We start from the raw sequence: 282,124 nt of genomic DNA, 5'->3' as shown, positions 1-282,124 counted from the left end.
ACTTTTTTAAAAATTTGTCTCACCATCATCATATATCAAAAGCGAGCTATTTACTGCCATCATAAGGATATTCTTGTGTTGTGGCCTCAGTGTATTATACCCCCAGTGAGGCCACCCCTATACCTTGTTTCCCCAAAAATAAGACCTACCTGGACAATCAGCTCTAATGCGTCTTTTGGCGCAAAAATTAATATATAAGACTCGGTATTATATATATTATATTTATTATATAAGACTCGGTCTTATAGTAAAATAAGACCTGGTATTATATTATATTATATTATACCTGGTCTTATAGTAAAATAAGACCAGATCTTATATTAATTTTTGCTCCAAAAGACGCATCAGACCTGATTGTCCGGCTAGGTCTTATTTTCGGGGAAACACGGTATCACCCTTGGTTGTTTTGGAGTAGCATTGTTGGGTGTGTCAGCTCAGTATTAAGCTATCACTCTTGGGATCAAAATTGTGGCTCCCAGCTCGCTTAGCTAATTAATTGAACTTTTAGGGTGTGCTGTGTGCTCAAGTTAGTGTCAAATACTGTGGGTGTACAGGTAGGTGTATGATGTTCTCAGAGTTTTCTGGTATGCTTGAGGACAAAAGACTGGTTCAAATTGACAAGTGACCATCAGAACAAGACGATACAGCATCCGAGTGCTTTACTGTTTTGTACTGTAAATGCCCTGGCAATTTAGAGGAGAGGGAGATCAATGAGGCTTAAAACAGGCAAGGGTAGCTTTGTGAAGCAGGTGGGACTCACATTGGCTCTTGATAAGCAGTTTGGTGAGACAGGAACTGAAACAGTGTTGGTGCATAAAAATCACCCGCTTAATATCTGTTGAATTGGATAGGCAGGAGGGCATTATCTAAATTGACTGCAAAATTGCAGGTATGAAAAACTGGATGTATTCAGCTGGGTTGGTAAATTTGTTTAAACTTTCAAATTGTGTAAATAAAATAGGGTTATTAATATTTTGGCCAGCCTTATGCTTAAGTCTATATGTTCTAACCTTAATAAAGTTACTTTATCCTACAGTTGCAGTTAAACTTCTCCAGGAGATGGGATTATGTGGGAAGGTCCTTCATTTTTTATTTAGGTAACCAGGAGAGGTTTAGAGTTCTTCTATATCTCTTATATATTTTTTCTTCAGCCTTTCCTGGGTTTCTTCCCTAATTCTTTTTGAATTGCTGGGGAAGAAGGGAGGAAGAGAGATTTAAATGCCCTTTGGCGCACTTAATATTCTTTGCCATGCGTAAAGGTAGGAAGCAGAATTGACTATAGGGAGATTGAATGGCCCAAGCAAGTTTGTGAATAGGTTAGACACAGGTTTGAGAGAGGGACATAGAGATCAGCAGCCCAAGGTACTTTGTGAAAAATTGAAAAAGGTGTATAGGTAACTGGGAGGGGGGGTCTGCTTTTGTTTGTTTGCATAGAGAAACTTGATTGGGGGAGATTAAAGATTAGTGAGAAGGGTATAAAATTGTATGTAGGAACTTTGGAAAATTTTTTAAAATGGTGTTTCTACTTTTTAAAATTAAAAAAGGTAGTAAAACAAAATTTTTTGTTCATACTCTAAGCATGCCTACTATCTGTCTTGTTTGAGTAGGATACAAGTGCACTCTACCACCTCTTTGTGTCAGTGTTCCTAAATTGCAGGTTTTGGAAAGATTGCTTTAAAGTGGAAGTACATAATATCACAAGATACCAGGAGACAGCAAATGTACACTAAAAAATGTTAAGAACACTTTTGCACTGATGAAACAGCAATCTGTTAAGAAGTTTGGCATTTGCAAGGGAATCCATGTTATTGAGAGAGTGGGTATCTAAATACTTTACCAGAGTTTCATCATCTTTATGCTTCTTCCAGGTTCTTTAAAAGAAGTACTTTCTAGACTTCAAGATTTCAGAAAAGAGGTGAAGGAGTATATTGCAACTTTGATTGGACTGACATTAAACCACAGGTAAGGTTATGTCCACAGGAATAAAGGGAACATTAATAAATTATCTTCAAAAGTGTTTAAACAAGTTCAATGTATCTTTATAAAGTAACGTTTTGGAAGAAAATTTATTTAATATTGGAAAAGCAAATAAAACAATATAACCCATTATCCCACTTCTCATATAAACCATGGCTACTATTTTGATAGATTCCTTTCCAATGTTTTTCTGTGTCTGTATATATATATTTTCTTTTTACAAAAGTTCAGCCATGTTCATTTAGAATCACAAGCAGTTGACAGACTCAGTGTGACTCAAACCACAAGAAGCCATTTCTACTTCACTCCATTCTGAGTCCTAGGATTGGGTTCCCGAATGGCAGGAGTGCTGTTTGGGGCCCCTTCCCAGGTTACAAGTTTCTCATTGAGGTAATCTGTGACTGTGTGAGATGGGCCAGGTAGGTCCCCATCACAGACCATTGATGTTGCTGTTGAGCATGGTCTTGATGTCCTTGGAACTACGTTGGGTACCTGGTTAACCAGACTCATCAAGAAGTGGCCCACAGTATTGTCAGCTGACACCTTTCCAGACAGTACGTCTGCGTACTGCAACACTGCTTAGGGCATCCTGAATGCGAGCTGAGGACCCTGCCACTGGCTACACTTGAGAGCCCAATCACCTGGTTGGGGCAAAAACAGGTGTTCACGCTCACGTCAACTCCAATGCGTTCAGTGTCGTAATACGCATATTTCACTCTGATCACCCCCACGGTCCTCAGGACACGCAGTGCAGTGCTGCCATAGGCCTTAATGCTCGTGTGGCTGTTCTGGAGCCTCGTGTCCACAGTGAGGTGAACGGGGTTGAGGGTTTCCCAGCTGTAGTACTTGTCGATCAGCACAGAGTGCTCCATGATGTCGTGGCCTGAGTGTACCAGCCCAGGATGAGCTCACTGGGAGAGACTTTCTTGTGCAATTCATACATGTTCTTAGCAAATCCCATGTCAACAGCCACCTCATCTTCTGACTCATTGTGTGGCACTGACAAGCAATTGGTGACTTCCACTGAGTGCTTGTCAGTGGTTCCAGCAGGGTCCCGATAACTCGGGAAGCCCCACATTGCATCGCTCGTAGCTGTCCATGATGGAGGCCAACATGACAGGATGCAACTGGATCACATGGTTGCCAGGGAAGGGGCCTGGTAGAGCAGGACCAGACAGTGACTATTGGGGTCTGTGCTGCCGCCGCCCGGTCTGGGGATGAGGATGGAGCTGGCACTGGAGCTGAGGTTGGGGCTGAGGCTGAGGCTGAGGCGGGGCCCGCAGCCTGGGCCAGGGCTAGAGTGGCCGGGGAAGCACTCGCAGGTACTGCTGGTGTGGCCATCTTATTGAGAGGGCTATATTTGGTTTTAAAATATCACGCACTAAAAACCATTATTTTTTTCACTTAATACTTAGGTTATGAATATTTTTTCATGCCGTTAGAATTTTGTGTAACATAATTTTAATGGCTATGTGGTATTTCATCATATGGTTCTACTGTAGTATTTTACCCAGTGAAATCATTGGTCGGAAAGCATGCTTGTTTTTAAGACTTTGGTACATAGCACCAAATTGCCTCACAAGAAAATTGTGCTGCTTTACTTACCTGCTAACTATGTCTATTCACATAGGCACAAATTTATATTTTAAAAAATATGTAACACATTCACACGGTGTAAAAATCAAAATTATATAAAAAAGATTTGCAGTAGTTAAAAATCTTCCTACCCTGTCACTGTCTACCTCACCCCCTGCCACCTCATAGGTAATCACCTTTTTAGATGCGTGTGTCTACTTCCCAAACCTTTTGAAGGATATAAATCTCTACAAGACTGAGTGACTGAGGTTTGATGAGGATTGTAACCTGTAGCCCTACTAGCAACGCTTACAAACTTGCAGCTTCTTACTATTGGAACATCAGAAGACTCTGACATTCCACAAAGATTTCCTCTTAATATTCTACAAAGATCTGTGTCATTATTTGGCCTACAGGTAAACAGCGTCATTGATTCCTATCCAGGTCCTATTAGTTGTATAGAGTGGATTATGGTTTATAGAGTCTATGAATAAATTAAATAAAGCAGAACTAATTTTGTAGTTCTTCAGAGAGATGACATGAAAATGACAAGTTTTGGAGAGAAATGATAGAAAATATATTTGCCTGAGGTTTCTGGACAGTGACGAGTTAGAACAAGTGTCCATGTGTCCTGTGCTGACTTCTGAGTGGACGGTGAGGGATTGTCATTGGATTTTAAATTGACCCAATTTTGGAAGCTTCATAGATCTGTTTCTGTAAACAGATCCGATTTCAACATAGAAGTTAGCAAACACAAATGTGGAAACACAAAGTCCATTAACTTCCTTCAGACTTAGTTTGTGACTTTGATTAACAGTTAAAATTGCACGCTGGATTATGTTGCCATTTATTGACTCTTGCTGATCCCTTATGTCCAAAAAAAAAGGTAGGTGTTTTATCCCTGAGTAAGATGAAAATAACTATTTAACTTGTAGTACTGTAATAGGATCTCTTATCCCTTGTGAAAGTAGGAGAGGATGTCCCTGGGGAAATGGCACTGCCTGGGATGGGACCATCTTAACTAACTGCACTTCTAAATGAAGTCTTGACTTGCCCTGTTTGTTCTATTAAATGACCAGTTGTTTAATTCATGATCTTTCCTTCAATAGAAATAGGCAGGACGATGCTTGAAAGCTGGATAGTGAGTGAGGTGCTCAATTGAGAACATCTATCACGCTAATCTTTGGTTTTCTTAGGAGCTGCTAGCCCACTATTTCAACCTTAGAATGCACCCCTTTTGCCACTTCCCCCACCCGCTCTGAACCTGCACCTTTTGATTTATAGAGCTTGTCAAGGCTAGTTATTTTTGGTTTGAGAGTGAAGAGAGACAGGAGGTGATGGAGGTTGATTTCAGATGACTGTGGATATAGGTTACATTGCCTCTTTTGCAGTCTTCCTCAATTGTGTACTCACATTTGTTTGCCCTTTCCATTTGTCTCTTCCCTTAGAAAAGGTCAACATTCATCCTTAGCCTATAGAGCTCTGCATGTCTGACTGTATCTTTTGGGTATCAGTTTCCCCAGGAAGCCTGCTCTGACCCTTCTTCACTCTGTTCCCCTTCTCTGCACTTGCATCGTTTATCCTTGGTTGCCCTTGGTTTATTCCCCATTACAGCAGGGATCACACTGTATCACAATTGTATTCTCCATTCAACTGTGAGTTCCTTAAGGGAAGGGATTATATCTATCCTTTGTTGTTTTTTTTGGAAACAAAAAATAGCTATATGATATGGTGGATGGTACTTGATAGGCAGCTTTTAAAAGGAACCTAACTAGTTGGGGACAGGCGTTTTCCTCATGTCTATTGTAGGATTATTGGTCAGAAAGAGCTATTTTTTAACTTACAGTGTTTCTAGATTTGCAGGAGTCTGAAGCTATGGTAGATTCCGATAATTTTGAAATGTGATGCTGATTCTCTTGCTTGGCAGTTTAATTTGTTTGGGGGAATGTGGTTGACGCATATGCCTTTTTTTTTTTTTTTTCCAGTGAGACCTGTTGACAGAAATTCAATCTTGATTAAGGGGTGCAGGAAGGCATCCAGTTCCCACCATGCGTGAGGTTCTCTCATTTAAACAGTTGGCTTTGACCCTGGCCTGCTCTATTTCCCACTAGGCCTTGTGCTCTTTAATTTTTGAAGGTTTTACATCCTAATATTTATTATTTATGGGAGAGGCAGTGTGGTGAAATTGGCATAACCCCATAGTTACTTTTGGCTTTGTTCATGTACTTGTGCTGTCACCTTTACTGAGGAGACTCATGCTTCTCAATGGATATGTATTTACTTATTTGTTCCCGTTTTGGGGGAAGAGGGGATGGTCTCCTGAGTTGGCCATACTACACCAAAAGATAGTTCAAAAGGAGCTTTTTTTTTTTTTAAGATTTTATTGGGGAAGGGGAACAGGACTTTATTGGGGAACAGTGTGTACTTCCAGGACTTTTTTCCAAGTCAAGTTGTTGTCCTTTCAATCTTAGTTGTGGAGTGTGCAGCTCAGCTCCAGTTCCAGTTGCCGTTGTTAGTTGCAGGGGGCGCAGCCCACCATCCCTTGTGGGAGTCGAACTGGCAACCTTGTGGTTGAGAGGACGCGCTCCAACCAACTGAGCCATCCGGGAGGCAGCTCAGCTCAAGGTGCTGTGTGCAACCTTAGTTGCAGGGGGCGCTGCCCACCATCCCTTGCGGGACTCGAAGAGTTGAACCGGCAACCTTGTGGTTGAGAGCCCACTGGCCCATGTGGGAATTGAACCGGCAGCCTTCGGAGTTAGGAGCACGGAGCTCCAACTTCCTGAGCCACCGGGCCAGCCCAAAAGAAGCTTTTTTTGAAAAGGGGTCCTGTTAAAAATAGTATTTGGGTTTTAAAATTTCAACTAAATAAAGATTGGGCATATTTAGGTTTGAGCCCCTTGCCTTGTAACCCTCACCAATTCAATGTGACATCAAAAGACACACCTCCTCCTGAGGCTGAAGAGCCACTCCATAGTCTCCTTTACTTAGAATATCCACCTAGAGGCTCAGGCTAATTTCCATGGTATTAGGTTGCTGCAAAAGTAATTGCAGTTTTTGCAATTATTTTCAACCTTTTAAAGCACAATTACTTTTCCACCAACCTAATGTATATAGTAAAAACTTTATATGCAAGAGTGCAAACTTAGAAAAAGGCATTAAGGGGCTGTGTTTTACTTTAGGGGAAGATTGAGCTCAGCTTTCCTGGTATATTTAAAATAGGGCTTTTAATCTGTCAGTGTTTTTTATGAACAACTTGTCAGGGATGCTTAGTGTTTTGTATAGAGCAGAGTTTATTTTTTTTGTCTAACAGTTTAGCAAGATTTGGTCACCTACTTCATTTTTGAAGGGATATTTATAGGAAAACTGTTATAGGGACCCCAGATTTTGGAATCCTACAGACCTGGTCTTAAAATGAACGCTGCTACACTAGTTTGTGATCTTGGAGTAGCTTTGCTTCTCTGAGCTTGTTTCCTTGTTTGTAAAATGGTGATGATGATGATGATATCTACCTTCTATATTGTTAATTCAGTTTAAGTGAGATGATTGATGTGAAGTGCCCGTTAAGGTGCTTGGCCTGTAGTAGACATTCAGTGTTTGGAAGTTATTATTACCTATAAGTGGTTTTGTCTCTTGTGCCTTGACCATTGATATTGACCTATACAGATATCTATGACTATAACTGGAGCCTTAAATAAATATGAAAGGTAGTAGATGGTGCAGTGGATAAGGACATATCCTTTAGGGCCTATCTGGGTTCAAATTCTGGCCCTGCTACTTCTTAGCTGTGTGACCATGAGCTAGTAGTAATCTCTCTGTGCCTCATTTTCCACTTCTGTAAAAGAAAGGTAATAACAGGACCTACTTCATAGGGTTATTGTGAGGATTTAGTGAATTAATACATGCAAAACACTGTCAACAGTGCCTGGCATGTCATAAGTACTCAGTAACTCATAGCTATTATTATTTTTAACTTGTTTTTTCAATTTTATATACCATTTTATTAAGTTCATACTAGGAACATTTTATTTTTATACAGAAACATTACAAAAGAGAATGTGGAGTTAGTAGCCAATGTATATAGACTGTGTAAATGGGAAGCATTATTTCCAAAAATCAAGAGGTTTAACAATTATTGCTAGATTTAAGACTATTTAATAAAAATTCCAGAAAGCCCAGTGTCTTGTAGACTGTAAACATAGATTTAGGGGGAAATAAATACTGCTTAACTATTTTTTTAAACTGAAAAGATACACATTTATACAATAAAACATATTTAAAGAATATAGAAGTTCATATAGTGAAAAGTCTTCCCCTGACCAAGAACTCCCAGTTTTCTTCTCAGACCCAAGTACTGTTAACACTTTTGTGTATCCTTCCACAATAGTTTATGTATATGCAAAGGTATATATGAGTATATATTACCCTTTTCCTTTTTTTAACGTGAATGGGAGCGCACACTTCTGCATTGCCTTTTCTCATTTAATAGCTCTTGGAGCTCATTCTGTACATATAATCACATATGTAGAATTTCCTATTGTTAAAATTACTATTTCATTATACATTTGTGCCATAGTTGATTCAACCAATCTCCTATTGGTAAAATTTGGGTTTCTATTTTTTTTTTTTACTTTTAAGAACAATTTCATAGTGTACTTTCATATACTTATGCATAAATACATATCTGTAAGATAAATTTCTACATTTGGCAAGAGCTCTCAAAAAGAAAAATGCAAATTGCACTCCAAAGAGTGCTAGCAGTGTAACTCCATAATTAAAAAAAGAAAAAGGGGTGTGAGGGGTTAAATTTGAATACTTTCCAGGTGGTTTTCAGCAGCATGCTTTGGTGGAATCCTGGGTTTTAGGAGGCTAAGTGGGGTTGTTGCAAGTTACATTCCAGCCTCTTCCCTCCTCCAGCTTTAGTTGTCTTCGTTACATTCCTGCCTGGGAAGTGTTCCCAGTGACCTGGGTTAGGCATTAAGATCATGGGAATCCAAGATTTTCCCATGTCTTCCAGCATGCTTGTTCACAAGAATAGGAAGACTTCCTCTTTGCAGAAGGGGAATTTTAGCCACTGTCAGTCATTGGGAAATCTTTCAGTAAGGGTCTTTTGAATAGAAATGTGGTCAAGGAGAGCAAAGGTATCAGTAGGTCAAAAGGCAATGATTATATCTTCTGGCAGTATATTTCATAGCACTCGAAATGTTTGTGGGAAGTGGGTAGGCAGAAAAGTAGAGTGACTCGCCCATTGCCATATATGCAGAGAGTGCCAAAAAAAATGGTGCCAAAAAATGTATATACATTTTAAGAAAGGAACACTGTATTAAAATTGTAATACTCAATATATACTGAAAACAAAAGATCAATACAAGTCATGTTTGACTTCTGCAATTACAAGAGGTGCTCAAAGTGGTTACCATCAGCGTCCAGATACTTCTGATTACAGCGAACTACTGCTTGAGCAACGGTGACCAAAGTGCCCACTTGTATACAGTTTTTTGGCACCTGCGCTATATCTTGTAAATGCCAGAGACAGGGCTAGAATCCTGTACTTCTTTGTTTGTTGGGATTGTTTTTGGCTATAAGACAGAAAATGTAACTCTACTGGTTTATACAAAAAGAGCATTACTGTCCGGAGGTAAATGATTGCTGATATTTGTTTATTAGTGATCAGTAGCTCAGTGATCTCAGGGTCAATGTCTGTTATGCTCTTGGCCATCCACTCGTGTACACAATGGCTGCTATAACTGGAGCCTTACGTCTACCTTCAAGGCAGGAAGAAGGGTGAAGGGAAAGGGCGGGAACAAGGGCTGTAGCTACACCGGGAAAGTAAGAGTTTTCCTGTGAATCCCTCAGATTTCTCCTTCTCATTGGCCAGAACTGTCCTGTGGCTACTCTAAGCTTGGAAGGTGGCATTCGAGGAGGTGACTTCCATTATAGTGTGCTTCCTGTTTTTTGGTTTTTTTTTACAACAAAGTATGTCATGTTTTATTCATGGATTTGTGTCCACATTGACAAAACCACAAACGGCCTCTCTCAAAGACATCACGAAGGGGATTACAATAGATTAAAATTAATTAAAATCATGTAAATATATAAAAATAAAATGTCACATGACATTAAACTGGGCTACTTTTGTGTTGCTGCTGAATGTCCACGGGCACAAGCTTCTAGATTTCATAGATGAAAGGCTGGGTGAAATTCCTTGGAAGTGCGTAATTGCATAGTCCATCAAAAGGTGTTGACTAGTGTTCTCTGAAGTGAGCATAGCCACATCTCGCACAGTCTGTCCTGTGCCAAGAACCATTGTTGAGTAGGTGGGGGGTACGACGAAGATACTACTCAGTTCAGTGCTGTTAGGTGCGACACAGGAGCTGAGAACCATACATATCCAGATGAAGTTCAGCAGAAATGGATTCCTTGGTGTATAAGTTCAGGATTGAATGGCAGTCCATCAGAGAAAATCTGTTACAGTTCCACAGAGACTAACAGGATAATCAAATTCAAGTTCACACTTGAATTGCCTAACAGCCAGTCTCTAGAAATAATTGGTCAGGGCCTACCAATTCATCTTGATAAAATAGTGCTCTTTTAGCTATAGAGCTAAAATTAAAATGGCTGCATTCCACCAACACTGAGAAAGAACCATAGTGGCAGCTCCTTGAGACTTTATTTGCTGGAGGAGCAGAGGGCCACGTCTTTACTAGGGCACCCATACCAGTATTAAGTTCCCCAATACCTGATGTCCTTGGAAAGCTTGAGCTCTTTGAAAATAGATCCCATCTTTTAACTTTTTGCCCATGGCTATGTGCCACATAGTAGCAGATTGTGCAATCAGTATGGAGAAAATGGAATGACTCAGGGTCTGAGAACTGAAAAAGAGCTGGGGCTGAAAATCATACTTGGGTCATTACTGCTTGGACTACATTACCTTGGGAGATCAAAATGTTACGTCTGACCTAGACATCTCTCCAATTAGCTACTAGATATCCAGTGGATACTTGAGATAGTCCTCTCAAAAGGTACAGGTGCTATTCAGAACTGATTTTAGCCCATTCTCTGTCCTCTCTGTCTCAGTCAATAGCACCATAACCCATCCAACTTCTAACCCAAGAGATGCTAGGATTTACCCCCAATTCCTTCTTTTCTTTATCCAGTCCGCCATTGAATCTTCTCACTGTTACCTTTAAAGTTTATCTCATGTCTGTTCACTTCTCCATGATCAATATCTTGGCCCAAACTACCACTGTGTCTCTCCTGGACTTCCACCATAGCCTTGTTAATAATATGCACCCTGCTTCCAGTTCTGTTCTCTTTCTAGGGCAGCTGGCTTTTGCAGAACACATCCAAATCAAGGAAACAGTAGAAACGAGTCCTCCCAACGCCACAAAGGCAATAAGAAGTGGACTGCTTCCTACTGTTTTGATGTTGTTCAATGAAAAATATTTAGCTGTGGCTTGATTTAAGCCATGTTAATTTCTAATTCTCTTTATACTTATAGTTCATACTGTATAATTTAAATATTGTATACTATCTTATTTATTGAGTGTGAAAGGACTTTAGCTACTGTCTAGATTTTAAATTCCTTTGTGTCTGAGACTATATCTTCTACTTTTTGTATGAGACTTAATGTCTCATCCTTGAATATTAGTAAGAAAGGAGCTTTGACATCAAACCTGCATGTTATAGCCCTTAGTAAGTGCATAATATAAGTGGACTGCTAACAAATAGCTTATTGAATTAAATTAAATTCTGAAAGTAGAAATGGGGAAGAGTGCAAAATTTAGAATAAGGATAATAAAGAATCTTCTATTCAGGGCAAAAGACTATGGAGAATGGATCTATTTGGAAGTATAGTACTATTTTCTATGAAAATAGAAACTTACATTAACATGTTTCTCTAATTCACAGAGTGAGAGGGCAGAGCAATGTGGAAAGCATGTTATACTGAAGTCGGGAGCCTCAGTTTGAGACCTAGTTCTGCCTTTACATAACTGTGCTATTGGACAAGTCATTTAATCTCTCTTAACTTCAGCTTCCTCTTCTCGGATGGGGATAATAATTGCTGTTTTACGAGATAAGAGTATTAAACTAGTACATATTTAATACTTTATGGTATCTGGCACCTTTGGTAACTGTTTTTACCATAATCATTAGTGTTATTGTTGTGTGATCTTGGAGGGCCCCTTTTTGCATTAATTAATCCTTATCTATAACCTGCAAATATTAGGCATTATCTATGATTCCTCCTTATTCCAAAATGTCATATTTCTACTCTAAGGACCTCCCTTGGGGCGTTATGACTGCAGTGAGTTCATAGGAGTCCATGGGAAGACGAAATTCTCTGGTACCATAGATTGATGTCACTATGTAAACCAAATATGTATTAGAACAAATGTTTCGGAGGCACTGAAAACCTTCCGAATTATCCCAGGCCACTGAGAGAAGCTAATGAAATGCTGGCCAAAGCTCTCAGCTAGCAGTGAGGTTGGGTGTAACTAATCTTGTGATTTCTCTCAGAGTAGAGGTATAGTGGTACAATACCACAGAGAAAATGAGCAGTGATGGCCGTTAGTGTCCAGAATCAGTGACAGTTTGGGGAACTGGCACCCCTCTCTGGTAACGCCAGAGGGTATTACTCTTCTGAGGAACGTTTTCACAGTATATATCAAGAGCCAGCAATTCCATCTTTAAGAATGTATCTTAAGGGAAGAATTATGGATATGTACAGAAATTCAGCTCCAAGGATATTCTTCTAGTAGTATCTTTAAAGTGAAAATATTGGGAAAAGCCTAGAAATAAGGCAAAAGTAAATTATAGTACAGCCATCAACTGATGGGACGTCGTTATTCATCGACATGGAAAATGCTTACAATATGTGAAGCAGATGCAAAACGTCAATGATCCTATTTTAACAAATTGCTATACAGAGGGTGCCAAAAATATGTATACACATTTTAAGAACAGAAAAAAACTATATTAAAATTACGTTGATGGTAACCACTTTGAGCACCTCTTATAATTGCAGATGTCAAATGTGACTTGTGTGCATCTTTTGTTATGGGTATATATATATTGAGTATTGCAATTTGTTTCCCCTTCTTCCACCTCCCCCCCCACTCCATTTCAAGCTTTCAAGCCATTGTTTCTCAGTCTAGTTGTGTAGGACACAGCTCCCTGGCCCATGCTGGTATTATGAGTTGTGTCCCCCCCATGCTGAGGCAGTCTGTCACTGGTCGGCTGCTCACAGCAGCTCACGGCAGCTCACAATAGCTGCCGGCCACTCACGCTGGCTACTGGCCGCTCATGGCAGCACACAGTAGCCCATGGCACCCCACGGCAGCACTCAGCCCCTCACGGCAGCCCAGCTCCAGAGAGAGTTGTTGTTCACAATCTTAGCTGTAGAGGGTGCAGCTCACTGGCCCATGTGGGAATCGAACCGGCAACCTTGGCGTTAGGATCACGAGCCCAGTGCTCCAACCACCTAAGCCACCGGGCCAGCCTGTAGATTTTTTTTAAAAATAAAGGCTTTTTTGTGATCTAATGTTTTTTTTATGAGCATGTATTTTTATAATAAAATAAGGGCTTAAAGAAAGATACTTAATTCAATAGACGTGTATATAAATGATTACTGATACCTACTTCTCTTCCAAGATCCAGAATACTTTTAAGTACATGTTGTTCCCTGGATGAAGACAAATGGCTTATTGGATTTCATAGGAAATTATCTGCCAGAGAATGTGGGCTTTAGGCTATTTTTCACACTACTTCCAACTGTTTTCTTAACCGTACAAGGCTGGAGTGGGGGCTGACTTTATGTCTACACAGGTTTCCACAGGATGGAGTGTACAACTTTGTACACAGGAGTAGGATGGGCCCATATCTTTGACTTATTCCTTTTACCTAATCTGCATGTTGTGCCTTTTATGCATTTTTTAGTCTTCCTTCATGGCCAGTAACAATGTTTTTATGAAAAGTGGGAAAGAAAACCTATACTTGGCAAAACTGTATTGAGCTCTTACTATATATAAGATACTTACTAGGTATAAGATAAGCACCTTGGTGGATGGAGGTATACACAAGTAAGTAAAATCCATTTTTTAGGAATTTACAGTCTACTAGGAGAGATATTTGCATAGTTAACTAATATAAAACTGGATGGTAAATAAAGCACTGTGGCTTTGGAGCGGCAACAATTATGTATGGTAGGTAGAAATTGTGAAAGAGTTTATAGAGAATTGAATTGGACAGTGAATGATGAGTAGGATTTTGGTTGGTAGGTATAAAATTTATGGTGTGTTCAGAAATTGGGTTATTCAGGACAAGGAGAGAGTAAATTAGACGTGGTGTGGCTAGAAGTAAGAAAATGGTAGATAGAGAGGGAAAGTAAAATAATGAATGTAAAACTCCTAGCACAGTACATGGCACGTTGTAGATACTCATCAGATTCCTCTTTCTAATTCCAACATACCTACCTCAAGGAAGGTCTTCAAGTTACCCAAAAGAGCAGTTAACTTTTAGTTTGATTTGAAAAGTAAGACATATTATCCAGGTGATTTTTCAGAGTTGCAAATGTGGTAGTAAAAGCAAAGTAGTTGTTATGTAATCAGTACCTTAGTTAATGGGCAGCCAAGTTTCTGACCCATTTCTTTCCTTAGAAGGTGACCTGTTGCGAAGTGACACAGATACTGGGAAAAACCGGCTCTTCTGCGTTAAGGCAGGGACAATGTCACAAATTAAATTCTCTTATTCCTATGATGCACCCATGGACTTCATCAATTTTACATCTTTGAATGATGAGGAAGAAACCCAAGACGTAGATTCTTGGTTTGGTAAGTGTCTGCTTTCTCTGGCCATTTTAAGGGTTGGTGGCTTGCTTTGTAGAAGGGGCTGTCTGTACCCAGATACTCGTACTTTGTCATCCATGATATGAGAGAAATAACTGAAGTGCCCAGTATTTGGGGAATGGGCTATAAGTATAAATTGATATTATTTTGCAGTTAAGAATGACAAATATTTAAGCTTTAGGGATATATGGGGAAATCCAGAAATCCGTATTTCCTTAGTAATATGATGAAACAAAGTTGAGTGAAGCTCTAGGACCTAAAAACCTGTCTGTAGTAATGGCAGCCACATAATAACTTGCTCTGCTTGTCACTGGGCCTGGAGTGTAATACTACAACTAGGACACTGACATTATACAATTCATCCATCTTACTCAGATTTCCCATTTCACATGTACTCACTTTTGTTTATGTGTATTAAGTTGTATGCAATGTTATCACCTGTGTAGGGTCATATATCCACCAACACAGGCAAGATACTGAACAGATCTCAAGGATCCTTGTGTTGCCCTTTTATAATTACACTCACCTCCCTCTTGCTACCCCTCCCCATTTCATTTTTAAATGGAGGGACTATGCTATTCAGAACCCAATCTCCAGAGATAGGATTGCCTGATGTTGAGTCATGTGATAAGGGCACAAATCCTGACACCCGGTGAACACTAACTAAGGATGTGGTTCTGTTTTTATATTACTTTGGAGTAATACGTGAGAGCAGTGATATTGCAAGCTGGTAGTTGATGGGGCCTCTCATTTCATTCTTTCTCATGCCCTTATCCTCCTTATTAAGAGAAGTCGGTATGTGATGAGGACAAAAATGAGTCCATGGCAGCCGCACTTATCACTGATAATGGAGTGTTCAAATGTGATGGCATATGCCATTCTCTTGGAAAAAAACTTAAATGGTATCCACCAGGGAGCCTGAGAGGAGAGGTCTCTTGAAAGTGGTGTGGAAAGAAAGGTGGATAAGAGGACCAACTGCCCTCAGGGGTCTTCCCCATGGCCTTGATCCACCGAAATCCTGAGGAAATGGCTGGGTTGTCTGACTCTTTTTTTTTTTTTAAGTGTTTCTTTAAAACAAAAAAGAGAAGATGTTAGTATAACAACACTATTAAATACAGTTTGGAAGAAAAAAATTAATCCCACTACTTTTTCAAGACCACCTTAGTTCTAATACATTACTTTCTAATTCTAAATGATCACATCTTTTTACACAGTTGCAATCAGTGTACATGCGCAGTGTTATTGCTGAGGCCCACCATGTTTCTGACACTCCTGTCTATTGGCAGGCTGTTGGTAGAACAGGCGTTTCACTGCTTTGTGCTGACTTTCGGACATAGCAGAACCGAAGACAAAATTTCTTGAGAGGGCCTAGCTCTGTTCCATCCTCACACACCCCACTCTCCCCTCTCACCACCCAGTTGAGGAAGAACTTCATCTCAGATAGACTATAAAATGTCCCTTGTAAGCCCTGCAGATCTTGGTGGCTACAGTTGTCTTTAAGAGGAACATGATGTATTTAGGTGGTAGATAAGGCCAGTTCATGCTTGGACGGTCCTAAATGTGTAGCAAGCGAAGATAAGGAGCTATTCACAATGCACGCAGAGCCGGCATGTCTCCTTTTCTGTAGCACATTGGCAGTGTTGCCAGTGATTTAGTGATAGGTTTTACAGTCTCTGTCTCTGACGGATAGTGTGGACTTATTTTCTTTGATCCCTAGAACTTGGCTTGTGCTTGCCAAATGAGTTAGACGTGTACTGAAGCCCCATTTTAAGTGTATGGCACTGACTTATTTTACTTCCTTGCTGATTGTGTAGATGATGACACTCTTACCTTTTCACAGAAGAGAAGGCCAATTTGGAGAATAAGTTTCCTGGGAAGAATGGGACAGGAGGGCTTTTTCAGGACAAAACTCCTTTGAGGAAGGCTAATCCTCAGCAAGCTATCATCACACCTTTGAGACCAGGTAAGAGAGAACATATTAGAAAAAAGCTCTTTGGGAGAATGGTGGGACAGCATATTAGGAGCCTGAGGGATCTGGGGGAATTACCTGAATGCTGTATCACTCGGTTTATTATTGGTGAAATGGGCTAATTCATTTCATGGTGAATGTGAAACTAACGATGTGCTACATGTTTTTAATAATCTCTTGGAACTTAAGTTAACATAGATTTTTTTCTGCCAGATACATAACTGTCTTCTTTTTATGACAAGATTTAAGTAACTTCTACAGGTCTGGCTGGGAAACGAAATAGTAGGCGAGAAGAAGGTACTGCTTGCTATTGTACAAGAATTCTTTGAGTCATGTTTCTGATTTTAACAGATGATTGCCATTTATACTGATGGTTACTAAATCGGTGGAATATTGTCTGTTTGATCAGAACAAAAGAGGCATTCTTTAAGAGGTCATAAATCTTTGAAAATAATTATTTTTTAAAAGTAATAGCTATTTTTCAATATAATTCATATCTACAATTCACTTAAAGTGTACATTTCAGTGTTTTTTATAATTTCCCTTCTACTTGCTTTGGGTTCAGTGTGCTGTTTTTTTTTTTGTTTTGTTTTGTTTTTTAGTTAAGGTGGCAGCTGAAGTCACTGATTTGAGATCTGAAAGCTTTCTTTTTTTTAATGAGTTTACTGCTATAAATTCCCCCCTGAGTACTGCTGTAGTGTCATCTGACAAATTTGATATGCTGTGTTTTCATTTTCATTCAATTCAAAATACTTTTAATTTCCCTTTTGATATCTTCTTTGACCCATTTTTAAAAATTGAGATATAATGACATATATATATATAACATTATATAAGTTTAAGAGTACAACATGTTGATTTGATATATTTATATATTGCAATGTGAGTAACACCTCTATCACATCACATAATTATTTCTTTTTTGTTTTGAGAACAATTAAGTTGGCAACTTTCAAGTTTATAATACAGTATTGTTGAGAATAATGTCTGTGCTGTGCACTAGCTCTCCAGGACTTATCTACTAGTTGCAAATTACTTAGCATGTTATTTGGAAATGTGTTATTTAATTTCCAAATATTTACAGGGGTTCCAGAAATCTTTTCTGTTATTGATTTTTTGATGGATTTAATTCCGTTGTGGTCAAAGAACACACTATCTGACTTAAATCCTTTTAAATGTATTGAGACTTGTTTCATGGCGGCCCAGAATATGGTCTGTCTTGGTAAATATTCTGAGTGCACTTCAAAAGAATATGTATTTTGCTGTTCTTGGGTGGAGAGTTACGTAAATGTCAGTTGGGTCAAGTTGGTTGATAGTGTTGCTCAAGTCTTCTATTTCCTTGTTGATCGTCTATCTAATTGTTTTGTCCATTTTTGAAAGTGGGGATATTGAAGTCTTCAACTATTACCGTTGAATTGTCTTTCTCCCTTCAGTTTTGTCAGTTTTTCTTTATGTATCTGGGGCTGTTATTAGGTACATGTATGTTTATAATTATTGCATCTTCTTGATGATTTGACCAGAATGTATTTTTGTAAATGAAGTTTTATTGGAATTACAGCCATGTACATTCACTTATATATTATTTATGGCTGTTATATTCTTACTGACTTTTCTGTCAACTTCTTATATCAATTGGAAAAGTGTTAAATTTCAGACTATAATTATGCATTTGTCTTTTTCTCCTTGTAGTTTTTGCTTCATGTATTTTGAAGCTCTTATTAGGGGCATAAATATTTAGGTTGTTATGTCATCTTGATGAATTGACCACTTTATCATTTTGATAATATTTTTTGCTCTGAAATCTACTTTGTCTGATACTAATATAACTACTTGGGATTTCTTTTGATTAATGTTAGCATTGTGTGTCTTCTGTTTTAAGTGCATTTTTTAAGATTTTTTTTTTTTTAATTGGGGAAAGGGGAACAGGACTTTATTGGGGAACAGTGTGTACTTCCAGGACATTTTTTCCAAGTCAAGTTGTTGTCCTTTCAATCTTAGTTGTGGAGGGCGCAGCTCAGCTCCAGGTCCAGTTGCCAGTTGCTAGTTGCAGGGGGCGCAGCCTACCATCCCTTGCAGGAGTCGAACCGGCAACCCTGTGGCTGAGAGGACGCGCTCTAACCAACTGAGCCATCCGGGAGCTCAGTGGCAGCTCAGCTCAAGGTGCCGTGTTCAATCTTAGTTGCAGGGGGCACTGCCCACCATCCCTTGTGGGACTCGAGGAGTTGAACCGAAAGCCTTGTGGTTGAGAGCCCACTGGCCCACGTGGGAATCGAACCGCAGCCTTCAGAGTTAGGAGCATGGAGCTCCAACCGCCTGAGCCACTGGGCCGGTCCCTAAGTGCATTTTCTATAGGTAGCATATAGTTGGGTCTTTTTAAAAAATTAATGTAATCACCACTGCCTTTTAATTGGGATAAGTGCCTCTATTATAGTCTTGACATAATGTTACCATTTTTGTTTTGATTTTTTCTTCCGTTCAAAAAAACTTCTTTAGGGAATGAGCCAAGTGACTGTTCTCTGGAATAAAAAATGTATGAAATGTATTTTCATGGCCTGTTTTTTCCTGTCATATGTTTCGAGTTTTCTTTTATCAAATCAAGGCTTAGTTCATCAGCTACCATCAAATGCTGTTTCTTCTTCCAGCCTTTACTTGATCCTTCTCAGTGTTCTCATAGCACTTTTTTCTGTCTCTGATTCATGATGACCTTGGTAACATCAGAATATTTCATGATAAAATATCTTGTTCCGCTTTCCACCCCTATACCCAGTTCCATTTCTCAAGTGCTACATCTTTTAACTCTTACTGTTTTAAGTTGTGGTTACACCCATAATGTTTGATAGTATGTTTATATCAGCAATATTTACATTATGATTATGTAAATATTGTATGATGTCTGGTCAGTTAGTGCGATGCAACTGCATTTCTTCTTGGTTCTCCACAGTTCCATTGTCACAGCCCCTGGGCCACATAAAGATGATCCTGACATCAAGGTCAGGTAGATTCTCTTTTCTTGAAGCTTCATTAATTGCTTAAATTTTTGTCATACTTTAGCTTGCTTTCTGTTGGACAATGATCCTTGGAAGTTATAACTGCTTTTTTGGGAAGGGCATTCTTTTTCTTACTATCTTCTTAATATCTTTGCTGTCTTATTTCCTGGATCTTGGAAGACTCTTGCTTGTATTCTTTGTCCTTCATTTTGGTGGAATACATCCTCAGGGAACTTCCTAAGATTAGGTGCAGGAGAGAACTTTGCGTTCTCGCATGTCTGAAATGTCATCATTCCATCTTCATATACAGTTGAACATTTGACTTAATATAGAATTGTAGATTAAAAAAAACTTTTTGACTACTCTGAGGGCACTGTTCTTTTATCTTCTACCATCCTGTGTCACTGATGAGGAATTCAGCTTATCCTATTTTCCCTACTTCTTAGGTGATTTCTTTTTCTCTGTGGGAGCTTTCAAAATTTTATCTTTTTAAAATGTCATGAGGATGTGTTTGGGATGTGTTTTTCTGAGGTGGTGCCTTAGGCTGGCAAGTGGGCAGAGCCCTGAGTACTTCATTTCTGCTTCAACCAAAGTAGCTTTTATAAATTGGTCTTCTGCATAAGATTTCACTGGAACTAAAGATTCCACTGATGAGGAGGGCTATATGTATATACACACATATATATAAAATTTTCATTCTAGAAAATTTTGGTTGATAGTTTTGCTCAAGTCTTCTAAAATAAGCCCTACCGTATTTCTCCGAAAATAAGACCAGGTCTTATATTAATTTTTGCTCCAAAAGACACATTAGGGCTTATTTTATATTACGAGCATCCTGAAAAATCATGCTATGGCTTATTTTCCAGTTAGGTCTTATTTTCGGGGAAACATGGCGTGTGTGTGTGTGTGTGTGTGTGTGTAAAATTTCCAACTTATTTCCTTGGGATTTGAGTGCTCACTAGTTTTTGCTCTCATGTAGTTGACAACACTTGCTACAAGGCGGCAGAAAAAGAAAATCTGGTGCAACAATCCATTCCATCAAATGCTTATTCTTCTCTAGAAGTCAAGGGAACCACCTCCAGAAACACTCAAGCCCAGTCTCAGAGGTAAGATTGTTTCAGGGCTCAAAAGAGATGGTTATATTAATAATATTCAAAACATAATTACTGGACAGAGCACCTAATAGTGCCCCATACTATATTAGACTCTTTATGTTACCTTATTTAATCTTCATAATATTATGGGTTGTAGGTAATATGTTTAATTTATAGATACGGGCTCAGAGGTACTAAGTTGCTTGTCCAAGGCAAGTTTATTTCAGAGCCAGGGTTCAAACTGATTACTCTGGTTCCAAAGCCCTTGTTGTTTGCACCATCAACATGGGTTGCAATTTTCATTTATATTTGTATGGCTATTTGACAGATTTCCCCCCCCCCCCCCCCCCATTGTAAGTAAACTTCATAAGGGCAAGTATGTAACCCGAGTACCTAAAATTCTGGCAGGAGCAGAAGCTGAATAAATACTTAATGAATGAACAAGTGGATGGATGGATAGGTTAACCTGTAATCTTGGCACTAGCAATCTCAGAACAACTAATGTCTTTGAATACTGTATTTTACATCAGTATCTTCCTTTTGGTAACAAAAACATAGTGTTTGGTTGCTGTGAGTCTTAATGTTAGTTGCCTTCAGATGGCACTAATCAAAAAAATATTCAGATTAAATTTTTTACAACTTTGCATCATCTAATAATTACCATCAATCCAGAGTTTAAATTGCAGGACTGTTTATTGCTTTATATTTTGACATTGCCTAGAATATCCTTAAGGAAGAGGAATGGTAGAGTATTTATAATATTGCTCAGAAATGATGAAATTACCCTTTGCAAAGCCTTATGCTGGCATAAGGGTATCACCTTTTGAGAATGGTATTATAGAAGCTTATGCTAATCTTTTCTGCTAAAGAAGCCCATTTTAATCAAAGAATTCTTTGAAATCTCAACCAGCTAGATGTAATATCACAGGAGTCTTAAGAGATTGCTATTGGTTAATTCTATGGTTTCTGGTCCATGCTTAGATTGTGAAGTGGGGCATATAGACAAGGGACCCATTGTCCTATAGGTTCCTTCCGAATCTAAGAAAGTATTAGTGTCTTGGCCTCTCCATATAGTATATGCACATGGTTAATAAAATTGTCCCTTACCCTGACTGAATTGTAGAATGCTTTTTGGAAATGATGGTAGTACGGGAAGCCACCTGCTCTCAGAATCAGAAGACCTGAATGTTTTATTTTGTTTTGTTTTGTTTTTTTAAGGCAGGTACCCTCTACCATTTAAAACCTCAGCTTACTGAGAATAATTATCTCTCAAGCTAATTGTAACAAAGGGCCAAATAAGATAATATGTGAAAGTACTTTGTAAATGATACTGCACTATGAAAATGCATAAGAGATAAAACATCAGTGCCATTTGTCTCAGATCAGAGATTTACCTTAGTCCAGAGATGTCTAATCTAGAAAGGAACAGCAGATGGGAGTAGGATGGCGTAGACAATCATACAAATTCCCTACTATTTTATTTTCACATGGTTTCGATGGATAGGCTAAAAGTGATCAAAACTCCTTTGATGAGGAATAGTTATAAGTCAACAAGGCTGTAGTCTGTAATAATAATTTTTCCATGGAGCTGCCATTTTTCCACAAATACATGTTTTAATTTTTTGGAATCTCATCCCTTAGCCATTTCTCCCTAAAGACGCCCAGCAATTCTTCTTTTAATTTTATAACCTCATTGTATGTTAAATTTAACTAATGATCAAAAATAGTCATGTCTTTATGTGCTTTGCTCTTTCTAATTTTTATGATCCCCAGTCTATTTTTAAAAATTAATTTTATTGGGGTATAATTTGCATATAGTAAAATGTACAGATCTTGAGTGTACAGTCTGAATAGTTTTGACAAATAAATACCATCATGCAACCACAACACTACAGTCAAAATACATAGAACATTTCCATCACCTCAGAAAGTTCCCTCAGCCATGCCTCTTTACAGTCATCCTTACTGCTCATTCTACCTCCTCCCACCCAGAAGCAACCACTGTTCTGATTTCTGTCACCATAGATTAATTTTATCTGTTGTAGAGATTTTTATCAATGGAATTATATAATGTGTATTCTTTTATATCTGATTTCTTTCACTTAGCATGTGCTTTTGAGATTCATCGATGTCATTGTGTGTATTAGTATTTTGTTGCTTTTTATTGCTGATAATAAATTTTATCGAATGGATGTAACACAATTTGTCCATTTACCAGTTGATGGACATTTGAGTTGTTTCTAGTTTGTAGCTATTGTGAATAAAGCTGCTATGAGTAGTTGTTCATAGGTCTTTGCAAGGACATGTGTTTCTCTTGGGCCATACTATTAAGTGTATGTTTATAAGAAACAGCCAGATGTTTTCCAAAATAAGTATACTATTTTACATTTCCACTAGCAATATGTGAGAGTTTTAGTTACTCCACATCCTAGCCAACATTTGGTGTTGTATCATTTTACTGGTATTTCACTGTGTTATTAACTTGCATTTTCTGATGACTATAGATGTGAATCACATTTTCATGTAATTATTGGCCATTCATATATAGCTGCTGCTTTTTTCTTGTTAAGGAGGGCTTAGCTCACAGTGGCCCATGCAGGGATCGAACCGGCAACTTTGGTGTTATTAGCACCACTCTAACCAACTGAGCTAACCGGCCACCCATAGCTGTTGCCTTTTCAGTCTGGCTCCCTGGAGTCCCCTCTGTGCCTGCAAAAGTCAGTGGTCAGCCAAGACTTTGACTAGAGTTTATACTCAGGTTTAAGCGTTCATCCTCTTTGTGGTACTCTTGCCTCTCGAGTTTTTTTTCCCCCTTAATTTTTATAAGAGTTTATTTGAGCCAAACTGACGACTGCTACAGAGAGCAAGATCTCAAATGCTCGCTGTGTATGGAGATTTGCCTCTAAATTTCCCGCTGTTCTGCCATCCCTGATGTTTGTCTTCTGACAACTCATGCTAGCAAGACTTTGGCTTTGTGCACTCGTTCTATATACACATTACAGAATGCACTTAATAAAAAAAGCAGCAAACTTACCAGTCTAGTACAGTTACGTCTTTTAAGAATGGGCACCTCACCAGTTTCTGCTTGCTTTTTCACTCGGCCCCCTGGGTCTCCCCTAAACATGCATAGTTCAGCAGTCAAACAGGAATTAGTGCAGAGTTTTGCTCAGATTTTGAGTGACACATTTTCTGTGGCTCTTTTACTTCCAGGATTTTTCCAGCTGCTGTATTGCTATTGAGTTCTGTCTTCTATTATCTGTAGCCAATGAGACTGGAGTTTTCTGATGTTTGAAGAACACCCTCAGGCAAAAAAAGCTAGTAACTCATAATTCTTTCCTTTTGCAGTTGCTGTTTTTCATTCCTCTGTTTTCTGCCTGCTTTTGGTCACTTTCCAGTGCCTTCAGATAGTTGGATTTTTGTATTTTGTCTACACTTTGTAATGTTATGCAGGTAGATTTGCCTGATAAATTTACTCTTCATTATTCCATGTATTTTTTTTAGAGATTAGTATGCAAATATTTTTAGGTGAAAGACATGAAATTTGGGAGAATTTGCTTCAAAATCTAGAGGAGTGTATGGAGGGAAAATTGATGCATGATTGGCTATGAGTTGATAGTTTTTGAAGCTGGATGACGAGTACCTAGCAGTCCATTTTATTCTCTTCATTTTTTAATATGCTTGTAATTCTCCATAATAAAATTTTAAGTACGTACTCTATGCAATAGCATAAAATTTTGAATATATAATTTTTACTGTGTTTAGGACTTTTACACAAAAAGTTTTGAGAGAAATTAAACGAGATCCTAATAAATGATAGGATATACCATGTTCATGGATTGGGAGACTCAATATTGTAAAGATATAAATTCTCCCTAACTGATCTATACAGATTCAGTACAATACCTGTAAAAATCCCAGTGGTTTTCATTTTGCACAATGATAAATTAAAGCTACATGAATCAATGTGGTTTAATCTCCCAAACAATATTGAGTGAAATAAACCAGACAGAAAAAAATGCTTGCAGCAGTCTCATTACATCATATAAAGGGTTTTTTTTGGGGGGGGGGGGCGGGGGTTTGTTTCCTAACTAACGTACCATGTTTATGGAATGCATGCTTATATGGTAAAATGATAAAGAAAAAGTAATGATTACTGTAAGACAAGTGAAGATAGCAGCTGCTGTGTTAAGTTTTGTGTATCTTTTATAGTGTGTTATATTTTAACAAAAAAGGAGGGCACGACTAAAAGAAAATGACAAAATAAATACTATAGTCAGTTTCTAGGAGGTCTGATCTCTAATTTCAATTCTGACAGCAATTAGCTATGCAACAGGGTTGGTCAAGTCACTGCACCTTTTTTAACTTTTATTCTCACTTGAAAGAGGAAGGAATTCTATTCGGTGATTGCCAATGCTTTTTAAAAAAATCATCTTTATTGAGATCTCATTTACAAACACCAATGCCTCTAAGTACCAACATTTTATGATGAAATTTCAAAAACTATCAGACAAGAGATTAGATTTTTAGAGTACAAATAATACCACTAAACTTTTTATAGCCCTTTGTAGTTTGACATACTTTCATATTTTTAAAGAACATTTGCATATCTGTAGTAGATATATTGATTTTAGATAAATCTTGACAATTCCTCTACCTTAGAAGATCTGTTAGGCTCTCTGCTCGGAAGGATTTGGCACAGAATGAAAAACACCAAGTAAAAACGAAAGCCAAGAGATGTGGTACTCCTATAATCATCAATGAAATTCCACCGTCCAAAAAAATGAAAGTGTAAGTAGCCACAACTTCTGTCTGTTGGCATAGGTTTTACCCCTGTCTGCTCCTATGGTTAATAGCAAGCAGAATATATGGTATTTGTTCTTATTTTTATCAGTTAGAACGTATTTTGCTATAAGTAATAGCTTATTCAGCTAGAGTCGTTTACAGAATAGTTATTTATTTGCTTCACAGAAGTATGCTGTTGGCTTTGGTTCAGTGACTGAATAGTGCCAGGGTAGCGTCTCTGTGAGTCTTAGCTTTTGTGTCATACTTGTTGCTCAAGATGGCTCCTCTATGTTTCTTAGTTTCTTCCTTCTGCTTGTTGCCTCATCATCACCTGATAGCTGATGTCATATCCATGTTCAAGAGAAGAAGGAGGCAAAGGAAGAAGGGCAGCTCCCATATCACTAAAGTGAAATATTTTCCAGAAACCTTTGTTTTACCTCAGTTGCCCAACTGTGTCACAGATCTGTCCTAGTTGCAATGGAGTCTGTTGACGCAAGTATAATACTTTTGCCTTTGTACATTGTTGCCCCAAACAAAGTTGGAGTTCTATTAATAAGAAATAAGATGGAATAGATATTGGGAAGACAACTAGCTGTCTGCCACTTGTGCATTTGATGATGAGCAGTTGGAATTCCTCCTACCCTCCTGAACCATCACCATACAACTAATACCTTGACTTCTATTGACGTTCTCAAAGTTTACCCATTGTAGCTATTGGTACATCTGATGATACTATTGGAAGAATCTTACAGTTGAAACATGCTTGTTGTCCTCAAGAATGAGAAAATTTAAGCCATATGTATGTGGCACATTTGGGGAGGAGAATAGAATGGGGTATGCTTTAGGGAATTAAAAGGATTTTTTTTGTCCTTTTGAACTTAAGTTCTAACAAAAAGATGCCAGAAGAGGAAGAAGGCAGTGCTCATCAAGATACTTCTGAAAAGAATGAGTGTTCCCCAGAGAAAGCCAAGGGCAGACATACTGTGCCTTGTATACCACCTGTAAGGTACGCTTCCTTTCTGAATTTAAACATTAGGGTCAACAGAGTAAAATTACAAATGGGTACATCTGCGGTCTGTTTGGTGCAAATGGAGCTTGGGAAACTCCTAAAGCTTTAATCAGGGTGAGGTGAATTGTTTTGTCCTGGTGGGTTCTCAAGTCCTAAACATTGGGAAAAATATATTATTAGAGCAAATTGAAAGAAATATAAAAGGAAAAAGTAAGTTTCTCTTACTATTTAAATTGAACAGTTTTTTATTTTGCCAAGCTCTATTCTGGTCTTTACTCAAGTAAAATAAATACTTTCACAATCAGTCTATAAACAACTTTGGGTTCTTTATTCTCACTACGAGACTATTTCATTTTTTTAATACTGCTACAAAATCTTCACATTTACCCTTTTTTTTTTTTTTTTTTATGGTGTATGATTTTTTTTTTTTTAATTTATTGGGGTGACAATTGTTAGTAGAATTACATAGATTTCAGTTGTGCAATTCTGTATCACATCATCCATAAATCACACTGTGTGTTCACCACCCAGAGTCAGCTCCCCTTCCATCACCGTACATTTGATCCCCCTCACCCTCATCCCCCACCCCCCAACCCCCTTACGCTCTGACATTTACCCTTTTTTGATAGATTGTTAAAATTCTCTCAAATTACATTTTACCATTTCCTGTTGAAAATGTATTTTCCAACTTTTGACGACTGTAGGTCAGTGAATATCTTTATAGGCAGATCCTTTTCTTTGAGTAGTCCTCAGGAAAAGGAAAGAGAAATTCCTTGATCGAGGTTATGACTAGTTTTATGGCTATTGGTATTTATTGCCAATTTTAGTTCTGAAATGAATGTATGAATTTACAGTGTCATCAGCTTTGAACGAATATTTATATTTCCTTGTAGTCTTGTCTGCATTGAAATTTTTTTACTTTTAATATTGTTTCAAATTTAATTGATATATTGATGGCATCAAGTTATTTTAATTTTTATTTGCTTGATTGCTGAAAACATGTATTACTATTACTGTAACATTTTTTCCATATTTCCTATTGGGTAAATTGTGTGTTTCCTATTCATCAGAAGTCATCTTAGTGATGTTCTCTGTTGACATGAGTATAGTCCTCGTTTTACAGTGGAGAAACCTGAGGCTCAGAGAGGTTAAATTGTTTTCTCAAGATCACATAGGCAGAAAATGAAACAGCAGGGCTGGGATTTGAACTGGTTGGCTTTACTCTTAAGTCTGTCCTCCCATTCACAGTATAAATTTTGTGTATACTATTAATCTTTGGCCATATTTGTTGCAGATATTTTCCCCATTCTACTGGTATTTTAATTTTAGTTTTTCTTGTCCATAAAAGCTAGTCATTATATAGTCAAATTTGTGGATCTTTTGTAATATCTTCTATAGTCTATTTTAGTTATTTTTTCTGAAAATTTGTTCAATATTTTGGTATAAATTGTGCATCTTCTCCCCCCCACAATAGGTTATCTAATTGAGTCAATATCAATCTATTAGATAATACTTTTTGGTTTGGATGATTATTTTATCACAGGTAAAGATCTAATCTATATAATACCATTAGATTATTTTGAATCACTGAGCCTCTTTCTCCTCTCCTCTCTTATCTCTTTTATTGATTTGCCGTTTAGGCAGAAGATTCTAAAAAGTACCGAGGAACAAGAGTTGGAGAAGAGCCTGAAAATGCAGCAGGAGGTGATGGAGATGCGGAAAAAGAATGAAGAATTCAAAAAACTCGCTCTTGCAGGAGCAGGTCAGCTTGGGTCTGGTTGAATCTGATTTATCAGGGGTGCCTCTCATGATCTTGGTGGGGTTTTTTTGGAGTCTAAAGCCAAAAAGCTTTCTCGGTCAGTAGTTGGCATAAAGAGATGTGCTTATTTAGAAGGCTGGACGTGGGTATCATTTATATTCCAAAGATCGTTCCCTAGAACGTTTTCGATACATTGGCTCTTTCTTAGAGCATGCTGTTCCTTCTGTCTCTGACTATAGAAGTTACACCCACTTTTTGAGGCCTTTTTCCATGAGGCCTTCCCTCATTTCTTCAAGTAGAATTAATTCTTCCCTTCTTTCCCCCACTAATTCGTTGTTTTAGAACAAGGAGGGACTAGGATAAAGACAGAAGATAAAGCAACTGGGCATTCCAGTTTTTTGTTGTGTTCCCAGTTTACCCAAGGCAGAAGGAAAGACAGCTGAGTGAATCCGTTTGTAGCTCTGGAGGAAAAATATGACTGTGGAGTTTGTAGCTATGGAGGGAGCTGAAGGGGTCAGAGTTCTGCTTTGCTCTGATACGGAGTTATTATTGGTGGAGTCAAAGCTATAAAGCCCTGCTGATTGGGTTGAAAAAAGCACCCCTGGAGTTTATAGGGGTAACCTCTTACAGATAGTTAAGTGTGCTTTTTTAAAGTCAATTTAGAGCTTTGCCTATCAAAAGTATTCTATTAGGTTGGTTGGTGCAAAAGTGATTGCAGTTTAAAAGGTTAAAAATAATTGCAAAAACTGCAATCACTTTTGCACCAACCTAATAGTTATTCTGTGCCTCCAGAGCTATAACCACACCTGTGAGATAGGATTTTTCTCCCCTATGCTACCTCTGTAGTTTGCATCTGACTGAAGGGCTTCAAACCCAACAGGACTCAATGAATAAGGCACATATTTGAATGTCCTTGAGGACTGTTTCAAATATTGGATTATATGTAGAGAGTGAACAAAGTTAGATCCATGCTAATAGAAGCACCGAAAAGACTGGATAAAGGGGGGTTTACTAATGTTCTATATTCTTAGTGATACCTGTGTGTTTCACTCTGCTCCTCACTCAGGGCAACCTGTGAAGAAATCAGTGATCCAGGTTACCAAGTCAGTTGACTTCCACTTCCGCACAGATGAGCGAATCAAACAACATCCTAAGAACCAGGAGGAGTATAAGGAAGTGAACTTTACATCTGAACTGCGAAAGCATCCTCCATCTCCTGTAAGTTGATGGACTTACAGGAGAAATGAATATTCCTGTTACTAATTCAGTGAGGATTTCGGGTGTAGCATTTGTGGTCGCTACTTATAATTGAGTTAAAATAGAGCTAAATCCTCACTTTGCCCCATTAGCTGTATGATAAATCACTCTGTCTCTCTGAGAACCATCTTACCAAGTTGCTATGGAAACTGAATTGAGAATATACATAAAACACATAGAATTATGTGTGGCAAATTGTAAGCACAGGCTTGTTACTGCTTGTGCTGTTAAAAAATTCTCGGAAAAAGTCTTGTGTCTGCAAAGCTGTGTACAAAATATAGCAGGGTTTATGGGAAAAATGGGGTTGGAGCGGACCATTCAAATCCTCTGCATTTTTGTTACCAGAGCACTAACAAAAACAGTAAGAATCCCAAACAAAAATTCTAGTACTACGAATCGCTAGGTGAAATTTTAGTCATCATCATTTGTTGTAGTCAGTCCTTTCAGTCTTAAACCTTGGGCCGTCCTTCTTTCTTTGAGATATAGGTTCTGTAAGAGTTTTGTTTCCAAGCAGAGATCAGTTTTATTAAAATTGATCCAAGGAGTAGGCTTCTTCATCAATCAGTTTTGGGGAGCGTGTGTGAGAATCTTGATTCAGGCAGCTGCCTGACCTGATCAACACCCAGAAGCCCAATCAACTTTTTTTAAAGAGTGACCATATAATTAATTATATAAACTGAGGCACTTCCAAGAGTGAAATGAAACAATATGGGGACAATAGGAGTAAACCAGGACTCCTGAGCAAATTGGGACTAATGGTCACCCTACTCGTAAGTCATGTTCAGGTGGTTGGACCCCCAGTGAAAGCATAGATTGGACGCCTTCTCTTTCTGTCTTACACATTTTTCTTGAGTGACTTCATCCATGCCTTTGCTGTCACTTGCTCATTTCACAAATACCAGGATGCACTTCTGGGTACTAGCTCTCAAGATTGACATGAGAGTGGACCACCACATTCTCTCATCATTGTGCCTTAGCCTGGGCCTCTGAAGCCCAAAGAGGGGATGGTTCTTTCCAAAGAAGATAATTACAACGTTCCAGAAGTAACTGGATAAAATGCACCCTGTTCACTCTAAACCACTCGGTCTGATTAATCCATGAGCCGCACTCCAAGACCGGATTCGAGAGGCAGCCACTGCTCGCCATCCTTCGGCCCAGCCCCTTAGTCTAAGTTTGCTTTGCTCAGGGGAAAGTGATTACTGGTTAGACTCAAAGTCAGGCAAGCTGCTCACGGGCATCCTCCCAGGCCTCTGCCAGAGGATGGCGGTGGGCACGTGGCAGGGCCCCAGTGGGGGCTGAGGGGGCGGTGCCAGGGGGACGGGGAAGGGCTGGGGTGCCTTTCAGCTTTTTTTGTTCCTTGTAATAAGAAAACTTGCTCTTGATTGCTTCAAAACATTAACATGCTTGTGAAAAATCACCTTATGTACTATTGCAGGACAATTTACTAAGTGCTAGATCCTGTCTTCCTTTTTCTTTAAAAAACAAAGATGGGAATAGACTTGTTATAACCAGTGCTCAAGGACTGACAGACTTAAGAATACTGAGTTTGGTTTCCCCAGACTCTTTTTCTTCTGATCCTCTGTACTGAATATGTGATTTGTGGTAGATCTGAGCTTCCATGTCATTTCATTTGGGAAACAACTTCTTTCTTTACAGGCCCGAGTGTCTAAAGGATGTACCATTGTAAAGCCTTTCAACCTGTCCCAAGGAAAGAAAAGAACATTTGATGAAACAGCTTGCCCGTATGTGCCCGTTGCACAGCAGGTCGAAGCCTTCTATAAACGAACCCCTAACAGATACCACTTGAGGAGCAAGAAGGATGATATTAGTAAGTTTCTTACCGATATCATAGCTGGCTGGAACCTTCCCTAGAATTCCCTTTGCTTACATCTTAGGCATAAATTTGCCTTTAGTTGAAAGCTTAGCTTTTGAACTAAAGTATGGCATGTGCCTATATGCAGACAACTGATGTATGGTTGACCATTTCTCAAACCACCCAGCCATCTGTCCACTTACGCCCATCATCCACCTTGATCTTCCTGGCTAATAAATGGCCAAGGGGAATCAAGGTTCCCTGCTGTGTCATTACACATCAAGGATATCTTTGCCATGTATCACCATGTCACAGTGCATTTACTTATAGAAAATGAAGGCATTCCATTCATTCAAGATTGTGTGCTTTTTCAGTGATTCAACAAGTTTTTTTTACTAGTACAAACCAGACACTGTGTTACCTAACACAGTGGGTATAGAAGTGAACAAAATGGACTTGGTGCTACTCAACTCAACATCAAGTTTCTAGTTCAGTGAGGGACATAAACAGATTATTACAAATTATGGTAAGTGCTACGAACGGGAGGGAGATGTCAGAGTCAAAGGAGGTGGGAGCTAGGTAGAGTGTGTCTGCATGCTGAGAGTCCCTGAAAAAGAAAGAAGTTGAAGATATAGGAGAGAAAGGAGATAGCCAATGGTTAGGTCCCTGCAGAGGCAGGTAGGGGAATTGGTCCTTCTTTGAAAGGAGGATGGAAGAGTGAAATGAATGGGTGCAAAGGCTAGTGGGTGTGTAGATTTGGTGGTGAACAGATGAGAGGATTGTAATCTAATAGCGTCTATTTTTTATGAAAGTAATTACTACAAGAGGGAAGGGAAAGAAGTTTGAGATATGGAAGTGATATAAAATACTCGTAGTTGTTCTGAATATCAGGCTAACGTTCTGGATAAAGCAGAATCTGGTAATTTTGCCTTCGAAGGTCTCAGGTTTTTCTAGCCTCATGTAGATGTTGTTTAGTGCTTTGTTAGGTAGCCAGACAAGTTCTTCTAAGTACAGCATATCTTAATACTGTTATATTGTTCTAGTAGCATTTTTCAGATTTTATATTATGAAAATAAAATGTATCTTTTTATCCTAATGGAAATTTATATATTAAATGTGACTTTTCAAATAATATATGACTTTTGGAGTCTGGTATGTCCTGCTGTTAGACTGTCAGTCCTGGCAAATAGGAATAAAAATTATTTTCTGTAATTTTTATTTAAAACTTTTTACAGTTATAGCTAAATAATGATTATATGTATACTTGAAGCCTGGCTTATTTCTAAAATAGACTTGGCTTCTATCTTCTGATCTTATGTGATAAGATCTAAATTAGAGGACTCATTCTATAGAATTATGAAAATTTACAAAGTTGTCCCTGGCCCGGTAAATCAGTATTTTCTGTGAGTGGTAATGATAATCTTTATAGTGATGCTTTGGCGGGTTTTTTTAATTTCTCCATTTGATTTTCTATGAGAGGTGGTCTCGATACTTTGATATAGATGCTTTTAAGAAGTTTATAAAATTAGGAATCGTTACTTGCTCTTTAGAAAAATCTTATTTTAAAGCTGGAATAAGCAACAATATTGTATCAGTAACAAGCAAAATAGTTGGACTTTTCCAATAGAAAGGCAGTGCAGGCCTGTGCAGTTAGTGGCAAAGAATTCATCAGACACAAGTGGTTTTTAAGTTCAGAAGATGACAGTAGAGTTTACCCAAAGGCTCCTTCATTATATCTCACAATAAAGAGTGATAGAGAAGAAGGGACTGAATGTTTGTCAAGTTGACCGAGAGGAGCTGAGTGTGGAAGGCCAGCCACTCTGGTTGGGCATCTCTGGGCTGCCAAGCTGAGTCAGCACCTACAGGTAAGTGTGGTCTTAGGAGCCAGGTGAATATCTGTGATCTCTGTTTGCAGTTCTGTTACCCTCCAAATCTGCTGTGGCCAAGATTTCTAGAGACCCACAGACTCCTGTCCTGCAAACCAAAAAGCGCGCAAGGCCTGTGACCTGCAAAAGTGCAGCGGAACAGGAGGCCGAGGAGCTCGAGAAACTGCAACAGTAAGTCCCACTGGCCGTGTTTGAGGAAGAATTCCAAGAACCTGCCCACTTGCTTTTCAGTTCTATAAGGGGACAGTTGCTATTTTTCTTGCCATGAGAATTTATAGCGTTTGAGTTCCTGGCTCTGCAGGCTGTGCCCTGTCTCTGTGATTAAAGGATTGAAAGTGGGCCTAGGGAGATGTCCTAGAATGTAAACTGGTGGAAACCTAATGCAGAGATTGGGGTGGGAGAACTTATGATTCCAATTAAGGAGTGTCCTCTGAGGTTAATCTCTGGGTAGGTCCCACCCTTTCTTTCATGGCCATCCGAGGGACAGTTTAATGGAGGAAACTGGAACTTAATGTGGGTAGCACTGGAGTTCGTCTCCTGTAGACTTCCTCTATTCCTTTTTGTACTCTTTTTGAGAGGGGGAGCTTCCTCTGTGAAGAGAAACCCGTCTTTAGAGAGGTGGGAATGTTAGGACTTGGTCATTTATTCTTGGCTCCAGAGGTGGAGGTAATGGCTGCGGGGAGAGGAGAGATTTTGCTGTGCATGATGGCCAGTCTTAATGATGATTGTTTTTCTGGTTTTGGCCTACTTTGTTGTCTGTGTAGTTTTCATTTTATGACATTTTTTATTGTGTGGGCGGTTGTCATTTAAACTCACCTTACAGGTACAAATTCAAAGCACGGGAACTTGATCCCAGAATTCTTGAAGGTGGGCCCATCTTGCCCAAGAAACCACCTGTGAAGCCACCCACTCAGCCTGTTGGCTTTGATTTGGAAATTGAAAAAAGAATCCAGGAGCGTGAGTCAAAGAAGAAATCAGAGGATGAACACTTTGAATTTCATTCCAGACCTTGCCCGACTAAGATCTTGGAAGATGTTGTGGTAAGAATGGTTGAGGCACTGCATGCAGGCAGAAGTGTCCTGCTTGACCACATAGCCACCCATTTGCACATGTTTGAGTAGATACTGTGATCAGAGCGTCATATTAGGAGCTGTAGGTGATAAAGAAATATATCAGAGGTGGATTTTGGAAACTTAAAATCCAGTAAGGGAGACAACACATGTATAAATAATGTAAAATGAGACAGAAATGTTCTAAGAGAAACGACAGTTAAAAGTCCTGTAGGAATTCAAAGGAGATAATGGTTTCTTCCCGATGGAGGCCTCGGGGATGCTTTGTGAAGAAGGAAGCATTTGACCTGAGCCTCAAGGCTGTGTAGTAGTAGTTGCCCTGGTTGTCATCATGTCGTTATCACTGTCATAATAGCTCAGACTTTCACTACGTGCCAGGCACTGCTCTAAGCTCTTTTCATATATTAAGTTATTCATTTTGACCACAAGCCTTCAAGTGGTTTACTCTAATTATCACCAGTTTGAGATGAGCCAGTTGAGGCACAGAGGTTAAGTGGCATTCCTAGGACATTCAGCTAGTATGGTGGAACAAGGATAAGAACTCAGGCACTCTGGCTCCAGAGTTCAGGATCTTAACACTTCATTATATTGCTTCTCTGTTATATGGTAGAATCTGGACTTGTAGAAATGCAAATGATACGGACGGACGGGGCATTTCAGGCAATGGGAGTGACAAAAAAAGCCTGAAAGTGGAAAATATGGGGCAGTTACTGAGAACTGAATGGGTCAGTTAAGCTGGAAAAGAGAAGTATATCAAGAGGAGCAACTGGAAACTAGATTAGAGAAGTGGGTTCCTATAGTTTGATGGTGAGGAAGAGATGCCACAGTCCAAGAATAAGTAATGGGAGTTCCGCATTTGCATAAGTGCAAAGATGGTTTTTAGATCCATTTCCATGTAGATGAGGAAACACCCTCTCCCCTCAGTTTGGATTGACTTATGTTTAGATACTAAGAACTCTGTTTTTCCTGTCCTCTTTCTTCGTGCTTGCCCTTTAGAGTCACCATGGTTTCAAGTAAAACTGCGCCAATATACTGCCTTGGACTGGGTACTTTTGTGTATTCTCTCTTCTTAGCACTAAGTCAGAGGCTTTAAAAAAGCATGATAATGCTTAGAAATGGTTCTTTCTCTCTGCCCACCCCATGTCTTCTTTCAATTGAGAGATTTCTGCATTAGACCTCTTTTCTAGTCACAGTGTTTTCTTCCTTCCTTCCTTCCTTTTTGTTTTGTTAGTTTCAGGTGTACAAAACAACATAGTGATTAGACATTTACACCCCTCACAAAGTGATAGCCACCCCACCAAGTCTACTACCCCTCCGACACCGTACATAGCTGTTACGATAATACTGACTATATTCCCCATGCTGTACTTTACATCCCCTGACTATTTTTTTAATTATAGTTGACATTCAATATTATTTTATATTAATTGCAGGTGTATACTGTAGTGGTTAAACATTTATATGTTTTATGAAGTGATCCCCCAATAAGTCTAGTACCCATCTGGCACTGTACATAGTTTTTACAATATTGTTGACTATATTCCTCATACTGTATTTCACATCCCTGTGACTATTTTGTGACTACCAGTTTGTACTTCCTAATCCCTTCACATTTCTCATCTCACCCATCCTCTCAACCTCACTTCCATTTGTTCTCTATCTATAAGTGTATTTCTGTTTTGTTTGTTTATTCTGTTCTTTAGATTCCACATAGAAGTGAGATCATATGGTATTTGTCTTTTAGTTTGACTCATTTCACTTAGCATAATACCCTCTAGGTCCATCCATATTGTTGCAAATGGTAAGATTTTATTCTTTTTTATGACGGAGTAATATACTTCATTGTATAAATGTATCACAGTTTCTTTATCCAATTGTCTATTGATGGGCATTTTGGTTGTTTCCATATCTTGGCTATTGTGAATTGCGCTGTAGTAAGCATAGGGGTGCATATACCTTTTTGAATTAGTGTTTTGGATTTCTTTGGATTGATACCCAGGAGTGGAATTGCTGGGTCATAAGGTAATTCTATTTTCAATTTTTTGAGGAACCTTCATATTGTTTTCCATGGTGGCTGCACCAATTTGCAATCCAACCATCAGAGCACAAGGGTTCCCTTTTCTCTGCATCCTCACCAACACTTGTTTGTTGATTTATTGATGATGGACATTCTGACAGGTGTGAGGTGATATCTCATTGTGGTTTTTATTTGCATTTCTCTGATGATTCGTGATGTTGAGCATCTTTTCCTATGTCTGTTGGCCATCTATATATCCTCTTTGGAGAAATGTCTGTTCAGATCCTCTGCCCATTTTTTAATTGGAGTGTGTTTTTTTTTCCTTTGGTGTTGAGTTATATGAGTTTTTTAAAAAAATTTTCGGATATTAACCCCTTATCAGATGTATCATTGGCAAATATTCTCCCATTCAGTAGGAAGTCTTTTCATTTTGTTGATGGTGTTATACCAACTTTTAAGAAAACTCTTTCCACCCAAATAATTAGTCTTTAAAAGCTGTGCCACGTTTGTCATTACCCGCCAAAGAAACAGTTCTGAATACAACAAGGAAAATGTAGGTTATATGCAGACTTCAGAATCCTAGAGCCCAAAGGGCTTAATGTTTTCATTTTACACACTAGAAAATCAAGGCCCAGAGGAGAGAAATAACTTTCTCCAGGTTTCTGTAATATTCATTTGGCACCTTGTTTCTAATAACATCTTCTTTTCCCCCTGCTACAAGTTTTTATTTAATTCACAAACCACCCTTTCAATTTTTGGTACTATATCCTTGTATCTCATATACCAATACTGACTTTACATATTCTTAAAATCAACTCATTTTAAAAGTGATTTTAAAGAAAGCATTAAATCACTACGTAGATGGAAAAACAGTATTTTTGACATGAATAACAACAAAAATAGCTACTACTTATATAAAGCTTATTAGGTGCCAAGTTTTAATCTAAAATCTTTATATAATAACTTGCTTCTCATAATAACCCTGTGAGGTAAACACTGTAGGTAATATTATCAATGTATTTTATGGTTAGGAAATATAGAGGTTAAATAACTTGCCACAGATAAACGAGCCAGTGGCAGAGCTGGGATATGAATCTAGGGAATATGGTTCCAGGGTCCATGCTCTTGAATTAAAATAGAAAGTTCTTAGGAAAATATATGATTATTTAAAAAACAATCTGCATCCCACCTGACATCCTCTTCCATATCACCAGTCATACCTGAACTTCACTTTTAGAAACGGATTTAGGAAATTGGTTTGGCAATTTGTTGTACTTGGAAATACTGTGTCAAGTGGTAAGTGGGGGAGGGTGACTAGAATTCATTAGGAGTTAGTTGAGATCTTAGAATAGCTTCGTACCAGGTTATGCCTTGTTGAGAATTCTGGATAAACAGATCAGCAAATCACTAGTAAGTAAGTAAGATGCAACTGAATTGGTGTCCTATGCTGTAGGGAAGTGTGCCAAATTCAGCTGGTTCTCACAATCCTCTGGGGATCTTATTACGTAAACAGATTCCTGGGCCCCACCCCTGGAGTTTTAATTTGTTAGGTGCAGCATAGATTAGAGAGAACCTGGTGAAGAGTTTAGCGTCTGACACAGAGTAAGCAGGCCTGTTATTAATAATAACTATCATTTTATTGCATGCTTACATTGTACGGAGCGTTTTATGTAGATTATTTTATTTTTCATAACAACTCTTTAAGAGGTAGGTTCTATTTTTGTGCTTATTTTTCAGATGAGGAAAGAGACCTAAGTGGTATCTAGTATGCAGAACCAGGAGTTGACCGTCATCTCTTTAAGCACTAGCATTCCACCCCACAGTGCTAACTGGGAGCGTTGTTTATTTTGGCGAACATAGTTTTTGAGTTTGACGCTGGCTGTTTGCAGTGCTCCCAAAGTTCCAGTGGTTTCACTTCAACTCTTGGTTTCTAGAGAAGCAAAGCATAGGAGACATCAGATGTATTCGCTTCCACCCTCTTCATTTTTCAGAAAGGGGGGCAGTGGAAGAGGAATGTGACTTGCCCATTTTTGAAAGTTGGTGGCAGAACTGAGATTAGGTCTCTTAACTTCTAGTCTTGGACTTGTATAGCAGCGCAGATGAGCCTGTCTCCCAGAGCCCACATGGAGCTTGTCTGTCTGCCACTGTTATTCCCCGCTCGTGCCCTCCTGGTGCTGAAGCTCTCTGTTCATGTTCCCTTACAATATTTCTTGTGCTCTCCCACCTGTGGTTGATAGGTGGCAAGGAGACAACGGGGCTGATGAGAGATGGGCTTGGGCAGCAGCAGGCCCGGAGGCAGAGATGAAAAAAGGGCTCTTGGGGCAGAGGTGGAGTGATGAAAGCCTTGAGCCCCAGGGTGTGAAATGTGAACTTGGTGCCGACATCTAGTGTGGGAGCTGGGGCACCACAGAGGTGGATGTGGTGTCAGTGAGGCCAGTGAGTAATTTTAGCAGTGATATTTTAGGGATGACTTGGGGAGACCAGCAGGCTTTTTTTTTTCTCCTGTGCTCACTGAGATAACACTGCTTCATAGCAATTGCCTAACTACTCTGGTACACGCCTGAGAACTTGTCCCAGGGTGCTTGGGGGCATATCCTGCCTTAGGGAGAAGTGCTTACCCCTAACACTCCCATTCCTTATCCTGGGCTGCTTTTCCTAATTGTGTCATCTATCCACCCACATTGCCCACTTCTGAGGACTCATGTCATTCTAAAATAATCCGTCTTTTTCCTATTTTCCCGCTCTGTATCCTCTTTAGAGATACCTTCCCGAGCTTCCCATTAGAGCTTCCCTCCGTTATCCTTTAGTTCCCTATCCCGCTAGTTTTCTTCAGAGCACTTGTGAAAATTGGGAAATAACTTAATTTGTTCCTTTCTTATTGTCTCTTTCCTCCACTCGAATGTGAGCTCCCTGAGAGCAGGGACCGTGGATATCTGTATTGTTCACTCTGTATCCCTAGAACCTAGCATCACAGCACAGGCTCTCCAATATTGATAACTGAGTAAGTGACCATACAGGCTGAAACGCTCCAGCCTGCGTTTCTAGCCTGTGTTAGAAACTGGGAATTCAAAGGTAGAATATGGAACAGGCCTTGTCCTGAAAGTGTTCACTGTCTGGTGGAGCAGATTGACTTGTAAACAAATAAGGATAGTAATATTAATCAATCTCTGTTCATCGAACAATTGCTACTACCTGTAGGTGCTGTGGAGAATACAATTGGCAATATCGCTGCCCTGAAGGAACTTATAACTAAAAAACAATTTAAAATAGAAAATCTAGAAGCTATCTTTGTTTCTAGAAACCCAGTTTTCTTTTCTTTATTTCTGATTGAGCCCTTGGTTGCAGTGGAGATGGGGTGTGGGTGGATAGTTGCTGCAAAGTTGATTTTCATAAATCACCCTTCCCTCTCTCCTAACTAATTAGGAGGATCGATCCCACTTACAAATAATCTCTTTCATGGCTTACTTATTGGAGATTTCCATTGCTTTTCTTTTAAAATGCACATCTCTCTGCTGGGTAAGTGCAGAGGGGAAAAACAGGAAAAGAGGGATTATTTTAGAACAAAATGAGTCTTCAGATATTTATTTCCAGTACTGTGTCTTATAAAAAGAAAAAAATCTGAGACCTGAAGGCTATGTAATGTGCCCAAGGTTATACCAGTTGGAATCAAAGCTTTACCTGACTCCCTGTTCACTGTTCTTCCCACTCCCACGTGCCCTGGTGTGTTCGAGCAAGAGGTTGGTGCCCACCTATATAAGATGTAGTAGACCAACAGATTTTGTTTTATGTGAAGCGTTATTTGAAAGCTCATTTCATGGACCTTTGTCACTCAGATGACAAGTTTTGCTATATTGGATTTCACTATGCTAGTGCTCCTGGCTTTCTTTAGGAAACATACAAGAACTTTCACTGCAAAATGAGCATTCTCTTTGCAGTGGCACCTTGGGGGGGTATAAATTCTTTCCAATGATTGATATTGCCCTAAGCATTTCGGAAAAGCCACTTGTCTTGGATCCTGTGGCACAATCTTTTGGATCTCTTTAGTGATGGAACATCTTTATATTTTAAAGACTAACTTGCTTTTGGAAGCTAGTCTAAAGTCATTTGGAACTGAAATTTCAGAGTAGTCCAAGATAATAGATTTGGAAACAGTTTAAAAGTAAAGATTGAGCGACTACCTTCCATGGCCAAAAAATGGGTTTTGAAAGCCACTCTAAGAAAGACATCCCAAACACGTTTTGAGCAGTTGCAGCATTGCATTGGGAGAGGTCTCCCAAGGTATAAATTAGAGTCCAAGAGTCTTAGAGTCCAGGGTATAAATTTATTATTACTATAGTCATTCAACAAACATTTATTAAATGTTTGGCCTTATACTTGTTAAGGTCTGTGTTAGGTGCTAGCGATGATGGAATACCAGTCCCCACTCTCAAAGCACTCCGGCTAACAGGAGATGAGTATCTAAATAAACAAGTGCAATGAAGTTTTGTATGTACTGTGATAGAACTGTGTACAGGGCAGAGAGGGGTCAGTTCTGTAGGTTCTGGAAGTGGAGAGATCTATTGAAAGGCTTTATAAAGAGGAGATGCTTCAGTGGAGACTTGAAAAGAAGGGTTAAATGCTCCCAAACATTTCAGAGAGAGTACAAGCGAAGTATTGAGTTGAGAACCAGTGTTAAATTTTGGCAGCTGCCACGAAGTAGATTATTATTGTTGGACAGTGATGCGGAAGATTGGGTGAGAGATAAGGTTGGAGAGTCAGGCAGGGTACCTTATGAAGTGCCTTGTACTTCATGCCAAGACATTTGTTACACTGTAGGCAGTAGGAGCCATTAAAGAATTTTAAGTCAGGAAGTAACATCATACATGTTTTAGAAAAATAACTCTGACTATATACAGGCGATGGCTTGGAGGAATGAGATGAGAGGCTGAAAGACTATCAGAAGGCTTGTGGAATGGTGGCCTGTGGTATGGCAGTGAAGAGTTAGAGAGCAAGCAGAATGGAGAGCTGATGGGCGCAACATATGCATATGAGAGAGGTTTTTTGTTTTTTTTTAATTGACCTGGTTATACACTTCTTTCAAAATAACAGCCCAAGAGATACTATTTTGTAGTTGGTATTAATTGCCAAATTCATGATAGAGTATAAATTCTATGAGAATGAGAAAATGCTTATGGAAGGAACATCTTTCTAAAATGTGTTAGTTTTGAGTGATGTGCTCAGTATGGTACACATAATTCAGTGTGCGAGGATTTGAAATGTTGACAGTGTTTTGGAATCATGAAGGGAAAAATCTTTGGAGTAGTTGAATGTATTAGAATTACAGAATATAGAAATTACAGAATATAAATACCTCTTAATCCACTCTCAAAGAGATGTGAGAGTTAACGGCTTAGTGTTCTTTTCAGAGTTTATTTTCTATGCTTAGATTGATTATATATACATTTTAAAAACACTCAAAAACAATATTCTCTGTTTCAAGAACTTGTTTCTCCTCCCTTGATATTGTGAACACTGTCCTATGTTAGTAATAAAGATTTATTTTATTCTTTTTGATGGTTGTATAATATTCTGTTGTGTATGTACCACAAGTTAAGAAAGGATGAAACCGATTCTTCTTGATAAATAATTGAGTTATTTGCAATTGCTATTCTTTTAAAAAATGTTGTATTGAAATATACCAAAAAAAACCCCAAACTGAACTAAACAAGAGATCAAATACTGGAGGTATAATATTGGGTGAAAGAGTATGACCCTGTAAAAATGTAACACCTAATTTCCAAAGGTCGGACCAGTTTACGTCCTATGCCCTTACCCAGGTGCCCACTTAACGCATGCCAACACTGGTGTTAGTCAATCTTTTAAATACCATGTTTCCCTGAAAATAAGACCGGGTCTTATATTCATTTTTACCCCAAAAGACGCATTAGGGCTTATGTTCAGGGGATGTCATCCTGAAAAATCATGCTATGGCTTATTTTCTGATTAGGTCTTATTTTCGAGGAAACACGGTATTAGTCTTATTGGTGAAAAACACCTTGTTTTAATTTATATTGTTAAAAATTATTGAGATTGATCCTGTTTGAATATCTTTGTGAACTGCTTTTTCAGATCATTACCCATTTATTTGGCAAAAGGAAATTAGTCTTTTGCCCAATTCTTTCCCATTTGCCTTTTGAGGGTAATGTTGTTAAACATAATTTCTCATTATCGAGGTGTATGTGGAATAGGTTTGAGAGGATGGACAGTGTCTGCTGTAATCTTAGATGCATTTGGAAGGTTTTTTGTTTGTTTGGAGGGATTGGGGTATAGAAAAGAAGAGAAAATATTGGCATTAATTTGTCTTTGTTATGGTGTGTGTTTTTCATAAATACCAAAAAAGATTTTGATGAATTCTAGTTTTACTGAATCTACAACTCACACTATGTCCCTGTTGTCTGCTGCTCTTCTGTCATGACAGTCTGCCTTTGGAGTGCTACCACAGACCAGGTCTGCCTTGCTCTTAGTTGGGTTAATAATGACACACTGAAATACTAGCCTTTTCTTGATTCCTGGTATGTGAACTTCCTTTTAAGCAAGGGGTTTAATCTCATCACACAGCCTTGGGGAGATTGTTCTGGGATGTCTAATTCAGTTGCTTACTCCTTCCAGGGTGTTCCTGAAAAGAAGGTGCTTCCAATTACTGTCCCCAAGTCACCAGCCTTTGCATTGAAGAACAGAGTCCGAATGCCCACCAACGATGAGGTAATTAATTCCCTGGGGTGGTGGTTTCTTCTTCCTTCTACATAATCAATCTGTCAAGCATTATTCTTTCTTAAACTTAATGGAATTCAAGGCAGTCACTCTTGTGTGGAGTTGTCTTTAACAGTGGGTGAGAACATTTGATCACCTTTTTTGCTCCTCTAAGAACAAAGCAGTTGGTAAGAGTATGCATCTTCTTTTAGTGGTAACTGTTTGCAACGTATCATTGTAACATGGATCAAACATTGCTGGATCCCTGTACTCTGTTTTGACTGAGCTATTGTCACCATTCAGTGAGGACTTCTAAATTCACACTAAGCAGTTATGTTCACCTGCCCTATCTCCATTAGCCCAGAGGTTGCAAAGGTGACCGTGTGGTGATGGTTCATGAAATATTGGAGTACATAAACTGTCATTGGTCAGGCTAGTTTCTTGTTACATCGCCCATTTTATCTATAAATATCCAGAGTTAGGGTAATTTTATAGCAGATCCCAAGCATAAGTCTTTTTATAGGTTCATTTGAAACTAAAATACACAGTACTCTTATGTTACCAGCTTAAACCCAAACAACTTACTTGGTCCTATTCTGGGTTTGGCAACCCATTAACTCCCAGTCACATGTTTTAGTGGAGTCTAGATGGAGGGTGGGTCAAAGAAGAGACCAAGGTGTATGCTTGTTTCGTACCTTCCTTCAGTTCTTTATTGTATTCACACTGTTTCTCTCATTTAGTTTTAAAACCTTCTGTGAAAGACTTTAGACCCCTTAAGAATAGTTGTATTAGGCCTTTTTTATATGCTTTCACATTGGCCTCATCCCTGTGAGTTGGTAGGTGACTTTAGTATTATCCCTCTTTGATAGACAAGGAAGCGGAGACACCTAAGAAGTGGAATGACTTGCCTTAATTAATGACTTCTCTCAAATAATGTCTTCTGACTCCACATTCTGAGGAAGTAAGAGTGGGGAGTCTTGTTTCTAAACTGTACTTTTTCCCTTAGGAAGAGGAGCCGGTAGTGATAAGAGCTCAACCTGTCCCACATTTTGGGGTGCCTTTTAAGCCCCACATCCCAGAGGCAAAAACTGTGGAAGTATGCCCTTTCTCTTTTGATTCTCGAGACAAAGAACGTCAGTTACAGAAGGAGAAGAAAATAAAAGAACTGCAGAAAGGGGAGGTAGGTGTTTGCATTTCTACAAGTAGCATAATACTGTTTTTTGATTCCTCAAAGGTGATCTTTGTGTTGTACTTTTAACTGTAAAATCGCTGACTTCCTTTGATCCCTTTAAGAATCTTGTGAAGCATAACTAGGACAAGTAACTTTAATAACCTTTCTGGCACGGGAGGTTAAGTGTCTTGCCCATGATTATGTTGCCATTGCTGCCAATATTGGGAGGAAAACCTAGATTTCCTTTTAAACCTTTTACTCTTTCTGCTACACCATGTTGCATTGAAAACTGGCCTTTCCTATTTTTCAGATTCATCCAAGTATTCTGGAGCAGCTATTGTTTTCTGGCTAGAAAGTCCTCATCTTAAATCTTTCTGTCCTATCAGGTGCCCAAGTTCAAGGCGCTTCCTTTGCCTCACTTTGACACTGTTAACCTGCCAGAGAAGAAGGTGAAGAACACAACCCAGATTGAACCTTTCTGCTTGGAGACTGACAAAAGAGGTGCTGTGAAGGCACAGACCTGGAAGCACCAGGTAAGGGACGGGAGAGCAGCTAAGATGTTAATTGCTCGATTGTTGGTTTGTTAGAATGGGTAGACCTGCCACACTGAAATTCATCTGGGAACTAATACACTGGATTATTTTAAGGTCTCTTGCTCTAAATCAAGGGTCAGCAAACCTTTTCTATAAAAGACTAGCTAGTAAACATTTTTAGGTTTTGTAGGCTACATTTGGTCTCTGTCACATATTGTGTGTCTGTGCGTGCGTGTGTGTGTGTGTGTTTCAACCCTTTACAATCGTAAAAACCATTCTTAGCTGAAGGGCTGTGCAGAAAGAAGTTGTGAGCTGGAGTTGGCCTACAGGCTGAAGTTTGCTGACCGCTGCTCTGAGTGCTCATCTGGGGAATGTGTGAAGCGGCGAGCTTTTTTTTGTGTCGGGAGTTTCTTTAAGATCTCATCTATTTCGTCTCTTAGACTTGTTCATTAAATGTTCACTCCCTTCTATGGGTGTTCTGATAAGAAACGGCGAGAATAGATTCTCAATATGATATGCTGTTTTCTCTACATAGTGTGCTATTTGCTATGTATAGATGACAGGTGATTAAAAACAATTAATTGGTTGTTGGCTGGTGTAATTGGGTTCTAATTCTGCCTTATCTGGAAAAGAATTTTCTTGAATCCCTAAGTTTGTCGGTATTTTTATTTTTTATTTTTTAATTTAATTTAATTTTTTATTAGTTTCAGGTGTACAAAACAATTTCAGGTATACAAAGCATTTCACCCCTCACAAAGTGGTAACTCCCCTCCCCCAATCTATTGCCCCTCTGACATTGTGCATATTACAATTCCATTGACTCTATTTCCTATGCTATACTCCATGTCCCGTGACTATATATATATATTACATTATAGTTGACATACAGTATTATTCAGCTTCAGCCTCAGGTGTACACTGCAGTGGTCAGGCATCTACACTGTCCATGAAGTGTTCTCCCTAATAAAACAAGTGCCCATCTGACATCCTACAAGATCTTTACAACATTATTGATTATATTCCCCAAACTGTCTTTCATATCTCCATGGCAATATTGTAGTTACCAAGAGACTCTTTCTGTTTACTTTGCTGATTTATTCAGTTCTTTAGATTCCACATATTAGTGAGATCATGTGGTAGTTGTCTTTCTCTGACTGACTTATTTCACTTGCATAATGTTCTCTGGGTCCATCCATATCATTGCAAATGGTAAGATTTCATTCTGCTTTATAGCCGAATAACACTCCATTGAATAAATGTACCATGGTTTCTTAATCCAGTCGTCTACCGATGGGCTGTTTGGTTGTTTCCAAGCTTTGGCTATCGTAAATAGTGCTGCAATAAACATAGGGGTGTCGGTATTTTTATATCATCACTTACTCTGGACTCTGTCCAAAAGTGACTCTGCCCTAATCTTTGTAGGAAGTCACCCCCTCTTGAAGCCCAAGAGATGTGATTGCCGACGTGACTGCACATAGGCCTCTTGTTGGCTTTCCCTAGGAAAGCTTAGGACTGTTGCTTTGAAAGTACTACTGAATCTCTCATTCAAGGACCATGATACAGAATGTCTGTGTGGTGTATTTTCCATAATAAAAAAATTTTTAAAAGTTTTTCAGACATATACAGAAGTAGAGAGAATAGTATTATGAACTTCCATGAATCTGTCACCTGGTTCTATAATGATCAAAACAGGGAAAATCTTATTTCATCTATACTTCTACCTACTTATCTCTACACTAGATCCTTCTATTTGCACAGGATTACTTTGAAGCAAATCCTAGGTATCAGCTCATTTCATCCAAAAATATTTTAGTATGTATCTTTAAAATATAAGGATTATAAAAAAGTATCACTATTATGATAATAAAAATATTAATTCCTTGATATTGACAAATAGTTAGCATTCATATATCCCTAAATCTCTCCTAATTTTTTTTAAACAGTTGAATTGTTCAAATCAGGATCCCTAGCATATCCACATACTGCGTTTGTTTGATAAATCTGTAAATCCCCTTTAATCTACAGGCTCTTCAACTTGCATTTTATACGTTGAATAAAGTGGATTGTTTGTCCCACAGGTTTTCCACAGTCTGGGTTTCAGTGACTGCATTCCCATGGTGGTGTTTAATATGTTCCTCTATCTCCTATGTTTCCTGTAGATGAGCAGTTAGAGCTAGAGGCTTGATTAAATTCTGGTTAGATTCTTTTTATGGTTGGCAGAGAACTTTATAGGTGATGACATCCGGGAGTGTACAACGTCTGCTGCTTTTGGGGGGTGGATTTTAAGATAAGCTTTAAAAGTACAGTTGACCCTTGAACAATGCAGGTCTGAACTGCACAAGTCCACTTATTTGCGGATTTGTTTCAGTAAATACTGTACATGTACTTCTCTTCCTTATGATTTTCTTAATAACACTTTCTGTTCTCTGATTTACTTTATTGAAAGAGTACAGTATGTAATACACAAAATATGTATCAATCGATTGTTTACGTTATTGGTAAGGCTTCTGGTCAATAGTAGGCTATTAGGGAAGTTTTGGAGTCAAAAGTCATGCGAGGATTTTTAACTGTGTAGAGGGTCAGCACCCTTAACCCCTGTACTTTGTAAGGGTCAAATGGATCTTAAAGGTACTTTCTAGTTCTCAGTGTGTTTAGATGTTGTCAATCTGATCTACCCATAGTAAAGCAGGTTATAAGTGGTGTTTAGATTAAATCGTCTGTCTTTATTGACAAAGCAGTTAGAAACATTAGAACTTGAGCCTTGGAGGTGGTAGTCATGGAAAGTAATCTGACTGACTTTCTTTTTAATAGCTGGAGGAAGAACTGAAACAGCAGAAAGAAGCAACTTGCTTCAAGGCTCGGCCAAACACTGTCATCTCCCAGGAGCCCTTTGTTCCCAAGAAAGAGAAAAAATCCATTGCTGGTAATATTACATGTACTCTTACGGGATTGGGGCGGAGTCGTCAGACGTCCAGGGGGAATGCCTGGGACTCAGTTGTGTCAGTATAACACAGAAGCATGTGCCTTGAGAGGATCTAGTTTTTCCCCTTAGACCCAGTCTTTTGCCTTTCTTGAACACAGCAGTTATGTTGAGTTGCAGAATGTGGTGGGGCGAGATTCCTAGAGCAAGAGCCTAGGCAGAGGCAGCTGGCATTTCAATAAGTTCCAGGCTTTGCCCACCCAAGGGGTAGCAAGTAAGTGAGGGAGGGAGAGCCAGGACTTCTTTCTGGAGTTCACCCTGAAGCAAGTCTTAGATACTAAACATCTGATTCCTTAAGCACTGGGCAGAATGTCAGAAAATGGGGATTCTTTTCTTACATCTGTCTCAAGATCACTGTGGTTTTGAGCAAGCTACTTCACCAGTGTGGGTCGTGCTCTTCTCCTAATTAGATGATTTCCAGGGGCCTTTCCACCCTCAAAATTCTAAGACTTTGTATGTGGTTTGCTCCACCTGTCTTTCAATAAAGAACTCAGCTCTTCTTTGGCCGTGCATGTCTATGCCTCTCTCTGCATCTGTGGGGCTGGGTTTATGCAAGTCCTGCTTGTGCACCAATCTTCTCTCTGTTTCTGTACTCAGAGAGCCTTTCTGGTTCTCTAGTTCAGGAACCTTTTCAGCTGGCTACTGAGAAAAGAGCCAAGGAGCGGCAAGAGCTGGAGAAGAAAATGGCTGAGGTAGAAGCCCAGAGAGTCCAGCAGCTGGAGGAAGCCAGGCAGCAGGAGGAAGAGCAGCAGAAGAAGGAGCTGGCCAGGCTACGGAAAGAACTGGTAACTGGGCAGCAGGAGTGTTGACTGACCTACGGTTGGCTGTTTTGTTTTATCTGTACCTTGCCTTGTTCCAGAAGGATCTATGGTGGCCTACAGCAAAGACGAGTACAAGCAGGCAATCACACAAACCACGGGTGGTGACAACATGGAGATGTGAATGAGGCTAAAGCTGTGATCCTCGTTTCTGCTAAGTTTGAGCCGTAACTTTGGCCCTTTTTAGGAAGCAACCTGTCAGTTACAGAACTCACAGTGTTCGTGAGATACAAACAAGCTAGTTGTTTTAAAAGTACATTTATCCTTAGTAACTAATTTAGACAGAATTTCTTGCAAGGGTCTTCATAAAGAGGAAATCATGAGGCATAACTATACACAGTGACTCATTACTTAACTTATTTTTGTTTCCTTAAGGCTTAAGAAAACCAAGGTGTTTTACAATTAGACAAGAATATACTTAGGGAAGGACATGGGAATTGGGCAGGAACTGTGTTTTCCTTTTTCTGTTAATACTTGCCTCAAATCCTTTGGAGTAACAGTGCATGTGGTCCGTGTGGCCCTCCATGCTAACAGTAGCATAATGATTTAGATATTATCCAAAAAGAAAGCTTAATTCACATTAAGGCCCTTTTCATTGATAGGGCAGCAAACCTCATTAACCGCAGTAATGAGGAAGAACCCAGTTTTAGATGAAACTTCATGTGATTAATAAAAGGATGAATATAGAAATACGTAACTTGTTGAGATTTTGTCTAAAAGTGCTAAACCAGCCGCGGATACAGTGGTTGGCAGAGGTGACTGTGGCTGCAGGAAACTTTCCCTAAAGGAAAGTCTAAGGACAAACTATTAAAAGGGACTAGCTTCTCAGCAATATTCAAGCTATCGTGTTCTGATTGGATGAAAAAACAGTACAATCCCCACTCCACATACACTCGCAAAACCAGCCTTTTTTTCCATCCTCAGGTTCTCTGATTTTTTTTCACCACTTAGTTACCCGCCTCTTGTGTTTGTTCTCGTCCCCATCATAGAGCTGTTTCTGCCAGTGACTCTCCCACGGCACAGTTCCGCCAATGCTAGTTAGCTCTGTGCTAATCTGGCTTCATTCAGCATTGATTGTAGACTGCCCAGAAGGAGGGATGGGACCATGCCTTCTCCCTGCAACCCTCCCTCCTTAATGTTTTGTTTTGGTCCATGGTTTTGGTGAATATTAAGACTCAAGAAGTTTAAGGCTGTACTCTAGCGAATTCTTAACATGTATCTCTTCTCTGCTGCAACTGAGTCCAGCCCCATTGCACCCTAGTAATAAACAGTCAAATGGGGATGGCTTTGACAGCTTCAGTGTAAGCTGCGGGACTGTGCAGACTGGAATAGAAACCTACTTGGGCTGCAAAGCTTTTCCATCATACTTGGTTGCCTTTCCCCCTCTTTAAATTAGTGACTGGCATCTGTCAAACTATACAAACATTTTCTCAAGGAAGAAAAAAACCTGTAAGCATAGTTTTCTAACGTCCTTATCAGTGGTAACTTTATTTTCTTTACTTTGCAGGTGCACAAGGCAAACCCAATACGCAAGTACCAGGGTGTGGACGTAAAATCAAGTGACCAGCCTCTGACTGTGCCGGTATCTCCCAAGTTCTCCACTCGATTCCACTGCTAAGCTCCGCTGCAAGCTGCAGACACACCTGGGAACAGGAGCGACTCTTTCCATCAGACCAGCAGCCTTGTTTCTTTGTCACCAGGGCATGGAGAGAACCCATTGCTCCAGACTTTTCTTTACCAGTGCCAAGCAGAGCATACCTGACAAGTGTGGGCCCTGATTTTGTTGAGAATTGTTTTCCTGTTTGACTGAGGCTAATAATGAGACTCAACTCATCTATGTCTCGATCAGACTCCATGTAGTTACTTCCTTTGAGCCGTCAGTTGACCTTTCATATGGGTTTTAACTCTGACTGGAATGTAAGGTCTCTGTGTCAGCACAGTGTAATTTCTATCACCCCTTCCCTCCATTTTTTTTTTCTATTTTAATCAGAAAATAAAGATAGTTAAATACTGAGATAGGATCTAAGTCATGGCTTCAATGAGGAACGATCAGGTATCCGATTCTTTCCTCTTCTGTGCACAACGTGAGTTTAGAGTTAAGGAGCCCTTTGCTGTGAGGGGATGGCCTCACTGCGCAGCCAGGAGGAGCCTGCGCGGCGTGCTGGCGAGCCTCGCAGCTGCCGTCCGCGGGTGCGGGCGGAGCTGCTGCGAAGGCATGGCCTTCCCTCCCCTGTGCCGATGACCACGGAATGCTATGCAGCACACAGTTAAGTCCTCCAGTAACCTGGGCTGGAATAAAGACGTTTGTCTTCCTCTCCCTGACTTTGTAATGTGATCTTTTAAAATTTTTCAAGCCCCTTTGGAGGTCACATCTTATTGAGGAAATGGGTATTTTGAGAGGACGGTCTAGGAACTTTTAGAAGCACAGGCTTTCCCTAAAGGAAAGTGCTTTGTGACGTTTCTGTGTTATGTCAGAATATCCTTCCATATTTGTTGACTCCCTCCCAGGAGCCACTCAGGAAGGCAATTGTGTGTTACGCCTTTGCATAGACTGTGCCTTCTTCCCTAAGTGTGGTTTTTTTCATCTGATAAACTCTTCCTTATAAGACTCAGCTCAAGTAAAATCTTCATAAATCATTCCTTGATTTATGACTCCTCAGGTAAAGACTCTCCCTTTTTAGTGCCTCCCAAATATTCCTTATGTATATCTCTAGTATAGCAGTTGCACCACTGGTTACTTGTATTTGTTCACAAACTAGTAGGGACATAGATATTTTAAATTATCTCAATGCTTGAAGACAAAGATCTTAGTCGTCTCTGTATCTCTCGTAGCTGGCACAGAATTCACCAGGTCCATGTTAAATAGTATATTTTCTTTTAGACTTGACATTATTTGTGGACTCGACTCTGTACCAGTCAGCTAATCCTGTGCCAGGAGATGTAAAAGCATCCATATATTCTGCCCGGGCCAGTCCTAGGTACCAAGTATGATATTAAACCTGTTTTATATTCCTTTCATTATTCATTCAGTGAGCATTATGTACAAGCCTTTGCAGATTCAGCAAGATGTGATTTGCAGATCCCTGGGCCTCCTCAAGTCCCACAAACTGATGCAAAATACGGTGCCTTTCCTTTATTCATTTCCTGGACGTGTATGGTGTACAGTTCCTTAACCACTTACGTAGTTCATTTAACAAATATTAATTTGGTGCTAACTATATATAACTTGGCAGTGTTCTGGCCTCTGGGAATATAGCAGTGAACAGAAAGAGAAAACCTTGTCTTCATTGAGCTTACCTTTTAGGGGAGACAGACAATAAGACAATAGCAAGTGACTATCCTCTCTGTCAGGTGATTATTTCCCTGACTACTGTGTGGAGAATAGACTGGGGTCGGGAGAGGGGCATGTGAGATTGGAAACGGAAGGTGGGGAGATTCTTGCAGTTGTCCAGGTGAGAGTTAATAAGGCTTGGGCTAGGGTGATAGCAGTGGAGGTGGTGAGAAATGGTTGGATTGTGAATGTATTGTGAAGTTGTAACTGACAAGAATTGCTAACAGATTGGACGTGGAGAGTGAGAGGAAGAGGGACGTTAAGGAGGGCTCCCAGGTGTCAACCCCAAACAGATACAGAGTTCTTCATCCCTTGTGCTCTGAGAAATCCAGTTCTACCCCAGTCCTCATATCTCCTGTGGATTCTCAGGGTTCTCCTTTTTTTGGTCTGGTCACCTCTTGCTTTGGTTTTTCCACTTCTGCTCGTCTCTTGATTCCCCTCTGTGTTTGTCCCTACTTTGTACCAGTGGTTCTCTTCTGATGGTTGACTGTCATTCATACATTTCCATCTGGTATATTTTTTTCGTTGTCCATTTTTTGGTTTTGGTTGTTTCAGGTAGGAGAATAAATCCAGCCCTCAAACTGAGGGTTTTGGAAAGAGCATTATTGACAATTTATGGACCTAGGGGATCCTTCCATCCCATTTACTTCCTTCTGGATTACTGCTCCAGACACATGCACATCAGGGTGGTAATATGTGGCAGTCTTTTTAAGACAAGGAGGAATTACATTACTTTAGAGCAAATAGCATAAAATCGAGGTGCACACATCCATTGCCTCCTGCTTCCCAGAATTTCTCAGTTTCTCAGTGGCTCTGTTTCTCCTCAGCACAGGCTGTCTAGTATTGAATCCTCTCTGGACCTTCTCGCAGGACCTTCATTTTTCTAGTACAGCCTCCCTTTTACCCCGGAACGCAAACTCTCCACTCTTATTTTACAAAGAAATTCAGGTTCTTTATCCCGTCAGGCCATGTCCTAGAGGGAGCCTGTCTTTCAACACTCAGGTCTCTGAAATTTTCCTAAACAAAGAGCATGTCCTCTGATAGGAATTGACTGAAGTCCACTGAGATCTGACTGTCGCACTTTGCTTGGCAATTTTGCAAAGCGTCTAGCATGTACACATGCAAGTTGTTAGAATTCCTACAGTTTCTGGAAGGACTCTTTGTTATCAGTGTTGTTTTGACTTGGTCATGGATTCCCATTGCTAATAGCCTTGGGCTAATTAATACAAGATTACTGTTCACTCTTATTACTGTTCACGCTTGTCGTCTAGTTCCTGTGCAATTGCTTTGTTGCCATCTTGACTGCTGTTTTATTTCTCACGGGTTCTTTTCCACGGAGTTTTGTCCCTGGAAAGTGGAGCTTGAGTGGTAGACAGGCTGCAGTTTCAGTTGCTCCAGCATTTAGCAGAGAGCTGTACACAAGTAATTGTAATACAAGATGGATGTGATTGAGTAACTTGAGACAGAACAAGTGCTGAGGGAGTTTAGAGATTCTCGTTGGAGGTGAGGTTGCAGTTCTCAAAGATACTTCTTTCTTTTTTTTTCCAAGTAAAAATTATGAAAGTAGTACTGCCGTTTAGAAACAATTAAAACAATACACACTACATAGAAATAAAACATGAACATCTTCTTCCCTGTTCCCCAGGACTCACCCATAGTTAACAGTTGTGTATTCTTCCAGCTTATTTTTTATGTACACACAGATTTATAGATCATTTTTCTTTTTTATAGCGATAAGATTATAGCATTCTGCATTTGCTTTTAATTTTAATTTGTCCTTTGAAAGGTTATACATTCACATCGTTCAAAATTTGAAAGCTACCAAGGTAAAGTCTTCTCTCTTCCCCTCGTGACTCAGTTTCCCTCCACAGAGACAGTGCTGCCGGCGTGGTCTCTTGCCAAAACGGCTTCTGCATATACATGTTCCTACCTCTCCCCTCCTGTTGTTTTCACACAAATAGTGTCATACTCTCGACTCTGTTCCTTGATCTTTTCATATGTTCTGCAGTGAGTGATGTGGTTCAGGTGCTGTCTTGGGGAGGCCTGTCCCGGCTTCCTCCCTGACTGAAGTATGAAGCCTCTTATTGGAATCTGGTGACAGAGGCAGACCTGTAGTGGGGTCTAGTTCCTCTATGATGTCCTAGGCCAGTGACCTGAGGTCCCAAGGACTCAAGGGCAGCTGGGTAACACCTGGTCTTTTAGCTCCTGCCTTAGCTGAGCCTTGGAGGCTTATTGGCTTGAGTATCTGGTTAAACCTGTGTATCACCTTAGATAAATCTTGACGTTGCTTTCTTTTTGGTTCCCTTCTGAATCTTGTCTGCTGGAGAAGTTCCTCATTGCTGAGGGTAGCAGTTAAAAGAGCCGTTCGTTAGCCACGTGGCTGGGTTCCTATTTGTGCACAGGCCGGCTGGGTTACAGCTTGGTGGTGCAGATCCAGGTAGGACTCCGTCAGCATTCTGAATCCTGAGCTGCCGTCTGCCTTGCAGCCTGCTGGCATGCTCAGTTTAGACAACATATAAAGTTTCCTGGATACGGGACAGACCCAGGCCTATGGAAAGAGCAGAGAGGTTAAAGTGTGTGGTACTTTGAGCAGTGACGAAGGCATCACCAGGGAGATGACATGTTTGCTCCAATGCCAAGAACGCCAGGACAATTTGTTATCCAGCTGAAGCCAGTAGAGTTGCTACAAAAAAGAAGCCTGCGGACAAACACATACTTTTTCCTTGTTACCTTTGTCTTTGTGCATACCCACTCTTTTTTAGTGCTGTAGTGCAGGTTACCACCATGGAAAAATGTCTGATGGTATTTGCTATTCTCTTGCAAGAGAACAAGAGGCTGGACTGAGACCAAAGCATGGCTTTTATGTGCTGAAGGTATCAGCTTCCTGAAAGGGCTTGACAAATGCTGACATTTCACTCGCAGAAACCATAGTTGGAGGGGGAGGGGTGAAAAGCTTAGGAAAATACTAGGTTTTATTTAGGAACTATTTCACCAGATTAAGCCTAACCTGAAAACATCAATTGCCCTCTCCCTTTTCCTTCAACTTTTGATTAGGAAATAAAATCCTGGCCTGTCCGATCTGCAGAGACCCATGTTAGTTATGGGACTGGTATTCCAGAACCTCACAGGCAGGTGTGTGAATGGGCTAAGAACAGTAGCCAAGTGCTGTTGCCCAGCTTGTTTTGGCACCAGTGGTATTCTCGCAGGTCTTTCAAGAGCAAGGGTGGGAGCCGCAGTTTGCAGTTGGTCAAGATACTAAATAGTCAGAGGTTGTAAATTATAATATGAAAAACAGTTTGGGCAGCATTGTACTGGCTTGCTTGGTGGTAATAAGGAGCGATGGAACTCTCTAGCCTGACACTGACAGACTTTCACTCATGGGCACTCATGCACACAATCTCTGTCACATAGAAAACCCACTAAGTGAATAGAAAGTGACTAAATTTGCTCTATGAAAAATCTCACAACGTTGTTTTCAGTTTTTAAACTGGGGTTTATTGTTAATTATATGCAATCCAGAACATACCTGGTAATAGGAAGAAAAAAAAATAATCCATGGTCCAATTACCCATCTTAAACACTGGTGTTTGTATAATCTCGTGTGTGTGTGTGTGTGTATAAAACTTTTATGTTTCTACATTGTAAGGTTTTTCTGTATATATATTTTATATTCTGCTTTTTTCACTTAGCATAGTAGTAACCCAAATATTTTTCTTATATTACTACATTCTTTGTCAATACCAATTTTAACAGCAGCATACTATTCCGCTGTTCTGAGTGTGCCTCTCTCTGTTGAAAATGCTTGTTTTGCAAAGGATTTTTCTAGACTGTTTGCTTCCTTCTAATGTATCATGACTGTCTCAACTTTAATTGACTGTTTCAAACCACTTAGTCAATCTTTGTAATTAAAACGTTTAAAGGAAATATAAGCCTCTCCCAAAAGCATAATTAATGATATTATTCTGGCATACACATTTGCAAAATGGAAAGCTCCATTTGGCTGATGTGATGTCAGTGTAACTGGCACTCATGCCCAGTGAAAAAGTTTATTGGCATTTAGCAAAGCCTTTCTGGGGAGAATTCTAGTTATGTTATTTTGAAGTCTTGGAACTCTACATCTTCAGACACAGTCACACAGTGGATGGTTGTCTCTAAGCGTTTAGATCAGATTTGAAAAGAAAACACCCTCGGTTGGCACTCTAGTTGGGGCTGTGATGTGTCTTTGGGGAAGAGTAGGGACAGGAAATATAATCTCACTTCTGTCACTGACACCCTGGGTGACCTTTAACAAGTTACTCCCCTTTTCTGGACCTCAGTTTCCTCATCTGTCAAACAAGGAGATTGAACTAGAAAGATTAATAAGGCTCTTTTCAGCTTGAATAGTTTCAGAATTTTTTTCTAGGCTATTTATTCTCACCACACCAGCCCTACTTCTGCATTTATATTTTTCTATAGTCAGCTGCTCAAATCACTGCGAGAGCGTGCCTCTAGCAAACTTACCTGTCCCTGGATTTCCACTTGAATTTCAGTGAAGTATGTTGGAGACCAGCGTGCTGTCTTGTTGAGAACTTTCCAAGGGTGGTTCTGGAAGCGGAAATCTAGCCCAGATCACTCCAGGGGACTAATCCCTGAATAATGTCCTCTGACACACACACATTTTTTCTGATGTTTCTCTTGACCTTGGACCTGGTTAAAGACTGCACAGAATGTTCAGTGAATTCTTACAGACTACTGCACAAAGTCCCTCCCCTCCTTGGTGTTTCCAAGGCGTGAAATTATCTAGAGGTGGTTCTTATATTGTTGGAGGCACTTTAAGGATGTCACGGTCAAACGTGCCCTTGCTGCTCTTCTGTCTGTCTCCACCACCGTTCCGTTTGTACAGTGTTTGTGGTCAAAGGGATTTGGATGGTTTGGGGGTAAATGTCACAGGGTTCAGGAGGAACACAAAATTATTTAGTGGAATGAGCCCTAGATTGGAAATTGGGTGAGTGGTTTCTGGCTTTGTGACCTTGAGCCTGTCACTTGAATTCTCTGGGCCTCAACTTCCTCATCTTAGAAGTTAGAATGATGTCTCTAGAAGGGACCTTTCCTCCAGCTCTGTGGATGAGGATTTGCTCCCAGCATGACCTAAATACCCTCTGGGCAGCACCGATGAGTGTCACATTGGGCACTTAGTCATCTCTTGGCCACCAGTGTGACTCGGTCATATATTCAGTATTAATTGTCAATGGGTATGTGTCACCAGGGGTTGTCAGAAGCCCCTGCTGTTTACTCAAAGCTAACAACCTAACAGGACAGGGCCAGCAGCTGCTAGTTGACAGCCAGCGGAAGGAGGAGGGAGACTTTTCAGGGAGGAGGCCACATGGGCGTTTGTGCAGGCAAGAAAGGCAAGGGATTTGAGTTGAGCTTGTAGAAATCTCTTACTGGCTGGAGGTTGTCCACAGTGTAGGCTTGCCGAGTCTTACTTGCTCTATAGCCTTTCTCTCGTGGTGATTTGTTACTGCAGAATCGAAAATGAATACAGGAAGCAGCCCAGAGCAAGCAGTCAGAGAGCGGTTGGGAGGCTCTACCAGTACCACCCCCTTTCACCAAACAGCTTACTTTTTGTGCATCTTCCTCCTTGAAACATTAGTTGTAATGACAGTGAAGTCTGAGTGTTTGTGTTTTCCTCACGCAAATACCCCAACCCATAGGCCTCATGCAAATGGATAGGGATTGGCAGGCTGGCAGCTCAGCAGCTTGTGCTGGGGGACTTTTCTCCAGGACAGAGGTCCTCAGTGTGGTCTGTGGACCAGCAGGTCAGCATAACTGAGACTAGAAATGCAAATTCGCTGTCCCCGCTCCAGACCCCCTGAGTCAGACTCTCTGGATGTGGGGCCCAGCATTGTGTGTTTTAATAAGCCCTCCTGCAGGGGGCTGTGATGCACGCCCAGGTGTGAGGACCACTGCCAGGAGTGGGAACTACAGGTCTCCCACCCAAAGGGCTCTGCGCCGGGGAGCTAGCAGCCACTCTCTCCTGTGACCCTCAGTGCCCAGGCCAAACAAGAGCCTGTCTGGAGGGGAAGAACACCCCTCCCTCCAGAGCTTCTGGCGAGTCCCTTTGTGTCTATTCATGTTATACAGGGCAGCTGCTGAGTTTGTTGAGTAGATATTTATCTCCTTAACCAAGACTTGATGACCAGAATGAAGGTGGAAGGAAGAATGCCTTTCCCGATGTCCTTCCAACAAGTTAGATGAGGAAACTGAGGCTCAAAAGTTAAGTTACTTTCCGCCAGTCACAATGCTAGTAAGTGGCAGAGTCAGAGTTTGCATCCAGGTGTCTGTCCCCAAGTGCCTTTTCCACCACATCAGTCTCATCCTCGAGTTGAGCCAGCTGTAGGGGATGGCCATTCTCTGTCACCAGGGTTTGCCCCCAAGTCCCTGCTGTTTACCCAAAGCTGACAAGCTAACAGGACAGGGCCAGCCAGCAGCTGCTAGTTACCAACCAGCGAAAGGAGCAGGGAGACTTTTCAGGGAGGAGGCCACATGGGTGTTTGTGTTCCCCTGGCTCTTTTTAGAATTGAGTGACTCTTGATCAAAGACCCCTGGGTGAAGAAGAGATTGTTTCTGTCACCCTCCAGGGCCAGCAACTGGACTTCCGAGCAAATGTCTTGTGAAGGCCGGGGCCTGCACTGAACTCTTGACCTTGCTGTGGAAACCTCCAGCTAAGCTTCTGAGCGACTGGGAGGCAGGTCCTCTCCTCAGTTTCACACAGCAGGCATCTCCTCAGACCGTGCCGGGTGCTTGGGTTCCTGTCAGGGATGTGCTTGGTGCCAGTCAATTAAGTCACAAGCCTCAGCAGGCCCGAGTGGTAGCCAAGGTGGTCACAGTGCCAAGCGCCTGCAGCCAGGTGGTGTTCGCCCGGCCCACTCCTCAGCCTTTATTTGGATGCCCCTCAGCGTCCCACACAGGGCCCTCTTCTCCCAGCAGCCGCTCAGAGCTTGCCATGCAGCCCCTGGTTCTTAGGGTAACTCAGTTTAGCAAACGGACCTAAATAGCATCATGGTGGGCGGAGAAGTCGGCCTGTGCAACAGGACAGAACACGCAATCCCGGCTTTTTGAGCCGTTCCCCGGGATCCTGTGACAGGAGAGACTTCTGATGCAGATAAAGTTGAATTCCTCTCGACTCCCGGGTCTCTGCTCTCCAGTCTTGCTTCTCTTTTACATGTTTGTCCCCCGCCCCCACCGGGCCTGCCTTCCTGAGGTGGGGCTTCCAAGTCTGCTCCTGGGACATTTCCTGTTCTTGGAACAGCTGCACCAGGCTGGGGTACCCTCCTGCTACTTGATCCTATAGGGAGGTGTCCAATGGCCGTGGGCAGTTTTCAGATGACCTTGTTCCTCTGACATCATTAGGTGGCTATTTTTGGCTTTGCTGTTTATGCTGCTGAGAAGTTGGGCAGAGATGGGGGAGAGGGAGAAAGAGTGAAGGAGGGGCTGGGGGTGGGTGCCCGTGGTCCCAGGGCCCTACCAAAGTAGGAGCACTCAGTTGTCAGAATTTACAGAGCACCGACTGAATGTCAGACCCTGGGGCTACCAAACTGGCACCATATAGTCGTCTTCACTCACAAACGTGTTTTTCAGTGGGCCTTTGTGGAATGGAGTAGTACGTCTGAGGGCTCAGAGCCAGACAATTTGGGTTTAAATTCTGGCCCTGCTGGAATACTATCTGAAACCTTGGGCAAGTTACTGCCCTGTGCCTCAGTTTCCCCTTAGAAATGGGAGTGATAATAGTATCTACCTTGTAAGGTTGCCATGAAGATTAAAGGAGTTAATGTCTGTCTAGCGCATGGTAAAATACACAATAAATAAGAGAGGCTATTACTGTTAACAGCAGCACTTTTTGTACAGGACCCTTGGCATACAGAGTTGACAGACGTGGTTCCTGTGTGTTTTGAGCTGACGTGCATCTCCTAGAGCCTGAGACGGTGCCCACAGTCAATATAACACGTCAGGGTGGAACGCGCACCACATGCACCGCTTTACCCTAACTTGGCATTCCAGGGAAACAAGGTGACGTCCGGCCCTGGGAAGTCCTCAGAGCAGGGGCTGTCAGCCCTGACTGCACATCAGAATCTTCTGGGAGATTGAAAAAACACCCACAGCCGGGACCCCACTTTCAAACGTTCTGACTTAATTGGTCAGAGCTCAGGAGGGGCTCAGGCTCTGGGAGTTGCGAAAACTCTCCAGGCACTTCCCTTGTGCATCAGGGTTGAGAAGCACGGCCCAGAGGTCTCTAGACAGATGTGTCCTGGAACTACCACCGGCTGCACCAGTGGGACACTTAGCAGGTTTGCCTCAACGCTGGCCCTCTGACGGGCTTCTCAAACTTGGGTGTGCATGGCAACCACCTCAAATGCTGGTGACAGATTCCTGGGGCCCCCTTCCAAGGAGGCTGCATGTGAAACACACGGGCCTGGACACAGAAAGCCTGAGCTAGCCATGCCTTGGGCTGAGAGGTCATTCTTGATCAGAGTCCCAAAGATGACCCCTCTGAAATCCCACTGTGTTTTAGATCCCATGTGTAGCTCTGACCATTTTGTCTTGAAGTGTAGAAATCTGTGTCCATGTTGATATGTTTTGAATTTGTTATTAATCTGCTCAGTTACCAACGGTCATTTCAAAAAAATTTACAAAATCCAGACAAAGACTTAAAAACCATCTGTACTCCCACACCTGTTAATATGTGTATTTCTATCCCTCCAGACATTTTCTCTAAATATTTTTAACAAAGAAAGGATCCCACCCACTTCATGAATGATTTTATATGTATATATATATATATTTTTTTTTTCCACCTAAAATGCACTATGTGGTGATTCTATAGCTTTTCCCCAACTCCATCCCTCTGTCCCCAAAGTGACGAATTTAGTCCTTACCAGAGAATAGAGCACTCAGTAAATAATCTTAGCAATAAAAGTCCACAGTTCTGGGATGGAACAGTGTGTCATTTGAGCTTCCAGAGAAATCTATGTCCAATTGGCGACACAGAGTGTCCATAGATCTCTGTTTACCAGCCCTGGAAGGAAGGAAGGAGTGAGGGTCTGCTGTGAGGGTCAGCCTTATCTCAGGCTTTCCCAGAGGCCTGAGAGGTACGGCCAAAGCCCGGGCTCAGCGGCCCAAGGTGGGCGAGGGCAGGAGAAAACAGCCCTAGTGGCTTCCATACCACGACCAGAGGAAAGTTGTGAGGGGATGTGGCTGCTCTCTTTAGAGTCAGAAAGGTCATTGCTCAACTCCCTGGATTTTCCATCACAGCCAAGCAGGGAGAGGGTCAGGCTGGGAAATGTCTCCTCTGAGCAAGTCCTTTTAAAAGCCTCTTGGCTGGATCAGTTTCCTCCTAGGAGCCAGGGAAGCAATGCCCGACTGGAGTTAACCCCTCCCCTCCCAAGAAATTCTCCCAGGAATGGGTGAGCCTGAGAACCCAGGCTTCTGGAGTCAGAGCCATCCAGGGCAAGAGGCCTAAGGAGCCGTGAACTCTGGCTGGAGATAACTTCCCTCTGGCCTTGTTAAATCCAACAGGCATAATTGCATCCTGCTGACCTTAATTCTCCTGGCGGGTTTAATTGGTCCTGGCATTGCCCCACTTCCTACAAAGAGGGTGGCTGCACAGCTGGTGCAAGGCGGGAAAGCCCCTTCCTGAGGGTGGGCAGGGGCTCTGGCAGCCCCCAGCCGGGTGGAGGAGGTTTCCCCGTGCCCTACCCTTGTGTCTCCAAGGGAGCACTGAGAAGAAGCTTGGGGACTCCCAGGAGCAGCTGGCTGAGCTGAGCTCCGCCTGGGCGGTGAGCAAAACTACAAGCAATCCCGTGGACCCGGACCCAGGCCAGCCTCTCATCCCAATAGGAGGGGCCACGGAGGAGCCTGCAGGTACAGCTGAGCCCTCTGCTGGGGTGTCCACAACGTTATGGAGGCCTCACGGTGCCACGGGTACTGTGCCAAGCATGTTGATACATGGTCTCACTAAATGCCCCCCGCTACCCTCGGGGAGAGGCCACAGGCCAGAGTGGTGATGAGCTGAGCCTTGGGTTAGATGGTTCAAACCCAACTCTGAGTTTGCACTGTGACTCAGTTTTCCTGTCACATCTGTGAAATGGGGTTGCAGTAGCTGACACTTATAATGCACTTACTATGTACCCATGAACTGTTTCAAATGCTTTATATACCTCCCCCATGAGGAAGGTGCTCATCCTACAGATGAAGAAACAAACGAAGGCATTTGTCCAAGCCTCAGTTATTAGTCTCGGCTTCTTCATTGACAGCTCCTAAGCACTACTCAGGTTGTAAGAATTGAATGGAAGACACTCATGAAGTTGCTTACACAGGGTCTGGCCTGCTTACATGAGTTCAAGAAATGCTAGTTATCATTTGGGAATCATAACAGTGACAAATGTAGCGAATTAAGCCTTTTATGTTTTCCCAGCCTGGATTTTGGTCTCATTGGAAGATGGCTTTGGCTTCGAATCAGGGTAATTTGAAGCTACTCAAGAGCTGTGTGACTTTAGGGACAAACCTCTTACCTTCTCTCAGCATTAGTTTCTGTACCATTAAAATGGTCCCCTTGAGTCATTTGGCCCCTCAAATCCCTTGGGAGGATCCAGTGAGCTGGGGTGAAGCCTTTGGCAGAGTCAGGCCTGGCCCTTAGTGGGCACTCACTCAACAAATGACTGGTATTGACAACCACACTAATAATAAAGGGATGTCAGCAAGGGCCATCACAGCAGAGTAATACCATAAACTGTCCGGACCCTTGCTAGTCATTCATCAAACACTGACTGGCAAGTACACTTTGTGCCGGGGACACACATGAGCAGCATACAGCTCTTGCCCTCCAGGGGCTCCCAGGCAGTGCCAGTAGTGGGATCAACCTGGAGTTGGAGGCCAGAAGAGGGTGGGGTCCAACATTTCAGGCTAAACCAGAACACGCTGTGGGGACGACCAAATGGAGAGCCGGGGGCTCCCAGTGACAGGCACACACAGGAAGCATTTCAACCTTCAGGATGCTATGCGACCCCATCCGGGAGAGGGTGCGGCACAAGCTGGGAAATTAACGGAAGAAAGAGGACCTTGTGGAGTGACTCTGGGCAAGTTACTCAGACTTTGGGCGTTACTCTTTTGATCCTCCCTGTCTTCATCTCGAAAATAAGACGAAAGCTCCCCACAGAGTTATTATCAAGATGATGTTTTAAGAGTATATGGATAAAGCTAATAATAGGAGACACTTAAAAAAAATGGGGGCCGGCCCGGTGGCTCAGGCAGTTGGAGCTCCGTGCTCCTAACACCGAAGGCTGCTGGTTCGATTCCCACATGGGCCAGTGGGCTCTCAACCACAAGGTTGCCGATTCAATTCCTGGAATCCCGCAAGGGATGGTGGGCTGCACCCCCTGCAACTAGCAATGGCAACTGGACCTGGAGCTGAGCTGCGCCCTCCATAACTAAGACTGAAAGGACAACAACTTGAGTTGGAAAAAAGTCCTAGAAGTACACACTCTTCCCCAATAAAAAAAATCCTGTTTTTTGTGTTTTGTTTTTTAAAAAAAAAACCGGGAGCTCCCTTCCCTTCAGAGAGCCTGGATTCAGATCTCACTTCAGCCCCTTACAAGCTAGATGGATTTGGGTAAGTTACTTAACCTCTCCATGCCCCAGTTCCCCCATCTGTAGTCCTACCGACCTCATCGGGTGGTTTTGAAGATCAGATGAGAGAATTTACACGAGCACTTAGAACGAGGCCTGGCCCACATGGCGAGTACTAGATAGGCATTATTAGTAGTTATTATTTTCGCTTCCTAGAAGAGGCAGGCTGTCAAATTGGACTTTGAAAGAGAGAAATGGAGGATGGGAGGCCCAGGTCAGAAGGTGGGGAGGACCAAGCAGAGCAAAACTTGTCAAGACGGGGGAAGGAGCCCCAACTCTGGTTTTGGCTTGCCTCTACCAACCTCCCCAACATTTGCTCACTATAAAAACAAAAACAAATCACTCATTTTGAACAGTAACCAGTTCATACAGTTCATGGTTCAAATAAAAAAATTAAAGGGTAGGCATTTGTCTCCCTCCTACCCCTGGTCCTATTGCTTGCTTACCTTGCCAAAGAAATTCTTACGTGTGTAGAATGAAAATGTATTTATTGTTACATATATTGTTATGTTAAATATTACATATTTTATCCCCTTGTGCCCAAATGATAGCATACTCTACGCGACATGCCGCACCTGGCTTTATTTACTTATTTTTTTCCACTTTGGAGGTTGCTTCGTGTCAGTTCATTCACAGTTTCCTCAATCTTTTTTCTAGCTTAGACATAATTTCCCATCGCTTAGACACGCTGCGTTCTTGAGTCATTTCCTCCTTTCTCCCATCTGAGGGCAGCGGTTGTCTCCTCCGTTTGACGGAGCGGCTGGGGCTTGCCACAGTCAGGACTTGAACCCAGACACCCACTCCAGAGCTATTTCCAATGCACTCAGCTCGGCTGATTCTCAGAGAAAGGCTCAGGGCAGACAGTCCCTGGGTGATGGCAGCCCCGTTGAGTCACACCTCATCCCGTCCCATCTCAGCCCAAACACCTCGGGCTGGAGTGGCCCCTGAGACACCACGGTGGGGGAGGATCCTTGGAAAAGACTCTCCATTAGCCCCCTCCTTCCAGGCAGGCCATTGGAGAGACCTAGAGCAGCTCTGGGGAAGGGCCCTAGAGCATTGAGTGACCTACAGCCGTTTGGGGGCAGCCTCCATCTCCTCAGGAGCCCAAGAAAAATATTTTTCAAAAGAAAAGGCTTTGAGGCCCATGGGCACGTTGAGCAAGTGCCCCTGAGACAAGTTCTTACCCACAGATGCTCCAAGTCGGTCAGATTGCCTGGGGCAGGGCTCATGGGCACAGAGCTGGGTATTGGGGTTTGGGTGATTATTTTTGGGACTGCATGGCTCTAACCAGGTTCTGGGGGACCCCAGGAAATCGGGCATGCCAGTGGGCAGAGCCAGGGCCCAGCCTGGGCCTAGTCTTGCCCTTCAGCCTTGCCTGAGGGCCCCTCTTCTTCTAGGACCCCTCCTTGATCTTGTTCAAGCCAAGGCCTGGGCAAAGGCTGCTCCCCTGGGGCCCTAGGTGCCCCCTCCCTTTTCTCTTCCTGCTTGTTCCAACACCACTCTCCCCCCACTCGGTCCATGGGAAGAATGCTGTGTCCTCTGAACAGGGGCCAAGAGTGACAGGTGGTGGCAGTTCGAGCTGCATGGCCCCTGGTGTAAGAGAGCCTCTCCTCCGTCCCCGCCTACCCTGCCCGCGCCCCTGCCTCCGCCTCTGCCCACCGGCCAGCCCGTTACAACTGCCCCAGGACTGCAACTGGGCAGCCGCTGCAAAACAGACGGCTACCAGGTTGCCCCTCTCTGCTCCAGGTACCTCTCTCCCTTCATTCAGCTGGCTCTGGCCTCCTCTCAGCCTGATAAGAGGAGGAATCCGACAGCCTGACACACCTCATGCTTCTTTCTGCAGCTAGAAAGACTTGAGTTAGGCAAGCAGAAGCACACGCCCTACCTTATGGCGACAGAAAATGGAGCAGTCGAATTGGAAATCCAGAGCCCATCAACAGGTGCCAAACTGGGGCAGGAGATGGAGGGAGGAGCTTGGGAGAGGGTGTTTGAATCCAGGGTTGGGCTGGTTCCTCTGTGGGAGTTCTATGCCCAAGTCCTCTTTGTATGGAGCCTGGGGTGGGGCGCAGAAATCAGATTTATCTATGGGTAGGGTTTGGCTGGGTCAAGGGCCTATACAAATCCCTCTCTGGAGAGACTGGGAAAATGGGAAGCCCCCATAGATGGCACCTAAACACAGAGCAAGGGATGGTGGGGCATCCAGGCCTACCTGATGACCAGAAGCCTCCCATACAGGCCTCTGAGGTCCTGGCAGCCCATCTCTAGAGCCCATTGAGTGGCCCTAGAGGCTCAGGGGGACAAACATTTGCAAATTGTTGTCTGGGTGGGTTCCTGGGCCCAGAGCTAGTCTCTGGCCAGCCTGGCTGGGGAAGGAGGGGGAGGAGGATGGATCCTAACTGGTGTCTCATCTCTGCAGACAAGGCACCCAAAGGTGCAATAGGCGAAGGACCCCCAGCTGCAGAGAAAGACCCTAGTCCCCCAGACCCAAAGAAAGAACCTGGTCCCCCAGAGCCACAGAAAGACCCTGGCCCCCCAGACCCAAAGAAAGAACCTGGTTCCCCAGACTCTGAAAAAGAACCTGGCCCCCCAGAACCAAAGAAAGACCCTGGCCCCCCAGAACCAAAGAAAGACCCTGTCCCCCCAGAACCAAAAAAAGAACCTGGCCCCCCAGACCCAAAGAAGGAACCTGGCCTGCCAGACCCCAAAAAAGAACCTGCCCCCCCAGGCCCAGAGAAAGAACCTGGCCATCTGGGCGCAAAGAAAGAACCTGCCCCTCTAAAGCCAAAGAAAAAACCTGACCCCCCTGACAAAGAAAAAGAACCTGCCTCCCCAGGCCCAAAGAAAGAACCTGCCCCCCCCGATGCAAAGAAAGAAACTGGTATCCCCAGCCCAGAAAAAGAATCTGACCCCCCAGACCCAAAGAAAAAACCTGGGCCCCCAGACCCAATGAAAGAATCTGGCCCTGCAGACCCAAAGAAAGAACCTGGTCTAGGCCCAAAAAACGAACCTGGTCCCCCAGGTTCAAAGAAAGAACCTGTCCCCCCAGACCCAAAGAAAGAATCTACTTCCCCAGATTTAAAGAAAGAACCTGGCCCCCCAGACGCAAAGAAAGAATCTGTTTCCCCAGATCCAAAGAAAAAACCTGGCCCTCAAGACCCCAAAAAAGAATCTGTTTCCCCAGACTTAAAGAAAAAACCTGGCCCTCCAGACCCAGAGAAAGAACCTGGCCCCCAAGACCCAAAAAAAGAATCTGTTTCCCCAGACTTAAAGAAAAAACCTGGCCCTCCAGACCCAAAGAAAGAACCTGGTCCCCCAGACCCAAAGAAAGAATCTGTTTCCCCAGACTCAAAGAAAGAACCTGGTCCCCCAGACCCTGAAAGAGAACCTGGCACCCCAAGTCCAAAAAAAGAACCTGGCCCCCCATGCCCAAAGAAAGAACCTGGCCCCTCAGGCCCAAAGAAAGAACCTGGCCCCCCAGACCCAAAGAAAAAATCTGTTTCCCCAGACTCAAAGAAAGAACCTGGTCCTCCAGACCCCGAAAAAGAACTTGGCACCCCAGGCCCAAAAAAAGAACCTGGCCCCCCATGCCCAAAGAAAGAACCTGGCCCCCCAGGTCCAAAGAAAGAACCTGGCCCCCCAGACCCAAAGAAAAAATCTGTTTCCCAAGACTCAAAGAAAGAACCTGGTCCCCCAGACCCAAAGAAAGAACCTGGCATCCCAGGCCCAAAAAAAGAACCTGGCCCCCCAGGTCCAAAGAAAGAACCTGGCCCCCCAGACCCAAAGAAAAAATCTGTTTCCCCAGACTCAAAGAAAGAACCTGGTCCCCCAGACCCAAAGAAAGAACCTGGCCCCCCAGGCCCAAAGAAAGAATCTGGTCCCCCAGACTCAAAGAAAGAACCTGGTCCCCCAGACCCCGAAAAAGAACTTGGCACCCCAGGCCCAAAGAAAGAAATTGGTCCCCCAGACCCAAAGAAAGAATCCAGTCCCCCAGACTCAAAGAAAGAACCTGGCCCCCCAGGCCCAAAGAAAGAATCTGGTCCCCCAGACTCAAATAAAGGATCTAGTCCACCAACCCTGAATAAAGGTGCCAAAGCCCCTGCCCCAGAGAAAGGGGACGGTGCCCTGGCCCAACCCTCAACTAGCAGCCGGGGCCAGGAGGGAGAAGACAGCTTGGGCAGCGGACCTGCGGAGGGCAATGCCGGGCCGCAGGCAGCCCTGCCCCAGCAAAGCGCAACAGCAGAGACCAGTTTCAAGGAACCCAACGCTGAGCAGGGGACCTCAAGCAGCCAGGACCCTGGAGAGCCCAAGGCACAAAAGAAGGCAGCAGAGTGCCAAGAAGCGGCCAGGAGGGGCTCGCCTGCCTTCCTGCACAGCCCCAGCTGCCCAGCCGTCATCTCCAGGTGAATGCCCCCTGTCTGAGAGTCGGGAGGGGTCCTGGGCTCTGTCCCCAGGGATCATGCTGAGCTCTTCTGTCCTCAGAATTGCTGTTTTTACATTCAATGCTGCTTTGGGTAGTTTTAATGTCCAGCTCCCTCTGTCCTGAGCAGGCCTTGGCTCTACCCCCTTACTCCTGGCAGAAACCAGGACTGCGATGGTTTCTGACCATCAGAAGCCTGGAATGTCAGGCAGGAGAGGTCCTCAGAGACCTCCTAGGCGGAACTCCTCTTTTCTAGGCACCTGGCGTACAGAGTTCCCGTTAGTCCATGAACTTGGGCCTAGCCAAGGGTGGGGCCGAGATGTCAGAAGGAAACGATAACCCCTCTTCTTAATATAATTATCGGTATAGCATGGAAAGATGACTAATAACCAGATTGGTAGATCCTTATTAATACTTTCATAAATTACTAATACTTTTTTTCATAATAAAGCACCAATCTTATGATGCAATCAATTATGCTTACCTGAACGTTAATCATATTAATGAGGTCATTAATGATATATTGGAAACCACAATAGCACTTACCATATTAATTTGAATTATGTATTAATATTAATTGCATCGACACAGTGTTTATAAATCAAGAGTTACATAATCTCCCTAATCATATCCATAATGATTAACCATATCAACGATCCTATTAATAGTTTTTAATGATCTAGTAGTGTGTTGATAGTCAAGATAATGACCTCAGACATTTATAGTATTATTAACATCCCTTGATTTTGTATAAAGTGAATCGGTATGCATTACCCCATGCACTTGCAGTGGGAGGCAGAGTTGTATTAGCTCCAGGTTGCAGATGAAGCTCTGGAAGCATTGAGACCCGCTGGAGGAGGCCGCAGCAGGGCTGTGGCTGCTAAGGGCGTCACCTCTATGTTCTCACCTTCCAGCCCCGAGAAGCCTCTGGCCCAGGAGCCCCCAAATGAGGCATCAGAGCTCATCTTTGAAGGGGTGCCCGTGACCCCCGGCCCTGTGGATCCCGGGCAAGCCAAGGCAGCAGAAGGAGGGGAGAACATCCTGGAAGGCAGCCAGAAGGAAGCAGAAGAGAAGGCTTCAGGCCAGGCTGGCCAGGCTAAGGTGCAAGGGGACACCTCGAGGGGGATCGAGTTCCAGGCTGTGCCCTCGGAGAGATCGGAGGTGGGGCAGGCCCTCTGTCTCAAAGCCAGGGAGGAGGACTGCTTCCAGATTTTGGGTAGGCCAGGGGTGGGTGGGGGTAAGGGGACTGGGGCTACCCAGGCTGCGGGAGGAGGGAAGTGGGCTCCCCATGTCTCCCTGTTTAGAGGACTGAAATACTCTGAGCCATGCCACACCCAGGCTGATTCATCCAAGTGTCACACAACGCCAGGAAGTACGAGCTTTTAGTCCCTATTGATAAAGGGGAGACTGAGGCTCAGAAAAAGGAAATGGAGTGAGTGCCCAAAAACCTACAGATAGGACAGGATTTGAATTTATCAGGACGGCCTGACTCCAGAACTCACTTTTGACTTTCTTCTACTTTGACTAAAATGGGGCTTTAAAAAAAGACGGGCAGGTTACTGGAGCAACACCCACTCTCTACATAGTGGAATTTGAAATCAGTTTGTAGAAAGGCTGTAATGCCAGGCTTAGGTAAACTACATCCTGGACGGGGTGGGGAGGGTCATGGGAGCTATAGAGGGTTCATCAGTCGAGGAGCACACGTGTCTGGGTGTGGGAGCAGTGACCAAGGAAGCTGGGCACGTGAGATGGGGCAGCGTTGTGGAATGGCTTTAACTGACAGACAGGGAGCCAGAGGTTTATTCAGCGGGCTGCAGGGAGCCACTGAGCATGCGTGAGCTTGGCGAGTAGGTGAATAGGGAAAGGGCTTGGGCAGGGATGCGGCAGGGCTGGGGGTGGGGTGAGATGGGGTCAGGAGAGCCCAGAGTGTCCTGACAACCCCCTCTCCAGGCTGAGGTGCCCTGGGAGACCCGCCAGCCTGCCTGGTGAGCGGCACAGTGCCACCCAGACAGGGTGGGAGGGCCTGGCGGCTGGGCGGCAGCCAAGAGCCCTGCCTCCTCCCCCGAGGAGCCGCAGAGACCTGTGCCCCGCCCCGCCCAGAAATCACATCCTCAGGGTGACAGGACCTGAACAACCTCCAAGGGCCATCTGATTTATCATCAGCCCGGCTTCCCTGCCGCCTCTTGCTATTTATAAGGAGGTTTCCATTCCCGATGATTCAGCCTATGGGCGGCCAGGACCAGCTGTTCCCCGTGATTGTCACTAGGTGGCAGCCTTTCCCTACCAAACTTCGCCGTTCCGTCCTCCTCCCCGCCCACCCCTTGCCCCTGGGCCGTGCCCAGGTTGGACACCCATTTCACAGGTTCCCTCCAGCTGTAGTATTGTTAGAGGAGATGTTAGACAGTTTCCATCACCTACTCCATCAGACATAGTAACCCCTATCTGGCCACTCCACCATTATAGCTGCCTTTTTTTCCTTCAGTGGAAATGCAGATAGCTTGGAACCCAGTCTTCACACCTTATAATGTGGGAGGGTCAGAGAAGTCCAATCAGTCGTCCCCATTGTGCCAGGAGAAGCTGAGCCCCCCTCTGTCAGAGGCAGAGGCCTCCCAAGGCCATTGTGTGTGTTGGTGGCAGAGCTGAAATTGGAACCTGAGTTCCCTCGCCCCTGTCTCGGAGCCACCTGCCCCCCAGGTATCACTCAGTGAACTTCCCTGTATGGGCTCAGGCTAGGCAGCAGGGGTTGGTGCCAGGGTGGATCCTCAGAAGCTCTTGGCACTGACTGACGACTCTGCTCTGCTTCCCCAGACGACTGCCCACCACCCCCGGCTCCCTTCCCCCACCGCATTGTGGAGCTGAGGACGGGGAATGTCAGCAGTCAATTCAGCATGAACTCCAAGGAGACACTGGGCGGGTGAGAGCGGGGACCCCAACCCAGCAGGCGATCATGGAACCCCCTGGCGCCTCATGTCTTCCCTGTTCAAGGCCCAGCCACACCCCACTAGACATGGCCCACATGGACACAATTGCTCCCAGAGGTCACACCTGTCATGTGCAGACTGTCACGTGGCTGATGTGCAATCATGTCACTGTCACTCACAGACACACCTTCACTGTTCCCCATGGGAAGCACACAGGACTTTCCTGTCTCTCAGTTTCAGGTACCACACTAATCCCTTCAAGGTGATTCTAGCTTTGCAAAAAGCCCAGAGCCCCAGAACCCCTACTTGCCACAAGCCTGTCAATTGTCACATCAGGAGCCTGCCCTTCCTGTACCCATGATTTGTGTGGTTCGGCCATTGTCCCCGCGGTAGAGGTTCAAGAGGGAGTGAGGGCTGGCTGAGGAGAGCACCCTCATGTCACACGGGGATCCAGACGGGAAGAGAGCACAGGCTCCCCAGCCATGTGCCCCTGGGAACTCCCTCACTCCCAGCCTCTTCTCTCTCCAGCGGCAAGTTTGGAGCAGTCTGTACCTGCACAGAGAAAGCCACAGGCCTCAAGTTGGCAGCTAAGGTCATCAAGAAACAGACACCCAAAGACAAGGTAGTGGGCGTGGGGGGGTGCTTCTGCAGAGGGGGAGGGGGTCTTTGGCGCGGGAGCCTCTCACCTACATCTACCCCTGAGTCTGCACCAGGTAGACAGACAGACAGCCCTGCCACAGGGGCCTGATGCTCCTAACCATGAACCAGACCCTCAGTTAGTAAACTTATACCCGGAGACTTTCCCTTCCAGGCACAGGATATTTGTGCCCCCTGCTTGGATCAATTCAACAAACACTGATGAGTGTGGACTCTGGGCCAGGCCCTGTGCTGGACACTGGAGGTCCCGAAGTGAAGTGATGGTGGTCCCCATGCTCTGGGAGCACCAAAATAAATGGGGCTGGTTCAGAGCTCTGCCTCCAGCACCTTGCACAGGCCTGGTTCATAGGAGGCTGAGAGCAGGGCTTGTTGAAAGAATGAATGAATGAATGCATGAATGAATGCAGGTAGAGGCTCATGTGGAGTGAAGGAGTTGGGTGTGTGAGAAGGTAATGACAACCTACACACATGGTGTGGTGAGCAGTAACTCCAGAAAGGGGATAGTAAGGAGGGGGCAGGCTCCTGTCTCAGCCCATGGGGTCAAGGAAGTTCCTAGACTGCCTGTCTCCTGAACGAAGGCTATGACGGAGGAGGAGCTGTTTTCCAGTGGAGAAGGCAGGGAAGAGTGTTTCAAGCAGAGAGGACTGTGGGAGGAAAGGCCTGAATGCTGGAAACAGCAGGTACCTGCTGGTGGCCCTTGAACTGAGGCAGAGGGAGCCACGGAGTGAGGTTATGGGCATTCCAGGCGGAGACCACAGCGCATGCAGAGGCCTGGAGCCTAGAACACTTGAGAAGCAGCTCCAGACGGCTGTAGCCCTGAACGCCCCATCATAGCTCTAAGCACATTTGGAAGGCAGGTATTTTCTATGTGATTCTGTCTTTCTCTGCCTCTTCTACTTCCCGGGCCTGGATCCATATTATTGACTGTGGGTCCTCAGGCTTCGATCATGGACCTGGCTCATCGCAGATGTTCCATCCATCTGTGCTGTGTAAATTAATTGGAGGCAGCTATTGATTAATTAATTATTAAGCAATTTTTCTATGCCATTCACTGTGCCAGGTGCTGGGGGAATGGCAGTGAACTAAAAAAGTCCTGGCCCTCATGGGTTGACATGCTAGAGACGAGAAACAGGCAACTAAAAAACAAAACAAAACAAAAAGCATGGTGTCAGGAACTGAGAAGTGCTAGGAAAGAAAATAAAGGCTGGTAAGGGACAGGGAGTGCGGGGCCGATGGGGGCTGTTCAGATAGTGGGGTTAGGCCTCTGAGGAAGGTACAGAAGGTGAAATATGAATGAAGGGATGGAATCACGGGAGAAAGAGAGCCCTGCGGGTATTGATATGTTGCTCTGGAGGCACACTTCGGGAAGAGGCCTGATTTGTCGCATTCGCTGATTTCCATGGTGTAACCATTTCTGCCATAGCTGATTTCAAGCTACCAATGTGACAACTGGCTGGCCAATTTTCTGAAAGTGACAGATAGTGGCCTAGTTTAGGCTAGGAAGGCAGCGGTGGAGGAGGTGAGAAATTATGGGATTTGTAATCTAGTTTGAAGGTAGAGTGAAAGGATTTACAGATGGAGAGGATGCGGGGTATGAGGAAGCAAGAATCAGAGAGGAACCTGGGATAGCTCCTAACTTCCAGTCCTGCACACCTGGGTGAAGAAGGATGTCCTTTTCCTGATGGGCCAGCCGAGGGCAACTCCATTGCGGGGAAGGGGCAGTATCAAAGGTTTAATTTTGGACATAAGAGATTTGAGATGTCTGTTAGACGTCCAAGGGAAATAGCAGTTGGGCTGTGGGCAATATGGGTGTCTGGAGTTGCAGGGAGTGCTCAGAGGTGGAGATGTGTATTTGGAGGTCAGTCACATTTGGAAGGAAGGTCAAGCCCAGGGGCTTAAGGAGAATGCCCATGGAGAGAGTGTAGGGAAGGGAGTGATGAGCAGGGGGGACTGGGCCCCTGACACCCCAGTATTCAGTCAGAAGGAGGAGGGGAAGAACAGCAAAGGCATGGAGCAGGAATGACTGGGGTGAGGCTTGGGGGTAGGGCGAGATGGGAGGCAAGGAGGCCAGCAAGGAGGAGGAGGCTGGGCGGTGGTTCAGGAAAGGTCTGGTCAAGGGCGCAGGTGCAGCGCGTGGAGGGCGGGGAGTGACGATGCTGTGATGGTACCCCTGCCTTCCGTGTTCCCCCAGGAAATGGTGCTGCTTGAGATCGAGGTGATGAACCAGCTGAACCACCGCAATCTGATCCAACTGTATGCAGCCATGGAGACCCCGCATGACATCATCCTGTTCATGGAGTAGTGAGTGCCAGCAGTGGGGGCGGGGCACCGGGTGGGGGTGCCAGAGGCCCAGAAGCAGCCTGAAGAGGGGTCTGTGCACACAGCATCGAGGGCGGAGAGCTCTTCGAGAGGATCGTGGATGAGGACTATCAGCTGACGGAGGTGGACACCATGGTGTTTGTCAGGCAGATCTGCGACGGGATCCTCTTCATGCACAAGATGAGTGTCCTGCACCTGGACCTCAAGGTACCGGGGCTGGGCCTGCTCACGAGGGGACAGGAGCAGAATCCGGCCACTTGAAATCAGTGTTGGAACCAGCCATTCCCTCCATCCTCCCTCATCCCTTCTTTTCTCCCTCCATCCATCCTGCCATATGTAGATTCAAAAGGGGTTTATGAAGCACTTACTAAGGACCAGGAATTGGGGATAAAACAAAACAACAACGAAACAGACTTGATCTTAGCCTTCAGGAGCTTCTGGTTTCCTACTAAGTACTGGTTGAAAGGGTCTTTCGCAGCCTGTGAACCCCAAGCTCAGTGCCTCCCACACAGGACTTCTAATAAGTATTATCTCCCTTTGTGCTGGGCCCTGGGAGGCGCTGTGAGTGTTTGTTCATTTATTCCACAATTATTTGTTGAGGTCCTACGACATGCCAGGTCGTGTTCTAGGTGGTGGAGATCCAGGGGTGAACAAAATAGATAAAAATGCCTGCCCTCGTAAAGCTTCTGTCCTAGAAGGGGAGTCAGAAAAACAAATCCATACGTATAGTGTCAGTGCAGCAATATACACGTGGTAGGTGCTCACAAAAATGTTTAGTGAAAGAACATTTATATCCCTCTTCTGACCTTGTTTGGTTCCTTGCACAGCAGGTTAGGGGGAGCAATAGCTTTTAGGATCAATTGGTTAGTGGCTGCCTGGAGCTCTGGAGCTTGGTTATGGGGACCATGTGTGGCGCAGGCAGGAGCGGCATGAGTGCTGGCTAGTCCGATCCTTATGGCAGGTGTTAATGTTTGTGGGATAAGTGGCAAGGCAAGTGGAGATGAAATATGCACACTGAGGTGGGTTAGCGCCCATCAGCAAGGTTGATGGTTCTTGCATTCGTTGATTTGATACCTGCTAGTGTGCTGCTGTGTACTCGGGGGGGGGGCATAGGCATCCCCTAAGGACGAGGAAGGACACACGCCGTCCCATGGAGCCTGCAGGTTTGTGGGAGGAACAGACATCCATAAAATACTGACCAAATAAATAGATCATTTTAAACCATTAAAAGCATCATGGAAAAGTGCGTGAGAGTCATGAGGGGCCATACAAGGTGAAATGGGAGAAGTGGGCAAAGGCCAGAGCATCTGAGGTCTGAAGCTGGCTGTACCCATGCCCTGCTCACCAGGGGTCAGATGTCACTCAGAGTAAGCACCCCTCCCAATACCCCACTGGCTCAGGTGTGCTAGTATCATCCCCCTGACAAGGGAGGAAGCAAGGACATAAGGAGGTGGGTTTCAGTGGGGCCAACGTGGCCGAGGCAATTTAAGAGGCTGCTGGATTAAGTTAGGAGAGAGATGGTGAGGCTGCAACCAGGAGCAGTGAGGGGATGGGAAGTGACCCGACCATGGATGTATTCTGAAAATAGAGCCATTCTGATTGCTGATGGTTTGGGTCGGGGTAGAGAAAGGGGAGGGAAGGAGAGAGTGAGGGGGACCCCTGAGTTTCTAGACAGCACCATGGCATTGGAGACCTGCCATTCCCCAGGGAAAGCCAATTTGTGGGGGGTAGAACAAGGTCCCCAATGAGAATGAAATGCCCTGGGAAGGAGCTCAACCTTAAATCTCAGTATCCTAAAAAGTGTGGGTTTTTTTTAGGATAGAAATACATTTTTCATCAAAAAAGGGCTTCACGGTTAAGTAAGTTGGGTGAGCCATTTCCCAGGCCAGGGCTTCTCAGGAAGTCTGGTGTCCTCCAAAAGGAGACCTGAGTCTGTCTTGTCTCCCCAAACGATTGTCGCCTAGGACCTTTCTTTTCTTTCCCTGTTTTAGTGGGACCCCAGGTCAGCTATTAAAGCCATTAGTGTCCTGCTCTGAGGACATGCATCATTTGGAAAAGGGCTTCAGGAAGTGTATCCTTAAGGGCCTCCAATCAAATGCCTACAGAGCCAGACAAATAACAGAATGGTGTTAAAGGGCCCAGGCCCTGGGGGACCTAGAGGACCTTCGTCCAACTCAGGGGTCAGTGGCAACTCACTCAGTGCTCCTGCTGTTTCAGGAGGTGTTGACCATCAGGATATCAGGATTTTCATGCAAAATCTCCTGCCTTTTAACCATCGTTAACTACTTAAAATGTTTCTGCCCTGTAACCTCAGATTCATCCTGTGTCCTTGTGTGGACACAATATGAAGAGGAGATGGCAGCCCAGAACAGGGAGGGACTAGCCTCTCAGTAACTTCATTCCCACACTCACCTGTGCTTGGAGCACAGAATTCTGGGAGTCGTGGCTGAGCACCTGTGTCTTTGTTAGACACTGAAGCAAGGGGGCTGAGAGAAGACGGCCCTTGTCCTAGAAAAGCCAACCCACAAGCATCTTGTCTGCCCCAGCCTGGAGCTCTGGAGCTTGGTTATGGGGACCATGTGTGGCGCAGGCGGGAGCAGCCTGAGTGCTGGCTAGTCCCATCCTTATGGCAGGTGTTAATGTTTGTGGGATAAGTGGCAAGGCGAATGCAGATGAAATATGCACACTGAGGTGGGTTAGCGCCCATCAGCAAGGTTGATGGTTCTAGTGCACTCTGTAGCGTGCACAATGGGTCCTTGTTGGCCAGTGGCAGGCAGACCAGTGCTAGAGTCAGAGAGTCCTGAAGTCAAGTCCTGGCTCCATCACATACTTGCTGGGTGACTGTGGCCAAGTCACTTCTGGGTCAGCCTCAATTTTCTCAACTGTGACATGGAGATGGGCAGTCTCTGCCACATAGAGCGGTTGGGAGGATTAATGAGTTAATATATGGAAAGTGACTGACACAGGGCCTGATATTTTGTAGGTGTCATCATCATTCCTAACTGGGGAGACAAGAGTAGCATATCTTAGAGCATACCAGGAGCAGCGTGAAGCCCCTCTGTTCCCAAGAGTCTTCCTCAGGGAGCCCCGAGCTGGTGTTTTCTTTCTTGGGTCTCTGGAGCTCTCTGTACCTGGTGGCGACCCTGAACTGGCCTCTCACCCAGGGTGCAGCTGTCCTCTGCAGGCTTCCCGTTTCTCCAGCCTCGGAAATGCTCTAACATTGTTGTCCTTGCATGGCCTGAAATGAGGGGAAATCTCACCTGAATCCACCCAGAAGCCTTGTGCTACAAGGCCCCGTCTGCGTCACTCTTGGGCCCTCAGGATCCTCAGGGCCCTGGAGCAAGGCGGTCTGAGGGTCTCCGATGGGCTGCCCATTCTGGCAGTCTGGGCCTCAGGTCCAGGGAGCCTGGGACTCGGGTGGACCTGGACGGGGAGGGAGGGTGAGCAGGGTCAGAAGCCAATCCGGGCCACCCCTTCTCCTTAGCCAGAGAACATCCTGTGCGTCAACACCACAGGCCATTTGGTGAAGATCATTGACTTCGGCCTGGCACGGAGGTACCACCTGGGGGTGGGGTGGAGAGGGCAGGGCAAGCCTCTGAGGAGGGCAGGGGGCGAGGGAGGCATGGAGAGCTCCTGAGAATGGGCCGGGAGCTGGGTTCTGAGCTCTTGGTCTCCCCCCTCCCAGGTATAACCCCAACGAGAAGCTGAAGGTGAATTTTGGGACCCCGGAGTTCCTGTCACCTGAGGTGGTGAATTACGACCAAATCTCCGATAAGACAGACATGTGGAGTATGGGGGTCATCACCTACATGCTGTGAGCCCCAAGGGAGCGTGTGTTCCTGGGATTGGGGCACCTGGGTGGGCAGCTGAGGCCAAGATTGGCCTGGGGGTCCTGGTGAGGTGGTCCCACCTCCCCACTTGCTCAGTCAGGGGTTTGTTGGGGGGTTGGGAGTGCTAGGGAGAACCAGGAAAGGGGAACTTTATACCCATTTTATAGATGGGGAAACCAAAGCACCTAAAGGCATAGCATCCCAGCCCAGGGCTCTGGACAGATCTCTGATGACCCAGGGTGGGGGCAGAGGGGTAGTGGACATTTTTTTGCACTCACCATTCCTCTTCTTCACTGTAACCCTGGGAAGCTGGGATGATTATGCCCATTTTACAGATGAGAAGAGTGAGGCTCAGAGAGGGGAAGTGACTTGCCCAAGGTCACCCAGCCAGATTCAAACTCAGGTCTGTCCCACTCAAGAGGCTGGGGGTCTTTTCAGCACATGGTGCTGCCTCCTAGGATCTGCCCCCACCCCCCAAGCCCCAAAGGTGACTCAGCATCTCCAATCTCACCTCCCTGTCCTCTGCCATCCCTTCCCTCCAGGCTAAGCGGCCTCTCCCCCTTCCTTGGAGATGATGACACAGAGACCCTAAACAATGTTCTATCTGGCAACTGGTACTTTGACGAGGAGACCTTCGAGGCTGTGTCAGATGAGGCCAAAGACTTTGTCTCCAACCTCATTGTCAAGGACCAGGGGTGAGACTCACTGTAGGATGTGAACCCTGTGTGTGAGAGCACAGTGCATGCGTGCGCAGGCAGGGTGGGAACTGGGCTGGCAGGCTGGCTGGGCTCCCATGCCTCATGGGCATGCCACCCACCCTTGCCAAACTGCCCCTCCCCATAGGGCCCGCATGAGCGCTGCCCAGTGCCTTGCCCACCCCTGGCTCAACAATCTGGCAGAGAAGGCCAAGCGCTGTAATCGACGCCTCAAGTCCCAGATCTTGCTTAAGAAATACCTCATGAAAAGGCGCTGGAAGGTACCGCTGGGCTGGGGGTGGGGCAAGGGAGGGACTGCACGGCGGGAAGAACTCTTGGCACCAGATCCCAGGCCCCACCAGCCCTGCCTTGGCAGGTTCTGTCGACCAGGCCTGGCCTTGTCTGGAAAACAGGGTTGACTTTTTTCTCTGTGTCCTGGCCTGGCTCCTGACCCTCCACCCACCCCCTCCACCCTAAGGAGGGGCGTCCACTTGGGGCTTGGGCTCAGGAAAAGCTCTCTGACCTCATCACAGGCTTCCTCCCTTCATTTTACAAATATTTATTGAGCCTCTACTACTTCTAGGCACTGGGGATACACCAGTGGATAAGAGAGGCAAGGATTTCAGTCTTTGTGGGCTGACTTTTGGGAAGGGGTGGGAGATACTAAAAGAGTTTAAGGAAGGGCTGTAGAAAAAAATAGGGATGGTCAGGAGTGCCAGAGGAAAGGTTGCACTTCTATTTAAATAGGTGGTCAGGGAGGGCTCACTGAGAAGGAGCATGTGAGAAAAGACCTGAAGGAGGTGAGGAGTGAGCGGTGCGGTACTACTGGGGGAAGAGTGTCCCAGGCAGAGGGAACAGCCAGTGCAAAGGCCCTGAGGCAGAAGCATAGTTGGCAAGTGTGAGAAATTGTTAGGGAACCAGTACGGATGGAATGGAATGAGCAAGGGGGAGGGGGAAGTGAGGTGGGAGAAGAGCGGGAAGCGGGGTGCAGAGAGACTCGTTGGCCATGGCGAGGGTTTTATCTTTTACTTGGAGCAAAATAGGAGCCATTGGAACGCCTTGAGCTGAACAGTACTTAGGTCTGGCTAACAAATCTGTTGAATGAAGGAATCCTGGAAGATGCAATGTCATGGCGCCTCCTGTGGCTATTTTGGGCATTGCACCAAAATGCCCAAAATTCATCCCTGGTGCCTGGCCCCCCAGGATTGGAGGGGCACCTCAGGAGACACTCAGCTGTCCCACAACTTCTCCCCTGCCCTGGTGATGACTGGGACTCCTCTCCTTCATCCCCCAGAGAAACTTCATTGCTGTCAGCGCTGCCAACCGCTTCAAGAAGATCAGCAGCTCAGGGGCACTGATGGCTCTGGGGGTCTGAGCCCCGGGAGTGGCTGAGGCCTGGACGCAGCCGCACAGTGGTCAGGGCTGAGGCCACACAGCCCAGGAGGCCAGAGCAGACGGGCCAGACCCCAGGGAGGGCTGGCCAGGACAAGGCTGCGTCAGGCCGGAGGCTCGGGGTTCCCCATGCCTCCACACAGCGACTGCTTCCCCGACAAGAGCCGCCTCGGATGTAGCCTGAACCCATCCTGCTAACGCTTCTCCAGACAGGGCTCTGGCCCATCAGCCACAACCTAGATGCCACAGGCCGGGCCCCATTGTTCCCTCCCCGGCTTCCCCTCTTGGAACTGCTGCCCCGGTGACCCCTGCTTGGCCCACCTGGGCATCAATGGTGTGGGCTTGCTCCTAGCTGAAGTGGGAGGGCTGGGGGTCCCAGTGTGTTGGGCTCCTGGGGGTGTGGATGGGAGGCTTTTGGTGGGGCAGGAAGGCAGCAAAACCGATGTCTGAGGCCCAGCTGCCAGGGAGACAGAGCAGGCTTTGTGCAAGAGGACCTCCGTGCCCCGGCCCGCCTCCCCGCTCCCAACAGATAAGGCCTAGCACACACCATCTGGCCCAGCCTGGCCCCCCGCCCACTCTCCTTGCGACCACCAACACACAGGAACTCGGTGTGAGAGAGAGGACAGCCAGGCTTGGATGAGGGGAAGAGGGGGGCCTGGGGGACATGGGAGACCACCCCCGAGCTTGCCTGAGGGCCAAGCTGGCTCAATCCAGCCACTCCAGGCCCCCATCCCAGGGGTCACCCGCAGACTCAGATGAGGCTGGGTCAGCAGGCCCAGGAGGAGTGAGAAGGCCATGGGGCAGTCCCCAACCTGCTCTCAGCTTGTGCCTTGTAAATAAATGTACAGGTTGCATGTGGCCTCCTTCCCTCTGTACTCACTTGGGTGAAGTCACAGACGACCACTGTTCACTGAGAACTACTGTGTGCCAAGAGCTTTAGTGACGTCAGTCAGTTCGCAGTGTGGTCGTCACCAGTGCAGCCTCAGGAGCCAGACTGCCCGGTACATGATCTGGGCGAGTGGCTCAGTTTCTTCATCTGTGAGAGGGAGGTCACAGCACCAGCGAACATTTATTGGGTGATTACTGTGTGTCAGGCTCTACTTAAGCATTTGTATGCATATTAACTCATTTACTCTTCAGAGAAAGGTTATGTGGTAGATGTTATTATTCTTATTACAGAAGGGGAAACTGAAGAACATAGAGGGAAAGGAACTTGAAGGCTACTTAACAAGTCAGAATCTGGGGCCTGAAATGAACTCTTCTGTTTCCCAGACAGGGCCTTGCTCATGAGCCCACCCTGCTTCTCACCAGAACAAGGTGTAAGCAGAGAGCAGTCTTTGCTGGGCCCGCAGTGATGGGGAGTGTCCCAGGAAGCCCAGGGAGAGAGCTGTTCTCTGCTGGGCCACAACCCACCTCACCCCAGGCCTGCAGTGCAGAGGAGAGGGCTCCATCTGCTGGAGGGGCAGGGCAAGAGAGCTTAACCCTAATGGGGTGCAGCCTTTCTGGCTGTGAGGACAACTGAGTCAGAAGTGGGACTGACCTAAGTGGGACAGCTGGTCTGCTGGCTGGGGGCGTAGCTATCTATTGGTTCCAGCAGGAATGGCAGTGACAGCAGTTGACACGCATTGAGCTGGTCCTGGCCCCACTCTGCGTGTGTTCATGATTACATCAACCGCTCGTCAACCGCAACGGTGACCCTGCTTAGTGGGCATTGTGCTGTGTCCATTTCTCAGGTGGGGAAGCCAAGTTGCTCAGGGTCATATAGCTAGTCAGGGGCAGAGCAAGGATTTGTACCCAATCTAGGCCCAGAGCCCCTGCTTTTTTTTTTTTTTTTAATTAAAGTTTATTGGGATGACAATGGTTACGTAGTAAAGGTACACAGGTTTCAAGTGTATAATTCTGTAATACATTATCTATATATCACATTGTGGGTGCAGAGCCCCTGCTCTTAATTGCTACACTGCTCGCCTCCCGAGAATCTTGGACTGGCCCACATTGTGAGACCATGACAGTTCGTCCCCTCCGTCCCCTGCCTCCATGAACATTGGCCTGGAGGGTGAGACCAGGGTCCTCACCACCACCCCTTCCCTCTTCCAGCAGGTGGGTAAAGAGTCCTGCTGCTGCAGGTGCCACACAGAGCGGGTGACTCTGGGCTCTGAGCCGGTGGGGTTTGTAGTCAGGGCTAGGGGGGCCTGGGGAACCTGACTTGGGCTCTTAGTGCTTATGGGCAAGGCCCGCATGGCCGTGGATCCCTGCTCGACTGCCCACCCACCTGCCACCTGCCAGCTGGGCCAGGCCTGTGCTTTCCTCTGAGTTTTCTCGGCCTCGCTGGCCCCCACCCAGGCTGAGCCTCGGCCACACAGCGTGATAATGAGGGATGAGTCACCGCTGTGGGGTGGGTGGGGGGAGGAAATGAGATCCAGCGAGAGCAGAGATTCACGGCCTGGGTCCAGCTGGGGAAACTGAGGTCAAAAGGAGGAAAGCCCCTCAGCAGAGACAGCGACAGCTGGGACTAGGACCCAGGACTCCTGACTCCCACACGAGCCTCAGTTTCCTCCTCTCTAATATGAAAATGACAACCTCAGCTTTGCTCTCCTCTGCCACTCCTAGGGCCATTGTGACAATCAAGATATGGGATTTAGTATTCATTCACCATATTTCACAGGTGAGGAAATAGCTTCAGAGAGGGAAAGTGACATGCCCAAGGCCACACAGCAAATGGACATGTCCTAGGCAGGAATTCCACCCAAAACCAAGGAACAGGGCTGATCACTGCCTTTACCCCTATGCCCTCCCAGGAGTACCTTAAAAAGCCCTTTTTTGATTCATTAAGTGCTTCCTTTGGGCCTCCCCTGGCCCCTAGGGTTAACAATATAGATGGGGAAATGGGGATTCAGAGAGATTTTGCTCCTTCTAAGGGCCACAGAGCACACGTAGGAAAAAGCTGGGATTGCAGCCCTGACACGGGACTGAGTCTGTGCCTCTGCAGACCTGGGCCCCAGCCTCCTCACTTTCACTAGAGCTCACATCCGCAGAGCAGCCTCAGGGAGGAAGGCCAGGGGTAAGCTTCTTCACCCCGGGAGCCACCCTGATGGAGGGAGTGAACCCTCAGCTGGTTTGGGCCTGCCAGCTGGAGCCAAGGCCAGGGCGAAGGCTCTAGGTCTGGGTCTCTGCAAGTCCCAGGTGCCAAGCTGTGAGGGTCCCCCGCACCTTGCTTGGTGTGCTCTGCCCTCTATGGTGCCCATCATAATGCCAGTGCTGGAAGTGAACTTCCCTGCGAGGTGCTCTGTGCCTCCTGAGGCCAGGGCCACGAGTTTCCCCTGACCAGGTCCTCGGCCTCCCTTTTGGGCTAAGAAGGGTTAACAGCCTCCATGGGACAGCTCCTCCTGGCTGGCTCCAGCCCAGAGAGCGTTCCTCCAAGACTATTTCCTGCCTCTGGGCCTTGGCTAAGCCCACAGTGACCACCCCATGGGTCTGAGGCTGCATCTGGTTTGGATTACACCAGGGCTGGTGACGCTGCCTCTTCCTGTCTGTGTCCAATGGCCTCGAATTCCACCGGCCACCTCGGACCCAACAGGGCAGCAGTGGGAAAAGACCCAGCCAGTGACAGGGCTGCCGTGAAGGTGTGAAGCAGCCCACGCTGTCCTGATGGATGTGCCCACCTGGACCGAGCTCCCATTCATACAGCCTCCCACCAGCTTTTCCTTCCTCCACTCTAATGGATGTTGTTTATTGAGCACCAGACACTGTACCGTGTGATTCCAAGAATGAATTCATTTCATCCCCATCCTAGGAGTGAGTATTTTCATTACCAGCGTTGCACGGATGAGGAAATTGAGGCTCAGAGAGTTTGTGGACGAGTCCATGGTTCCCAGTCAGGAAATAGTGGAGTCAGGATGCAAAGCTGGCAGTGACACATCCAGTCATTTCACAGCTATTTGTTGAGCCCTTGCTCTGGGCCTGGCCCCACGTTAGAGCCTGAAGATGAATTAGTCACGGTCCCACCCTCAGGGAGTTCACAGCCTCCAGAATGCCAGCGGGTAAGACGTTGGGGATGACAGTGAAACTGGAAGGACACGGAAGAAGACACCGCTACTCTCTTTCCTCCAATGGGAGTGGCAGACAAGCTGAGAGCAAATAGGAGCGGGGTCTTTCCAGATCAAGTGAAGAAGGTGTTTCAGGGAGAGGCGGTCGCATGTCCAAAGAGACTTGGAGATGTGAACAAGCTTGTCTCGGAGCATTTCGGTAGGGCTTTTGCATACGATGAAATAGGGACTAAGTTTGGAGAAGTTGGCCGGGCCTCAAATGCCAGGCTGGATCGGGGCAATAGGGAGCCATGGAAGGTTTTGAACAAAGGAGGGGCATGGTTAGATCTGTGGTTCAGAAGGCTCCCTGCAGCCAGGGAGCTCAGTGAGTGGGAGAGAGAGACGGGAGGCAGGGAGACCCTGAGGGAGGCTGGGCCGTGCCTCCTTGAGAGGTTTTGAGAACTGTGGGGACAGGAGGAGGGAGACAGATCTCATACACTTCTTGGGAGACAGGCTGTTGACAGACTGGGTACAGGTCAGGCAGAATGGGGTTCCGTTCTACCTGTTTGCCTCTCTGAGCCTCAGACGTCTGTTTGTGACATGACGTAATAATAGTACCTGCCTCCCAGGGCCAGTTGCAAAAGTTACGTGAGCTGTGTGGATACACATTGAGCAGCTGGCACATGCTGCTGACCTTATGTTCGTCCCACAACTATTTCTCTAGCCCCTACTATGTTCTAGACACTGTTCTAGGTTCTGGGGACAAGGCAGTTGAAACTTCATTCTGGCAGGGGAGAAATCTGAAGGGCAATAATGAATTTAGAATGGGTTAGTGGGGTGGATGCGGTGGTTCGGGAGGGTTTCTCTGAGGACGTGAAGGGCGTGAGGGAGTGAGCCCTGTGGGGATTAGTGGAAGTCTGTTCCAGGCAGGAGGAAGGGCAAGTGTGAAGGCTATTTGGAGTGAGGGGAGGGCAAGAGGCCAAGATGAAGCCAGGTCACACAGGCCCCTCAGGACTTGGGCTTTTGCTCTGACTGGGTTGGGAGCCCTAGGGTCTTTCGGAGATTTGATCCATGGTGAATAGTTGAATGGGTGACCATGATTCCACTTGTCCGCTCAACAAACCTTTATTGAGGGCTAGCTTTGTGTTGGTCACCGGGTTAGGGAAGTGGACACGGTGAGTAAGGCAGACCCACCCCTGCCTCCTGAAGCTTACATTCTAAGGCAGAGACACGATGAAAAGTGAATACATACAGACATGCATAATACCACTTTGCAGCAAGTGCCGTGTGGAGGAAACAAATAGGGTGCAGAGAAGGAGAATAATCTAGGGGCCTGTAATCAGATCAGGAGGGGAGGCTTCCTTGAGGAGGTGATATTTAACCTGGGCTCCAGATGTGGAGAAGTCAGCCAGTGGGGAGTGAGCATTCCAGGTGGAGGGAACAGCAGAAGCAAAGGTTTAGAGGTGGGGAAGGCACTCACCAGGGAGTCAGCTGTAGTAACTCTTGAACTTGGAGCAGGAGGATCAGCCTCTCATTTTTATCCAAGAGAGATCAGGGTGCCGTGATGATGTTTTCAGGAACAGGCAGCCCTGGCCTTTCCAGGGGCTACCAGGCAGGGTTCTGGCTGACTCTGGCCTGTGTTTTAGCCTGGAACTGTTTCCTTCAGCCCCACCAGCTCCCTCCCAGTTACCAGCAGAGCAGGAATAAGGGATTAGGTATTCCTGGACCTGGACCTGCGGAGGATGGAGGTTTTGCCACATGCAAAGAAAGGGGCAGAGAGGACTGGGCTGAGGGTATGAGGCCCTCCACTTGGGATGTTTGATGTTCCAATTTCATTCTTGTTGACTAAATTGTACACATAGTGTGCAGGACCAGGTTTCCCAGCTATCAGTTGAGAAGGTTGGAATCATTGCCCCCATTTTACAGATGAAGAAACTGAAACTGGGAGGTGAATCCACTTGCTCAAGGTCACACAGCAAGGAAGTGGAGATGCCAGGAATTAAATCCAAAGCCTTGTCTATATAAGTCTTCCCTCCCTCTGCAGACCACCCCCCACCTCCATAGCAGCTGGACCTTCCCCTGGGGATAAACCAGGTTAAGGGGAAGTGCACCCCCCCCCCCCCCGGGACCAAATATTTATCTACTGTACTTAATAAACACTTCTATTGCACTTTCCGTGTGACAGACTCTGTTCTAATCACTTTGCTTAACTCATGTAATCCTTACAACCCCGTGGATATAGGTACTGTTCGTGTCCACATTTTATAGATAAGGGAAAGACAGAGAAGGGAAGCAACTTGCCCAAGGTCACACAGCTAGGAATTGATGGAGCTGGACTCTGAACCCAGGCAGTTGGGCTCCTGAGCTTCCGCTCTTAGCCGCTGCACCTCCTGCCTCTGGCAGCCTGGCCTTCGGGGAGATGGAAGCCTGTGTGGGGAGGAGAGGTTTGTTTGGGGCCTGGATTCCTGGGTTCTGTGCACTCCCAGTAGTCAGACATGCCAGGCTGGCGGACACAGCCTCCCCTTCCTTCTTCCTCATCACCGCAGTGGCCTCCAAGAGCCCCGCCTTCTGCGGGAGAGGGTCTCCCCACCCCTGGCCCAGGCGCTGCCTGGGGTGTGGGAAGGAGTATTGAACTCTGGGCAGTGGAATGCCAGAAAGCAGGGAAGGAAGCGGGTGGGCGGAGAGCAGAGCAGCAGGGGAGATAAGATGTGGAGGGTGGGGGAGCCTGCTGAGGAAGACCCAGCCCTGTGGGTGGGGGTGGCCTCCTTGGGGGCAGGGAGAGCAGAGACCAAAGGACTAGCAGGTGAAGAACTTGATGACGGTCCTTCAGAACTGCCAACCTGGGGGGGAAGGGGCTGCCTGTGAAGGCAGGGGACTCCCCTTTCCTGGAACCCCACATGATAGGCTCGACTTGGTGTAGAGGGGATTCAGAAATCGAGCAGGAGATGTTCTTTCAACTCTAATATTCACAGAATCTGAGCTGGAATATTCAGAAATACCACTGATCCTACCGTTTTCAATTTTGATCTAACAAGGTGACTCAGTACCCTTTTTTGTTCCAACCTGCTGGGTAGAAGGAGTGAGAGCTGGGATCCGCTCCTGGTTTCAGACAAGCATCCAGTGAGGAGAGTCCTTGAGGCAGAGGCAGATGGGATGGCCCTTGTCCCTTAAGACCGTAAGGCAGCAGAGAGGGAACCATGGACAGGTACAGAAGACAGTTCCACTCCTGCTGTGTGGCCTTGGACTCGTCACTTACCATCTCTGGCCTTGGTCTCGCCATCTGTGCATCTCTGGCCTTGGTCTCGCCATCTGTGCCTAGGTGCTCTCTCTAGGTTGGCCCAGCTTGGGCATTCTGAATTTCCGCTAAGCACTGCACACTCCCTCCAGGTGGGGGTGGCCAGGCAGGAGCCAGAGGGTGTCTGTTGGTCATGGAAAGAATGTGAGGGCAGGAGGCCCAGTGGGTGGGGTCCCCGGACTGGGCAGCGAGCGGAGGGCAACATGAGATCATGGTGTCTGGTCCCCCTGGTCAGCACCTCTGGGGATGGGATCCTCTCCAGGCCATGCCCCAGGTTAGACCCTCCCCTGGGACCCAGTCTCAAAACGTCAGGCTGCCCCACCTCCACTCCCTTGGGCAAAGGGAGTGAAATCAGGGCCAAAGAGGTGGGCACTGATCCAGTCTCATGCAGCGAGTCCAAGGCAGGCAGTAAGCCCAGGATCCTGCTTGGGGATTGGGGCTGAGGGGGCCTGTTTTCACTTCTTGACTATGTTGGCGGCCAGGGAAGGATGTGGAGAGGGGGCTCACGCCCAGAGCTGAGTCTGCTCCTGGGTGGGGATGACTTTTCTGCATGTTCCTCAGGGCAAAGGGTGGGCAGGGGACACAGCTTTCTTCTCCCCAAGCCCCGTCCCCAGGGGAGGGCTGGGCAGGATGCAGAGGCCTGGGCTCCCCCAGGCAGGCCAGCCTCCCCAACCTCCTACTAGCTCAGGACACAGGCTGGGAAGGGATTGGGGTCACCAGGTCTCCGCAGGAATGCACCACAGGGAACAGTGCCCGGCAGAGGCCTCTTTCCCTGACCCAACTGAAAAAGAACCCCCACCCCCCTGAATCTGCTTGCCCTTGTCTCTATAACCGTCTGTCTGTCTCCGTGCATCACACACACACACACTCTGAGACATGCTGACCCGCACAAGCACACACCATCATGCGAACCCACACACACGCCTCCTTCCCCCTCCTCACCCATGTCCTCACACATAGGACCTTTCTCTCCTCCCCTTTCACTTATGCGGCTGCCTGAATGCAACAGGATAGACCTTCTCTCCTCCAGGCTGGGGGCCGGCAGGCACGGTGGGGAGGGTCCCCACAGCTGGCCAGGCATTTTCCCAACCCCTCCAGCCTCAGTGAGCCCCCACCCTGCAGGTCCCCCTTCCACCCTGGCTCTGGAGTCTGTGGGAACCAGACAGTTGGGGCTGTCCAGCCGGGCTTGCTTCCTCCCAGGCCCCAGGGGACCTGCCGAGGGAGGAGGGAGCAGCAGAGACTGAAGTCAGTATGGCTGCCTGCCCAGGGAAGGCCTCTGGAGGGGATGGGGTTGCCTGCACGATGAAGGGGTCTCCAGACCCCTGGGTGTCACTTCGTGGGACACAAGACCCTCGAGGCCACTACACCAAGGCCAGAAAGGGGTTCCCCAGTATCCCTGGACCTTCTCTCCCTATACACATGATCCAGACCGGGGCTGGGGACTGAGGCTCCAGAAGGAAGCAGCCATTTGCCTCAGAACTCTGGTATGAGGGGGTGTGGGGACAGTGAGGTTTCAGGTCCCTAAGTCCGTTCCTCTGATGGGGGCCTCGCATACAGGCATTTCTACTGCTTTCCCAAGGGGTCAGCTAAAGAAGGCCAAAGGTCAGGGCTCTGTCACTTCTGATCGGTACCCAGGACACCACCCCCCTCCCTCCACAAGAGAAATGCTTTCTTAAAGAGGTACCAGGAGTGCTCAGAGAGCTGGGGGCTCAAGGAGATCCCCAATCCTGTGGGAGATCCAGACAAGAGGATTTGTGCCGCCTTTTGAGCCTTGCAAGGCGTAAGGGGTGCCTTTTTAGCACTGGCATTCCAACACTCCCCCTTCCCTGTCACCACCAGCTCTGCTCCTACCCTGTGTGGCACTCCTGTATCTTCTCTCAAACTGCAGGTCAGGGGCTGAGGGCAGAGCACGCAGACCTGGTTTTGATTTCCTCTCTGCCACTCATGTGCCATCTAGAGTCAAAACTAGTGAGCCTCAAACTCTGAGCCTATTTCTACCACTTTAAAATGGGGATTCATTTCCATATCACACAAGATTCGGTGAAAGGAGATATATAGAGATATATATATATATAGGCATATATATATATATACATATACATGTGTGTATATATATATATATATATATATATATATATACGCCTGGGACAGAATAAATGCCACTGATGTTCATGGTTATTCTGACCGCTCATGATGGGGGCAGCTGAGTCACAGAGTTTGGGGCTGGAGAACCAGCCCCTTAGGCCAGGCCAGCCTTACCCCCTGCCTGGTGTCTCTCTTGGTTGCATCCTTCCTCTCTCTCTCCCATTCTCTGCTCCCTCTGCCTTCCTGGGAAACTCCCTGAGAAAGTCCCCAGCAGGAGAAGGCCTCTTGTGGGATATTTCCATTCGGGATCCCCCACCCATGCCACACAGCCCCACAACCAGAGCCACCCCATACCGAAGCGGGGGTCCCGGCCCTCAGCCCCCAACCATCCAGCAAGCTGATCCTCATCATCACACTGCTTTATTGGCCCCGAGAGCCACAGAGTAAATCCCAAGGGGGCCCCACTTCCCCTCACCCCCAAGTCTGTCCGGAGGTCCTGGGGGCTGGCTGAGTGTTCACCACTCCAGTCTTGGCTTCCTGTCCTGGTTGTCATTGGCTTGCCAGGCCTGGGTCCTTTGAGAGCTCCCAGATCCTAGAGTCAGGCTCAGCCTTGTTGGCAGGGGTCCTGCAGGGACTGCCCAAGGCCAGGCTGGCTTTACTCAAAGAAGAACATTCCTGGCGTCCGGTATAGGCAGGGGGTCAGCCCCAGTGGGTAACCAGAGCCTCCCTGGACAGGGAAGCTGCCTGTAACCCAGGGTTCCTTGGGATCAGCTGGCAGGGGCAGCGGGGCCCGCAGTGAGGCTGGAGGGGTGGGAGGTGCAGGGGAGGGGGCTGCTGATGCCAAGAGGTGCTCAAGGCCTGGGTCAGTCCCCATGCAGAAATTCAGGGCCTGCAGCCGGCACTGGTAACTGCTCCCAATGCCCGCCTCTGGGGTCAAGATGGGTGTCGGGGCCTTGCTAAAACCCTCAGCCTCAGAGAAACCAGCAGAAAAGCCAAATGCTGGGCATGGGGAAGACGAGGTAGCTGCAGGGAACTCCCCTGGGCCTGCAGGCTTGGGTGTGGGCATCTCTTTGTGCTCCATGGATGGCCGGGGCCTGACTTCAGTGGTTGCTGGGCACATGCTGGTTGGCAAAGCCCCCACCAGGCCCCCAAAGCTTAGGCCCTTGGCCTCTGGCAGCTCCACTGGGAATGGGCACTGCCTGCCAGTCGTGGTGTCAGAGACTCCTGGGTCCTGGCTGGTCACTCTGAGGGGTCCACGGCGTGCTTTGGCAGGGCCCTTGGAGCCCCCAGCACTTGCCCTCCTGGTGAAGCGTCGGCGTCGGCGCAGGAAGCTGCCGTGCTCAAACATGTCGTGGCAGTCGGGGTCCAGTGTCCAGTAGCTGCCCTTCCCTGGCTTGCGGTCATCGCGGGGCACCTTGACAAAGCACTCATTGAGTGACAGGTTGTGGCGAATGCTGTTCTGCCATCCAGGCCGGTTGTGGCGGTAGAAGGCGAAGCGGCCCATGATGTAGCGGTAAATGCCGCTGAGTGTGGCTCGCTGCCCTGGGGAGCTCTGGATAGCCATGGCGATCAGGGCTATGTAACTGTAGGGAGGCTTGGTTGGCTCTGCTGCAGGGGCCACGGGTCCCGGTGGGGGCTGCTGCTGCATGCTGGCTGGGCTGGCCGTGCTGGCCAGGCTGGCGGCTGCTGGGACCACAGGGGCCAGGCACGGCGTCCAGGGCTGGTGTCCGGCACAGCCTGCCTGGGCTGGTTAAAAGGCCCACACTGGCCCAGCCTCCCAGCCTAGAAAGGCAAAAAGGGGTGGGCCCACCAAGCTGCCCTCCCTTCCTCTCTGGCCCCCCTCCTTCAAGGCCCAAGAGGGGCGGGCAGGAGAGGCCAGGATTGGGAAGCTGTAAGCAGCTGCCAGGGGTGAGGAATTGGGAGGGAAGGGACTGAGACCCTCAGCCCACATGTGCTGGGTGGTGTTGGCTGGGGGAGGGACAGGATGTGAAATTGAGGAAGACAGAGATAGAAACAAAAAGAGATAGAGGCAGGGATGTAAAAAGAGAGAGATATTGAATAAAAGACAGACAGACAAAGAGAGGTAGAGACAACAAGACACACAGGAACACGCAACGAGAGATAGAGGCAGAGATACAGAGACACAAAGATAAGACAGAAAACACAGACACGCGCACATACATGCACATAGTGTACAGAAAAAGAATCACAGAGAGAGAAATAAAGAAATCTACAGAGACAGAGAGGAAAAGGGAGATACAGAGAGAGACATAAGTACAGACACAAGAGAGGGAGGGGCAGAGAGACAGAGAGACACTCATCTCTGATGAGACCCTAGAGAGGTAGAATCTAAGTGCTGAGCTAGACATCTGGGAGTCTCCGTGAGAAAAGCCACAAGGGCCTCTCAAGTTCTCACCTCCAGTTCCCCTTTTCTCCTCTCCTCCTCCCAAGTCTGTGGCCTACTTCTCTTCCCCGCAGTGCAGAGCCTTTGAGGTCACACTATTCCCGGCCCTCCTGGCACCAGGGTGTATGCAGGGCTGGACGCCTAGGATGGTGATAAGAGCTCGCCAAACTCAGTCTGCTGAGCCCTTGCGCCCTCTAGCGACTAGTGTGGGGAGGACAGTCATCCTGACAGACAAACCCCAATCCCAAGAAGTGCCTGGAGCAAGTCCCTGATCCAGGCTGAGCTTCAGTTTCCCATCTTTAAAGTGGCACTGGTGACTCTTCAGCTGTCCAGGCTGTGGTGAGGAGGCAACAGGCTCCCTTACGTGGAATCCAGCACCCTCCAAGAGCCTAGCATAGAGTAGGACATTGCTGAGGACTCTGCACTGAGGCTCCCTGCCAGCTGCAGCCTTGGGCCAGGAGTACAGCAAAGCCCAGGATAGACATTTAGGCCTTCTGAAGGATGGGGCAGCCTCCTCCATGCTTTCTCACCTACAAGTAACCAAGTCAGAGGGCACTTACTGTGTGCCATTCTCCATGCTAGGCCTGCTCACCTCCCCTCTCCACATTTCCTTCTTAGACCAACGCTGCTCCAGCGGCCTTCAAAGCTTCTTTTGGATAGATGAGGAATCTGAGGCTCAGAGAAGTTAAGTGACTTGCCTAAGGTCACACAGCTAGTGAGTGATAAAGCTGGGATTTCAATGAGGATTCTGTAACTCCTTAACATTACTTTTCCTGTGAGGGGAAGGGGTAGAGGACAGTCACTGGGCTCCCACTGTAGGGACCATGCTGTTTTGCTCTATCCCCAGTGTCCAGCATTGGCCTGGAACAGAGGTGGTGCTCAATCAACATGTATTGAATGAAGTGAAAAAAAAATACAGATCTGATTGACTTCTGTCCTTTGTTGAATCATGCAATTTCACCCCACAAAAGAAGCTTACTAATGTTATCACTGAAAGAGATTTATCATATTGCCATTTGTAGGAGGAGTCCTATAAAGTCAGAAATCAGAAATGGAAGAAAGGTCTGTTATCTGGGGCAGAAAACCGTGATACTGACAAGGCAGGGTCAATTGCCTTCCTGGCTCAGGGGCTTCCACCCAATTCTCAAGGACTGCCTACAACTTATAGTTTGCAAATATTGGCAGGGCTCGGGGAGGTGGTGGACTCCTGGCTCCCACTTTGGCTTCTGCCTTAGTGCTCTGTTTGGGGGCCTCCCTCAGTTTCTCCAAAGACAGTATGTACTGGTGCTGGTAGTTCAGTGGTTAGCACCCAATGTCCTGGGTTCAGGCCAAATCCTCTGTTTTGGGATTTCCTCCTCTCCACACATACCCCCCAAAAAGAGATGGGGCACTAGATGACCCTAATGGTAGGTGGGAGGAAGGATCTGGAAACTCAGCCCCTCAGAGGCCCGGCAATTCTGTTACTAGATGGCCCCACTCTAAACAACCCTGAGGATCTAATAATCAGTAAACTCAGCTTTCAGCAATGCTTATAATAAATCAGTCACTCGTAAGGTCTGCGTTAGGCAAACTGTTATAGTCATGTTGGGCTCTCAACAAAAAGATGAAGTCTTGCTTCTTCTGCCCTAATTACTGTTTTCAGAACCTCAAGGTCAAGTTCGGTTTTCACCTTCTGCCCCAGGCCCAGGTGCCAGGCCAGCTGCCTAGGCGCTGCATTCCAGGGCTCCATCTTGGCTGACAGATTGAAGGTCACAATGGGTTTCTGCTCTCCCAACACACCTCGGCAGTAGGTGGGGGGAGGCCCCAAGTCCACTGGCTCAGTTTGGGCAGGGTTGGGGTGAGGTCTGCATAATATGGGGTGCTGACTTTAGAGGGTAGGAGAGGAGGAAGTGGTTGCTGAGGGCTGACACAGCTGTACCATCAGGTGAGTGACACGTTTGAGCTGAGGGACTGGGACCCTGCAGCTGCAGGGGCACTGTGGCTGTGGCGCTTCGAGTGCAGGAGGAGCTCTCGGGCGAAGACTGGCTCCACCTGCAGGGGATGGGGTGGGGGGCAATGAGCCAACTTTCTCCATTACCGGCCCCCTGAGCTCCTGGGGGAAGTCACAGCCCTGGTGACAGCCGCCTCCTCACACGCACTTTCCACGTAGGGTTACACAGACCAGAGGGTCATACAGCAGGCCAGGGGCAGAGCTGGGACTAGAGGGAGCCGTGAGGGGCTGTCGGGGCCTGGAGGGTGTGGTTCTCCGCGGTAGGTGACTCACGTGGGCCATGATGAGCCGCTCCTCAGGCCGGTCCGGGGGCCCCGGGTACTCCTCGCCAAAGCACAGACGGATCTGGTACTCAGGTTCCGGGCAACCATCCTGCAAGTGGGCCCGCAGTTCTACGGGCACAGAGACTGGAGGGGCTGAGCCAAGACGAAGCATCCCACCTGGTGCCCACCTGTGCTCGTTTCCCATGCCCACATCCCCCTCGTGCACACTTCCACTTCTCTATGGCTGTCTTACGCCCCACATCTGTGCCCACTTCCAGTGCCCATGCCCCATGCACCATGCTCACTGCCCACACCAGGCCCATGACCACTCACCTATGCCTATCTTGTGCTCAGTGCCCTAGTGCCCACTGTGTGCTATGAAAACACGTGCCCAGGTCCTCTGCATATGCCCCACACCCAATGCCCAAGCCTGGCCTGTGACTACACCGCCCATACACTTATGTCCATACCTGTGCCCAGCCATCCTTAGGCCGGTACTTGTTCCCACTCCCAGTCTGTTTCACGTCCTTTGTTTTGATGTCCACCCATGCCCCGAATCCTTAAGCCCATTCCCCTGTGCCGACATCTTGTGTGCCCACTCCCCTCTGATCACGTCCTTTTGCCCACCCTGTGCCTAGCCACTGTGCCCTGCACTACCAGCGGCCCCACCGTCGCGCTCTTACCCGCAAGGAAGCGGCGCGTATCGAGCAGCTGGCAGGTGCGCTCGCGCTCCAGTTTGTTGGGCTGCGTCCGGTGCGGGGCCAGCGGGCCGCGCCAGTAAACGCGGCCCTGGCAGAGGCGCTTGGCGAATACGCCCTCGGGCGCCACCCACAGCAGCACGCCGCGCTCCAGGTGAGGCAGCAGGCGCTGCAGCACCAGGGCTTCCGGCGGCGGCTCGGGGAAACGAACATGCGCGACGCGCGGTGGCGGTCCCAGCAGGCCCTCGGAGGCGGCGGCGGCTGCCCGCGGGCTCAGTCGGCAGCCCTCGGCCGTGCGCGCGATGGCTTCGCTCACCAGCTGCGCGCCGTAGAACAGCCGCACGTGCAGCCAGCAACCTGCGGAAAGTGGAAAAGGGGAGCTCACAAGGCTGCGTCCTTCCCCGCTACACACACAACAGGACAAGGGACCCCGACGTTCCCCCCGGCTCCCGCCTCGGGAATTTTTGACATTTCCTCCCAATAAGTGATAATAATTCTAGGGGCGGTGGTGGTGATGGTAATAATTGCTGCTTCCACTAAAAACAAACTGGTAGTTGAGCTTCAGAAGCATAGGGTCCAGGGCTCTCTGTACAATGGGGGCATGATGACACTGAGGCCCTCCCAGCCCTAACTTCTGAGATTTTAGGAGCTGCTTCCCAGCAAATGTCTTAACAACAACAACACAGCAGCCTCCCATGTGAGAAACCAGCAGTATGCTCCGTGGTCAGGCCCTTGGATTCTAATCTCTCACTGCTACTTAGGAGCTGTGACCTGTTCGTAACTCTCAGGTTACTAACGGTGTGATCTTAGGCAAGGTTCTTAACTTCTGTGTCTGGCTTGTGCATCTCTAAAATAGGGGTCAAATAGGGTATCTCTCAGGTCTGGCATAAACTAAGCCCTCAACAAATGTTGGCTGTCATTGTTATTGGGAGTCTGGACCGGGTGCTTTGGGCAGGAGACAGAGGCTAGTTGGCCCCCACCACGGCCCTCCCCATAGAGCACAGCAGTCAGAGGGGAGGGCCTTCAGATTCCTTACCAGGGTTGCTGAAGTTCTCAGAAGGCAAGGGGCACCAGGGGTGTGTAGGGTCTTGAGCCTGGTACCCTAGGGAAAGAGGGGTAGTAGTCAGGTGCCACCTCACCCTGGGTCCCTTGACCCCTAGATCAAGGTCTTAGAGGAGGATGGGAGGAGACAGGGGTGGGTGAGGAGAGCCAGTCCTTACTGTGGTCAGCCAAAGGGCCTTGCAGCAGGGCACCTGGAGGCCGTGAGCCCTGCTCGGCCAGCCTGAGGGGCTGCTCCTTGTCCTTATCTTCTGTGGCTAATCCAGAGCCAGCCTGAGCATCAGGAGAGAGGGCCATGAGGGTGGGAGAGGAGCCCCCAAACTGTCCGCCCTGGAGCAGAAAGAGATCTGGGCACACTGAAACTCAGCTGGGCTTCACAGGGACTTTGAGGTTTCAGAGCTCAAGACCCGCCCCCTTAGAGAGGTAAAGAGAGAGTTGATGGGGTGGTTGGAGGTGATGGGGTTGGAGATGAAGCTCACTGTCATGGGGGGGAAGTGCTAGGAGTGAATGGGAAGATGGGGGACAGAAGGGATAGAGACAGAGGGACAGAGTGGTGGAATGGATGCTGATAGGGGCACTAGGGAGAGTGGAATGGACCAGGCTGTGGGGGGATGGGGTCAGAGCAATGAACCACCGAGGATGGAGGAGAGGTGATGAGGTCTAGATGATAGCAGTGATGCAGACAGTGATGGAGTTGGACATGATGGGGGGTAATGGCAACGGTGAGAGAGCAAGAGGTGATGAAGGGGAAGGGAATACAGTGGTATAACAGGATCTGATGGGGTGCGTGGGGGCAGAGTGATGGATCCAATGATGACGGCGACAAGGGGTGAATTTGGAGAAAATAGGGTTGATGCAGACAGAGTGATGGAGCTGAAGATGATGGAGGTGATAGGAACAGTGACAGAGCCAGAGATGACGGAGGTAAAGCGAATAGAATGATGGAGCTGAAAATGATGGCAGAGATGGAGTCGAGACAAGAAGTAGAGCTGATAGGAGGAGTGGGGATGAGCTCAGTGTGCTGGAGACTCTAGAGAGGGTGGTTTGGGTGAGAGGTAACTGAGCTGAAAAGGCTGCAGGGGCTGAGAGGGACACTGACCTGGTCTGTCCTGCAGGCTATCTCCATCACTTCTCCAGGGGGTTCCTGCTGGCTCTGAAGAATGTCTTCCTTTTTAGGGAGAGCACAAGCCCTGGTAACTGGATGGAGGAAGAGATAGCCTGTTGTTTCCTGGGGGGAATCCCCTCAACTGAGATGATCTCAGACAAGAGTACCCCAGCTCACTGCATGATCTCAGGCAAAACCCACCTCTCTCTGCGTTTCCTCCTTTTCAAATGGGGAGATAAACTGTGTGGTCTAAGGGTCCTTTTGTGTTTATCTGCTCATGAGTTTAAACTCAGTAAGTCCACCATGTCCCATTTTACAGATGTGCAAAGGGAGATCTTTATTGCCCAGAGAGCCATCCTTGGTCACGACCTCCAGGAGCAGGACAGTACCTGGGCCAAGGGCATTGTTGGACACAATCCGGTAGACCTTGTAGGGGTTGGAGATATCCAGCTGGCTGCGTTCACGCACCTCACAGAAGTCAGCACTCTTGTTGAGAGCACAGCGGAGCCTCGTCTTCCAGGTGGAGGGGTTCTCCTTGTCAGTGCCCTCTAGGCGCTTGCCCTTGTATATGGCCCAAGCCTGGGGAGGAGCAGGAGTACTTGGGGAGGAATAGCCTGGGGGCAGGGGGCTGGTGTTATGCAAAGGGATAATGGCCTGCCTTGCCTCCCACCCTTCTCTCTCTCCCTCTTACCCTCTGTCTCTCCACCCCTTCATTCTTCCCTCTCTTTCGCCTTCCCTTCCTTGAGTTCCTACTATGTGCCAAGCCCAAATCAGGGACTGAATGGGGAACAAGACAGATATGGTCTCTGCTCTCAAGGAACTCAAGTCTAATGGGAGAAGATAGCTGCAAACAGCTCAATGGAAATAGCTATATCCAAATTATGGATTGTGATAAATAAAACATAAATAGGATAATGGGACATAAAATAGTGGCCGTGGTTTGCTATCTGGAGAACCATAAAACAAAATCCCTACCTATTGCTACATACAAAGTAGACTCCAGATGATTAAAAAAACAAAAGAAGTAAAACTGTGAAATTAATAGAAGATAACGTAGGAGAAAATCGTCTAGGGGCAGAGAATGCTTCTTAAACAAAACTCAAAGTCATGAACTATAAGACAAAAAAATTACAATGTCTGAAATCAGCAAGGGGCTAAAATCTGGAACACACAAAAAACATCTACAAATCAGCAAGAAACAGAGAGCATTCCCCAAAGAAAACATTCTTATCAAATGGCAAGAATGAGTAGTTTACAGAAGAGGAAACCAGAAACCCATAAGCATATGAGTACTTAGACTCATTAGTGTCAGAGAAATGCAAATAAACATATGAGATATTACTTATAAGCTGACAAGATCTAGCCAGTTGCATAATGCCAGGAGTTGGTTGGGATGTGGGCACTGTTGGTGGGTGTGGAATTGGTGCAGAGCTTCTGGATGGACATCTGGCATACACTGTGAGCAGAAATTCTAATTCCAAGGGACTTCTCACACAGGCTTATCCTGTGTGATATCCACCAGGGCAAGGATATCCACTGCAGCATGACTTGTGGTGCTGGAAAGCAAACTTGTGTCCTTCCCTGGGAAAGTGGATAGGGGTATTGGTGTAATGGATGTCCATTATAGTCTATGAAGCATCTAGAAGCACCTAGGAGTAACAAATTAAATGTACAGAGAACAAGAATAGATATTCAGAGCATGATCCTGAGTGCAAGGTAAGACAGAGTGAGATCTATAACACAACACGATGTGTAGAGGTAAGAATACACACAAAATAGCAATGCCCACTTTGCAAAAAAACATACAAACCCAAGATAGTCATTAAACACATTAGAATGACTGTTTGTTGTAGTAGAGGGATGAAATAAATGAATAAGAAATATGAGTGGCTACTTTAGAGAGGGTGACCAGAAATGGCCTCTTGGAGGAAGTGGCATTTGAGCTGAAGCCTGAATAAAAAGAAGGATGGAATCTGACAAAGAACTGAGGGAAGGGTGTTCTAGGTAGAAAGAACAGCAAGTACAAAGGTCCTGAGGTGGGAGGAGATTGATAACCTCAAGGAAGGCCAGTGTAGCTGGGGGCAGAGTAGTCAAAGGTGAGGGCAGTAGATGTGTTGTTTGCATTAATCACATTCAGAGCTTGGGGGTATTTAACTGATGAGTCACACTTAGTCATTGCCCTCAGATATCCCAGGCTACGGGAACCGTGGACACCAGACGGAAGATCCACATTCCTATGTTGGTGCCACTTGCCAGTGATGAGACCTTTAAGGCTTGATTTTGTTGTCTATAAACTGTGCCAACGGTACCTAACCTCACGCCCTCACGCGGTTGTGGTGGGTGTAAGATGAGCGGTCTGTGTAAAGTGCTAAGCACGGTGCCTGGCACACAGTCAGTGCTTACTTATTATAGTACTTATTCATGATGTTAAGGATACTCTGACTCAAAGGTACCCTGGGCACAGGGCACAGGGTGCTATCACCATGATGAGAGAAGGATCTTTGTTTTGTTCACTGGTACCGTGTTTCCCCGAAAATAAGACCTAGCCGGACAATCAGCTCTAATGCACCTTGTGGAGCAAAAATTTTCCCCTCTTTTCCCTCCTCCTCTCCCCCCCCACTCTGGTTTAAGCCGTTGTTTCTCAGCCTAGTTGTGTAGGACACAGCTCCCTGGCCCATGCTGGTATGATGAGCCTTGTGTTCCCCCCCACTGAGGCAGTCGGTCGCCAGTCGTTGGTTGGCCGCTCACGGCGGCTCTCGCCAGCTGCCGGCCACTCACGCTGGCTACTGGCCGCTCATGGCAGCACACAGCAGCCCGCGGCAGCACTCAGCCCCTCACGGCAGCCCAGCTCCAGGGAGAGCTGTTGTTCACAATCTTAGCTGTAGAGGGCGCAGCTCACTGGCCCATGTGGGAATGGAACCCACCTCCGTGTTAGGAGCACGGCGCTCCAACCACCTGAGCCACCAGGCCCGTCTGGAGCAAAAATTAATATACAGTAAGACCCGGTATTATATTATATTATTATATTATATTATATTATATTATATTATATTAATTATATTATATTATTATATTATAATTATATTATATTATAAAGACCCGGTCTTATAGTAAAATAATACTGGGTCTTATACTAATTTTTGCTCCAAAAGATGCATTAAAGCTGATTGTCCAGCTAGGTCTTATTTTCAGGGAAACATGGTATTATATGTCCTTAAGCACTTAGAGTGATGCCTGGCACACAGGAGTGCAATAAATATCTGTGAAATAAATTGAGCTGGGCCTTGAAGGGTGAGTAGGAAGGTGCCAGGTGGAGTGACATTCCTGGAAGAGGGAACAGCTTGAGAAAAGGCCTGGAGGAGTGGAAGGGCATGGTGCCTTCAGGGAACAGTAAGCAGCATGGTTGGTATGTGTGTCTGAGGGTATTTGTACAGTCAATTCTCATTATTCATGGTAGTTATGTTCTGGAAAATCGACACCAACACTGAATTAGTGACTACTGAACCACTGCTCCTAGGGAAAATACAGGGTTAGGTGTGTGAGCATCTGGGTCACACCATTGTCATCAGCGGATCAATACGTAACCTGGTTTTATATGTGTTTCTACAGGACACCTTAATTGATATAAACTGTTGATTCATTAACATCCAGCTCCTGGCCAACAGCACTGTAACTCATTCATGCCTGAACGATCCTTATCTGTCTCGTATTTTCTCCATAAGGCACCACACAGCCTTCTTGTGCTTAGAAACCCCAGACAGCACTTCAGCACTACGTAGCCTTGGGGACCATTTTAAATTGTAAAATCACCAACAAAAAGCAGAGAAATATTAAAAATATGGCACTAAATAGACCGTGGAAAGGACATTTGTTTACAGTAGAAGAGCTGAAACAAGAAGGCAGAGCATTCCCTGTTCACCCTCAACTGGGAATGTGTATGTTGGTGAATCAGAGTTTTCACTGTTCTGCACATGTTTGTGACAGGCCACAAAAGAGCCCTGAGTATGGATTTTGGGATTACAGATTTTAGTAAGTGAATTTGCAAATATGCAATCCACAAATAATGAGAATCAACTGTATGTGGTGGGGGGAAAGAGAAGAGGAATTAAGAATAGACAGGTTGAAGCTGGAACATGAATGTTCTCAAAGGCAAACTCTATACCATGGGCTTTGGGGACTGGGAAGGTGTGAAGCCAGGGAATCACATGTGTGTGTCAGTGGTGAGTTGAGGGAGGGGTCAAAGCAGCCGGAAGGGGGAAGGCCAGGCCCTACAATCTGTTTCCTCTGAACTACAGCGCATAAGTCTTTAGGAACAGGTCATGTGACCACCTATTGAACACTTACTGAGCACCTACTTTGTGCCAGGCACTGTGCTCCATTGTCAAGCAGCTGGAGGAGACAGATTCATCCCAGGCACTTATCATTCATAGGGAAAGTTGTTCCAGTGGGGGAAACAGAAGGAATCTGGGATGGCTTGGGAGTTGGAGCTTAATAAATGCGTTAAGCAAATGAATGCCTCAGGGAAGACTCTTGAGGAATGGATGTTTAAGCTGAGCACGATGGCAGTTGGCGAGGTGACTGTGAAGAGGAGAGGGTGTTCCAGGAAGAGGGAACGGCATGTGCACAGGTCGAATGGTGAGGGAAACATGAAGCATTTAGAAACTGAAAGAACCGTCAGGGCAGGTCTAATGTTGGGGAGGGGAGGGAGTGGAAAGAGATGTGGCTGGCGGGCGGGGCAGTTCCTGTCCTGACTTTGAGGCCATGGTAAAGAGTGGGGACTTAATCACAAGGACAGTGAGGGGCCCTGGGAGGACTCTGGGTGGGGGAGTGTCAAGGCAAGATTTACATTTAGAAAGATCCTTCTGGAGGACTGAGGGGAGAGCCAAGGGACAGGGGGAAGCAGGGGGCTCAGTGAGGTCACTGAGCTTGTCCTGTTGAAAGATTGTAGAAATGGGTCCAAGTAGATGGACTGAAGAGAAGTTCTGCGGGAAGGGCTAGCAGGCCTTGGTACTGGAGTAGAATGAGATTGGAAGAGACGGGAGCAGCTAGGGTTGAGGTACCTGGCTCTGGGGTCTGGGTGGCAATGGGGCAATGGGTACCATCTTCCATTTTGGAAAACACAGACGTTTGTAGGGGCAAGCTGATGAGCACGGTATTGAGAATCTGCTGAATCTGAGAGGTCTGCCGGACGCTAGACCAGCAGGCTTGGGACTCCATGCCAAGGCTGTGGAAGGGGAGAGTGGGACATGAAGAGGGAGGTCCAGGGGCAGCCAGATGGCTCAGTTGGTTAGAGCGCGAGCTCTCAACAACAAGGTTGCTGGTTCAATTCCCGCATGGGATGGTGGGCTGCGCCTCCTGCAATTAAAGATTGAAAACGGCGACTGGACTTGGAGCTGAGCTGCGCTCTCCACAACTAGATTGAAGGACAATGACTTGGAGCTGATGGGCCCTGGAAAAACACACTGTTCCCCAATATTCCCCAATTAAAAAAAAAAAGAGGGAGGTCTAGGAGAGCCCCAGGACAGAAGGAGAGAGGATGGAGACTGAGAAGCAGGGACCAGGAAGGTAGTAGGAAACCGGCAGGGTGAGGGGTGGGGTGGGAGGCAAAGATTCTGGAAACCAAGTGAGAGTGTTTCAAGGAGGAGAGAGGGTCCTCCTCCCACCAGGGGTCAAAAAAGATGACGGTGATGGCATCCTTGGATTTGGCACCTAGGACAGATGGGGGTGGGGAGGAGAAGAAGGAAAGGTAGGGGGCACTGAGTGAGGAGAATTGATGACCAGGAGACTCTTTGCAGGTGCTTCAAGCTGTGAAATGAGAGGGGAGGCCAAAGGATGGGGGAGCTGGAGGCACTGCTGTTTGGGGGGGCGGTGGAAACCCGACACGTGGTTGGTTGGTTGGTTGGTTGGTTCCTTATTGCTCACCGGAGAGATTCTGCAGTTTAAATGTTATGGAAAAGAGCCAGTGAGGAGGAAATTAATGATTATCGAGGAAAGGGAGGGCATCCCTGGAGGGGTCTCTGAGAAGGGGCTGGTGTTGGGAAGCACAGAAAATGTCCCCAATCTTCTGGGTTGGCGATTTGGGGATGGGAAGTTGAGGGAGTACCCATTGGGGGCATCTAGTGGCTCCCTGGAGAGGGAGGAGAGGCCCCCTGAGAGGTGGAGACGGTGCAGGTCAAACAACCGCGGTGATTCTGTTTTAAAAGGGTGTCTGAGGGTCTCCCATACATGAAGAACACTACCCTCCACTTAGAGACGACTGTGGCTAAGGGCCCTGCGCATCCAGAGCCCTCCCGGGCCGGGCCGGACTGGCGTCCCCCGACCCCCAACCCCTTACCCTAAAGAGCGCCGCGTCCTGCTGCGCCTGGTAACCCTGCTTGGCTGCGTGCTTCCAGGGGATGCGGAAGAGGGTCTTGCCCGCGTCCTCCCAGCGCAACCCAGTGTAGCGCCCGCTTTCGATCTGCGCCACGAGCCAGTCGCGGAGACGCAGGGGACCCCCGGTTCCCTCCGAGGGTCGCCTGCCGTCGGGGACCTTCTCTTCCTCCCTCCGCCAGGGGTCGCGGGCCATCGGGGATGCAGTGCTTCGGCAGCCTCGTCCGCGGTGTGCGGTGATTGTTCCCAGCGCAGTGGGGAATCGCGGAGCCACCTGGGTGGCGCGCGGAGTCGGTGAAAGCGAAAGTCTGGCGGGGCAGGTTTCGCTTTCTGTTCTGCCCCCTGTCCCCGGAGGCCCTTACATTTCGCCCCTCCCCGTGTAGCCGGGCCCCGAGGGTGTCAGGCTTCTTGCCCCGAGCAGCTAGAGGTGCTGTGGGACGCCAAGACTCATGGGAGGGTTTGGCGTGGGGTAGCCCCGGCTCTGCCTGCTCCTTGCCCCACCGCTGCACCTGTTTTCTGCTTTTCCCAGCCTACCAAAAACTTGTCAGTCCCTTTTCAGAACCTGGACTGTAGAGGTTGGAACCGTGTAGTGCTTCTCAAACTAAGTCCCACCAGAACTGGGAAGCCTCCATTCCAGCCAGACCTGCGGAAGCAGATTTTAACAAGTTCCCTGGGAGATTCTGTTCCATGGACCACACTTGGAGATGTATTACCTTAAATCTTGGGGGTCGCCATTTACAGATGCGCACCACTTAAAGCCTTTCCTGCAATGTCTTGATTGGTTCTCAGAACAGCATGTGAATGAGGATAATTACCTATTTTATTGTTAAGACTGAGACTCAAAGAGGTTAAAATCCTGTAAGGTAACAGAGCTGGTGGGTGGGGGAGCTAGAATCCCAAACTGTGTCTCTCTCTGTCCCCAGAGTTCAGGAGCTTAAACAGTGCCTCACCGTGTCTCCCAACAGCTATGCCAAAACTTTGCAGATTCCTGATGGGGTCTGTGACCCCCTTGAAAATGTATGCAATTTTTTCATATGTATGCATTTTTCTAAGGTTTGTATTTTTTTATTAAATTGCCAAATGAGATTTGTGATGTGAAAGAAGTCACGTAGCTCAGACTGCTCCACATTTTGCTGTATACAATGGGGAAAATGAGGGTCCAAGAGAGAAACTACCCCTGTCTGCAGTGGGCACCAAACTGGGCACCCAGACAGCATTGACGTGAGGCTGTATCTTATCTGTATCTGTCACAGTGACTTTCCTGCTGTCTGTAGTCTGTCCCCATAGTCCAGCAGCCACCCAGTTTTCACACTTCTAGTCACAGCCAGGATTCAAACTCAGGCCTGTAGGGCTCCAAAGGGGCACAAAGTATTTCATATGATTAAATACAAAAATAGTTAAATAATACAAAATAATTGCATCAAGGCAGAAGTCTTGAGTGTGTCAGACAATCTCTTCATTTTTCTAGGTGGCAGAGTTGTAGTAATTAAGAGGGTGGCATCCATAGCCAGGTTGCCTGGATTCAAATCCCAACTCCACCACTTGCTAGCTGGTGATCTTGGCACCAACCTGTTTCCTCATCTGTTAAATAGCAACACCTACTGTCATAGGGTTGCTTGAGGATTAAATGAGATGCAAGTAAAGTGTTTCGCACATTGTTTGGCCCATAGTGAGTGCTCAATAGATGAGTGGTATTGTTGTTGTTGAGTCAGAGTGTGGTGAAAGTAATGATGGAAGCAGAGGGAGCATCATAAAGGACCTGGAACATCCGATCAAGGTGCTTTGTTTCCTCCTATGGATGATGGGGGCCAGGAAGGTTTTTAAATAGGGGAAGACACCAGTAGAAATAGAATGGTGTTTAAAACCCAGTGGATGGTGACACGGCTAACTAGCCAGCACCCCCTCAGGCTCCCTGCACTCTGATGAGTCCAGCCATCTTGCTCTTCACACAGGCTTCCACCTCAGGGCCTTTTCAATTAGTGTTCCCCTCTGTCTGGAATACTTCTCCCCAGATAGCATAACAGTTCACTCCCTGACTTATTTTTTCTTTTGTTTATCTGTCTATCTGGTGTCTTTCCCACCAGAATGTCAGCAACATGAAGGCAGAGGTTTTGCTTACCGTTGTATCCCCAGTGGCCAGCACAATGCCTGGCACGTAGTAGTAGATACTCAATGGACATTTGCTGAATGAATGCGGAGCAGAAAGTTGGGCAGCAGGTGGTTATTTCATCCATCTCTCCACCCCCAGAGCTGGAATCTGAGCCTCGCCCACAGCCCTGAACACAGTGCTTGGCGCATAATAAGAGCCCCACACAGGTGGCTGTAGATTATAGTTATTTCAGAACTCACTCAACTCCAGGTTAATTTTACTTTAGGAAAAATCATCCTGGAAATCAGTTTGCTTTTTTATTGGGCTGCCTGGCCTACAACTCCAGATGGGAACGGTCATTCCCACTAGTTGGGGGTGGATCTTCCTCTCCAGTAACCTCCAAGACCAGAAGGAGCTGCTTCTTAACAACTGTCATGGGATGCAAACTGCCTTGGTTCAAATCCAGCCTCCCCTTCTCTAGCTGTGTGTCCTTAGGCAAGCTGCCTAACCTCTCTGAGTCTCAGTTTTGTTCCTGGGATTAAGTGAACTCCTGTTTGTAAAAGGTCAGGCATGAAAGAGGCACTTACTAGTTAGTATTTGTGAATAGGGAAGGGGAGGGAGCGGAGAGGCGGAGGTGGCTCAGGGAAGAAAGGGGCTCAGAGAGGGGAAGGGGGTTCAGAGAGAGGGAGGGACTCAGGGCCTTGTCTGGAGACCAGGGCAGAGATGGGTTTGGGGGAGATTGTCAGAGAAGTAGTCTCAAAATTCAGCCCTGAAGACAACAGTTTATGAGGGTGGCAGGCTCTTGAGGCCTCAGGGGATGCAGATCCCTTTCCATCCCTGTTTCTTGCAGGCTCCTGGCCCCTGGAAGAGTCCACTGCCCCACCTTTTCTCAATGACTGGGAGGCACTCAGACCAGCAGCTTCTGTGTCTCTTTAATATCCTCCAGGCCCATCCAACCTCCCACCTACCTACCCACCCACCCACCCACTTCCACTTCCACTCGCACAGCCTTTAAGAGGGGAGGCCCGGGTGCCTCCGCCCCTAGCCCAAGGACTAAGGCACCAGGTGGTTGCAGCAGGCCGGCCCAGACACGGAGACGCACAGACGGAGGACACACTATTGCAGACGCAGACAAGCAGGGCGGACATAGGGGGCAGGGGCAGGGATCAGGCCGCCGCGGGGCTCCCACAGGCTCTGGGCCTGTTATGGAGGCCGTGGGAGGCGCAGACGGCCCCCCCGCAGGAGACCAGTCGGGAAGAAGAGGGGCGGGATCCTCACTTGCCGCCTTTGCGGGACAGACACCGCGGAAGGCAAGAAAAAGTCTGCTTGACCCGCGCCAGCAGTGGCAGCGGCCCGTGGGCTTCCCGGGGCGTGCGCGGCACCAGGCGCTGCAGGGTTCCCTCGGAGGCTGAAGGCTGCGGGGAGGCGGCGGAGGTCGCAGAGCTTTGCCGGCAGCGCTTGCACAGCGGCAGCAGCGCGCGCATCTCCTCCTCGTCGCGGAACGGGCTCTCACCGAAGCGCTCCTCTAGCTGCCGGCGAAGCTGGGGTAGGGATGTAGGGGTGCGGGGGTCGGTGCCCGGCCTCCAGCCCGGTCCCCTCCCCAATCCTCATAGCTTCCGCCCTCCTTCGAGATTTCCACACCTCGTTAAGCCCCTCGCCTTCCTGAGCATCCTCTTAACTTCCCTTCTGAGTTTCCATCGCCCTCAATGAGCGCCCCCTCCCATGATTCCCTTCCCTCTCCCTGAATCCCCTTCCCCTTTGATACTCCATCTTCCAGAACTGCTGAAGTGCCTCCCCTGCCTGTACGGTGGGGACCACATTAACTCCCTTCTCCTGCACAGCAACTCCACTTACACGGGGCTTCTTCCTTGCCTGCCTCTTTCCTAAAGCAGCCTTGTGGATAAGCCTGTGGGTACCAGCCCACCACCTGATGAGAACTTTCCTGCACCTGCTGCGAACTTTCCTGCACCTGCTGCTTTTCTCTCTGTCTCTATTTATTTCTCATTCCTTGTTCCCAGGGATGCCTCAGTTCCTGACATCTCCATAAGCCATCTGCCCAGTGGCATAATAAGAGAAGGAACTGCTTTGGCCTCATCAAGGACCCACAGGTGGAGTAGGAGATGGACATTTCTCCCCAAAGAGGCCAAATACTCAAATGCCGTCATGTTCCAGGCAGGTAGAGCAGGCAGTTCTGGGACCTGGGTCCCGTCTGCCTCAAAGGCATTCAAATTCTAAATTAAAAAGGCAAAGAAAACATCTGGCTATCCAAACAAAACACACCTAGGAGCTATATTAGCCAAGGGCCATGGGTTTGAGACTCCAGGAAAATCTTCTGCTAGGTCTGAAACCCAGGTTAAAATTCTTTCCAATCAGTGCTCAGTTCAAGTGGGAAGAAGAGTCTCCCACCACACCCCAACCCCTGCCTTTGCCCCATCCCTGTCCCAGCCCCTGTCCCAGCCCCTACCTTCCGCGAACTGCCCCAACCAAACTCTTCGAGCTGCTGCCTAAAGCCTGGGTTGGGGTTGGCAATGGGCCGGTTGGATTTGATGGCTTCAAGAACGTCCCGCCAGCCTAGCCCCGTCACAGTCATCACATAGGCCGTCACGATGGTGGTGCTACGGGAGATGCCTGCAAAGCTGGGACAGCCCCCCCCCCCAAGGTTTAGGTAAGGTCCAATCTCCTCTGTGCCTCACCCCTGACACCCCATCCCCACTTCAGCTCTCCCACCCTTGCCTCCTGAGCTCCAACCACAAGGAACCTGCCTGGACCTGTCTTCCCACCTCCAGACCTTTGTCCATTCTGTTCCCTCTGCCTAGAGAATCCCCCATTCGCCCACATTAAAAGCCTGAGTGAAAAACATCACTTCATTCATTCATTCAACCAACACTTCCTGACCATCTGTTATTTTTCAGATGATGGGGATATAGCGGGGGAGTAAAACAGACATGGTCTCTACCGTCCTGGGGCTTACAGTACGGCTGGGGGAGACAGACACTAACTGGGAAATGATTTCAGGCGGTGCCAATTACTCTGAAGATGAGTCCAGGGGCGAGGAGACGGTATAGGAAGAGTTGTTAATGTACTGGTGGTGGGGGAGTTAGGGAAGGTGTTCCCCAGGAAGTGATATCAAGCTGTCCTGAAAGAGGGACACAGATGAATGATGTTCTGGGCAGTGTATAGGAAGGCCATGGGGTGGGAGCCTGGTGGATTTGAAGAACAGGGAGATGGCCTGTGGGAAGGAGGAAGAAAGAATGAGAGATAAGCAGGAGGGCGCTGTTCCTATGGCTGGGACTCCCGCGTGGGGTAGGTACTCAGTGAGAAGTTATGGAATGAATGACATCCACTGGGCCAGGGGCCCCTAGGAAGACTTGGGGGTCCTGTTTCCCAGCCCGGGGTTTGCCACTGCCCTGCACTATCGTCTCAAAGGCCTGGAGGGGAGGAGAGGAAGCTGGAACTAGGTTCAGCTACCTGCATGACCCCACCTGTCTCTCCCAATAGCCCATCATGTCAGCACGCTTTTCCCCATTTCACAGATGAGGAAATGAGGGAGAAACAGCGATTTGGCCCAGGCCACACAGCTGGTAGAAGACAGAGCCGAGCTTTGAGTCCCCTGTGGGTCTCTAGCAGATGAATGGTGGATTGTCAGGCATTGTGATAGCTGGACAGGTTCCTCCCTCCTCACAGGAAGAGTGTGTTGGGGATGAAGGACACCTACTTATTTCCTTTCCCTCTACTCCCCTCATAACTCACCAGTGCACAAGGCAGTTCCCCCCATTGAGGCGGCAACAGTGGATGAAGCTGATACATTCTTTGAAGTGCTTTTTGCTAGAGAAGAAAGCAATAGGGTCGGGAGCAGGTCTCCGAGGAGTTGTACCCCTCCCCATTTATGGGATGGCAAGACACAAAGAGCCTCGGGGTCCTCAGGTCAGCTAGCATGTGCTGTGAGTAGCGGCCAATATTATCACATGGAGGCGGGTGTGTGTGAAACAATAATGGTGGCATTTCAGGCGGTGAGAGAGGCCAATCTTAGCAGAGCCCATCACAGAAGCAGGAGCACCTCCTAGTGGGTCCTGTGGATCCTGTTTTCATGAGGGGTTTGTCTTGACCCTTCAAGGAAATGGGTGGGAGGAAACAGAGGAGTCCCCTTTCCTCTGGGGTCTGCAATCAGAGTACGCGGGGGACAATGATGGTCTGCGAGGGGGTTAGCAGCAAGACTCCCAAGGGCGGGGGTGTCTTGTCTGGGTCTTTCTGGGTCCTTCGTAGGCTGGGGGAATTGCTGCTCACAGGAACAAAAACCCTGTGCTCTGAGCCCCCATTATACTCCAGGCCCTGTCTTAGACCCTCAATCTGTGTCATCTGATCTTGGAAAGATTCCTTAATGCTAATCATGCCTGCATTTTCCCTCTCAGAGAAGGGAAGCAATTTGCCCAAGGTCACACAGCAGGTAAATGGCAAAGCCTGGCTGGAACCCAGATGTCTGTCTTAACTCCAAGGCCAGGAACAGGCTGAGTCTGACCTTTTCAAGTCTGCTTGTGCAACTGATCCTGCGAGACAGGATACATTCTCCACATCATAGCCGAAGGGACTCGGCTCTGGGAGGTGAGGGGTCTTGGTTAGGGGCATAGGCAAGGGAGTGGCTGAGACAGTCAAACCTGGGCCTGGGTGACCTGTGCTGGGGTCCCAGGACAGCTTTCTGGCCTGGGTCCTCTCTGTCTTCCCTCAGATCACCTCCCCCCTTCCCTCCCACCATCACAGGAGGCAGCTGTCTGTCTCTCTGCAGGTCTATCCCAGGGAACTTACATGGGTACCTCAGGGGTGTCAGCCACTGGGATGCGAAGGTAGGTTATGTCCTGCAAGTACAAAACACACACAGGCAGTGCGGGGGGGGCTTGCCTGCATCCCCTCACCCCAACCTGGGCTGCCCAAGCACCTCCTGACCCCAGGCCAGTTCCTGCCCCTCTCTGGGTCACTGTTCTCTCTGTCCAAAGAGGGTAGATGCCATCTCTGAGGGCTTCTCAGCTCTGACTGTCTGTAATTCTAGAACCTCCTGAGGACTTGATAAAAAGGATCCAAGGACCTTTCATTTAATAGCTGGGAAAGGGCCACTTAAAGCGACACCCCTCCAAATGAGGATTACAAAATTACATAGTGAGGAGGACAAAGCAGATTTTATTTTCTTGAAAAGAAACAAAAATTATGAAAATAAGTTTATAGTTCATGAACTGTGGTTATAAAACTTTGTGCTAATCATTAAAATAATCAAGCAGTGAATTGTCAGTGGTTTTTCCAACAAACTTGCTTCGACATCCTTCACTTCATGCTTCACCTTCACACAGACCATAAAGAGGATTTTTGCCCATGTTCCAAGAACCTCATCACTTTTCTCAAGGACCTCTCTTAATCATTTGATATTCAAATGGTTCTTTTCAGGTGCCTGGGCCAGTGGCTAAGGGATCCCCCCACTCCCACTCCCCAGATCCTCATTTGTGAATAGCTTCATGTGAGAGTCCAGCCTTTTTCTAACTCACTTTCCCCAAGGTCACGCAATTCTGCATCTTTTGCAAGGTTTGCAATTTCATTTTGCAACACATTTGGCTCTGGGTTTGCACGGCATTACCAAACCCTCACTGGTAAATTCACTGATGGATGAGGCAGGATAGATGCTTGTGAGAAGAGGGGAGGGCTACTGGAGCAGGGATTCATTTTGCAAGCACTCATTTCATTAGTAAATGTATTCATGACTTGACAACCTTCCTCATGCAATCTAGTGACTGCAATTACTCCCAAACGAGCCTGTACTATAAAGCAAAATCAGACTCCATTGACCTGGAAATTTCTTCTTTGAATGACATTGAGAATCGCAGATTTTTGGAGGTTGCTCTTAGAGTTTATCAAATCAGACACATAGGGAAACTAAGGCCCAGAGAGGGGAAGGATCCTGCCAAGGTCACAGAGCGTATCTGTGAGAGAACCTGGTCTGGATCTCAGATCTCCAGAACCCTTTCCCGCCCACAATTCTTTCCCTTCAGAAGGTGATACAGACTCTAACAGATAAGAAGGAAGGGATTCTGTTTGTGGGATAAGAGTATGATTAACTTTGTTATTATATTAGCTGTAATTTGTTGAGCATCTATCCTGTGGCCCTCAACAACTTAGTGAGGTCGGTACTGTTATAAAATTCCTTTTACAGATCAGGCAGCTGAGGCTCAGAGAGGTGAAGTCCTGTGCACAAGGTTACAGAGAGAATAAATGGTGAAGATGGGCCTCCTGACTCCAGCATCTATGGTCTGGATTTCCTGCTTTCCTCTCCTGGGTTATAACACCCTTACTCCCTCTTTTCCAGGACTCAATATTACCAGCACCCACCACTCCAGTGGGGTGGCCTTACAGCATGCAAGGCATCTTCACCATCCCACAGCCCCTTTGCCTTCTCACAACAGCCCCCAGGGAACAGATAGGGCTAAGGCATCAGAGGCCCAGAGAGGTAAAGTCACAGCTCCAGGTCACACAGCAAGATACAAAGCCCAGAATCATTCATTTGGAGTTATCTATTCAGTTGGGCAATGAGAATCCTATGCAGGGGACTTTTTATGGTTCATTGTGAGGTGTCTGGGGCCAGATGGCCTGTGTTCAAATTCTAGCTCCTTAGCTTCCTGGATGTGTGAGTTTCGGCAAATTACTTAACCTCTCTGGGCCTCAGTTGCCAAATAGGGATCAAATAGGGATACTAACATTCAACACACCAGTTTTTAACCGAATAAGTTAGCATGGGTCAGGAAGGCAGTATAGGACGTGGCACATAGTAGGTACATGGTAAATGGGTCCTGTGGGGGTTCAGAAGCTCCCCTCCTCCTCTATGCACAGCCCTGGGATGGGGGTAAGGAGTACCTGCAGCAGAGGCTGGGGTGACTCATGAATGGAGATGATATGTGTGATCTTATTCCGGCCCAGTTGATCCGGGTCTTTGGCATCTGAAAGAAACATGAAGCTTGAGCCAATCTGGCAGGTGTGACTTATGTGTTCCTGGTGGCCAAGTGAGACCGGAGCTCCCTGCCAGCTCTCCTCCCCCCCCGCTTGGCTGACCCTCCACCAACTCCCCACTCCTTCGCCACTTCCTGCTCCCAGCATGACAGGTCCTGCCAAACCCCTAAGCTCTGGGGCACCCACAAGTCACAGTTTGGCATCTCCCCCACCTTGCCCACGCTGTTCTTTCCATCGCAAAGCCCTTCCCTGGCATATCCTTGACCCAGCAATTCTACTTCTAGGAATCTTGTCTAGAGAAGCATTTGCTCACACAAAGGCCATGTGTAGAGGGCGACAGTCTCTGCAGTGCTGCTTATAACAGTAAACACATCAGAAATAGTTAAAAATGAGAACAAGCTAAATGTTCATCAAAAGAGAGCTGGATTAAAAAAAAAAAAGGCATGTATTTGATTACTACCGTGTTTCCCCGAAAATAAAACCTAACCGGAAAATAAGCCCCTAGCATGATTTTTTAGGATGACATCCCCTGAACATAAGATGCCCTAATGCATCTTTTGGAGCAAAAATTAATATAAGTCCTGGTCTTATTTTCAGGGAAACACGGTATGCAGCCACTAAAATGACCTCTAGGTGCTGATGTGCATGGATGTCCATCATACATTATTACGTGGGAAACACAGGTTACAGAACAGCATGCAGCATAGGTTTACATTTTGTTTTAAATCTGTATTTACAAAGAGATATGAAAAATGACCTCGGGGTGTCCCCCACGTTGCTATCAGTAGTCATCTCGAGGGGCTGGATTTCACAGACCTTTTATAACCAGAGTAAATAACACACATCCTCTCTTTCTCCATATGTCCACGTCTTCATTCCATACATTTACTGAGTGCTTACTATGTGCAGCCTTGGCTGAGCAGGGGGTACGGGGTCAACCTCATGGCCCCTGCCCTCATAAAGTAAAGTTCAGACTTTACTTAGCCAAATACTCTGAAATCAGTGTAGAGTGAGCTGCTGAGTTAGTTCCGAGGGAGGAAGGAATCAGGGTTTATGAGAGTGGAGCACCTCAGCCAGTGGGGGACAGGGTGGAAGGCCCTGTCCCAGTTCAGATGCCCCTCCCTCTCTGAAGCTTTCTCTGACTTCGCAGATAGAAGTGACTTTTCCCACCTTGGGTCCCCTAAACCCTGGACCAGCTTGTTTCTGTGGCCTGAGACAGGCAGAACGCATGGCTTTGGGACAGAGTGGGCAGTGCTCACCAGGGAAATTTCTGAGGTACAGTCCACTCTCCAGGACCTCTCCTCTGAGCAGGCGGTTGTGGGAGGAAGGGTCCCCAGTTTCCCAGCTAGAAGCAACACCTCCAAACAGACCTCACCCCAGAACCTCAGAGCTGGAAGAGCCCACAGAGGCAGTGCGCCTTGTGCTGAGGGAGAGGCAAAGGCTCAGGGCAGGTGCAGGCTTGCCCAGCACAGTGTTCTGAGCCCTTTGCACTGGGGCACTCCCTCACCCCCTTACCCTTTAGTCCTCAGGAGCTCTTTCCCCCTCCCTGCCTGCTATCAATTCTCTGCCCCCAGCCCCATTCCTAAGCTCCAAGGTGCGTGGGCCAGAGCAGGAATGGTGGACATGGGCCTGGGACAGGCAGAGTGCCATGGCCTTGGGACAGAGTGGGCAGTGCTCACCAATGAAGTTTCCGAGGTAGAGTCCAGGAAGTACCTACAGGAGAGACGGTCAGGGTTAGTGGGGTAGGGGAACAGCCCTTCCCTCCCCAATGGCTGGGGCCTGTCCCAGCGCTTCTCTGTCCCATGAAGGATGTCTGGACCTCAGGACTCAGGGAGCACTCTCCTCCCTCTCATGGGCCTGGACTCTCTGTGAGAGGGATAGGGAGGGCAGGAGAGGACACCATGGGAGGTTGGCTTTGGTAGGAGTGAAAGAGGACAGAGGGGCTCAAAGACCTTGGGGGAGAGGGTAGGAGGAGCACAGAGGAGGGGGCAAGGGGAGAACCTGCCAGGGTGGGGAGAGTGGGAAGGCAGGAACAGGAGGAGGGTTATGCAGAGGTAGAGGGGGGGAAGGATGGACAAGCAGCTCCAGAGAGAGGGTCCAAGGAGTCAGAGACAAGGGAGAGAGACACATGGAGCCAGAGAAAGAGACTGGGGGGGGGGCGGGGGGGGGGCGGTCTGGGAGTTACAGGGAATCACAGAAAGACACAGCAAGAAATACAGAGTCATGAAACAGGCAGAGATAGACACTGGGAGACAGAGACCATAGAGAGACAGAGACACAGAGATACGCAGTCAGAGAGAGATACAGTTCCAGAGTATGTATACAATCTCAGAGTCCTAGGGAGGCAGAGGCGTAGACACACAGATTCAGGGAGAGCCAGAAGGTCAGAGGGGGGCAGAGCGACCCAGTCTCAGGCAGGCACCGGGGTGGGGACTGGGGGTGGGCAGGTGTGGGCTGCGCGATCCCCCCACCCTACCTTGGTCATGCCATTCCCCATGATCCCGGGGGCGGGGGTCCGGGCGCACCCCCAGCTCGCCGCCTGGAGAGCGCTCGAGTTACAGCTCCCCTGATGGCCCAGGCCCAGCTCCTGCAGCCTGGCGGGGAACAGGGGGCCTGGCGTTCGCGGCCCCGCCCAGCCCTGCCCAGTAGCTGCCGCTGCCGCCGCCACTGCCCGCCGACTGCGGGCTAAGAAGGGAAATGATGGTGGAACCGCCGCCGCCGCTGCCGCCGCAGGCTCCTCCTACCGCCTCGGTCATGTGGGGGCCCCTCCCGTGGGTCGCGGCGGGGGGCTGGACAAAGCCCCAGTGTGCGGGGCCCAGAGCCCGCGGGACAACGGCAGCTTGTTGGGGCCGCGTGGGACCAATACCTCCGGAGATGGGGGCGGGGGCGCTCCCCCCACCCTGGCACTGTCAGGCGCTGGCGGGGTTGGGGGCGGGAAGAGCCCCCAGCCGCGGCCTCAGAGACTCAGATTCCAATTCCGGTTCTGCCTGGACTTCCCTGCGGGCCCTGGGGCAAAGCACCCAGCTCCTTCGGCCTCGGTTTTCTAGCAGAAACGTGCTGGGGGCTGAACTTTGATAGCTATGGGTCCTCTGATCTTCAGATTCTGTTTGAGACAGAAAACTGGGTAATTACTTCCTTCAGTAATCACGTCTCCCGACCTGCGCCCTATGAAAGCACCCTACCAACTAACCATCCTCCTCCCCCACTCACACAACTATCTGTCCTCCTATCCGGAGGTCCATCCATTTACTCATCCATCCATCCATCATCCATCCATCCATCCATCCATCCATCCATCATCCATCCATCCATCCATCCCTCCATCCATCCTCCCATCCCTTCCTCCCATCCACTTTGGTTTCTATGTGGATAGTGCCATTTGGGTCAGTTCTGCCGTGAACCAGGCATACCTACCCTCAGGGCCCTCAAGAAGTCAGAGGTAAATGTGAGGGGAGGATTGAAGTCTCCTGGGTCCCTGGGAGTAAAGGTGACTACAACAGGATGCAGTTGGAGGCTAGAGTCCTGGAAGGTGAGTATGGAGACCAAGGTTCCAGTCCCTGTTCACCTCTAACCTAGTGGGTGACCCTGGGTAAGTCCTCTTGGGGTCACCACTACCCTATCTGTGTGTCTCAGTGTGTTGAGGTGAGCTCTTCCAGCTACTAGGACCAGAGCTGAGACCAGACACCTCCTATGGGCCTGAAATAGAAGCAGTGGAACCAACTTGGCTCCTCCAGCCATCGGCCTCCCACCTATAGTAGCACGTGACTGTAGGAGGAATGTCAGTACAGAGCAGGACAGACAGTTGACCGAACCTGTTTGAAATACAGCGACTGGAGAAAAATGAAAATCTTTTGTGTTTCTTTATTCTTCAAATTCACAATGTACATGGAACTGCTTGTCTCAGCTCTGTCTGTGCCCAGGGCTCTCATAAAAACCAAATTATTCAACAAATACTGAGCACCTACTACATGGTAGGTTCTGGGGACACAGGTTCCTACCTTCACTGGCCAACAGTCTAGACCAGAACTGCCCAATAGAAATACAATGTGAGCAACGTGTGAAATTTAAAATTTTCTAGAAACCACATTAAAAAAAGAAACAGGTTGATACTAATGTGTTATTTAACCCAATATATTAAAAATATTTCAACATGCAGTCAGTATTTAAAATTTGTTAATGACATATTTTACATCTTTTTTATTGTATTAAGTCTTTAAAATCCAGTGTGTATTTTACACTTAGAGCATACTTCAATTCAGAACAGCTACATGTCAAATGCTTCATAGCCATATCTGGCTGGTAACCACATATTGGGCATCTCAGGTCTAGGAGGGAAGGAAAACAAAATAAGCAAATAGACAAATAAAGCATTTACAAATGGTCACAATTTTCTATGAAGGACCCAAAAGCAGGGCAGGAAGAACCTCTCCAAATAAGTAACATTTAAACTGAGACCTGGCATAGATGGAGAACCCAGCTATTTAAAGAGTGGAGAGATTTCCAACAGAAAGAACAGCATGGGCAAAGTCTCTGTGGTGGGAAAAGCTTGGCCTTTGGGAAGAGCCAGTGGGACTCGAGGGGAGGGAGCCAAAGGGAAGTGGTAAGAATGAGGCAGAAAAGGAGAGTGGCGATCTAGCGTGCAGGACCATGTATGTCCATGATTGGGGGTTTAGGGTTTCTCCTCCGTATGACGGAAAGCCAACTGGAAAATTTAACTGGGGAAGCCATATCATCTGATTTACATTGTAAGCCCATCACTTTGGCCCCTATCTGGAGCGTAGATTAGAGAGGCAAAGCAGGGAGGCCAGTAAGAAGGTTACTGTGGCAGCCCAAGCAGGAGATGATGGTGCCCTGGGAAAAAGTGGGGGCCTAGAAGCTGGAAAGAAGGGGACAGACTCAGTATATATTAATATTTTGGAAGTGCAGCTGATAAGATTTGCAGATAGATTGGACTGGGGGGGGAAGGGAGGAATTCTAGAATGATTCCTGGTTTTCCTGCCTTGGAAATCACTGTCTGCGCTACAGACAGTGGCTATTCATCCATTCAACAAGTATTTACTGGGCACCAGGTTATAGATGAAAAATTGCACCAAAGATATGCTGATTTCTCAGAATGCCCCACCCCATGGACGACCTAAAGAAATTCTGATTAGTGGACCCAGAGTCTAGTTCCTCATCATGGCCCTCGCCTTAGCAGCAATGTGAAACTGGGCAGGTGACCAAATGTCCCTGGGTCTGTTTCCTCATCCATAAAGGGGCAATTATAAGAGCACTTTAAACTTCTACTTGGTTGTTGGGGAAAATAACCAAGTCACATGTATGAAAGAACTCTATCAGGTTAAAAGACCTGAAAAAAATAACCCAGGTACAGTTATTAGATTTAACACATTTAATATCTATGAACTGTTCAGCCTTTGAAAGTGTTATTGTAGCAAAGCCCAATTTGTTTTATAAAACCAATAATAACAAGATACTAAAGTGTAGGTCTCACCTTGTCATTTCCTTGCTTAAGACCCTTCAGTGGTTCATTGTGGTAGGCAAAATAATGGTCCCCTCAAAGATGTCCATGCTCTAACTCCTGGAAATTGTGAATATGTTATGTTACATAGAAAGGGGGAACTAAGGCTACAGATGGAATTAAAGTTGCTAATCTGGGGACCATGAAATGGAAAGATTATCCTGGGTTGTTCAGGTAGGACCAGTGTAATTACAAGGGTCCTTATAAGTGGAAGAGGGAGAACAAAAGTCAGAGGGAATGTGATGACATAAGCAGAGGTTAGAGTGGCACTATTGCTGGCTTTGAAGATGGAAGGGGGCCATGGGCCAAGAAATGCTGGTGGAAAAGCAAAGAAACAGATTCTCTCCTAAAGCCTCCAGAAGAAACTCAGCCCTGCTGACACCTTCATTTTAGCCTAGTGAGACCCACTTTGGACTTCTGACCTCAAGGACCATGAGCTAATACATTTGTGTTGTTTTAAGTCACCCTGTTTGTGGCAATTACAACAGCAATAGGAACCTAACACACTTACCAATGTCTCCTTAGGAAAAAGTCCAACCTGCTTAGTGTAGCGCACAAGGCCTTGTGGGATCTGGCTTCTGTCATTGTGACCTTGAGCATATTTCTTAACTTCTATAGGCTTCAGTTTCATCATCTGTTTGGGGGAAGAAAATATCCTTATAGGTTGTAATGCAAATGACAGGGAGTTAGCAGGCCTAGTTCTACTCCCCTTACTAGGGCTCTGTTTCCACATCTGTAAAAAAGGAAACAAACAAAAACATACAGGTCTGGCAGCCTCATCTCTCCCTTCTTCTCCACTCTCTCCTGGTCATTGACATGTATTCACTTCCTCAAACCCACTTCATTCTCTCTGACTTCTGAGTTTGCACATGCCATTCCCTCTACCTGGAATGCTCTTCCCATCCCCTTTATCAGGGTAATTCCCACTTCCTCCTGGAAGTCTTTGCTGATCCCAGTTAGAGTTGGTTAGACCCCACTGTTATGCATTTCCAAAGCATCCTAAAATTTTCTATTGTAGTACCGATTTTCTTTCATTGCTATGGCTTGTGTGCTTTTTGTTTGGAAAAAAAAAAACACCAAAAAATCAAATCCAAATGAGAATACTTTGACCTATTTGCTTCAACCGTGTTGTTTAAATAAAACAAAACATCCCAAATAAATTTGAAGTTGTTGAAGTTCCCAATTCCTCTCTCTTCCTTCACTCTCTCCTCAGAGGCAACCACGATTATGAATTTGGTGTGCGGCTTATCAGTTCGTATTTAAAAATGTTTAATCCCTATATACTCACAAATATATAGAATATACTTTTGTATATTTGTTTATAATTAATACAATTTGTAACCTTTAAAAATATCATTCTACCACTTGCTTTGATTCACTCAACAATAGGTTTTGGAGATATTTCCTTGTTAATATAAATTGGGATCATTCATTTTTATCACTGTATAGTATTATGTTATTAGAACATACCCCATTTTATTCATCTATCACCTTACTAATGGACATTTAGGTAGTTTCTAATATTTTCCACTATTATAAAGAATGTTGCAAAGAACATCCTTGGACATATGACCTATGCATAAGTGTGAGAATTTCTTTAGGAAAGGTTGTCGCCTTGCACATTAGCAGCAAGATGATAGGTAGTCCACAGGTTGTACAGCTGTATTTGGAGAGCCTATACTAGGATATATGTCCAGTAGTGGAACCGATGGGTTATAAGGTACGTGCATTTTCAACTTGATGAGATATTGCCAAATTGCCTTCCAAATTGTGAATGTACCAGCAGCATATTAAGGTTCCCATTTCCCAACTGCTCACAAACACTTGGCATTGATATATGTTTTTATTTTTATCTACCTTGACTTAAATTTTTATCTTATAATTGTTTTGATTTACATATCTCAATTTTCTTATTGGCTATTTGAGTTTCTTCTGCTGAAAATTTCTTATTCATATGTTTTGCCCATTTTTCTTTTCTTTTGCAAGTTGGGGGGGTCTTTTTCTTAATGGTTTGTAGAAGTTCTTTTAGTACTAGTCCTTTGTTATATATGTTACAGATATTTCTTCCTAGTCTGTAGCTTATCTTTTAATCGAATCTACGGTGTCTTCTGCTATATGGCCGTTTAAATTTTGAGAGAGTCACAGATCAGTTTTTTCCTTTACGAGTAGTGCTTTATTATTGCTTATCTAAGAATTCCTTCCCTACCCTGAGATCATACAAATATTATATATATGCACGTACATATTTCTAAGAGTCTGAAATATTTGTTTGCCTTATTTGTTCTTTAATCCACTTGAATTAGGCATCTGTTTTTCACTCCAATAGAAAGTCAGTTTCTGGATGCCATTTACTGAACCCTCCATCCTTTCCCCACTGATTTATGATGCCACCTTTATTGTACACACACACACACACACACACACACACACACACACACACACAGTGTGTTTCTAGGATCCCTATTGTATTCCATTGATATTTGCCTCTCCCTGCGTAATACTGGGACTTTACAGGCAGAGAAATGTCTCCTGCCCCAACACATATATTTTGTTGTTTTGGTTTGACAAGGGCTCTCAAAAATCCTTATGGATTTTGGGAAAATACACATCTTTATGTTGATATTGAGTCTTCCCATCCATGTTTGTGGTATAGCCCTGGATTTATTCAGGTCTTCTTTAATGTCCTTAAATGTTTTGTAATTTTATCCATGAGAATATAAACTCCACAAGGGCAGATGCTTGTTGGTGTTGTTCACTGCTCTATCCTCAGAGTCAAGAATGAGACATGACATAAAGTACATGCTTAATAAGAATTTGTTGTTTATTGAAATGTCTTGCATGTATTTTCTTAGGTATATTCCTACATAACTTATATTTTTGTTGCTATAAAACAACAATAAAAGTGAAAAACAAATAGTTTCTAGTTAGCTATGGTTGGTATACGGATCTTGAGGTAGTGAAGCGAGAGGCAGGTGAGGACAGGGAGCCAGTGCAGGGTGCAATGACCGGGAAGTTGCCACTTCAGGTTATACGCAGGGGACAGACAAGACCGGATTTGTGTTTTAAAGAGCTCTTTGGCGCAGTGCAGAGAATGAACTGGAAAGGATATGGCAAGAGTGGTCACTAGTAGACTGGTCAGGTGGCTACTGCAGGCGTTGCGGTGAGTCCTCGAATTGGTGCCTACTAACTGAGGGACCGAGTAAGGAAACTTAGAACCGTTGCGTTTACCAAAAGCTGACGACTTTTCAGACTCAGTCCTCTTAAGTCAAGCCAAGTGCAGCTGAAAGAGGAGCTAGGCAGTGAATGCCCGCTGCGGAGAGCCGGTCTTTGGTCGGTTGTACCCCAGGGTCGCCGACGGAGGCGCTGAGAAAGATTCAGGGGTCTGGCCTGCCGGGGCGAGCAAGCACTTCCAGCGTCTCGGGTTTGTCTACTGAGCAGAAAGGCGTGCTTTTGGCTCATCCAATCAGAGCGGTAGATCAGGGCGTCCTCTCCGTCGCCTTGGCAACGGGACTCACAGGCTCTCGCGGGCGAGGTGGCGGTTTGGGTCCGGCCCTGGGGAATCGTGTCATGTCACGACCGAAGGTAGGAGTGCCGCCCGACCCAGATGGTCTCATCGTCCTCGAGGGAAGGAGGGAAGCCGCTGAGGGATTCAGATTTGGGGGGACTCCTTGCGGAGGGATTCCGGATACAGAGCGAAAATTATGAATTCAGAGAAAAGACTACAAGTCCCGGCTTACCGCGCGCGGTCGGAGCCTCTGCGCGAGCCCACCGAACCAGACTTACTGGCGGGAAATCTACAAAACTCTAAAATTCTAAATTGTGCTCTCCAATTTTTGTGCCCCCGGGAGAAGCTCAGAATTTTTGATTTCCTGACTTGGAAACTCTTAGAGATCTGTTCATCCTGTCGCCCGCTTGCCTACCCAATCCATCCACTCATAATCCATCTAGCCAAAAAACGCCGATCAGGGCCTTTTCCAAACTGAGCCCAGTGCCGGCCAATGGGGACACAGAGGAGAATCAGACAAGCCCCTACCCTCTAGCAGTGTACAGGCCGTCTCCCCCATTTTAAGAGTGGGAAAAATCAGATCCAAAGAGGGGAAATGAATTACTCTAAAATCCAGCTTCCTCCACCCCAACATGCTTCTTATCCGGTATTCCAACTCACATGAAACCTCCGTTTAATTCCCTCTCACAACAAAAAATGAGTGATTACACTCAGATAATCCAGAATAATATGTATTTTAAAGTTAGTTGATTAACAACCTTAATTTTCCTTTGCCATATAATATAACTTATTTACAGGTTCTGGGGATTAGGACGTGGACATCTTTTGGGGGAACATTATTCTGCCTACCTCAATATACTATCATCAATTAAAAAATGAAATTAAAAAATAGTATTTATAATAGTATCACAAAATCAAATACCTATGAAAAATTAATTTAAAACATTCAAGACATATACTGAAAACTAGAAAACATTGTAGAGAGAAATTAAAGACTTAAATTAATAGAGAAAGACCATATACATGGATTGCAAGATTCAATAATTTATCATGTCACTTCTTCCCAAAATGATCCGTAGATTTAATGCAATTCCAATCAAAATCCCAACATGCTTTTTTGTAGAAATTAGCAAGATGATTCTATATGGAAGTGCAAAGGACCCCAAATTGCAAAGACAATCTTGAAAAAAACAAAGTTGGAGGACATGCTATCTGATTTCAAGATTTACTAGAAAGCTACAGTAATGAAGACAGTGTGGCAGCGACATAAGGATAGACAAATAAGTAAATAGAACAAAATAGAGTCTAGAGATTGACCCACACACACACAGTCAATTGAATTTTGACTGAAGTGCCAACTCAGTGAGGAAATTTTGCAACCAAAGACTCTAGAGAAACTAGGTAGACATATGGAAAATGGAATTGAAAACATGAAGGAGGATAAAAGGTAAAATAAAAGATGGGACACTTGACTAGTATTGGGGAAGTTGGTGGGAGGGGCTTGACAGGACCAGTGGGATAAGATTTCTCTTGCTTTTGTGGGGGAGCTCACTTCTGCCAGTTTGTAAAGCAGTGTTTTCTATCCCCCTCCACCACTCTTTGAGTAGGGTGGTGTGGTAGACACAATTTTAGATGGCCTTCAACATTCCTATTTCCCGTGTTCACATTTTATATAATTCCTGCCCCTTAAGTGTGGGTGGAGCCTGTGAATTTGATGGGATACTCTCATAATTATGATAGGTTGCATAAGACTCCATTGTGGCTAACTCGGAGGGTGGGAAGTCAGAGGATGTGCTCTTGCTGGCCTGGAAGAAAGCAAGCATCCATGCTGTCAACTGCCTTTGGGGACCAGCACTCTCTAGAAGCTGAGAGCAGTCCTCAGCCATTTTCTAGCGAGTAAATATGGACCTCAGTCATACAACCCCTAGTAACTGAATTCTGCCAAACAATCTGGATAATCTTCAAAGAGGACCCCAAGCCCTGAATGAGAACCATAACCCAGTCCAGTCCATCACCTTGATTGTAGCTTTGTGAGACCTGAGCAGAGGATCCAGCTAATCCATGTCCAGACTCCTGGTCCACGGAAACTGTGAGATATAAATTTGCCATTAAGTTTGTATAATTTGTCATGCAGTAACAGAAAACTAATGCAGATGGCAAGGTACTTGCCTACCCAATCCAAGCCGCAGAGGTCATCCTGCACAAGACCGTTCGGATTTCTTTTTTTCATACCTGCCATTAGGAATCAGTCTCACCAGGGCTGAGGGCCAAGGTGTTTTGGACATGGTAGAAGCAAAATAATACCCATCACCCTTTGAGGATTTAAAAGGTCCATTTTGGATGGAAGAAATTAACTTTGCTCTGAGTCGTTGATCTAGCCCCTTCCTGGATCATCAATCTAATCAAACATTCCAAGTTAGAGTAGGAGGTCCAAATCCTTTTCACAGAGCCGGCTGAGCTTGGCTCTCAAAACTGGGGTTCAGGATTGGACCTTTGGAGCATTGAAAACTAGGTCATGCCTGTAGAGCAAGCCTACAGTGAGGTGTGCCTTGGATACTTGGGTTCATTCCAAGGACCAAGTTGCTGTGCACATAGTGACCAGTGAGAACTTGGCTACTCTGGAGCTCCCTGTCTCAGGATCTGGGCAGCGCTGAGTCTGACGGTTTGAGCATTTTAATATCTGCAGTAAGTTGAGCTGGGGAAGCAGGGCGGATATGCAAAACCAGTTACATCATTTTCCTTTTCTCATTGCAGATTCAAAATTACAAGGGCTATGGATTGTCAAAGGGAAAAGAGCGGTGAGTGGTCCCACTCAATCTGATAAACACAGAAATAACTTCCTTCCTTCCTTCTTTCCTTCCTTCCTTCCTTCCTTCCTTCCTTCCTTCCTTCCTTCCTTCTTTCCTTCCTTCCTTCTTTCCTTCCTTTCTTCTTTTCTTCCTTCCTTCCTTTCTACCTTCTTTCCTTCCTTCCTTCCTTCCCTTCACCCTTTCCTCTCTCCCCCTTTTTCGATCATCAGCATCATCATAAATAATTATTGAGCATTTACCATGAGCCAGGCCCTGGGCCAGTCACTTCACCTATGTTATCTCATTGAATCCTTACCACAATCCTTTGAAGTAGACACGACTATTGTGTCCCTTTACAGATGGGGAAACTGAAGCCCAGAGAGGCTAAGTACCTTGCTCAAGACCATAGGATCAGTCAGTGGCAGAGCTTGTTGGGCAGTTAGGTTAGAAAGGGCCCATGTCCTACCTAACCGTGCTCTCCTACCTCCTTCAACAACCACATAAAGTTGACTTGATAACGCAAATGTCGACTCCACCCTAAGCCTCTGCATCACTCTGCATCCATAACCAGCACCTCTTTGAACTTTCTAAACAGAACCCACATGCACAAAGCAGGAGTGAGCCGTGGAGACTTTACTGAAGGTTTGTGCCAGGAGTTACAAGAGGTAGTTTACTTTGCACACACCATGGCCAATATTTTACATATTACTATTCTCTATTTCATTAGATATTTCTGTTCTCTCCTCAAGTCCCTCCTGGCTATACCATGGCTGGGGAGGGCCTGTGTAGTCTTCTCTCATACAGCGTCCATCTTTTTCGCATTCTTTCTCTCCGTACGGACTCTACCCCATCAATTTCAAACCTCTTACTCTCTTATGCAGAGAAATTCAATTCTGTTCCGATCCTGGCCCTAAACTTCCACAAACCACTCCTACCCCAACAAAACGAAAAGCACTTTAGCTAACAGGACCCACCCGTCTGTTCTATTAGGGCTGATATCGGTCAGAAATGCATTTAGCTACAAGTAACAGGAAACCCAGCTAATAGCAGTTTTTAAAAACGGTATTTATTTTCTATATGTAACAAAGAATGTAGAGTGCTGGTGCAGTGGTTCAACGATGTGAGAGCTAGCGTTTCTGTGATGATCTTGACCTTTTTCTTATGGACACCAGTGGCTGTTACAGCTCCAGCCTTCATGTGGGAAAGAAGCTGCAAGCCACCTCTGTCTCTCTCTCTCTAAAAAAAAAAAAAAAAAAAAAAAAAGCTTCCCAGGAACCCACCCTCCTTTGCAGTTTTATGCTTTTATCTTATTGACTAGAATTGTGTCACATGGAGACCCCTAGCTGCGTGAGTGTCTAGGAATACAAGTTACATAAGTGGCATTATACTGTTATTATTCTGCACCTTAGTTTTATCACAGAAAATCATATTTTCAGTATTTATCGTATGGGTGTGTATAGCTCTGGATAAATTTAACTACTATATGTGTTCCATTGTATACCACAAGTTATTTATCTATCTTCCTATTGAAAGGCACTGAGGTTGTGTCTTAGTATTGGCTCCCTCCAGAAGCTGATCCTGAGACAAAGATGTGAGGGCAAGTTGTTTATTTGGAAGGTGATTCCAGTAAGCATTGGCAGGGAAGTGGCGAAGTGAGACAGCTAAGGGAAAGAAACCAAAAAAAGGTGAATTATTGACAGGTTATTGCTGTGGGCAAGTGGAGCTTAATTCCACTGGGAATTTCTAGGAGCTAGCATAGACTGCAAACTTAACCCAAGTGAGTGATGCGAGAGCTGGAGGATTTATCCATCAACTGCGATCATCGTTGGTTATATGCAATTGGGGGAGGACAGTTAACTCCCTGGTATTTCAGAGGTTCCAAGCACTGGCTGAGCAGACTCTGTGAGCCAGAAAAAGCCCTCAGGCAAGGACCTGCTGGTGCTGGCCGTGGAAACTCTCTGATTGGCGTGCACAGGAATGGTGCATGCCCAAGGATAAGGGCAGACCACCAACAGGGTGCGCTGCGGGTTAGTTCCACAAAAAATATTAACAATTACCAATGGATATCCTTGTGCATGCATTGCCTAGGACATATGTAGGGTGTCTAGGGTATAAAGCCAGATGGAATTGCTGGGTGCAGAGTGTGCGCCTACTTAGCTGTACTACATACTGTTATGTGGCTCTCCAACGTGCCTTCTACCAGCAGAGGAAGAGTTTCCATTTTAGCGCATTGTTGCCAAAACTTGGACTTTGAGAGTTTTGCCAGTCTAATGTGTATGAAATAGCATCTGATGGTTTTAAAATGCCAAATTGCTTTCCAAAGGTTTTTCCAATTTACACTCCCATTAGCACTGTAGGATAATTATTGTTTCTCCACTTTCTTGCAGACTCGGGGTATTTGATTTTAAACAGTTTGTTTTCACATCTGGGATCTATGAGGCAAAAAGAAAACGCAGGGAATTCACCACCATGCTGTTCCTTGGGTCCTGAGGTCCCTAACTGGTCTGCCTTCTTCTGTCCACCTTGTAGTCTTCTTTTGTTTGTTTTATATATAATGTCTTGGGGATTTAGTTGTACTTGTAAGAGGAATAGGGAAAAGTACATCTGCTCTATCTTCCTGGATGAGTGCCAGAAAAGGGGACTTGCAAGTACTTATCATTAAATATAAAGATGAGGCATGGCACATGTAAAGCAACCAGACCATGCCTGGCACACAGTAGGCACTGAATACAATGATTGCTATTATTTTTCAATGATCCAAAAGATTCTGTAATTCTCAATTTGATTTTTTTTTTTAAAGATTTTATTGGGGAAGGGAAACAGGACTTTATTGGGGAACAGTGTGTACTTCCAGGACTTTTTTTTCCAAGTCAAGTTGCTGTCCTTTCAATCTTAGTTGTGGAGGGTGCCACTCAGCTTCAAGTTGTTGCCTTTTCAGTCTTAGTTGTGGATGGCACAGCTCAGCTCCAGGTCCAGTTGCCGTTTCTAGTTGCAGGGGGCACAGCCCACCATCCCTCACAGGAGTCAAAACTGGCAACCTTGTGGTTGAGAGGACGCACTCCAACCAACTGAGCCATCCGGGAGCTCAGCGCAGCTCAGCTCAAGGTGCCGTGTTCAATTATAGTTGCAGGGGGCGGAGCCCACCATCCCTTGCGGGACTCGAGGAATTGAACTGGCAACCTTGTGCTTGAGAGCCCACTGGCCCATGTGGGAATCGAACAGGCAGCCTTCGGAGTTAGGAGCACGGAGCTCTAACGCCTGAGCCACCGGGCCAGCCCCTCAATTTGATTATTTTAAGTGTTGCCTATTGATTATTTTAAGTGTTGATTATTTGATTATTTTAAGTGTTGCTATGATGCAAAATTTTGAAATTCAGTAATTCTACGTTTTGGCATTTCCAGGTTATGGAATTTGACCCTTCTTCCTTCCCCTTTTCTTCTGTCCTTGGACATGCTAGAGAAATAGTTGATCTTCAGTAAGCATTCTGTCACCTTGTCTTTCAGAGAGCAGAGAGCATCAATCCGGTTCAAGACCACTCTTATGAATACACTTATGGATGTCCTTCGCAACAGGCCTGGATGGGTGGAAGTGAAAGAGTAAGACACCACCTCCACCACCTTGCCCCTCCTTCCCTGGTCTTACAGGTCCTTGTTTCCTTTCATTTTTCTCCCAGTTCCCCAGGGTGGCTACTGGACTTGTCCCAATTTGGCTGTAACAGGGGCCAACATTTATTTAGCACTCACAAAGTATCAGGCACATGGCTGACACCACCTGTCTTATTTAAGCCCTGCAACCATTTAGCAAGATAGGGTTATGTTCAGAGGTATTAATCCAATTGCTTAAGGTCACACAGCACATAAATGGGATTCAAACCCAGTTCAGTTTGACTATTGTACGGCCAGGCAGAGTCCTAGGCTCATCTCCACCCTGTTCTAGCAGTGTTCTATGGCTAGAAACAAGGAATACAGCCATCATAAACCAGCTGGCTTGAATCCTCCACTACCAGCTGGCTTGAATCCTCCAGCAGGTCCCACATCAAGGGCTGCTCTTCCCTGGCCACTTACTAGTTCTGTGACCTTGAACAAGTTACTTGACTCCTAAGCCTACGTTTCTTCTTCTGTGCTGAGTCCTGGGGTTACTGAGATGAACAAGCTTACAATGGCTGGCACATGGTAGGTGCTAATATTAGTTACTAGGGTTAAGGTTTGGATGCGTGTAATAGAGACCCAAAGTAAAACAGGCTTTGACACGCTAGAAGTTTACTTACGTCTCCCATTGATGGAGGATGTTCAAAGATGGTATGAAAATGTGGGAACCACTTGTTTCTGTCGTTCCACTCCACTATCCCTCGAGTGAGGCCCTCGTTCTCATGGTCTCAGGTGGAGCTCCAGCCTTACATGCACATTCCAAGAGCAGTAGATAGGAAGGTGGCAAGAAAAGGCATGCCCTGCTCTTTAAGGACACAACCCAGAAGTCTCTCCCATTTCACTGGCGGGAACTTAGCCATGCAGCCTCACCTAGCTGCAAGGGAATCTGGAAAATGTAATCTTTATTCTGGAAAATGTAGACTACATTTCCCCAGGTAGATGTTGGGAATTCTGTAGAAAAAGGGGAGGATGGATATGTGGGGTGAGGACAACCAGCTGCCCAGCCACGGTGCTTAGTAAATATTTGTTGCATAACAGTAGTAAGCCTGCTAGACCGTCCTCAGCACTCTGCATGCACAACGTCTTTGAATCATCCAGCAAACCTTCCAGATGAGGGCTATCATCATTCCCATCTTACCGAAGAGAAAATGGGACACAAAAGAGTAAAAAATGCCATGTTTGAGGTCACACAGCTTGTAAGGGCTTGGGCGAGGAGTTGTACCTAGTCTGTCTGTCTACAGAGTCCCAGGCTCATCTCCGCCCTATGCTAGCAGCCTCTCAGTGAATGAAGGAACCAAGGAGCCAATGGACGAATCCATGATTCCCACTGCCTGGTGTAATTGAGGATGGGGGAAGGAGGTGGGGGGTGAATTAGAGGAAAGTGAGGTGACCAGCTGGTGAAGATGGTGTATAGGAAAGGACTCTGTCCTGACCTGCTGTGTGAACTCAGGCCACCCCCTCCCTACCCCTTCTCAGCCTCGCATCATGGTCAGGTGGAAGAGGGTCTGAGGGTTTGTCTGAGGGGTGCTGATGGTGTGGGAGTCTATGAAGAAGGTTGATCTATGGCCGATCTCAAATTTTCTCAAGGGTCCTCAAATCAGGAAGGGCCAGAGGCCAGGGCCTTTACACCAGACATGGCTCTGTGAATGCAAGGCCTCATCCTTTAGGACCTTACCTCGGGTCGAGTATTTCCAGATAGAATGAGGTCTCAGTTCAGAGCATCAGCCTGTCAGGTCAGAGTTTGGAACAGATGTGCCCAGAGCTGTCCCTTCCCTTGCTTCCCACCAAGAAAGCTGACATGAGGCCTGGACCTGCAGCTACCATCTTGTGACCCTGAGGTGATGAGCATGAAGACAACATGTTAAGGATGACAGAATGGGAAGGTCGAAGGAACCCAGATCCCCGCTGCCCTTGTGGATCAATGTCTTCCCGGGTGATGTAAGAGCAACTTGACCATGATAATCATGAAGATGTACACAGGGCGGCCGGTTAGCTCAGTTGGTCAGAGCACCGTGCTCTTAACAACAAGGTTGCCAGTTCAATCCCCACATGGGCCACTGTGAGCGGCGCCCTCCACAACTAGATTGAAACAAGTACTTAACTTGCAACTGATGGGTCCTGGAAAAACACGCTTAAAAAAGAAAAAAAAAGATGTACAAATGAACGAACTTTCAGAATTAGAAAAGAATCCAAAATCCACACCGTGGCCTGCAAGGCCCTGCTTTATTGAGCCCTACCCCACTCTTCAGCCTTTTCCTGACCTCTCTCCTCCACTCTGGAATTTCTTCACATCCTTGAAGGTGCCCTTTGCAACCTCAGGGCCTTACTTCCTGCCCTTCCCTCTCCTAGAACCCTCTTCCCATGCTCTTGACCTGGATGCTCCTCCTTACCCTTCATACCTCCGCTGAAATGTCACCTCCACAGGGTGGCCTCCGCCCAACATAGGTCGCTTAGCTACCCTGCCTCATGGCCTCCGCCCAACATAGGTCGCTTAGCTACCCTGCCTCATGGCCTCCGCCTGGACTTCTTGTGGCACATTTCACAATTCCTCATTATAGTTATTTGTTTCCTTGTTTATTCTTAATCTTCACCATGGTATTATATGCACCACCTGGCCCAGAGTTTTGGTTCCTCCTGTATCCTTGCACTCAACAATGTCTCTGACACCAAGACAACCTTAGCACGTATGTGTTGGATGAAGGAATGAATGAATAATGCATTATTTATTCATTCACCCATTATTTATTCACTCATCTGAAACACAGGGTGGGTGTAAAAGCACGCTGTGAAAGGAAATAGGAATGGTTTTAACTACAAAGCTTGGCCTCTGGAGCCTGATGGCTTGAGTTGAAATCCTGCTCTGCCACTTACTATTCATAGCTGTATGAACTTGGGCGAGTTCCTTAACGTCTCTGGGCCTCAATTTCCTCACCTGTAAAATGGGCTTAATAACAGATCCTAACACTTAGGATTGCTATGAGAATCGATGAGTTAATATTTGTAAAGTATTTAGAACAGTGTCTAGCACATGGTAAGCAATAAGTATTAGCTATGAGAAAGTTTGAAAAACATGCCAAACAATGTTATATGCTACTTATGGATATACACATATAACACATATACATAGTAAAGCTATAAAGACACTCACAGAAATGATACACACAAATTCAGGTTAATAGCTTCCTTTGGGACAGGAGAGGCAATAGAATCAGGCAAGAATATACACACATGGGTATCTGTAATTTTTTACTTTAAAAAGTTGGGAGCATTCATGTCGGCATTATTTTATCTCCCGTCACATCTTTTTCAAGCACCTCCTCTCTGCACCCCAGCTCTGGTATTGCACTGGATAGATGAATCTGGTTCCCTATCTCCCTGGCATGGTGGTGAAGAAGGGGGTTGAAATTTGGAGTCAGGCATGTCTGGGTGTGAACCCTGCTGATGCCATGTCCTGGGGGAGGGAGGCTAACCTCATCTTAGGGCTCCGGGCCTGATCATAGCCACTTTCAAGGCTGCTCTGAGGATTCAGTGAGGGGATGGCCTTTTGACCTGGGAAGGGCTTGCAAATGTTAGCTAATTCCACTGCTTGGTAATGTGGACTTGGGGGTGGGGGTGACGACTCCGTTTCCAGGGCCCAGCAGGTAACATGATCAGGTGAGGTTGGCGTGGGCTGTAGGGAGTGGTGGGGATTGTGCTGTGGAGAGGGCGTACCTTGTCTGATTCAGTGGCCGCTCCATAGTTAGCCAATCGGTGCCAGGGGGCAATTGGGCACAGTTGAAGCCAGAAGTCTGGATTTTTGTAGGAATCTATCTCTAGTTTTCATTCTGGCCTAACAAAGCAGGCTGTGGTCAGTGGCAACCCATGGCCACCTCCTCGAGACTGCTGACAGCCACACTGCTACTTACCTCTCAGCTGTACCTCCCTGGACCCCAGGCCCCCAGCAGTGCTGAGGTCCTCCGGTCATGACCTTTGTCCCACCCCACCCGCAGTGAAGGGGAGTGGGATTTCTACTGGTGTGACGTCAGCTGGCTCCGGGAGAACTTTGACCACACCTACATGGATGAGCACGTGCGGATCAGTCACTTTCGAAACCACTACGAGGTGAGCTGAGCTGGGTAGGCCACGAGGATGGAGTCAGCCAACTCTTGTCAGTGGGTGTGGAAATGGCCAGGAGCTGCTTTGTGCTTCCAAGGACCAGAATGAAAAGTGTGAGGGCATTTGGGGTATGTTCCAGGTGGAGACTATATGCACTAGGTATGTAGTGAGCTAACTAGTAAGAGGGGGTAAGGAGCTAAAGCCTGAGGCACAGGTGGTCCTAGGGTGGGGATTGAGGTCACGGGCTGGTTGGCATTTCAGCACTAGAGATGTGAGGGCCAAAGGAGCAGGATGCCTGAGCGATTGTGGTGATTTCAGAGTAGAGACAAGGTGAGCAGTTTGGAGTCTAGAGATGGGAGGGAGGGTGGGTAGGAACCAGACCACAAAGATGGGGCTGGAGGAGCCAATGGTAGGAGATGTGAAAAGGTTAGTGCAGCTTAGTGGTTAGAAACGTGAACTTCTAACCCACACAGGTGTGGGTCAAGCCCTGGCTGTGCTGCATGTTAGCTGGATAGCTCTGGGAAACAGACTCAACCTTTCTGAGCCTCAGTTTCCTCGCCTGTAACATGGGCTAGTTATAGCAGGCTGTCAGTCAAAGTTATTTTTACTGTTGTTATTTTGTGGGCCAGAGGCTGGAGGGGTAGTTGGGGTTGGGAGGTGGACAGGACAGTGGGCAGAAGCACTAACAGCCTGCCCACCCATCCTGCTGCCCAGCTGACCCGCAAGAACTACATGGTGAAGAACCTGAAGCGGTTCCGGAAACAGCTGGAGCGCGAGGCAGGAAAGCTGGAGGCAGCCAAGTGCGACTTCTTCCCCAAAACCTTTGAGATGCCATGCGAGTACCATCTGTTTGTGGAGGAGTTTCGCAAAAACCCGGGAATCACCTGGATCATGAAGCCTGTGAGTGCCCAGTGCCTGGGGAGGGGGGCTGGGGGCTGCGGGGAGGGGGCATCTCAGGTGCTAGAGTAGGGATCCTTCATGGTGCATCTCGGGACAGGGCTCTGCCTGGGGATTCAGCCTCAGACCATCCACCTCCCCTGAAGAGCAAGCTTCATCTCCTCTCTGCAGTATGTGGACCCGCAAATATGACTGCTAGTACACAGTAGGTGCTCAATAAGTGTTTACTTGATGAACAAGTGATCCTCAGGACACCAGGACAGGGAATCCAGTGTCTTGCTGGAGCTCAGATCCCTACCTCTGTTCCTGACATGAAAGAAAACCACAGCGGCCGGGAGAGACCTGCTGTATTTGCATTGCCCAGGTCCCATACTGGTCCTTGGGAGGGGCTACTACCAGCCCCTTTGTAAAGGTGAAGAGTCTAAGACCTGTGCATTCAAGCTTTCTGCAAATACTTACTGAGCACTTGCCATGTGCCAGGCACAGAAAAGAGTGGGCCAGGATTTACCCAGGCCTCCTGAAGGGGAAGGCTGGCATCCCCTTCCCAGGAGGAACAGCGACGAGGTCTGGAAAGCTGGAGCTGAAGGGCTTAGGCAGCTGAACACTGCAACCCACCTGCGGATTCCAGCTCCTGCCAGGCATTATCCTCTCAGACAAATGGTAATTTGTACTAATTGGGAACAAGCAATTGCATATTAAGTTGATTCCTTTCCCAGCCCACAGCCTTTACAGCTGTAATTAAGAGGAGGAACCGTGTATGCGTGTGTGCGCCTGCGCGTCCCCTCTCCTGAGTAGCTGAGGCTGCCTGCCAAGGGTATGGGGTGTGGAGAGTGGGTGCCTCTAGTCAGACTACCCTGGCTTCTAATTCTGTATCTGCCACTTTCGAGCTGTATGACCCTGAATAGGTCACTCAGCCCCTCACAGTCCATTTCCTCATCTGTGAAATGAAATTAATGGGTGTGCCAGCTGCTGGTCCTTGGCCGACACTTTGAATCGTGAGACTATAGAGAAGTAGAGAATTCTCAGACTTGAGAGTGGGTCAGAATTTTCTAGAGAGCTTTAGCTTATTAAGGCACCCCACCCACAGTGTCTGATTCCGTGGTGTGGGGTGGAGCTTTCCTGTCACTCTCAGGGGGTATAAGAACAAACCCTTGGGTTTGGAATGTAAAAGTCCAATCTAGAGTTAAACTGCACACATCCAAACTCTTTTTCCATCTAAGCATTCTCCCCTGCCAACAGCTCAGGCCCCCTAGGTTGGCAGGGAAGTGAGCAGGATCCAGATGGTGGGGACGCTTGCTCCCCCAGCCTCCCTCTGGTGGCTGGGAGGCAGGTGCTGGGCTGTTAGGGCCGGGACCTGTCAGCCTCTCTGAGTCTGCAGAGCTGGTCTCACACTTCACTCAGGGTTGTGAGCGTCCGGGGCAATTTGCATTGTTCTCAGCTTTGGGGGCCTCTGTCCAAACTGCAGGACAGGAAGAACAGCATCTTCACCTCGTTTCATGAGTTTACCCCAACCAGAGCTTCTCACATTTTTTCACTGAAATCTCCTAAGAGTTGGGATGCTTTGCGCAGCAAATTAGAGATAACAACAGTAGCTCAAACAAGAGTTCTAAACTGTTCTCATGCTTTGGGCCTCTTTGGCATCTGGTGAAATATATGGACCCTGCCACAGAATAGTATTTTTAAAAGCATACAATAAAGGATATTCGATTATAAAATAAAGCAACTATATTGAAAAACAGTTATCAAACTGTTAGTCTGGGTCCTCTGAGATGCCAAGACAAGGTTCAACATGCAAAAGGAAGGAGCCGGAGAGGCTGGGAGAGCTGTCAGACCCCAGTGAGAGGAGGAAGTTTGCGTAGAAGCTCCCAGCCTGCCATGCAGCCTAAGTAGAAGTTCGGCAAGGCCGAGGAGCCGCTGTCAGAGGACTGAGTCCCCCGGCCCCAGGAGTGGGCCAGCCTTCACGTCCCTGCAGCCTTTAGCTGTTGGCTGGGACCTGGGGCCTGATTTTAGCAGCATCAGCGGGGCTCACAGTCAGTCACCCTCGGGCCATTAGAGTCCTGCGAGTGTGTTCTCACAGCCACCACAAACTATTCAAACATTCTTTATGCTGCAGTAATATCTGTGCTTTTCATTAACAATGAAAAAGAGTCAAACAGCAGGCTCATGATTTCAAAGTCATTGTAAGCATAAACAACATTTGAGATACCTGCAACAATTATGAGGAGGTATGTACTAACAACTGTGATTTCTTTTGAGAGCACAGTCACAGTTACGGCCAACTCTACTATGGCTTGTTGCCTGCATTCATGATGAAAGGAAATGTGAAAATCTGGTTAGGAGTTAATGAGAATAAAGATGAAAATGTTTTCCTCATTCAAGATTCCCGACCCCAGGGCATTTCCTTTAATGATGAAAAGTTGGCTCCAGGGATGGTTTTTTTGGGTGGCTCCACATCATCACCAGTGCCCACCCCCGTGGGTTGGCTGCCCCTCTTAGTCACAACGTGGCTGCCGCAGCTCCAGCTTCACCTCCTCACACCTCCACCTGCCACAGGAATAAAAGAGCAGCCTGGTCTTGTGTCCCTTTTGAAGGAGACACAAACCTCTCAGACTTTCCCTGTCATCCTGCGGGCCCACGCCTGAGCCAATGGAGTGCCATGGGGCCCCCGTGAGGACTCAGGCCTCCCCAGAGGGCAAGGCCTCTGGGAAGAGGTGATCCAAACGGGCTTCTGTTGGTAGGGAAAAAAAGGGAATGGTCGCTGGGAAGACCACCAGTTCATCTCTAACACCGATGAATACCATGCAATGACTGGCACATAATGCATGGCCCCCAAGGGCAGGGCCGGGGATGCCAGTTTGAGGGCCGTGAGTGGTCACAGATGGTGCAAAATCAAAGTGTGGTTCAATGTGATAATCCCTGCGCATAGTTTTCCAACCAGTTACATATCTTTTTATAAAAATAATATAAACATATTTTCCTCCCAAATTATCAAGTAAGATCGATACTCCAGGAAGTAGCACTGTGTTTATCGTGTGATTTTGTGTACTGCCTGGCACTTTGCATGAACCCCAGGCTTGTGAAGCACAGATTTAACTCTGCTGGATTTGTCTGGCACCTACTGGCCGCGTAACCTTGAGCAGAGTGCTTGACCGACCTGTTCCTTGGTTGCAAAATGGGGATAATAGTAATGCTACATATAGGTTTGGGGTTTTTTTATTTTAATTTAAGTTTTAATGAGGCGATGGAAATCCTTTAATGAGGTGTGTAAATCCTTGTGCCTGGCATGTGGGAAATATCTGAGAAGTATTCGTGGCTGATATTACTATTGTTACGAACCGTTCCCCTACACTTAGTGTTCTGATTCTATTGCTGCAGTCCAAAACTCAGCAGCTTGAAACAACAGTCACGTCTTACTTAGCTCATGAGTCTCCAGTTTGGGCAGCGCTTGACAGTGAAGGCTCATGGCTGCTCCTGCATCTACTGGGGTAGCTCCTCTGAGAGCAGGAGGATTCGCTGCCATGCTGGCTCACTCACTCCGCTGGCTTAGTGCTGGCTGTTGGCTGAGAGCTCAGCCAAGGCTGAGGCTTGGAAGACTCAGTTGCTCTCCCTGTGGCCCTCTCCACGTGACCTGGGCTTCCTCACAGCATAGTAGCTGATTTCCAAAGCGACCATCCCCAAAGAGAAAGCTGTGTGGGAGCTGTATTGCCTTTGATGATCCAGTGTTGGAATCCACACAAGGTTCCTTCTGCCATACAGTTAGTTGAGACAGTCCTTAAGGCTCACGCAGATTTAAGGGGAGGGGACATTGATCTTTTGATGGGCGTGAGGGTAGCAAGTTTCTGGAAAAACACAGGGGACTGGAAATATTGTTGTGATTGTTTTTGGAAATTGCAGTCTGCCAAGCTAGATATTAAGTGATTTCCACTCTTAACAACCCTGGGATATCACCATGCAGGAGTTTATTTTCCACTCTTTAGGGCTATTTCCTTAGGAAGATAGTTACTAACAATGCTTTAAATGACAAAGGCATTGCACTGTCTCAGATAACAAGAAAGCTGGAAGTCCAAGTTCCAGGTTTGGGGATGTGCTCAACAGAGCTGTTAAAAGCCCAGGCTCCTTCTTTTTGTCCACTCTGTGTCCTCAGTGTGTTGGCTTTCTGTCATCAGACTTGTCACCTCATCGGTGTGATTTGGCTGTTGTAGCTGCAGATATCACCTCCTCAGACTGTAGTATTCTAGAAAAGAAGGAAAGAAGCCAGGCATTTCTCTCTCTCTCTTCCTCTCTCCTTTTTCCCTCCCTCGCTTCCTCCCTCCTTCCACACACCACTTTCTCTCTCTGCCTCCCTCTGTCCCTTCTCAACCCCAATATGTTTAACAAGGAGGAAAATCTTTCCCAGAAGTCCCAAAACCCCAAGCAAATGTCTCCTGAGGTCTCATCAGCCAAAACAGGCCACATGGTTTCCATTAGCTGCAAGGGAGGCTGGGAAAACAAGTATTGGGTCTTTCCAGCCTCCATCTTGAGAAGCGGATTTGCCAGCCAGGAAAAAGAGGCAGGGGAATGGTTATGGGGAAGGTTATCAACAGGGGTGGGGCTGGGCGTTCTTAGATCAAACTGTATGTTTCTTTAAAAAAAAAAACAACTTTGAAGTTTAATAAAACAGAATGTGCCCAAATTAAGGGGGTACAGCTTGATAAATTTTCACGAAGTGAACGCACTCGAGTAACCAGCAGCCAGACCATAAATAGAGTATTACTAGCCCATCAGCAGCTCCCTTCAGACTCTTTTCCACTCACTACCCCCCAAGTCACTAACAGCATAGATTTGCGTATCTGCTTTTGCGCTTTATATAATTGGAGTCACATAGTATGGCTACACTGTGTCTGGTTTCTCTACCTCAGTCAACATCATGTTCATGTGATTCACCCCCACTGATGTGGGTAATTGTAAATTCTTAATAATTATTATTGTTTACTATTCCATTGAGTGAATAATTATCCATGTGGGAGTTTCAAGTTTGGAGTTATTATGAATCGTGCTGCCATGGACGCTCCTGTACATGTCGTGGGTGGCCATGTGCACCCATTTCAGTCATGTAGGTACCTAGGAGAGGAATTGCTGGGTCACGGGCTGCCTATGTTCAGCTTTAGTGGATTCTGCCAAACAATGTACACTCCCACCCGCACTTGTGAGAGTTCCAGTTTCTCCACATCTTCACCAACACTTGCTATTGTCTGTCTTTCATTTTAGCCATTCTTAGGGCGTGTGTGTGGTATCCTATTGGGGTTTTCATTTGCATTTTCCTGATGACTAACAAAGCTGAGTGCCTTTTCACTGTTTACATCGTGTATTCAATCCTCTTTCATGAAGTGAATTTAAGTCTTTTGCATGGCCGTGAACTGTCGGGAGCCCTTGATATACACCTTCCAAAACAGCTGTGCCCATGTGGTTGCCCGAGTCACGATAGTGCTTCACAGTGCCAGTCTTTTAGGCACCCCATCTTTGGGTACACACACCTCCCCAAACCAGGGTACACAGCACAGCAGGCAAAGCAGGGCTGGGTTGCACCTCCTACTACACCCATGACTGGGAGCCCTTCATGCAGTGGACAATCTGTACAGCCATGCGGACATGATAGCTCTGCCCACCCCTACGTTGTACAGAGAGCCCCACATTGACCAGGGGGGCCATGCTCAGAGGAGAACGGAGGGAAATGAGAGTTCACCTCCTGGGTACCTTTATGCTGGCACTCAGGGGGACCCGCTGAATGGCTGCAGATAACTAAAGGGCTGTTCTGGAACTCAGGAATCAGATTTGTTCTAGGAGGCCCTAGAGGCCAGAGCCAGGTGGGCAAATTTGAGCTCAGCACAGGTTAGGCTGTGAAAACTGCATGAGGTCTGGATTACTGCTAGAGCACAATGCCCAGCACACCGTACTGTGTTTCCCTGAAAATAAGACCTAACCGGAAAATAAGCCCTAGCATGATTTTTCAGGATGCTCTAATATAAAATAAGCCCTACTGTATTTCCCCGAAAATACGATTGGGTCTTGTATTAATTTTTGCTCCAAAAGACGCATTAGGGTTTATTTTATATTACAAGCATCTTGAAAAATCATGCTACGGCTTATTTTCCAGTTAGGTCTTATTTTCGGGGAAACACAGTAGACACCTACTATGTGCCTTTTGGATGATGATTAATAGAGCCATTCTGCAACAAATGGGCTGTGTCAGGAGGCAGGGGACAGAACTCCCTGGTTCTGGGGATGTGCAAGGCCAGGCAGGTGACCATGGCAGAGGGATGTCACATGGTGACTGACTGCTCTGTGTGATATTAAAGATTCTCCCAGCCCCTAGACACCGTGAAGCTATGAATTATCCATGCTGGCATTCAGTGAAGACAGACTGATTTCAGTATTAGCCGAAGGAAAACCTAATTAGGAAGGCAAATTGGTTTCCAAAAAAAGAATTGGATGATGTGTTCCCAGGACTGTTAGAAATGGTTTTTTAATTGTCTGCTCTTTTGTATTATTCATGCAATTGTATGCCTTTGTGAGCTAAGTTGGTCTGTCACTTTCCCCTGTGCTTCTCTCTCTGCCTCCTGCCAGGCTTAGCACTTCTCTGTTCCAGCCCCTTCAGGGTTGGGCTGGGCCATTCCTCTGGGGATAGGTGGGGGCCCATGAGGCAGATGGAGACAGAGAAAGGCTGGGGAGGGGTCCTGGGCATAGGAGTGAACAAGGAACCACATAGAGCTGAGAGCTGACCTTTCTGCACCCACCCCCATCCCAGGTAGCCCGGTCCCAGGGGAAGGGCATCTTCCTCTTCCGGAAGCTGAAGGACATCATGGACTGGAGGAAGGTGAGCTTGTCTCTTCCCATTCCGCCTCAAGCCCTACTCTTCCCTCACTGGGACAAGGGGCCCGTCCTTCCTGCCCTCAAATCTTGGAGGGCTGGCAGAGAAGCTCTGCCCACAGCCCTACCCATGGGTGTGAGGTCTCTGGAGCCAGACTGCCTGGGTTCAAATCCTGACCTTGACACTTAATAGATGTTTGACCTTGGGCAAGTGACTTCACTCTCTCTGCCCAAGTAAATGGGGGGTAGTAATAGTACCTGCTGAGAATGCAATGAGTTATTATAGTATGCCTAAAACCTGAGAACATTGCATTCTCTGCTTGGACCTCCTGCTCACCTGGCTGGGGGTAGTTTGACTAACTTCCTCTGGGTCCTAGACTGAGCCTGAGGTAGCTCCCTTCCTCCATCTTTGTCCCAAGACATGGTGTAATAAAAATCCTGGTTCCAATCCTGCCGCCACCATTCAGAAGCTGTGTGATTTGTGGAAAATTGCTGAACCCCTCGGAACCTTAGAGATAATAATGGTACAGGGTGGGTGAGAGGAGCAGGATGACCAAACTGCTATACAACCAGCACCTGTCGCACTAGCTGGCTCACAGCAGTTGCTCAGTAAATGAATTTGCCCCCCTCCACCATGTGTCCTGATTCGTCCCATGAAACTGTCAGGGCACTGCTGGGAAGAAGCTCACCAACCTGGAAGCCCAACCGGCCCGGAGCGCTGTCAATCCCTCTGGCAGCCATGTGAGTATATATAAGGGGTGGCCCCGGGTCCCAGGAAGGGAAGGCCTGGCTGCCTCTGTCTTGAAGCAGCTTGGGGTGAGGGAGTGATGGTAGGTGTCAAAAATTCTGCCCTTGGGGCCAGAAGCCCTGGGTTCCAGTGCTCCCTGCCACTAGGCTGTTGTGTGACCTCACTAAGTGGGTGACACTTGCCTTTGGGCCTCGGTTTCCTCACCAGGTTACTGTGAAGGGGACAGTGGGTGGGCAAGGGTTTTGCAGACTGTGAGGTGTCATGCACATTTGTGAGAGAGCATTGCTTTCTTCTTCAGCTGGGCTGGTCAGGAAAGAATTAGCAGGCAGGGAAGGGAGAGAAAGGGGCCTGTGTGGTGCTCCAGGCAGCACTGACCAGTAGAACTTTCTACAGTGGTGGAAATGGTGCAGATAGGTGCTTTTCAATACGGTGACCACTAGCCATGTGTTGATATTGAGCCACTGAAATGCGACTAGTGCTACTAAATTTTTAATTTATTTCCTTTTTTTATTGTGGTAAAATACACATAAAATGTATCATTTTAACCATTTTTAAGTGTACAATTCAATGGAATGAAGTATATTCCCATTGTTGTGCAACGATCACCACCATCCATCTCCAGAACTAATTTTCATCTTCCCAAACTGAAATCCTGCACCCGTTAAACACTAACTCCCCATTTCCTTCCTCCCTCTAACCTCTGGCAGCCACCATTCTACTTTCTGTCTCTATGAATCTGATTATTCTAGGTGCCACATATAAGTGGAATCATACCATATTTGTCCATTTGTGTCTGGCTTATTTCACTTCGTATTATGTCTTCAAGTTTCATCCATGTTGTAGCATGCAATGTCACTTACTTTTAATCAATGTAAATGTACGTAGCCAAATATGGCTAGTGGATGCCCTATTGAGTAGTGCAGGTCTGGAGATTAAATGTCCAGGCTCTGGACCCAGCCTTTGTCGGTCGACTTCCCAGCTGTAACCCTGACCAGCTGTGTGACCTTGGGCTAGTCACTCCCCGTCTCTGTGCTTCAGTTTCTCATCTGTGAAATGAGGATAACATCAGTACTTCCTTGATAGGGTTGATTTAAGTATCAAATTATATGCCCCAAGTAGAGTGCCTAACACAATGCCTAGTACACAGGAAGTGCTCGATGAATGTTAATAATAATAATTACTATTACAACTAGGACACAAGAAACTCAGATGACCAGAAAGAAGAAATTCCTGTGGAGAACTACGTAGCTCAGCGTTACATCGAAAATCCCTACCTGATAGGAGGTGAGATGCCTGTCTATGTTCCCTGCCCTTTCACTGAATGGTCCGTCAGTCAGTCAACAAGCCTTGACTAGCAGCCTACTGGGGCGCGGCCTGACACCAGGCATGACGGGATGCAAAGATGGAGATCTGTCCGTCACTCTCCCACCTCCTAGCCTTTGCCTATGCAGTTCCTCTGCCTGGCATGCCCTTCCCACTCCCTTCTCGGTTCACTAAAAGTCCCCTCATTCTTCAAGAACCAACTCATTCACGCGTTTATCCAACAAATATTTATAAAGAGCCTACTCAGTGCCGGCCACTGTCCTGGGTGCTGGCTGCTCACTCTGCTCTCATGAAGCTTATACTCCAGATGAGCAGACAGCAATAAACCAGAAACAAGTAAATAAGATAATGCCACACAGTGGTGAGTGTTATCAAGTAAATCAAGCAGGATGATGGGACAGAGAGTGAGGAAGGGCCTCTGTGAGGAGGTGACAGGTGAGTTGAAATGTGGATGACAACTAGGAGTCACCTGTGGGTAGATGTGGAGGAAAGGGGAGCTGTAAGGGCCAAGGGCCCGAGCCTCCCCCTTGAAGCCTTCATAGATTTCCCCCGGCCGTCTCTACATCTGCTTTTCCCACGTGGGTTCTGAAATACAGACATTTCAGGCCATGTGTGAGATGGGTCTCATTTGGAGGGTCTCATCTGAGAGGGGCCAGGCGCTGTAAGGGGTATCGTTAAATAGTGTTAATGCCACTTGCCTCCTCTTACCTCCTTGGCTAATGTCCTTCCCTGGGGCAGTCCTTGGGTCTCTTCGTTTCCCTCTCTTCCTCCCCCAGTGACCCCATCCTCTCTCTGTGGCTTTAAATGCCACCTAGATGCCAGAGACCCCTGCTTTCTGTCTCCAGCCAAGACCTTGCTCCCACACCCCAAACCCTGATGTCCCACAGCCTGTGACATCCCCTCCTGGGCATCTCCCAGCAACTCAAACCCAAGGCCTAAAATCTAGCCCTTCTCCTCCCCCAGCCCTTGGCTTCCCCATCTGGGCACACAGACCCTCCCCCTTCACCCCCCAGTTGCTAAGCCAGATGTCAGAGACTGTTCTCGGAGCGCCTCTCTCTTCTCCTCCCACATCTCATTCTTCACAAGCTCTTGAATCTGTCCAACCACCTCCAGCCTAGTCCTGGCCTCTGTCCTCTCCCTTCTGGAAAGCTGTGCTGGTCTCCTCGCTTGTGCCTGCGGCTACTCTGGCCCCCTTCACTCCACAGCAGCCAGAGGCATCAGATACCTTTCCGCAGCTTCCATGGTTGATGGAACAAAATCCAACATTGCACATGACCCAGACTCTGCTGACCTCGCTAAGGAAGGAGTGAGCTCCTTCCACTCTGCTCTTGGACCAAGCTCTTTGCCCCCTCGGGGCCCCTGGCCATGCAGTTCCTCATGCCCCAGGGCCCTGTCCCTCTGGACTAGACAGGCACCTTGTGCCTCGTGTGGTTTTATTGGGATTCATGTCTGTCTATTCGCTGCTGTATCGCCTGAACCTAGCACAGTGTCTGGCCCTCAATCAATATTTGTCACACGAATTAATTCTTTCCTTGCCTGACAGGCCGCAAGTTTGACCTGCGTGTCTATGTGCTGGTGATGTCAGTGAGTAACTAAGAAAAGTTCCCTCCTCCTGTGGCGGGTAAGGGGCAGCTGGACCCAGGGACAGGAGGCAGAAGCCATTCTGCGGCACCTGTGTGGGCTGTCTGGTTTTACGCACCTGGGAGAGCTCAGGGGGACATCTGAAGGTGGGGTGGGGATGGGTAGACAGATCTAAGTTTTACCATTTTAGATGCTCTACCATCTGTATTTGCCCTCCACCTGTCCTTTATTCATTTAGTAATCCACAGTAGTAACAGCTAGCATTTATTAAGCTTCTACTAAGTCCCAGGTCCTGATATTTAGCAGATTTTCTTTCATTCAGTCCTCCTACTAACCAGGGAGCTAGGTGCTATCATTCATTTCACCAGTGAGGAAACATACGGAGGGATTGAGCAACTTGCCCAAGGTCATGCAGCTGGTGAGTGACAGAGTTGGGATCAGAATCCATGCAGCCTAGCTCCAGCGCCTAGTCTCTTAACCAAGGAGTTGCTGTACTACCTCCACTCATTCATTCATTCATTCACTCATTCGACAGACATGTAAACCTTCATGGTGCACTCTATGCCTGGCACAAGGAGACAGGGTGTCTGAGACAAGCTCACCGTCTGGTGGGGACTAAGGACACACCCAGAGCTGGGGGGTTACATGTTGATGTGGAACAGAAAAGAGGCCATTAATTTTATTCCTTTAGCAGCCTCAAGGAGGCTGATGTTTGAGCACATTCTTGAGGGGTGATGTGGGAAAGAAGGAAAGGCATTCCAGGAGGAGGGAACAGCAGGTGCAAAAACCAGGCAGTGCGAAAGTGTATGTATTTATTCCTCTTCCTTTTTCTCTCCCTCCATTCCCACCTCGGCCATAGTACATCCCCCTGCGGGCCTGGCTGTACCGGGATGGCTTTGCCCGCTTCTCGAACACCCGCTTCACACTCAACAGCATTGATGACCAGTGTATCCTGGGATCCCACCTCCCCACCCCATGCACTCTGCCCCTCCCATCCTCTGGCTGGTCCTGAGAGAGCTCATCCGTTCCACAGATGTTTGCCGAGCACCTACTGAATGCCAAGTTCTGGTTTGAGGACAGGAGATAGCAGCAGTGAACAAGGCAGGCCTAGTCCTTTCCCTCCAGGGGCTTACAGTCTTGTGGGGGTAGGGTTGCCGAGGAAAGCATTCCTGCTCTGCTCAGAGCAACTCACCCCAAACTACTCTGCTTGATGACCATGTGGTGGTGTGCCTAATATTCACCTTGATTCATATTCATGCGATTGGACAGTTTGAGCCCCTTTGGAGAACGTCTGCATCCTTTTATGTGCCTTTTCTTCAGCGCCTAGTCATTGGCTCACTCATTTGGTCAAATACAGTGCCATTTTCACCCATCAGATTGGCAGGGATCAAAAACTTGATAAGATATTGTGTTGGCAAGGCTGGGGCACACCTACGTTGCTGGTGGGAGTGTAAATTGGTACTTAAGAGGCAATCGAAAGACAGAAGTGCACATTCTCTCTGACCCAGCAATTCTCCTTCTGGGAATTTCTCCTATAGGTACACTCACAATGTAGGAAAAGGGAGGTTTGAAGGTTATTCACTACACAGCCTTGTTTGTGAGAGAAAGAAAAAAGGAAACAACTAATTGAATGACTCATTTATATAATGGAATACTACATAGCTATTAAAAAGGAATGGAGGAAGTGCTCTATGTACTGATATGAAATAATCTCCAAGACGTATTGTTATTTGGGGAAAAAAACCACAAAGTATAGAACTCGGTGAAAAGTTTGTTCCTATTTGTATTAAAAATGATATCTCTACATATGTTTTCATCTGTGCATAACCATCTCTGAAAAGATATATAAGAAACTGGAAACAGAAGTTGCCCTGGGGAGGAGAAATGGGTGGGTGGGGTCCAGGGTGGGAAGGAGATATTTCCTCCTATACATTTTTTATACCTTCTGACTCTTGAACAATGTAAATGTATTATCTGATTAAAATATCAACATCAGAAAAATGTTTTTAAGATTTTTAAACCGGAGCATCACAAGAAAAGGAGTAAACAATCCAGAAATATATTGGAAGTAGATCAGCAGGACTACATTACCTGCATATGGGAGAGATGGAAATGGAAGGTGAAGCTGCCAAGCTTCTGACTTGGGCAATCCAGCTAACGCTTTTAGCCAATTCAAAGCTCTCTGCCTTAATTTTACCATTCGATTAAGTGTCTGTCAGAGGTAATGCGTTTGCCTCGCCTGCATGTTAGAATGGGAGTAGGCCTTCCTGAGAATTTTTTATAATTTGTTTTTGTCTATTTTGCCAATGTCAGCATTTCCAGTGTGTTTGTTTTATTTTGTAATTCGAACAAGGATTTATCCTATGCATGTCATCAAGTTTATTTTAGTTTGCCACTTCATTTCTTACTAAAATTACATGATACAGGTGAAGCGCTTGGAACAGTGCTGAGCCCCGAGTGATTACTCAGGACAGGTAGTGATTCCCCCACCCCCATTACAAAGTGTTTACAGATCTCCGGGCATCATGGGTTCTTATTAAACAAACCCAGGCTCAGCACTAGTTTCTATTTGATGAGGCTTTGCTGTTTTCACAGTGAGTGAATGCATGTAATTTTCCACCCCTTTTCATTGTTTTTAATTTTTAACATTGAAAGATTCAAAATATGTAGAAAACTGAAGAAAAGACTAGTATAACAGAAATCCATGCAACTACATCCAAATTCAACAGATATTCACATTTTGCCATATTTACTTCAGATATTACACACCAACTTTTAAAATAATAAGGCAACTTTGGATCACAGAATAATAAGATGTACATTTGTAACATGACTTTAAATATATATTTACATATGTAGTTTACACACAGTTATTCAAATATATATGCATATATAGAGACATACACAAAATACAAAAATCTTCATCTCAGTACTGTAACAGTAAAAAGTAGAAACACCCTTGAGGGACGGTGAGACAAGTGATAAAGCATCTCCATGAGACTGTGCAGCTGTAAAATGCAATGAGGTCGATTGACATGTCATGGAAAGGAATCTAAAACAGACTACGTGAAAAACAACATGCAAGGTGTAGAACTGGAGAGTTTGTCATCCCAGTTTTGCTTTTAAGGAAGTATGTTTCTATTTAGAAGAACGTATGAAAGGATGTTCACTAATCTATTAACTCTGAAAATGGCAGAGGATTAGAATCAGGTCAGGAAACATTTATTTTCAACTTCATACATTTCCCTATATTATGAATTGTTTTTACAATCAATAGGCATGACTTTAATAAAATCAATAAAACATTTAAAGGACATAGCTTTCATAATAAAGGTGGTATAACTCTTTAAAGACAGATCAGAAAATGCAGAAATGTACAAAAAGGAAAAAATGAAACCTTTCTAGTCACATTTTCTAGAGATAACTACTTACTATTTTGATGTATTTCCCCCCAGGTTCATTTGTACAGTTTTGTTTTTTTTGTCATTGTCTGCCTTTTTATACAAGTGATCTCACTGTACAAATATAACCTTTTTTCCCTAAACATTATATCAGTATTTTCCTGTAGATATTTTTTATTAGTTACAAAATATTCCACTGAGTAGATTTACTGGTTTAATCCTCTATGCTGCAGGCATTCGGGAAGTTTCTTCCTGGTTGACATTACAATGCTGCACGAAACATATTTTTTTCATAAATATTTTACTATATTTAAATTTTTCTTTTGGGTGATGTTAAAAGGGTGTAAATACTGGGTCAAGTGCATGTGACCAGATTGTTTTTCAAAAGACTTTTTTACATTTTTACCTTCCCATTGACAGGGCCAATTTCACCCCAGCTTTCCAGTATGGGAGACAATCATTTTTTTAAAGTCATTTCTGAAACAATTGGCACATCTAGGTGAAGCATTTACAGGCACTCATTATACCAATATTGTAACTACTCTGTGGGTTTTGAGTTTTTCCAAATAAAAAGGTTTAAAAACATGTAAATGACTTCATGGGGAAGGAAGGTTTTGCCTTAGAATTTCCATCTCTTCCAATTTCCATCTTTTCCCATTTACATCCCTTTAAAATTGTATATATTCTATTACTAGAAACTTTGAGCATTTTCCAAGATGGTCTTTTACCAGTTATATTTTCTCTTTTATGTTTTCCTATCCTTTATTTATTAGGGTCATAAAATTTTATTGTTAACAATTCATATGGAATTTTCATGTGACAAAAATATCAGCCTGTCATATTTGCTACAAATCTTTTCTCTGGTCATGTTTGCCTTTCATTTTTGCCTTGAGATCCGATTATTTTTATTTTGACATAGCTGACTCTATCCACTGATTTTCTTTGTGATTTCTAAGCTAAGAAAATTCTTTTCCCTGAAAGATTTTACAGCTTATCAATTCCACTTCTCTATGGATTGGTTTGAATTGTTCGTTTACTCTTTCCTACTTGGCCGTCTGGTCCATCGGAACCTGATTTCAGGTCTTGCTGTGGAGAGGGGAGGCTCTGAGGTCAGCTGACCAGTTACCACTCTCTTCTCTTAGCCCCCTTCTCGCTTCTCCCCCGAAGATAGGGAAGTCCCTGATTTCTCCTCCCTGAAGGAAGGAGCACTGTGTGAAGTGCTGGAAACAACGCGTCCTCCATCACAAGGGGGAGAGGTCCCCTGTTAAGCCAATAACTCAAATTGCTTGAACATCCTCTTTTCCTATTTTTTAATTACAGCTTTATTGAGATACGTTCACATACCACACAATTCACTCACTTAAAGCATACAGCCCAATGCTTTTTATCATATTCACACAACCATCACTACAGTCAGTTTTTTTAAAAAAAAGATTTTATTGGGGAAGTGGAACAGGACTTTATTGGGGAACAGTGTGTACTTCCAGGACTTTTTTCCAAGTCAAGTTGTTGTCCTTTCAGTCTTAGTTGTGGAGGGCGCAGCTCAGCTCCAGGTCCAGTTGCCGTTGTTAGTTGCAGGGGGAGCAGCCCACCATCCCTTGCAGGAGTCCAACCGGCAACCTTGTGGTTGAGAGGACACGGTGGCTCAGGCGGTTAGAGCTCCATGCTCCTAACTCCGAAAGCTGCCGGTTCGATTCCCACATGGGCCAGAGGGCTCTCAACCACAAGGTTGCCGGCTCAATTCCTCAAGTATTACAATCAGTTTTAGAACAACTTTGTGACTCCCCAGAAGAAACCCTGTACTCATTAGGTTCTATTTCCCATTTCCTTTCAAAGCCCTTCCCATCCCTATGCAACCACATTCTGCCTCTATATATTTGCCTATTTCAGATATTTCTTATGGGTGGATTCATACAATATGTGGTCTTTTGTGTTTGATTTCTTTCATTTAGCTTAGTGTTTTCAAGGTTCATTCATGTTGTAGCCTGTGTCAGTACTTCATTCCTTTTTATGGCCAAATAATATTCCATTGTATGGATGTGGCACATTTTATTTATGCATTCATTTGTGGGGGCACATTTGGGTTGTTTCCACTCATTGGCTATTATGATTAATGCTGCTGTGAACATTTATGGACAAGTTTTTGTGTGGACATATGTTTTCATTTCTCTTGGATATATACTAGAAGTTGAATTGCTAGTCACTTTTTGAGGAACCACTAGACTATTTTCCAAAGCAGTGCACCATTTTACGTTCCCACCAGGATAGTGTGAGGATTTAATTGCTACATGTCCTTGTCAACACTTGTTATCATCTGTCCTTTTTATTATAGCCACTCTAGTGGATGAGAAGTGGTTTGGATTTGCATTTCCCTAATGATTAGTGACGTTAAACATCTTTTCATGTGCTTCTTGGCCATTTGTAAATCTTCTTTGGTGAAATGTCTACTCAAAGTCTTTGCCCATTTTTAATTGGATTATTTGTCTTTTTAATTGTTGAGATGTGAGTTCTTTATGTGTTTTTAATACGACTCCCTTCTCAGATACATGACTTACAAATATTCTTTCCCATTCCGTAGGTTGTCCTTTTTTTTAGGACTACTTTTTTAGAGCAGTTTTAGGTTCGTAGAAAAACTGAGAGGAAGGTACAGAGCCTCCGCTGTTATCAACATCCCCCATCAATTTGTTACAGTTCATAAACCTCCATTGACACATCATAGTCACCCAGAGTCCATAGTTTACATTAAGGTTGTGTATTCAGTAGGTTTGGACAAATGTATAATGACATGTATCCATCATTATTGTATCACACAGAGTGTTTTCACTGCCCTAAAAATCTTCTGTACCCCACCTTTTCACTTTTTGACAATGTCCTTTGTAGCACAAATGTTTTTAATTTTGATGAAGTCCAATTTATCTATTTTTTTCTTTTGTCTCTTGTGCTTTTGGTGTCCCATCTAAAAAGGTCTGCCTAATCTAAGGTCGCAATGACTTATATGTTATTCTAAGAGCTTTAAAGTTTTAGCTCTTATATTTAGGTCCATGGTCCATTTGGAGCTCATTTTTGTCTGTGGTATAAGGAAGAAGTCAACTTTATTCTTTTACATGTGGATATCTAGGCATCCCCATACCATTTGTTGAAAAGACGATGCTTCTTCCCTCGCCCTTGAATTGCCTATGGTCAAATCAATTGACCACAAACGTAAGGGCTCTTTTCCTATTTAGTGGTTTGTTATGTGCTTATTCTTTTGAAAGTAAGGCAGAAAAACTCTCAGACAAATGTGAAAAAAAGGCTTTGAAAACTCTAAAGAAGACATTCTGAGAAAATGGTGCTAAAGAGGATGCCCACCTTCTCTCGAGAGTCTGAAGCCACCTTCCCCTATCTGATATGCTACAAACATGGAGACACACATGTTTTAGGAGGATTAGACCTGGGTCAGTGACCTAGAGCCTCTACTGCCCATGTGTAAACTGTCCCTGTAAGTCCTGGGGAAAGTTACATCTTCTGGTCATTTCGTGAGGTTTGGGGGACCCATCCTACTTAGCTGTGGCGGGGGCCGGTGTTGAGGCGGTGCTATTCTGAATGGCTGGCCCTTAACCTCCCTGAGCCTCAAGGTCTCTTCTTTGAGATGAGGCGCACACGAGATGATGGAGGTGAATGTGCTCTGTAAGCTACGAAGTGCTGCCGATGATACCGGTGGTGACAGTGGTGATGATACTGACAGGAAGCCTCTCGGAGCTGGGACGTCAGAGGCCGTCTGGAGCCCACCCCCAAGCTGGACCACTTCACTGTTCCTACAAAGTGGCCACCCAGCCTCACCTCCTTGAGTGACAGAGAGTTCCGAATGTCCTGAGATGGCTGTTCTAGATTTAGTCTTGCTCCTTGTTAGAAAGTGTTCTCTCCTCTTGATCTGAAAAATCATAATATCAGCTATGCCAGGCACTGTGAGAGGTGCTTCTAGACATTATTGTACCTGATCTTTCAAATGACCCTATGAGGTCAGTATACCAATATGTACCCCCATTTAATAGGTGAGAAAAGAGGCTCAGAGAGGTTAAGTGACTTGCTCAGGGGCTCACAGCCAGTAAAGACGCAGGCGGGATTTGAACCTAGACCCATCTGACTTCAAAGCCCACGCGCATGACCTGTGGACTGTTCTGTAACCTTCCCCATCAGTCCCAAGCAAGGGCTTAGTTTGGTTCCTGGGGCGGCATGGAGCAGAAACGCCTTTCTTGTCCTTGACCATCAACCTCTGCCAGATGTTCACCTCACCAATGTTGCAGTGCAAAAGACGTCCCCCGACTACCACCCCAAGAAGGTGAGCGAGCTGGGCTTGTGCCCTCCGGGTGCAGCCTCTGGGGCTGGCTGGGGCAGGGAAGCGGAAGTGCCGGGGAGCCCGGGACAGGCCCGTATTGGGCTCATAGTTCATCAGCGAGGTTAGGCCCACCCTTCCCGTTTGCAAGGCCCAGGGCATGAGCACAGATGGAGGCCCGTCCATCATGCATCTAGATATTTAAAAGTCACAATCAAACTAACACACCCTTTCACAAAATTTGTTCTATCCTTCTGCCTTGACAGATATGCCTCTATCTATCTATCTATCTATCTATCTATCTATCTATCTATCTATCTACCTACCTACCTACCTGCAAGGCCATGTTCAAATTTAGAACTCTGACTTCTCAGAGTTAAGAGTCAGAACAGCAATGCACAGGGAGAAGGTCCCCAGTTCACACCCGCCCCCTTCTTCTCCCTCCCCTGGCTCTATCCTATAGAGCAGGGGCCTCCTGAATACCACCCACCCTGCCACGAACAGCCCATTGGTCACTCCTTGAGCCTTGGGGTACACACATGGTCAGTGTAGTCTGTTCTCGGGAAGCGGGCCCAGGGAAGAGGCCTGAGCAGGGCATTTGGGATCATGGGTACCCAGGCTGTATACTCTAGAAAAACACACAGGCTCTGGGTGGACACATTCCCTTGGGAATACAGAATCTTCATCCCACAAGGGGGGGTTCACTCGGGGTTCTTCTAACCACAGGACTCAGGGCTGGGCCTCTCTTGTCCAAACCTGAGGGCCCTGCTGATGGTAATTGTTGGAGGGTCTATCAGGCCAAGTCCCAGTTGACTGAGGCCTCCTCTCCCACCGCAGGGCTGCAAGTGGATGCTTCAGCGCTTCCGACAGTACCTGGCGTCCAAGCACGGGCCCCAGGCAGTGGAGACACTCTTCAGCGACATGGACAACATCTTCATCAAGAGCCTGCAGAGCGTTCAGAAGGTGATCATCAGTGACAAGCACTGCTTCGAGCTGTACGGCTATGACATCCTCATAGACCAGGACCTCAAGCCGTAAGTGGGTGGGCAAGTGGCCTGGAGAGCCAGGGGGACGTTTTACACACGCTGCACCCAGACTGCCTGCGTTTGAGCTCAGCTCTGCCACTTCCTTTTTCTGTGCCTCAGTTTGCCCATCTGCAAAATGGTCATTGTTATGAGGAATGAATGAGGTGTTGTCTGTAGAGCCCTGAGCCCCATGCCTGGCACTAAGTGGCCTTTCCTGAATACATGCTGAGTCAGGGATCCGACCCTGGTACCAGGCAAGAACTTCCCCTCTGTAAGCCCTGGTGCTCTGGGGATGCAAAGTGCCATGTAAGGGAACATCATGGTGATCCCTGCCAAGAATTGGGTGCACTCCTACAGTGCCCATGAGGAGGCCGAGCCGAGAAGTAGAATAAGCCTGAGGGTGCAGGACCGCAGCGATGGCCCTCACAGATACAGCAGCACATGGAAGCCCAGTGGGGCTGTTCTGGGAGCTTGAGGTGCAGCAATAAGAAGTCCAGGGCAGTGCCCGGCCTGGGGTCATAGCTCCTGGTCAGAGCTGCTCCCCGATGGCACTGCAGCTCCTGGACCCAGCCCCTCCCCAGCATCACTGTATGGTGCTGAGGGGCTTTCTGAGCCAGGAGTCCGAGTCGTAGAGTGAGACCTCAGTTGGGCCTGGGGGTTGAGGAAACAGGGTTCCAACAGCAGCAGGTCAGTCTCCTTTGTCTCCTGGGACAAGATGTGGTTGCGGGCGTTAGAGTGGACACTGATGGGGGAAACAGGCTTGGGAGGAGGCAACAGAAAGTGGAAAGTGGGGCCCAAGTCTCCCACTGACCTGCTGGGTAAGCCCTTCCTCTCTGTGCCCCAGGTTCTTGTCCGTAAATGACAAGGTTGCACAAAACGAGAGGTTGCAAGCTGGAGGTCCTAGGGCTGCTTCTGATCTGCACACACTGAGTTTGGCTGTCAGAATGGTTTTTTGGTTGGTTTTCATTTAAAGTCATGTAAAAATTGGGAGACGTTTACACAAAAATCTGGATTTGGGGCTTTTCTGGAAAATTCAGATAATCTCACAATTCTGGGCTCACGTTCGCACAGGGCAACACTGTCATGGAGCTGGTCATAGCCACCCCTGCAGACAGGTGGGACGTTCTTTCCAGTTCACCCCAGTCTCTACCCCTCCCCTATCACTTCCCAACCCCTGACAGGGCAGTGGGTGCCATCTGTAGGCAGACTTGCACTAGGAAAGGGAAGGTTTTCTTGTATTCATAGCTCCATTGGAAGAAGGAAAAACAATAGACATGAATGCACCAAAATCATTTTAACCCCCACCAGCTTGCCTCATTTATTGCCTAACCCCCGTGGGGATTTCAAGCTTGTGACAATTGTTCTCAGAAATTTTAGCCACTGAAACCTTTCTTCTAATGGAAAAGTGGAAAGAGCAACTCTGATTGAAGTGAGGGTGGGGCCCAGGTACCCCATCTAGCCTCTCAGTGAAATTCCAGGAGTTCCAAGGACCAGGTAACCGTAAAGCTCTCCACTCCCCACCCTCCGCAGATGGCTCCTGGAGGTCAATGCATCGCCGTCGCTGACAGCCAGTAGTCAGGAGGACTATGAGCTCAAGACCTGCCTTCTGGAAGACACCCTGCACATCGTGGACATGGAGGCCAGGTGAGGGAGGGCAGCCTTGTTCCTATACCCCCATGCATGACAGCCAGGGCTCCCACCATGGAAGATGGAGAACTCAGAATCTTGGGACTTGAGTGGCCCTCAGAGACAGCTCTGGTCTGCCCTGCCATTTTATAGATGGAAAAACAGATATCCACACAGGGTTGGAGCCTTGTCCAAGGACTCAGTCCTTTCAGAGCAGAGCAAGTTTCTGAGATTTGGTCCAGCAGTATCTCCTCAACACTTCCTGACTGTGGGACCCTGGACCAATCATGTCACCTTTCTGAGACTCAGTTTTTTCATCTGTAAAATGGGAAACATCATGTCTACCTCTCAGGATTGTTAGATTAATTTACCAAGATAATTTATTGTCAAATGCCTAGCTGCAGTAAGTGCTCAATAAGAGACTATATATTATTATAACAATGTATATATAATGGAAAAAATCCAGGGTCTGACTTCAGGAATGACTGAATCCAGTTGCTCAGTCAGTGTTGGTTGGTCTTCTCTCTCTCTCCCTATCCTCCCTCCCCCTCTCTCATCTCTTCCCTCTGTTATTAGCTTTCCCACACTCATTCCAGCAATAGTTTGAGGGCTGACTCTCATTGTTCATTGGTGGGGATTGGGTCACATACCCATCTCTAAACCAATCATTGTGACTCTGATTAGCCAGGCCGTCTTGTGCCCACCTCCCAGGGGGTGGGGTTAACCCCACCTGAGCCGTATGAGTGAGAGAGGAAGGAGTGGTTCTCAAAGGTAAAACTGAGGTGTACCCTTAGGCTGAAAGAAGGTGAAATGCATGCTCAGTAGGCAGAATCTCAAGTCTACTATATCTATCATCACTTATTCATTCAACAAACATTTGAGCCCCTACTGTGTGTCAGGCCCTGTACCACACACTGGGGACACAGTAATGGACAGGACAGATGCAGTCCCTGCCTTCACGGAGTTTATGATCTGGGGAGGACAAGAAGGTGTACATTACTAAGGGCAAGAATGAGAGCCTAGGGACAAAAATGGGGATGATCCCTCTGAGACCTGCATGGGCACCTGGGAAACAGTGTGTAGATGGACAAAAGAAGGAATTCTGACAGTGTGGGAACCAATAAAGTACAGGGTTGAATCAGGAACCTGCTTGGGTCTTAGGGCCCCATCACGTGCACCTTCATTAACCCTTTGTGTCTCCTGTCTGTCCAGGCTCACTGGAAAGGAGAAGAGAGTGGGAGGCTTTGACCTCATGTGGAATGATGGCCCTGTCAGCAGGGAAGAGGGGCCTCTGGACCTGTCAGGGATGGGGAACTTTGTGACCAACACACACCTTGGTATGTGGGGCCAGGTGGGGACTGGGTACCAGGGATGTGTCATGGGAGGTGCCAGGTAATTTAGGAGGCAGCTTGGCACAGTGGTTAGACTGTTTTCATTTGATCTACAATTTATCAGCTGTACGACCTTGGGCAAAGGACTTAACCTCTCTGTTTTTTATTTGTAAAATGAAGATTACATAGTTTCTATCTCAATATGTGCCTAGAACCCTGCCTGGCACATAGTGAGAGATATTAATCTGTCAAGAGGTGGATTTCAAAAGACATATGAAAACAAACAAACACACACCTCCTACGATACGTTAAGAGAAATTAAGGACTTCAGGACTTGACTTTAAACTTGGTGTTTTAAAAAATGAAAATTTTTCCTGATTATAAAAATTATTCACACTTATTATAGAATATTTGAAAACTAAAGAAAGAAAAAGAAAACCATCCAGACATAACCATCTTTAACAATCTGGTGTATTTCCTTCCAGTTTTTCAAAAATGCATATAGTCATACTTTTTCTTTTACAAAATTGGCATTGGGCTGGAGTTTTGAGTCACACTTTCCCATATAGCATTTTCCATGTCATTCAACAGTATTAATAAGAGCCTCTCTTTTGGAAACATTTTTTGGTCAGGTCCAGACACAATATTTTACATATATTATCTCATTTCAGTTTTAGGCTTTTATTATCATTTTACAGATGCGGAAATGGTCTCCAGATGTTACACAACGTGGTTAAGGTCTCTGTTATAAGCGGTGAGCCGGGACTTGAACTCTAATCTGCGTCTAAAACCTGAATGCCTAATTGCTAGGCTCTCCTGTTCCTTAGCACAGTTAAAGATAAAGTTACCATATGGCAACAAAATATTCCAGCTTGTGTAGACGCCAAATTCGCTAAATCAATTTCTTATAATAGAGCACTTGGCCTGATTTCTGTTGTTTACTTTCATTACCAATGCCATAATGAACATCCTTTCACATACAGCTCAACTAAAAACCTGGCTGTTTGTTTAGGACAGATTCCTACAAGTAGAATTACTGGGTCAAGGGATGGACTTATTACAGCCAAATTGCTTTCTAGAAAGATTATATGAATTTGCCAGCTCTGAATTAAAAAAACAAACGAACAAAACAAAAAACTTCACCAACTTGTGCATTCCAGTGATTACTGGTGAGGTTTCAGATTTTTAAATTTGTATTTCTTCTTTTGTAATCTGTCCATATTCTTTATCTATTTTTCAATGGTTGTTTACATTTTTCTAAATGTATAAAGGCCTTCAATATTAATATGTTGAGGACATTACCCCTGTCAAACTTGCAAACATTTTCCTGAGTCTGTAATTTGCTTTTTCGATTTTGTTTGTGGCATCTTTTGTTAATGAAAAGTTTTAAATCTTTTTGAGGGTTTAGTATGATTTAGGATTGGGCTTGGCTGCAAACAACTAAAAATCCAACAAATAGCTACAGAGAGGGACTGATTTGTCTTGAGCCACAGGAAGTCTTGAGGTTGGCAGTACAGGGCTGAGATGATGGCTGCACGATGCCCCCAAGGACCCAGCTTTCCTTTTAATGTTTTGCCATACTTGGCAGGTCGCCTTGGCGCTCCTGCTTGTTGCCTCACGGTTGCAAGGTAGCTGCTCGAACTCCAGACACTATTTCCTTGTCCCAGGCAGGAAGAAACAGGAAGGCCCCGGGGCCAAAGCCTTTCCTTCAAGCTTTGACTCTTTATTCCAAAAGGGAAGCCCTCCCAAGGAGCTCTGCTGACATCTTACCCACCAGAACTAGGCCACATGGCCACACCAGCTGCAAGGAAGCCTGGGATGTCAAGTAGTTTGCCTTGAGGAAGTCGAAAGAGTGGAGGTTTGTGAATGGCTTTTTCACAGCATGTCCCTAGTGTCTGCCACATTGCGTTCTTGGAGGACGACTATACTGTATAGTACTTTCAAGCTGTGCAGAGAATCACCTGGAAATCTTATTAAAATGCAGATTATGATTCAGTAAGTCTGGAGTGAGGCCCAAGATTCTGCATATCTAACAAACTCCAGGGTGATGCTCCATTAGTTAGCGTTACTATGTAATAAACCTTCCCTAAACCTTTCAGCTTAAAACAACTATCTTATTTGCTATTCATTCTTCAGGTGTCGCCTAGGGTTACTCATAGGGCTGCGGGCACCTGGCAGATTTCCTGAGACTTGATGGCCTAGGATAGCCTCATTCACGTGTGGTGGTTGACAGCCGGGCCTCTTTTGAGGTGGCCTTTTGTCCTCCAGTAGTGCTGCCCGGGCCTCTTCATGTGGTAGTCTCAGGATTCTAAGGAAGGCAAGAGAAGACGTAGCAAAGCCTCTTGAGGCCTAGGCTTAGCCGTCCCACAATGTCATTCTGCCACAATCCATTAGTTAAAACTAGTCAAGCCCAGATTCTCAGGGTGAGGAAATAGACTCCACCTCTTGGTGGGAGGGGTGGCAAAGTCACCTTGCAGAGAGGTGTGCATATAGGAATGGGAGAAATTGTTTCAGCTGTCTCTGCTAACAATCCACCGCAGATATCCATGCTGCTGGTTCCTGGACCCTGTTCAAACAACAAAGGTTCAGAACAGTGGTTTTCCACCTTGGCTGCCTATTGGAATCACATGGGAGCTGTAAAAAAGACCGATGTCTGTAGGAGATAAAGATACAGTTGGTCTGGACATCAGTCTGTTTTAAAGCTCCCAGATGACTTCAAAGCACAGCCTAGGTTGACAGCCACTGCTTCAGAAGTCTCTAGAATAACTCCCAAGTCTCCAGTGGAGTGTCTGGGCGGATGGTGGTGAATATGAGGAGCTGCTGGGGGTGGGAAGAGTATTGATGAGACGAGTTTAGGGATGTGTTTGTTGAGGGATCTCCTGGTGCAAAGATCAGCAGATAACTCCGATGAGTTTAGAATTCCAAGGAGAGATTTGCATTGGACGTGAAGATTTGGGAGTTACAAATGAGCCAATTACAGGTATAGCTAGGGTTCCATGGAGGTTACTTTAGAAAACCCTGGGGATGCAGATAGTGGCTCTCAGCTCAGTGAAGCCTTGATGACCAGTGAGAGCCCAGGAGGCATGCTTGGGGCTGAGGATGGCCGACACCTCCAGGTCAGTCATTCACCCAGCATTTGTGAGGGCCATCAGTGTGCCCAGCACAAGAGTCAGTGATGAATGGAGTTGCCTCAAGGGTCAGCTCTGAGAGCAAATAGGAAGTAGGTAACGCCGTGAACATGCTGGGAGAGGAGGTGTCTCCGAAGCTCGTGTCAGCCTCTCAGCATGAACTGCCTGGGACACACTTCCATGAGAGTAGGGGCAGCTGTGGGGAAGATTCGTCTCTTAGCCAATTGTGCCTGACATAGAGCGCTGGCTAAGGGAAGAAAGCTAACACCTAACCTATTAGGTGCCAGGCACTGTGCTAGCTTTAAATACGTGTTCACTGAGCAAAGCCAAAAGGAAGGCAATGTGGGGTAATGGTTAAAAGCTTGACCTCTGGAGCTGGATAGCCTACGTTCAAGCCCCAGATGTACTTACTGTGTGACTTGGAGCAAATTACTTAGCTTCTCTGAGACTGTTTTCTACAAATCATTCCGATGAGAGCTCAACACGTTAATGTACACTGAGCACCTGAAGCAGTCCCTGAGGTAAGTCCCCAGTGAATGTTACCTTCTTTTGATGATCTTTACACTCATCCCATAAAACAGGTATCCTGGTTTACAGGTGAGAAAACTCGAAATGGGGCTCAAAATGGAAAAATAACCTGTTTCAGTTCAGGAGTGGAGCCAGGATGCAAACCGCAGGCCATCTGTGGTTGCATGGCTCCTGCTGTCCCCTCTTCCCACCAGACAGTGGAAGCACAGGCCACTCCACCCCCCCAAACCTCCTTTTCTAAGAACAGGCCATCACAGCCAATATTCCATTTCCCTTCCAGGTTGCATCAATGATCGGAAAAAACAGCTGAGACAGCTATTCCGCTCCCTTCAAGGCCACAAGAAAACTTCCAGCTAACACCCAGCCACTGGGAAGAAAGTGACCCTGGGAGGTGCCGTGCCAGCCAGTCCCCTCTCCACTCCATTTCCAGCGCAGCAGCACCTCAGATCACTCGCCTCCCTCCCTCTGGCTGGCCCACAGCTGCTGCTTGCTGCTTGCGCCAGGCCCCCTGGTTTCCCCCACCCCACCCCGGGGCTGAATGGGCTTTAACCTTAGATTGGCTTGGTGATCAGGCTCAGAGGACAAATGCAGCAAGTTCTGCTACACCAGAGAGATCACGTCTAATAAATGAGCACAGGCCTTACTCAGTCATTGGGCACCGCGTCTGGCTCAGGGGATGCTGTCGGCTGCAGCCACATCCTCCTGACTTTGACCTATTGATGTCTCTCAGGTCAGTGCTGAAAGCATCCTCCATGAGCAAGGGTTCAGGAGCAGTTATTTGTGTTTATTAGGGGTCTGGAGGAGGACTGAACCCTAAGTACATCTTCCCCTCCTTGTAATACCTTGCCCTTGCATGTCAGGGGAACCTATTGAGCTCTCAACCACCTGAAAACCAGGCCAGAGCATCCCCATTTCTCAGACGGACAAGGTAAGGACCAGGAAGGCAGAGCTGCTTAGTGAAGCTCCCTGCAAAGGTGCACTTATCTAAACCAGATGGGTGACATGGGTGCCTCAAGTAGGCTGGGAACTGAGCTTCATACACCAGAAAGCCTTACGCTGGCAGGTAAGGAGGTGGCTTGGGAGTAGGTTGCCAGTAGAGATTTCTGCATTTTCCACATTCCTATGCCTCCTTTTGGTTTAACAGGGGTTACACCAAGCGTGGGCTGGTGGGCTAACTGCTCAGTGGAGGACACCAAGCATCTTCCTCTCCCACTCTCCCTGCTTAGGACAGTTCTTTTGGCTGCAAATAGCAGAATCTGACTGCCCAGGGAAGGAAAATACTGGCAAAGCCATGAAGTCAACATTAGTCTTGAGAAGTCCAGAAGCCCGGCCACTTTGGGTCTCCTGCCTCCAGGGCACGGTGACTTCCTTCCATCCCTGTGACTAAGGCAAGCTCCAACAGCCCCAGGTACGGGGCGCACCTTTCCAGCAGAATCTGATTGGCTCTTTTTTGGCCTAGCATCCACCTTGCTAGATAGGCAGGGGCCATGTTCAGACAGGAGAAACTGTGAGCCAGGCAGTCATTCACTTTATCTACCAAAAGAAATGCTGCAACTTCTTACTTTTAAAACGTATATTCAAAAATATGCAACACGACAGTGACATGTTCTTCCCGTCCACCCTAACCATGCAGTTTGTTCCGAGGGAACCACATAATTAGTGACTGCATACAAATCACCAGCTTATTAGATACCTGTCCTGCCCTTGCTTTTCTCACTTAATCTTGGAGCTGGTTCTAAATCAGCGCTCAAGAGGAGCTCCCGTATTTTTGATTATTGCTGTGCAGTATTTCACTACCTGGAGCTATCAATTCCTTTAGTCTATTGTGGACAGATATTTAGTTTCCAATTCCATCTCCCTACTTCTTAGGGCCATCATGAGAAAAACACAGCAATTTCTACCAAAAAACCCCCAAAAAACCCCAAGAGGATGCAGAATTGTAAGTCTGGGCCTAATTTGACTTATGTAAGGTATCTTGTTTAGGCAACACCCAAGTTTAAGAAATTTTTCTGAATGAGTCAGCAATATTTAAAAGACAGAAAATTTGGGGGTGGCCGGTTAGCTCAGTTGGTCAGTGCGTAGTGATGATAACACCAAGGTTGCGGGTTCGATCCTCGCATGGGTCACTATGAACTGTGCCCTCCTTAAAAAAAAAAATTCAACTTAAAAACCCAAATTTCTAGCTTCTCTTGAAGAAAACGTAAGACCTGTGTTCCCATACAACTATCAGCAAGAGCCGAGGGGAGCGAGGGGAACGGTGGTGTGCCCTCTCCATTTTGCCATGTTATTGCCCGTCTAATCCTATTTCAAGGCACCACTGCCCGTTCACAGGCGGCTCCTAGACGGAGTGAGTGGTGTGCCCTGGGAAGGACTGAATGAGGTGAAGACTACAAGCTGCTATTCATTCACTAGGTAACATTTATTGAGCCTTCAATGAACAGGAAAGACACCGTGTTGCCCTCACGTCAGGATGTGAGACCACTGAAGGCGGACAGGAACTCAGAGCAGCACGGGCCCAGGTCCTGCTTCCAGAGGCGGCGGAGGGGCATCCTGAATGCGCAGTCGGCTGAGGCAGCCTCCTCACCCGTCTCTGGTGCAGGACTCGGAGGCGTTCTGACTGAAGAGCAGCTGCGGAGGGGCTGACAGGCAGCACGCACCGGCTCCATCCGGGAACAAGCAGGAAAAGGGGCAAAAATGGAGGCAGCGGGGGGATTGGTGAGTCTGCCGCACAGATGCTGTGGCAAACCACAACGCACCGAGATTCTGACCTTCGTTCAGAAACCACCTGTGAACCTCCTGCTTTATTCCAATTGTTACACACGCTGCTCGGAAATGTCTCTCCCCCTTGCTGACAGGAATGTGGAATGAAGCTCCCACTCTTCCCCCTCTCCTTTCTTCCCTGCCCGGGGCCCATTTCAACAGCCTGCCACTGTTGAGAAGTGTCTGTTGCAGTCATTCTCATACCCCCACAGACGCGGTCCCCACCCACCCACTGGTGGCTGCCAGGGCCTGTCAATGGGTCTTATGTCCACCCAGCCCCAGTGGTTAGGCCGGCAGACACTGGCAGGCTGAGGGTTCCCTCCCACCGTCATGGAGCAGCCAAGCGCTACAGACAAAGAGGCTTCGGACAGGAGCCATGGCTGGAGTCCTGACGCCCACCCCTTACAGCGTAGAGCCTGTCCTTTTAGGTTTCAAGGTTGGAGAGTCCTGGGTCCTCCATGAACCCTGCGGGGGTGGGGTGGGAGTGGGGGAGGCTGGTCTTAGGTCCCCTATCTTGGTTCTTGAGTTTCATCCTTTCAAGATGACCTTGAGAGCTTTCAGCTCATCCTGGTTGAGGGGATTCAGGTTAAAACCCTTCAGCTCCGGTTTGCCTAGAGGGAGAAGACAATCCATCAGCGAGGTGGGCCTTCCGCTGTCCACCCTACTGGCCCTGGAGCCCGGCCCAAGAAAGGGGCTTACACTGCATTCATGCTGCCAAACACTTGGCCTTGAGGTCCGACGGGGCAGAGCCTCAAAACTGCAATGCACTGAACACGGCACCTGGATGCACACTACTGCGTTACCAAGAACCTGCAGTCCTGACTCTGCCACCCAGAAAGCTCCCGATTTCTGCCAGACCTGTGACCAATCTGCAGTGGTTTTGTTTACCTAGAAATTCAGCGCTGACCTAAACCACCTGCCCGAGGCCTCCTGCGTCCCCTCAGTCAGAGCTATACTGGTGCCCACACCACTCCCTGGCATATAATGTGAGATACCCCAGGCCGTTCCAGGTCCCTGGAAAAGAACTTGTGACAGGAAGAAAACCCCCAAACTTTCTTGTCCATTCTATTTAGGGACAGCTAGAAACAACTCCTGCCCACTGCCCAAGCTTCAGTGCCACTCACATGCTGCCCAGGCCATCGCCCACCTGGGAGGGTCTCTTCACCCCTGCCCTTCCCGGTCCGTGTTAACTGTTCTCTCCCCGCCTGCTTTTCAGTCTCCCCCCAGGCCAATACCTTGGGCCTCAAAGAGGCGGTTGACCTTCACTTTAAGTTGTTTCCGGAGTTTCTCTATTTCTTTATCCAGATGATCCTGATCTGAAAAATGAGGTGGGTAAAGCCGATGAGGTTATACTACAGACAGACGGACCCAAAGGGAGTCTGGGATGCCAGCCTCTCTCTAGGCACCTTGAGTGAAAGGGCTTCTGAGCATGCAGGAGAGAAAGGGGACTTCAGAGACCAAGTGAGGCTCGAAAACGGACATGACCTCACCACAAACACTGAGTGAGCCAAGGACCTGACCTGTTTTCATGATGCGAAGTACTCTGGGCTGGTCAGTGGACAGGGAAGGCAACATCAGGATTTTAGGTCACCCTCTTAGAGCGACAATCCAAATGTAAGAACAAAATGAAGAACCTAGACCCAGCCTACCCTAGGCTGCTTGGAAAATGGGTGGCTAAGGAAATTTACAAACCCAAGTCCCTTAATGTGAGGGGTTTTTAGAAAAGCACGACTGTGGTAACACCAGACAGACCTAAACAATCAATGGGTGAGCAGAATGCTCAAGCTTAACCTAATTAGCCAGAGTGACTAGAAAAGGTTATGTTACCCTAATAAGACTGCACTAGGAGACAAACTGCATTATGAGAAGGGCAGGCTAAAAGGCTCAATGACGCAAATGACTAATGCCACCCAAGCCTTTATACCTGCTCACGAGTGACATTCTAGTTAGTCTTCCCCACATACTTTCATGCTTTCTGATGGGGAGAAGCCCTGACCAGTCGAGCCTCTGGCCTGGGCGATGGTTCAACTCAGTGTTTTAAAATGCTTTACCCAGTGCACATGAGTAACCAGTCTCTCATGAGCTTGTTCAGCCTGTGTCAATCCCTGAGAAATAGAGATAATGATGTCCCAGAATGCCTCCAGGTTTGGTGACAAGACCACATTTGTGTGCCAAGAGAGCTGAGGACCAGATCCTGAACCCAGGCAAGCGACCCCCTTTGAAAACAGCCTGAGTGGCTTCCAGCTCACCACACAAGTGCAATGACAACTCTTAATTTTACAACCATAATGTTAGTGTATGTTTTTCAACAGAACAGCCAGAAACTTCTCCTCCAAGCTGATCTAGTTTCCTCTGCTAGAATTTTGATTTTAACAGGGATAGAGACACCCTGTCATCAGGGACAGAGGCAACTTTGCTGGTCCTCTTGGCCCTTACATTTTCAAGGATCGGAGCGAGAAAAATATGTATAACCTGCCCTTTTCCCTGCTAAAGACCGATTTGCAGCCTGACTTTTTGCCTTTATGATGCTTCTCCAAAGAGCTTCAGGGATTGTGGTTGTGGAGATCTGAGTAACACCTGCTGAGTGCACAGCTCTCTTGGCACACAAATGTGGTCTTGTCACCTCCAAGCATGAGGTGACATGAGGCCTGCAATGACGTACAACCGTGAGAATATGCTACGGTGGCATTGCTGAAGTAGTGCCAGTCCTGGCTGCTGACCTCTGGACTTCTCACCTGAGAAAAACAGAACTATATTTTCTTAAGCCTCAGTTTGCTGGGTTTTCTGTTATTTGTGGTCCAACTTGTTCCTCACAGACAAGCAAGCACTATGCTAGACACGCATACTGTTTTCTTTCAACTTCACAACAACTGTGCTATGGAGACACGCAATACCCACCCCCTGCTTTACAGATGATGAAATAACTCCGCAGAGCAGGGACTGAAAGCAACATCAGTCTGAACCCTCTAACACAGGCGCTTCTCATCAAGCTGCCCGAAGCCTGATTCTCAGTTCTGCGTGAAGACTAAGGCTGGTGGGGAAGGCAGCTGTGTCCCCGACCCATGTCCAGGAGGCCTTACCTTTCTCAATCATTTCCTTTGTCTGAGGGTGAGGCATCTTGATAAACATGTTCCCGAAGCAAACCATCACATCGTCTGAAATGGCAAATGCATTCCTTCAGCAAATATGTCGGAGCACCTACTACCAGCCAGGCACTGTTTTAGATGCTGAGGACACAGCAGAACAAGACAAAGTTCCTGCCCTCATAGAGCTTAAGTCATAGTGGAGGAGGAGGAATAAACAAGCAAAGATGTATCATTTGTCAGACTCTGACAAGTCTAACTACTGTAGAGAGTAAGACACCTGGGCAATGCCAGAGTAGGGGAGGGACTTCTTATACCAGGTGGTTTAAGAAGGCCTCACCAATTATGTGACATCTGGACAGAGATTTGAACAAAGTGAGGATGTGAGTCCTGCAAACATGGGGGGAAAGAGTGAGCCAGGCAGAGGAAACAGCAAGAGCAAAGATCAGGAATGTGCTTGAGGTGTTAGCAACAGCAAGGTGAGCAGTGAGAGTGGAGTCACTGAGTGCGGGGAGGGTAGAGATGATGTTGGAGTGCTCACGGGCGTCTGGCTTACATGGGGTCTTGCAGGACTCTGGCTTTTACTCTGGTGAGATGAGAAACAACTGGAAGGTTTTAGACTTTCCAATGCACTTTAAACAAAATTCAAACTTCCCTTCACTGTGGCCTGGCCTCTGGCCCATCTTTCCCAGCCTCATCAAATGCCCTTCCCCTATGCTTCCTCTGTTACAGCCACTTGGCCTCTAAAGAGCCCCCATTCCCTCCTCCAACACCTACCCCATGTCTAGTCCCTTCTTCAACTTCCTCCCAATTTTCAATTATGTATTTATGTCGTTCTACTCATCTGTAGAACACACGGGCAAGAACCGCAGTTTGTATACCTCCCAGCACTTTCCTAATGCCACTGGTGAGCCAGTGGCTAATGGTTTGTCATGGAGGTGAGCAGCTAAAACCCTGAGCCACAGTGTCAGACCTGTGAAATGTTCTCCCCTATCTCCAGGGGCAGGCCGTGCCACAGACCTGTGGCCTCCTGCCTGGTCTCTCTATTAAGTACAAGATGGAAAACGGAACAGGCCTCCTCGGCTGCAGTAAGGAAGTCATGACTTACCAGAGAGGCTGAGATCCTTCTGCAGGGCCCTGAGGCCCTCTCGGTTCTGATTCCTTTTGGTGTCCAGGTCCACAATCTGAAAAGTTCAGAGGCAGGAGGGAACACAGTTACCTCTTGCCCCAGCCTATCACCTCACAACAGACCAGGGGCTATTAAAACCTAACAGAGACAACAAGGCGTTATTCCTGGCTTACTTCCAGTGTCCTGAAAGTAAAATGGGCTGATGTGTGAATATATATTTTCTCCCACTTAGCTCTCAGATGTTTAAAGACCATGCTTTGTACAGGTGTCTTCCCCCTAGAGAAGGTGCTGGGAAAACGTCTGTTAACTAAACGGATAATTTTTATTATCCACTGGAGTGCTAGTTCACAGGCTTTAGGGCATTTCAGAATCACCAGGGGAGTGGAAACCTCTCCCTGCACAAGCTCCTCCAGCTGATTCTTAATTAGTATCATGAGAAGCCCAACTAACTAGACTGGATCAGCAGGGGTGGGACACTGAGACGGTGGTAACAACACAACAGCTGCTAAGGAAGTGAGGAGGCGGTACAATGTGCTGCTTGAGAGCGCTGGCTCTGGAGCCAGAATAGCCAGGTTTGAATCCTGCTGCCCGCTATGTGCTGTGCAATTCCACCTTCCTCTTTACCGGAGATACGAACAGTACTCACCTCCTAGTCATTGAGCCAGGAGCAAAATGAGTTAGCACAGTAAGTACTCAATAAATCTTAACTACTATCATCATCGCCCAGTACACCTTGATGCCCTGTTCAATAAGCTCTTCCTGAGTCTTCTCCCTCGAAGTAAATACCAGACCAACCAATCGATCAATCATTCTAACTGGAGATGAAGAGTCATGACTCATTCTTGACTCCTCCTACGCTCTCACCCCTATGTAACCATCATCGAGACTAAGGCCATCTCCAAAATATATTTCTGACCCATCCGCTGTCTCCATCCTCGCCGCCCAGGATCAAACCCATCCCTCACCTGGACTGTGGCAACTGGCCCCCACCAGGCCCCTGCCTCCTTACAGTCTGTGCTCCACAGAGCGGCCAGGGGGATCCTTTTATTAATAAAACCTAAATCCAATGATCTCATCCTCCCGCCCCCCATGAACTCCCTTCAAACACCCGGCACTTCAATTAGAACCAGGCCCGAGCTTCCTCTTCAGGTCCACAAGGCCCTCTACGACCCCGGCCTCACCTTCCTCCCGCGTCCCCACCCCTGCGCAATCACAAACCACTCAGGCCTCTTTTCTATTCCTCTTCTCCCTTCAGGGCCTTGACTGGGGCGGTGCAACCCAAGTCACTGAGAGTACCAGGAACTGCATTTTGAAAAAGGGGTTCAGGTAAACCGCCCAAAGGGGTAATGGAGCGGGATCCGGAGAGCACGGTAAGGGGCAGAGGAAGGATGGAGAGAGAGGGGATGCCTAGCACACAGCAGGCGCTCACCTAAGACGTGCCGTATAAATGGGTGAAGCGCGGTGCCGTGCCCAGCGTTCCACCACGTTATCTCACAACTGCCCTATGTCTGTCCTTACAGCCAGCGGACCACCAGCCCCGGGCCACTCACTGCCAGCCGGCGCTGGAGCCAGATCCCGGACCCCGCGCGCTTCCCCACGGCGCTGGTCACCAGGCCGCAACCGCCGAACCCAGGCGCCAGCGCCGCGGACGGGCCTCCCACCTGCCGCTTGTCCGCCAGCACCGCCTCGGCGAGCTCCTCCACTTCCACCAGGTACCGCAACACCCGTTCCGCCTCGGGGGACAGCATCGTCACCGGCAGCTCCAACTCCGCAGGGCCGCGACCCTGCTCACCGTCTGCTCCAGCTCCGCTTGCGCACGCGCCGCTCTGAGAGGACTCACAGTACACATGCGCAATTAAAAAACGAACGGCGGCGCGCAGGCTCCAACGCATGCGCGTCAGCCGAACGCGAGAGGCGGGGCCCAGCTTTGGGGGCAGGGCTGGAGCGCCCCCTGCAGGCCCAGAGAGCACAGGCCGCAGTGTGGCCTCAATCTCTTCCTTCTTCCCCTCACATATTTCTTGAGCACCAATCTATTATGTGACAGGCAGTTTTAAGTACTGAGGATGCAGCAGTGAGCAAAACAAAAGTCCCTGCCCTCGTGCAACTTCATCCTAGTAGGAAACACCAACAGTTAACGACAAAACAAATAATTATATACTCTGGCAGGCACTGATAGGGCTTTGGAAAGAAACAAATCATTCTTGCCCTGTTTGGCGAACACCAAGGAGGCTCATATGGCAGTGCGACTTATATTTAATTTTATACATTCAGTTTCCGATCTATAAAATAGGGGTTAATAAAAATCCCCCTCATTGTCTTTCCGCAGGATCAGAAGGAGGCAGGAATCATTTTTAATGCACTTTGACCTCTGTGTTGGGCCCACTGTCTGGAGTAGTTGACCTAGACCTAAGGAAAGGGCTGGAAAACCATAGGCAGTGAGTAATGAAGTTCCAGCTCAGAAAAGAAGTTCTGTACGTTCTGGGAAGCGAGTCAGTGTGGGCTGTAGGATCGGGGAGGACCTCCAAGAAGAGGCAGGCAGATGGCAAGTGGCTGCCGTTCAGAACCAGAGGGTTCCCTAGAGATCATGCCCAAACCCCTCATTGTATAGCTGGAAAAACCAAGGCTCAGAATGCGGCAAGGACTTTTAAAAGTCGGCAGCGGACCTGATGTTAGAACTCTGATCTGTTGCCTCCAAGTCTAGCTTTTTATTCTCCCCTTTTGGCCCCTTGTGACCAAGCCCTTGCACACCCCTTGCCTTACTTGAATTTCACAATAACCTTTGCCCCATCTCACAGCTGCAGACTCCGGGTGGGAGAAGGGCCATGCTTTGTCATCTAGAATGTCAGCAGCAAATGTGGGTCTAGAAGCTCTCTGGCCTCCATTCCACAGCAATCTCTGCACCCTGAAAAAAAGCCCTCTCCAAAACTGTGGCCCTAGAAGTCTCAATGGCATCTCCTCTTTGCCTGGCCGTTGGCTGCCTTCAACTGCCTGAGGCAGAGCTAATTTTCCCTGCAGCTGCCTGGTATAGGGAAAGAAGGAGATTCATTAAGGATTCCTCATTGAGGGTGAATTTGTCGCCAAACCCAGGATGTTTTGTGTAAACACCTTCTGGTTCAGAAATGCAGACACAAGCCCTGGGAAGGAAGGGGGAACATTTGCCAAAGGAAAAATGGGGCTCATTAGGCATTCCTGGGACCTAGACCCCAGAACTGGGTCTCCTCCACTTTGGGACCCAAAGAGGCCTGGACCAGGCTGACCTCTGACCCCTGCCAAATGGGCCTGAATGGGGAAGGGTTGAGGGAGACTCCCAAATTGACAAATTCTTGGCTGTGACCGGCCCTTAGAGGGCACCCCTGGCAACTGGAAGTGCTGGAGAGGGAGGTCATATCCAAGACATTGAGACAGTTAGACCTGAAAGGACTCTTGTTTCAGAACCATCGATTTTACAAATATTTATTGACAGCCCAGTTATAGGGATTCTGCCACGAGCAAAACAAGACATGGTCCTTGCCCTCAAAAAGCTTCCAGTCTGGTGGAAGAGACAGACAAAAAAACACATGAACAAGTAAATATATCATGTCAGGTGGTGATTAAGAGCTCTGGAGAACAATAGACCAGGGCAAGGTGGAGAGGGAATATGAAGGGGTTATTTGAGATACGGTTATCAGGGAGGGCTTCTCTGAAGAGGTGGCATTTGAGCAGAGAGATGGAGATGGTAAGGGGGTGAGCCATGTGGATATCTGGGGGAAGAGCATTTCAGGCAGAGGGAATAGCAGATGCAAATGCCCTGGAAATTGGAAGAACAGCAAGGCCATTGTAGGTGAAACTGAATGAGCAAGGGAGAGAAGGTAGGAGGTGAGGACAGAAAGGGGAAGGAGACATGCAACATGTAAGGCCTCGGAAGCCCTCCTTGGAAGTCAGCTGCAGACACTGCTGCCCATACCTGTGGCTTCCTGCTTCTCTCTGCTCACAGATGCAGGTTGTGTGCAGAATGCAGTGAGTCAATGTCCACAGAAATGGCCCTCAACTAAGAAGAGAAAGGAGTTAGTGGCTGCATACCCCAGTTTCTTTGCCCTTCTGTGGGATAGCATGGTCGCTGGACCAGGGGTAGAAGTGGGGATGGTGAGCACTGGTGAGATTCTCAGGGACTTTGCACACACTCTTCAGTCAGCCTGGATTAATTTTCTCCCACACCTTTGTACCTGTGTAACTACTACGTATCCCCCACTTATCAGCTTGTCACCTCTTCCCATAGGTCAAGAGTCCCTTCTTGTCCCCCACAGCTTCCTGGGCTTCCCCCATCTCTGCATTTACCTCACCATCTTTTTTTTCTCTAATCATCCCCCTCTCTAGTTGTGAGCTCCTCGAGGCAGAGACCTTATCTGTCTTGTTCGCTGCTGTGTCTCTGGAATCTACAATGGTGCCTGGCACACAGTAGGTGCTCAGTCAATGTTTACAGAATGAATGAGTGGACTCAATATGAAGCAGAATTTCTAAAATACAAAGTATCCAAAGATAAACAGAGCTAACTCAAGGGTAAGTGGTTCCCATCCCAGAAGGTATTTAAGGCTGGACTGCCACATGGTCGGAATATTGCAGAGGGTGTGTCCCTCTGCAGTCCTGAATGGGGGTGATACCTACTAAGTCTTTTCTAACCAAATAAACTCTACCTGGTCACACTGGTGTATGCCCCCCCATCTTTAACCACCCGAAGCCCTGGCCAAAAGAACATGGCTGCTGGGGCGTTGGGGACTGCAGCCAGGAAGAACGATCCTTCACCCATTCCCCTTGGGTCCCTTTTTACTGTTTCTGTGCACCCCCCTTGGATAAGTGTTCAGTGACCAGTACCCACTTCCCTCCTTGGGGAGGACTGCCCTCAAGGCTGCTGGAGCCTCCTGGGGAGACTTACCCTTCCTCTAACCCATCCTAACCCTTCCCCTAACCCAGGAATATGAAAGATGACCTTTCTTGCTTGGGCAGCTGGCGGGGTTGTGGGTGGATAACTCTGAAGTATAATTACACTCAAGTTTCCCTGTGGGCCAGGCTGAAGCGGCCACCCACGAGACATCCGCAAGCCCTGCTTGGCTTCCTTCCTTCCCAGTCCTGCCTCCCCGACTCCCTTGTGGTCAACCCGCCTCAACAGTCCATCTCACTCAGTAAAAGTCAAATGCCCCACCAAGGTCCACAAGGCCCTACCTCTCTGAGGCATCTCCTACCTCCTTGCTAGTCCTCAAACATGCCAGGCATAGTCCCACCTCAGGGCCTTTGCACTGGCTGCTCCCTGTGCCTGCACTTCCCCTGACATCTGCATCCCTTCCTCACCTCCTACAAGTCTTTGCTTAAATTCCATCTTCTCAATGATGTCTGCCTGACCACCCTATTTAAAACTGCAACCCTTACCCCGCCCAGTACTCCTGATCAACTTCCTAAAAAAAAACACCCACCAAAAACCTATTTTTAAAAATAGCATTTGTCACTTTCCCACGTGCTATGTAATTACATTTATTGTTACTCTCCTTCTGCTAAAAAGGAAGCTCCATGAGTGCGGAGATCTTTGTCTCATTTGTTACTGATATATCCCAAATGCCTAGAATAGTGTCTGGCCCATAGTAGGTCTCAATAAACATTTTTAAATGAATTCGAAAAAGAACCAGAATCCTAACCAAGGCAGATTCTCTCTGAGGCCAAGCTCTTAACCCCAATGCTGAAGGTGGGGGAGGGTGGAGGGCAGGAATGGCAGATCATGCTAGACTTTGTTGGCTAAGGTAAGGGGATTGTATTTTTCCCCCCAGACCAGTATGAAGTTACTGGGAGGTTTTGAGCAAGCACAGAACGTGATTCGGTTTACTTTGTGAAAGTCCCTCTGTCTGTGGGGATAGGATGGGCTAAAAGAGGTAAGTGTGGAGCAGTCTTCTGGGTGTGTGTGTGTGTGTGTGTGTGTGTGTGTGTGTGTGTGAGGGGTGGGATGATGGGGACGCTGAGACGGAGACGGACAGGACTTTGGCTGCATGGGGGCTGGGGCAGTGAGAAGCCAGCTCATATCCTGTTTCTCTAGGCAGCCTGAGCACTGCCCCATGGGCTCTGGCCTCTGAGTAGTCCAGGCTGGGCCTCCCAGCTGCTGACAACATGGCCCTGTCCCACAGATGGTCTGTTTGCTCTTGTGGGTGGTCCCCAGCTCCTCCCTCTGCTTCCTTTGTGCCCTTGGCTTGGTAAGTGGAGGGGAGGCCTCCACCCCCTCTCCTCCCCTGACCCAGAGAATAATCCCTTATATTCATGCAATTCTCCTTCTGCCCTTACTTCATCCTCCCACATCCCTGGGTAATGTAGAAATCTGACTCCCGTTGGGCAGATGAGGACATTGAGGCCTTGAGAGGGGATGGGACCTCCCAACGTCATGCAGCCAGATGGGGATGTCAGGTGGGGACCTGTCTCCCAACTCCCCACGCCTTGATTTCATTAGGCAACAGATGGTCCCAAGGTTTGACGAAAAATCTTAAGTGACCTCAAAGAGAATATAGCCCAGAACATTCCAGGCCTCCCTGAGCCGGTCTTTAGCACTGCCTTTAATACTAAATCCATTCGTTTAAAATTCCATGAATAGATTCTTCTTATTGAAAATGAAAACATTACAGAGAAGACTCAAGTTCCTTTTGACACCCCTCCCCCCATCTCAGTTCCCTCCAGAGTCTTAATTTGGATGTCTTTTCAGAACTGTGGTATTCATTTAAAGACATAGTTAGGAACCCAGAGAACATATGTAGGACTATTATGTACATGGCAGGGTAGGAAGGTGGGATGGAGGACATTGCACCCAAATGTATCACTTTGCCGCCTCTTTGCTCTTGGACATCTTTGATTGGTATATTTCAACCTCTCTCCTATTTTCTGACAGCTGCAAAAATTCTGTAGGATAAACACTATATTTCACTTGTTTATCTAACTTTCTTTTTTTTCCCTTTAAATTAAAGTTTATTGGGGCAACAATTGTTAGTAAAGTTACATAGATTTCAGGTGTACAATTCTGTATTACGTTATCTATATTTCACATTGCGTTTTCACCACCCACACAATTCTCTTTCTATCACCTTATAATAGACCCGATTTACCCTCTTCTAGAGCCCCGCTCCCCCCTTACCCTCTGGTAACCCCTAAACTGTTGTCTATGTCTATGAGTTTTTGTTTCTCAGTTGTTTGTCTTGATCTTTTGTTGTTTTTGGTTTATATACCACATATCAGTGAAATCATATGGTTCTCTGCTTTTTCTGTCTGACTTATTTCGCTTAGCATTATACTCTCAAGATCCATCCATATTGTCACAAATGGTCCTATTTCATCTTTTCTTACTACCAAATAGTATTCCATTGTGTATATATACCACAACTTCTTTATCCATTCATCTATCGAAGGACACTTTGGTTGTTTCCATGTCTTGGCCACTGTAAATAAAGCTGCAATGAACATTGGAGCACACTTGTCTTTATGGATAAATGTTTTCAGATTTTTTGGGTAGATACCCAGGAGAGGGATTGCTGGGTCCTAACTTTCTAAATTAAATTTTACATTTATTTTTCACGTACCACAGGACGGAGGGTTGAATTAATCCCACCTCTCAGTTCTTAGCTCGTGGTCATGAGTTAGTCTGCAAAACCGCTTTCTTGTTTATATTATTTTCTACTTTTCCCTCCATCCCCACCCAATTCTGACCTCACTAAATCCCTCTCTGTTGTGTTATATATGTCCTTAAATACTTGAGATTTCTTTCAAAATGCATAGTCGTTGCTTTATGTGTTTATGTATTTTTAAAATTCTTATTAAGGTCTAGCACACAGAAGAGTGCACAAATCGTAAGTGCATCATTCATGAACTTTCAAAAACTGAACACAACCAGGTAACCAGCTCTCAGATCAAGCAACAGAACATCAGCAGCTCCCCAGGAAATCCCCCGCAAGCCCTCCTAACCACTACCCTGAGGATAACCACTCCCCTGACCTCTAACACCACCCACTGGTTTTGCTAGTTTTTGAACTTTATAGGCAAATGGAATCACAGTGTGTGCTCTTGTGCCTGATTCTTTCATTCATCATTTTGTTCATGAGATTTCTATCTACTGTTGTGTGTACCTGTAGATTGCTTACTCTCAGTGCTGTCGAGTATTCCACTGGATGAGCACACAGCATTCAGCCATCGGTGGACATGTGCTGGTTTTCAGCTTGGGGCTGTTACAAATAGTGCGGCTATGAACAGTCGTGTACGTGTCTTTGGGTATACACACACATGTATGTATTTCTATTGTAGGTATACCTAGGAGTGGGGTTGTTGGGTATGTTCAATTGTAGTAGATCCTGATAAACTTGGTATGTATTTTTAATCCATATAAATATTATTGTGCTGTAAGTTGTGTTTGTTTCCTGTTGGTTTTTTGCTCATCTCTCTTTTTCTATGATCTATCCGTGTACTCTGTTCCTTGCTCCTAGCAGCTCCAAAGCACCCAGAACTGCTTTCCCCACATTTCACTGTCCTCTCCCTTGGTTGTCGATGTTTGAGTTCCCTTTCTCTCCCCATTGACATACACAGGGCTGCACTGAATACCCTAGTGTGCTATTTATTGGCTTGTCAGCGGACATGCATAGACTTGTTTTCCTTAAATCCTGCCACATTCCGCTCCAGAATGGCTGTACACTTCAACCAGGGATGCACATCCTCACCAACATTAGGTACTGTCCACCTTTCTACAGCTTGCCAGTGTGGTGGTTGTAAGGATCACATTTACCGAATCGATCTCTGGTGAGTGGACATTTAAGTTGTTTTCCATCCTTCAGGATTATAAGAAGCGCTGCTACAGTGATCCTTCAGGGACACGGCTCCTGGTACTTCTCTGTGAGTTCGACTGCTTCTCTGCCTCATCTTCCTCCACTCTTCTTGAATCCTAGTTCCCAAACACACCCTGACTTTCCGCCTTTTCTGCTTTTGCTCGGGCTGTGCCCTCTGCCTGGAATAGCCTTTGCTTTCCTTCTTCACTTTTGAGTGCCTACTCCTCCCTTAAGGCCTTTCCTCCTAGAAGACCCTCCCTGTCCGACCTGGCCCCTCAGGAAGGTCACTATTCCTCAGATTTTCCAGAGAGACTTTGGTTCTCCTTTTCCTCTGGCATCAATTACTTTCCTCTTTAGGAATGGACCTATTTTTTGCCATGATTTTGGTTTTCTTATCAGCCTGGGAGCGCCTTGAGGCCAGGGGCTCCGTGGGCTTCCCCTTAGGTGCCCAGGACTCTCAGAGGATGCCTCAGAAGAGGGCTGCTGAATGTTTGAGTGAGGCCGCGACCTAACCATGCCTTGGAGACAGTTAAGGGTCCAGTCTGTCTGTCTGTCTCTCTTCTTTACCAGCCAGAACCTTTGAAGAGTAACTCATTTCACTGGAAAGAGGGAGGAACATAGAATCAAGACTTCCCCTCTCTTGGGTGGGGATGAGTGACTCGACCTATCTGTAGAACGGTACTGGCAAGGTAGGAGAGACAAACGTGTCCCTTTTGTACCTTTGAATTTTGCACTATGTGAATGTATTAACTATTCAATAAATAAACACAGTCATGTTTGTTTAAAGGACTTTCAGATTCTATAGGGAAGAAAGTGACATCAGAACAGAGAAGACATTCCAAGATGACTGAATTGAAGGTGTCTTAGTGACACCCTTATTTTACAAACGAGAAGGCCCAGAAAGGGGAGGTGACTTGCTCTAGGTCACCTAAGCAGGCAATGGCAGGATCAGGAGTGGCTATCACCTGGATTTTAGACGGGGGGCTTTTCACATCACAGCTGGCTCAGGGGGAAATGATCAGGAAAACCCCTTGGGAGAGGCAACATTTTAAAGAGCAAGATGGAGCCTGTGCATACCTGCGTGAATAGCAAGAACGAAAGCCGGGTGGCAGTGAGAAGGTTGGAGTGTTAAAGGAATAGCAAAGGGCCAGTGTGGCTGGAACAGAATGAGCAGGGGAAGATGGAAGGAGGTGAAGTCAGAGAGAGTGGGAGAGAGACTCCAGGCAGGGCCAAGGACTTTGGCTCAAAGGGAGGTAGGAAGTAGTCAGAAGGTTCTGAGCAGACCTGGGACTGGATCAGATTTCCTGTTTTAAAAAGGTGCCCTGGCTAATGGTGGAGATGGAACATTAGGACGGGAAAGAAGGGCTGTAGGGAGCGCAACGAAGAAGCCAATACAATCCAGTTATCCAGGAGAGAGGTGGGGACAAGGCCGTGTCCTGGGGCACTATGGTGGGGGGCAGAGCTTGGTGTCCCCATCTGTGCAATGGAGGGGTTGGATGAGATGATCCCTTAGGCCCTTTCCAGCTCCGGCATTTTGTCGTTTGGTAGATTATCTCAGCACATATCAAGTAGGTGCAACCAAGCTTATTTTTCTTTTCTCACAATCTCTCGGTTTCTCCTCTTGGATTTTGTGTCTTGACAGAGCCCGATGATCTGAGGCTCCGAGCGGCAACTCCTGCCCACCCCATCCCTGCCAGCCCCACTCATGTCCCCACCTCCCAGGGACAGATGGGTGGGCAGCAGAAAGCAGCTGGGCCTTGATGCCTGCAGGGCCCCAAGAGAGAAAATTATCTGCGAGTTCATAACCCTCTCTGCCTTGCAAATCTTGAGTTAAAAGCCCCAAATGTCACTGCCCCAAAGGGACAAGGGTTGGAGGGTGCCAGGAAAGGGGCAGGACGAGGCACTTTTCTGACCTGCACCTGCCCACTTGAGGGCACAGACCTGGGATGCTGAGAACTCCAGCCCTGGGAGCAGGAAGCCATTAGCACTGAGACTGGAAACTGGTGGCCTTCAGGCTGTGTCTGACCCACTGACCTATTTACTTGGCCTGAAAAGTGTTTTGAGAGAAAAAAAAATGGGAACAACATTTAAGAATCAAGAGATTTTACAATACAATCCAGATTTCTGGCTTCTCTCGAATAATGAGAAAATCTGACCACACCGACTGCCTGTTCCCATATGACAGCATTCAGCAGTAGCTGAGTAGCAGCTGTCCCCATTATTATATTATTTTCCTAATAGGTAAATACATTCACATGATTCCAAAAAAATTATAAATTGGCATGTAATGAAGTCTCCGTCCCATCCGGGCTCCCCTTCTGCCCAGTGCCCCCTTCAGTAACCTCATTTTCTTATATATACTTCCAAAGTTTCTTTATGCGTATACAAACAAATACAAATACAGATTGTTACTTCCCCTGCTCACCCAGCTTTGTCTTTTCTGCTGTCCCGTGCTTTTCCCCATGGAGGCCTCTCTGGATTAAGAGACTTTCTTCACTTCCTTTACTGCCACATGCTATTTCATTGTCAGGAAGCCCTGATTTATTTAGCCAGTCCCCTACTGATGGGCATTTGGGTCGTTCCCAATATTTGCTGTTATAAACCATGCCATGTTGATTATCTCGTGCATAGTTTGCACAGGAACTAAAGGAATATTATTAGAAACTGGTCCAAGCTAAGGGTGCAGTAAGCATGGACTGAGCTCTCAGTTTATTGGGGAAATGGGATGAGGGCTGTTTCCAAGAGTGATTTCCAAAAAAGCCCTGAGACCATGTTCCTGGGCACTAAGGAAAGGCTCTCAGATTTGCTTCTGCCACTTGATAGACATGGGACTTCCCTCTGGGCCCCAGTATCCCCATCTGTAAAACTAGACAGGGGCTCAAGGAACTGGAAGAGATCTCAAAGGACCTGTCCATTTCTGACTAACTGTGGTCTACCTTCTGCCTCCACACCAGTCAGACCCAGCCTCATCTTCGCCTTTGAATGAGCCTGGCTCGGCCCCATTACAGAGCCTTTGCCCAAGCTGTTCTGCCCCCCAAACACCACCCCCACTACTTCTGTACTTCCTTATTTGTTCTAGTCTGAATCTCTGATCTCTGATCTCAGGCTACTCAGAACACACTAGTCCAAGCTGCTTAGGGCAGCGTCCCCTCTACAATGCCACTGACAGGTGGGTCACTTCCACCTGACCCACACTTTAGACACCCCATCAAATCCTTCCCCTGTGTCATCAGTCCCTGTTGCCTGAACTAGAGTTCTTGAATGTCAGCTCTGCTATTTCCTAACTAATGCCCTTGAGCAAGTGACAGCACCTCCCCAAATCCCAATTTCTTCACCCAAAAAATGACTGGTTTGAGGATAATGTGATAATCTCTGTAAAGTTCTTACTTAGCACAGCTCCTGACGTAAGAGGGATGTTAATTCTATAAGTCACTGCTCTTGTTTAAAGTAGTTACTTTTTTATAAAATGGAACCTACTTCATAAGGTTGATCATTCATGCATTCATTCAATCAATGATTTTTATAGAATACTTATTGAGTGCCAGGCACAGCACTAGATGCTCGGTGATTTGGTTGGTGAAGAAAATAGATGAGGGACGGTGAGACGGCTCAGTTGGTTGAGCGCAAGCTCTTAACAACAGGGTTGCTGGTTCGATTCCCACATGGGCCAGTGAGCTGCGCCCTCCACAACTAGAGTGAAGACAACAAGCTGCCACTGAGCTGCTGGTGGGCAGCTCAGTTGGTTAGAGCACGAGTTCTTGACATGGTTGCCAGTTCAATTCCCACATGGGATGGTGGGCTGCGCCCCCTGCAACTAGATTGAAAACGGCAACTGGACTTGGAACTGAGCTGCGCCCTCTACAACTAGATTGAAGAACAACGACTTGACCTGGAGCTGATGGGTCCTGGAAAAAAACAACAACACATTGTTCCCCAATTAAAAAAAAGAAGATGAATTATTCCACCACAGCAGCCATTGGCTCTGTGCTACCCCGACCATGGGCCACAACAAGGGCCACAAAAATGTGAGCGAGCAGAGGCACAGCCACTGCTGTTTGTGTGGGACATGATTTAAGAGGTGTGCAACTTCACCGAATATGAGTTGTACACCAGTGCGCTACTCAAAGTTTCCAAGGACAAGCAGGCCCTCAAGGTCATCAAGAAAAGGGTGGGGACACACATCTGTGACAAGAAGAGACAGGAACTGAGTAATGTCCTGGTGGCCAAGAAGGACTGAGCTCCCTCCCCTCTGTGAGTAATAACACCTTTTCAGAAAAAGAAAAAAAAAATGAATTGTCCCAACTCTCATGGAGTTCCCAGGCAATTCCAAGTAGGCAAACATAAAACGATAAACTGCTGTGTACCGAGGTCAAGAAGGAAAAGACTAAAGTGTCATGGAAGCTCATAACGGGAGTGTCAGGGAGACTTCTCTGAAGGATAAGGGAGCAGGGCACAGCTGGGTGGGAAATCCAGGAGGGCTTCCTGTGGGAGACATCACCCTAGCTAATACCTAGTATTAATGATCCTCACCACAACCCTAGGAGGAAAGCACTGGTTACCAGCCTCCTCTTCATTTTACTTCCTTTTCTGAAGCTAAGAGAAATTGAGTGGCTTGCCCAAGGTCATAGAGCCAGGAAGCGGCAAGTAGATTTTGAACCTTGGTTTCCTGGCTCCAGAGTCTCAGACATAAAAGTGTGTCTTCAACTGACTGTTTGAACAGGTTGATCCTAGGATTTAGGCCTGAGAAGTAAAGGGGTGACTCCGTGGGGGTGAGGGGGTGCAGAAGTGAGAACCTCATTCTGTGAGGCCCCATCCAGGCACCTGTGAGAAGGCAGAGATCCAGACACATGCAGAACTGGCCCATGGTCATAACATAAGGAGGTCTGGGATCAGATCTCGCCGCACAGGCTCTGTGCACTCCATGAGTCTCCACGCCTAGGGTTGTAGGAGAGAAAGGACAAAGAAGAGATATTGCTCCTGCTTAAATCACATTGGGATTCAGACTCCCCTCAACCCAACCAACAAAAACTCCCACTAGTCTACACATGCCTGTGGATAGAGACTGTCAGCTTTGAATCGAGCCTGGAAAACTCCCTTAATCTCCTAATTTTTCCTCCTCCATTTTCAGCCTTGGGCAACAGCTGGCACTCCAACCTCCTGAGCATTGCTGGGACCAAAACAGTCCCTGGCCACGAAAGGGATGCTGGGCTGTAGGACTGCAGATGGCTGCTCCTTCCTGACCCAGGGCAGCTGTCTCCCTGCATCTTCCCTTCCCTGCCACTCAGGCAAGGCTGTCCCCAAACCTCCCATCCTTCCTTCTCCTTTCCTCTCCTCACCTAACTCTCCTCCTACCCTAGGGAGGTAGCAAAGCCTATTCTGGAGCCAGATTATGGGTTTGAATTTGGCTCTAGCACTTACTGTCTGACTCCAAACTAATGAGTTAACTTCTCTGTGATTCCGTTTCTTCATCTGAAAATGGGAGGGAAAAAATGTAAATTACCTCACAAATTCTGAGGATAAAATGAGATAGCAATTGTACAGTGCTTAGAACAGTCCTGGGCAAAGAGAGACTGCTATATGAGTGTTTGTATAATAAATGGCCTACCTAGTTTATCCACTCTGAGCAAAGTGGGGGTGGGGGATGCAGGGGGGTGGGGAACTGGGGGTATCCAGGATATACAGTTCCTCGTAGGAGAACCCTACCCCTTGTCTTGGATTACTGTTATATTCTGGTCTCCCTGTCTCTCCACCCTCAGGCTGATTTGCTGTGTGCACTTCTCTCCTCTGGCTGCAGGGTCTTCTTTCAAAATCCTGACTTGATCACATAACTCAGCCCCCTCCTCCCCGCTGAAATTCTGCAGTGGTTCCCCATTGCTTCCTGGATAAAGCATACTTCTGGCCCTTTAGGATCTCATCTTTCAGAACTCTCCAACCCCAGCTTTCCCAGCTTTCCACCTCCCCGGATCTGTGATCTTGACTTCCTTGAAAACATGCCCTCCAGTTTCAAGCCTCCAGGCCTTTGCACTAGCTCTTTCCTCCACCTGGTGTTTCCTCCCATCCCTTCCCCTCTGATGTTGCCCCATTCGCTGCCCTTACTTTACTAGGGCTGTGGCCAGATGAAGGTAGTCCTTAAGGAGAGAAAGGGAAGAGTGGGGAAGAGACAGTAACTCTCACAGCTGCAGTTTTCTCAGCTTCAAAACAATAAGAAAAAGACAATAAGAAAAGGGACCTCTTAAGATCAAAAAGGGGGTACAACAATATGTGAACACTCTGGAAACTAGGAAGTGGCCTGTTAGCATCGAGTGACTGCTAAAAGGTTACTGGGGTGTCCCCCTAAGCAGCCCCTGACTTCCAAGTTCCGGGTCCCCCACCCTCCTCAAACCCAGGCCACCGGAGGTAAACAGAGGAGATAAATTGGAAGAGGAGAGGATGGGGGGGGGGGCGGTGAAGAAAAGAGAAAGGAAGGAAGTGGAGTAGGGTGAGGGATGAGAGGCAGAGAGCATGTGGCTGAGGCCCCACACCTCTGAGGAAGGAAGGAGAGGGTGTCCTGGGATGCTCTCCCCTCGCCTCTCCATCTCCCTTCCCAGGAGGGCTCCCCGACCCGGCCACAGCCCAGGCAGGGTGGGGGAGGGGCGAGGGCGGCGCCGAGGAGAATGAATAATTGAAGTAGAGAGGAGGAGGAAGAAGAGAAGGAGGAAGAGGAGGAGGCGGGAGCCACCCGCGTAGGGTCCTCCCCACTCCGTACCCCACCCCCTCCGCCTCCCGGAAGTCGCTCCCCGCCTCCTGCTCCGCCAACATGGCCGCGAAGTCTGATGGAGCGGCGGCTGCGGCCGGCCCGGGGCCGGAGGGGGCGGCCGGAGGAGCCCGGGGCAGTGCGGGCGGGCGCGGGGAAGCGGTGGCAGCGGCCGGGGGCCCGGGAGTGACCGGGGCGGGAGGCTCGGGGCCGCGCTACGAGCTGCGGGACTGCTGCTGGGTGCTGTGCGCGCTGCTAGTGTTCTTCTCCGACGGCGCCACGGACCTGTGGCTGGCGGCCTCCTACTACCTGCATGGTCAGCGTACCTACTTCGGCCTCACGTTGCTGTTCGTGCTCCTGCCCTCGCTTGTAGTGCAGCTGCTCAGCTTCCGCTGGTTCGTGTACGACTACACGGAGCCCGCGGGGGCCCCGGGACCTGCCGTCAGCACCAAGGACAGCGGCGCCGGCGGGCCCTCCATCAGCACCAAGGACAGCCCCGTCGCCTTCCGGACCAAAGAAGGCAGTCCCGAGCTGGGTCCCCGGCCCGCGCCCTCCTCTGCCAGCGCCTTCCGCCGCCGCTGCTGCCGCCTCTGCGTCTGGCTGCTGCAGACCTTCGTCCACCTCCTGCAGCTCGGCCAGGTCTGGAGGTAGGAGAAGTGCAGGTGGAGGGAGCTGACTCCAGGCGTGGGGGTGGCGAGGGTTTGTCTGCCGCCCCAGCCCTGCTTTGACCTCTCCAGGCCCCCCTCGTGTCCTGACCTCTGCCCCGCCCTACCCTGTTGCAGCTTTGATTTCTTCTCTGCCTCCCTAACCTCTGCCCTCAAACTTTGACCAACCCCAGTGCTATTCTCTCTGATCTGGACATTGAGGGAGGAGGGGATGGGTCAAAAAGAGAAAGAGAGAGACTCAGGGGTGTGTGAATGAGGAGGGCCCTGGGCTCTTAAGAATGAGTACGAAGCTTGGAACAGGGCCCCAGGGCTCCCTCCAGCCCTGACCCGCTCCTTTCTGCCTGAATGCTGAGCCTGGGTTTAAGAAAGATCTCAGAAGTCCTTCCTTGCTCTCAAAGATTCTCAGTTCAGAATTGCAGTCTATTCCCAACCTCCCAGGAGAAATGTGGAATTTGAGGAAGCTAAATGAATATCCTGCCCAAACTTTTTGGACTTTGGCGACAAGGTTTGCTGGACCCAGCCAAGAAGCTGTCTAGCTCCTGTTTCTTAGGATTTCCCCAGCTCCACAACCACCCCTTCAACAGGGCCAAGGATTTGGGATCTTGAATCTGAGATTTGATGGCCACGAGCTGTCCTTTAATCCCAGGACAGTAAGACCAAAACTGAGGCTTTGAACAAGCAGCCTACTTCTAGGCTTCTTCCTCTGCCAAGAGTCATGGTGCCTGTTGAGCTGAGCTGAGTTCACTGGAGACGGGGAATTCTGAACCTAGTGTTCCTCTTGAATCAGGATTGCTCTAGTAGCTTAGGCTCCACTTTGCACTGACAGAATGAACTTGCGAGCTCTGTAATCTTAGGCAAAACCCCTCCTCCCACCAAGCCTCAGTTTCCTCACCTGTGAAATGTGGGAGAATGCTTAGTCTTCTCATCTCATTGGTCTACCATTCATATTTTTCTTACCTGGTGAGGTGGTCAGGTGAGAGAAGGTCTGGGTGAAGGCCCTGCGAACTGTAACATATTTTAAGAATGCAATAGATTATCATTATTATCACAGAGGGGAGGAAAGCATGGAAAAAGTCAAAGTCACAGTAGAGATGTAAAGGGTGATTATTGCTGTTCTTACATATTTATTCTGCTACTTGTTAACACATTCTGCCCAACTCAGAAGATTCAGTTCTGGGCTGAGGGTTGGAAACAGGACACCCAGGGTTTGTCCCAGCTGCTCACTTGCTGTGTCACCCTTGTTGTGTTGCCTAATCTCTCTCTGCCTTTGTTTCCCCATCTATGCCTTGCCTAGATTGATGTGTATATTCTGTTTAGCTTGCCCTAGGAGAGCATGGGATGGAGTTGTATCCACACAAGGTGGTGTTATTATTATTAGCTTGACACATAAAAATATTCATGTCTACATCCAGGAACTAATCTGCATTTATCATTCTGTGCCCAAGTGGACAGATGGTAAAAGATATTTTTAGATTCTGAAATGGTAACTTCCTATTCTCGGTAGCCAAAATTTCATTCCCCTTTCCCTTCAGCCTAAAGTGGGCCAGCTGCCCCTCGACTCATTGGCCACCTCAAACCCCCCTCCTCCCCTTGTTCAGAATCTACTTATAAGAAACTAATACTTCTTTCTTGAACATAGAGTTTCCCTCAAACAGGGCAAAAAAAATGACCATGGGGTGGGAGTGGGGGTCTCAGGGGAGTGGCTGGAGATGGCTGAGGGTCCATTGAGCTCCATGGTTTCTTAGATTAAAGGGCTAGCTATTTCCACTCGCCCTCATTTGTGAAGTGAGGGGGTTGGGATGAAATGATTTTTCAGGGATGACAAAAAAATGGCCCTTAGGTTGAACCTGGCCTACAGAAGTGTTTAGTTTGGCTTGTACATTATTTCAAAATTCCAGAAGTCCTAGCTTCTCTTGAAAAACAAAAAAAGGAATCTAACAGTATCTGGCCTGTAACAATTTAGACAGGGCATATGTTCTCCAGTTTGTCCAGTTCCATTTCCTTTGATCACATCTGGACCATTTCACATAAGTTTTAGGGGCATGAGAGCCCTAATTTACAGTTCTATAACAATTATTTTATGAAGCACTCACTTCGTGCCAAGCCTATTGGTTGCCTTTTTATGTTTCATCTTCTGTATATTTCCTAAGAAACCTCTGATGTGATTGTATTATCATTCCTACTTAACAGATGAGGGAATGGAGGCTCAGAGAGGGGGCATCCTTGCCCAAGGTCACACAGCTAGGGAGTAGGAGAGCTGGGACTCAAGACTCTGCCTTCAAAGCACAAGTTCAACTTATCCACCCTGCAATTCTGCCACTAATGTGTCCCCCAAGCTCAAAGAATTATGAGTCTGAGATCCCAAGATTCCAGGGTGATAGAAAGTCAGGGCTTCTGCTGCACTGAGATAAGAATGTGAGAGGAGGGGAGGGAGTTGGACTATGGGAGTAAGGATGGGAAGAGTGTAGATTGTAGGGAAAGTGCTGGATTGGGGCAGTGGATCAGGAAACGTACGTCTTCATTTGGGTTTGTAACTAGCTTGCTAGGTGACCTTGGACTAGGCTCTTTCTGCATGTGGGCCTCAGTTTCCCTGTATGTCAAATGAGAATATTAGATTTGATGACCTTAAGAGCCTTCCCTTTTCTGGAATTCTGACTCTGGTTCTAATTATCAGAGCTAAAGCCTCTGGGCCCCTGTCCCAAAAGCTTTGGCTTCTAAAATGGCTAAGAGTCTGGCTAAATGGAGGAAAGTCCAGACAAGGTATGGAGAAGCCAGCAGGGCTGGCATTCCTAGAAATTAAGCAATGTTGGCACAACATGTTTGCTTACCATGTGAAATAGTCCCACAGTGAGCAAGTTCACGGTTCAGCAGCACGTGGTGCAGATGTTCTGAATGGTAGAACCTGGGATAATGAGGAAGGAGATGAGTGTCTGAGACTTCCGGGATCAAAGCTGGGAGACTGGCCAGTCATTTCCCTCCTGATCCGATGCCCCAATTCTGAATAAAATAATCTAAATCCTAAAGCTATCTTTCAACTCCTCATGCTTGTACAATGCTGGATCAAAAGCTTAAATATTTTGAGGAGCCAGGTGACACTCACCTGTGTCAGTACATGGGTGTCAGTCAACAGGACGTTATGGGGTAAGCAGTGTCTCAGGGAAAGGGAAGCCACTACCCAGCTCCAGCTGATGTTGCCATGAGAAGTTATGGACCCACTGTTGTCAGGTCTTCTTTCTCAAAAGAAATGGGAAATTGGGTTTTTTGTGTGAATTCTTCCAATTTTCAACTTCTAGTTAAGATATTTTAAAAACAGTGTCAACCAAAGGAAATACATTTGTGGGCCTGTCGTCTTTGTGACCTCAGTCTCTTCACAGTTGATAAGGTCCTTTCTTATTCTATCCTCAAACAACCCTGCAAAATGGGTGTTTGTATTATTTTAAACACAAAATGGGGCTCTGAGGAGGGAGAGGAGGGGAAGGAATTCATGGACACCGCTCCCCCACTGTGTCCCGTGTGAGGTGTTCCAGGCACGTGATCGCCTGTTACTCTGAAACTGTCCCTCGGTTGGCAACTGATATACCCATTTATCAGACAAAATAGTGAGTCTCAGAGAAGTCAAGTAACTTGTCCAAGGTTACCCACTAAGGAAGTGGAGGAAGGTGAGGTGCCAGCCCAGCTTTGCCCAACCCCCAAGCCCAAGCTCTCTCCCTGACACCACCACACTGGTAGCATTGGGGGTTCCCAGAGCAGTGGCCATGTACGGAGACAGATTGACCCCCAAGAGAAGAGTACACAGATCCTTTGGTGGGACATGAAGCTGGCTGTGGGCTAGACACCAACCTGTGTTTTCATCCCTGCCTGCCCCCCACCCCAACCCTCTGAGCTATTAAGCCACTCATGACTATTAAGCCAATTAAAGTCCTAACCCAGTCTCCTCTGACCCAGTGGGCAGCAGAGCGGTGAGCCATGAATCCTGCTTTCCCTAATCTTTGAATTCACTGGGCTTCAGCTTTGCCCAGATCAGCACGGTTTGCTAAGCCAATTAGTGGGAGATGCTCTGGCATGGGATTCCTCCCAGGCTGTCAGGATCTGGGGACCCCAGAATAGGGAGGAAGGGAGACAAACTGGGCTTTGAAGGCCATCCCTCTAGTACCCTCTCTATGTCTATGCCCCCATACTGCTCCCTCTGCCTTCTCATGAGCCTGTGCTCAAGAGAAGTTCTGAAATGAGTTAGTGACTTGGTGTGAAAGTCAGGCTCTGGGTCTCCTCTCTGGGAAGCCATATTTTTGGCATAACAGTTAAGAATAGGGGCTCTGGAATCAAATGTCTTCAGTGATCCTATCACTTCCCATACGTGACCTTGACAAGCCGTGTGATCTCTCTGTTTCTGAGTTTCATCCCTTGTAAACTAGAGGCCATAATAGTACACCTCTTGGGTTGTTTTGAGATTTAATGAGATAATGTGCACCAAGAGTTTAGCAAAGGGCTTGTCGCATTGTTACATATTCAGAACCGTTGGCAGTGATGAGTGCCATCAGTCTGGGCTTTGTTCCCTGCAGAAAGATGTTTGTTCACTGAGCAGGTGGCCAGGGAGGGGGCAGGAGGGCAAGAGGGCCTCAAAGGCCCCTGAAGCCATAAGGACATTGCAGCTGTTCATTTCATCTGCAATCTTTCATTCAGCAAAATCTTTCATTATGGAACGCCTGCGGTATACCAGGCACTATGTCAAATACTGAGGACAGAGTGGAGAACAAGACAAAGTCCCTCTCTCATGGCGCCTGATAGTCAAATGGGGGAAACAATAAATAAATGAAATAAAATATATATTGTATTATGGGGGCACATACACAAAAAAACTTTCCTCCAACCTTCTAAGTTCTTCTAGCTGGGCTAATAATCAAATTGAACAGAGACAGATTAGCAGGAGGAAATGTCCCAAGTTTATTATGGATGTAGATGCAGGGGTGCCAGAAGGTATGAGACCTGAAGACATCTCGGGCAGCTGAGGTTTATATGCCATTTTGGACAAAGGAGAAGGGGATTTCAAAGAGAAAGCAGGTAATTCACAGGGAAACAATATGTGGTAAACAAACTCTTGCTGGGCCACCCAGAATCAATGGGAAACAGAGGAATCTAGCCAACAGATTTTTGCTTGGATCCTCCCGGTTTGCCGCACTTAATTCAAATAGGCTAAGGTGACTATGGTAAGATTCCCTCCCTGAAGCATGTTCTTCTATCTAAATTCCGTTAGGCAGTTTGAGAGGGAGGCTCAAACTTTCTTTCTGGGTCTTTTGTTTCTTAAAAAACAGCTTAAAATCGATGTCCCCAAAGGCATATTTTAGGGTGGCAAAACTTTGGTCCCCATAAAATATAATGGGTCCAATAGTGGTAAGTACTGTGGAAAAAGTGAAACAGGGTTAGTGGCTACAGAGGTCCAGGGAGGAGGGTGTGGTTCTTTGAGATAAGGTGGTCAGGGCAGGCCGCTGCAAGGAGGTGGCCTGTGGGCAGAGGGCTGAATAAGGTGAGGGCAAGCTGTGTGGAGGTCTTGGGAAGGATGTTCCAGGCAAAGGGAAGAAGAGTGAGGAAAAGGCCTGTGTGACAAAAGCAGGGAGTGGAGGAAATCATGGTGGACAGGTTGGCTGGGGTTAGATCACACAGGGTCTCACAGGCCATGGGGAAGACTTGGGCTTTCACTCTGCTTGGAGTGGGGAGTACAAGAGGATATGAGCAAAGGCGGAATAGGGGCTTGACTTATGTTTTACAACGTGCACTCTGGCTGCTGGATGGAAAATGGACTGGAGGGAGGCCAAGGTAAGCCTGGAGACCTGTGAGGAGGCTGCTCAATGATCCAGGTGAGAGAAGATGGGGGCTGGACCAGGGTAGTAGCAGCAAGGGTGTGGGTCTGTTTCAGGCAAAGAGGACATGATATCTTTCCTTCTCTGGTCAATTTCCCCATTGGGGACAGATAGTTAATAGTTAAGAACCCATACTCTGGAATCAGCCATGTCCTGTGTCTGCCACTTTCTAGACTTTGGACAAATGGCATAACATGTGTGCCTCGATTTTCTCATCTATACAATGGACATTCTAATAATAGTACCTATCACATGTGGCTTGGGGGAGTAGTAAATAATGTATAGATAGTGTTTAGCACAGTGCCTGGGACATAGGAAGTGCTCAAATCTCCTTAGCCATTACTATTTGTATTACATATAAAACAAGACAGAAGTTGGATTCCATAGTGGTGTTCAAACTGTGTTTCCTGGCCTTGTCACCATCTGAGTATCTCTGGGTTTCTCTTTTTTCATATGGTGGTTATATGTCTAAGATTTTGTTCAGACAGCCCCACAGCTGAAACATGTTTACAACCCCTGGAACTCTGGTGACTACCCACAAGGGTCCTCCCTGCTCTCACTTTGCAGGCTTGTTCCAGTCCAGCCTCACAACCCACCTCCTGGGAGACCCCTCTCTGGGACTCCACCCTCACGGCCCTCCTCTCCCTGCCCATCGGACAGCAACAGGCAATTAGAGCTGCTCCTAACAGACACCGTGGCGGCAGTTGGGCCCAGCGTCCCCGGTTTGATCTATAAAGACCACACAGGAGAAGCCCTGGGGGGAGGAGGGAGGGCTGCCAGGAAATGGCTTTGAACCCGCAGCTGGGGCGAATGTCCCTGGGGAGAGGAAGGAGGATGGGTTAGGTTCCACTCTGGCCTCTCCGTTCACCACCCTGCCTTTGTTCGTTCACCACCCTGCCTTTGTTCGGGCCTCCGAATTCTCCCCTGGGAAATCCTATCAGCCTCTGGTTCCCCCCCCCCAACCCCATCCCGCCCCCACCGGTAACCAGAATGATAGTTATGGAATCCACGTCATAAAAATGGCAGAATGATCGCTGTAAAGCTCAGATCTGACTCTGCCGCTCTGGAGCCAGAGGGCTGGTACTGGCTCCCCTCTGCCCCTCAAGCGAGGCCAAATGCTTTATCCTGGCATCAGGCCCTTTGCCTCCTGCTCTTTTGTCTCCTTACTGTTCTACCCGTGCGCCACAGCCACACCCTCCTTTCCCTCACACCTCTGAGCGCTGCCTGCAGTCCATCAGTAACATCCTTTCCCATTCTCCTCCCAGGGAAATTCTGCACGTCCTTCAAGGCCAAGTTCAAATGCCACCTCCTCTGAGGAGCTTTCCCTGAATAAACCCAACATGTGCCACCGTCTGCCCCTCAAACCCCACCTCCCATTCCCTCAATCAGGCAAAAGTTGTTGTTTCTTAAACTCTAAAGTGGAAATTGCTTGGTTGTTTTGTTTGTTTATAAAAGGGTGGTACAGTTTTGTTGAAACCTCAGGCAGCACTGAAAAGATATAAAGAAGACTCCCCCCTCTGCTCATTGTCTCTGGAGACAAAGAAGTAGGGTTAGAGGGCATTTCTATTTACTAATTCGATATTTCTTGTACTGCTTGAAGATTTTACTCTGGTTTTTTTGGGGGGGGGCTAATATTGGGGAACAGTATGTTTCTTCAGGGCCCATCAGCTCCAATTTGTTGTCCTTCAATCTAGTTGTGGAGGGTGCGGCTCAGCTCCAAGTCCAGTCGCCATTTTCAATCTTTAGTTGCACGGGGTGCAGCCCACCATCCTATGTGAAATTGAACCGGCAACCTTGTTGTTGAGAGCTCGCGCTCTAACCAACTGAGCCATCTGGCCGCCCCTTCTCTGGTTTATAATGAACCAAGATATACATGTATACATTCATCTGTTGTTAAAAAGTCAGATATTACTGAAAATTATAGCTACCATTTATAGAGACTTAGATTAGATCATTCCTCCTCATAATAATCCTGTCAGGTAGGGAGTGTGGTGAGGAAGAAGTAAGACTGTGGAGCCAAAACTCTGGCTCTGCCTCTTAGGAACTGTGTGATCTTGGGCAAGTCACCTAACCTCGCTAGGCCTCAGTTTCCTCATCTGTGAAAGAGAACAATAATCTCCCTAAACAAATGGCTATTGTGGAGGCTTATTGAATTAATACATGGAACATGCTTTCCACATCTGTAACACAGGCCAATAATGCTAGCTAACACTAACTTAGTTAGTGAAAATTGAGGCACAGAGGGTTTAACAGCCTCCCAGTTAGTAAGTAGCAAAACTAGGGTTTGAAGTGATACAATCCGGCTCCCAAACCCATATGTGTAACCACCAAGCGATACTGCCTTCCACTAGTTGAGTGTATTCTTACAAAACAATCAATCCTGTATTGCTTTGGGAAGAAGGGGGAAAAAATCAAAAAAAAATATTTTAAAAATGTTATTTCACTCTAAAGTCCCCACTGTTAACATTCTGGCTTCTTCCTCTCAGCCTTTTCCCCAGGAACAATTACTCATTCCCCTTCAGCCTGACAGTCCTGATCATATTCTGTTGTGATCATCTGCCCACCTGCTTGGTTTTCCCACTAGATCACAAGCCCCTGGGGAATTGAGGCCTTGTCCTTTCTTCTCTCTGTCCCAGAGCAGACCCTCTGTTGCTGTTGGTGGCCTTGTACCCAGCCAGCTCTGGCGAGGTCCATGGCAGTTTCTTAGAGCTTGAATTCTGTTAAAGCAGGCTTTGCGTCTGTGGCTAAAGTAGCGGTGCTAAGGCAGTGTGGGAGCCCTTTGCTATTGTGGACACGGCACTGAGGTCAGCTCCGCCTGCATCTGCAGCCTTCCAAACTGTCAGGGACAAATGCAGGCTAAGGGCAATGCGTTTGTACTTGCGTAAGATGTACTGGGCACAGCCCTGGGTTGAGTTCCCGGGAGGATGCAGGTGTGGCTGACTTAGGAGATGAAGGAAGTAAAGTTCCTCGTATACAGTAGGTGCTCCATGAATGTTCGTGCAACCTGAATAGACTCTTTGAAAGCAGAATCTTGAGCAAGACACACTTCACTGCCTGGGGTTCAGTTCCCCCATCTGTAAAGCCCAGTTGGAGGCTTGAAAATCCTGGATGAGTTTTCCTAGGACTCAGACAAGAGAGCAAAGTAGCTGAGGGCTGGGGCCCTGGTGCAGCTTATGGCTCTGTGGCTGCTAGCTGTGTGACCCTGCGCAATTCACTTCACCAACCAGAGCTCTAGTCTCATCTGTGAAATGGGGATAGTGGTGGTATCCACCTCTTCAGGTGGATATCCATCTTGTAAAGATGTCTGGAAATCATGTAAATGCACAGGGCTGGTCACATACCATATGCTCAGAAAACATTCACTACTGTCACCATTATTACTGGCCTAGGTTGCAGCCCATCCTACTTACTTAGTGATATGATAAGGGTGGGAGACGGACATCCCAATGCTTGCTACCCCTCTCCCACTGTCCCCTTCTCAAGGAAGGAGACTTGTTCTGTGGCTCCAGACACAGATGGTGTGAAGACAGATGACAACCCAAGGTTAAAGGGAGGGAGAATTTGTCTGAATAGAAGCAAGAACGCCTTGACAATCAAGCTGCCCAGAAACAGAGCGGGCTGTCCGTGAGGGTGTGAAGTTCACATCCGCCAACGCACGCACACACACAGAAGTGGCTGACTTTGGCAGGGAAGGGTAGCAGGCTCCCGCATGGGATTGGATGGTACACGAGAAAATCTCTGAAGCTCCTTACAGTTTTAAGAGCCCGTGCATCTAACTTGGGGGCTTTATGAGGATGGATGGCCGCACCACAGGTTGCAAATCAGTAGCCAACGGGCAAATCCAGCCTGAGGATGTGTTTGTTTGGCCCACAGGTTTTTTTGCCCCCCCAGCTGTTTCATGAAACTTTTTATTAGGGGAAAAAATTGAAATACACCAAAGTAGAGCAGGATCGTGATCCCCCATGTACCACCCCCCGGCCAACCTGGCTCTATCTGGGCCAGCACCATCCACTGGAACTTTCTGCAGTGGTGGAAATGCTCTATATCTGTGTTACCAGAGAGTGGGCTGTTCTCGGCGTGGTGTCCAGGCTCTTGGCGTCTCGAGCAAAGAACTGAACGAGACGCAGAAATAAAGTGGTGAAAGAGTAGTTTATTAGAAGTAATAGTACACTCCAAAGAAATAGGAGTGGACCCGAGCAACAGAGAATGGCCCAATGGCCACTATCAGAAGAGAAACTACACTCCAAAGAGTTTGGAGCGGGCCCCTGAGCAAAAGCAAGGCTCAAAAGGCTCAAAGGGCTCAGACTGGCGAGGACTTGGGGTTTTTATCTTTTTTCTCTAGCATGGGCTATTCCTTTCCTGGGGCGTGGGACCACTTGATTGACACCTGTGATTGACAAGAGGCTATTGTCTCATCTTTTTAGACTGTGCATGTTCCTTCCCAGAATTCAGTCTGTTATAATGATATTAATGAACTTCTGGGCATATGTGTGATATTACAGTGATGGTAGAATGAGGCCCAAACTGCCTGCCTTGTTTTCCCCTTGAGAGACCTGATCCCCATAAAATCTCTGGGAAGTTGAGGGGCAGGAGCTCTTTTCTTCTGTACCTGCTTCCTGCTGGGCAGAGGTGTAGAGCTGTCCCTCCCTATTGGGGGATTCATGGACTCTCACCCTATCTGATCTCAGATGAGAGGAAGAGGTCTCGAGAGCTGCCTGGAAGGGTGCGTTGGCTTCTTTGGTTGTGACTGGCAACTTTGCTGGGGCATCCTCCCCATCCCCAAGGCCCCTGAATGAGGAAAAATATAGTTTAATTAATAAATCCATCAGCTCTATAGGGACCATGGGCATTCAACCAGTCATTCAGGTGTTGTTAATTGTCCAGGAGTTAGGCCCAGAATGGGTAGGAGAGAGAACATTAGATTTCAATTACAATCAACAAGTATGAACCACAAGTTTTAAGGTAATTATCTAAAGCAGGGGTAGGAGATTTCTATGATTTAGGTTAAAAACAATCTATTATTTATGATTAAGAAACTAATGGAGTTAAAAAGAAAGAAAACTTAGAGTTTCTGTAGTGAGAAGACCTTTCATTTGGCCTGTATCATCTGCACTGTCCAATACAGTAGCCACTAGCGCACATGACTTTTTTTGTTTTTTTAAGAAGGGCGCAGCTCACAGTGGCCCATGTGGGGATCGAACCGGCAACCTTGGTGTTATTAGCACCACGCTCTAACCAACGGAGCTAACCGGCCGACCCCCACACATGCCTATTAAGCACTGAAATGTGCCTAGTGTGACTGAGGAACTGCATTTTCAATTTTAATTTTAACTAATGTTAAATTGAAATAACCACGTGGCTAGTGTAGGACACACAGGTGTTGGAGATCATAGGTCTAGACCTGACCCCATTTCTTTCCTTTCCATGTTATTTTGAGGCAAATCTCAGACATCATATCATTGCATCCGTAAATATTTCAGCACATCTCTAAAGACATAGAATTTTTAAAAATTTAATTAAAAGATGTAATACTGTTATCACAAACAGTATTATTCCTAAAAAAGGAATAATAATTTCTTGAAAATTCATATGGTATTTTTAAAATTAGTTGCCAACATTTCCAAATTGGGATGACGTTTTTACATAAATATTCTAATTTCCAGCTATTCTTGAAAAATTGAAATTCCAGCCACACTGGGCTCACATTCTCCTAGGGCAGCAGTCATCTGGAGCTGAGGGGCAGCTGCCTTTTTAGACAGGGCCCCCCTCTATTGTTCTCCAGAGTCCCTCATGATGATATCAGCTTGGCCCCTCTACCATCTGGGATCTCACACCCAGACCAGGGACAGATAGAAGTGCTTTCTCCCCACCTCAATCTCCAAGTACCCTCAGGTGAAGTGACCAAAGCAACCAGGAGAATGGACTTTTAACTCTCTCTCCCCCAGATGGCTCATGACATCCCAAACTCTGCCCAGGGATATCAGGAAAAGAAAGAAAGGGGGGGTCGGGAGGGGAAAGTATCGGCCTAGAGTATGGGGTCCTGGGTTTTAGTCTCTGCTCTGTCCCCATTTCACAGGTGGGGAAAGTGAGGCCAGAGAGGGGAGGCAATCTGACTGTACTCACACAATGAAGGACGTAAGAAGCAGAAAACTGGTCCCAAAGTCTTTGCTGAAGAGGGATTGCCTGCTTCCCTGCTCAACAAAAAGAGGAGCAGTGGCTGGGAGCTGCTGGTGGTGGGTGGGATGGGAGAGGGTCTCCGCTTTTCAGCCAAGCCTAAAATTAGTGGCAGGAAAATGTTTGGCTTCAGCCCAGCAAAAAGAGGTGCTGCAACTCTCTAGGGGCCCACTAAGGAGGAGGGAGACAGCCCAGCTCCGAGCACCACACAAAATGGGAGCCAAAATGGGAGCCGAACGTGTAAAATCACATTCTTTACTGGCATTTATGACTCATTTGGCTGCCAACCCCAGGAAGGTCCTATTTTGAATCTGTGCAGCAGTGCTTTTGAATCTGTGCAGCAGTGGGCAGATGGAAGGGGCCTCTGTGCCATTGCCCCAACAGCTTCCTGGGCCACATTGCAGATGAGGTAGTGTATGACTTTGGGCCCAGGGTTTCCCGGAGAACCCCCAGACGGTATCTGATCCCCAGGTCTTGGCTCCACTTGATTTGTACCCTTGGTGAAATGGGGGCGTAGCCCACCCCTGATTTAAGATGCAATTCTGATGCTTCTGGCCATTGACCTCGGGCAAGTCACTCCTCCAAATGCCTGCTAAATGTCTCTGGAGTCCTTCGCATTCCATTGGACCATCTTTACATCTCACCTGGTAACTGGTCTTCCACCTTCCACCCTGGTCTCCCTCCAATCTGTTCACCACAGTCAGAGTACTCCCTCTAAAATGCAGAAGTGCTCTCTAATCCCGTCACTCCCTGGTTTAAAACCTTCCAGTGGCTTCCCATCACTCTAAAGTAAAAACCAAATCCTTCACCAAGGCCCACCTCATATCTTGATTTCTTATCATCTTCTCTGAGCTACAGCCATTTTGACCACTTACTATTTCTTCCCAACTCAGGACCTTTGCCCCTGTTGTTCCTTTGCCAGAAACTCCCTTCTCGCCCTTCACCTGGTTAGCTCCTATGCCTGTTTCAGATCATGGCTCACTAGCCACCTCCTTCAGAAAGCCTTCCCTGACTGCCACACTCTTCCCAAGCTGGCCAGACCCTTCTCCAGCAGCACCGCTTTCCTCTGTGCTGGCTCATGGAATTCTGTCTGCAGCAGGTCTAGAACCCATGGAATATGTTTTTCATTGCATGTTTCCGTGATGATTTAATTAAAGTCCCCCACAGACTGAGTACCAATTGGGCTGGTTTGGTTTTGTTCACCATTGTGTCCACTGGCATTTTAGCACAGTTCCAGACACATTGTAGATACTCAGAAATGCTGGGTGAATAAATGTCAAATGAACCTCCTCTCTTCTGAGACTCAGTTTCCTTTTCTGGAAAATGGGGATAATGCCAACGAAACCTCACAGGGCTGCAGGGAGGATTTGGGGAAAGTACACACAGAAGGTCTTTGATGAGTGGCAGTTATTTTTAGGGGGAGGACAAAGACCCCAAAGAAGACCCTGCCCTGTGAACTTGCCCCAAAGGGACTTCTCTGACCCTCTGTCTCCTGGAAAACATCAGGGAAAGCCAGCCTAGGAGCGGGTCTCAGCTCTATCAGAAACTAAACTGGAAATTACAAAGCCTCCTCTTCCTGTTGGAGCCTCTGAGTCAGACAATTCCTTAAAACCTCCCATAGGTTGAGTGCCCAGCACTGAGCTGGGCATTGTATATGGATCACCACTTTCTGATTTCATAGCTACTATAAGGTGGGCATTGAGTGGAGGGGCTGAGAGAGAAAAGCAACCTGCCTAAGACTAGACAGGCAGTAAGTGATGGAGTCAGAATCTGAACCTGGGTCTGCCTGACTCCCAAGACTGGGCTCTTTCCATTTGACCTTTACTTGGGGAGCTTATAAAGCAGAGCTTATAAAGTATATTCACACTCTTCATTCATTCACTCGTTCAATTCGTTCAGTGCCTAGCACATACTGAACATTAACTATGTGCCAGGCACTGGGGACATAGCAGACAACAGGACAGCCATGGTCGCCATACCATTGGAGAGACAGACAATAAATATGTAAGAAGTAACACTTCGGGTTATGGTGTGTGTGTGGTTTTGGTTTTTTTTATTGGGGAATATCGGGGAACAGCGTGTTTCTCCAGGGCCCATCAGCTCCAAGTCGTTGTCCTTCAATCTAGTTGTGGAGGGTGCAGCTCAGCTCCAAGTCCAGTCGCCATTTACAATCTTAGTTGCAGGGGGCGCAGCCCACCATCCCATGTGGGAATTGAACCGGCAGCCTTGTTGTTGAGAGCTCGCACTCTAACCAGCTGAGCCATCTGGCTGCCCCTCCAGAAGCTCAGCGGCAGCTCATTGTCTTCAAACTAGTTGTGGAGGGCACAGCTCACTGGCCCATGTGGGAATCGAACGGGCAACCCTGTTGTTCAGAGCTCGCACTCTAACCAACTGAGCCATCCGGCCGCCTTGATGTGTGTTTTCAAGAAAATGAATAAATAAGGTAACATGACAGGAAGTGGCCAGAGGGTGGAGGGGTGAGTAGAAGTGCTTTGGAAGGGGAATGAGGGGGATCTAGGAAGGCCTCTCTGAGGAGGTGACACTGAGCTGAGATGGAAAGAATGAGAATTTGCCAGGCATTGGTGAAGCCCTTCCCAGGCAGAGGCCTTGAGGTGGGAGTGAACTTGGTGTTCAGGAAGCAGCAAAACCAGTGTAGGCTGGAGAGGTGTGAGCTGGGGAGGGTGGAGGCAGAGAGGTCCTGGGGGTGGACAAAGGCCTCAATGATCATGGTGAGGATTTTCTTCTTAGAGTCATGGGCAGTAGCATGCCCTGATCTAGGATTTTGCAGGATTCCCCAGCTGCTGTGTGAAGTATAAGCTCTAAGAAGGCAAGTATGGGAAGGAGATCCACCGGGGCGAATAGGGGCTGCTGCTGCTTGCAGTTGGCTGGCTTGAACCAGAGCGGTGACACGAGACAGGGTGGAAAGAAGTACTTGGGTTCAGGTCATAGCTGATGGACCTTAATCAGAATCGGATGGGTGGGGAGATGGTCCTGATGAAAACGCCGTGGGGTAGGCAAGAATCAGGGTACTTGGGCCCATTTTACAGAGGAAGACTGAGGCCCACAGAGGGGTTGGACTTTCCCAGAAAGTCCAGTGAAGGACTTGAGCCTGGGTCTCCTGACTCCAATTACCGTTTGTCATCCCTCCTGCAGTTTTCTCTAAACCCACATAATCCCAAGCAAAGTTTTTAGGTCCATCTCTGCCCAACATGGGTCCTCTTGGGCAGCGGTACAGCACCCCCTCCATGTGACCAAAGCACCTTCTCTAGTGCAGGGGCCCATGGAGAGCCAAGTCTGAGTCCTAGATGTGGCACTCACTTACTGGGTGACTTTCTATAAACCCCAGTCCCTTTCTGGGTCTCAGTTTCTTCATCTGTAAAATGGGGATAACAATAGCACCCACCTCAAAGATTTGCTGTGAAGAATAAACAATATGTATGAAAAGGCTTAGCATAGCCCGTCATGCAGTTGGTGCTCAATAAATATGAGCTATTATCATTATTATGAACATGTGCACACTGTCCCCCTACAGACCTACAGAGCACTAATGGGCCCAGCTGGTGTGGGGTGTCCTGTTCCTTCCCATTAGCCCTACTTCCCCAGCTCCGCTCTGCTCACCTGCAGAGGTCTGCAGGCCTAGCCAGGGTGGGGTGGGGGTGGCGGTGTTCCTGGATGGAGCAAGAGCGGGGGCGCCTCTGGAAGCTGCTGTGTTTTTGGCCCAGAGTGTGAGGAGGAGTGGAGAGGGGCGAGAACACACTCGGAAACACCGAGACCGACAGATGGAGAAGCTGAGGATGTGAGAGACGCAGACAGACAGAGAGAGACCGAGTTAGGGAGAGGCGGGCCAGGCAGGGGAGGAGCCAGAAAACTGGCAGGCACACCGAGCCACGAGCTGAGCAACAGACCAGCAGATGGACCAAACAGCCCAGAGACTGACAGACAGACCAACGGGCAGACCCAATATCCAAGGGGACAGGCAGGCTATCCTGACACCCAAGGGACAGACTGATATTCCCCGTTTCTAAGAACAGAAAAGCTGACCCAGGGTCCTGGGTCTGAAAGACTAATAGATAGACATAGTTTCTGAGAGACAATATGACCCGTTGTCCAAGGTATAGACAGGTAGACTGACCCAGGGTCCAAGGGGGAGACTGACTGACAGACAAATAGATTGACTGACAATAAATGAGGAACAGATAAATAAGTAGGCTGACCCTGCATTCAAGGGACAGACACAACAACAGGCTGATCTGAGCCACAGACAGAAGAGGTGATGGCCCCGGAGCTGAGGGCAGACAAAGGGATGGGTCCAGGCTCAGGTCCAGCTCTGACCTCTGCATGAGGACTGAGGCCCCAGCCAGAAACTGACCTAGTACCAGCGACTTGGGGTGATCCAGGAACAAAGAACGGGAGAGAGAAAGAATGGCCCAGACGCTGGGCCCAGCAGTTTCCTGGCTTCGCAGGGATGCGGGATCCCCTCATCCTTCCCCATTAGAGAGGACCGCCCCCCCAACCTGAGGGATGCTGGGAAGTTCCCTCAGGGCTGGGTCACAAAGGCAGCCAGGCCTGAGAGAAGAAAATGAGCTCTCTCTATTTCTTGACGCTGCTCCCTGCTCATGGAGGCAATGGGGTCCAGAAGGGACAGCTTTCCGGATCCCTGAGTGGAGGGATTTCATACCCTGACTGCTGGTTTCTCTCCTTTGTAGAGTTGGATTTTTTTGCGGATTTCATACCCTGACTGCTGGTTTCTCTCCTTTGTAGAGTTGGATTTTTTTGCTCCCAACCCCACCCTCAACAATATACACTATCTGCTCTTCCAGTTTCCTCCCAGACATGCTTCTTCTCTGAGCACAAGACTGAGAGTTGGCAAATTAGATCCAAAATAGACCTCTGAGCTCCTCTGTTTCCTCATCTGTAAAACAGGAGTGGTAGAAGCTATCTGTTAGGTTCTGGCTCACGCTGGCCTCAGGAAGTTGAAGGCTGAGGCCTGTCAAGGTTGGGTAGGCCCAAGCAGGCTGAGGAACATCAGGGAAAGCTTTCTGGAGGAGGAAGGACAGAAATGAATCAGTGAGGACAGGGGCTGCCTGCGAGGTATCTTGGCTCTATGCAAACTCAGGCAGAAAAGCCCCTGGGCCGCCAAGGTCAGGAGAGAGACACATGCAAACACTCACATTTATTCATTCAACAAATACTTATTGAGCGCCTACTAGCTGTGCTGATGCTGGGGACACAGTGATGACCAAGACAAAGTCCCTGACCTCATGGAACCACAGTGGTAAAATAGAAAATAAATGTATAAATTAATCAATAAGATTGTTTCATACTGTATGTTAAGAAGAAAATAAGAGAGGGCAATGTGATAGACGAGAGTGATTTGGCGAGGCCGGAGGGACTAATGTAGGATGGGTGACCTGGGAGGCCTCTCTGAGAAGGTAACATGGGAGCTGATGAGGACCCAGCCACAGGAGGATCTGGGGAAGGGAGAGCAAGTAGCAAATGCAAGGGTCCTGAGTCAGGAACAAGTTTGGCTGGGTTTGAGGAACCCCCAGGGTATCTGGAGTGCTAGGAACAAATGAAACTTGTTTGAGAGCAATAGAGAGAAATAGGCAGGGCCAAATGGTTTAGGGCCTGCAAGCCAAGGGGAGAAGCTTGGATTTTGTTCCAACTGTGATGGGTGGTCCTTTGAAGGTTTTGAGAAGGGGAAATGATATGATCTGAAAGGTTTTAAAAATACCCTGCTAGTGGCTATATGGATGCAGGCAGCCCACTGAGAAGGCAAAAGATGGTGGTGGACCAGGATGGTGGCAGTAGAGAGAATGGATGGTCTGGGCATGTGTTTTTGGGGAAATCAGATACGTCCCCCCAGGCTGGATTCCTTTCCCTGAGATGGAGCATCCTTCTCTGTAAGTGGTATCAGTCCTGTTGTGGTGAAGATCAAGTTCTTCCAATTTCCTTTCAAATAGAGTGGAATAGAGCAGGCTTCCTGGAGGAGGTTTCAAGAGAGGCTGCTTGGTGATTGATCAGGAGCCAGAGGCCTCCACCTAGCATATACTCCCCCTCTCTATGTGCACCTCCCTCTGCAGTTCACAAATGCTCACAACAAGGAGGAAAATGAGGCTCAGAGAGGCAGAGAGAGTACCCAAGGCCACACAGCATCTAGAGCAGAGCTGAGCAGCAAACCCACAAGCCCAGCATATTGCCATCTTGCCTTTCTGATCCGCACCCCAAGGGCTGTGATGTAGGCAGAAGGGCAAGTGCTGGCCCCTTTTCAGAGAAAATAAAACTGAGGTTCAGGGAAAGTAAGATGCATGTCCCGGGCAGGGCTGTTTTAAGACTTTTGTGGGCCCCACACCTATCAAGCATGTTAAAATGCAGCCATATCAAACATCAAATGTAAATTATATATAACCAGATAAAAGCCAAATTGCAGTTGACTGGCTGATATCATGTTCTGTTTCGCAGACATTTAATTAAACATTTATTAATTTTGATTCTGCAGTTTTCCCCTGTTTTAGAGCCAATTTTTTTTTCCTGGCCTCAAACATTTTCCTAGGCCCATAAAAACCTCACAGGCCCTTGGCAGGGAGCACGTAGTGCGGCTGGAAGGAAGAGCCACCGTTTGTGGTCCTGTTGCCAAAGCAGGCAGAGCGATGCTGAATCTAATCCCTTTCATCCCCAGACTACGACATGATCTTTCCACGCTCCCCACTGACCCCACATTTTTGGGTCTCAGAGACTTTCTTTCTTCCCCTAACTCTTCCCTGCTTTGGCCCACTGCGGTCCTGAGCTAGGTGAGCCCTTTGTCTGTGGTTAGGTGAGGCGTGGGGGCGTTGGGAACTGACAGAGAATAGGGCAGGAGTGGGCGGGGAGGTGGGCAGGCAGCCTGTCAGGTGGTGATGGATGCTGGCTGGGCCAGGGCCTCCCTCATGCTGACCAGGGCCAGGAAACAGATGGTCTTCCAGCCTGAGAGAAACTTCCAGGGTGTCACCCTCCCCCAACTCCCCAGGCCCCTTCACGTTGGACCAGCTGGTCTATCCTTCCTGTTCAAAGTCAGAGCCACAAGAATGGGGAAGGGAGTGGAGTTGGGGTTTGGGGGGGTGTGGGTGGAAATGGAGGCTGGGAAAAGTAGTCTGTGTTCTGGGTCCTCAGACACTCTGGGGGCCAGCGTGGTCTCTCCCCTACCCCCCACCCCTGATCTCTGGCCGTTTCCAGCTCTCTTCTCTGCCCCTCCTCTGTGCCCTGCCTTAGCTCAGCCCTGTCATTTCAGGCCTGGACCAAACCCCAGCCTCTCCTGGCTTTCCTCCAAGCCAGCCTCCAGAGCAAGCTTTTTAAGCCACTGAGCTTATCACATCACCACTGATTCTGGGATATAATTCATATTTAGAATAAAATATGAACTCTTCAGTCCAGAATTTGATGCCCTTCACAATTCTAGACTTTTTATGCCTCTGCCCGTGAAAACCCTCCCCACCAGGCCATCAAACCACTGGCCGTTCCCCTAAAAGGCCATGTCTTCTCATGCTTCTATGCCTTTGCTTCGACTGGTTCTTCCACCTTGAATGCCCTTCCACCTCCTGCGTGACTCCAAATGCCTACCCATCCTTTAAAACTGAGACCAAATGCTTCTTCCTCCAGCAAGTCTTCCCTGACGCCCTTCCCCAGCTAAAGTTACCCATCTGTTTTCTGGGTTCCACAGCCTCTTTAGTGCATCTATTTCAGCTCTTACCTTGTCTCTCTGCCATGGGACTGTGAGACGCTTAAGGGCACAGGACGTGGCACAAAGCAAGTGGACAAAATATGCTTGCTACGTGAATGAATGATTCTGGCTACAGGGATCCTCATGTGGGGGGTAGGCAGGGGTCCAGAGAATGGAAGATACAGGGAGACAAATTTCTGCTCATCATAGAAACACAATCCATCTGGAGCATCTCAGAAGCCAAAGACCCTGCTTCAAGAGGTGGGGACTCCCTATCGTGGAAGTGTGTGAGCAAAGGGTGTAAACGCATGGCGCTGGAAATCGCTAGAGGAATTCCATCATTGGATGGGAGTGTTAGACGGAGGAGCCTTTGCATTTCTTGAATCAGCTTCTGAGAGAACAGCCCTCTTCCCCATCCCAGCTGCCAATCCCAAACTGTGTCATGGTGAGGGTGTGTCTACACCTACCATTGGTGCTGGGAGGACCAAGGATGGGTAGGAGAGCCCTAAATGGGATGTTTGCAGCCACATTTTCAAGGGAGAGTTTGGATCCTAGAACATTAGCTCTGAAAGGATCTCCAGAGTCATCAAGCCCATCATATGGAGGAACTGAGGTTCAGGGAGGGCCGCACCATTGCTGAGACTGGGGTACTCATTGGGGAAACTCTGGGTATCAGCTGATCCCAAATTCCAGGGAGCACTGTGGTTCCTCCCTTGGGCTGGCAACACACAGTTGAATACGGTTGGCCTCCAAACAATATTCTGAATGCCAGCACTTCATATCTGGGAAATCCCTGGTTCCCCAATTTTGGATTCAAACAATAGGGTCACTAAATCTGTTGGGATTTTCTCCTCTGGTTTTTGGGGGGATCACATCTAGAGAAGCCCTCTCTGGTTTCAACAAAGGTTATGCCTGCCCCATGAATCAGAAATTGGGGGTCCAGGGGGTCAATATCTGTGACTGCAATAGTCAGGGGTGGAGCTGTTGGGCAAGGCACCAAGAGAGGAAATCAGACCCAGAGGTCTGTGTGGACTGGTCCCTTGTCACCAGTAGGTACAGTTGCAAAGTATCTTCTCATCCATTTAATTCTCATAGCTACTTTGGGAGGGATTAGCTAGGGCTCAGAAAGGGTCTTATTCAAGATAACACAATAAATAAGAAGCAAAGTCAGGAATTGAACTCAGGACTTCAGGATCCCTTCCATACCCCCTTCCTGGGTTACCAGAGTTCCATTCAGTTAAACAGACTTTCGATCATGAACACATTCATTCATTCATTCAGCTAACACAGATTGAGCACTGACTGTGTGCTAAAAACGGAGAGTACAACTGTTAGCAAGCTGACCTAGCATCCTCACAGAGTTCACCGTCTGGGGGAGACGGATGCATAACCAGGCACTTACAACCCACTGTGACACGTGCTGGGTTGGAGGGCAACCTGCGAGAGGCCTCGTAGCCCAGGTGGAGGGTGGTCAGCAGAGGCTTCCTGGAGGAAGTTATGCTTATAAGCTGAGCCTTGAAAGAAAAGTCTCATATGCCAGGGCCTTCCCTGTGCCCTGTGGGGAGAACTGGGCACTCAGGTGGGGTTGGGAACAGGCCAGGAAGCTGCTGGTGGCAACAGAACTGGGGGCTGGCACCAGGGCCTGTCCCCGAAGGAACCTACGTGTGGGCGAACATTATGGCATATGGGGAGAGGCAGAGTTGCCTAATAGAGTGTGAGCCTTGAGGCCAGGCTTGCTGGGCTTGAATCTTGGTTCCACTGCTTCCGAGCTGTGTGACCGTTTGAGTCTCAGTTTCCTCATCTATCAAATGGGATAATAGGGCTACGGTAGGTTTAGGGCACTATAAGGTGTCAGGAGCCCTGCGAATAAAGCAGGCCCCGAGATGCTGGAGCAATAATGATGCTGAGAAAGCTGTATTCAGCGCCGAGTTTGTGTTAAGGCTTTAATCTAAAGAGTCCATTAGGCGCCCCCAACAACCACCCCAGGAAGTTGTCCTTTCAAAATGCTCATTTCACAGTTGAGGTACGAGGCTCCGTGCAGTGAGTGACGCCCAGAGCTACACGCAGCCGCACTTGCCCTTGGCGCTGGCTGGGGACCAAGGGTCGGGTTGGGAGTGGGCGCCTAAGCACCGCGTCCCTCGGCAGGTACCTGCGCGCCATGTACCTGGGACTCCAGAGCCGCTGGCGCGGGGAGCGGCTGCGGCGCCACTTCTACTGGCGGATGCTGTTCGAGAGCGCCGACGTGAACATGCTGCGCCTGCTGGAGACCTTCCTGCGCAGCGCGCCGCAGCTCGTGCTGCAGCTCAGCCTCTTGGTGCACCGAGGCGGCCAGCCCGACCTGCTGCCCGGTGAGCCCCGCCCCCACCGGCTCCCCGCCCGGGACTCTGGGGATGCCCTGCGCCCCTACCGCCCCCTCCCCGGGGTCACTCCCCTTCAGTCAGTAGTCAGTATTCTTACTGTCCCACGTGTCCACTCCCCCTGCTTCGGGCCACCTGGAGATATCCTGTGTACCCCATTACACGGATCCACTCACTGTCAGGGTTTTGGAGGCTCTGCCCCTGCTACTCTCCCATCCAAGTACCAACCAGGCCCCACCCTGCTTAGCTTCCGAGATCAGAGGAGATCCGGCGCGTTCAGGGTGGTATGTCCGTAGACAACCCCTTCTACTTTCACCACCCTCCAGGCCTCTGGAGACCCGGCTAACTTCCCCTTCTGTGACCCACTTAACCTCAGTGTTAGGAGACCTGGCCCCTCCTTGCTTCCTCTCAGGCCCCCTGTGGGATTCTCCTTCCTGTCCTCCCCCCTTTCTTCATTGTCAGGGAAGACCAGACCCCATTTCTGCCAAGTCCAAAGAGGCTCAGACCCTCCCCTGTCCGCTTCCTTCTCCAAACTGTCCCAATCCCAGCCTGCATCTCCCGGAGATCTCCTGCCTCACAGACCTGACCAATCCATCAGTTTCCAGAGCCCTATCCATCTATCTCACTGCTCTTCATTCCCCCCATACCCCCTCCCAGGCCTAGTCCTGGTCCCCATGCACTCAGCCCCGCCGTGCCTGTTCCCTAACTCCAGCAGACCAGGCCAAGCCCTTCCCTGTCAGAGAAAAATCACATCCCCATTCTCCCTGGAGCTCCCCATGTCCTCTCACCCAAACTCTGTCCAGCCCACCCTCAATGTCTTGAAAGACTCTGTCACCACCTACAGGCCCCCTGGGGATCCCTTGCCCACGATACTGGGCCCCAGTCAAAACTCCCCACCCTAGATTTTCTGCCCGTCGCCTTAGCTGTGCTCAGCGTGGCTATCTCTCTCCATACCCCAGCCTCATTCTGGTGACCTATAGCTTCTAACAGTCCTCTCCTGGCTCCTCCATGCCCTAATTGTGACGACCCCCACCCCTTCACCTCCTTTTCTACTCCCAGAGTCCTAGACCCTAATTTCCCACCCTCCTACCAAGACCCCTGAACCCTAACAGCTCCATACTAGAGACCTGGACCTGACCTGTCTGGAGACCCAAATCACCCACCTGCCTCTCCCTTTATGCTCCCACCCTTGCAGAAGGCTCCATCCAGTCTTCCCCCATCACTGCTCTTGAAGACCACCCACTCAGACCCTCCTCACACCCTGCCTGATTTATACACCTTTCCCTCACACCTCCTCGGAGCCTAGCTCCTGATCAGGAACCCTCCCCTCTACCCAGACCCCGACCCAGACCCACCCCTAACCCAGCCTGCCCCACCCCCACCCTGTCTCTGCAGCCCTCTCCACCTCTGCTTCACTTGTGTCCCTGGCCTGGACGCTGGCCTCCTACCAGAAGGTGCTGCGGGACTCACGGGATGACAAGCGTCCGCTGTCCTACAAGGGAGCGGTAGTCCAGGTGTTGTGGCACCTGTTCACTATCGCAGCCCGCAGCCTGGCCTTCGCGCTCTTCGCCAGCGTCTACAAGCTCTACTTCGGCATCTTCATTGTGGCCCACTGGTGTATCATGACCTTCTGGGTCATCCAGGGAGAGACGGACTTCTGCATGTCCAAGTGGGAAGAGATCATTTACAACATGGTGGTGGGCATCATCTATATCTTCTGCTGGTTCAACGTCAAGGAGGGCCGCAGCCGCCGCCGCATGGCCCTCTACTACTGCATTGTCCTGCTGGAGAACGCCGCGCTCACCGGCTTCTGGTACTCCAGCCGCAACTTCTCCACTGACTTCCACTCGCTCATCCTGGTCTGTGTGGTGGCGTCCAGCTTTGCGCTGGGCATATTCTTCATGTGTGTCTACTACTGTCTCTTGCACCCCAATGGGCCCATGCTGGGTCCCCAGGCACCTGGCTGCATCTGCCCTGAGGCCTCAGAGCCCTGTGGCCCACCCGCCGACGCTGTCACAAGTCCCCCGAGGTCTCTGCCAAGGACTACAGGCACCGAGCGGGAAGGGGCCTCAGTGGGGGGAGAGCGTGCAGGGACCCCCACGCCACCTGTCTTCCAGGTGCGGCCTGGCCTGCCTCCCACACCAGTGGCTCGCACCTTTCGGACAGAGGGGCCTGTCATTCGGATTGACCTGCCTCGTAAGAAGTACCCCGCGTGGGATGCTCATTTTATTGACCGCCGGCTTCGGAAGACCATTCTGGCGCTGGAGTACTCCTCACCTGTCACACCCCGGGTGCAGTACCGGAGTGTGGGGACCTCCCAGGAGCTGCTGGAGTATGAGACCACAGTGTAGGCCACAGTCTCCCCGCCAAAAAGGGATGGGCTTTGCAGGCCTCATCAACCACAGTTTTGAGCCTGGAATTTCAGGGCCACCGGCTAAGGGGGGAGTGGATCTGGATCTGTTGGTCCAAGGGTAGAGTGGCCCCCTTGGGTTCTTTCAGGGGAGTGGGCAGCCTTGTGGAGGCCCCAGCCCTAAGCCCTGTTTTCAGCCCTGTGGCCCATTTCCTAATCCCCCCTTGAAACAGGGCCCAGGGAATCAACTGGTGCTACACTCCTCCGGAGCTGCCTGCCCGTCTTTCATGAAGGCCTCCATTACCGCTTCTGGTGCTGGGGACCCCACACCCTCTCCCCTGCCTGGACTTGCCCACGTGTCACTGCTGGTAGACCTGTCAGAGCAGGAGCACTGTCTGGGGTCCATGACTGAGGAGGCCCTGTGCTCCTGAGGGGCTGTTGGGGGTGGGCTACCTCTGGGGGGAGCACATCTCTGAGGATGGAGGAGGCTGTGGAAGATGTGGGGTGAGGTGGGAGCATCTGTACACAAGTGGGTACAGTTCCTATGGGGTCCAAGGTCAGGAGCCTGGGCAAGAGAGGGATTAAAGGAGGGAGCTGGGCTGGGGTAGGGAGTTAGGGGTGGGGGGCTGACAGTGCTTGAGCTGGACAGAAGGAAGGACCCGGAGACATCTGAGAGGTTCAGGCTGGCCGAAGCAGGAAGGGGTAGCAGATATGCTCCCTCTAGCAGGAGCATAGAGAATGTTCCCCAAGTAAACTCCTCCAGAGACACCCTTATTGTGGGCTCTATTCTGGATGAGGTTCCAGACACCTCAGGTGAAATGTTTCCAGGAGCCTTTCTTTGTTCTAGATGAGCATATCGAACATTTCTTCTAGACAAAGGTCTTGAACACAACAGATAAAATGTCTAGGAAGATACTCTGGGCTCAATTATAGGTGAAGTTCTAGCACATGTAGCAGAGGAACTGTTCTAGAGAGACATTCTTAGTTCTGGATTAAATTCTAGAACACTTAGCTGATAAAATGTCCTAAGGAGGCACTGATCTGGATTTTCTTATGAGGGTGCGTGTACTGGAGCCCTGCTGCTCTGCTCTGGGGGAGTCTAGCTCCTGATGTGGTGGTGGAGGGGCCTCTAGAGTGGAGTGGAACGTTCTAGGAATAGGTACTCCAGTTCTAGACTCCCGGGGTTCTACATAGTAGTTCTGTGCCCCTGTCTGCCTTGGTCCACAGCCATCTTCCCAAGAGGAAATTTTCTCAAAACCCCTGATACATTTCAACTGCCAATTGGTTTCCAGCTAGAAAAAAATGAGCTCTGGGGGCATGACATAAATCTTGGCGCTCAGCCACGCGGAAGATATGGTTCCCTGGGGCGGCGGCTGGAAAACGGCTTGGTTTTGCCCAACCCTCCAGCGCCTGTGGTCCATTCCCATGGCCCAAACATCCCAGGACACCCACGAGACCACTTGCACGGGGCCCCTCCTCTCCACTTTGGATAGCCGTCCTGGACAGGGTGGGGGAATGTGGGAGGAGGCAGTGCTGTGGGGTAGGACACAGATGCTAAGCAGAGCTTGGAACAGCCCCCACCACGTCCTCACACCCTCCCGTCACTAAGGTGCATTCACCACAAGGGCACAGTAGGTGATGTTAAGGACAGATGCAGACCTGGGCTGGGGGTGAGGTGGACCACGAGAATCCTAGACTATGCAAATTAGGGGAGCACTTAGCCCTCTCTGGTTCGGCCTTCCTTGGGTTATAGATGGGAATCCGAGGCCCAGAGTGGCAGTTAGCCTCACAAGGTCCCAGATTCCTGGCTGTCCTGTCAGCTAGTGATAGGTGATAGTGAGTTTCCTGAGGATGCAGGGAGAGGGCCACACTCAGGATACAGGGGGACCCCAAAGGCTGAGCGGAAAGAAGCACACACCTACACACATGTAAGCACACATCACCCCCGTGACACAGTCACCTCACCCCTGGCACACAGCTGCAATGGTGTGTTCATCCCTCCCACCAACGCACAAAGAATGCTTTTCCCTCTCTTCTACGTCCCTGATCCCCAAGGAGCCTCAGAAACCAGGCCTCAGGGTGATGGGTGGTGGGGAGCCCGAGGCTGACCCAGACCCCTCGGTGGCTTCACCCATCCTTGTTCTCTGCCCAAATCACTTTTCAGAGACCGAACTCCATGGCTCGTTACACACAGATCACAGCCCTTTGTGAGACAGGAGCATTTAGGATGTGGACCCAGATCTACCCGACTATTTCTCCAGGGCTGACCATGCCAGTTTTCACCCCATGTTGTTTCACCTAAACTTTCCCCTGCTTGCAACTTCCCTACAAAAGAGGTGTTATTAACCCATCTGATGGAGGAGGAAACTAAGTTTCAGAGAGGTAACATGAGGGTCACCCTTGGCAGGTTATTTTACTCCCCAGCGTCATAGAATGGCCTGTCTGGCTGCCCCATTCTTCAGCATCCTAAAAGGAAAAGATAAAAATATCCTCCCTGGGAGCTGGGAGTCCTTCCAGCTCCAGGAGACACCCAGAGAACCAGGGAATAGGACAGAGCTGGCAGGCTGAGGGGTAGCGTGAGGCTCTCGTGGAGGCGTGGCCAGTTTGTGGACCTTACTCCATTCCCACCCCCGACATCTTCTCCATCCCACAAAACCTTCCTTCGCAACCTCTGCCTGTGGACATCTGAGCAGCAGAAATGGCTGTCAGAGAGGGCTGCAGGCATCTCTTGCTTCTCACCCTCAGGAAAGAGCTTAGCCCCTTAAGGACCCCCCTGAACCCACACACACCCAGGAGCTCAGGACCCCATCCGTCCCAGGCCTGAGGTCCCCTGTCCTGGGTTCTACTTCATCTGGTCCCTGCCAGTCCCCTTGTTTCAGTGGGATAGAGGAGTCGGAGTAGAGAAGGGCACCACCCCATCTGAGCTGTTGTTTTGTTTTCATTTCACGACACAGTCTACCTCAGCCGGTCTCTCTTCCCCACCAGAATCGGAGCCCTGGATCTCTGACTCCTGCTCCTCATTCCCTGCCTCCCACCTCAGTCTGGTTGCTCAGTCCTTCACAGAATCCCTACAGGGTCCTTACAGTGAGAGAAGGCTCCAGAACCACAACCCAGTGGGATTCTTGGGGCCACCTGCCCTCCACACCCACTGTAAAGGAGAAAAAGAGAGGCCCAGAGAGGGCAGGGGACATGCCCGAGATCACACAGAAAGTCAATGGCAGAGTTAGGCTTTTCCTGAAGGTTAGAGGTAATTGGGTCTCTCTTAATCTTGCCGGGAACAGAAGAGGAGAAGATACTCTGGGTACCCAATATGCCAGGCTCTGCCCTGCCCTCAGTGTTTCCATCCCCAGGAGACCAGTGTCCTCATTCCCAGGGCAGACTTCTGCTTCCCGATTTTCTTGAACTGATTTCACAGGCTCCTCACTGTGCTCCCTAAACCTCCAGGCACCACACACCCCTCATCGCACCTCCATGCACTGATGTACCACGTGCCTTGTAACTGTCACCCCTGGTTGAACAGCACAGACCTCCACCCCCCCCCAACAGGGGGCTCCCCAACAAGGAAGGCTTTCTTGGTCCCCTCCTCTCATCTGCCTCATCCTTGCGTCTTCCCAAAGTCTGCCTTAGCCCCAGTGACCTCCCTGCTACACTTGTGTCCCACAGAGGTATGTCACTGATGAGAGTTGGGGAAGGCAGAGGGCAGGGAGGGCAAGGCCTGGGGAATGTCCAGGTCTCAGGCTGAGGACCGAGGGGGCTGGCAGCATCCAGGGGAAGTCTTCCCTGGCAGCCCCAGTGCCCTCCTAGGGGCTGAAGTTCCTCAGGTCCTTCCCTTGGAGCTCACCTGGGCTAGGAGTTGACAGAAGCCTCAGGCAGTGGAGAGGTTTTCTGGGGCAGGGTGCAAGGGTTGCAAATTCAAATGCTTTCAGGTAATGAAAATGAGAGATGTGGAGGCGCTAAATGATACGGAGTGGGGGGGACTCTGGCCAATAGGAGCGGACATACCCTGCCCACAGGCACTAACATTCACATTAAAAAAAAAAAAAACAACCCACGCTGGCCAAGCTAAACACTCATATTTGGGCCATGAGCCACCAGTTTGAGACCTCTGGTTCAGAATGAGAAGGTTCTTGAAAGCCCTGCAGAGTCTGGACAACCCTCTGGGGAAGTCAGGGACAGAGGCGTTGGCTCCCTCTGAGACACTAAACCCCACCACCTAGCCACCTGAGAACTGGCCCCACTACCCTCTCAGTTGAAAAGAGGAAGGAGGTCTGGGTATCCCAGGCTCCCTGATTTGGGAACCACCATCTGATAAGAGCGACAGGCCCCTCCAGTGCCTGAGGCAGCTAGTTTAGGTGTTGGGTCTTCTCTAGTTTGGGGGTCCCTGGTTAGGAGGAACCTGCATTGAGAGGGGAAAGAGTCCAGGTACAGGAGGAAGACTGAAAGCCAGAACTCAACTGCCCCCATCCTTTGCTGGGCCCTGCCAATCTTTGGCACCTGTTTCCCAGGTAAAGCTGGAGATGGGGGACGGGGTGGGGGGACGAGCTATCAATTTCTGTATTAAAGTGCTTTGTGATGTCTCAATGAAAGGGACTGAGTGCCAAGCCATGAGGGCCGCAGTAGGGATGGGGCCTGAGTACCCCCTTCCCAACCAGAGAGGCTTCTGAGACCCTGGGGCTGGAGGGAAAAGGGACTATGTGCCATTATGTTTGGGGAGGAGCGAGGTCATTCCTGGGGTTTTGGTTGCTACATGCAGATACAGGCAAGGGGAGGAAAAGCAGGAAATTGTTCAAGTGGGAGAGGAAGGCTCCGTCTCAGATGGCCTGGTTCCTGGAGGCAGAAAGTTCCTCCACCCTTCCCTTCTCACTGCAAGGAGGGGGCAGCCCTTTCCCCAGCAGTCCTGGCTTTCATTCTATGCACACTCGTTGTAAGGGCACTCCCAGGCCAGGCTGAAGGGGTAGGGGGTACTTGCAATAATCCCAGACAAATAGCCTGACAAAAGGGGGCGAGAAAGGCATCAGGTGGGACATGGATATTCCTCTAGCTCCCTCTCACCCAAATCCCAGAATCCAAACCAGGCCTGTCTCTACTGAGCTAAACCACCAAATTTGGAGGGGCCTCATACACAGAGCCTGGAACCCTTGGTTTTCCAAACCAGTTATAAATAGCTGGAACGGACCCAAATGATTCCCGGTGCCCCTCTTATTATTTTCACCCTGAGGATCCTAGAGTTTGGGAGATTTTTCTCCCAAACAAGCCTCAATTCTTGAAGTATAATTAATTTTTCCATATTAAATCAACTCAAGCTGAGCTTCTGAGTGAGGCCTGCCAAGGCCTCAAGTTAGCTTCTAGGGCTTGAGAGTGGGGGAATATTTGTGTTCTGTTGGTGTTTACACAATTCTCGAGAGCACTGGTGGGCCCCCATTCCTGCCTTCGCAACCCTCAGGACCTGGGACCCCAAGGTGGGAATCAGCGTTGTAATCACCCAGCGTAGTGTTTCACTGAAGGGGAAGGCTCAGAGAGCCAGCCAGCCCAAGGTCACACAGCGAGTTGGTGTCAGGGTGGGACCAGAGCCCAGGTCCTTCAGGGTGCCACAGGAACACCCCAAGCCCTAATGCCCGCACTCCACTTTTTCCTACTCCAGGAACCACTAGCCATGCCTGAGAGGGGCTACTATCCCCCCCTCAGCACAATTCCGGGTGATTCTCCCCTCTAGGTTCTTCTCTCTTCCCTCCCAAACCAGCCCCCATCCCTGCCCATTTGTTTCCTATTCCTGTCCCACCTCCTGGTATTTACTACATCTGTGCCATCCTCAGTCCCCCACCCCAACTAACCCCTCTGCGCATCCCCCAGGAGAGGGAGGTGGCCCCAAGCTGGGGCTTCTGTACTGAGACTCTTTTGTACACCACAAACTTTTTGTATATTTTTAATTTTGCTGCGACATGAGCTATTAAAAGTCATTTCAGTACATGCTGTTTGTGTCCTATTGTTTTGGCTGTACTGGGCTAGAGAAGGGAGATAAAGGAGGGAGCAGAAAGGAAGGATACCCTTTGCCACAGTCCCTGTGGCTCCTTTAAGAGGCAAAAACATTTAGCTGGGATTGGCTAGGACATTACACAAAGCTCCCTGTTGATTGGACGGACAAAGCCTCAATCAATCAACCAGAATCTTGCCACCAAAGGTTTTAAGGATTATCTCCAAACTCTGTTTTACAGATAAGGAAAAAAAGAGAGAGAGAAAGAGAGCAGGTGGGTACAGATCTGCCAGAGGTCAGAAAATGAGTCCATGACAATATCTGGACCCAGACAAGTTCTAAAACAAATATTTACTGAGTACCTAGTATATGAGGCGTGATCATAAAATACGGTAAGTGTTTAAAAAATTCATTACAGTAAAAGTCACATTGCCATTAATCCCCCTCAAAATGTTTCCCCTCACATTGAACATACATCCCATCATTCTTGCCACTTTCTGAAGCAGTTCTGGAAGTCCTCTTTTGTGAGTCTTTAGTTGCGCTGTCATGGCTGCCTCGATGTCCTGAATCGATTCAAAACATTTATTTACCTTTCATGGCCGTTTTGACTTTGGGGAAGAGCCAGAAGTCACACGGTGCCAGATCTGGTGAATAAGGTGGATGAGGACACGCCATAATGTTTTTATTTGACAGAAATTGCCAAACGAGAAACGATGTGTGACATGAGGCGTTGTCACGATGGAGGATGAAGTAAAGACACTCACAAAAGAGGACATCCAGAATTGCTTCTGAAAGTGACAAGAACGATGGGATAAGTGTGTTCTAAGCGAGGGGGAGTATTTTGCGGGGGATTAATGGCCGTGTGTCTTTTACTGTAATAAAAATTTTAAATGTAAACATTCACTGTATTTTTCGATCACTATGCCAGGCACTTTTCTAGGCACAGTGAAGAGAAATAACACAGGCATGGTCCTGCCTTCACTATTCTAGACAATTGTCCTTGAAAATCTCTCTGCCTCAGGGGGTTTCCACCTTCTAATCCAGTGATTCTCAAACTTCAAAGTGCATCAGAAACACTTGGGGTAGAGGGGGTTTGTTTTAAATGCAGATTTCCATCTCCATAACCTGCTGGTGGATAGAGCATGCCTGGGAATCTGCATTTAGAAGATTCTGGTGCAAGGGGTCTGAGGACCTCACTTTGAGACCACTGCTTTAATTCATCCTCCCACAAATCTGATTCATGACATTTCCTTGCTTTAGCACCCCCCATGGCTCCCCAGGGCCTTCAGAATAAAGGTCAAACCCTTGTGATCACTTTTCACAGTCTGAGCCCAAAATACCTCTTGAGCTGCATCTCCAACATTACCCTGCCCAGCCCTCCTACAGTCTCCAAACCACCCAACTTCCTGTTTCTGTGAGACTCTCCCAGTTGCCAGCCAACGGCCTTTCTCACCATTCTTTCATGCATGTAGAGCCCCCATCCCAAGTACTCAGGGAACATAGCCCCCTACCTGGCGCCAAAAGGCAAGTCATCATGGGTCTAACACAGTGGTTCTCAAAGTGTGGTCTCCAGACCAGCAGCACCAGGGAACTTGTTAGAAATGCTAATTCTTAGGCCCCACCCCAGACCTACTGAATCAGCCGCTGTTGGGTGGGGAGCAGCATGTTTTTATAAGCCTTCCAGGTGATTTTGATGCACACCCAAGTTTGAGAACCATTGGTCCAAGATAATTTCCATAACCAAGGATTGGTGGGATTAGGAGCTTGTGACCCAATGCTTTAAGGCAGAGACCACTACATCCCCCCTAGTTTCCATGCTTCCCTTTCCCCCACTCTTTTTGGCTTATAAACAACAGAAATTTATTTCTCACAGTTCTGTAGGCTGGAAGTCCACGATCAGGGTGCCAAAATGGTTGAGTTATGGTCAGAGCCCTCTTTTCAGTTGCAGACTGCTGACTTCTCATTATAGCTTCACGTGGCAAAGAGCAGAGAGAGTCCCCCTTTTCCTATAAACAAATTTTTAGCTGGGCACATGTCCACCCAGAATAAAAGACTACCTTTCCCAGCCTCCTTTGCAATAGTTGTTGTCATGGAAACAAGTTCTGGCCAATGGGATATGAGCAATAGGATCTGGGCTACTTCCAGATCATCCCTTTAAAAAGAGGGGTTGTGCTCTCCCCTGGCTCTGTTTGCCCTTCCAACTGGCTGGACTACAGCTGTGTGGAGAGCCATCTTGAAGTCGAAAGCAAAACCATAGTATGGTGGAGTAAGAAGGTAGGAAGGCCCTGGGTCCTGCATACACGGAGTTCCTATACCTGCTGTGGACCTCTTAAGTGATAGAAGACATAAACGTCTATGTCTAAGCCACTGTTATTTCAATCTTAGTTATAGCCCAAATACATCCTGGCTAATACATCTGACCCTGAGGTTCCTAAGAAAAGTTTTTTGAAGAATCTCTAAGAAAGGTTTTCTGTTACAATAAAAAGACATACAAGAAGGGGAAACCCTTGGCTTCAACAAGGGTTGATGACATCAAAAGCAGGCTAAGGAAGGATGTATTACTCCTAAAGCCACAACAGCCATCTTGTCGGCTATATGAGTTTTCTAGGGCTGCCGTGACAAAATAACACAGACTGGATGACTTAAACAGCAGAAATTTATTTTTTCACAATTCTGGAGGCTAGAAATCCAAGATCAAGGTGTCAGCAGGATTGGTTTCTTCTGAGGCCTCTTGCTTTCACTTTCAGACGGCCACCTTCTCATAGTGTCCTCACGTGTTTTTTCCTCTCCATGTGTGCATGCGTGGTGTCTGTGTGTCCAAATTGCCTCTTCTTAAAACGACACCATGGGGCGGCCGGATGGCTGAGTTGTATGGCTGAGTTGGTTAGCGCACGAGCTCTTTACAACAAAGGTTACTAGTTCAATTCCCACATGGGATGGTGGGCTGCGCCCCCCGCAACTGAGCTGCGCCCTCCACAACTAGACTGAAGGACAACAACTTGGAGCTGATGGGCCCTGGAGAAACATGCTGTTTCTCAATAATAAAAAATTAAAAATTAAAAAACAACAAAGCAAAACGACACCAGTCAGATTAAACTAGAACCTACTCTTTGGTCTCATTTTAACTTATCTCCAAAAACAGTCACATTCTGAAGTACTACTGGGTGTTAGTGCTTCAACATATAAATTTGGGGAGGCACAATTCAGTCCATACCACCAGCAAAGCAGAAAAATGTAAAGAACTTGATGCCATTTTTGAGATGCTCAATTAACCAGCCCTGGAATCACTCACCATTGGACGTCTTGTCTGAAGAGATAATAAATTGTCCTTGTAGTCTAATCCACCTTTTTAATTTAATTTTTAAAATTTTTAAAATTTTATTTTATTTATTTACTTTTTTGGGGGGGAGGAGGGGATATTGGGGAACCACCGACAGCTCAGCGGCAGCTCGTTGTCTTCAATCTAGTTGTGGAGGGCACAGTTCACTGGCCCATGTGGGAATTGAACCGGCAACCCTGTTAAGAGCTCGTGCTCTAACCAACTGAGCCATCCGGCCGCCCTAGTCTAATCCACCTTTGATCAAGTAGCTTATTCTTTGCAGCCAAAAGCATCGCAACTCAGGCACCATGTGTTTGCTCAAGCTATTCCCTCTGCCTAGACCTTCCTACCACATGTCCTTCAAGGCTTGGCTTGAATACCACGGGCTTGGTGAATGACTCCTGAGTCTGCCTTCCCAGACTAGTCACTTGCCGTATTTCAGAGTTCTTTGCCTATGTGTCTTTCTCTCTAACCAGGTCAGGGTCGGCATATGCATGATACGCCAGCTGCCATGTGCCCCCCTCCTGTCCCATGGCAGGCATCGATAATCAATCCTTTTTCATTCTGGGAGTAGATCTGGTGTTTATCCTCTCCACAGAGCTCCAAGCAGCCCCTGCCAATCAACTGGAAGTGGCTCAAGATGAATCCTATTTGCCACAACTGTCTTTGAAAGCAGGGACTTTATTTTATTCAACTGTTTTATGATTCACAAGCTAATAATAAATGTTACCACTGTATGCTACTATTTTCATTTAACTCCTGCAGCAGAGGCAATCACCATCATTATCCTGCTTTTGACACATGAGAACTCTGGGCTCTGAGAGATGAACTACCTGTTCAAGGTCACACACATTTGAACCTAGGTCCACCTGTTTCCTCCACCTACTTCCACTGACGTTTACTAAGCATTTGATTAGTTCATAGCCCTGGGGTGGGCACTGCAGAGAATATGGATAGTTTGCTATTTCTAGTGGCATTCAGAACATTTCTTGTCCTACTTGAGAAGCCCAGAAGCTCAGTGATGTTTGGAGTTAGTCCAGGAATAATAAGCGTCCCCATTTTACAGATAGGGAAATTGAGGCTCAGAGAGAGGAAGAGGCTTGCAAAAGCCAGTCATGGAGGTGCCAGAGCAAGAGACCATCTTTCATTCTCTGCTGCCATTCTGAGGGTGGGAATTCGGGATTTGCTCAAGGGGTTAAATGGGAGTTTTGATGTCAGGAACAGTCAGGGATAGCAACATCCTGGCCTTTTCCGGTTGGCCACAGGCTCATGGAGATCTCCCTTCCTGCTGCTGGGAGGTGACTGGCAGGATGTAGAGAAGCAGGAGGGAGTGGCTGTGTGAGCTTGCACTAAGCAGGCTGGCCATTTCCCCTCCCCGGAAAAAGGAAGGGAGGTAAGGGGAAAGGCTAATGGCTAGGAGTCTTCTGTGGCCCTCACACGCAGAAGCAGTGGGAGCTCTGACCCTTGCTCCAACGGGCACTGACCTGGCACACCCACACTTTCAGAAAAACAATCCTATGCATTGGCCCCTGCACTTCACAATTTCCAACCACTTTTCTCATCCAGGGCCTGATGTCTCCTTGCCACATCTCTGAGTGCAGGGCAAGGCTGTGGGGTCATTGTTCCCATTGCAAAGATGAAGACGCTGAGGCCCAGAGAGGTTACAATAAGTAACCTGTCCTAGATCATACAGCAAATCAGTTCCAGAGTGTGGGTCTCTGGAACCCAGGTGTCATGGCAAGGGGAAGACAGGTCAATCAGAACCTTTCCAACTGTCCTGGGTGGGGTATACGGAGTGCATTGGCCCTAGAGGTAAGAAACTTGGCTTCAGATCCAGAGCTGGCAGAAATCCCGGGTCCTCCTCTTATTCACTGTGTGACCTTCTTGGGTCAGCCTCTGCAGTTGAGCTTGTTCTTAAAATCTGTATGATGGCTATAATAATGGTACCCCAATGTTATGAGGAATAAGTGAGATGAAATACATAAGGTGCTCAGCACAGAACTACAAAGGGAGCCTTGCCTCCCTAATATTCTCCCAAGAGACAGTAAAATAGCCCAGGATACACAGACACATAGGAAAGTAAATAGTTAAGATTTATTAAGCACTTCATATGTGCCAGGAGCTCTTCTAAGTGCATTTAATCCTTACAAGTTCACTATGAGGTCAGACTGGTATTATGCCCATTTTATAGATGGGGAAATTGAGGCACGAGAGATTAAGGGACTTGACGAAGGTCATAACCCTAGTAAGTGTCAAAGACAGGAGTCAACCTCAGGCCGCCTATCTCCAAAGCTCATGCATACTGCTTTCCTTAATAGTAATAATTAATTTTTTAAATTATAACTTGCTTGGACACAGTATTCTATAGTTTATGATGTATTTTTCTACCTGCTCTTTCATTTAGTTCTCACCACAGCAGCCCAGAAAGGAGGCAACATTTACTCCCCATTTATAGTGGGAGGTGGAAAGTGAGGCTGTGAAAGGGGTAACTGACCTGGCTTACCAAGGTCACACAGCCAGGTCAGCGACAGAAGTAGAAGTAGGACTTGGGAGTTTCGGACTCCATATTTAGGGGACCCTTCCCCAGCCTTATTCAACTCCCAAGCCCCCTCCATAGCAAGCCTCTGGCTGGAGGCCTAGAGGTTGTCTCCTCAGGTCAGTTGCTCGAGCTGGGCTTCCACTGTTGAGCTGAAGGGTCCCTAGGCTGCGTCCAGCCCCCTCCACCTCTGCTCACTATCAGACAGGAGGGGCAGGAACTCCAGAGCTGGTGGAGTTTCCGACCAGGCAGGAAAAAGAACAAAGGAGCTGTGTGGGGGGAGAGAGTGGAAGGGGTGGCCAGTAGGGTGGCAGAAGTAGAAGGGACGATTCACCATGGAATATGAAGTCAAGAAAGGGAAAAAGGTAGGTGGGAGGTTGGGAGGGACGCAGGGCAGAGAAATGTCCCCAGAGCTGGGGAAATGGGAAGTCTGGGGTGGGGGTGCTCGGCAGTGAGGGCATAGGTAGGGCTTTTTTCCCATTTGGAAGGACCTTCCTCCCCACCCTTGGACAGCCAGACATTTGGGCTCCAAACTCCTTAACCGGTCTCCTCCTGCTCTCAGTGGCTTCTGCCACCCTTGTAATGTACAGACAAACAGACAGGCACCTTCCAGGGAAACCCGGCCAGACAGATTTGTTTGGGAGACGGTTCCAACCTCCTTCCCTGGTGTTTTTGGGGGTTCCCTCCTGCAGCTTCTCAGACCAGGGACAGACACCCAACAGTCCCATTCCTCTGCTCCCTACTCTCCCAGACAGAAGGACCTCAGCCAGGGCAATTCTGTGCTGACGCTGCCTATTCTGGCTTGAGACTCATACCTGCTCCCCTGCTGGGTTCCAGTCTAGTCTGCCCCTCCCCATCTTTATACCAGAGCTCACTCCTAAGGCCTCAGCCTAGGGGTTATTCCCTCCACCCCTTAGGTTCTCACTCCTTCCTGACTCTAAGAAGTTCTAGTTTGGTTCTCTGAGCATCTCACCTGCAGTTCAGGGAGCCCCTCGGACTCCAAGTCCCACTCTCAGCTCCACCGAGTCCTCTTTTCCCAGGAAACGTAGGTCAGGCTGTTCCAAAAGGCTCCCTCGTGAATCACAAGGGCTCAGAAGGGAGCCAAGATGGATGTGCATGTTTTCTCTGGATTCATTCCTTCTACAGATATTTACTGAGCACCTATTATGTGCCAGGCACTATGCCTGGTGCCGTCGATGATGCAGTGATGAGCAAAGCCAGGCAAGGTCCCTGCTCCCTCCCTGGAGCTCAGTCTCATGGGGGAGGCAACTATCAATTTTTTAAACAAAGTATTTAATGCAACATTGCATAAAATGTTCCATACACGGTGCTGGGAGACAGGATATTAGGGACTCAGCCCTAGATTGGTCAGTTTGAGCTGAGATCTGATGGGTGGAAGGAAAGAGGATAGGGAAGAATGCTTCAGGCAGAGGAATAGCACGTGCAAAAGCCCGGTGGTGGGAATGAATATAGCAAGGAGGAAGAACTGAAAGATGGCCCTGTAGCTGGAGGGCGGAAGTGAGAGGCAGTGTGGGGTAAAATGAGCAGGACCATTCAGGGCCACAGACAAAACATTTACCTCTCCAGCCCACTCACACATACACAGGATAAAGTCCCAGCTGCATAGCTGGCAATCAAGGACGCTATGACTTGTTGACATAATCATTCAGCCACAGCAGACCTCACGCAGCTTCTCTAGGCTTGTGCACATCTGCCTGAAAGCCTCGTGCTGGAATGCGCTTTCCAATGAGATCGTTTGTTCTCATTACTCAGAGCTTCCATATACCCCATCCAGGCTCCCTGATATTGGTTTTAAAACTTGATGCATCAGAATCACCTGGAACCGTTGTTAAAACCTGGATCATTGGGTCTCATCCCCAAGTTCTGATCCATCAGGTCTGAGGTAGAGCGCAAGAACGGACATTTCTCTCAAGTTCCCAGGTGCTGCTGCTGGCGGTGGCGGCGGGCATCCAGGAATCACGCACCGAGACCTGCATGCTCTAGAGTAGTGCTCAAACTTTCCTGTGAGAACTGGATTCTGTTGGGCTGAGCAGGGGCCCTGGAATTTGCACCTTTAACCTTGCTCCAGGCCATTTTTATGCAGGTGCCCGCTGAATTATACTTCCGTGTACTTATTAACTATTTCTAACTTTTAGGAAGCACAGAGAAGAGCTTCACAAATACCTATGCACCCACCATCCAGCCACATGGAATCTTAGTATTTTTCTGTAATTGCCTCAGCCAGGGTCTTGGCAGGGCCTCCACCTCACCTTGGTGTTTAGAATGGAGGTTTTGGATCCAGACTGACCAGGGTGAGCAATTGGTTTTACCACTACTCGCTGGTGACCTTATCAGCTAGTTCTCTCTCTGAGGCTTAGTTTTTCTGCCTGTAAAATGGGGATTACGGACGTACCCCTTCTGTAGTCTTTGTGAGAATTAAATTTGGTGATGTAAGTGAAATCCTGAGCGTGGTAAGTTCTCTAGAAACTCAGTTGCTGTTATCAATGTTATTCCCCCACTTTCCCCAGGGCTTTGTATCCCCTATCCGGAGGCTGGTGTTCCCCAAGGCGGCACGCCGGGCAGCCTTTCGGAGCAGTGTGAGCCGCCGGCCCCTGCACTCCATGCCCCTCTATCCCCCTGACTACCTCATCGACCCCCAGATTCTGCTGTGTGACTACCTGGAGAAAGAGGTCAAGGTGGGTGTGGAATGAGAAGAGGTGGGCACAATCTTGGGTTGAAAAGCGTTAATATATGTTCCAATACTGCATGAGACTAAAAATACTAAAAAAAAACCAAACTGAAAAAGTATCTGTTATTTATGTGACATTCAAAATTAACTGGCATCTTGTATTTTATCTGGCAACCCTCTATGGAGAGAAAAGCTAACAAATAAATCCATTTAAAAACTGGAGACTTAAATTTCATAGAGAATTAAAAAAAGAGAGAAAAAGTGTGATTAGTGAAATTCACCAAGAAGGATAAAATTAAAAATAATGAAAAAAGTTAATTATTATATTGATGGAATAACACTGAAGTTAAGTGATAACATTAAGTTATTAAGAATAAATGAAGAATTAATTTATTGATTTGGGACATAGTTTTTCTGACAAAATTGTACACTTATTTCATACAACATTTTCCCCTTTCCATTTAACTTCTGCCACAAGATCCTAAAGAGGGTGAGTGACTTGCACCGTCATTTGAAACGTGCTTGGGGGCGGGGACAGAGCCACTCAGGTCAAGCGGGAATTCACAGGTGGTCAGTCCTTTCGAGGTATTATAGTGACTTTTGATACTGTTGCAGCTAAATAATGACGTTTTCAGGCAATGTAAGCTAGTAGTGAGTGTGGGCTCTGGTGTGTGGAGTCCAGTTTTGCCCTTTCTAGTGATATAATATTGGGCATGCTATTTACCTTTGCTGTGCCTTAGTTTTCTAATCCTTAAAGTGAGGATGAATGAGTGACTGTACATAAATCTCTCAGGTCTGCGTCTGGCTTCTACGACAGGCAGAGTTATTATCAGGTTCTTATTATTAATTCAGATATTTCTATCTCAGTCTACCAGCACTACGACAGTGAGGAGGGCAGGGTCCTCCAAGGCTTCAGGGTGACTTCTCTTGCCCTTCTTCCACCACTCTCCCCACCCCACCCCTGTTTCCCATCCAGTTCCTAGGCCACCTCACCTGGGTGACCTCCTCATTGAACCCCTCCAGCCGGGACGAACTCCTGCAGCTGCTGGACACGGCCAGGGTGAGGCTGTGGGGAAGGGAGAGGGTAGGGCCTTGTCCCCTTCTCCCTTTCCCACCCAAGGCCCTGGGGGACTCAAGAGATCCCACCCACCCCCGCAGCAGCTGAAGGAGCTGCCGCTGAAGACCACGGCGGAGCAGGACAGCATCCTGAGCCTGTCAGCCCGCTGCCTGCTGCTCACCTGGCGCGACAACGAGGAGCTCATCCTGCGCATCCCCACTCACGAGATCGCCGCTGCCTCCTACCTGCAGGACGACGCGCTGCACCTGCTGGTGCTTAAGACAGGTACAGCGGGAGGGCCCTGCAGAGGGACAGAGCCAAGAGGTGAAAGAGGAGAGAAAGGGCTCCTAGGGCCAAGGGTGGGCCCTGAGGCTGAATGATGGATGATGGAAATGGTCTGACTACCCTACCCAGAAACTAGGAGCAGGCCACGGCCATATGCAATAAGACCGAGACCAAGGTTGAGTTTGAAGAGTGGGCGGCCTGTCCCACGATCCTGAGAAAGCCTGGGAAAGGTAGAGAAGCCAGAGAGTCCTGAGGTCAGGGCAGGGCGTGGTGAAGGGTGGTGTGGTGAAGGGAAGCGTGGCTGCTGCGCTCGGAGGGTAGGGTGGAACTTTGGACGAGGGGCGGAGTCTGATCTAGGGGCGGGGCCATAGTCAGGGGGCGGGGCTCGGGGCTGTGGTAGCCGGTGAGAGCTCAGATCGCACCGCAAACTAGTGCCGGGGCCTGAGGCCAGGCGCGAGGCGCAGGGTCCGAGTTAAGGGTACAAAGGGAGAGACAGCCCGACCATCACCCACAGACTAAAGGGAATCGAGATGGGGTGGGGTGGCGTGGGTGGGAACAGCTACCGTAGCGGAGCCAAAACCAGGGGTGGAGCCGGGAGCGAGGCTGGAGGGTAAAGTCGCGGTGTTGGGGGCGGGTCTGGCCTCAGAACTTTGAAGCCAGGGGTGGGGCCTGAGGCCAGGGGCGGGGCCAGGCGCGGCGGGGCCTCTGGAAGGCCGGGTCGGGTCCCCTAGCTGGCTCCTGCCGCTGACAGCCACCCGGCCTCTCCTAGGTCTGGGTGTGGACCCAGTGCCTGCCGGGGTAGACGCCAGCCCCGGCGGCGCAGGGCGTGACCCGGGCCCGCCCGGCGCGGCTCCCGAGAAGCGGCGGGTGGGCACCACCGAGCGGCGCCACACCATCTGCAGCCTAGACTGGCGGATGGCGTGGGGCGGGGGCGCGGGCGCCGAGGCCCGGGCTGGGGGCGGCGGCGGCGGCGGCGGCAGCCTGGAGCGCCAGCGCGCGGGGGCCCGGGCGTCCGGCAGCTGGGAGCGGCGGCAGACGTTCAGCGGCAGCTGGGAACGGCGGCACGGTGGCGGCGGCGGCGGCGCGGGCAAGCCGGGTGGCAGCTGGGAGCGGAGGCAGGCGGGCGGCGGCGGCAGCTGGGAGCGGCGCCACCCGGGCCCCAACCCTCTCGACCCGCAGGACCCCAGCCCAGACGCCTACTGCAACCTCGTCATCCTGGCTGTGGCCAACAGGGTGAGCCCAAGGGCACCCTGTCCCCCTGTGCCCTGCCTCCCGGGCACGTCCGGGGTGAGCGGCGCTCCCTCACCCCATTCATGAGGTTCCTGGGGTCTACTCTGGCCTCTCCTCCCTCCTTCGGCCCTACCTGGGATTGATTCAGGTACTTCCTGTGTGCCCATGACGCCAAAAGGCTTCCGAACTCCAACCTTGGACCCCTCCAGGACACTTCCTCCTTGCTGTCCCAGTGGAATGAAAACTGAAAATAGCTAAAACAGACTTGATCTAACCCCTTCTTCAACCCTGTTCCTTATCCAATCTCGTAAATATCCGCACTACCACAGTAACAATCATGAGGACTGTAATCACTGGCACGAATCGAATGCCAACCCATGCCAGACACAGAACCAGCATTGACTTATTTCATTCTCACAGGATCCCGTAGAGGCAAATAGTTCAACCACCCCCATTCTGTAGAGAAGAAACCGAACCCAGAGGCTAAGTAACTTGTGCAAGGTCACACAGGAAGCAGGTGGTGATTTCAACATTGGGACCCAGGAAATTCAGAGCCTGTACTCTTGGTGACTGTCCATCACCCAAGGCAGAAGCCTTTTTGTTCTTCTTGCTTTGCCTACCCTCCCCCCACCCATCCTCCACGTTCACCTTGCTTTTATTCATTTGGCCATATTTACTGAGCACCAGCTTGTGCCAGGCATTGGGCTAGGTGCTGTGGATAGAGAGAAACAAGACATATTTGGTGTCCTTTGGTAGGGAGCTCAGAGTCTGACAACACCTTCCAGCCCTGACCCTTCTCAGCTTTTCCTCTGACCCAGGGAGCCCTGACTCTCTCTGTATATAAACTGTGGTGAATAAAACAGACATGGTGCCTGTCCAGAGGGAGAGATGGATAATGACCAGTAAACGCAGGCTCCAGAGCTGACTCGCTTTCCCTTGAAACAGTTTCTCATTTGGTTTCCAGCTCTCCACATTCTCTTGCTTTTCTTCCTACTCTCCTGGCTGCTCCTTCTCAGGAGCTGGTTTCTTCTCTTTAAGTTCTGGAGGTTGAAGTGCCCCAGGCATCGTCCTCGATCCTCTCATCTCCTCTCCTTTACACTCATTTCTAGGTCATCTCCTCTAGCCTCAGGACATTTAAAACACTGAGAATTCCCCCAAAGTTTCTCACCACATCTCCAGACATGTTCCTCCACTCAACCCTCCGTTGGAAGGTCTAATGACTTTCTCAAACCTAACACATCCGAAGCTGAGCTCCCAATCTTCTCCCCTAAACCTGCTCCTCCCTTTTCTTCCTTATCTTGATGAATGGCAGCCCTGTCCTTCTGTTGCTCATACCACAACCTTGCAGGGATCCTTGGCTCCCCTCTCTCTCACACAGCCCATATCCACTCTGTCAACAAATCATTTTGGCCCTATTTTTAAAATATAACCAAAACCCATCTGCTTCTCCCCACCCCACACTGCCCCCACCCAGGTCCATGCCCCATCTCCTATCATCTGAATCATGCAGTCACCCCTCACTGGTCTGACCCTTGTTTACAATCTGGTCCCCTACATGGTCAGGGCAGTTAGTCCTGTGAGCATTTAAGTCACACTGCGTCACTGTTCAAAATCTTTCAGCTTCCCTTTTCCTTCAGAATAAAAGCTAATGTCCTTAAAACTACTTATAAGGCCATCCACCTGATACCGTGTTTCCCCGAAAATAAGACCTAGCCGGACAATCAGTTCCAATATGTCTTTTGGAGCAAAAAATAATATAAGACCCGGTCTTATTTTACTATACTATAAGACTGGGTAATATATAATATATGACTGGGTCTTATATTAAGTTTTGCTCCAAAAGACACATTAGAGCTGATTGTCCGGCGAGGTCTTCTTTTCGGGGAAACACGGTAATAGTGTTTCCAACCACCATCCCCATTTCCTCTCTAGCCTCATCTCTTTCTGGTGTCGTTGTAGAGTGAAAGAGACCTGTGAGTGCTGGGTGGTCCACTGTGGTATCTCTGGCTCCTAGAACAGTGCCCAGCACATAATACGTACTCAATAAATATTGAATGAGTGGATCAAGTAAATCATATTTATTATACCTGTGATGGGAGCCAAGAAGAAACCAAGAAGGTGGCAGTGATAAGGAGGAGATCCAGTTTCCATAGGGAAAGTGAGTTTGTGCCCTGTTTATCCCACTGGACTGTGAGAGCTGTAGGGTACAGACTTCAACCAATTCACCTCTGAGACCCCAGAGCCTGGCCCAGTACCTGTCACACAGTAGGACCAAATGAGAATTTGTGAGATAAATAAATAAATGAAGAGTTGTTTTCCAGGAGTACCTTAGCGTCTGGCCTCCTATCTGAAACATTGTGGTCCCAGGGAGGGTACAGGTGTTAGTCAAAAAACCTGGGTGCCAACATTAACCAATGCCATGAGCCTGCTGTATGAGCCTGGGCAAGCCATTTAACCATTTTAATCCTCAGTGTCTTTAACTATAAAATAAGGATCCTCTCTTTCTTGTCCATTTTGTAGGGTTATTGTAAAGTTCGATTTTGGTTTAATGATTACTACATTCCCCCATCCCAAAATACCTATCCAGGGTTATATTTTAATTTACACCCTGGGCTTTTTTTAGATTCACAAACCAGGAAATGCCTTCATGGAGATGACCTCTTCATCAGTTATGGTCTTTTTGTGTCTCTTACGTGAAGACACGAAGAGGCAAATTCTTCCTCAAATTTGCAATCTCCAAAAGTTGTCACTTGAGAACTTACATTCCTTGCTTCTTTCAGAGACTGAAGTTTATGCTTGCTTTCACTTTTGCCTTGGGTGCCAGGAAGCTCATGTCTAAATATGTATCTGGTAGTAGTACTATGTTAAGCCTAAAATTTTCATACATTTAATTCTTCCTCCACCTACTAGGTATTAGGAGACCTGGGTTCTAGTCCTGGCTAATCACTTTACCTCTCTGGGTCTCAGCTTCCTACTGTGTCTCCCCCAAAATAAAAACAGATCTTATATTAATTTTTGCTCCAAAAGACGCATTAGGGCGTATTTTCAGGGGATGTCTTATTTTTTCATGTAGAACAATCTGCATTTATTCAAATACAGACATGTCATCTTCTGGAACATCGTCATAACGTTCTAAATGCATCTGTCTGGCTGATGATCTTACCTGGGGCTTATTTTGGGGGTAGGTCTTATTCTTGGGGAAATACGATACCTATAAATTAAAATAAATTAGGATTTATTTTAGATAAACTTCAGGAGGGCCCATTAATCCCCCAGAAGTTGGGGATGCATGTATGCATTTTTCAGGACAGAAGGGTTAGAATCATCCCTGGGTTCTATAAAGAGGTCCAAGACCCAGAGAGAAGCCATATTATTTTGATGGGAAATATCCTCAAAGTCAATTTAAAGGCCTCTGTAGGTGTGTGTGTGAGACTCCTCACACTGTGTTAGGGAGCAGGGGCATCCCGGTCGTTGGAGAGGGCCTGAGCTCTGTCCTCCTCCAGGATGCTGCCGAGGAGTCCTGCGCCCTCATCTGTCAGGTCTTCCAGATCATCTATGGGGACCAGAGCATCGAGTGTGTGGACCGGGCCGGCTACCATTACACATCCACTCCCGAACGGCCATGGCTCTGCAGCCGCAGTGAGTAATTGAACTCCTGGCCTCTCCTCCTGTGAAACATCCCAAAAGTCCAGGAGAGGGGGGTTACCCCAGGACTTAGGGCTAATGAAAACCTTGAGGGGTCCTGATCTCTAATGCAATTACAGTATACCCCTGACATAGAGTTAAAAGAAAGTGTGACTTTTCATAATTACCTCACACCTAGCTTCTTCGTAGGTGTTCTGATTGTCAGATTCAGAACGAGTCCCTCAGAGCTGAACTTTTCTCTCTCCCTTTTGTTTTTGGTGTCACTGCTTTTGCAGAAACCTAAGCACATGCATTGTCTGTTTACTGAGCATTAGGGCAGTAGGTCAAAACGAACATTTCCAGACCCATTCTTGAATGCAATCAAGGGCTGGAATGAGAATGAGACCAATAGAGGCGTTTACTGAGCACTAACTATGTGCCAAGACAGGCCAATGTGCCAAATCTCATTTAATCCTCATGGCAACCTTGTCCATCCTGTTAGCCACTGTGTCCCTGTGCCTAGCATGGGACCAGGGACATCACAGATGCTCAAGTATTTTTTGAATGGATGCAATAACTCTCTGAGGACATGATTCCAGTTTTAAAGATGATGACATTAAGGCCCAGAGTAGTCAATAAATTGCTCAAGTTCACACAGCTAGTAAGTGGCAGAGTCAGGATTCAAACCCAGGTGTGTCTGATTCTAAAGCTTCTATCTGCAACAGCTTTACTCCCCATGCTGCCCTCAAGGCCACTCAGTGAATTTCCTCAGCCACAGCCCCTTCAACATGGTCCCTGTTTGCCTAGTTCCAGCAACAAGGAGCTGGCTCGTTACTTCTGGAGGCACTCCCATCTGTGGGAACTGTGGGTTCAGCATAGACATATGTATTGAGTAGGTACTATGTGTTAGATCCTGCTAATTACTGGGATACACTGGTGAGCAAAATTATAATAGATGTGGCCCTGCCCTCATGAGCCTTGCATTGCTGAAGTAGGCAGACAGTAAAGAAGTAGTCACACAATTACCATGTAACCACACACTCTATGCTATGAGAACTTATCATGAGGAACTGCCCTCCCCTGGGAAGTCAGGGGAGTGTCCTGAGGAAGTGACACTGAGTGAGCCAAGATCAGAAGGTGAGACGCATACCTGGATTCAGTGGGCTCCCAGGGCTAGGTACAGAGCAAGCTCTTCGTAAATGGTACTTCTTTCCTTTCTAGATGTTGAGTTCCTTCCCTCTCAAAGTTCTTTTTTGTCTCATCTTAAACACATAGTTTTCAAAATAGGCCCTCCCCTTTGCCTTCATTTGCTATACCCAAATTTCCCATGAGGTAGGCAGGAAGGTGGGATTGTCCCAATGCTGGGAAAGTTGAGGGCCAGGAGATGGGAGGTGAGTCACCGAAGGTTGACTATGTGTCGGGGGGAAGGGCAGGAATCATGGTCAGAAGCTTCCAGTAGCTGCCCAATTAAAAACTAACAACATCCTTATAGTTGCTTACAGGGCCATTTGTGCTCCAGCCATCATTCCAACCCCAGGGTGGGGGCTGAGGTTGGGGGCCTCAGGAGCCAGGGATGCTGGTCCCTGCTTTGCCATCTCTGACACTCTGCTGTTTCCAGGTGAGAGCTGCCGAACCGACGGGACTTACGCCTATGACGCTGACTTCAGCTGCTGCAGCTCCTTGTGGGTACCATCCTTGCTGGGGACCCCACTCTTACCTCCCGACCTGTGCACCTGGGTTGCTTTTCTAGAATTTTTGAGATCCCTTTGGGCAAGAAAGAGTGAGAGAAAGTGACCGCACCTTGATCTGTGCTGAGACACTGGGCACTGAGGATGGGAGGTAAACTGAGCTCTCATGAGCTCGTAGGATCTGTACCCCTGAGAGACCCGGGGTGCAACCAGAACCCAGAAGTGGGCCCATGTCGGCGTATGATTCTCTCCCAGTCATCCAGACACAATGGCTTGCAGAGTCCAAAATCACAGCTAATGCCAAAAAATCATTTTGGTTTACTATAGTTTTGGCTCCATGTAATAGAAAAACCCTGAAAAAAAAAAGAGTGGTTTATACAAGATGGCCATTTTCAAGGCCACCTCATGGCTCAAGATGGTGGTTATAGCTCCAGCCATCATGGTAGCATGCAGGGGCCTCTTTAAAGAGCATTGCTGGAATTCCAGATCTCCAAACATCCTCTAATGACTTCTGCTTACATCTCATTGGCCAGAACTTGATCACATAGCCACAACCAGCAAAACTAGAAAATATAGGATTTTATATATCTGTATCTCTATCTATCTATCTATCTATCTATCTATCTATCTATCTATCTATCCCCACTAAGCTATACTGCTACCCTGTAGATAATGGAAGATGGTTCTGGGACAATGTAAAGACCAGGAGGCAGGTTGACTTTTTATTAAGCAACATTTATTGAGTACACACCATGTGCCAGGCACTGTGCTGTATGCTAGGGATATAGTGGGGAACAAAACAAGGATGAGACCTGTGCTTAGACCATAGTAGGTATTCAGCAAATGAAGAAAACCAAGGTCCCTACTCAGGCATGGTTTACAGTCTAGCACAGGACACAAAGAAACCATTATTTAATAGTAACAAGTATTAATGGTAAGAAGCACTAAAAGAGAAGCGCAGAGTGCTGAGAGAGAGGCTCTGGGGACATGACCTCAGCTGGGAAGTCAGGAGGGCCCCTCAGTTGATGAGGAACTAAGACCTGGAGGAGAAGTGCTCCAGGTATAGGGACCAGCAATTGCAAATATTCTGAAGCAGGATAAAGCTGGGTATGTTTGAGGAGCAGCCAGGAGGCCACTGTGGCTTTGGCAGAGGGTGTAAGGGAGAGAGTGGTCAGAGAGGATGTTTGGTGGGGAGATCTGGAAAGTCCTTGTATGTCATGAGCAGACTTACAGACTTTGTGACTGCATTTGACAGAGGGTCTAATCCAGTCTGGGGGGGGTCAGGGAAAACTTTCCTGAGAAGGTGACATTTAATATCTAACAATGAATAAGAATTAGCTCAACAGGGATGGCCAGTGAGCTCAGTTGCTTAGAGTGTGTTGCTGATAACACCAGGATTGCCGGTTCGATCCCCACATGGGCCACTGTGAGCTGCGCCCTCCTTAAAAAAAATTTTTTTTTTAATTAACTGAACAGCAAAAGATAGAGGGAGAGAGACATCCTATGCCAAGGGAATAGCATGTGCAAAGACCCAGAGGTGAAGAGGTACTTGGAGTATTAGAGGAAAAGAGAAGACAGGGGGACCTAAGCACAGAGAACAAGAGTGAAAAGAGGCGCGAGAGGCAGCCAGGGGCCAGATAATGGGGGGCCTTGAAGGTGAAAATGGGACCTGGGATGAGGCCTCAGGCCCCGAGGACTGGTAGCTATGCCCTCCCACCTTCCACCTGTCACAAGGGAGTAGCTGGAGGGGGGTGAGTGAGTGAGGACCACTTTCTGCCTGTCCCTGTAGCAATGGCTCCCAGGACACATTTGAAGCGTGTTACAGCGGCACGTCCACACCCTCTTTCCATGGCTCCCACTGCAGCGGCAGCGACCACAGCGGCCTGGGCCTAGAGCAGTTACAGGATTACATGGTCACGGTGAGTGGGGGCACCAGAGCAAACTGCACAAGCAAAGGCCTGGAGGCTGGAGAAAACATGGGGTATTTCAGGAATCATGAACAATCCTGGACATGACTGAAGGATAAAACCCCAGAGGGCAGGGTAAGACATGAGGTTGGGAGAGTAAACTAAGGCCAGCTTGTTGAAGAGCTTAAACTAATGTCAGCTAGCATTTTCAAAGGAGGGCTGGACCAAATATGCCCTTAGAGAGGGCTCTGGGACTTTTAGGGTTTGGGTGGGGGTTGCTTCCTGAGATTGATCTCAATAGTGTCCCCACAGTTGCGGAGTAAGCTGGGGCCCCCTGAGATCCAGCAGTTTGCACTGCTGTTGCGGGAGTACCGGCTGGGGCTGCCCATCCAGGATTATTGCTCCGGCCTGCTGAAGCTCTATGGAGACCGGCGGAAGTTCCTCCTCCTTGGTGAGCCCCCTGCCCCAATCCCTAAGGGTCAGCCAAGACCCCTACATGGTCCATGACATTCCTGGTCAGGCACCAGACTGGGAGTGTTTATTCCTTATCCTTCAGCCTCTGAGAAGGCCAAGATCATGAGATCCATGGAGCATATGAGGAGACCAAGTTGCAGAGAGAGGAAGGGGCTTGCCTGCAGTCACAGAGCCAATAAGAACAGAGCACTGGTATAGCCATTTCATCTTCACAGCAAAGCTGGGAGAGGGAATGATTTTTCCTATCTTATCCCACGAGGAAGCTGAGGCTGAGAGGCTAAGGAACTTGTTCAAGATCACACAAGTAGTAAGGAGGACTAATAAAAATAACAACAGGAATAATATTAATAAGCTAGCATACATTTGGCAGTTATCACGTGCCAAGCATCATCTCATTGAATGTCCTCAGTTTTAGGAAGTAGAAAGTATTTGCCCCCATTTTACAGTTGAGGAAACTGAGGCTCAGAGAAACAAAGTAAAATACTGAAGTCATAGCTAGAAGTAGAGATAGAAGAAAAGCAAGCAACTTTTATGGGGCACTCAGTATGTGCTAAGTAGTACCTTATTTAATCCTCACATCCGGAACGAGATAAGCGGTGTAATTATCTCGTTTTTACAGGGGAGGAAATTAAGGCTCAGAGTAGTTATTTAAGGAGGCTCACACAGCTAATAATGGGAATATAACAATTGTAATAATAATAATAAGCGAGTATGTAGTGAGCATGTAACTGTGTGCCTAGAGTTATGTCATTTTTCTATGGCTCAGAGAATGAAGGTATTATGCAAGGCCACACAGCTAGTGAGTGACAGGGCCAGGATTTGAACTCAGATCTCCAGAGAAGGTGATTATTCTGTGGGAGGGGAGGGGGCTGGACCCTGAAGAGTCACCTGATCCTCCGCCCTATAGGGATGCGGCCCTTCATCCCCGACCAGGACATCGGCTACTTTGAGGGCTTCCTGGAAGGCGTGGGCATCCGTGAGGGTGGCATCCTGACTGACAGCTTCGGCCGCATCAAGCGCAGCATGAGCTCCACGTCGGCCTCTGCGGTGCGCAGCTACGACGGCACGGCTCAGAGGCCCGAAGCACAGGCATTTCACCGGCTGCTGGCTGACATCACGCACGACATCGAGGCGCTGGCCCCAGACGACGACGACGACAGCACGGACGAGGAGCCCCGGGGCTCCCCGGGCGAGGGGGAGGCGGATGAAGACAACTACCTGTAGCCTGTGGCCGCAGCGGAGGCGGAGGGCGGGGGCGGGGTGGGTGGCCCCGCAATCCCACCTCTGAGTCGCACTCACTTTTGCCTGGGGTTCCATCCCCAGGGTCCCTCCTCACACCCTGCCCAGGACCCTGCCCTCAGGGCTCCAGTCTCTGCAGTACCGAGAATGCCCTCCCGGGAGCGAGACCCTAAAGTCCTGGACTGTCACACAGGGCTCAGCCAGCCCCTCTGCCAGCCGGGGAGAGGCTGCGTCCTCCTTTGTCCCACGAGCCCGGAGGCTCGGCCCCAGGACACACCGTCCTTCCCGGACTCCGCAGCTTTCTGGAGGCAAAGGGAGGGATGATGAATGGGCTCCACCTGCCGGCCGACTGACAAAAGAATTCCCAGAGCCCAGAGATTTCTGTTCCTCCTACTCTACAGCTTGAGAAACCAAGTTTTAAAAAAGGAAAAGGGACTTGAGGGAATCTCCTGAGGCTCCTTTGATGTTACCTCAAAACGACTGTCCTACGTAGTGTAGAGGGCCTTCTTAAGGCTCTAAATGGAAGGCTGTCCCCTCCCCTGGTGGCAGGAATTGAATCATCTCTGTGAAGTCGAGGGTTTTCTCCACTGACAGTTGACTCACAGGAGTGTGATCTGGATCCCAGGCCTGGCGCTAAGACTCCAAACAAGTTGCTCATTCAGATCTTGGATTTGGAGCCAGACAGACCTAAGCCTGCTGTCTGGTTAGTGTCCTAGCTTCTGTGCCTCTATCTCCTCATCTGTCGGATGAGGTGGGTCCCCCCTACCTCACAGGGTGGTCATGGGAATTAACAAAGGTCAAGACCTTCGTGCTGGGTCTGGCACATGATAGATGCTTAATAAATGCTGTTCCCTTCTAGGTCTAACACTTTCTGACTCAGTTTACCTGTCTTTCCCCTGTGTGCAATGGGGTGGAAACTGAGATGTAAGAAGACCCTCAGCACAGTTTGGGAAGAGGAAATAGGACTTGCCCCTCACAGCTCAATTACAGCCTAGCTTCATGCTCGAACCCCAAATGAAAAGCACCCAAGACTCCATAGACAGCCATCTTGGGGGTCTGATGTAGCAACAAAGTCTGAAGGTGGAGCGGGGGAGGGAGAGAAGTCAGCATAAGGACAGCACTCGTCACAGCCCGAGTAAAAGCTTGGAGGCTAAAAGGAACGAGCCCTTAGAGGAGGCCAGAGACTCACATAGAAGAGCTAAAATTTATTTGTAAAACTTTACAGAGCCTTCCGTGGCCCGACATATTGTACTTACCGAAAGGGAAGCACTGTTATTACCAGTTTTAAAACCATATGATTATTATTAGGGCTTCAGGTCCAGAGAGTTGATTCATACTCAGTTTGTGGCAAATGATCATCCCATCATAACTGGTCCATGCAAGGCCCTTCTGCTGTTTTGTTGTGCTTTGTTTTCCCCCTCTGTCCATATAGTCCCCACACTGCTCCTGCCCACCATGGGCACCCACTCCTATGTGTTGGTATATGTCCAACTCCCTCTTACCATAAACAACACTGATGAACATCTTGGTGCATGACCCTTATGGGGCTATGTGAAAATTTCTTTGGGCTCTAGACCCAAGAGTAGAATAGATAACAGGGCATATAGGTTTTAAACTTTACTAAATTCTGCTAGAATGGCTCCACTAGCAACATGTGAAGGATGTTCGCTCCTCACATTTCCATCAGATTTTATGTTATTTGACTTTGTAATTTTTGCCTACAGTTTGGGTGGTAAGGTGACATCTCACTGTTGTTTTAACTTGCATTTCTCTGTTAATCCTGAGATTCGAACCTCCTCCTATACTTGTCAGGCATTTGAGCTTCCCCTTCAGTGAATTTTCTGTTCAGATCTTTCACCCATTATCTATTGGGGTTCCTGTTTTTTTTCTTGTTGATTTACTGGAGTAGCTTATACATTTTAAATATTAATTGGCTGTTGATGTTCCAGATATCGTCTCCCAGTACATTGCCCATCTGTTAAGTTTATCTATGGAAGTGGTTCTCAAACTTCAGCTTGCAACAGAATCTCCTGGAAGGCTTGCTAAAACACAGATTGCTAAACCCCTCCCACAAAGTTCTGGCTCAATAGAGTAACCCAAGAGTTTATAGAGGCCCAAGAGTTTGCATTTCTAACAAGTATTCAGGTGATACTGATGCCTCAGGGACCACATTTTGAGAACCACTGGTCTAGGGTACTTTCTTTGGAACAAATTTGTTCCATTGGACAAATCCTTATTTTTGATGTTTTAAAGTCTATTTATCCCCATTTTAAGGATGAGAGACCTGGAGTTCAAGGAGGTGAAGTGAATATCCCAAGGTAACACAGTGAGCTGGGATTTAGACCCCTCTCTGGCTAACCCCAGAGCCCATGGTCCTACCTGCTCCGCTCTCCTGTCTACCAGCCTTTGGGATATAGTGGTCGCAGGCTGAAGAATTTGGACCTGAGGATACGGGGAGCCTTAGCAAGTTCCTGAGTGAGGCAGTCATGGAGGGAGGAGTGAGATGGCTAGGGGCAGGGGTCAAAGAGCTAGAGGTCCTTCTCAAAGGCCTGAGAGCTTTGCAAAAGGATCAAACTCAGAAATTGCCCACAGTCTTAGCCAGGGCACCGTGACAGGCTGCTGAGAGGCACTGGGATGGTTCTTACCCTACAGCTCTGGCGATGGAGCAATTTCCCTCATACCCGGAGGAAGTTCCCACCCACCCCGGAACTATCCTGTTACCAAAGCCACGTAACCCTGGTTACTGAGGTCCTAAGGGCCCAGGCTCTGAGAATGAGGACTGAGTCGCTTTCCATCGTGGTTCAGTTCCTGGCAATGTAACAGGGGGAAACCACCAGGAGGTGGGGCAGCTGATTCCCAAAGGCTCTAGGGGTGGTGTAAGGATGGAACTTCCCTACCAGCTAGATCCCCTGGGGACAGTCCTTCCCCATGGACAAGTGGTCAAGTTAGTGAACCTTGTCTCCGGCCCCCCCTTTACACAAGCCCCTCTCATTTGGAGACCCTGCAACTTCCTAGTCCTTTTCGGCTTCCAACTGGAGACTTCTAGCAGCGCTTCTGAACCGTGCATTGGGGAAAAGTCCTGGGGCCACAGTCATTCGGTCACCAAACATTTACAGAGCACCTACTCGGCCAGACGTTGTGTTAGACGCCAAAGGGAAATACGAAACAGTCCCTGCCCACTGGGGGGCTCCCAGCCTGACAGGGAAGGCGGGTCCCCAAGTAATCACAGCAGAAAGTTCTCAATTGTAGTATCAGAGATTGAGAAACAGCTCTTTCTATGGAAGGCAGAAAAGGCTTTGCAGAGGAGGTGACTGACTTATGAGAAAGACTTTGAAGGATGAACAAGATTTTTGGCAGATAGACAATACAAAGGGGGAGCCCTCCAGCCAGGGCCAACATGAGCGAAAGCCAGATTGCGCGAAGGTGCCTGGCATACTCTGAGACTGGTGACCAGTTAGCACCAGTGCAGTTAGTATTTAGATGCTCCACCCCAGCTCAGACTAAGTGAGTTTTGAATACCACTCTGACATCTGCTAGTTGGGTGGCCTCGAGTAAGCCCCTAAATGTCTATGGGGCTTGGTTTTCTAATCTATAAAATGGGCATAATAATAGCATTACCCTCATAGATCTCATATATTGCTGTGAGGCTTAAACAAAATAATCCATGTAAAAGTACATATAGCAAATATTCAACAAATGGGACCATTATTATTGCTGGAGGATCATGTGCTATATGAGGTGGCGGGGAATCAGAGAGGAAACCAGAGGAGTAGGAAGATTTAGAAGGTCTTTAAGGGCAGGCTAGAAAGAGGTGGTAATTGGGACTGATGTAATGGACTTGCATTTTCCAGAATTGACTCTAGATGCTTGGAGAGGAGGGTTGACTGGAGAGTAGAGGACAGCCGGGGTGCTGGGGAATGGGGCAGGGAACTGGAATGATGACCAAATGAGAGATGCTAAGACCTTAGCATCTTAAATGGAGTAAGAGGAAGGAAGAGGAGAGAGCAGGTTCCAAAGGGGAGGGAGGAGAAGAGGGCTCTCTCCTGGCTCAGAAAACAGCAGCCTCTCAATCCTTTGATTAGATTCATCCATTCATCCATCCATCCACTATTTTTTTAGTACTTGAACCCTGGCCTCAAGGAGTTCATATAACTATTAAATAATGTTACTTGGTGCTTCCAGATTCAGTAACCACCCAATCAGGCTTAAATGATCAGAAATTGACAGCGCCATTGATGTGGCCTCTCATTTCTGACTCAGACAGTTTAAATGAGGGGCAAAGGGTCTTAGACACGGCTAGCCTGTCTTGCCCACTTCCTGCAATGCGGACTTCACTTTCTTCAGTGACAGCCCTTTCCATCTAGTGCAAGAGCTAACAACTTCCTCCCTGCCCACCCCATCTCCCCCACCCCCACTTCTCGGTCCTAGAATCGCCTTCTAGAACTCTACATGGTACAGTTGCTCCATTAGCCCTTGGGTAGCCCTGCAGTGATGCACAAAAAATGATATGACGTGCAGAAACTTCTCATTTCTGTCTAAAAGCAACTTGTTAAAAAAAATTGTTTTTGAAGCGTGTCATGAAGACGAAGAGAGAGTGCCTATGATATGTAAAGAGGACATTCAAATAAATCATGAAGACCCATAGCCCGATAGAAAAATAGGCAAATTATTTGTGCAGTTCACAGAAAAGAAAATACAAATGACTCTGAAACATATGACAAGATGTTCATCCTCACTCATAATAAGAAAAATGCAAATTAATACTACATTGAGAAACCATTTTTCAATTACTAGACTGGCAAATTTTGGAAAGTTTGATAACTTACCTTGTGGGTGAAAGTATGAGGAAACAGTCACTCTCACACCTTGTGGGTGAAGGGTAAGTTGGTAAAAACCCTATATAACAATATCTATCAATATTTTAAATGCACAGACCCTTTGGTATAACAATTCCACTGCCAGGAACTTCTCCTACATTTATACTCACACAAGTGGAAATGGTGGACGTGCAAGAAAAATCATGGCTTTGTTTCTGATAACAGGAGATTAAAATAAACATAATGTTCAGTGATAGGGAACTGGTTAAATAAACTCATGCAGACAATAGAATACCATGAAGCCATAAATAAGAACGAGGTAGCTCTCTATGTACTGTTATGAAATCATTTCCAAAATACAGTAAGAGAGAAAAAAAAGTAAGATGCAGAACAATGCACTTTGGATAGAGCTGTCTTGCTGTTTAAAGATGGAGGGGAATGTGTTGGTATATATGCATGGAATAGTTCTGGAACGATATACCAAAAAAGTGACATTCTTGCCTCTGAGCTGGAGGAGTGTATAGTTGTATAATAAGCAGGGAAAGAAACCTTCTCTTCATGATGTATCTTAAATGTTGTGCCCTGAATATAAATTACAAAAAAGCAATTTAAAAAAAATAGCACTGTGATATGTATTGTACTCTATCACACCATCTGCCTTCATGTCTGTCTGACCTCCCACCCCCACTTCCAAAACACACACACACACACACACACACACACACACACACACACACATCTTGTTAAGGGCAGGGGGAGGGTTGGTTCTGACTCATTCCTACACTCCTTAGAGACCAACACAGCACCCAGGACAAAGCCAGTGCTCAGAAAAATTGAATACATATTCATAATGATAACCTTCTCCATGAAGATCCCAATTAGTCTCGCCTCCTGGTATTCGTGCTCTTGTGTAGACCTTCCCACCTTGAATAGGGATGACCCACGTAACTCATGTGATGGTTTGCCTTGCTCTCCTGCATCGCTCGCTCTGGGGACAGCCAGCCATCATGTCATGAGCGCACTCAGGCAGCGGTATAGCGAGATTCACTTGGTGAGGAAGGGGGCCTCCTGCCAACAGTCATGTGAGTGTGAGTCATCTTGGAAATGGATCCTCCAGCCCCAGTCAATCCTTCAGATGACTGCAAACCAGGCTGACCTTGACTGCAGCCTCATGAGAGACTCCACACCAGAACCACTGAGCTAAGCTGCTCCCAGATTCCCGATCCATAGAAACTGTGTGAGAAAATAGCTGGTTATAATGTTTTCAGACACTAAATTTGGGGTAATTTGATCCATGGCAATATATAACTAATACAATCAATAAATCTTTATTATGCATTTATTGTGTAATAAGAGAAAAACTCATGGTCCTGCCCTCAGGGGAGCAGTCCACGTGCACATTCATTCCTAGACTCATTTATTTCTTCAACCAATATTTATTGAGCACTTACTATATACCTGGCCCTGTGTTGAATGCTGACTCACAGAATGTTGTCAACTGAAATACACTGTAGGACAAGGGGGAGCTTCCTAGAGTGATGGAAATGGACATCTTCATGAGGTTGAAGTTATACAGATGTATATGCATTTGTAAAAATTTAGCAAATGAACACTCGATCTCGTGCACTTTGTTGTATGTAAATATTATATTTAAAATACTGTAAACAAACACTGAACTCTAGTTAATAATATGTGTGCTGAAATAATTTACTTCAAAATACATTTTTAAAAGATGAATTCATGGATGAATAGAAGGACAGACACTGATTTTGAAAAAAGTTTTGTTTTATATTAATGGTAGAATGTAGGTGGTGAGTATGGGGATTTTGTAAAAGTCTTTCAATTTTACTGTATGTTTGGAAATTTTCATAATGAAATGTTTGGGGAAAAGCGTGATACCAATCCTCTCATTTATGATAATAATTATTATTTTCATTACATAAATAAAAATAGAGTGTATTAAAAAAATCTTTTTAAACAAATAGAGGAAAAGTCACCATCTCTTTCTCCCTCATCCCAATGTTCCTTTCTTCTTCAGTGGCAACCTCTGTTCTTGTCAGGTGTTTAGTTTCTAGAATTTTCTCTATGTATTGACATACAGATATAGATAAATACAAAACCATGTTATTTTTAAAAACGAATGTAGCCTCTATACTATTATGCACCTCTGACTTGGGGATCTCTCCACGTTGATTCATGCACATCGCCTCAGTTTTAAATTGCTGAGTAAGGATGTGCTTTTCAGTCAAGATGTCAGGCTCTGAGAGGATGTCTTGCCCAGGAAAAGACAGTAAGTTAGAGTTGCTTGGACGTGACCCCATTTTCCTAGCTGCCAGGCCTGGGTGCACTGCAGTAGCATCTCCACCACCGAATGGGGGTGGGGCTGGGGCCCAGACCTTTTTATTTCGGGGAATGCCGACGGTGGGCAGGTCCCGCTCGACCCCGCCCCCCACCCGCCTGGGCTCCAGTGCACCCGGACCCAAGAGGAAGTCCACTCAGCACTTCCTCTTTTCTTGGCCTCTGGGGACACTGGGGGAGGGGAGGAGGATTGTGAAAGTAAACCGTCCCCCCCCCCAGGGGGACCCATCAGCTGGAGGTGCCATGCAGCTGGGGGCAGAAAAACAACTTCAGGAGCACGCCCCTCTCCCCGCCCCCAGCATCCCCATCCCTGCCTAGACCCTCCACACCCCTAATCAGGTCAGCTGCCTTTAGGATGGTACCTGTCATAGGTTAGCATCTAATACACCCATAGGCCAATCTCCTGGTCACTCACATGAGAAAGCCCCAGCTCCTTATCAGCTGCCACTGCCATCTTCCAGCCTCATCTTCCTCCTGTCTATGGCCAGGGCTTCAGGCACCAACAACACAGAAGTGTTTGCTGTTCCTCCCTCAAGACTTGGTCAAGCTGTCCCTTGTGTTTGAAATAGCTTTTACCATGATCTTCTACTAGCATCTTTTAAACTTCAACTGATCACCTCCTTCAAGAAATCCTGCTTGACGCACCTCAGGCTGGATCAGTGTCCCTTCTACTTGGTCCTACAATAGCATGGGCCTCTCGCTCTCTACCACAGCTTTTCCGTATCTAAGTTATTGGTTTAAGTATTTATCTCCCTATGTGAATTGAATGTTGCTTGAGGGTCAAGACGATCTTGTCCATTTTTTTGTGATCCCAGCCACTGGAGAGATGCACGGAATTAATCAAATAATGAAGGATTTGGCCCTCAGTGCTATAATTCACTGGTTGTTCATAAATCTTGTGCTTCAGTTTCTTCATCTGTAAAATGGGCACAAGATTAGTACCTGCATGGAACTTGCAAAAATGTAGAAGAGAGAGACAATAAACAGTAACATCTAAATATGCACTATAGTACCTGGTGGTAACAAGACCTCTGGAGAAAAATAAAGCAGAGAGGAGGAGCTAAAGAAAATAGAGGACGGAGGAGCTTTTTAAGAAGGGGGTGCCAAGGACCTACTGGGGGGTTTTGTGAGTTTCTCAAGGGCAGGACTTCAGATTTTCATTTACCTCTCTTGGAAAATGAGAGCAGCAGTGACCTCCTGCCTGGGAAGGTCTAGCTGTGAAATGAACAACTGGCTACTTTGCAAATAAAAGGGGAAATATCTGAGTCCTGAAGTCATGATTGTGGCTCTCTTCCCCATCCCTCATCCTGTTTTGAATATAGAGCAGTCAACAGTGGTCCCAAAGAATTTGAAATATGAAATGCAAATGCCCCTGAAAATAGGAAAATATCTTTTTGAAAGAGTCAGCATCTGATCCACCGTAAAGGGAAGCCTGTGTTGTTCCCTAGCTCCTGCCGTCCCTCTAGGACTGAACACTATGTCATGTCCTCCAGTCAACATGGTTCTCTTTACTCCTCAGTGTTCAGAGCATGTAGTAATGACTACGCTTACTGATTCTGGGTAGTCATTACAAACACAGCCTTTGGAGGCACACTGGAGGCTCACAGACCCGGGTTTGAATCCCAGCTCTACCGCTTGCTGGCTGTGTGACCAGGGACCAGTATCTTTACCTCTCTGAGCCATCCATTTATACTTATCTCAAAGAGATTAAATGAGATGATGTAAGTGAGGGCACAGTAATAAGAGCTTGTTGTACAATAACTCAATGAGCTGATGAGGTAGGTACTCTTACCGTTCCAGTTTACAAATGAGAAAACAAAGTCACAGCTAGTGAGAGACTGTCAGTTTGGCCTCAATGCCTTTACGTCCAGCGTTCCTCTACCCCGACCCACTGTCAAGTGCACACCCAGAACCTTTCTTGATTCTTTTCAGCCTCTAAAAATCCTATCCAGTCTCAATTCTATCTTGTTCATGAAGTCTCTGATTTTTTTAATTGACTTTATGTTTGAACAGTTAATATATTTAAAGTTCAAGAGTACAAAGGGTATACTAGCAGCAAGTCTTTCTCCCTCTTCTCTTACCCACATACACAGTGCCCCTCCCTGGCAGACACCATTGGGTCTGCTTCTTATGTGCTCTTCTTGACTCAGCCCAGGCATGTGCTGCTAAATTCCCACGTGTTTGTTCTCGTGTTTTATGCAAATGGTACAATAGAAGTTGCTGTGTACTTTGTCCCCTCCCCCTTACCGACTTCTTCCCTATTAGGAAAAAACTTCCCATAAGGAGTTTTTTCATTCTTTTTTTAAAAACATTTTTATTGAATTATAATTCACAGAGCATACATTCATCCATTCAAAAATGTACAGTTCAATGATTTTTAGCATATTCACAGAGTTGAGCAACCATTACCACAGTCAATTTTAGGACATTTTTATTACCACTCTCTCCCCCCAAAACAATCCTTCTGCCTTAGCAGTCACTTTTTATTTCTTCCCAACCCCCAGCCCTATGCAACAACTATTCAACTTCCTGTTTCTGTAGACTTTCCTATTCTGGGCATTGCATATACATGGAATCATAAAATATGTGGACTTTTGTGACTGGCTTCTTTCATTTAACATAATATTTTCAAAGTTCATGTTGTAGCATGTATCAGTACTTGGTACCTTTTTTTTTTTGCCAAATGATATTCCACTGGATGGAATTTTATTTATTCTTTGATGGACATTGGAGTTGCTTCCACTTTTCAACTATTATCAATAATGCTGCAATGAAAATTTTCACATACAAACTTTTGTGTAGACGTACATTTTCAATTCTCTTGGGTATGTACCTAGGAGTAGGATTGCTGGGTCGTGTGGTAACTCTATGTTTAACCTTGAGGAACTGTCAGACTGTTTTCCAAAGGGGCTGCACCATTTTATATTCCCACCAGCTCTGTATGAGGGTTCTAATTTCTGTATATTCTCATCAATAGTTGCTATTGTCTGTCTTATTATAGCCGTTCTAATGCATGTGAAGTGGTATCTCATTGTGGCTTTAATTTGTATTTCTCTAATGACCAATGATGTTAAGCATCTTTTCATGTGCTTATTAGCTATTAATATTTGTATAGCTTCTTTGGAAAAATGTTTATTCAGATCTTTTGTCCACTTTTCAATTATGTTATCTTTTTATTATTGAGTTGTAAGTGTTACTTATACATTCAAGGAGGGTACCAGTCCCTCATCAGATCTATGATTTGCAAATATTTTCTCTCATTCTGTAGGTTGTCTTTTCATTTTCTTGATTGTATCATCAGCAGCACAAGTTTTTAGTTTTGATGAAGTCCAGTTTATCTATTTTTCTTTTGTCAATTCTATCACATCTAAGTAAGCTTTGTCTAACCCAAGGTCATTAACATTTACTTTTAAGAGTTTTATAGTTTTAGCTCACACATTTAAGTCTATGATCCATTTTTGTGAATAGTGTGAAGTAGTGGTCCAACTTCATTATTTTGCATAGGAATATCCAGTTGTTCCTGCACCATTTATTGAAAAGAATATTCTTTCCCCCACTGAATTGTCTTGGCACCTTTATTTTGAAAGTCATTTGGCTATCATTGTGAGAGTTTATTTCTGGACTCTCAATTCTGTTCCATTGATGTGTATGTCTATCCTTATGCCAGTTCCACACTATCTTGATTACTATAGCTTTGTAATAAGCTTTAAAATTGGGAAGTGTGAGTCCTGCAACTTTATTTTACTTTTTCAAAATTGTTTTGGCTTTTCTGGGATCCTTGCATTTCTAAATGAATTTTAGTATGAGCTTATCTATTTTTTTTAAAAAAAGAAAAAGACATCTGGGGTTTTGATAGGGATTATGTCAATCGATTGGGGAAGTATCATCATCTTCACAATATTAGGTCTTCCAATCCATGAAGGGATGTCTTCTCCATGAGTTATCTTTCCCATCTCACACGATGACTTTATTTGGGTCTTCTTAAATTTCTCTCAAGAATGTTTCTTAGTTTTCAGACTATCTAGCACTTCTTTTGTGAAATTTATTCCCAAGTATTTCATTTTTTTTGGTGATACTGTAAATGAAATTTTCTCCTTAACTCTATTTTCAGATTGTTCATTGCTAGTGGATAGAAATACAATTAGTTTTTATACATCCTTATATTTTTTGACAATTGCCTGGTACTTGGTTATTGTAGTATCATTTATTTTTTCCAGTCCCCAAGTGATGGATATTTAGGTTATTTCCAGTTCTTTCCTAGTAAAAGCGGTGCTGCAGTGACTCTCCTTGTACATACCCATGACGTCTCAAACATTTTGATCTTTTCTTTCTCTGAGCTCATACAATTGTCAGTTGCCACCACCCTGGCCCATGCCGTCATTATCTTGCCCTTGGATGACTGTCTCAGCCTGTTCACTGAGTTCCCTCTGGTCCCTCCAATCTGTTCTCCACCCAGCAGTGAGAGAGATCCCATTAAAACACAAGCCAGTGTGGCTTACTCCTCTGCTCAAAACCCTCCAATGGCTCCCGTCTCGTGTCAATTAAAGTACACTGTCAATACCAAGACATTCATGGCCTCACAGTCTGGCCCCACTACCTCTCCACCATCATCTATATCATGCTCCCTGCACCCACTCTGTTTCAGCTACACTTGCCTCCTTGAATTCCTTAACAACACCAAGTGTGGTTGCACCTCAGGATCTTTGCTATTACTATTCTGCTTAGAACACACTGCCCCCAGATTATCACATGATGTATTCCCCCAGTTCAGCAGGTCTCTGTTCACATGCCCTCTCATTAGAGAGGTCTTCCCTGGCCACTCTATCTTAAGTCACACTATCACTCCTTCCCCCATCCCTGCTACCTCTCCCCTTGCTCTGCTTTATTTTTCTTATATATATATATATTTTTTTATCACCCTTGGACATAAGATGCTAGTTGAGTCTCACAATGACTCACTGAGCTAAATACCATTATTATTCCCACTTGACAGATGAGGAAACTGAGGTCAGAGAGGTGACATGATTTGTGCAAGATCACTCAGCTGATAAATGGTAGTGTCGGGGTTTGAACTCTAGTCTGACTCCAAAGATGCAATATTTAGCAGCACTTCTTATGGTCAGCTATATTCCCCATGATGAAAGAAAGAAAGAAAGAAAGAAAGAAAGAAAGAAAGAAAGAAAGAAAGAAAGAAGGAAGGAAGGAAGGAAGGAAGGAAGGAAGGAAGGAAGGAAGGAAGGAAGGAAGGAAGGAAGGAAAGGAAGGAAGGAAGGAAGGAAGGAAGGAAGGAAGGAAGAAAGAAAGAAAGAAAGAAAGAAAGAAAGAGAGAATAGACAAAAGGTTTACCACCACAAATACTGGTAAGACAGTGTTTTAGGATAAAATTTGTAATTGTATAAATGTTTTTTGAGTTAGAAGAGTTAGAAGGGAAATATTTTTAAATTAAAAATAATGACAATACCAAACTGGCAAGATATAGAGAAACTGGAAACCATACATTGCAATTGGTTGAATCATTTTAAAAAACAATTTAGTAATTTATTATAAAGTTAAACATACACTTACAATATGATCCAGCAACTCTAGTCCTAAGTATTTAACCAATAGAAATCAAAACATGTCCACACGAAACCTTGTACATGAATGTTCATAGCGGCTTTATTCATGTAGCCCCAAACTGAAAACAACCCAAATGTCCACCAAAAAGGAAATGGATAAACAAATAGTGATGCATTTATACTATGGAACAGTATTCAGCAGCAAAGAGGAACAAAATACTGGAACACATAACAATATGGAAAGTCTCAGAAGTAATATGTGAGTAGAAGATGGCAGACATAAAAGAAACATACTGTATGATTGCATTTATGTAAATTCTAGAAAAGACAAAGCTAATCTATAATTAGCTTAGGTAACCAATCAGTGGTTGCCACAGGGTATAAGGGAACTTTTTGGGGTGATAGAAGAAGTGTTCTATATTGATTAGGGTGATGGTTACACAGGGGTATACATTTGCCAAAACTCATCAAGAGGAGTATTTGTAATGGTGCGTTTTATTTATAAAAGCATTGTATAATAAAATTGATAGGAGCTTTGGAAACACGTACAAGGATTTATACTGCAGCATTACTTTAATAGAAAAAAAAAAGCAGGAGAATGTTTCAGCGATCTATGGTCCTTTGCCGTCACAACGGCAATCTGTGGAAGAAGACGTAGCAGACACTGACGGTGACCCTCTCATGTCCCCAGAACCTGTATCTCTCTTCCTGGAGGCGGGATTTCTCGCCCCCTCCTTTTTTGAGGTCTTCTGAACTGCCAGGAAACCGGCCAGGAATGAAACAGGGCAGTTCTTGCGGGCGAGGAACTTTGCATGGCGTTTAAATAGCGCGGGGCCTGTGGAGCGGAAACCGCTAACCACAGAAGGGCCAGGAAGGCTTGGGACGCGGCGTGGGGGAGGGGAGGGCTAGAGGGAGAGGATTGAACGGTGGGGGAAATAGATCAGAATGCGTGGTGGGGAGGGCGGGGAGAGGGATTAGAACACCGTCAGAGTGAAGAGGGTGGGGTTAGAATCCTTTGATGAGGGGTAGGGGTAGGATCCCTGGAGGCCGGGCTGGAATCTTTGGATGGACCGGATTAGAATTTTGGGGGGAGGGGCGTGGATTCCAATCCTTTGGGTACAAGGCTGGGATCGCCCAAGAGCGGGATTAGAATCCCGAGGTTAGGGTTATAAATCTTGAGGGCTGGGTTAGAATTCTTTGAAGAGAGCAGTGGGATTCTTCGGTTGACCGGGTTAGAATCGTTGGGGCAGGATTAGAAACCTTCGGTGAGAGAGGTTAAAGACCCTTCAGATGTGGGGTTCAAAATCGCTTGGGGCAGAGTTAGGATTTTGGGATGAGGAGACGGGGTTTGGGATTTTGGGGGGAATGGGTTGGGATCCTGGGGGTGGGCTTTTTAATCCCTTTAGGATAGGGTTAGCGTGTCAGGAGGAGGTATTAGAATTCATTAAGAGAGGATTCATTAGGATACTTGGTGGGAGGGGATGGGATCAGAATCTTTGGAGGAGAGGTTAAAATTCGTGGGGGCGGGGTTAATATCCATCAGGGACTGAGTTAGGATCCTTGGGGGAGCAAGGTTAGAGCCCTCCGACGGGAGACGGGCAGTGTTAACAAATCTTTAGGCAGCGGGATTAGGATCCTGGGAGGTACGGGCGGAGATTAGGATCCCTGGGGTGGAGTTAAAATCTTCCGGGGGCGGGGTCAGCATCGCTCCGGGCGCGGCTAAAGCGCTCAGATGGCCTGTGGGCGCCGCCGAGTACGCGGCACCAGCCCAGGCATACCGGGGAAGCCTAGAGGCCAGGCGGAGAGGGACCAGGGCAGGTCAGCGCCAGAGAAGCCCGAAAAGACCCGCGGCACGGAAGCACCTCGCAGGGCCGCCCCAGCCTCGTCTTCAAACTCAGTCGGTCATCCTTCGGGCACGGGCCCTCTGGGACCCCGGGAGCTGCTGAGCTGGGGGGGCGCTCGAGCTGCGAGGATCCGGGCTGCCCGCCGGACGAGCAGCGGGCGCCCAGGTGAGTGCCGGACGGGGAGACACCCGCCTGTGTGCTCAGACTGAGGGTCTTCCCGCTGCGGAGGGAGCCCGAGTGGTGGGCAGGGTAGGCTGGGGTGCAGGGAAAGGGACCGACAGGCGGTGGGATGAGGGGCAGACCGAGAAGAAGGGTGCCCAGATGAGGGGCGGAATTCCCCAGCTGCCAACCTGTGAGAGTTGGAGCAGAAGGGAAGCTTGGCCGCCGAGTGACTATGCTGGAGCCGCCACTTCTCTGTGCTGTCCAGGTTCCCCTTCTGAGAGAGAGAGGAGAGAGAGAGAGAGAGAGAGAGAGAGAGAGAGAGAGAGAGAGAGAGAGGATGGGGCTTCACGAAGGCCCGGAGGGGAAGGCCCCTACGGTTCCTGGTGGGGGTGGGTGACGGGTCACGGCGGGTTGGCAGCTGTGGGGAAGGGGACAGCTGGCTGTAGGCGCGACGTGCGAGCCACACCCAGGCAGGGTTGCAGCTGGGAACGCTCGCTGCTCTTCCTCCTCCTCCTCTTCCCCCTCCCCCTCCCCTTCCCTCTCCTCTGGGCTCTGATCTCCAGCATGTCTAGTTCAAACCCCAAAACCTCATGAACAGACCGCAGGATGTCTGCCTCACCACTTTCCTCTTCGTGAGACCTTGGTCAAGTCATTCTTCCTCTCTGAATTCCAGTTTTCTCATTTGTCAAATGGAGCTATTAATTCTTTCTTCCAGTGTTGCAGTGAGCTAGAGTATGTTAGAGTTTCCTGTATGTGGGAGACAGTTAGTGCCGTAGTTAAGGAAGGGGGCTTCTGGGAACAACCTGCCTGTGGGACTTTGGGCAGGGGGTTTGGTCTTTCGGTGCCTCCGTTTCCGCAGTTATAGGATGGATATAATAATAATAATGGCTCCCTCACAGGGCTGCTTAGCTTGCGTTACTGAAGGAAAGCTCTTACAGCACTGCCTGACAGGTAGGTATACATGCTTAATACACGGTAACCATGGTCATAGTTATCACGGTCTAGCCCAGTGGTTCTCAAACTTTATCAGACATCAGAACCACCTGGAAGGCTTGTTAAAACATGGATATCTGGATCCTGATCACAGTGTTTCTGATTCAGTTGTTCTGGAGCAGGACCTCGAGAATTTGCATTCCCAGGAGAAGCGGACGCTGCTGGTCCAGAGACCACACTTTGAGAACCACTGGTGTAACCTGTGGCCAGCACAGAGAAAGGCCTCAAATAACAGTTCCCTTATTCCACAGCTTTCTTGTCACTGTCCTTTTTTTTGGGTGGGAGGGGTTAAAATACAAAAAAGTGAAGAGAATAATATATTACATATCCCAGGAACCCACCATCCAGGATTAACAAATGTTAGTGTTTCGTCACGTTTGCTTCAGGTTAAAAAATAAAATTACTAAAAGTAAGATAAAATTAAAACCTCACCACACTGTATTCCTCTCAGTTCTGTTTCTCTCCCTGCCCACAGACAACCACTGTCATGAATTACAGCCCTTCCAGTCTGTGCCTTTATAAATTTATTACATATACATGGATGCATATACAATACATAGAATTCCTTTCCATGTCTTAAAGACCTATGTAAATGCTATCGACCTGTGAGATTCTTCTGCAATTATCTTCTCCCCCCACCTTCCTATTAAGTTGTCAGAGTCTAGCCAGGATGAGAAAGAGAGGTCTAGTTCATTCCTTCTAAGTGGAGTGCCCAGCAGTTGACCACCTTACCTTAGTTCTCATTCCCCTGTGGGTGAACATTCAGTTATTCCAGGTGTTCATGACAACAAACAATACTGCTGGGATCATCCTGAATGTGTGGCCTTGGGCACATGGGCAGGTGTTTCTTGGGGAAAACACCAAGAGGATGGATGGCTCTCTAGATGGCTCACCTTTGACCCTCTCCTTTTGTGAGAGAGAACGACTGAGACCTGGAAGGGTCACCCAGGGAGTCTGGGGCAGAGAACAGAGAAGAATCTGGCTCTGCTGACCTCCCAGCTCTTTCTAGACCCAGGGCCACTGTCCCAGGTCTCCTGCTCTCCATTGCAGGACAGATCTTCAAGCATCTCATTCACTGTGCCCAATACTTAGTAGACACTCAGACCATGGAAACATAAATTTTTCCATATTTTTTAATTTGTATAACAAACATTTTATTTTATTTTTATGTAGTCTTCTTTTCTGTGCACTTTTTATTTAACATAATTAATTAGTAATATGCTGCATACAGAATTTTTATTCTACTTATTCACTTGTGTTACATTGTAAGCATTTTTCCATGTCATTAAAATGTCCTTGAATTTTTTATGGCTGCATAATATTCCATTGTTTGGATGTACAAAGCATTTTTATGTAGTAATATTTTTTTGAGGTGAAATTCATATAACATAAAATTAACCATTTTAAAGCAAAAAAATCAGTGGCATTGAGTACATTCACAGTGTTGTGCAAGCACCACCTTTGTGTATTTTCAAAACATTTTCATCCCCCCAAAAGGAAACACCATACCCATTAAGCAGTTCCTCCTGTGCCTTTCTCCCCCAGCCCTCGGCAACCACCAATCTGCTTTTCGTATCTATGGATTCATTTATTTGGGATATTTCATATAAACCGAATCATGCAATATGTATACACCTTTGGTGTCTGGTCGACGTAATGTTTTCAAAGTTTATCCCCATTGTAGCATTTATCAGTATTTCATTCCTTTTTACAGCTGAATAATATTTCATTGTATGTATATGTCACACTCATCCATAGATGGAAATTTTGTTTATCCACTCATCCATAGACGGAAATTTGTGTTGTTTCCACCTTTTGCCTCTTGTGACTAGTGCTGCTATGAACATGTGTGTATATTTATTTGTTTGAAACTTGTTTTCAGTTCCCTTGGGTAGATCCCAAGCACTGGAATTGCTGGGTCATATAGTAATTCCATGTTTAACTTTTTTTTTTTTTAATTAGGGGATATTGGGGAACAGTGTGTTTTTCCAGGGCCCATCAGTTCCAAGTCAAGTTATTGTTCTTTCAATCTAGTTTTGGAGGGCGCAGCTCAGCTCCAAGTCCAGTCCCATGAGCGAATTGAACCAGCAACCTTGTTGAGAGTTCGCGCTCTAACCAACTGAGCCATCTGGCCACCCTTCCAGAAGCTCAGCGGCAGCTCGTTGTCTTCAATCTAGTTGTGGAGGGCGCAGCTCACTGGCCCATGTGGGAATCGAACTGGCAACCCTGTTGTTCAGAGCTCACGCTCTAACCAACTGAACCATCCAGCCGCCCTCCATGTTTAACTTTTTGAGGAATTGCCAAATTGTTTTCCACCCTTTTACAGCCCCATCAGCAATGTACAAGGGTTCCAGTTTCTCCACATCCTCGCCAATGCTTTCTATTATCCTTTTAAAAATAGTATTAGTGTTAGTATTAGTATTTTGGCCATCCTAGTGGGTGTGGAAAACATGAATCTTAATCTCACACCAACCAGGGGCCCTTACTCCAGAGGGTGAGAAGAAAGTTGTTTGCTTTCCAGGGACCAGTCACGGCTTGGACTTTAAACTCTTCTAGAAAGTAAGTCCCAAGAGGCACAGACTTCTGTTTCCTGAAACACTATATCTCTAACTCCTGGCACATAGTAGGACCTCAAAAGTATTGAACGTAGGAATGTGGAACAACCTCTCCCCTCCCTTGCCTGAGATGTTTCAGCATATAGGTATATTTTAGTTGGCTATATACAGTGATTCTTTTTAATTAGTTACTAATATTTAAAGTCAAGAGAGCTCACATAAATCTGGATTTCTGTCTTGTCTTGAAAACTTGGAAAAGTTAGCTAAAGTTCTTGGGCTAGAACCTCCATCTCCCATGATCCTCTGCTATTTACTCATGGCAGCATTGGTGAAGTTGAGTAGGGGCTGCCCTGTACACTGCTGTCCAGTGAGCACTACTCTTGCCTGGGCAACCTTCCTAATGTGGATGACCCTGTGGACCCCTCCAGTTGTTTGAGTTTTCAAGCCCTGCCCTCCAATTATAGAAAAGGATTGTCAGGCCCAGAGAGGGTAAGTAACTTTTCCAATGTCATACAGCTAGTTAGTAGTACAATCTCTCTTAGCCTCCGTCTTTCTCAACAAGACCTCACAGCACTTTGATCTCTGCCCCATTTCTCCAGTTTCCTCCACCCCAGGACTGGGAGTTTTAGTGTACTTTTCAAGGCATGGGTAATAATGCAGAAGAAATCCTTGCCTGAATGCCAAATGTACCTTTGTTCTTGGCCAGTGTCTGTGGCCACACATGCTGCACCCTCTGCATGTTACTGCGCCCTCTGGATGGCGCTGTACTGGGGCCTACATTCCTTATTCTGCCCTAAGACACCTACCTGAGCTCCCACCATCACCCTGAAATCCTTTGGCCCAGGAGACTTAGGTATGGCCAAGAGAATAGGACTCAGACAGCCAAGAACAGTAGACAGAGCACAGGAGACCTCAGTTGGAGTGCCAAAGTTGCCCCACAAGTTGTGATGCACTGGGAAAATTCCTTCCCTGAGTCTCAGTTTCCTCATCTGAAAAATGGAAATAGAAGGATACTACCTCATAATTCATTCAGTGCAATTCCTTTGATGTTAACACACACAAAAAAAATACTCCATATTTTCCATGAGTATATCTGTCTCAACTTGAGTTGCCCCAGAAGCAAATTCTAGAAAAGATTTCAAGTGCCTTTTACTGGTTTTATTTGGGATGTAATCCCAGAAAATCCTGGTAGGAGAGTGAGGAAGCGAGACAGAGAAGAGAAGGCAGCGAAATGGAGGTGTGTTATCAAGCCCGTCATCCCTGTGGGTACCTGGAGCTCAGTTCTATTGGGAGCTCTGGGAGGCTGTGAAAATGTTCAAGAGGTGAGAGAACTGGGACATGTACCCAACTGCTCCTGTCTGTCACTGGTTGAAGACTGGGGAGATCATATTTCTCTAGCACTTGTCAAGTTCATGGGCAGAGCAGGCACCAGTGGCCACAGAGAAATCTCTCAGGCAAAGAGATGTAGGTGCTGGCATTTGGAACTGCAGAGAGAATGGTCCCAAATGGTAAAGGGCAGAGCAATGAGGTGGACCACCAAAAGCATCGCTTCAGTAGGCAGGTATCAAGTGCAGAGGCAGAGCCTACGTGGAGCGGGGAAGGGTGGCTATGGAGAAACCCCAGGGCACCTGAGACTTGTCTGTAATGTTTTTATTTTTAACAAGGATGATGTACTGTTTTACTAGGTGATGAAAGGTAATTTGAAAAGCAAAAGGCGTACCCTCCAAAAAAAAAAAAAAAGAAATTGAGGCTCTGTCCGCTATAAAAAAGTAACTGTAAAAGGGTCGCAGCATGCATTATTGTGGCTCTGAGGTTTCTGTTGGCGGGCGACAGATTGTGGGGCAGCTGACCTTGGAGCATGGTGAGAGGTTAGTGGGACAAGTTGCCCCGGGGCGGACTGGGCACCACATCCTGTCTGAAAGGGGCAACTTCGACTCAGATTCAGTCACAGAGAGACTTTGTTCCCCTCCAAGCGGAGATAAACACACAGAGAGTGACTGAGCTTAAACACACATTCATCACTATTGTTTATATGGGGGAAACTGGGGCACCCAGGAAGCGAAAGGGGACTTCATTCAATTATCCAAGACTTTATTGGGCACCCACAACGTCCTTGTAGGGCTGTATCCACTGGGATACAGCAGTATACAAAACAAGTCAGTACTCCCGTATGTCTCACATTCTATGGGGAGACATGCTAAACAAACCCACAGGGAACACATTACTGTGTTTCCCCGAAAATAAGACCTAACTGGAAAATAAGCCCTAGCATGATTTTTCAGGATGGTCGTAATATAAAATAAGCCCTACCATATTTCCCCCCAAAATAAGACCGGTTCTTATATTAATGTTTGCTCCAAAAGACGCATTAGGTCTTATTTTATATTACGAGCATCCTGAAAAATCATGCTACCGCTGATTTTCCGGTTAGGTCTCATTTTCGGGGAAACATGGTAGGTGCCTTAGTTCAGGTTCTTTGAGAAGTAGAGTCTCAGAGATGTTAAAAATACAAGAAATATGTTAGAGGAGATGCCTGTGAGAGAAACTAGGAGAGGCTAGGAGAACCATCAGATGGCAAGGCATATGTGACTTTAAATGAAGAAGAAAGAGAAGGAGGGGAGGAAGGAAGAGAAGGTAGAAATGTCTTAGACTGCAGTGCAGTTCAAAGGAAGGCTTGGCAAAGCTGTCAGGGAGCCCTCAGCCAAAGTCTCCCGATCAGAGGTCCTCCTGGCCAGGGCCTGTCTCAGTGTCCCTGCCACTCACAGTCATTGGCTGGGAGCAGCCCATGGAAACAATGATGGGCTTCAAAGCACAGAATCTGGGGCCATGGGTCAATTCTGCTCTCTGCAGGTGACACCTGAGAGGCCCATCCTTGTAGTTGCCACATTAGATGGCGGTCAAAGCCATGAAAGATATGATTGGGAAGGGCCTAGAAAGTAATGGAAGTTGGGGGCGGGTGGTCCTATCTTAGCCAGGGTGATGAGGGGAGACCTTTCTGAGATAAAAAGATCTGCGAAAACACCTGGGTGAAGTGAAAAAAGCTTTCTGGGTGAAGAACATTCCAGAAAGCAGCATGTGCATTGGCCCTGAGGTGGAAGCATAGTTGGGGGGTTAAGGAATAGCAAGAGGCTAGCGTGGCTGGAATGGAAAAATCAAAGGATGGTAGGAGACAGAACCGTAAGGTTGAGAAAGCCCAGATCATGGAGGCTTGCCAACCATAGCAGGTACTTGGGCTTTTATTCCAAGTGAGATGGGAGCACAGGGAGATTTTGAGTAGAGAAGGGACGTGACCCGGTTTATATTTGAAAAGGCTTGCTTGCTTATCTGTAAAAGGGAGAATGGGGAGTCAAACCCAGTTCTGGCTTCAGATCCCATCCTATATTTTCCAAACTTCCCTGCCCCCTGTCTACCTTAGATAAAACTATTCTAAAGAGGTTCGCAATTGCCCTTGGACTCTGGTGTTGACCAAGTGACCCAAAAGTAACATTGAACATGCTAAGAATTTACTACACGTTTGGAACAAGTAGCTGGAACACTGGTATCTCAGAACCAACCCTCTGACTGAATCAGGCAACAGATCAAAGGCCCACAGTTCCTCTTCAGTGTGTTGCTCTGTCAATTGCTATTGTGTAAACCAAGGTACAACACTCACCCTCTCTGGGGCTGCCGCTCCCACCTGTAAAATGAAGGTCTCTCCAATCCCTTCCAGTTTGTAAAGTCAAAGTTTTGAGCTCTTTGATCAGAAAGAAGCCGAAGTTCAGAAAATAGGAGAGAAAAGGAGTCGGGGTGACCCCCAAATATCCATTAAGGGCAACAGTCGCTTGGGGGTTTCAGTGATTCATTCAGAAGATAGTCAGGGAATCCGAGGAGAGGGAGCTGTAGGGCCCTGCACTCCTGAGAATTGGCCCCTGACTTTCCTCCACCCCCAGGGCTGAGCGGTTCTGAGAAAGGAAAGTTCCTCTAAGTGGACAGTCTTGAGCCCTGGGCCTCTGGCACTCTGCCTTTCTGAGCTTCCTGTTTGGGTTCCTCCTCCCACTGCAGTTCTGAGGCTGACCCCAGTGGAGGAAAGAGGCAGGAGAGCTGGATTCTCATTCTACCTGCCATTGAGCAGCTGGGGAGTCTCTGCCATGGTCCTCTATTTCCCCACCTGGAAAATGACTTCATAATTCTGGTCCCACTGACTTCAGCCAAGTATGGGAAGGCCTGTAGAGAGTTGAACACAATACATTAACTCCACAAACGTATATGGAGGGCCTAATACATACCAGGTACTTTCCAGGCATGGCTTCTGTGCCATCAGCTTCAAGGGTCCATATTCTACACATTCTCCTCACCTACTCTTTACTTCTATCAAAACCTGCTAGCAAGGAAGTCTTTGCCATAAGCCATTTACACTTGGTAGTGTGAACTGCAATCCCTTGTAAGAATTTCCTCTGAGGCTTAAGGGGGTAGAAATCTAATTCGAACTGGCTCAAGCAGAAGAAGGTTATTGGAAAGTCCATGAGCACATCAGCTTCAGGCAGGGCTGGATCCAAGGGCTTGAGAATCTGTATTTCCCCGTTTCTTGGCTCTGCTTTGCAACTGCAAGCCGCTTTTCCCGCCAAAGACTGATGGATGACTCTCATTGGCCCGATTGAGTCACCTATTTCTATGACTGAAACTTTGATTGACCAGGCCTGGTTACAGACCCACCCCTACAACCAGGGGCTGAAGTCAGCTCCACCCCGATTCACGAATGGAGAATGGGAGAGAGGTGGTTCCCAAAGAAAAATTGGGGAGTTGTCAGAAGATGGAGCAGATACTATGCAGGAAAGAACTACAGCTATTCCCTTCAGAGAACTCATTTAACATCTCACTTCATAGTTGGAGAAATTGAGGCCCAGAGAGAGGTTGAGAGTTGACTGGGGTCACACAGTGAGCTTGTGGCAGAGGTGGGACCAAAATCTAGGGCTTCTCACCCCAGCCCTCTTAGGCCTCTGCTTGAGCCTGAAAGTTCCGAGGAAACCGTCTCCTGCCCACTCCACGGGATACTCAGGCAGGACCCTGGCCCCTCCCCTCAGGCCTGACTGAGTTTCTGCAGTCAACATGGTGACCATGGGAAGCAGCCAAGGCAAGCAAGTGACCTTTCTCATTTCCCTCCTATGAAGTGCCTGCAGGAGCTGAGGGAGTGAGGAGGCGGTTTCATGTTCCAGGAGTTCAGCAGTGACTTGAGGAAGTGTCTTTGCAAGGGGTCAGCTGTTTTAAGCTAGTTTGGGGCCAGGGGAACACTTCTGCTCTCACAGCCTCGTTTTGAATCACGTTGGACAAGAAACATGTGTGTTCTCAGAGCTTTTAAAAAGACTTTCACATCCCTGTCATACAGTAACTTAGGCTAAGCCTGAGAAGCAAGTGCCTCTTATTTTACAGGAAAGCAAATGAGGTTCAGAGAGGGGAAGTGACTTATCCAAGGTCACATAGCCAGTCAGTGGCAGAACCAGGGTTCAAATCCAAATCCTTACCCCAAGTTTGGCCCTCATTCCACCACATTGATGGGTCACAAATTTTAGTGCATAAGAATCCTGAAGAATTGTTAGAAAGGCAAATTCTAGGCCCTCTCCTCCAGACGGTTCATTCCATCCAGAGTGTGGCCCAGGAATATACAAGAATCAGTGAGGACTATTTGGGTGCAAGTGGCAGAAATCCAGCTCAAACTGGCATAGGCAAAATTGAGTATTTTTTTGCTCATAAACTAGAAAAATTCTGAGGTTTAAAAGCTTCAGCCATAGCGGGATCCAGGTGTTCAAACATATCTTCAGGAATCACTTTATCTCCATTGCGCTGCTCGCTGCTCTCTGCTCTCTGTGGTGGCTTCATGCTGAAGCAGCCCCTTCCTTCATGACAGGATGGCTCCCAAGAGCTCCAGGTTTCTACATCTGCATCTATATCAAGGAAGAGAATGCCTCGTAGAGAATGCCTTTCCCCTAATTTTTCCAGCAAAATCCCTGGGCAGACTCTGATTGCCTCAGCTGGGATCACATACATGTCTACAGCTAAACCAACCACTGTTGGTTGACAGGGGGACAGGGAATTCTCTGATTGGCCAGACCTGTATCAAGTTGTCAATCCCCGAATTTCAGGGTGGGGTTAGTCCCTGAAACCCTACATACTGAGTGGAAGAACTCTGGTTTCCCCAGGAAAATCCAGGTGCTCTTGTTATCAGAAGAGGAATGGATGCTGAGGATGCAAGCGCAAAAGCTGCTCGCTGCGCAAGTGCTTTCCCCTTAGACTAAGCATGAAAACCACCCGGGCCTTGTTAAAATGCACATTCTGACTTGGGCGGTGGGGCCTGTGATGCTGCATTTCTAGCAGCTCCTGTATGATGATGGTGGGGGTCCTCATGCTGCCACTCAGAGAAGCTGGGCCTCTGTTACGTGTCTAAACTCACTTCAAGCCCCACAGGGCTTTTGCAGTCCCCACCATGCAGAGAGGTGCTGAGCTATGCAAACCTCTCCCCTCATCCCCTCCCTACCCCCACCCCATCCCATGGTTCCCCAACCCACCCAAACATCAGCACCATCTGCTTGGTCAACATATTGCAGATTCTGCTGCCAAATCACTGTTGGAGAAACTGTCCACTGGGTCCTTCAGTGACTTTTCTATGAGGATCTACATAATAAATTCTCTTTTGAATTTAGTACTCCGGGGTGGCCGGTGAGCTCAGTTGGTTAGAGCGCGGGGCTCTTAACAACAAGGTTGCCGGTTCGATCCCCACATGGGCCCCTGTGAGCTGTGCCCTCCACAACTAGATGGAAACAACTACTTGACTTGGAGTTGGTGGGTCCTGGAAAAACACACTTAAAATAAATAAAAGTTAAAAAAGAAATACTTGTTTCTGTTGACAAATTGCCATGCTTCCTGGGATTTTATGGTAACAATGTACACAGTTCCATTTTTACCTTGGTTACCAGAAAGCTCAGAGATAAAGCTCAGGGGCAGTAGCAGTCAGTCCCACCATAGGCTTCTGGTTCAGCAACCTTTCCTTTCTGAATGGTGTGGCATAACTCTTTGTGAGTCTTGAAGTGCTCTGCATATGGTTTTATATTATAAGCTCCCTCAAATTTCTTTGGAAGTCACTGCTTCTTTGGAACCTTCTTGACTTTGCCCTAATTTTGACTGAAACTCTCCCCATTTTTCTTTTTCTTTTTTTTAAAGTTCATTGGGGTGACAATTGTTAGTAAAGTTACATAGATTTCAGGTGTACAATTCTGTAATACATTGTCTATATCTCACATTGTGTGTTCCCCACCCAGAGTCGGTTCTCTTTCCTTCACCATATATTAGACCCCGTTTACCCTCTTCCAGAGCCCCTCTCCTCCCTTACCCTCTGGTAACCCCTAAACTATTGTCTGTGTCTATGAGTTTTTGTTCCTTCATTTGTTTGTCTTGAACTTTTGTTGTTCTCAGTTTTATATACCACATATCAGTGAAATCATATGGTTCTCTACTTTTTCTGTTTGACTTATTTCGCTTAGCATTATAATCTCAAGATCCATCTATGTTGTCACAAATGGTCCTATTTCATCTTGTCTTACCGTCAAATAGTATTCCATTGTGTATATATACCACAACTTCTTTATCCATTCATCTATCGAAGGACATTTTGGTTGTTTCCATGTCTTGGCCACCGTAAACAAAGCTGCAATGAACATTGGAGCACACGTGTCTTTATGTATAAATGTTTTCAGATTTTTTGGGTAGATACCCAGGAGAGGGATTGCTGGGTCATATGGTAATTCTATTCGTAATTTTTTGAAGAACCTCCACACTGCCTTCCATAGCGGCTGCACCAGTCTGCATTCCCACCAACAGTGTATGAGGGTTTCTTTTTCTCCACAGCCTCTCCAACACTTGTTACTACTGCTTGTCTTGTTGATGATAGCCATTCTCACTGGGATGAGGTGATATCTCACTGTGACTTTTATTTGCATTTCTCTGATGATTAGTGATGTTGAGCACTTTTTCATATGTCTATTTGCCATTTGTGTGTCCTCTTTGGAGAAACGTAACTCTCCTCATTTTTCAAAACTCAACTCATTGTCCTGCTACTCAATTACTAGAAACAGGTGGCTTTTTCTATGAGCCTATTAACATCCACCTGTTAGTAGCAGAATCAGGATATAAATTTATTTTACAAAAATGGCTTGATGTATGTTTTGCAGTTTGCTTTTTTCACTCACTAAGTATCTTAGCCATCTTTGCATGGCTCTGACCGTCTGTGCCAATCCCTACCAGCTTCTTTTTTTCCCCCCTTTCTTCCACCTCCCCCCAACTCTGGTTTAAGCTGTTGTTTCTCCCTCTAGTTGTGTAGGACACAGCTCCCTGGCCCATGCTGGTATGATGAGCTTTGCGCTCCCCCCGGGCTGAGGCAGTTGGTCGCTAGTCGTCAGCTCACAGAAGCTCACGGCAGCTCTCGCCGGCTGCTGGCCGCTCACAATGGCTGCTGGCCACTCACACTGGCCACCGGCCACTCACGCTTGTTAGTAAACAGAGATGGTTATGATTAACATTTCTGAGCACCTACTGTGTGCCAGACACCTTTACACTTATACCTCACTCAGTGTCACCACCATGCTCCGAGGTAAAACCCCCCCATCCTTTCTCAGAGATGGCCTTAGATCTTGCATGAACACAGGGCCTTCAGAGACCCATCCCTCAGGACCCCTTGGGCATCTTGAATATGTAAATTGTGATGTAAATGATACTTAATAAATGCTCAGAGAGGTGGAGGGAGCTGCCCTATATACACAGCAATGCTCTTCCCAGAACACCCTCTTGTTAATCAAAATACATGAAATGTAATATAACGTTATACTATACAAAACCACACAATACGCTGTTTTATTTCCCAGAACCGTGACACAAATCAAAAAGGTGTTGGTGTCTGTTTTAAATGCTTACCACTACAGGTGGAGCATTTGAGATCTTGTTCCCCAGCTTATGTCATCAGTTTGGCGCAAATAAACTCTTATAAGACTTTGTTGTAAAATGCATGCAAGTACATTACAAAGCAGTGACTAATTGTGATAATTTTTCAAATTAATGATCTAGCACTGCAGGAGTCTGAAATGGTTCCTTACTTTATTCACAAAAGGCAAATGAGGCCGAGATCTAGAGGTGGTAAATCGTTCCCAATTCCCACCAGGACAGACGAAAACATCCTTCTAAATAAGAAGAATTTTTTTTTTCCAAATAACTCCCCTAAACCTAAGAATTTGGAGGTTTTTTATTCTTAAACCACGAACACATGTTTATTTTAACAAGGTAAGTATAACTGAGTTCTGTTTTACAACAAAGTTTCAAGTGTGCAGAGTAGAGGAAAACAATTACTTCCTTATGTGGCCTGTCGCATAAGTTCATAGCCTGTCTCCTCAGCAAACACATGTGGGCATGTTGAGGTAAGAAACATTTCAGCCACTGTTACAATTAAGTTTTGACTCTGATCAGGTAAACATGTTTTCTTTAAGTGTCTTTAAATTAATCCATCAGCAAAATCAGTCAGCTCTACCTCCAAAATGGCCCCTGAATCTGTCTGCTTCTTATCTTCTCAATAGCCACCACCCTGGGCCAGGCCACCATCATTTCATACGTGGACAACTGCAGGGGACAGGTTCCCTGCCCTGCTCCCTACAGTGTGTTCTCAGCCCAGCTGCTGGTGGGGTTATTTAAATTGAATTTCGTCATTCTACTGCCTAAAACTTCCCATGGTTTCCCATCATCCTTAGAATCAAATCCAAATTCCTCACTGGCTGTACAAGATGGGGCAGCCTCATCATGTACTATCCTCTCCCCTGCCTGTGATCTCCAGCCACACTGGCCTCCTTCCAATGCCTCATTCTCTACAATCACATTCCAACCTCAGGACCTTTGCACTTGCTGTTCGGTCTGCCTGAAACACTGTTCCCTCAGAGTGTTACATGACTGGCTCCTTTGTGTCAGGCTCCAGGTCCAACATCACCCTCTCAGAGAGGCCTTCCCCAACCGCCCTGTCGAAAGGGGCCCCGTAGAGACGTTCCCTATCATATCCTCTTTCATGGTCCTCACACTTCTCACTTTCTAAATTTATCTTGTTATTTGTTTGTCTGTTTATTGCCTGTGTCTCCTATCCATCGCCAGTGTGAGCTCTGTAAGGGCGTGAACTTGCTTGTCTGGTTTGTGACTTAGAAAAGTGTTCAATAAATGTTTGCTGAGTAAATGAATGAGTGACCGAATAAATCCACAAGAGAAAGAAGTGGGGGTGGGGGGGAAGAGCGAAAGAGAGAGAGAGAGAGAGAGAGAGAGAGAGAGAGAGAGAGCGAGAGAGAGAAAGAGAGAGAGAGAGAGAGAGAGAGAGAGAGAGAGAGAGAGAAAGTTGTTATAAGGCAATTATAAAATGAAAGGAGGAATATGGTACCTCGACTACTTCTTAGCTCTATTGTTTGAGCCATATTATGTGACCTCATCTTTGTCATTTAATATAAAGTGGTAAGTTTTGTATGAAAACAGTTTAGCTTTGCTGTTTGCGCTGAGCCTGACACTGTGCTGAGGATCTCCCCACCCACCCGCTTTCTCTCATGCTTCCAACACCAACACCCTGCAAGTCGATTGTTATTGTTATCCCCCCCTTTGCTGGTGAGGAACTGAGACTGGGGAGCAGGCGGAGTGATGAGTGAGGTGTGGTGGGGTGCAGCCGCTAAGCCTCAGCTCAGGCTCTCTGACCTCTGAGCCGGCTGTGCCCATCACGCACTCTGCTCCCCTGCTCTGATCTGTTGAATTTTGATGATCCTCATGATTTATTCTCTGAATAAACGCCCCATGGCAGGGGTCCTTAGGAACATGACTATAACAACTTGTCACCTTTCTGTGGGTGCGTGGCGGACCTGGACCTGGGGAAGCCCAGAACTGGCAAGGGCAGCGTGAGCTCCATGTGGGGGATGGGGGAGTGGGGCTGGACGGGGAACCAGCCTGGGGGCCGGCGGGGCTCTTGAACCCCGCCTCCCCTGTGTGGGGCTCAGAGCCAGCTGGGCTCATCTCCCTTCTCTCTGCCGCAGGATGGGGTGCATGAAGTCCAAGTTCCTTCGAGACAGAGGCAAAGTCTCAAAAACTGAGCCCAGTGCCAACCCACACAGCCCCGTGTATGTGCCGGATCCCACGTCCGCAGGCAAGCGGGTGAGTGGGGCAAGAAGGAGTCCAGAGGCCGAGAGTGCCAGGGGAAGCTGCCCCATTATGCCTCAAATTGCCCTAACAGGATCCTGTTTTCCCAAGGGTGAGCGGGTGTGTTTGGGGTGAAATGGAGCTGACCAGTCACCAGCAGCATCCTAACTCTCCAGGATACGTCTGCACTGAGCACCCAGGGCAAGGACGTCACTTCTCCTTGTCCTGCCGGCCCGGCTCTGGCCCATCAGCCCGGGCGGGCTCCAGGAAGCAGGTCCCAGTGAGCATGCGGCCCTCAAGCCTGGGCAGTGGCAGACACAGTGCTGAGAGTAATGAGTGACCAGACGAGTGACGACAGCCGTCCAAGTCATGACAGTATTGATGACAGTGTCAGCATCATAGCAATCACTGTAATAACAATTGTAGGGACGACAGTAACAACAATACTAGTGGGAGCATCACGGCAATAGCAGCAGGGCCCACGGCAGCAATGGTAATACAAGAACTGATAATACTAATAGAGACATTTATTTATCTTATGCTTATACGAAGCTTACCAAGCACTCTCCTATGTGCTTGACGGTTCCAAACACCTTGGATCCTCACGATAATCCTATCGTGGGTCACAATTCTCAGTATTTATAAGTACATTGAGACACAGAGAGATGAAATAACTTGCCAAAGTCCCCATGGTTAGTAAGGGGTAGAGCCAGGATTCAAACTCGGGCCGTGCAGGTTCCAAAGTACCGGTGGTAGGAATAAGAATGCAATGACTGGAAGAGCAGTAACGGTGGTAATAGTGGTGATAATGGCAACAGCCGTCGCCGTAGTAGCAGCACCACAAGTGATGGTCGCTGTGATCGTGATAGAAGAGCAGTAACAGCAGTATTCGTGGTGGTGACAATAACAGGACTAGTAAGGGTGATGACAGTACTAAAGACAGCAGTAACAGGTGTAATAATTGTTACTATTCTTTGAACACCTACTATGTTCCAGGCACTGGAGTGAAGTGTTTCTACATCAAATCCTCACCAAAAGCCATGAGGCAGGAGTTCTGCCACTTTACAGCCAGGGCGACTAAGGCTCCAAGAAGTTAAATGGCTCTCCGGGGTCACACAGCTGGGAAGTGGCAGAGCCAGGTCTTTCTCCCTCCAAGGCTGGGTTCACTCTCCTCTGGGGTCCTTGAGTCCATCTCCCTATGTGAGGCTGTCTAGGGAAACACAGCCTCTGCTTGCTGCCCCCAGAGGCAGGCGTGGACTCTTTCTTGATGCCCCTTAGAAAGTTCTTCCTTGTATTGAAGGAAGGCCTATTACCCCTAAATCTTCCTTACTCCTTACTCCCAAACCTACTTCTTAGCTCCGCCCCAAACACATCCACTCCCTTTGCCCCATGACAGCCCGTACAGATTCAAGGCAAAGATCTTATCCCGACCCACCCATTTCTTCCAAGTCATAACATGCGTTCCTGACCTCTCTCCATCCTGCTTACCCTTTTCTAGGCCTGATGTCTAGAACAGGACTAATTCTGGAAATGGGAGAATAGTGGACTAGTCACTTCCCTTCCTCTGACACTCAACTTCTATTAATACAGCCTGAGATTACATGAGCTTCTCACACTGGTGACATCCTGAGCTGACATCCTAAACCTTCAGCCACTCCTGGGTCTGCTTCTTTCCTAACCTGCGTGGCACTGCGCCCTTTCTGTGGCTAAGGCTCCAGGTTCTCAGGTTCTCGGAGACCCTCTGGCTTGTCACCAGAGGGAGGCAGAGGGTTTTCTCCCACGGGTTTTTGGTTGTCCTCTCTGAGCATCAGATTGAAGGGATTCTATATTCAGCCATTCATTGTTTCCCCCCGGAAGACACGAGTTCAAGTTAAGTTAGTAAATGTTCTTCAGAGAAAGTGTTCTGGAGTCAAATCAGTTTGTGAAACTCTGGGCAAAAACAGGCTCCTCCTGAAGGGCACTCAGAGCCTTTAAGAATCTTTCTAATGGACTTTGTGACTCTCTCCCAAAAAAGGATGTACTCCTCAGTGTTTCCCAAACCTGTTTCTTTAAATTACTGTTAATTTAAATGGGTAGCATACAAATACGTTCCCCTTGAAAAGAAAAGTCACAAATTATAGCTAAAGCTGTAGTTTCTTCTGACCAATGACCCCTCCCCAGAGGCATCAAGTCTTGTCAGTTTGGGGTGGCCCCTTGCAAAGCCTGGCCACGAATTTACACTCACACGTGTAGAGTATGTGTCCACCCAAAGTATTTAGGATGTGTGTGTGTGTTATGTAAATGTGTCATATCATTATGAAGAACTCCTTTTGTTCATGCAACAATGTATCTTTGAAGTCTAGTTGTATCAGGAAGAAGCTCGACCTTCCTCTTGTAAGGGCTTCTTAGAGCGCCACAGTGTAGGCACCAATTTCCCTTGGGATGGACACTTAGGTTCTTTCACATATTCGTATATCGTGGAGACTTTACTCATAGGACATGTTGATGGACCCAGGGTTTCTTCAAACATACCTTGGAAAACACAGATCTGGACTAACCCCCTCACTGTATGTCAAGGAAAGGGACAAGCCAGTGTCCTCCAGTATGTCCCAAGGCCGAGAGTAGAGCCCACCGCCCGAGAGACCTGGATCCTTGTAGAGGCTGTGCCCCTAATGTGCTGTGTGACCTCGGGCACATCTCCTGCCCTCTCTGGACCTCCGCCCGTGACACACAGGGCTGGGATGAGAGACTCTTCCATGACTCCTCACACACTATTGGATTCATCCCCTTCTCCCATTTCTCCCCTACAGCGACCTGACAACAACAACGGCAACCCTCCAGGGTCCACGGAGGGTGAGTATCTGCCAAACATGTGTGATAGCCTCTTGTGCTAGGTTCTCAGTCAGAGCTGGAGGCAGAAGTCCCAAGCAGTCAGAAACACCCTTGAAAAATCCCCTAAATTGCCCCCAAAGAACTTCTTTCCGGCTATTTTGTTTAATAACCTGAACAAAACACCATTATCTTTAAACTCTAGAATCACACCCAGCATGGCAAGATGCTTAGGTATAAATCATAAGACAGACACATCAATGGGCTGGGTGCCAGGCACACCCAGGGCTGTGGGGGTGCCAGACAAAGCCTCCCCACCCCATGGGTCTCTCTTCCCAGCAGGTTCTGAGGACATCATTGTCGTTGCCCTGTATGATTATGAGGCCATTCACCACGAAGATCTCAGTTTCCAGAAGGGGGACCAGATGGTGGTCCTGGAGGAGTAAGTCCCCATCCCCCACCCCCTAAAAGACACACTCATCTCTACTGTTCAATTATACTCTCTTTTGTTCTTCAGTAAAGAACCTGATAGATGGTCTTTCACTAGGGTGGAAATGACTAATGAGAATCTGATCATAGTAGAGGAGGAAAGGTTTGCTGTTAACCTGGACGAGAGTCACAAGAAAGGGCCTCGTGTACTTCCTAACGGTGCACGCCAAGGCGAGGAGGAACCCGTGAACGCGCTTTCTCAGGGAAGCCTTCCTCGGGCTCCTGTGATTAAGCTACAGGCTTACCTATGGACCAGACCCTGTTGAGGTGACATTGCATTCACAAATCCTTGGACCTCTGAGTCTGCTCCCGCCAAACTCCTCCAGTCTGCCCAATTACTGGGTGTCGTGTCCAGTATGCGCGTGGGCCCAAGATGGCAGTGGTTATGCGTGGTCAGACTCTGGAGCCCACTTCCTGTGGCTCTTGGCCCCAGCTGAACCCCTATGAATCTGCCATGGGCACAGGACCCCACCTTGGGTATGGCTAGGAAGGCTAAGGCTGCAAGTCCAGGGGAAAAAAGTGGGGCCAAAGACCTAGGGCTGCCAGCCGTGAGTGTCGGGACAGGCCTTGATTCCAGACCCTCGATGCATGCTGCGGACTATTGTAAAGATCCTTACGCTAACCACGGGGTGAATGCAGGGGGATACTCCAGGCCCAGGCTGAGGGGCCTCAGAGGACCAGGGGAGTCCTGCCCCCTGACCCCTTTGCGCCCTCCTGTCCTTCAGGTCTGGGGAATGGTGGAGGGCTCGGTCCCTGGCTACCCGGAAAGAGGGCTACATCCCAAGCAACTACGTCGCCCGCGTTGACTCTCTGGAGACAGAGGAGTGAGTATTCCATTTTCCTGCTGTCCAGAAGGAAGCGCCAGCAGAGCCAGCCTTGTTACTGCCTCCCTGTCTCCCCTATCTTCCTAGGACTCTTTCCCTGGCTCCTTCTCATACATTGGGTCTCAGAGAGGCCTTCCTTGACGTTTCTGTCTAACGTGGTCCCCGCTGTGACTCTTTGTGTCATGGAAACCTATTTTATTGTCTTCTGAACACTTCTCACTAGCATTTCTTCCTTGTGCAAGACCTGTGGGATAACTTCCTCATGGTGGAATTTCCAGGGAGTCCGTTCTTACTGTATACCCTGTAACGCGGCATGAATCACTTTACAAAAGGAAAGCAAAGAAGGCAGGAGGGCAGTGCAGCATGGTGATTAAGAGCTTGGGCTCTAAAGTTAGACTGCCTGGATTTGAATCCTGCCTCCACCACTTCTCAGCTGTATGACACCAGACAAGTTACTTGCTCTCCCTGTTCCTCAGTTTCCTCATCTATCAAATGGGGATAATAAGGGCAATGATTCCACAGAGTTGTCGGGTCAACTGTCTTTCTCCCCAGTTGATACAGAGGAAACAGAGGCCCAGAGAGAGAGAAAGCAACTTGCTCAAAGTCACACAGTAGGTCAATTGCAGGACCAAAACCTGCTGACCTCTGGTCTGGGGCTTTTTCCATGACAGCACACGAATCACTCCTCACCCTACTGCTGCTGCTTGAACTTTCCTTCCCAATATCCCACATCTCCTGGGAGAATGAAGATCCAAGGATATGGTCCCGAGTTTAAAATTATTTGAAATCTTGCATTTTCACTTAGAAATTTATGCCGACTTATATTCAATACTGTATACACAGTAGAGGTAAACTGTGAAGTTGACAAAACTCATACCCTAACACCTGAGAGGAATACCACAGGTTCTTATGAAGTTTGCAAAAGTAAGATTTTGACCACAGTTAGTTAAGACTGCTGTATCTTCCTACTCAGTTTTTCTGTCCTTCTGTCTATCACCTTACTCCTCCCATTGGGTGGCATTGGAATGACCCCTGGGCATTTTGTATGTGTAATGCCGTGTTGTTTTTCTTGAAGAAAGGTCCCCAGTGTGCGTAAGTATTAGTCTCAGCAAACTGGATTTAATCCTGGTAAAATGTCTGTTTTAATATCAAAAGAATGGTTGTTTTTCCCCAAAGAATCTTTAAGGAAAATCCATGCTGCAGGAAACCAGGCTCTTGGTATCCTGGTCCCCCCTGTGAGCTGGACAGCACCGTCCACTTGGGGTTCACATGCCATCTCCTCCCCTTTCCACCAGGTGGTTCTTTAAGGGCATCAGCCGGAAGGATGCAGAGCGCCAACTGCTGGCCCCGGGCAACGTGCTGGGTTCCTTCATGATCAGGGACAGCGAGACCACCAAAGGTGACCCAGCCCTCCTCATGCTATCAATAGATAGACGGATAGATAGGAAAAATAAATAGATAGATATAATGATGATGATGACACCCAACGTTTACTGTTTACATCCTAACTACTTTACAAGCTTTGCTTCATTTAATCATCAGGCAGTGTGATGAGGTAGGGAGGTAAGATGACCAATCCCATTACAGATGAGGAAACAGAGGCAGACAGGTGATGTACTCACTCTCTCGTCCAAATTCTCACAGCTGCACTTGGAAAAGAGCCTGGACAAGAATGCAGGCAGCCTGACTCCACAGCCCACTCTTACCCTTGTGTTCCACTGCCCAGGTGCCAGGATGGTGCCACTGGTGGCCTTACAGGGGTGTCAGGAAGGGGTGTCAGGGTGCTGACACAAGGTGAGGGGCCCCTGAGGTCCCACTCCTGAGCGGTCTTTCTCTGGCCAATGCAGGGAGCTACTCTTTGTCCGTGCGAGACTATGACCCCCAGCAAAGGGACGCAGTGAAACATTACAAGATCCGGACCCTGGATAATGGGGGCTTCTACATCTCCCCACGGAGCACCTTCAGCACCCTGCAGGAGTTGGTGGCCCACTACAAGAGTAAGTCTTGCCCGGGGGGGGGGGCGGTCTCCTGGACCCTAGTCAAGGGTGTGCTGCAGCCTCTGAGGCCTGCTCAGCCATTCCTGACCCTCCCCAGACAAATAGTTGCTTTGGATTCTCCTGCAATCTTAGGCCTGCAATCTTGAGCAGGAGGGTGGATGTGGCATCTCATCATGCCCTGCTCTCTTGGGAATGTCCCTGATCGTGGCAATGTGTTGGAACATTGGCTAGAAGCAGTGGACCGGCAGGGAGAAGCGGAAGCCTCTGGTAACTCAGAGCTAACTGCCCGTGACTGACCAGGGGCTTTGTTCCAGAAGGGAGCGATGGACTCTGCCAGAAGCTTACAGTGCCCTGCGTGTCCCCCAAGCCCCAGAAGCCGTGGGAGAAAGACGCCTGGGAGATTCCCCGGGAATCCCTCAAGCTGGAGAAGAAGCTTGGAGCTGGGCAGTTTGGGGAAGTCTGGATGGGTAAGGACCCAGGGCCAGAGGGTGGCGGGGAGAGAGTAGAGAGGAAGGACACTGCTTCCAGGAAAAGCCTGAGGCAAAGTGGGCATGCCAACCAGGGCAGAAGGAGAGATTTGAATAATAACCATAAAGGAGCAATTCCTCTGATAGCAAACCAAATTGTCCTGCCATGCAAACACTGATTTGCCTTTGAGGCCAGGCCTGTTGAGGTAAAAAATTTCCTTCTGAGAAGCAGGAGTCCTAGATGAGGAATCCGCTCCCTCACATGGAGCCAAGACTATCTATCAGTTCAGGGTTGAGATAACCAGAGACCTCTTAGGATGACGAAAATTAAGAGTATGGAAAGGCAGCTTGGAGATTTTCAGGTGAATTCAATGTTGGCAACTGATAAACAAGCTGCTCTGAGCATCTGCCATGTGCCTAGTGCCATACCAGGGCATTGTGGGGCACCAAAAACGCACGTTCCACCCCTGCTGTCTTGCCCCTAATAACGAGAACAGCAATGCCTGCTTTGCAGAATTGTGGTGTAGACTCGGCCTGGCCCAGTGCCTGGTGCACCCCATCGTGTTGACACTCCACCATGTTCCAAATGGGAGTGAAGACAACTTACAGAGATGCAAACAATTCAGCCAGAGAAAATAAGTTTAGAGGCCTTGTATTTCAACTACATTTATTGAGAGCCTGCTATGTGCCAGGCACTGAATAAGAGAGTGTGGCAGAGAAAGGTAAGACAGATCTGAGTCATGAGGTTATAAAACAAAACATACTGTATAAGGCCTTAGACTCTTACTACAGGAAGACTGTAAATCGGGATTAGAGCTTCCTAGCAGCCAAGGAAAAAATGGAAACACAATTTATGAGATTGTCTTCATAAATGCTCATAAACAGCATTTGTGAGATTTACAAGATGACGTAGGAGTGGGGTGGGGTGAGGGAACAACATGTGCAAAGTCCCTGTGGTGTGAGGGGGAGTTGGGTGCTGGAGGAGCTGAGGAACATGCAGGCTGATTGGTGCACAAAAGGCAAGGGGGACTTTGGTGGATAATGAGGCTGGCATGGTAGGCAAGGCCAGATCATGAAGGGCCTGTGGACCATGATGAGACTATTTGTTTTGAGAGCAGATTGAAAAATTTTAAGCAAATTTTTTTAATTAAAAAAAAATGTTTTAATTAAAATTCTTTTATAAATTTTAAAAAATTTTAAGCAAAAAATTTTTAAATTTTAAGCAAAGATGTGTGTATATGTGAATGACAAAGGTGGTGTGTGTGTGTGTGTGTGTGTGTGTGTGTGTGTGTGACATCATCTGAGGGAGATTTTGAGGTTATTCTTTAATTCCTACAATAGCCCTTCAAAGGCAGTGCTGATCATTTGCACTTTGCAGATGAGGAAACCACAGTTCAGAGGGGTTAAGTGACTAACCCAAGAGCACACAGCTAGGAAGTGGTGAACCAGCCTTCCAACTAATGTCTGCCTGAGCCAAAGCCCATTGTCTCCCCTTCCCTCTCTAAGGGCTGAGATGGGCAGGGAAGGTTTTCTGGAGGAGGCAAGTCTGCAGCTGGCCCTTCCCACTCTCTATCCCACTCCAGCCACCTACAACAAGCACACCAAGGTGGCCGTGAAGACGATGAAGCCGGGGAGCATGTCTGTGGAGGCCTTCCTAGCAGAGGCGAACCTGATGAAGACTCTGCAGCATGACAAGCTGGTGAAGCTGCATGCAGTGGTCACGGAGGAGCCCATCTACATCATCACGGAGTTCATGGCCAAAGGTGCTGTGTTCTGGGGGCTGAGGATGCAGCCTGTGGCTCATACAAGTCAGTTGCAGACTCAGAGGTGACCCTGACGTGGTTCTTGCCCTCGAGATGCTCCAAGTCTGGCCAGGAGCTGTTCTCACAAGTACTCACTGAGCACCTTAATACGCAACTGCCCAGCCCTCCTGGTTAACGGGTGAAATCATGTTAAGGTGACGCCAGGGCAAGGGGAGCACACAAAGCTACCAGGAGAGGCGAGTAGGGCAGAGCCCTGCTGGGTGATGCAAGAAGAGGCTTATGGGTTTGCTGTGAGCCTGAGAGGCCAGGGCAACTCCCCCCTCAGCGGCCTTCCTGGTGTAGACGAATGTTCTGGAAAAGAGATTCGACAAAGTATCGGTTCCAGGCTTCCCCCGCCCCCGCCCACCCACGATCCAGAATTTCTCAGACATGGGTTTTTTCAGGCCACCATTTCACAAACATTTTCAATCTCTGCCCATTTTTCCGATGAACAGAAACATCTCACCCAACCTCATTTAGTGTGATTTGAAATTTACAACTGTTTTCATTTCTAAACACACAATTACGCCAGCTTTATTAACTCATGGCCCTCGTCGTCCAGGCTCAGAAAGTTGTCTCAGTCAAAGAACCAGTCTAGCAATCATAACGTCACATAAAAACACTCAGATTCTATTTTTCAAACACTAGGAATGGTAAATAAACATTTTTATTTAAATCCATCACTAGGAACAATTTTAACCATCAACAATGAGAATAGTCAAGGTTGCTTGCCCCTCCCCCACAGGAAGCCTGCTGGACTTCCTGAAAAGCGAAGAAGGCAGCAAGCAGCCATTGCCAAAACTCATCGACTTCTCAGCCCAGGTGAGAGAGGCTAATGGGGAATTTGGGGGCAGGGTGGGGGGAGGCAGGGGCAAAGGAATGAATGATTTATTCAGCACATACTTAGCACATACTTCGTGACCACATACTATAATAATAACAACAATAACAGCTAACATTTGTTGAGTACTCTGTATAAAAGCATTTTTCTTGTACGTGCTTTACATGTACTAACCCATTTAGTCTTCACATTGACCTTCTAGCATGAGGTTTTTAAAAATTTTCTTATTCAACAAACCACCGCAAAGCTTAGGAGCTTAAAACAACAATTTATTATTTCTCATGATTCCGTGGGTTGACTAGGGTTGGGTAGGTGGTTCTTCTGCTTCACATGGTGAAACTGAGGTCACTCACCTGGCTGCATCCTGCTGAGAGCTTGCCTGGGGCTAAATGTCTGAGGTGGTGGCTTATCCTCCGGGTTCTCTCTCCAAATGGCCCCTCATCACTCAGTAGTCCAACCAGAGCTTCTTTACAGTATGGAGGCGAGGTTCAAGAGGTAGTGTACAAAGGGACCAAACCCTAATGTGCGAGTGCTGATGAAGCCTCTGCTTGCACCATGCTTGCCAATGTCCGAATGGCCAAAGCGAGTCCCAGGGGAGTCAGTGTGGGAGGGGACTGCCCACGGGCATGAATCCAAGAGGCACGGTTAATTGGGCACCACCGATGTAACAGTCTGGCCACAGGTAAGTAATTGCCAGCCCATTTTACAGAATAGGACATTGAAGTATAAAGAAGATGAGTACAGATGAGGAAACTGAGGCCCAGTGAGGTTAAGTCTCTTGCCTAAGTTACTGTGTTAATTGGGGGATACAGTAGGGAACAAAATGGAAAGTATTGCTGTCCTCGCAGAGTTGACAGTCCAGACGGGAAGACAGATATTGAATAACTGAATTGCTTAGAGAAATATGACCCAACTGTCGGCAAAAAAAAAAAAAAAAAAAAAAAAAAAAATTGCAGTATCCAGCAAAACAATATTGTACACAAATCCCGGTAACACTTCTTCAAACCCCATTTTCTTTCTTATCTTCTCTTTACTCTCTGTAGCTCCTCTCACCCTCAGCCTGAGTGCTTTTTTACTTTTATCCTCTCTCATGCTCTCCTATTTGTGGGAAAACAGGGAGAAAAGGGGTGTTATGGGAGTACATGGCTGGAGCATTTAGCCTGGTCCAGGAGTAATCTGAGAAGACTTCCCAGAGGAAGTGACCTCTTGGCTGAGCCCGAAAGAATTAGTAGAAGTTGGACAGATGAAGAGGAGAGGCAAGGGTGTTCTAGACAGAAGAAACAGCCCATGCCAAAGCCCGAAGGAGAAAAACAAAAGAGCTGGGTCTGATAGCTGAGCCAGGGGCAGGAAGGGGGTATGGTTTGCAGCCTGGTGGGCATTAAGGGAGACCTGGACCCAGGCCTAGGGCTGGCCCTTCTGGAGATGCCTAGGGGCAGGAAGGGGGTATGGTTTGCAGCCTGGTGGGCATTAAGGGAGACCTGGACCCAGGCCTAGGGCTGGCCCTTCTGGAGATGCCTGTGGCAGAGCTCATTTGAATATGCACATCAGGGGTGGGAGTGGTCAGAGGTATAATAAAAGGCCTTACCTTTCAGAGCCTGGAATACCAGAGACATGGAAATTAAGGCCTGGCAGTTTGACTTTAATGGCCCCTGTCCCCAGAAAACAATAGTCTAACTTGTTGCTAAATTATAACCATCAAACTGGCAAAAACCTTGCGGGAAGGGGGAGAGTCATGACTGGAGCAACAGCCATTCTGCCCTTTTACAAGTGGAAAAACAGAAACCAAGGGAGGGAAAGAGGTACCAGGCCCTTGGGCATCCAGGAGCAGAGCTGGACTCAGGGCTCAGGGACAGGAAGGAGCCAACCTGGGAACCTGGTCTTTGCCTCCAGTCCTAGAGGCAGATTGGCACAGTGCTGGGTGCCCCAGACCTGTCACCACCTGGCTTTGGCACCACTTTGGATCTGCTCTGGGTCTCTGCTCCTTTCATTTGTCAAATGAGGGAATGGGACCACATCTGTGGTTTTCAAGTTCTGAAAACTTGAGGCACATGATTTTTTTAGGCACAATTCTGTTGGTCAAATGAAATCTTACATAGTAGCTGAATATCTTAAAGTAGGTGGAAACAGAGATGCTCTGATCGAACAGGGGCTGGTATGTAGCCTTTGTTTTGTCCTTGAGGTATCAGTAGGATTCAGTTTAAAGAACTGGAATACCCCTTCAGGCCCTGCCAGCTCTGATTCTGTGATTCCCTGATACTTGGAAGAAACCCAAGTTCCAAAGCCTGACACCATGGCAGCGCACTTGGTGGTCATGAAATCTCACCACCTGATCAACCCCCAATTCTTGGACCAACCCTGCGTCCAGTAAACCTATCCATTGTTCACGCAGTTGACAAAACCTTGAGGAGCACTGCTCTGTAAGCATATGGGCTTAGGAGTGCATGGAATTTTGTCTTTCATCCCAGCTCTGCCTGTGTAGCTTTAAGCAAGTTGCTTAACCTCTCTGAGAGCTACTTTCCTCAACAGGAAGCATTAACAGCCACCAATGAAGTGAATACTCATGTGCCAGACACCATTCTAAGTCCTTGACACAAGCTTACAGAATTAATCCTCATGCAACCCTTTGGAAGCAGATTCTTTTGTCCCCATTTTACAGAGAACAAAATGAGACATGGAGTCGCTTGCTTGAGACCACAGAGCTGTGGTGCTCAAGCTGAGCTGGCCCAACTCCAGAGTCACTTAGACATTATCCTCTAGTGTTCTAAGTGGGGTTATTTCCACCTGCCCCACTGAGCTCATGTGAAAATCGGTATCATAGGAGTGCCTGACAGTGGGTATTAAAATGGGAACTACCAGCATTCCTACCTGCTCTGCCAAATAAAAGGCAAAAAATTCCGTTAGAGCAATGGATAAGTGCATAGATCCTGAGCACAGCTGTCGGAGTTCCAATCCTGGTCTCCATTTGGACCAGTTACTTATTTCTTTGGCCTTCAGCTTCTCACCTGTGAAATGGGCTGATGGCAATCATATCTCCCCCCAAAGCAGAGAGCAAATGCTATATAAGTTTAAATAACATCTTCCAATAAATGAATAAGCTACAGTGTCTGCCATTAAGGTAATAACTATGGTTAACTGTTCCTCTAATGACTCCTTATAAATATCCCACAACCCCCTGTCTCACCTGACCCCTGGCAGGCTACCTCAAACAAAATCTGAAGTCCCAGGTTTTTGTTGGAGTCTGGAACCTTAGACCTCAGTGCCAACAGTCAAGGGTGCCCCCTGCTGGCCACTTCCTGCAACTGTGTCACCCGCTTTCCTCCAACCTTGAGCTGGCTGGTGCCTTGGTTTAGTTGGTCTCGCTAGACCCTCCTACCCCACCAAATAACCTTACCGGGTTGCATCCAGCTGCACTTCTCCATAGCACTGGAGTTCTGCAATAATGAGAGGCAGCATGGGGCACTGGGATTGTACATCCACAGACTGGATTGAGTCTGACATTCAGAATATTCTTGGTGTGATCTGGAAAAAGTGGTCCTCTATAAAACACAGATTGTGAGAACATCTTCCTCAAGGAGCTCGAAGGTCAGCTTGTAAATTATAAGAGCTGTTTGCTGGGTGTCTGGTGGTTAATCACAAACCTCTTTATGAGTGTTGAGGCACAAACCCTCGTAAGTAAAAAATGTCTCTAAGGAAAATTCCACATCTTTCCATCAGAGGGGTCCAAGTCCCCATTGTGAATAAGAATTCTCTACACAGTCCATATTATTCACTCAGCAGCCATGATTACATTAAAATATATATCAGACGTCACATTCCTGCTCAAAGGCTTCTACTATCTTCCCATCATACTCAGGACACAATCCAACCTCCTTTCCTGGCCTCCAAGGTCCTTCACAATCAGCCAACCTCAACTCTTTATGGTACTTATTACCACCTGCACGGGCGTTGCTTGGCTCCCCACCTGTTCAAGTAACGTCTGACACCCATAGGAGACCCAGTGGATATTTGTTGAGTGAATACTTTTTCCCAGCCAGGCTTGGGGATGAAGAAGTTGCCAGCATCTAAGAGCTGCAGCATCATTGATGTGTTCCTAGGTTGTTCCCAGAAAGCGGGTGGGAGATGAAGACTCTTCATCGTCTCCCGGTGTGTGTGTGCAGGTCCTGTAGAATAATGCCATTGCTTTGTCCTCGAAGTATTCTCTGGAAGTCTCGGAACTCCAGAGAAGCCCCCCCATGGACCCAGGTCCTGAGAATCCCCCCAACCTGGATGGGCAGACAGAGAAATGTCAGCCTAAGCTCAGCACCCTCCCACAAAGAAGGGGGAAGCTGGCACCCATTTTCCTGTTTTCTCACACTTGGACACACCTCTTCTGCATTTGGGTGGGACCCAGCTTGGGCTGGGCCAGATCTGAAGATGAGGGTGTCTCTGTTTTGGGTGAAGATTGCGGAGGGCATGGCCTTCATCGAGCAGAGGAACTACATTCACCGAGATCTCCGGGCTGCCAACATCTTGGTCTCTGCGTCCCTGGTGTGTAAGATTGCCGACTTCGGCCTGGCGCGGATCATTGAGGATAACGAGTACACGGCTCGGGAAGGTAGGGAATGCTGCCGAGGGGACCACCTGAGTGGGTTGTGAGTGTTTAGAGTCGAGACCTGTGAAAGTGCGAGGTAAACGCAACGGTCTGTCCCGGTGTAAGCTGTGCATTATTACGTGTGACGCCGTCCCTCTGGGTACAGCGTCCTGGCCTGCAGTGACTCTGATTTCAGATTGAGCTAGGTGAGTGTGTATTGAAATTAAGTGTAAGAGCAACCTTATGTGTCATAGACAAAAACTGGGAGGAATCCAAATGTCCATAAATAGGAGAATGGATATGTAAATTGTGGTATATTCGAGCAATATAATGTATACAGCAATGAAAAATTACAGACCAACGCTACATGCAACAAAATGGTGCACTCCCACAGGCACAATATCGAAATAAAAGACATCAGACCAAAAAAAAAGTAGAGGCTGGATGGTTCCATTTATATCAAATTCAGAAACAAGCAAACTTATGTATGAATGTTCATAGCATTATTCATAAGACCCAAAAAGTGGAAGCAACCCAAATGTCCATTAACTGATAAACAAATAAACAAAATGTAGTCTATCCATACAATGGAATATTATTCAGCCATAAAAGAATGATGTACTGACACGTGTGAAACATGGATAAACTTTCAAAACATCGTGTTAGTGAAAGAAGGTAGACATAAAGACCACATACTGTATGATTTCATTTACATGAAATGTCCAGAATAGGCAAATCTATGGTTGCCTGTTCTGGGATGAGGAGTTGGAAAGAAATAGGAAGAGACTGCTATGGATTTTTTAGGGGGGAGATGTAATGAAAATATTCTAAAATTCACAACTTTATGAATATACTAAAAACCATTGAACTGCACAGTTTAAATGGGGGAATTCTATGACCTGTGACTATATCTCATTAAAGCTTTTAAAGAAAAAACACGCAAAACTCATTTATGGCAATAGAGGTCGGCATATCGGTTACCTAGATTGGGGGGTTACTTACTGGGAGGGGGCACGAGGGAGCCTCTGAAGTGCCAAAAGTGTTCCTTATCTTGATCTGAGTGGTGATTACAAGTTATATACATATATAAAAATGCATCAAGTTGTATATGAAAAGTTTGTGCACTTGATTTCATGTTTGTTATGATGCAATAAAAAATCTAAACTAAGGGCAACCACTAAAAGAATAAGTAGAATGTATAATTTCTAAACCAGGAGAAGATAAGCAGAAATAAAGAAAACTCTCTTAATCCCAAGGAGGGAAGGGATGGAGGAAAAAAACCACATAGAGCATTTTCAAAACTTGACCGTGTACTCAGTCATAAAGCTGGTCTCACCAAACTCCAAAGAGCATGTATCCTATAGACAATGGAATTTAGAAATTGGTAACCAAAAGTTAACTAAACCCATCCCAAACCAGGTGGAAAGAGTGAAGGAGTAAAAGGGGAGGTACCCAGTGACGGGTGGAAACCTCAGGGGCCAGGGCCAAAATCTTTGCTTCCCCATTGCCAGGAGTGATGGGGTTGAAGCATCAGCTGCAACCTGGACTCAAGACCCCCTGAAGTCCTGCTGTCCTCAAAGTTTTTAAGACTCCCCTCTTCAGGAGTCGTAGGTCAATCAATAAGGTGGCCCTGGAGAGGGAGCTCCCCGGCCATGCCCCAGACCCCTCTGCCCACCCCTGCCACTTTAGACATCTGCCTCGGCGTGGATGTTCCTTGCTTCCGCAGAGACCAGATTTGAGGGAAATCGTAGTTCTGCAGGGGGCAGCTGTGGGCAGCTCTGCCCTGTCCTGTCCCCTCCCCCTAGCAGAGACTCAGCCCTGACTGCCCCCCAGGCTCTCCTTGACTCTGCTCTGTCCAACCCGCAGGGGCCAAGTTCCCCATCAAGTGGACAGCTCCTGAAGCCATTAACTTTGGCTCTTTCACCATCAAGTCGGATGTCTGGTCCTTTGGTATCCTGCTGATGGAGATCGTCACCTATGGCCGGATCCCATACCCAGGTAGGGAAGGCGGCATCAGTGTGGGGCAGCTTCCGGGGGCCCAGCGGGCTCCCTTCTCTTGTAGTGCATCCACCCAGATGGAGTCCTTGAGGCTCACCTGCAATCTCTCCTCACTCACCCCACCTCAGTTAAAGGCACCACCATCCAGCCGGTTTCTTAAGCCTGAAGTCCTCTGCCCTTCCTTTCCTCTCAGCCCTTACCGCACCCACGGAGTCACAAGGTTCTGGGTATTTGAGTCTAAAACACTTGCTAAGTCTTCCTACTTCTAACTCCACGGCCCCCACCCACATCTCTCACCTCGATGGTGCAGTGGCCGCCTAACCAGTCGCCTTGCTTTCTCTCCTCTCTCCAATAGGCTATTCTCAATTTGCAACCAAAGGGATTTTTCTAAAATGGTGACAGAGATCTTGTCCCTTTCTTCACCTCTCTTTCATGGTCTCCCATTATATTAGGACAGAATCCCAGACTCTAATTATGGCCTGGAGGTCGTGCGTGATCCCGCCCCTGCTGCTTCTCCAGTTTCACCTCATGCAGCACCCACCACCCGGTTATCTAAAGTGCCGTACAGGTCCCCTGGGCTTCTCGTTCATAACACCTTACCCTGCTTCCCTCAGAGCACTCATCACAATTGATCATTATGTATTAGGTTGGTGCAAAAGTCATTGTGGTTTAAAAGGTTAAAAAAAAAAATTGCAAAAACCGCAATTACTTTTGCACCAACCTAATATTTGTTTAATATTTTCCCCATCAGACTCTGAGCTCCATGAGGCTAGAAACCATGTCTCTATTCCTCACTGGTGTGTCTGCACTGCCTGCCTTTGTGCTTGGCACTTAGTGGGTGCTTCGTGACTATTTGTGGAACGGATGAGTTTATCCGCATGCCCGGGGCCAGCCCCCTACACTGATAGACCACGTGGGTAACAAAGATACACCCACCATGTGGACTGCCCAGAACTCAGTAAATAATGTTCTCTGCTCCTTTTCGTTTGGGATGTCTCCTGAGATATTTGTAGCCAGAACACTGGGAAGAGGGGAAAGGCGCATATAAAAAGTCCTTGACTTTTATATAAACAGTCTTGAGTTTGAATCCTGTGCCCATCAACTATTACACTTTGAGAAATTCGCTTCACTTCTACCTCAGTGTCTTCACCTGTAAAAAACATCGGTCCTGATGTTACCTTGCAAAGCTGGATGTGAAGATTAGGAGCAAAAGATGCAGACACTGTTTATCCAACAGTTTTGTCAAATTCCTACCGTGCATTAGGCGTTGAGGGTGTAGTAAGAGACGAGGACCCCACTCGCGAGGAGCTCACGTTCTAGCCTGGAGGAACACACACTACACAGACACTCTCAGCTGGAGAGCGCTACTGAGAAGGAAATGCAACAGAGGTGTGAGAGGGGCGGTGACATGGGCTCCTCTGGACTGTGAGCTCCTGCCAGAGCAGGTCATATTTGCCCTGAAAGGCAGCTGAGTGAGGATCGAGGGGAAGGATTTCAGGTAGAAGGCACTGCCAGCTCTCACAGCCTGAGGTGTGCCTAAAGAACAGCAAGGAAGCCAGGTAGCTGGAGATAAGGTATGAGAGCAGACAGCAGACCATGAGGTTGGCAGGGGCCAGTTCTGTCAGGGCCCGTGGTATGGTAAAGAGTGAATGGGTGTTAGTCTAAGTATGGGGACGCTGTTGGAGAGTTTGGGGCAGGGACGTGGCATCATCTGCTTTCCATGTTTCAAGTGTCGCTTTGGTTCAGCATGGAGGGTGGACGGGGGGCTGGGGACGTGGTGGCCGCCACAGCAGTGGCACAGGCAGAGGTGGTGATAGTGACAAAACGTAAGCTGATGGGTGCGTGCTATGTTTCAAAAGAAGAAAGAATGTGACTTGCTGATGTGGAAGGTGAGGGAGAGGGAAGAATCAAGGATGGTTCTCGCGGTTTAATTGAGCAGCTGGGTGATGGTCTAGGAATAGAAATTCAAGAGTTCTGTTTTAACCCAGTTAAATTTGAGGTGACTGGTACACGTCCAAGTAAAGAAGTTCAAGGAAGCACTTGGATGTATGAGTTTGGAGTTCAACATTGATAATATAAAATCGGGGGTCACAGACAGTTAAATGGCTGTTCTTAAGGATAACTAACAAGCTTTAATTGAACAAGGAAATGGTCCCACTCATACATAGGGTGACGTCAGTCTGGCCACGTGACTGTTTTTTTCTTGAGAGCACACCAGGAAAAACCAGGCAGTGTGTTTTGGAACCCTGTATCCACCAGGAGGGATTAGGCTGCAAGTAACCAAATAACAGACTGAGAGAATGGTGGAAACCATAGGCAAGTTATCGTTCCCCGTAATAAGGGGTCTGGCCGTGGTGACTGGTTAGTTCAGCCCCTCAGCAGCTCTGAGGACTCTGGTTTAGTTCCTCTGAGATTGTCTTCCTCCTGTGGCCAGATGGCTGCTGCAGCTGCAAGGCTCACATTGTCTCACAGTGCCCAGAGGAAGGAGGAAGTGTGTGTCCTCTTAAGGCTCTTCATCAGGGAAGAAAACCTTTCCTGGAAGTCTCCAGGGAGACTCCCCCTCAGTTCCCACTGGCCCAAACTGGACGCCATGCCTCTGCCCTTGCTGCAGGGGAGGCTGGGGAAGGGAGTATCTGGCTTTCGCACTGGGAGGGGCTCAGCTCCCATTAGGAAGTGGGGAGTGATGGCTGTAGGGGAGGCAATAGTGACTGCCCTCCCAGGCTCCCGTCCCCATTCCTCCTTTTTCAACTCCATGGCTCTTTCTCAGGAATGTCAAACCCTGAGGTGATCCGGGTACTGGAGCGTGGGTACCGGATGCCCCGGCCAGAGCACTGCCCTGAGGAGCTCTACAACATCATGACTCGTTGCTGGAAGAACCGCCCTGAGGAGCGGCCCACCTTCGAATACATCCAGAGTGTGCTCGATGACTTCTACACAGCCACAGAGAGTCAGTACCAACAGCAGCCATGACGGGTGGGACCAGACGCTTAGGAGATGCCTGTGAGGTAGCTCCAGCACCATCTGCCTGGTGCCCACTCACCCTTCCTACTCCCAGACACCCACCCTCGCTCCAGCCATGGTTCCTCACCTGTCAAGTGGGTGGGTTGAACTGGACAATCTTTTTGACTCTAGCGATACACAATCTGTTTTTTTTCAGGAGACCCCAAATTGATATTTCGATTGCCTGGGACAGTTGGATTCCCCTTACAGCTGTGGTTTGGATAGGAAACTTTAAAAGTAATGAAATAAATATTTAAAAGAAAGACACAAATGCTAAAGGCTTTCCTGACAGCTCAGCGTTTCTTCCAGTTCCTGACTATCTACTTGCCTTTTTGCTGGATGGCGCGTCAGAAAGGGGGAAGGCCCCTCCCCGAGGCCAACAGAGCAAAGAGAAGTGCGGTTCAATACTCAGTTTTCTAACTGCCCCCAAGTAGTTGCTGTGTTAGTTTCCTATCGCTGCTGTGCCAAATTACCACAAACTTGGTGGCTTAAAATGACACGGATTTGTTATCTTACAGTTCCAGAAGTCAGAAGTCTGAAGTGGGCGGGCAGGGCTGCATTCCTTCTGGAGGCTCTAGAGGAGAAACCACTTCCTTGGCTTTTCCAGCTGCCACATTCCTTGGCTTGTGGTTCCTTGCCTTCAGTCATCACACCTCCTTCTCTGACTCTGAGTCTGCTGCCTCCCTCTTTCACTTGTGAGGGCCCCTGTGCTTACACTGGACCCACCTGGATAATCCAGAGTAATCTTCCAGCTCAAGATCCTTAATCACATCTGTAAGGTCCCTTTTGCCATGTAAGGTAACATCTGCACAAGATCTGTGGATTAGGATGTGGACATCTTTTTTTTGGGGGGTGGGGGCATCATTCTGCCTATCATCCTGGTGCTGGGATGCTGGATGGGTTTCTGTGTCTAAGGATCTGGGTCTGCCAGGATGAAAGGAATGATTCTTCACGATCTGGGACCCTGACTTTCCTTCCAAGTCACATTGCTATGTGAGCTGGTTGGTCTGTGTGTCCCCCAGTGCGGGGGGCAGTTCCCATGGCCAAGAAGCCATCACGGTTGATCATATTGTGTCCACCAATGCAGGAATCCTGGGGTCTGGACATGTGATTCCTGAGAGGTATCTGATACCCTGTATGGGACGCTCTCAGCGGAGGGGAAGGAGACATGGGAAGGAAGCAGAGAAGACAATGAGGCAGTGGGCCTTTCCTGCATGTTGTCTCAGGTTATTACCTGAGACAGCTTTTGTCCCTGGCAGTTAGCTTTTGTTGTCGGGGGAGCAATGAGAAGAGGTGACAGGGGCGTGGGGAGCAAATGATACCTTTCTACATAATTGCATTCCCTGAAGGACTGAGATCACAGCACCTGTCAGGGTCCCGTGGAACCCGATATTGAACTGATTCTGTACCCCCAAGTAGCACAGAGTCTAACCTTAGGAACTGGGTATAAGAACAGTGGAAAACAAAGCTATCAGTGTTTCAAGTTACCTAGTTGGTAATTCAACTTCTCTCTTGCTTTCTGGTTTGGGATGTGTCTTTGGGTATCTGAAAGCAGAGCCCAGGATCCTGTGGTAAGAATTTGCACTCATGATTGTGGTACATTGAATTACTGTTTAGCAGTCCACAGGGGGAGTATGGACACCCCTGCCCCATTGATGTTGAGCTTAGCCATGAGATGTGCCTTAGCCAATGGGATGTCAGAAGGAGCGGTGTAAGCAGAGGCTTAAACTGTGCTTATGGGGCTGGCTTGCCGCCCAGCTTTTTGCCCTGAAAAGAACATGGTCCAAGAAAGATGTGTGACATGGAGAGCAGATCTGGACCCGATCTGCCACTTGCAGTTAAACCCAGCTGAGCCCAGCCTCGATCAACTGAACCCCAGCTGACCTGTGGACATGTGAGAGAGGAATAAATGCTTAATATTAGAAGCCTTTGAGTTTGAAGGTTGTTTTGTTACATAGTATTATTATAGAAATAGCTGACTAAGACATGCTCTCAAGAGCCTATTGTTATGTGGACAAGATCAAGGAGTCAATTCATGCCTTACTGCTCTATCAGTTTACACGGCCTTCCACTCTGATTTAG

The 282,124-nt window shown here is 47.3% G+C and overlaps 10 protein-coding genes and 1 pseudogene across 23 annotated transcripts in view; 6 read left to right on the top strand and 5 right to left on the bottom strand.

Annotated features, from left to right (window-relative positions):
• The window catches only part of TPX2 (TPX2 microtubule nucleation factor), a 51,684-nt gene extending 1,097 nt beyond the window's left edge, over positions 1–50,587 (top strand). For 2 of the 6 annotated variants that reach the window (XM_033095241.1, XM_033095242.1), the window contains exons 2-18: positions 1,869–1,962; positions 14,211–14,381; positions 16,237–16,359; positions 20,332–20,458; positions 25,106–25,234; positions 26,112–26,234; positions 27,878–27,999; positions 29,063–29,214; positions 30,910–31,081; positions 32,982–33,123; positions 33,776–33,992; positions 42,688–42,780; positions 43,775–43,948; positions 44,326–44,472; positions 47,284–47,395; positions 48,050–48,237; positions 49,778–50,587. In XM_033095241.1, the coding sequence (XP_032951132.1) occupies positions 14,276–14,381; positions 16,237–16,359; positions 20,332–20,458; positions 25,106–25,234; positions 26,112–26,234; positions 27,878–27,999; positions 29,063–29,214; positions 30,910–31,081; positions 32,982–33,123; positions 33,776–33,992; positions 42,688–42,780; positions 43,775–43,948; positions 44,326–44,472; positions 47,284–47,395; positions 48,050–48,237; positions 49,778–49,888 (2,238 nt within the window). In that variant the 5' untranslated portion in view covers positions 1,869–1,962; positions 14,211–14,275 and the 3' untranslated portion in view covers positions 49,889–50,587. Of the gene's footprint in view, positions 1–1,868; positions 1,963–14,207; positions 14,382–16,236; positions 16,360–20,331; positions 20,459–25,105; positions 25,235–26,111; positions 26,235–27,877; positions 28,000–29,062; positions 29,215–30,909; positions 31,082–32,981; positions 33,124–33,775; positions 33,993–42,687; positions 42,781–43,774; positions 43,949–44,325; positions 44,473–47,283; positions 47,396–48,049; positions 48,238–49,777 lie in introns of all 6 variants that reach the window. The other 4 variants (XM_033095239.1, XM_033095240.1, XM_033095243.1 and 1 more) reach the window with 3 other exon arrangements.
• LOC117016287 (eukaryotic translation initiation factor 3 subunit F-like) lies at positions 2,349–3,318 on the bottom strand (annotated as a pseudogene).
• A 14,291-nt stretch (positions 50,588–64,878) lies between the features above and the next one.
• MYLK2 (myosin light chain kinase 2) lies at positions 64,879–80,355 on the top strand. The gene is made up of 13 exons (XM_033095282.1): positions 64,879–65,011; positions 65,109–65,205; positions 65,682–67,665; positions 68,597–68,898; positions 70,491–70,596; positions 71,132–71,225; positions 73,452–73,561; positions 73,645–73,786; positions 77,064–77,134; positions 77,265–77,393; positions 77,952–78,104; positions 78,253–78,385; positions 79,399–80,355. Exons 2-13 carry the CDS (start codon positions 65,154–65,156, stop codon positions 79,477–79,479), a joined length of 3,357 nt encoding a protein of 1,118 aa, XP_032951173.1. The 5' UTR covers positions 64,879–65,011; positions 65,109–65,153; the 3' UTR covers positions 79,480–80,355.
• An 8,948-nt stretch (positions 80,356–89,303) lies between these two features.
• On the bottom strand, positions 89,304–93,177 carry FOXS1 (forkhead box S1). Its single transcript, XM_033094973.1, has one exon. The coding sequence runs from the start codon at positions 90,547–90,549 to the stop codon at positions 89,557–89,559; it is 993 nt and encodes a 330-aa protein (XP_032950864.1). The 5' UTR covers positions 90,550–93,177; the 3' UTR covers positions 89,304–89,556.
• Positions 93,178–93,195: 18 nt separating this feature from the next.
• Positions 93,196–103,094, bottom strand: LOC117015994 (interferon regulatory factor 4-like). 3 transcript variants are annotated; one of them, XM_033094969.1, is made up of 8 exons: positions 102,755–103,094; positions 96,810–96,999; positions 96,415–96,512; positions 95,477–95,645; positions 95,293–95,358; positions 94,242–94,613; positions 93,569–93,702; positions 93,196–93,336 (listed from the first exon to the last, which is right to left on the bottom strand). In XM_033094969.1, the coding sequence occupies exons 1-8, from the start codon at positions 102,983–102,985 to the stop codon at positions 93,226–93,228; spliced, it is 1,371 nt and encodes a 456-aa protein (XP_032950860.1). In that variant the 5' UTR covers positions 102,986–103,094; the 3' UTR covers positions 93,196–93,225. The 3 variants fall into 3 exon arrangements, with proteins under 3 accessions (XP_032950860.1, XP_032950861.1, XP_032950862.1); XM_033094970.1 differs by having other exon boundaries at positions 93,569–93,687; XM_033094971.1 differs by having other exon boundaries at positions 93,569–93,687; positions 95,477–95,588.
• A 2,782-nt stretch (positions 103,095–105,876) lies between these two features.
• On the bottom strand, positions 105,877–114,576 carry DUSP15 (dual specificity phosphatase 15). 2 transcript variants are annotated; one of them, XM_033094974.1, is made up of 7 exons: positions 114,336–114,576; positions 113,539–113,572; positions 111,767–111,849; positions 109,679–109,728; positions 108,629–108,703; positions 107,343–107,514; positions 105,877–106,419 (listed from the first exon to the last, which is right to left on the bottom strand). In XM_033094974.1, exons 1-7 carry the CDS (start codon positions 114,354–114,356, stop codon positions 106,153–106,155), a joined length of 702 nt encoding a protein of 233 aa, XP_032950865.1. In that variant the 5' UTR covers positions 114,357–114,576; the 3' UTR covers positions 105,877–106,152. The 2 variants fall into 2 exon arrangements, with proteins under 2 accessions (XP_032950865.1, XP_032950866.1); XM_033094975.1 differs by lacking the exons at positions 108,629–108,703; positions 109,679–109,728; positions 111,767–111,849; positions 113,539–113,572; positions 114,336–114,576 and adding an exon at positions 107,878–107,961.
• A 6,317-nt stretch (positions 114,577–120,893) lies between these two features.
• Positions 120,894–160,405, top strand: TTLL9 (tubulin tyrosine ligase like 9). Of its 3 annotated transcripts, XM_033094917.1 has the most exons (15): positions 120,894–120,959; positions 123,637–123,680; positions 127,175–127,267; positions 131,308–131,419; positions 132,128–132,313; positions 139,095–139,163; positions 139,823–139,897; positions 141,098–141,188; positions 142,771–142,811; positions 143,668–143,755; positions 150,469–150,527; positions 151,359–151,555; positions 153,077–153,190; positions 154,385–154,509; positions 158,440–160,405. In XM_033094917.1, exons 1-15 carry the CDS (start codon positions 120,945–120,947, stop codon positions 158,514–158,516), a joined length of 1,386 nt encoding a protein of 461 aa, XP_032950808.1. In that variant the 5' UTR covers positions 120,894–120,944; the 3' UTR covers positions 158,517–160,405. The 3 variants fall into 3 exon arrangements, with proteins under 3 accessions (XP_032950808.1, XP_032950810.1, XP_032950811.1); XM_033094919.1 differs by lacking the exon at positions 139,823–139,897; XM_033094920.1 differs by lacking the exons at positions 143,668–143,755; positions 150,469–150,527.
• Positions 160,406–160,557: 152 nt separating this feature from the next.
• PDRG1 (p53 and DNA damage regulated 1) lies at positions 160,558–166,966 on the bottom strand. The gene is made up of 5 exons (XM_033094921.1): positions 166,793–166,966; positions 165,111–165,186; positions 164,000–164,074; positions 162,155–162,235; positions 160,558–161,530 (listed from the first exon to the last, which is right to left on the bottom strand). Exons 1-5 carry the CDS (start codon positions 166,877–166,879, stop codon positions 161,448–161,450), a joined length of 402 nt encoding a protein of 133 aa, XP_032950812.1. The 5' UTR covers positions 166,880–166,966; the 3' UTR covers positions 160,558–161,447.
• A 13,584-nt stretch (positions 166,967–180,550) lies between these two features.
• XKR7 (XK related 7) lies at positions 180,551–211,726 on the top strand. The gene is made up of 3 exons (XM_033094992.1): positions 180,551–181,321; positions 203,210–203,412; positions 204,817–211,726. Exons 1-3 carry the CDS (start codon positions 180,738–180,740, stop codon positions 205,770–205,772), a joined length of 1,743 nt encoding a protein of 580 aa, XP_032950883.1. The 5' UTR covers positions 180,551–180,737; the 3' UTR covers positions 205,773–211,726.
• Positions 211,727–217,873: 6,147 nt separating this feature from the next.
• CCM2L (CCM2 like scaffold protein) lies at positions 217,874–232,658 on the top strand. Of its 2 annotated transcripts, none has more exons than XM_033094993.1 (10): positions 217,874–217,962; positions 220,126–220,293; positions 221,263–221,346; positions 221,445–221,628; positions 222,398–222,861; positions 226,362–226,497; positions 228,101–228,164; positions 229,960–230,089; positions 230,390–230,528; positions 231,459–232,658. In XM_033094993.1, the coding sequence occupies exons 1-10, from the start codon at positions 217,933–217,935 to the stop codon at positions 231,773–231,775; spliced, it is 1,716 nt and encodes a 571-aa protein (XP_032950884.1). In that variant the 5' UTR covers positions 217,874–217,932; the 3' UTR covers positions 231,776–232,658. The 2 variants fall into 2 exon arrangements, with proteins under 2 accessions (XP_032950884.1, XP_032950885.1); XM_033094994.1 differs by having other exon boundaries at positions 230,379–230,528; positions 231,459–231,589.
• A 13,579-nt stretch (positions 232,659–246,237) lies between these two features.
• HCK (HCK proto-oncogene, Src family tyrosine kinase) lies at positions 246,238–281,267 on the top strand. 3 transcript variants are annotated; one of them, XM_033094891.1, is made up of 13 exons: positions 246,238–246,532; positions 261,144–261,261; positions 264,036–264,078; positions 264,394–264,496; positions 265,269–265,367; positions 266,663–266,766; positions 267,215–267,364; positions 267,682–267,831; positions 269,415–269,594; positions 270,379–270,455; positions 274,915–275,068; positions 276,911–277,042; positions 279,810–281,267. In XM_033094891.1, the coding sequence occupies exons 2-13, from the start codon at positions 261,145–261,147 to the stop codon at positions 280,010–280,012; spliced, it is 1,512 nt and encodes a 503-aa protein (XP_032950782.1). In that variant the 5' UTR covers positions 246,238–246,532; position 261,144; the 3' UTR covers positions 280,013–281,267. The 3 variants fall into 3 exon arrangements, with proteins under 3 accessions (XP_032950782.1, XP_032950780.1, XP_032950781.1); XM_033094889.1 differs by having other exon boundaries at positions 267,679–267,831; XM_033094890.1 differs by having other exon boundaries at positions 246,239–246,532; positions 264,397–264,496; positions 267,679–267,831.
• The last annotated feature ends 857 nt before the right edge of the window (positions 281,268–282,124 follow it).

Source organism: Rhinolophus ferrumequinum, chromosome 23 (assembly GCF_004115265.2).
Source record: "Rhinolophus ferrumequinum isolate MPI-CBG mRhiFer1 chromosome 23, mRhiFer1_v1.p, whole genome shotgun sequence".
In the NCBI taxonomy this organism is placed as follows: Eukaryota; Metazoa; Chordata; class Mammalia; order Chiroptera; family Rhinolophidae; genus Rhinolophus; species Rhinolophus ferrumequinum.
The sequence above is the reverse complement of the archived record's forward strand: the minus strand, read 5'-3'. Positions and strand labels throughout refer to the sequence as shown.

Excerpts from the sequence above, each read along its gene's own strand:
- MYLK2 (XM_033095282.1), top strand. The coding sequence starts at position 65,154 with ATGGCGACAGAAAATGGAGCAGTCGAATTGGAAATCCAGAGCCCATCA. Across the intron at positions 77,135-77,264 it reads GACTTCGGCCTGGCACGGAG|GTATAACCCCAACGAGAAGC; the intron begins GTACCACCTGGG and ends CCCCCCTCCCAG. Across the intron at positions 78,105-78,252 it reads CTCATTGTCAAGGACCAGGG|GGCCCGCATGAGCGCTGCCC; the intron begins GTGAGACTCACT and ends CCCTCCCCATAG.
- XKR7 (XM_033094992.1), top strand. The coding sequence starts at position 180,738 with ATGGCCGCGAAGTCTGATGGAGCGGCGGCTGCGGCCGGCCCGGGGCCG. Across the intron at positions 181,322-203,209 it reads CAGCTCGGCCAGGTCTGGAG|GTACCTGCGCGCCATGTACC; the intron begins GTAGGAGAAGTG and ends GTCCCTCGGCAG. Across the intron at positions 203,413-204,816 it reads CCAGCCCGACCTGCTGCCCG|CCCTCTCCACCTCTGCTTCA; the intron begins GTGAGCCCCGCC and ends CTGTCTCTGCAG.
- HCK (XM_033094889.1), top strand. The coding sequence starts at position 261,145 with ATGGGGTGCATGAAGTCCAAGTTCCTTCGAGACAGAGGCAAAGTCTCA. Across the intron at positions 264,497-265,268 it reads CAGATGGTGGTCCTGGAGGA|GTCTGGGGAATGGTGGAGGG; the intron begins GTAAGTCCCCAT and ends CCTGTCCTTCAG. Across the intron at positions 277,043-279,809 it reads TGGCCGGATCCCATACCCAG|GAATGTCAAACCCTGAGGTG; the intron begins GTAGGGAAGGCG and ends GCTCTTTCTCAG.
- DUSP15 (XM_033094974.1), bottom strand. The coding sequence starts at position 114,356 with ATGGGGAATGGCATGACCAAG. Across the intron at positions 109,729-111,766 it reads CACCCCAGCCTCTGCTGCAG|GACATAACCTACCTTCGCAT; the intron begins GTACTCCTTACC and ends TTGTACTTGCAG. Across the intron at positions 106,420-107,342 it reads GTTGGGGCAGTTCGCGGAAG|CTTCGCCGGCAGCTAGAGGA; the intron begins GTAGGGGCTGGG and ends TCCCTACCCCAG.
- TTLL9 (XM_033094917.1), top strand. Across the intron at positions 139,164-139,822 it reads ACATCATGGACTGGAGGAAG|GGCACTGCTGGGAAGAAGCT; the intron begins GTGAGCTTGTCT and ends TGAAACTGTCAG. Across the intron at positions 143,756-150,468 it reads CAACAGCATTGATGACCAGT|ATGTTCACCTCACCAATGTT; the intron begins GTATCCTGGGAT and ends AACCTCTGCCAG.
- FOXS1 (XM_033094973.1), bottom strand. The coding sequence starts at position 90,549 with ATGCAGCAGCAGCCCCCACCGGGACCCGTGGCCCCTGCAGCAGAGCCA.
- CCM2L (XM_033094993.1), top strand. The coding sequence starts at position 217,933 with ATGGAATATGAAGTCAAGAAAGGGAAAAAG. Across the intron at positions 217,963-220,125 it reads AAGTCAAGAAAGGGAAAAAG|GGCTTTGTATCCCCTATCCG; the intron begins GTAGGTGGGAGG and ends CACTTTCCCCAG. Across the intron at positions 226,498-228,100 it reads GCCATGGCTCTGCAGCCGCA|GTGAGAGCTGCCGAACCGAC; the intron begins GTGAGTAATTGA and ends TGCTGTTTCCAG.
- PDRG1 (XM_033094921.1), bottom strand. The coding sequence starts at position 166,879 with ATGCTGTCCCCCGAGGCGGAACGGGTGTTGCGGTACCTGGTGGAAGTG. Across the intron at positions 164,075-165,110 it reads GAAGGATCTCAGCCTCTCTG|ACGATGTGATGGTTTGCTTC; the intron begins GTAAGTCATGAC and ends TTGCCATTTCAG. Across the intron at positions 162,236-163,999 it reads AAAGGAAATGATTGAGAAAG|ATCAGGATCATCTGGATAAA; the intron begins GTAAGGCCTCCT and ends CTCATTTTTCAG.
- LOC117015994 (XM_033094969.1), bottom strand. The coding sequence starts at position 102,985 with ATGGCCCGCGACCCCTGGCGGAGGGAGGAAGAGAAGGTCCCCGACGGC. Across the intron at positions 95,646-96,414 it reads TAGCCTGCAGGACAGACCAG|GGCGGACAGTTTGGGGGCTC; the intron begins GTCAGTGTCCCT and ends TTTCTGCTCCAG. Across the intron at positions 93,337-93,568 it reads AGCGGCTCATCATGGCCCAC|GTGGAGCCAGTCTTCGCCCG; the intron begins GTGAGTCACCTA and ends CATCCCCTGCAG.